This window comes from Colias croceus, chromosome 1 (genome assembly GCF_905220415.1).
Source record: "Colias croceus chromosome 1, ilColCroc2.1".
Taxonomy (NCBI): domain Eukaryota; kingdom Metazoa; phylum Arthropoda; class Insecta; order Lepidoptera; family Pieridae; genus Colias; species Colias croceus.
Window position 1 is genome coordinate 2,520,853 of NC_059537.1, and position 288,358 is coordinate 2,809,210.

At 34.2% G+C, this 288,358-nt stretch overlaps 15 protein-coding genes across 22 annotated transcripts in view; 10 read left to right on the forward strand and 5 right to left on the reverse strand.

Moving 5' to 3' along the window:
* Positions 1-6,800: 6,800 nt before the first annotated feature.
* Positions 6,801-10,863, forward strand: LOC123692900 (arginine kinase). 3 transcript variants are annotated; one of them, XM_045637781.1, is made up of 3 exons: positions 6,801-6,934; positions 8,905-9,083; positions 9,770-10,863. In XM_045637781.1, the coding sequence occupies exons 2-3, from the start codon at positions 8,918-8,920 to the stop codon at positions 10,669-10,671; spliced, it is 1,068 nt and encodes a 355-aa protein (XP_045493737.1). In that variant the 5' UTR covers positions 6,801-6,934; positions 8,905-8,917; the 3' UTR covers positions 10,672-10,863. The 3 variants fall into 3 exon arrangements, with proteins under 3 accessions (XP_045493737.1, XP_045493729.1, XP_045493720.1); XM_045637773.1 differs by lacking the exon at positions 6,801-6,934 and adding an exon at positions 7,318-7,473; XM_045637764.1 differs by lacking the exon at positions 6,801-6,934 and adding an exon at positions 8,242-8,482.
* A 5,667-nt stretch (positions 10,864-16,530) lies between these two features.
* On the forward strand, positions 16,531-17,847 carry LOC123692555 (chromatin accessibility complex 16kD protein). The gene is made up of 2 exons (XM_045637315.1): positions 16,531-16,781; positions 16,867-17,847. Exons 1-2 carry the CDS (start codon positions 16,656-16,658, stop codon positions 17,128-17,130), a joined length of 390 nt encoding a protein of 129 aa, XP_045493271.1. The 5' UTR covers positions 16,531-16,655; the 3' UTR covers positions 17,131-17,847.
* Positions 17,848-24,882: 7,035 nt separating this feature from the next.
* LOC123694616 lies at positions 24,883-38,598 on the forward strand. 2 transcript variants are annotated; one of them, XM_045640100.1, is made up of 7 exons: positions 24,883-25,203; positions 34,528-34,647; positions 36,524-36,688; positions 37,045-37,242; positions 37,426-37,568; positions 37,820-37,945; positions 38,427-38,598. In XM_045640100.1, exons 3-7 carry the CDS (start codon positions 36,530-36,532, stop codon positions 38,482-38,484), a joined length of 684 nt encoding a protein of 227 aa, XP_045496056.1. In that variant the 5' UTR covers positions 24,883-25,203; positions 34,528-34,647; positions 36,524-36,529; the 3' UTR covers positions 38,485-38,598. The 2 variants fall into 2 exon arrangements, with proteins under 2 accessions (XP_045496056.1, XP_045496064.1); XM_045640108.1 differs by lacking the exon at positions 34,528-34,647.
* Positions 38,599-40,215: 1,617 nt separating this feature from the next.
* On the forward strand, positions 40,216-47,078 carry LOC123697335. The gene is made up of 6 exons (XM_045643814.1): positions 40,216-40,412; positions 40,502-42,050; positions 43,342-43,408; positions 43,899-44,022; positions 44,877-45,014; positions 45,274-47,078. The coding sequence occupies exons 1-6, from the start codon at positions 40,404-40,406 to the stop codon at positions 46,897-46,899; spliced, it is 3,513 nt and encodes a 1,170-aa protein (XP_045499770.1). The 5' UTR covers positions 40,216-40,403; the 3' UTR covers positions 46,900-47,078.
* Positions 47,079-47,827: 749 nt separating this feature from the next.
* Positions 47,828-59,074, forward strand: LOC123697346 (peptidyl-alpha-hydroxyglycine alpha-amidating lyase 1-like). 2 transcript variants are annotated; one of them, XM_045643836.1, is made up of 8 exons: positions 47,828-48,019; positions 48,092-48,182; positions 48,407-48,644; positions 49,475-49,603; positions 53,092-53,243; positions 53,750-53,947; positions 54,376-54,660; positions 58,635-59,074. In XM_045643836.1, the coding sequence occupies exons 1-8, from the start codon at positions 47,930-47,932 to the stop codon at positions 58,790-58,792; spliced, it is 1,341 nt and encodes a 446-aa protein (XP_045499792.1). In that variant the 5' UTR covers positions 47,828-47,929; the 3' UTR covers positions 58,793-59,074. The 2 variants fall into 2 exon arrangements, with proteins under 2 accessions (XP_045499792.1, XP_045499781.1); XM_045643825.1 differs by lacking the exon at positions 58,635-59,074 and adding an exon at positions 55,543-58,000.
* Positions 59,075-60,758: 1,684 nt separating this feature from the next.
* LOC123697357 (methyltransferase-like protein 25B) lies at positions 60,759-65,217 on the reverse strand. Its single transcript, XM_045643847.1, has 6 exons — positions 65,050-65,217; positions 64,345-64,787; positions 62,962-63,364; positions 62,209-62,318; positions 61,797-61,972; positions 60,759-60,866 (listed from the first exon to the last, which is right to left on the reverse strand). Exons 1-6 carry the CDS (start codon positions 65,140-65,142, stop codon positions 60,781-60,783), a joined length of 1,311 nt encoding a protein of 436 aa, XP_045499803.1. The 5' UTR covers positions 65,143-65,217; the 3' UTR covers positions 60,759-60,780.
* A 1,782-nt stretch (positions 65,218-66,999) lies between these two features.
* LOC123694810 (GPI mannosyltransferase 4) lies at positions 67,000-70,398 on the reverse strand. The gene is made up of 3 exons (XM_045640385.1): positions 69,979-70,398; positions 68,676-69,615; positions 67,000-68,444 (listed from the first exon to the last, which is right to left on the reverse strand). Exons 1-3 carry the CDS (start codon positions 70,142-70,144, stop codon positions 67,592-67,594), a joined length of 1,959 nt encoding a protein of 652 aa, XP_045496341.1. The 5' UTR covers positions 70,145-70,398; the 3' UTR covers positions 67,000-67,591.
* Positions 70,399-70,743: 345 nt separating this feature from the next.
* LOC123694805 (histone deacetylase 6) lies at positions 70,744-90,812 on the forward strand. The gene is made up of 19 exons (XM_045640377.1): positions 70,744-70,899; positions 70,990-71,127; positions 71,950-72,039; positions 72,698-72,828; positions 73,303-73,486; positions 74,226-74,428; positions 74,626-74,694; positions 75,091-75,283; positions 75,595-75,654; positions 76,198-76,391; positions 83,819-84,072; positions 84,312-84,393; positions 85,372-85,518; positions 85,906-86,029; positions 86,469-86,690; positions 87,611-87,736; positions 88,011-88,140; positions 88,829-89,463; positions 90,283-90,812. The coding sequence occupies exons 1-19, from the start codon at positions 70,897-70,899 to the stop codon at positions 90,499-90,501; spliced, it is 3,204 nt and encodes a 1,067-aa protein (XP_045496333.1). The 5' UTR covers positions 70,744-70,896; the 3' UTR covers positions 90,502-90,812.
* A 3,410-nt stretch (positions 90,813-94,222) lies between these two features.
* Positions 94,223-100,714, forward strand: LOC123694816 (mitochondrial intermediate peptidase). Its single transcript, XM_045640398.1, has 13 exons — positions 94,223-94,362; positions 94,721-94,860; positions 95,283-95,542; positions 95,856-96,107; positions 96,457-96,645; positions 96,925-97,063; positions 97,225-97,402; positions 97,500-97,663; positions 98,155-98,376; positions 99,040-99,153; positions 99,646-99,765; positions 100,040-100,222; positions 100,575-100,714. The coding sequence occupies exons 2-13, from the start codon at positions 94,735-94,737 to the stop codon at positions 100,695-100,697; spliced, it is 2,070 nt and encodes a 689-aa protein (XP_045496354.1). The 5' UTR covers positions 94,223-94,362; positions 94,721-94,734; the 3' UTR covers positions 100,698-100,714.
* Positions 100,715-103,235: 2,521 nt separating this feature from the next.
* LOC123694823 (cullin-4A) lies at positions 103,236-113,522 on the reverse strand. Of its 2 annotated transcripts, XM_045640419.1 has the most exons (14): positions 113,125-113,521; positions 112,899-113,041; positions 111,682-111,902; positions 111,018-111,206; positions 110,540-110,686; positions 109,607-109,793; positions 109,061-109,253; positions 108,430-108,731; positions 107,862-108,067; positions 107,594-107,735; positions 107,023-107,130; positions 106,321-106,491; positions 104,111-104,263; positions 103,236-103,648 (listed from the first exon to the last, which is right to left on the reverse strand). In XM_045640419.1, the coding sequence occupies exons 1-14, from the start codon at positions 113,366-113,368 to the stop codon at positions 103,553-103,555; spliced, it is 2,502 nt and encodes an 833-aa protein (XP_045496375.1). In that variant the 5' UTR covers positions 113,369-113,521; the 3' UTR covers positions 103,236-103,552. The 2 variants fall into 2 exon arrangements, with proteins under 2 accessions (XP_045496375.1, XP_045496367.1); XM_045640411.1 differs by having other exon boundaries at positions 107,594-108,067; positions 113,125-113,522.
* Positions 113,523-119,915: 6,393 nt separating this feature from the next.
* LOC123697685 lies at positions 119,916-122,277 on the forward strand. Its single transcript, XM_045644216.1, has 4 exons — positions 119,916-119,928; positions 120,431-120,637; positions 120,857-121,092; positions 121,579-122,277. Exons 1-4 carry the CDS (start codon positions 119,916-119,918, stop codon positions 121,864-121,866), a joined length of 744 nt encoding a protein of 247 aa, XP_045500172.1. The 3' UTR covers positions 121,867-122,277.
* Positions 122,278-124,723: 2,446 nt separating this feature from the next.
* LOC123693665 (neurogenic protein big brain) lies at positions 124,724-195,032 on the forward strand. 2 transcript variants are annotated; one of them, XM_045638858.1, is made up of 6 exons: positions 124,724-125,220; positions 133,327-133,453; positions 188,623-188,821; positions 191,127-191,491; positions 192,632-192,798; positions 193,105-195,032. In XM_045638858.1, exons 1-6 carry the CDS (start codon positions 124,890-124,892, stop codon positions 193,290-193,292), a joined length of 1,377 nt encoding a protein of 458 aa, XP_045494814.1. In that variant the 5' UTR covers positions 124,724-124,889; the 3' UTR covers positions 193,293-195,032. The 2 variants fall into 2 exon arrangements, with proteins under 2 accessions (XP_045494814.1, XP_045494822.1); XM_045638866.1 differs by having other exon boundaries at positions 191,127-191,467.
* A 1,153-nt stretch (positions 195,033-196,185) lies between these two features.
* LOC123697692 (ras-related protein Rab6) lies at positions 196,186-225,020 on the reverse strand. 2 transcript variants are annotated; one of them, XM_045644227.1, is made up of 6 exons: positions 224,806-225,020; positions 224,431-224,489; positions 223,027-223,186; positions 204,983-205,188; positions 204,585-204,651; positions 196,186-198,263 (listed from the first exon to the last, which is right to left on the reverse strand). In XM_045644227.1, the coding sequence occupies exons 1-6, from the start codon at positions 224,873-224,875 to the stop codon at positions 198,193-198,195; spliced, it is 633 nt and encodes a 210-aa protein (XP_045500183.1). In that variant the 5' UTR covers positions 224,876-225,020; the 3' UTR covers positions 196,186-198,192. The 2 variants fall into 2 exon arrangements, with proteins under 2 accessions (XP_045500183.1, XP_045500190.1); XM_045644234.1 differs by lacking the exon at positions 196,186-198,263 and adding an exon at positions 199,103-201,146 and having other exon boundaries at positions 224,806-225,017.
* Positions 225,021-230,383: 5,363 nt separating this feature from the next.
* On the reverse strand, positions 230,384-234,166 carry LOC123694078 (protein FAM8A1). The gene is made up of 4 exons (XM_045639386.1): positions 233,736-234,166; positions 232,988-233,126; positions 232,470-232,596; positions 230,384-232,270 (listed from the first exon to the last, which is right to left on the reverse strand). Exons 1-4 carry the CDS (start codon positions 234,073-234,075, stop codon positions 231,947-231,949), a joined length of 930 nt encoding a protein of 309 aa, XP_045495342.1. The 5' UTR covers positions 234,076-234,166; the 3' UTR covers positions 230,384-231,946.
* Positions 234,167-235,690: 1,524 nt separating this feature from the next.
* Positions 235,691-288,358, forward strand: part of LOC123691031 (beta-arrestin-1) — a 162,651-nt gene continuing 109,983 nt past the window's right edge. Inside the window, exon 1 of the mRNA XM_045635224.1 lies at positions 235,691-236,012. The gene's annotated coding sequence lies outside the window, so the exon portion shown is untranslated. The remainder of the gene's footprint in view (positions 236,013-288,358) is intronic.

Below are 288,358 nucleotides of genomic sequence, written 5' to 3' on the forward strand. Positions count from 1 at the left end.
GTTGAGGTGGGTACTACTGTCACTTCGCGCAAAACATCTGATTTTTCAAACTTAAAATGTCTTTATGTATCATACATTGCACTTGTAAGATAATACATATACACACATATTAAGAAAAAACACTATTTTTAACGTTCATGATATTTTTGATGTCATTTTTGTTATTTAAACTAGTTAAAAAACAGTTTAAAAAAGTTCTGTCTTGGACGTCCGTGTGTCTGTATGTGCGGATCCTTTTTCTTGTTAACACGATAGCGACCGAAATACTTTACTAATAGAGTCTTTTTTTAGGGTTCCGTAGCCAAAATGGCAAAAACGGAACCCTTATAGTTTCGTCATGTCCGTCTGTCCGTCTGTCCGTCTGTCCGTCTGTCACAGCCGATTTACTCGGAAACTATAAGTACTACAGTGATGAAATTTGATGGGAATATGTGTTGTATGAACCGCTACAAAAATATGACACTAAATAGTAAAAAAAAGAATTGGGGGTGGGGCCCCCCATACATGTAACTGAGGGATGAAATTTTTTTTTTCGATGTACATACCCGTGTGGGGTATCAATGGAAAGGTCTTTTAAAATGATATAAAGTTTTCTAAAAAACATTTTTCTTAAAGTGAACGGTTTTTGAGATATCAGCTCTCAAAGTCGTAAAAAGTATGTCCCCCCCCCTCTATTTTTATAACTACGGGGTATAAAATTCTAAAAAAAATAGAGGTGATGCATGCTAATTAACTCTTTCAACGATTTTTGGTTTGATCAAAGTATCTCTTATAGTTTTTGAGATAGGTTGATTTAACTGTAATTTATTATATTTGCTGCTACGGAACCCTTTGTGCGCGAGCCCGACTCGCACTTGGCCGGTTTTTTTTCTCTTACGCTTGAGTATGCTCAGGAATAGAACCCTTTCATTTTTCAGGGTCTGATTCGATGTGGTTTAATTGTTATTAAATAAACAAAAAAAATATCGACTTTTTTTTTTATAGTGTACTCAAAATTCACCATTATAAACTCGATTCTTTATACTATAAGCCAAGGTTTAAAAAAATAAGTTGGTAGTCAGTCCCTTAAACCTGCGCAGTTTCACATCTAGGTGGGGCCACAAGAAAAATAGCTCAATTATTACGGTACCGCTTTCTTTACTTTTCCAAATGTTTTATTTTATTTCATTTTTATATTTATAGTCACGTTCTCTTTATAAATAATCAATTTTATTGTAAAGGATGAGATTATGAGGCGTGCACTTTTGGATTTTCCAAACTATTTGTAATTTTTATTATATTTTGTGAAATAGTGGGCATTCATTTTATTCGTCAATCTGCTTGAGTTATAAAAGGACTATAAGGAACATTAAAATAAACAGACCATATAATTACAAATTGTTCTCAGTAATTATTAGTCATTCTACGGATTTTATTTCGTCACGATGACCAGTTTGATTTAGCTGAATAGCATTAATGGACCAAATTCTCCGTGTTAAATTCTACAGGAAAAGTTAACTTTTTCCTTCAAAATACAATTATTACAGTGAATACAATTTTAGTATATTACTAGCCTCCGCCCGCGACTCCGTCCGCGCGGATGTCGGTCTTCGCGTGGATGGTTTATCCATTTTGAGTAACTCTGACAATGATATCTTATAAATATATCTATTGTACCCAAATACGGCTAGGCCTATAATAATACGCAACGTGTGTTCGCGGTTCTACAGAACAACGTCTATGGATAAAACTGAAAAATTAAGATTAATTTTTTTTCTACGTATTTTTCCAGAATAAAAAGTATCCTATTTTACGCCCAGGATAATAAGGTATAATTATACCAAGTTTCATCGAAATCGAACCGGTAGTTTTCACGTGATGCCTTCACATACAGACAGACAGACAGACAGACAGACAGACAAAAATTTTTTTAATCAGAAAGAAAGAAAGAAAGACAGAATTGACTCTTCTACAGATTTATTATATGTATAGATTTATACATTATAATCTCAATATTAAAAAGACATACTGCAGCCTTCTGGAGCAGTATGATGTACATATTCTTGTATAGACATACAAAATGTCGTGTGTCATAGATGTAAGGAAAAAAGGTTTTCCCATTTCGTTAGCAAAGTTGCATTTAATCGACTTGTTGAATCCAATTAGATAAAAAAAAATATTGAATATACAGATCTTTTCATTATCTATTCAATAGAGCAAAAAACATTGCTTTGGTCCCAGTGATTGCTGAACTGCAGTGATGTTTCTCGGAGTTGCAATACGATCAAACTACCTTCAAAATTAATTATGACAAAAATTACACAAATTGTGTAAAGCCGAAAGCCGGACAGTGATAATGCGTAATCCTTATCATATATTCGTTCACTCCTAATACCGTGTGATAACATAATCTGACTTATCAACACCGTATCGGACATCAACTGGCAGTTCGAGAAAGTTCCACGATGGTGATATCTCTAAGGAACTGGATCAGGTACTTCATTGGCGTATATTTCGCGTTCGTTTGCCTCTATCTTGTGTGTCAACTGATACCTTTCGAAAATCGGTGAGTGATACCTATCATCCTACTAGTGTTATAATTATAAACTCGAGTTTAAAAAGTAGAGTACTACTTCATACTTCATTAGAGCTGTCTTCGTACCATGATGTCTTACAGCAGTAGTTTTTCCGGTGTGAAAAATGATAGCACTACCTATACTTTAATGTAGTTTGTTTAGCGCCATCATGGTAAACCCCCGGGATGTAAGTTGCCACTTGCCACAAATTGTATTGTGGATGATCCTACTTTTTATTGGAAATATACCTATTTAATTAAGGCTTACGCTACAACGTGTTCTTTTGCGTATTTAAGTGTTATTATACATACATAATATATCGTTACAATATAGATCTATCGAATGTAAGTATATTTTATAGCTATAAATGCAGTGGAATGCAGGTGACAGTGATTGAGATAAAGCCAAATTTCGACCGAAGGGCGATCTTAAGGTAGTACATAATTAATCGACTGACGATTTCGTCTACTACCTACTTATTTACCACTAGCTTCCGCCCGCGACTCCGTCCGCGCGGATGTCGGTCTTCGCGTGGATGGTTTATTTATCCATTTTGAGTACCTCTGACAATAACATCTTATAAATATCTATTGGACCCAATTCCCAAATACGGCTAGGCCTATAATAATACGCAACGTGTGTTCGCGGTTCTACGGAACAACGTCTATGGATAAAACTGAAAAATTAAGATTATTTTTTTTCTACGTATTTTTCCAGGATAAAAAGTATCCTATTTTACGCCCAGGATAATAAGGTATAATTATACCAAGTTTCATCGAAATCGAACCGCTAGTTTTCACGTGATGCCTTCACATACAGACAGACAGACAGACAGACAGACAAAAATTTTTTTAATCACATATTTGGGTTTGGTATTGATCCAGTAACACCCCCTGCTATTTATTTTTTCAATATTTTCAATGTACAGAATTGACCCTTCTACAGATTTATTATATGTATAGATTAGGTACCATTTCAATAATATATCAAACCATGCAAATTCAAAAAGCAGAACATAATTCAAATATTTAATCTTGTGAATTTACCCTAACCCAAAATCCAAACTGCGTCTTTTGATTTTATCAGTCTTTAACTATGATATATAAAAACCGGCCAAGTGCGAGTCGGGCTCGCGCACAAAGGGTTCCGTAGCAGCAAATATAATAAACTTATTATGTCAATTTATACACCTGGTGAATGGAGCCTAAACTCTCCCGATATTTTGCCTTGTAGTTTTATGTATATATAACTTAACCAAAATTACAGTTAAATCAACCTATCTCAAAAACTATAAGAGATACTTTGATCAAACCAAAAATCGTTGAAAGAGTTAATTAGCATGCATCACCTCTATTTTTTTTAGAATTTTATACCCCGTAGTTATAAAAATAGAGGGGGGGGACATACTTTTTACGACTTTGAGAGCTGATATCTCAAAAACCGTTCACTTTAAGAAAAATGTTTTTTAGAAAACTTTATATCATTTTAAAAGACCTTTCCATTGATACCCCACACGGGTATGTACATCGAAAAAAAAAATTTCATCCCTCAGTTACATGTATGGGGGGCCCCACCCCCAATTCTTTTTTTTACTATTTAGTGTCATATTTTTGTAGCGGTTCATACAACACATATTCCCATCAAATTTCATCACTGTAGTACTTATAGTTTCCGAGTAAATCGGCTGTGACAGACGGACAGACGGACAGACGGACAGACGGACATGACGAAACTATAAGGGTTCCGTTTTTGCCATTTTGGCTACGGAACCCTAAAAAGGCTAGATACGTTACCCGCTCTTTATTTTGGCAAGAAAAAACTCAGCTAAGTGCCCGAGTTTCACTTAGTCACGCACCATTCAGCGTCGAAGCTGGACGTTCTTTTTATATTTTAATCGGCAGTTGTTATTACGAAGTACATGAGTGAGACATGTATTATGTCTCGTGCGTGAGAGTGAAAGAGAGAACAACTGTATTGGTGATAATGCGTTAGTAAGTAGGTATGTATTAATTACGCTGTTTTTTAGTGCAATGATGTTGGCGTATGCCGCGTCTACTAGTATAATAGGTCATTGGTCTTTAATAAGTACCTACTCATTTTAGGTTAAATTTTGTAAAGGACCAAAGAAATGTTCCAAAGCTTGCGTTTCACATTGACATTGACATTGAAAGGAAAACACAGGGGCCAAGGTTGCCCAAAATCAAAATGCGTTACACGCCGGAACACGGAAATTCCGTGACTAAAGCAATTTTGGTATCAAATTATGCTCGCAAATCATTATGTTAGTACACGTACAAAATGCGATGTAACTTTGTGACGCAATTTTGACCCAAATTATTTCTATAACTAGGTATGTATTATTTATAGAAAGAATAGAAAAGTTATGGTATAAGGTATTATGTATTTTTTAATAACTTTCCTAAGAAAAAAGTTTTTGAAGAATACTTTTGTTAACCAAAAAGAAGTCCGAAATAATTATTTTCAAGATAAGCTAGAACAAAAATAGATTTTATTCCGTTCAAACAGAAATTGTCAATAATGATCTGAAACTAAATTATTTACCTACATACAGATATTATGGCAAATTCTTTTTTTTTAAGTTGGTAAAATGATATAGATATTATGCGAAGCGCGTAAAAGCTTTCATTGCTAAATGCTATCAATAAGCTTTAAATTTCAAGTGCGCGGGAAAGACACTGTCGGTCGTTCAATTTTATTTTTACGCGCCACTAAATACCGTTATGCAAGGTCGCGGGCCTCTGTCACTGCCAAGGCCTTCCAGAATCTTCATAGCCTCATAAACAACGCCAACTTTTTTTTCATCTTAGTCTACACTCCCAAAAATATTACCTAGGTAATTCGTTTTGATTTATGAATGAACTGAGCATAGACTACGTTTATGTATCTACTTTCCTGTAAAGTACCTTTAAAACTTTTTTAATCTTAATTCAAAATAAATAGGTATGTATAAGAAATGGTTAATAAATTAAAAATAGCACGATAATTATAAAATAAATCCTCAGTAAACTAATATTATTACGACGAACAAGTAACTTATGTAAGGGTTTTATTTTTATAAGGCTTCCACACTCCCCTAAGCTCGAACACTCTGTTTATAGGTCAGGAATGTAAGGTCAAGGACGTTTTATTCAAAGGTTTTTTATGTAAACAACCACACACCATAAAAAGTATGTTGTAACTTGTAATAACAAACTTTAGAGTATAAAAATATCACAAGTATAAATATAAAATACACAAGTAAAGTATACTTTATCCTTGGAACTTTAGAAATTAAATGTGAATAGTCAAACCGTCAAACGTCAACTTCATGGCTTATGCCGAATAGGGATGTTACTCTAATTGGTTAACGGAATCGATTTTATTTTTCGATTGAAGTTATCTTTCACTTGTTCGTAGACAAAGTAAAGTTTCTAACTATAAAAATACATATTTAATATAAAAAAATCATGTCCAATAACGTAAAGGTATTAAAAAATGCTGCAGTTATTAAAACATGAAAAGTTTTACCTATTCCGATCAGGAAATAGCCTACGTAGTACGTATAACAAATACCTAACTTTAACATTCATAACAAGTTTATAATAATTAATTTTTGAACGTTACTGATCCATTAAATGTGGACAGTTTGTATCTATTTTTTATGAAATATCGACATTATCACAGCCAATTTTTTGATACGACAATGGATTTGGATTCTTTCCAATCATACCTAAAGTGTAAACATCGCTCTAATTTCGTCCCATGAGATCGTATTAGACATAATACTATTACTCCAGAAAAAAAAAATGAAGGAAATATTTAAAAAAAACTATGTAAATATAAAAACACTATGTTTTTTTTTATAAACTAGGTGTTTAAACAACATAGAAGTTTCAAATAAAAATACATACCTAGTTCAATAATAATATTACCTAGGTATCCTATAACTTACAAAGTTTGGTAAGGGAGCTTTTACCTAAGGTATTACAATATTAAGTAAAAGTTTCTCAGACGCAATTTTGGAAATACATAAAATAATAAACTAATAAGGAAAAGATAAAAACCCGTTCTGATTTCTTGGTGATATGTTGGTGGCGGAATGAAGCACATAAAATACTGACAATATGAATTAATATTGACAGGATCTTAGTAGCTTGTAATTCGATCCTTTCATTCATATGACAATTATCTGGGATCGAACAACGATTAATAGAGTAAAGTCTGCAATAAGCAGTCATTGTGCATCTCAGCAAGGCCAAGGCCACCAGCGGCAGGGCTGCGGTGCGGGCAGCGGGAGGCAATAGGCTTAACGTTCAGCGCACTGCCGTACCAACCATTCTACACCTCGCAGTCGACTCTGACGGTTGTACTAGTGCAAGGTAAGCGGTAGACAATTTTTAATTTATCCTACCGCCTCTCAATCCTAGGTACGACTGCATCGCTTTAAGATTTCGATATCAATAACTGAGTGACAACTTAATTCGTTTCAAAATGTGCATCGATAACTTCAAGTGTACTGATTCTGATAAGGTGATAATACCGCGGTTTGAAAAGTTCGTGCTACATTCAAATATACCGCGCTAAGGTAACTAGTGCCATCGAAGAGCGGTAGGTTTCCCTCCGAAAAGTTTTGAAGCGGTTCCCGAAGGGCGGGAAGCGTGATCCGCGTGCGTGCGTGCCGGGAATCGATCGGGCCCCCCCTCGCCCTCGCCGCTCCCTACACAGACACATTCATTTGGACAAAATATCATTCCATCATTGCATTTAGATTCCTGCGTTAATTTTATTTATTTGCAGTAGTTTTTAGTGATTTAGTGCATGTTTTAGTCACTAGTTTTATCATATAAAAAATTGTGAAAATGGGTGGCTGTGCAACGAAAGAAAATAAAGAAAACAAACCGGCAGATGAATCCGATGGGTGCGTATGTCCGGCCGGCATTCATTTTCAATGCCCGCTGACTAAAGCGATATATTAACCATTATAATATCAACTAGCTAGCTAAAATTATTCACCTAGAACGCCATAAAATCATCTTCTATTGCGATATTCATTAACTAATCATTAAAAATATAGGTATACCTACGTTTGCTAGCAAAATTGCATAGGTGCTTAAAAATAAACTAAATTTTTTACTACTAAATTATTAAAACCTTTTAATGCTTATATCGGAACCTAGTAATTATTACTTAAAATTGTATTTTTGTAAAAAAAAATACAGAATTTCATCTCAGAGCTCAGCTCATCTTAAAATAATAGTAAAAACGATTTAAAAGTGATTAAAAAATAGATAAATATTTTAAGAAAAACAGTGATCTAATACCTAGTTTTAATATTTTGTTATATTGTGAACTAAACGGTATAAAATATACGAGAATTAAAAATATTAAATCTTGGAATAAAAATTTACATGACGTGTATGTGTCGGCCCTATCAAATGTATACATGCGGTACTAGGTAGGTACCTACTGTAGCTACATCGAATCTTTCGCAGAACAATGGAGTACTTGTTACTTGACGATGTTTTAACGAGTGTAGTATCTCAAATTTAAATGAATACAATTAGGTAATAAGAAACTTGCGATAACACGATCGCCAGTACGGAATGAGTGGGAGGCTACCGGCTGCGCGCAGCCAAGCAGCACCGTTGCGCAGTAAGCTGACAAATACGTTCGACTTGCGCGCGGCCAAAGCGACCTCTGCCTAAATTACGTAATTCTACAAAATTTCCAGCTCCTCTTGGGTGTGTTCGAGGAGCTATTGTAGCTTCGGCATTCCGTGTGTGTGACATCTCATAGTTTCCTAGTTATTAGACCCTCTACACCCCATAGTAAACTTAGTTCCGAATCATCATGAATTATAAATTGAAAGTCACGATTCCCATTGTGGTTTGTGGAGGTGCTGTTCTAGCGTATTACCTCATAAGACGGTGTGTATTTCTCCTAACTAATATTTTATAAAATATTCCCATTTGTGACTAATACTTACCTTTATAATGGGTGGTTTCCATGTGATATTTATATTAATTAATAAAAATGCCGGAAATATAAAATAAATCTTGGAAAATCCTGTGAAAAGCACATCCCTACGCGCGGTGTTTCCCAAAAATTTGAATTTATTTTGACATAACTGTCAATCGGTCGATTTGGCGTCGAATATTTGATTTATTTCTGTCTAGTTGGTTTTTTATTCGAATAACTATTTTAGTTCGTAGCTAAATAAATAATAATTACGCTAAAAATGTGTACGAGAGCGACTTGCGCTGCATTAAAAGCGTAAGAAAATAAAGAATAATCGTGGTCTTATCAAAATATGCGTTTTTTAAATTTTCATATTTTCTTCTTTTTACAGGAAAGCAGCAGCTATGGTGGACGCCGCAACTATTGAGAAATTGGAGGCTGGTTTCAGCAAACTCCAGGCTTCCGACTCCAAGTCGTTGCTGAAGAAGTACTTGACCAAGGAAGTTTTCGATGCTCTAAAGAACAAGAAGACCTCCTTCGGATCAACTCTCTTGGATTGCATCCAGTCAGGTTTGTGATTTGTGTTTCTTATTAGAAAAATGAATTAACGTTACGTAATTCCGATTATTATATATTATAGTGTGACAATTTTCACACATTTTCGCTCTATCGATCGAAAATATCATGAATTATATATTTAATAAATAAAACTGATTCACGTTTTAAATTTTTTATTTGAATATAGTTTGAGCAAGCAAGCTTTTTCTCATTTTTATTTTGTTAAGAAAATATAAATTAATATTGTTTGCAACTTTGAATAATTTTATTTGTTGTATATCAGCAATGATGTAAGCACAGGATTAGTATTTATACCTATAAATAATATTATTTGTCATAGATAAAGATTGTTCAATACATAATCTGATAAAAGTATTGATATGATGGCAAGCTTTGCTTATCACAACCACATTAAGCATATAATGCCAATATAATTTTTATACCTTCATATTTTTAACCCATTGAGCCCCGAGCGGCCCGATCAGACCACGACACAATAGTTTTTCTATTGTGTCTGTGATTCCGGGGGCTGAGTTATTAAAAGGAGCATTATTTTACAATTATACTTTTTTTTACTTTCATGGATTAATAATATGAATTAATAATCTTATTATTAATTCCAATAAGAATCTCATTACATAACATTGCAATAGTTTTAATTGAGATTTAAATTTTAATTGAATATTATTGTCTTTCAGGTGTTGAGAATTTAGACTCCGGTGTTGGAATCTATGCCCCAGATGCTGAGGCATACACCGTCTTCGCTGACCTATTCGACCCCATCATCGAAGACTACCATAATGGTTTCAAGAAGACCGACAAGCACCCCCCCAAGAACTGGGGTGATGTAGAGTCCCTCGGAAACTTGGACCCCAACAGCGAATTCATCGTCTCCACCCGTGTGCGATGCGGCCGTTCCATGGAGGGCTACCCCTTCAACCCCTGCCTAACTGAGGCCCAATACAAGGAGATGGAAGACAAAGTCTCCTCCACCCTCTCTGGCCTCGAAGGTGAACTCAAGGGTACCTTCTACCCACTCACCGGAATGTCCAAGGAGACCCAGCAGAAGCTGATCGATGACCACTTCCTCTTCAAGGAGGGTGACAGATTCCTCCAGGCCGCCAACGCCTGCCGCTTCTGGCCCACTGGTCGCGGTATCTACCACAACGAGAACAAGACCTTCCTGGTGTGGTGCAATGAGGAGGACCACCTCCGCATCATCTCCATGCAGATGGGTGGTGACCTGAAGCAGGTGTACAAGAGGCTGGTGACCGCCGTCAACGACATCGAAAAGAGGATCCCGTTCTCGCACAACGACCGCCTCGGCTTCCTCACCTTCTGCCCCACCAACCTGGGCACCACCGTGCGCGCCTCCGTGCACATCAAGCTGCCCAAGCTGGCCGCGGACAAGGCCAAGCTGGAGGAGGTCGCCTCCAAGTACCACTTGCAAGTGCGCGGAACCCGCGGCGAGCACACCGAGGCCGAGGGAGGCGTCTACGACATCTCCAACAAGAGGCGCATGGGACTCACCGAGTACGACGCCGTCAAGGAGATGTACGACGGCATCGCTGAACTGATCAAAATCGAGAAGTCCCTGTAAGCTTCGATCTCGCTATCAGTATTTTTTGTATTTATCGTTTTTCATAAGTATTGAATGTTGTGGGTTGCCGGGCGAACTAGTCAGCGGCGCCGTAAGGGCGACCGGGCACGCGGGCGGCCCATTATACTGTTTTTCGTATTAAAGTATTTTCTATAAGGAAATGGAAAATAAAGACAGCTAGCATTAAGACAATGATGCCTTTTATTTATCACCCATTTTAAGTACTTCAATTGCTACGATTTGATCTTCTATAGCTTCAAATATAAAAAAGATAATATTATATTTTTGTGGCAAAGTCGACAGAACTCTGCTATATTGTTATTTGTTATCCATACTAATATTATAAATGCGAAAGTAACTCTGTCTGTCTGTCTGTTACTCAATCACGCCTTAACTACTGAAGCAATTTGCATGAAATTTGGTATAGAGATATTTTGATACCCGAGAAAGGACAGGCTACTTTTTACCCCGGGAAATAGGATAGGTTTTATCCCGGCAATTCCACGGGAACGGGAACTATGCGGGTTTTTCTTTGACTGCGCGGGCGAAGCTGCGGGTGGAAAGCTAGTAGCTAGTAGTTCATAAATCATTTCACCAGGTAAAAGTATTAAGAGAACAAAAAAATCATAATCAAGTTATATTTGAGGCTTCCGATTTAAACTACTTACCTATGACACAAAAATATTTACATACTGCCTATACAAACCTGACTCAACTTATTTAATACTCAGTAGTCGTTAAGGTTCGCATTCCTTAATGAGAATTAATATTTGTTGCGAGAATTATTAATGTTTTCCTATATTTCATATTTCGAGAATGTAATCTGAAACTCGAATGAAATAGCGTATTGTGTTACATTTTTACATGCTAAGATTTTGCAATATGCAATAGTTGCAATAGACTAATAAGATATCTGGATAGTTTCAGTTTCCTATAGGAAATTTGTATATCACTAGGTTTTCTTTGAAAACGCGAGCGAAGGCGCGCTCGGAAAGCTAGTTGTTAAATAAAACTATCCCCTTTAACAGAAAAAGGAAGTTACTACAGTCACTTCATTAGTATAATATAATATTTTCAGTTAGACTTTTCCAGATTAATCAAATAACTAGCTGTTTCGCATGGTTTCACCCGGGAACGAAACCAAGGACAAAAGCTAGTATTTCTATAGCATAATTAATTGTGTTATTATCGTGTTAAATAAGCTACAGCACTTCCAAGTTTTAGCAAAATAAAAAGATTAGGATCACATAATATTATAAAGACAAAATATTATATCCTCAGAAACTTTCCCGCAAAAAGTTTCAACATTCGACGGTTTCAAAAAGTTAATAATCAATCACAGAACAGTAAAAACTAAATAGAAGTGCGATGTGGGCGTGGCGTAGACAGAGTAACTAATAGACCCAATGACGATACCTTTCTCACTTACACAAGAAAGAGAGCGAAAATACCATAACAAATGCATAAGACAAAGACACAAATACCCTATTTTTTGTCCCTTAGTGTGTAACCTGTTTTTCAATGTCTGCAACTTGAGTTGCGAAACAAACTTTGACAGTTCGTGCCTTCATCGTGCTTGGTGTTCGAATTTTGGATATTATTTAGTAAAAAATCGACACGAGTACATTGAAAAGACGGTGAAATTATCCTAATATAGACATCGAAGTAAATAGAATGGTGCGTTGTCGTGTTATTGCATGTTTAAGCGATAGTGAGAAGAAAATTGCCGGTGTGTCTTTTCACGCGTAAGTACGACTTTATTGTCCTTATTTATAGTTTCTCAGTGATGATTATTTATACTTTAGCCTAAAGTAACAACAAGTCGCGTTAAAACAAGGAAATTATTAGCGTAATATCGATTTTTACATTCAATAACCTATAAACATCAACAAGTAAGTGTTGCCAGTGTCGGGAAAAATAATACCCCGATCATCAATAAAAAAATATTGATTTGACAATACGGTGAAACTCGAAAGTAAATGAATATGAAATCCCATAATAACCCAGTGTTTCGGGAAGACTTCGGCATCGAAAACATATTTTAATTTATTATTTCTCATAGTAATTGTGATTGACATAAAATTACACTTATAATTTTAGAGAAATGAACTACCTGCGAGTATTAATTATTAACCTATATTTTATCGATTTGTTTCCAGATGATCCAGACCTACGTAATAAATGGATCGAAGTGGGAGAAAAGATTGGATTCTCACAAAATATTGTAAAATATGAACAAGCCAATGAAAAAGTAAGAAATGTGTACACGAAATTAACATTGTTTCGTCATCAATAATCAATCTATTTATATTTTTTTGTATCTACTACATTGATTATAAAGACAAAAGAAAAATCTCATAACTGGTTTTATTTAATTGATCCTAAAAATATTTACCCTTTCCAAAACATCCGGGAGCTCGGATACTGTGGCAACATTCAACTTATACATTGACAAACTATCTTTGTCTCAGTCGCGGTTACAGAGTACCTTTGTCTATTAGTTTCTCTGTCTACGGGGCGTGGCCCACGTGTCACTAGTAAGATAATGGGTACCATTCACAGGCGCACCCATCCGCTGGATTTGTAGCTGGCTACAAGTCCGCGGACCAATCTGCGTGTGTATGTGTAGTTGTGCGCGGCTCGCGGCTCGGCGCGGGCTCGCCGTCTGGAGACGCGAGCGCCGCGCCGCACCCGAGCCGCGCCGGACAAATTCGTACGTGTGTGTGCACGCGCGGATTTGTCGGTGAACTTGTCAGTCATTCGCCATATACATACATAATTAATTTTATAAATAATTAGCTTTCCACCCGCAGCATCGCCCGCGCAGTCAAAGAAAAACCCGCATAGTTCCCGTTCCCGTGGGATTGCCGGGATAAAACCTATCCTATTTCCCGGGATAAAAAGTAGCTTATTTCCTTTCTTGGGTATCAAAATATCTCTATACCAAATTTCATGCAAATTGCTTCAGTAGTTAAGGCGTGATTGAGTAACAGACAGACAGACAGAGTTACTTTCGCATTTATAATTATTATTAGTATGGATTCAAAGAAATAAATGCGTTGTGATTTATGAAAAATCACAACGCATTTATTTATTTATGATATTGATTTCTAGATAACAGATTTCGATTTTTAGAGTAACGTCTCTAGTAAGTATTTAAAAAGAAAAAAGGTTCAGTTCTTTAAATCAGAAAATGTTTATTATGTTAAGAATGGTTTATTAGTAAAATCAAATATAAAAATTACTCGTATCGGTCATTATTATTATAAATATATTATTTTAATTGAAAAAAGTTAAACAAATGTGCAGTTCTAGTTCGTTCGTTATTTCTTTCTTCGTTGTTTCAGCTATTCCTTTGCCCACACGCGCTTTTTTTTCTGTGTTAAAAGCATTTCACTGACTACTAGAGCCAGAGAGCTTTTTTTCGTGGTAGGATAGATACGTGCAAGGCTCACCAAAGTTCACAGTCGACTGGACTGCAACTCGGCGCTCGTGTAGTGTGTGGGCGATGACGGATTTGTCCACGGATTGGTACGGCTCGGGGCTCGGCTCGCGGTGCGTGTAGTGAATGCCGGGCTTAAGATCACCTTACTTGGTCTCAGTTGTGCGCAGAAAAATATTCGAGTCGGTTGTCAGCTGTCAAACCTTTTTTCCATTTTTATTCATTAATTAGGGCGTGTTGTTCGGTATTAGAGTGGAAAAATGATAGCAGACGAAATAATATCAGCAATGGAGGCATTTCATACCATCGGTAAGTCTTATTTTAATTTATTTTAAATATATTTTATGTTATAACTTCGCTTGTCGTAATTTGTCAAAAATTTATAAAAATATTAAGTCAAAATGAACCTTAATCCATAAGAAATTAGTACTAATATAGATTGAACAGCAAACAAGACTTTCTGGAATATTATTGCAATAAACAAACGAATTTCGGTTTAGTGATGGTTGTAGCTTATATCGACAGTATCGATACTTTAGAAAAGACAAACATTATAAATATGTATTGAATTTTATTTTATTTTCCTTAGCTTTCATTTATCCAATTTATTTATAGATTTCCCAAAGAGGCTAATTTAAAAGAGAAATGGATAAATGCAACGTGACGAGTTAACTGGATGCCGAACAGCACTAAGAAGTCTAACAAAGGCCGCCGATACATCAAATCTACGGCAGTTCCAAGATTTAAGCTATGCATAAGTTCTGTTTGTATTTTGTAAATATAGATTTATACTATTCTATTCCGTTTTTTATTTAATAATAATAATATGAAAAGACATACTTAGTAGTAATAAACATACTCCAAAATGTGGCACATTGTACTATACTCATATAATAGAAAGAAAAAAAAATGCACCAAAAAATATTTATTTGTGAATTATCGATAACAAGGCTGACATCCCTTAGAGCATAGCATCAGATTAATATCAAGTCAATGTCATTAATGTAGAGTGACACAAATTTCAACCTTATTTCTATGTGTTGAGGTTCAAAGTTATATCTATCGAAAACTAACGCCCTCTGTTGTGGAGTAGCTGAATGTTTTTCGAATTTGGAATTTCGGAGCAAAGAGAAACAAAACAGCTAATATGCATAGGGATGTTATATTAAAATAAACCGTAACAGGGTGCGTTAGGGTACATATTGAAATGCTGAATTTATAACCTAAGTCAGTTTTTACTCAAATTAAGCTGTCCAATCAAAAGCATAGTTTACTTGTAGTGTACTGTATAACTATCGGTTTAAATGTATGGGTTTGGCGACACTGGTTTTCATACTAATTATGACATTATATAGGTCTACCAGAATCTGATGGCATATTTATAATTATGAAATAAAAGATTTTCATGTGGCAACTTATTTGACAACTATCAAATTGGTTGTCAAATTATTTGTCTTTTTTGCAGTTGATAAATAATTTTTAGGATTTTGTCTAAAAAATCTTCGAAAATGTCGAAAAAGCCGCTGTGATCACAAGCAAGAGGTGTTGTTTATAATGTGTATAGAAAAATATTTGATGAAGAAGGGTCAAACACATCTTAATTTTCAATTTAGAAGATTTTATTGGTAAATTGGACTTACCCGCTTTGATACTTTTAATTATAAAATATTATATGTAGGTAACTATAATATTGTTTGTTGATTGGAATATAATTTTATGAAAACTTATTACAGGAGTTTCCAATACGGCTATTCGTCAAGTCCAAGCTGTCCAAGTCAATTTTATAATGTGTGTATCTGTTTATACTTACGAAAATAAACATAGTTTTATTTTACTTTTATTTTATTTTATAAAAAATTATAAGCAGTCTAGTTTTCTATCGATATAACATCGATATTTTCACATGGCATAATGATAATGAACATACAAATATAGGTATGTGTAAATAATAATATGTATTACCTGTGTAAAAGTAATATGTATATTATACATGTAAGTATGTACCTACATAATATTAAGTGGATATCTCATTATTAAGTACAGTATTGTCCACTTATGTAATGTGACTAATGATATTGAGAACAAACTAAAAAATAAGCAGTATCAAGATCGTTCAGTCCATTTTCCCTAGGGTTGCACACTCAAAATTTTGATTTCCCTAATTGCCATCAGATTCTGGTTTACCTATAGCACTTCTATTTGTTTTTACTGTTCTGTGTTAATAATGGAAACTAGAGCGCCATCTTACTTTTGTAAATAAATTCTAAGTTTCTTTAAAGTGGCTCCAGATGGCTCTTCTTTAAATTTTATAATAATTTAACTGTGACCCGTGACATATTTTTATTATCTGTGACACGTGACAGCTATCAACAGTAGTGAGTACTGTAGTCTTGACAGTTGACGTTGACAATTGACATTGACGAAATACAAATTCGAATGGAAATTACTACTGTTTTTAAAAATACAAAACGCGCCGGTGTTTATTTATTAAATTTAAGTTCAGTATTTCTATATACATAATTATCAAGATATATATTTCACAATGTCGACTCCTAAAGTTGAAAAAGATCTTCATTTACCACTCTCGAGAGTTAAAACTATCATGAAAAGTTCCCCTGAAGTAGACGCGGTTGGCGCCGAACCCTTATATTTAGTAACAAAAGTAACAGTAAGTATCAAACAACACTACCAAATCCTAAATGCGTTTTCATTTCACATTAATCTACTTAAACTTTAACATCGGTTATTCACAGGAAATGTTCGTAACAGACTTAGCAAAGCGAGCATTTAAAAACAGCAAAAATAACTTCCTTGAATACAAGCACATCGCCGAAGTCGTGCAAGAAGACGACACGTTAGACTTCTTACGTGAGATCATACCGAGAAAAATAACAGTTAGACAATTTAAAGAGTTAATGGCGAAAAAGGCGGCAAAAGCTAATTCTGACGATTCCAGCGAGGAATCAAGTGAAGAGGAAAGTAGTGAAGAAAGTTCTGAAGATAACAATCAAGAATGACATTAGGATTAGCTAGAATATAATTTAATTAAGTTATTTGTTATTTATGTATGAATTTGTATTGGAATGCAAGTTTTAGTTACATGGCTTAATAGGAAACTGTCCTCTTCCCACCATGCTACATGCTACATAAATATGTTTACTGTCAACAAACAAAGAATTTATAGGTAAGGTAGACATGAATTAGTTTAATTGGTGTATGATCTACTCTTTACTCTTCCAAATGACATAGCTGTTGTATATTCATACTAGCTCTGTATATCGGTTGTCATGTCTATATCACTAGGAATATTGTAAAATGTTAAGGATGTTTTTACAATATTCCTAGGTATTAGGGTTCATAAAATAAATTTCAAAAGCGCTTTGAGCAGTCTGCCAAAATATTAATAATGTTTTGGAATATTAAACAAAACTTGTAGCGTAGTGTCTGACTATACATATTATTATAAAATACTTGAAGCAATAACAACTACCTAAAATACTAGATTTTCATGTAAGATGAGCGTTTTTTGTACCAGCAGAATAATTGTGACGAGCTTAAAATATACATAATGGAATAGTATAAAGAATGTTAAACTGTTATTTATTTTTTTACAATAATAATTTGTACATGCATTCTCATTAATTACAAATTGTTTCATGTAATATATAAGCCTTTTAGCTAACAATCTCAATTCCAAAAAATGTGATGATTTTTTAAATAAATTTTAAACTTGGTGAACTTTTTTATTTTTTACTAGCTGCTCCGCGCGGTTTCACCACCGTGACTTCTCTCCCGTTGGTCGTAGCGTGATGATATATAGCCTATAGCCTTCCTCGATAAATGAGCTATCTAACACCAAAAGAATTTTTCAAATCGGACCCGTAGTTCCCGAGATTAGCGCGTTCAAACAAACAAACTCTTCAGCTTTATGATATTAGTATAGATTTTGTCCAATTAATTCATTATAATCTTCACTTTCTTTACTCCTTAGATATGAAGCTATTTCCCCCACTAATTTCAAGAGTAACTACATACTTCATAATTCATATAATATTCATTCCTTTGAACAAATGTTATAAATGAGAAAGAGAAATAAAAAAAAAAGCGTGTGGCACTCGGGGACTGACGGGGTAAAGCTATTGCATAAATGCATAGCATGCCTTCAAGCCACACCTCCGAGCCTGTCGGAGTGGGGAACGTGAAGTTTTTCGTTACGGAATTTCTCGATTCGGTCCCCGCGATAGAAGCTATGCAATAGCTTAATAATGAACCTAAAAGTTGACGGCTATATCCATTCATATTTCGTATGAGGCGTGGTCTATGCCTTAACTAGTAGGTAAGTTGTAAGTATCACCATGGACCCAATGGTATCACATATAATATAGTAAAATCTTGAACTATTTGCTATTTAAAACTCTCAGGGTGGATATATTTTTAGTATGGTTACGTTAATACTTATTTGTAATGATTGTCCATTCTATATAATAAAGTAATTATAAGCAATTTGATGGCATAAAATAATGATAATGCCTCGAATCAATTTATATTTAGGTTTACATCAATTTATAGGTAAATTGTTTTTGTAAGTCTGTACACCATCAATAAATACTTACGCCTAGACCGATTTTTAGTTTTTGATAATTTCGGTTTGACTTACCCAATTCTCAAAGCATAAAAGGTTTTATTGTTTGTATGAAAATTAAAAAAAAAAAACTTAAAAATCGTAAAGGGACGGACCGTTAGAGTTTAGTCAGTTATTTCATCCTTGAGTTAAACTTAATTTACAAAACTACCTTTGCCTAAGTGCGATGACTATCTCTTAAATTGCATGCTTTTATCGAGTGTTGCGCTCAATAATTACTTACCTACAATGATATTTCCCAACTTATCAATTATGAAATATTGATGTCTAAACTTTAAAGTACATAAAATTATCTTTAACTAGTGGTCCGCCCCGGCTTCGCCCGTGGTACGTATCCTATATCCTTCTCCTGGCTCTAAACTACCTCCCTGCCAATTTTCAGCTAAATCGGTTCAGCCGTTCTTGAGTTATAAGTGGAGTAACTAACACGACTTTCTTTTATATATATATAGATTACAAGTCAGTTACTTGCTCTGTGTTACAACTTACAAGTAGGCTTATACGCCTGTGTCAATTTATACAATCAGTTTTAACATTCCTCTGGATATATGCTGTTCTGTTATATTATTAACTATCTGGAAGTTAAAATAATATGTAGGTAGTTATGTGAAAAAGAGTAGTCGAAAATGTTAAGCAGGCCATCAGTGATATTATCAGCTTTCCTTGGAAGATACCTTTTGTGTTTTAATTTCTTTTTATTTACCCATTGTCTGAAGAAATTATCAATCGTATGATGGGTAAAAAATAAAAATAAAATAAAAAAGCCTTTATTTCTCAAAATCACAATGGTTTCTTACATGCTAAAAGTATGGTTAAATGTGAGGGTTAAATGAACTTAATTATTATATTACAAACTATAACTAAACTCAAAAAATAATTAGCTATACATAAGAAATGATGACTCATAAATTATATAATATGTAGCTTGAGAACCCCTTTAAGTAAGGGTTTTTTTTTTTTTTTTTGTGTGGTGTTTCTCAATGTTAGCCAGAAGGGCTTCTACATTTTAACGCGGACGCGGGGGTGAACTTAAGGTTCACCCTGGTAGCGACATGCACAAGGGCGTCCCCCCTTGACGGGGACCACGAACCTCGGCTTGAGCTGTCGCTTGAGTGGAGGAGGCCAGAAGGGCCCTAATCGGACGGGCGCTCACCCGGGTGGGCGCGGGAACGCGGAACAAGGGACCTCGTCTTCGCCGGCGAAGACGGTGTACGCTTTCTGCTGTGGTGTGTGCGGTGTCGCGGTTTGTTCGACGTTGGGCTTCAATCGCCGAGTCTAGCCGTGCGTTAGCTTTGGTAATATCATCGTCGGAGTCGTCCAAGACATGTCTCGGCCGCCTACGACGATGAGTGGGATCGGGTTTCGCGACGTATGCGATGGCCTTTGTCACCAATGGGTTAGGGTGGTTTTTAGCCTTGTCGAAGTAGCGCTTAGACGCTTGCTTCATCCATTGGGCTATGGTGGGGAGTTCTAAGTCCCTATGTAGGTCCACGTTACGCACGAACCAGGGCGCTCCAGTCGCTGTTCTCATGAACCGCGACTGAATCGTCTGGAGCTTGTGTATGGAGCTGGGAGCGCAATGCGCGAAAACTACACTACTATAAGTGAGGATTGGACGGACCACCGTTTTGTAAAGTGTCACCTTATTTCTAAGGGACATTTTACTGCGTCTGTTAATAAGGTAATAGAGCCGGCTAAGGACATAGCTGGCTTTCTTACGGACTGCCTTAATGTGGGCTTTAAATGACATGTGTGCGTCTAGAGTGACGCCTAAGAATTTAGTGTGCTTTTGCCATGGAATGGCTTGGCCATAGAGTTTGACACTATCTATGGCCTCGGGGCCGCCGCGCCTGAAGAGCACGGCGGCGCTCTTGTCGGGGTTCACAGTGATACCCCATTTGCGGAACCATTTGCCTAATGCATCGGTCGCGGATTGTAGGAGTGGAGCTATTCTTTTGCGGTATGGACTCGACACGTAGAGTGCCGTGTCGTCCGCGAAGAGGGATAATTGCACTTTATCGTGCTTTGGGATGTCGCTAGTGTATAGCGCGAATAGGAGGGGCGAAAGTAAGGGTGAAGGCCTCCTCCAGACTGTTCCAGTATTCTCTTTTTTGCGCTTGTAACATCCACTTTTCCCCAGTTATTTTCGTTATATCGTCTGCCCAGCGATAAAGGGGTCTACCGTGCTTTCTTTTGCCTTTCGGACCAGGCCAAGATGTTAGGCGTATAGTCCAGCGGTCATCCTTCATTCTGGCTATGTGGCCAGACCAACTCCATTTCAGCTTAAGTGCGTATGATAGAGCATCCTTAAATTTTGTTTTATGTGTGTGGCGTATTTTTTGGCATTTGCGTACTTTAAGAATAAGTACTTAAGGATGATGGGTATCAATTTTAAATTGTTCGTCCAAAGCTAATTATAGGGCCACAACCGCTTCCCGATGGACGATGAAGTTTTTGCTAGGCTTCATGGACATTTTCACATAATAATAACAGCAATTTTAAATTTTATCATTGTGTCTGAAGGTTAGTGTCGAGGCTACAAATGGAGATCACGGTCTTTTTGAGGTTAAATACTCATAGGTTTACTGACGACATAAATTATCTTTATGCTCTATTATTCTAGAGCCTTCTATTCACTATTATTTCTAATACCACATACCGCACCAATTTGGTGGTTATTTTTTTAAGTGCAATCAAAATAATTGACTTGAAAAACAAAATTTAAAATAAAAGCTCCTTATTTGTAACAACATAATGACCGATTTTTGGCCATGGCGATTAGTAGGCTAGAGCTACGCAATAAGATTATACACAACTCGCAATCACATCTCTTATCTCTATTCCATCACAACCCTAAAGTATGTATTGCTTACCTACCTATCAGTAAAATTCCTTTTAAAATCGGCCCTATAGGTAAGTACCCTTCTGTAAAATATCGGCTACTATACAGAAGTGTTATTGGTTCAAAATACATTTTTGTTCTGTTTTTATGAATAATCATAAAATGAACTTCTCAGTTGGACTACAGAATAACCAAGCCCTAAATAATTGTGTTAAATAGTAGCCAGTAGGTAGGTACATACAATGGTTCTGATGCATATGGGAATCATATGGGGGAGCATTGGTGACACTCTATTTTCACGATATAGCTAATCGTGAAGCAGAAAATGGAGAAATGTTAATCAATGTATACTTAGTTGCCAACTTATAATCATTGCACTATATTATCATGTGCCGCACATAATAATAATTAAACTACTTATAAAGCGGGTGAGTGGCACATTTTCCTTCAGGTAGAGTCCGCGAAGACTATAAAGTATTACCACAGAATAATAACTAGGTTATTACGAAGTACTATTATAACCTAATCTGTGGTATTACTGACATTTTCTTATTTACTTCGCAGGTGATGTGAAGACGTACCTATAGTGGCTCATGGTTTTTATAGATTTCGTTAAAAACTACACTTTTTATCTGGATACCATCAACCATGCGAGAACATTCGCAGCCTGAAGTTTGTAATATTATTTACCGAGCTAATATACTTCATAAATATATCGTAGTTAATAAAACAATTCATTAAATTCAAATGACACTTTAATTATGTTCTTACAAGCACACAGCGCTAATGGACACAATCTAACTATAATTTATCTTTGAAATACTAGTCTACTACAATATTAGGTACTTGCAGAAGATGCAATTATGTACTAAGTTTCCGTCGGTTGGTACAACTGCAGTGATTCGTGACGGTTGCAACTTGTAATGCATGCAGTGTCCGCTTGCATTCATATTGCTACATTTAAATATTTATAAATACCGAAAAAGAATGGTTTTTGATTTTATGCGTTGACTCTAGTCCTGATTACTTGCGATCGTATCGAGATCTAATTCAATAGATCAATTCGATTGAACACTGAAATGGTTCTATTGAAGACGGACGGCGCACGATCTGATGCAGCAATATTGCGGGTTAATCTATATGATGACCTATCTACTCTCATAGGACCATTGAGAACATATTGCGCTAATGATGATGATGATGATCTATAACTACGATGATACCATTCGATGTGGGTATAAAATTCGTGGAATCCGTTGCAAAGTATAAAATCAATATCGAGGTTGAATCAAAATCGAAAACAAAATCAAGATAGAAAAAATTTGGTGGTAAATTTCATGTTCGATTCTAAATTCTAGCATTATCTAGAATCAACAATCAACATGCATATCATCATTACATAGTATAAAACAAAGTCACTTTCTCTGTCCCTAGGTATGTCCCTTTTTATATGCTTAAATCTTTCAAACTACGCAACGGATTTGGATGCGGTGTTTTTTAATAGATAGAAAGATTCAAGTGGAAGGTTTTAGTGTATAATTTAAGGTTTAAGTCAAAGCGGGCGAAGCCGCGTGCTGTAAGCTAGTTAAACATAAAGTAAGACGTAAGTACTTACGACATCCTTACCTGAGCGTTGAGATCCTCTTTTTTTAGAGATATTTTGATCGCGTTGATATAAACCAACAACAAGGTGAGATACATCCATTTACTCTATTAGAAAGGCATAACATTTGCAAAATGTTGGAGACCCAAATTGTCTTTTGATTGCATTATATTCATATCAGAAACTTACAATAATAATAAGGAATATTAAAAATAATGGGGTGGAGGTTGATTGCAGGGCCTGTGAAGAATAGGTACCTAGTTCACAAAATAAAACAACAAATAGTAGAGTTAGTAGAATTAGCTCTACATATATTTAAAAAAAATATTATTTAGGTACAGTGTGCTTAAACAACTTGACAATGATCAATCTTGTAACGAGACTACTAAGGAAAGATGTCGTCAAATTTTCTAAACAAGATCTAGAGGCTACATTTTATAAACCACATCTGAAGCTGATGCAGATGTAGATTATTATGACTGACTTTCTACGTATAAATGGCAAACTTAGTTACATTCCATGCAATGGCGAAAAATTATTCTAACCGATTACCTAAGGTTTAATTCCATTACAATTTACAAGCCACTTCCTTAATAGATCTGCCCCTCAGTTACGTAAACTAGCGTAACAGAAATCCCGTTATAACGTAATATCTATTTCACTAAGTCAGGTAAGTTACTAAGAACTAGGCTAGCGTTAACTGGCTAAAGTATAAATACAATCTTATAAAAAAAAATGTGTGCATGTACTAGAGTACACACGTAAGAAGTGAAACTTAGGGATAAGAAAAAGTTGGCGCGTAACGCAAAAATGTCACGCCTACGGCGTAACGCAAAAATGTCACGCCTACAGCGTAACGCAAAAATGTTACACTAAATTTTTGTCCAACCCCGATAAAGAAGTTTCACTTCAAAAACATAATTATATTTTATACCGCGTGGCTCCGCTCCTGTTGTTCTTAGCGTGATGACATTATATTATATAGCCTGTAGGCTCTATCTAACACCGAAAGAATTTTTCAAATCGGACTAGTAATTCCTGAGATTAGCGCGTTCAAGAAACAATCAAACAAACTCTTCAGCTTTATAATATTAAGACTTTTAGATTGAATAATTTGCGGTAAATATTTGTTATACAAATAACGTTTTCTACCATTTTGTTTGTTTATTTTTTTGTTTTGTTCAAGTAAGTAGGTACTTACATCTATTAACTTAGATAAAAATAAGACTAATTATTTCTATTCTGAATAAATTTTGTATACATATTTTAAAGCCTTGGATGCTTGTTACGCTTCAACGTAAAAACTATAGACAGATTACAGGAACTGTTATACATAAGAATAACATATAAGCTAAAGAATTACTTGATTTTTCACGTGGGTTCGTCCGCGGGTAAATCTGCGCGTGATAGCTAGTCTATATATATGTATTTCTTTTTTTAATCAAGTCCTAATTCTATATTACTTTCGTCATAAACGCAATTCCAATATGTAACACATTCCTATTCCTAACGGACACATTGAGCAAACGAAATTTAAAGGAAACCCTAGATTTCCTTTTCGCAAGCGCAGGAAACTTCGACAAAAACCCTTTATTGTTCTCCACCGCCGCGCCGCTTCTATTTGCGAGAAAATCAAGGTGAACATAATTTACTTTTTTAATAGTTTACATAATTATCTGCTCGACAATGAAAACAAACTGCATTCGAGTATAGACCGCGCCATGGTTCGGATATTTGGCGCGCTGGCATGAGATAATTCCAATTTGCGCGGGAAATCGTCGTCTATCAATTTTTTTTTTTCGTTTTGGGCACTGACATTTTAAAATCGAGTGCTAAAAAAGTGAAAACCTTTTGTTGACTGTTTTTATTCACAAAATTAAGGGAACTGAATTTTTTTAATTGTGCTTTAAATATGACTATCTATGGAAAATTAGTTCAAATAATTTTAATCAGTGTTTGATTCTTTTGTGAATCAGCAGACATCAAGATTCAGGACATTTAAGGTTTGATAAAATATAATATATTAATCACTAGATATTTATGGTTATTTACAAAACCTGAGTTTTAATTTATTATGTACAATACTTAGATAGTTATTAGAAATTGGCGGTAATCCCCCGACCCAAATGATTCATTGGTATTTCCTGTTATAATTTTTGGTATTTTGTTTAGTAGGTAGTTATTTGTTTCAAATATTTCACCTTCTATGTAAATTACGATACATAGCTAAATTGTATACGAGTGAAAATAAATACATTGTAAAACTATAACATGTCATTATTTTAATAAAAAAGCAGAGGCAATAATTAATTATTAATACGCTTTAGAGTTTAGGGGTTCAAATTTATAAAATTGTTTAGATGTACAAGTTAAAAAGATACGTAGTAAATTCTAATCAAAAGCTCATTTTTTATTTGTTGTTTAGATTTGATATACCTAGGTTTTACCTAGGTTTTTATAAGTACTTAGGAAGTCGACGACCTCATAATGTAACTGTATAGTGTATAGTGTAAAAAATAATACTTGTACATATCTTGTGTTATTTTTTGTACAGGTAGGTACCTACCTAATTGAAGCAATACCTATTATATTGATAACAATATAATATGTAATTAGAATGTATGAAAGCTTTATGAATAGAGAGAGACAGAGAGTTCTTAATTCTTATGGTTTGTACCTACTTAGTAGGTACCTATAGATAGAAGTATCCTGTATCCAGGATTTATAATCGTCATTTTACGTAACTATTTATGACAATCTGGTAAATAATCGCATATAAAAAATGATAGATAATCGCATAAATTGATGCACCTAATAAGATAAAGAACCTAAACAAAATTACCTAATCAAAACAGAATACCTAATACCTCAGGTATAAAAGATGAGTACATGATTCTAATTTGAACTACCTATTCCCATAATTATATTATGTAGTATAAAGTAAGACTTTGTTGAACAAAAAATAGGTAGGTAACTAATCAAATAAGAGTGAGTGTTACTAAGGTGTTACTCACAGAACAGTAAAAGTTACTAGATCTCAATTAGTTAGGAATTCGTTTTAAAATATTAAAAAAATAAATGTTGTGTGGTTTTATGAAACCACGGTAAAAGTGAAACTTTTTTTCACACTATAGATATTTAACTAAAAATTATCGTATTTGTACGATAATAATTATCGTACGTATCGTGCGTCACGCGACATGCGCTACACAGACCAAAAAGTTTGAGACGATGTACCTAATAAAAGTTTCACTTTAAAAAATCTTAATAACGCAAAAAAACCCTGTGTCATTCAAAAAAAGCTACAATAATTTCCGTGTTCCTTTTGTAAAAAAGTTCAACCGAAAATCACTAACAATAGGTACTTAGTTATTTTTTTTCGTGTGTTGTTATAATCATTCAGTTGAAGATAGTTTGAAGGTTAAGTGACATGCAATGTCATACAATACCTAATTATTTTCCCGACATACATTCTAACTTAGCATTCTAAACTCATTATATATTGTAATTTTCTCAAGTTTTCATTCTAGTTATAAGTGTTCATCGTTATAATTGTAGTTTAAACAACAATTGAAAAATAACTACCAGGACAACTCGCATAATATAATATCTATGTAACTATTATAGTACATTAAGTATTTTTAATTAGACACAAAATGGTAATTTACGTCAAAAACCCAAGGAAATATAATTGGGGATAATGTTATTAATAAACCTATTTAAAATAAATAAAATAATTTTGATATTCCTCAAGCAATAGGTAGTATACATTTATCAATAACTAGCTGTTCCCCGCGGTTTCAAACGCATTGCTCCGCTCATGCTGGTCTTACCGTGATGATATTATAGCCTACCTTCCTCGATATTAGTATAGACTTTTAAGGACATTTTTATTAAGATATTTCCAATTAAGAAAATAGTAAATCTATACTAATATTATAAAGCTGAAGAGTTTGTTTGTTTGATTGTTTGTTTGTTGGTTTGAACGCGCTAATCTCGGGAACTACTGGTCCGATTTGAAAAATTCTTTAGGTGTTAGAAAGCCCATTTATCGAGGAAGGCTATACGCTATAATATATTATCACGTTAAGACCAACAGGAACGGAGCAATGCGGGTGAAACCGCGGGGAGCAGCTAGTTATAAATAAATACACAATAAGTAGATTTATTCATCCTTATTATATTTGAAATTTGAATAGAGTTAATTATGTGAATTGTTGTATGTTCATAAAAAATGTTGAAATTAGGTTTATGTGGTAAAGTGAAATTTCATCACACAATAGAGAATATTTTTCCTACTTACAAAGGGGCATTACTATTTATTAAACAACATTCATATACCTACCTAGAAACCAGTTTGATATTATCATCTCCGTAATCTTCCCCTATCCAGTATCCACACATGAGTTAAGCAAATTCAAAGCCTAATTCTATTGTTATAAAGTGCATAATGTTTACTCGTTTTGAGATAGGCTCAAGGTTGTCACTCGACTAAAAAGTGCCGGCTACCGTGACCGGAAAGAGACATACTGGACCAAGTACACCGGACATTCTAATGCTTAGGTTAGGGCTGGCTTATTTTAGGATGTTCAAATAATATTACTTACCTGTACAATTGTTGGTTCTCATCATCATCATCATCATCATCATTACCAGCCTTTCTTGGTCCACTGCTGGACGAAGGCCTCTTCCAATGCACGCCACTGAGCCCGGTCAACGGCGCGGCCCTCTGCCGCCAATTGTGGCCAGCAACCCTGCGGACGTCTGTCCCTGTTGTTTCTCAATGTGCGCAAATTAATCTAAGTGCAACCATATGGTTTGTGTAATTTACTTGTTTTTTTTTCTAAACAATGTAGAATGTAGATAATTATTAGATTCAATAGAGTAAATTACATAAATATTAAGGAAACATTAGCAATTTGAAAAAAGTATGTAACCCGGATTTTTAATATACCTATGGGTCATTAATTAATCAAAATGTATAAGTACTTATTTCAAATTGCAAGCCATAAAGTGCAATTTTTTTCCTGTGTTAGAATCTTCACTATCACTACATAGTAGGGTGGAGTGATAATGTATGAAAGAATTTTTTTTTGTTTTTTTCAAATGGCATAGCGACAGAAAGGTGCCTTTTAATGAGTGAATTCAGCATACAAAATATGGTTTACGTGTCTTGATGTTTTGAGGTGCCCCAACCCAACTGAAAATTTGAAAAATATGATTTTTTAGCAAACTTTGATTTATTTTTTAATCACAGTATTTTTATGGCCTTCAAGTCTATTATATAACAAACTTCTTTGTGATACATTAAATAATAGTCAGATTAGTTGTTTTAACGTTTTTCATTGATGAAAATGATATTAAAGAGGAATGAAAATATCAGAAATAAGTAATTATTTAGTACTAGCTGCGCTTTGCGGTTTTACCCGCGTGGCTCCGCTCCTGTTAATCTAAGCGTAATGATATACAGCCCAAAGCCTTCCTCGAGAAATTGGCTATCTAACACCGAAAGAATCTTTCAAATCGGACCAGTAGCTCTTGAGATTAGCGCGTTCAAACAAACAATATCTTCAGATTTATAATATTAGTATAGACTATAGATTATAATATTAGTATAGATAAGGCTGTTTTTTTTTCAAAATTAGGCATTGGCAGTCGTGATACTGATACTCTTGCCATTATGAAATCATTTTGTTAACTTTCTCAACAAACTGCACTTGAAGCTTCTGTCACCAATTTGATAATATGCCTTACGGCCTGTGTAAGGCATAGAAAATCTTTGATATTCTGAAACGTAGTCAAACCGCTTTTCATGATATCTTTTAAGGTTTTTTCAGATAAATTAGAAGTTTGAGGCTCAGTTTTCTCACACTCTTGCCACATAGTTAAGTCGGTATAATCTTTTGAGCAAGTACAAGAGGGTTAAAAAAAATGCATTTGCAACTTCAAATATCAAATAACCTTTGGTACAGAGTGACACAATACTTCAGTTATCTTTTCTTGTTCTTTGTTGTTCGTTTGTCGGTTTTGATAAGGATTTAATAAGCGTCTATATTAATTTGTCATGGTGTGTCAAATAAGTTGTACTTAGTTGTGGTTGTAGTACTCTGTTAAAGCTAATCGTGGGAAGCGATGCTTTTCGCCACACATCAAACATTTCCGTAGCTAATCTTTCGGATAAATCATGAATTTTGTTATTTTATCAGGTTTAAATTTATATCTTATAAATAAGTAATAGTTTCTTAGCATCAGTATAAGTTGGTAATTGAGACACTGGGTACTTCTCTAGCAAACAAAATGCAGGACAACATGTCATTTGTCGTATTTTGACTTGCAACATTTTACTGTAACAAAGCGAAATTATAGATAGAACTCACATCAAAAATATTAAATTATGATCTTATTTGTATTTACATGTAAAATGTAACTTAGAAATATTACTAACATTAGGGTTGTTTCCTTAACGGCACTGTTTAAAATCAATGTTTCCTACAATAAGAGTCGGCGCAAACGGGCCACCGACCAGAGCCACTGGTAGCCAGCGATAGCCACTTTTTTATATATTGAAATATTGTGTATTCTGTGTCTTCCCGTTGGCAACCAACGAGATAACACAGAATCTGATTTAGCGTTAATTTGTCAAAATTAAACTTTAATGATTTTCGACTAAATTTTTTGAATTTCTTAAAGTTCATGATGTTGGGGGCACCTCTAAATGTATCATCTGCAAAGTGTAATTTTGCATGTGTATTTATGAGTAATAATGACATCTTTCTACAGGTATGCCGAACGAAAATGAAAAAAAAAATTTTTCACTCCACCCTACTACATAGGTATTATAAAACAAAGTCGCTTTCTCTGTCCCTATGTACCTATGCTTAAATCTTTAAAACTACGCAACGGATTTTGATGCGGCTTTTATTAATAGGTAGAGTGATTCAAGAGGAAGGTTTTATAGTATATAATTAATTATTTTATATTAGGTTTTAGAAAAAGCGGGCGAAGCCGCGGGCGGTAAGCTACATAGTCTGAAATATACGAATCTATGGTAGAGAAGATTCTGTATCTACCGAAATTTCTTTCGTTCAATCAGCCCTATTTGATATTTCCGTTTGGAGTAGGCATTATAAGATTAGCGATAGTGACTACGGATGTGGACCAAGGACCACTTGTGACCCGTAGGCCTTGTTATAAGACCTATAGCGCACCTGGAGGCTGGAGGCTAATCTTTGAAACCCAATATATCACAATACATTTATATTATAAATGCGAAAGTAAATCTGTCTGTCTGTTATATTATTACTCAATCACGCATTAACTACTGAACCAATTTGCATGAATACCCGAGAAAGGACATAGGCTACTTTTTACCCCGGGACATAGGATAGGTTTTTTCCGAAAATCCCACGGGAACAGCAACTATGCGGGTTTTTCTTTGACTGCGCGGGCGATTCCGCGGGTGGTAAGCTAGTACATACCTAATAAATAATTTAAGATGAGCCAATATGAAGCTATAATTCAAAGATTTCAAGACAACAATAATTAAGTTTATGGGAGATAATAATTAGTAGTTAATACCTAACTATAATTATATAATATTTTTATTGGTAGGTATTTATTACCATTTAGAAACTAATTGATAAAGACTGTATTTTCACAATAAAAACGGAGATTTTTATTGTTAGTCCATTGAAAAGTTACATTTGGGGTCGCGTTTTTTAGAGGACGCAATTTTATTTTTTTGATGTGTAGGTGGGGTCAGTGTGAAGCTATCACCAAGTTTGTGGGGTCGCCACCCTTGTCCCACGGCCGCCATCTTGAAAAGAGTCCATTTCAATGGACTATGTGTCCTTTTAAGATCTCTTGATTGTCATCGTGGTTTCGTCGCAAGAATCAGGATAAAAACTAAGATACCTAAACATTGTTATATATAACTCAGGAGTTCAGGACTCAAGAGTATTATCAATTTCTACCGGTGAAAAATTAAGAATCGAAAAAAATATAAGTATAAAAATCTCATCATCATTGGTAGTAAAGTCTCTACCCTAACTAAACCTGTGCTTAACCACGTTATTATGTATACTGCGAGCACATGAGTTTCCACTCATGTGCTGCGACTCTGCGACTACGTAAAAAGTTGGTTTTCATTGTTAAGGGTTTATAAAACACTAGCTGTGCCGCGCGGGCCTCGTGCCTCCGCTCCTGTTGGTCTTCGCGTTATGATTAAGGACCAATAGAACAATCTCGGGAACTACTGGTCCGATTTGAAAAATTCTTTCTAAAATAATAATGATATTACAAAGCCGAAAGTTAATTTGGTGCTACTTGAATATATTATATTTAAATTTTGCGGTAAAAAAATGTCCTACTGAAAACGTTCTTGGTCAATAGATTTCGCCCACTTATCTTACATTAAGCATTTAAAGCATGACTGAATTTGAATAGAAAACAATAATTGCAATATAATAGTGATTTATAACTAGAACAATCTATTGCGAAAGAACCCGCCTTGAAAGGTCCCTGCCGTCCTAACATTTACTTTTCAGTCTAGATGTTATCTATTATAGGCTTAAATACCTTGTTAGTATTGAAAGGCCTTTTGTTTTAATAGCACAAAGTAATATTTCGTAATTAAAACTTGATATTTAAAAGTGATAACAATGATATTTTATATCCGCGATCCTTGAGGGTCGTGGCTATTTGATCATAAAAATACCAGACTAAGGTAAAAGCACCTAATACGGAGGTATTTCGCAACATTTGAAAGTAAGTATCAAAAATAAGCATTTGTAAGTATTTCTAAAGGTGCCAAACCACTTTATCGTTAAAAGTGGAACTTAAATTTTGTATTGCTGTTGAGTCTATGTTTATTTTCATAATATTTCTTATTTTAAAAAAATATTTAAATAGTCATGTCGATTTTCCCTAATACGGAGGTATGATTTTGGTCAGAGCCTAATACTGCGGTAGGCGGCTCCTAATACGGAGGGTCAGTATTATAGTCAGTCAGTATTATATACATTGAAGTTCCGTACAAATAATATTTGTTAAATAATAGGAATGTGTTAGTAAAGTAAATTGTAAGTTTTTTATTCATTAACCATTGGTTTGATTACGTTGATTCACTTTTAATGTGTTTCATTTATGCTTTTAGTTTTATCGGAAAAAAAACACGCATATCAAATAAGAATCCACAAAAAAAGACACAAAACTTCTTATTTATTTACGCAACCCTAAATCTGGTAATTTTAAGTTCTATATATAATAAATAAATAGGGCCGTAATAGGAGATCATATATAACCTAATACAGAGTTACCTGGAAATATCTACCACCGTAATAGGAAAACTACTCGTGTTTTTAATAATCCTAATTCTGACCCATCAAAAATTCGATAAACAAGAGAATGTAAATGCTTAATCAAATGATAACAGTTTTTTGGCTCAGATGTGTAAAACTCAAATCAACAGTTATACAAAATAAATGATTTGTGATACATTAAAATACACCTTCCTATTTTTACCCCTTCTAAGAAACAAACATTTTGTACTCAACCATTTTCATATTTAACTGGATTTCTAATTAAGAAAACATACCGCAGAATATGGTTTCTAATTTATCAGATTAATAATTATTCCAACTAATCTTGGAATTAATTCAATAAGTAAATAAAATTAAAGTTATAAACAATTAAACATGCCCAGTATTTTTCCTATTTCGGAGTTATGCCACCGTATTAGGATTAATCTATAAAATTTGTATCGTATTACGGCGGTATTTTATTTCTTATTTTTTGGGTAGAAAATGACTTACAAATATGAAACAAGCTATTTAAATAGTGAGTGTAATAGTAGGAAAATGCAATAAACAATACATATACAAACTTGAACGGCTTTTTAATACGAAAAACTTAGTTTATAAATATTAGTGTACTTACTTTTGTTGTTTCGCGTTTGTATGGAAACACCTCTCATGTCGATGCCGTTACACAGATTGATTGATCTTGTTGTGTTGTCTATGTGCTATACTTGCAAACGTTAGTTAAGTCATGGAGTAATAAATTTGGAATAAATAGCTTACGTTTTGGTGTACTTAAAATTTATAAAACAGGAATAAAACTCGAAAAAAGAAATACCACCGTATTAGGAAGCGATTTTGACTACCGCCGTATTAGGAGCCTTTACCTTAATGTCTACAGGAAAATTTTCGGATTTATGAGATGACAATTATATTACTTTGGTTACAAAGTAGAAGAATGTACTAAAGCAGAAACAGGAGTAGGAGCTGCTATAGCAGCAGGCAATCATGAACTAAAAGGAATTTGTGCTCTTTTAGTTATAGCACCTAAAATAATTAAACAACTAATAATTTGTATAGATAAATCTTCTTTTATAAATTCATGCAGGTGTAGATGATGATTATATATGTAGGTCATTTTGGGTAGAATTATTTTTTTTTTGGATTCTTACTTGTTACCTTCTCCAGGACTCGTCTATTTACTACTCCACTGTGTTTCATATTGCCTCAATAGCGAATTTATATCAACATGTTAGTGTCTGCTCATAACTGTAGGGAACAGTAAAAAAAATTGCTTAATCCAACGATGCTGTTTAGTCAACACTCAGCAGTCTCGGCTTTTAATGATAGAGGCTTATTAAATATCAATATCATTATAAAACAATCCCTAAAAATTAAAAAAAAAAAAAAAAAAAAACTTCTGTATATAATAGTTACCTATCCACTGGTAATTTATTATGATAATTTATATATTAAAGTGAAACTTTTATTACATCGTCTCAAACTTTTTGGTCTGTGTAGCGCATGTCGCGTGACGCACGATACGTACGATAATTATCGTACAAATACGATAATTTTTAGTTAAATGTCTATAGTGTGATAAAAAGTTTCACTTTTACCGTGGTTTCATAAAACCACACAACATTTTTTATTCTTGCCGGCTCTGCTCCATAGTGTTCTATGATCGGATCAAATCGGACCAGTAGTTCCCGAGATTAGCGCGTTCAAACAAACAAACTTTTCAGCTTTAAAATATTAGTACTTATAGATAATTTTGTAACTGTAGGTATTACACAAGATATTTTTAATTTGTTACTTAATTATTTTTATTTATATGCTCTACACTCATTAAACTGTAATCAATTAATTAATTGACATTATTTAAAAAGTTCCTTCTTTACGAGTTTACAACATTTTTTTTAGTTAATAATTTATTTTCCAGACGAAACATACCCACTTAGGTTTTGGCAAAACCGCTTTGCTTAGTAATAATTATTCTTGATTCTCACATAAATTTAAAACCTTGTTCAGTTTCTTTGTACTTCAAGCGAAGAGTGAACGGGTACCTTCTAGGGAAGCGCGCTCCATCTTCTCCATCAGGCGAGATCGCGGTCAAGCGCTTCCCTATAACACAATAAAAAAAATAAAAAAGTAAGTACTTAGCTGTTTATAAAATTCTTAGTTAAATAATATTTTAAGCAGTTAAAACGATTAATTTTAAATCGCGTTATTTCGAAATTATTCGAAAAAGGTAACTAATAAAACAAAATTATTTAAGTAAAGCTGGAAAGATTTCATTGTCATTAATCTAAATTTTCTCTCTACCACAAGAACAACATAACTTATAAACAACTAGTCAAGTTAAATCTAGATACAGTAAAAGCTCTTTATTCGCGGGTAATTTATAGGTTCCGCAAATGTGCCGCGAATAGCGAAATCGTGAATATGGAATGGTAATTTGTATGGGGTTATAGGGGATACGTACGAATGATATTATTTAAATTAAGTGTTAATTAGGTAAGTCTTATCATAAATATAAAGTCTATCTATAGCTATAAGATGCGCTGATCAAAACATCCTCATATTTTGAACGTCATCAATATGACTAAGTACAAGATGACTATTCAGAAATCAAATGTTGAAAATAACGTATCTCAGTTCTGTGCCAACGAACCCTACATTTGCAATGGTACTTAATTTTTTGTGTGTGCATTGTTTGATCATTTTCAATAACAGGAAGTTTCGCAAGTTTAAACGTTTCACAAAAACCAGCTCAAAGTGCAGGATGTGGCAAATGTCAATATGAACAAAAGATAATGTGACCAAGGCAAAAACACCATAGAGGTACCATGTGTAGGAAATAATGACTAATGAGTTAGTTTGTGCCTTTGTGGCGGTAAATCGAGGTTAGGAGTTTTTAAATTAATCTTTTTGCTCAACAAATTACGTAATTCCTAATAACAAAAGCCTATAAATATTAGTTAGAATGAACAATAAATATTTCTTTGTGATAAAATTATCTTGAAAATATTGTAAAAATATGTCATATGTAGTCCCTTTTCTAAATGGGTTAACTATTAAGTACCCATATGCATAATCATGGGCGTAGCCACGGTGGGGCAGGGTGGGGCGCTTGCCCCACTCTAGCTTTGACCTGGAAGGTGGGTAGATACCTAACCAAATCTATTAAAAATCGAAGTACCTACTAACTACTAAGCTTAGAAATTTCACACTCGATTCTCGAAAGTCGACAGGCGACACAGAAAATGCGACCTTTATAATTAGTATTATTTACCTCTAAATTGACTGACTAACAACTAACAAGTGTCATACGCGAATGCCATCGCGAATGCCTTCGCAAATGCCTTCGCGAATGACTTCGCCAATGCCTTCGCAAATGCCTTCGCGAATGCCTTCGCAAATGCCTTCGCGAATGCCTTCGCCAATGCCTTCGCAAATGCCTTCGCGAATGCCATCGCAAATGCCTTCGCGAATGCCTTCGCAAATGCCATCGCGAATGCCATCGCGAATGCCTTCGCAAATGCCTTCGCGAATGCCATCGCGAATGCCTTCGCAAATGCCTTCGCGAATGCCATCGCGAATGTCTTCGCAAATGCCTTCGCGAATGCCATCGCGAATGCCTTCGCAAATGCCTTCGCAAATGCCTTCGCGAGTGCCTTTGCGAATGCCTTCGCGAATGCCATCGCGAATGCCTTCACAAATGCCTTCGCAAATGCCGGCGGTACGGCCACCGGCATTTGAAGACCTGGATATAACTTTGGGTACATACTTGGTACATACAGTTGCTAGTTACATAATAATTATTATTTTTTATTGTTGCCCCACCTTGAGCCCATGGCTAGCTACGCCCATGTGCATAATACATTGCATAATATCTATCTACCTCTAAGTCTCCGAAATAACTAGGTACCTAAATAGTTTTCAATTATATTCACGCATTTAAACTTTTCTATAAACTAGCTTCAAATTGGTAAAACTATGAAATAACCGTCATTTTCTTGTCTAGGTGACTATGGCAGATGGTATAGAAGCCGGGGCTGGGCTGGCGTGGCGCCTGCTGGCCACGCTCGAAGGAGGCTCCTTATTACTGGCCACATCAGCTCTAATCGCTTATACAGCTAGAGCCAGAGTCAAGAAGCACAAACGACGCAGGGACGTCAAGACTGTACTTGTGAGTAAATGGAGATTATGAGAAAATAGTCATCTATCGCTAAACGCTTCAAACTTCGAACTTCGCTTCAAACTAAATGAAGCGATATGATTGGTTATTTACAAACACCTTCCTCGAACATTATTAGTGGAAAAGTCTACCCTTATTCGCAAAAATAGAGGTTTTTGTTAGACTGTTAGCTAAGCTGTTAATAAAGCAGTTAATACCTACATAGTTGTAGAAGGTAATATAGGCTATATAAAAAAAATCACAAAAGCGTAGAAAAATCGAAATCAAATAACGCAGATCAACATACATTATTGTATCAAAAATACGAATCTCTATTAAGTAATATTATTTTAAAATCTTATCCACAGGTAACAAACACAACAAACTCTCTTGGCAAGGAAGTGAAGCGACGTCTGGAGGCGTGCGGTTGTATAGTGCACACGTTACCGGGAGACGCGACGAGCGAGTCTCGCGTGGATGCTCTGCTGGTTATCGGCGCGGAAACACGACCCGGCTTGGAAGGCATCGCTAAATTGGTTTCAAATGACGTTTATGATAATTTAAAGGTAAATTAATTTACTTTTCGAGATTTTGAAAGATATTCTTAATTCGTACGGTGGTGTAATTAGCGAATGTATCTGCCAATTGATAGCAGAGTCATCAAAGCAGAGTCAACAAATATATTCAGATATTCTTGTTCCAAGTATACATAAAAAAGTTATGTTAAATATTTTTACTGTAAATTTCAGTTACTGGAATCACTATCACATTTAGTGCAACGTGGTGGATGTATTGCCTGGGCGTCAGCGGGTGCCCTGGACGACGTTTACAGTGAAGCGACGCGCGCGTTCGACGCAGTGCTTCGAGCTAGCTTGAACTACGTCGCTAAAAAGTATTTTTTTATCACTAACATAATGTAAAACTAAGCCTACCGCGTCTGTCTATCTGTTCGCAATAAATTTAAAGCTACTGCCCTTTTTTCATTCTGTTTTCACCATAGCGACGTATTGTGTGCTTCAGAAAAAACCTATAAAATGTCTTTCAGTTTTACATTTTCCATAAAAACCTGTTTAATGTTAATTCATGTAATATGTATTATAATATGTACGACTACTTACGCTTTAAATTATTATTTGTTTTCAGATCTCGCTGCGAAGCCATTTGGATCAACAAAGATGAAAGCATAGAGCGGGTAGCGGAAAACATAATCGCAGCTCTTGTGCCGTGTGATACGAGGCAAAGTACAGATGTGCAAACTTACCCTTTAAGGTATAATAATTATTACTATTTTCCAAAAAACAGAGATTATCGATACCTTATTCTAAAAGGCATCGAAAAGAAGAGCCGATTGTTTCTTTTTTATTACTCTCATTTCAACGTCTGTACCGAAAATAATAATTTAATACGAAACACTAATATTCGTCTTAGCTCTATGACATAATGCTAAAGCGACTGTTTATTTATTTGACCGCACTTACCTCAGAAACTGCTAGACCGATTTCAAAAATTATTCCATCGTACATAATAATATCCAAATTATAAGTATAAATTAATAATACCTACGTGATGCAGGAGAGTTGATTTTAATTTTTAAGTAAGACGGGCAAAGCGAGTATAGTTGTACAATATATTATATGAAATTAAATTAAATGTAAATGTACAGGAATATTTGGTATTATGTACTGTTTTAAAGCATTTTGTTATATTTTAAATAAAAAATAATACCTAGGTACTTATATTATGTTTTCAGGAATATTGCAGTACAAATAAGCAAGTTTTTTGGGCGATGGTTTAAAATAATAATGTAGCTGGAAAAGGGAAACATCTTGTAATCCATCGGATGAAATAATGTATAATAAATTATGTACATAGCACACAAACATGTTTTATATAATTAGCAATAAATAAAAATTTAAAAATTATGACTTGTATTTTTTTACTATCCTTAAAAGGGGTAATAATATCTATTAAATTTATTTTTTAATAATAATTAAAAAAGTGAGATATCTCCAAAAGCTCTACAATTAAACTGACTACTGAACCTTTTTTTTAACTTGATTGAATCTATTCATGGTTGCGTTTTTTTGAACAACAACTTATCAACAATGTTACTAGAAAGCATTGAGTTAATAATATGTACTACTACATATTATGATAATATTAACTCAATGCTAGAAAGTGGAAATGTTGTCACGGACGAACACAGAACAAGTGCGTCTCGCATCAACCTTATCGCATCTCGCAACTAACATCATGAAAGGAAATATCCAGGAAGTGCTTATCTAATAAAATAAGTGAAAATTTCTAAAAAGCGCTTTCTGCCGCACCATTTCATATGCCACCTGGGGGTGGGGCCCTAAGTAAGGACTAGGTTCATTTTTACTCCAAAAAAGTGTAACAAGCTTAGATCATTAAGAAATGATCTAAGGCAGGGGCTCCCAATCTTTTTCATCTCGCGGCGCAGATTCACGTTAAGTTTTTTGTCACGGCGCCCTACCTACCCAACCTAGATAGTTAAAAAGGAAAAAAGGTACTCGCGAATTTAAGCAGATCGACTCATATTCGCGCCCCTATTCACTTTCCACGGCGCACCAAGGCGCCGGCCGTGGCGCTCAGTTTGGGAACCCCTGATCTAAGGTAACAAGCCTACCTACCTACCTACCTACAAGAGTACCTAGTATATTATTATATTTGGTATATTATTTATTGTAGGTGGTCTTGATGACCTGTTAGTAATATTCATACAAAATTCAGGTACCTACTTTTTGAGTTTAGCCCGAACATACATTTCAGAAAAACAGACAAAATTCTAAAAACTATATTTCTAGCTTCGATATCGATTGTAGATTACGCGTGATTACGCCTAATCCATACTTATATTATAAATGCGAAAGTAACTCTGTCTGTCTGTCTGTCTGTTACTCAATCACGCCTTAACTACTGAACCAATTTGCATGAAATTTGGTATAGAGATATTTTGATACCCGAGAAAGGACATAGGCTACTTTTTACCCCGGGACATAGGATAAGTTTTATCCTGGAAATCCCACGGGAACGGGAACTATGCGGGTTTTTCTTTGACTGCGCGAGCGAAGCCGCGGGCGGAAAGCTAGTTCTAAATAAATATTCAATTTACAGGTTTGTTTTTCCTACGATTTTAGTATATGACGTATAGATCTTGGTATAGTGCCACAAACTTATCTGACCCGGTGACAAAAACTGGAACTACGTGCCGCCATTTTGAAATGTCACATTTTCACAGACTTTTCATACGGAATATTTTGTTTAAATCAAGGTTTAAATATAAAGAAAGCGACATCGGTGACACTGTCACCGGGTCAGATAAGTTTGTGGCACTATATAGATATTTATAGTAATAAATTAAACACAAACTTCAAAGTACCTTAAGTGACTCTACACAATACACATGCCGTTTCCGCAAATATTTTGACAAGCATGTTGTGCAAGCTAAAGTTGTGTTGTGTAGACCCACTATAACATATATATTTATTATCTGTTCTTCGAAATGTCACTTTTATGATTAATCAAACGTCACTTCATAGCAGTCTCGAAATGGAGTGTCAGACGTGTCCATAACAAATACAAATCCGTTTTAAGTTCTTGAGATTTCTGTGATGCTATCTATTGCTTGATAACAGTCTGAAAACGTTTTCGATTATGTACATTTCTTGTAAACCCCTGTTTCTGCAACATTCGCGTCAAAAATATGGAAGAGGTAGGTGGTGAGGTTATTGTATTTTTGTTGTGTCACAATATTTTTGTGAGAGCGCATGGAAGTTTTGCAATGATGTATTTCGGTTTCAGGAGCTTAGCGAGAATGAATTGGAGGAGCGTATGTACTCAACGCTACATTATGTAGACGACACTCAGGCTAATGGAACGGACAGTTTGAACTCAAAAGATGGGGAACAAATTGATATCACCCCTCGCAGCAGTGTGCGTCGATATTGGCGTACCAGTGGGGACCAAAATTCACAATTTCGAAAAGTAAATACCCCACAAACAACAGTAAACAACACAGAAAAACAGCAACAGAAACCAAAACAAAATGAAGCAAAGCAATTAAAATCAAACCAACAAAATTCAAACCAATCAAAAAGTAAGCCATCAGAAATAAATCCATCAAAATCAAAAGCTGAAGATACAGATCAACCACCGAAAGAGGAAAAATCTAACTCGCCAAATGTATCTGCTCAATTGTCAATATTTCAACAACCTGTATCAAAGAATTTAAAGAAAACGATTGAAATATTGGATATTGATGATGATTGTCATGTTGTTGACATCCAGTCGAGCGATGAGGATGAAGTCATTGAAGTGGCCCTACCACCTAAGCCAACCATCACTATAGAGAGTTCAGACGAAGATGAAGTGTCCCCTGTAACAACTGAATCTCCTTCTAAAGAGAATAATATCAAAAACATCAACGAAAGCAGGGTTTTGAGGGAAGTATCATCCAGCCCAGTACCATCTGTGGTATCTTCTGTGTCTGATGAATTCATACGAGGAGATTGCATTGCACTTAACATATCCTCACGCCACAACAATAACCAAAGCTTTGATTTTGGTCTCCATGGCACTGACCTGCTCGGGCAGACACCATCAAAGAAAAAGAAGAAGAAAAACAAAAATAGTGCAACATCCACACCAATTCCAAATCAAATTGCTACAACAAATAATAATTCAGTTGACTCCTGCTTTGCAACACCTAAAAGCAAAGCCAAGAATAAGAAAAAAGCAAAAGCAAATAAGGCACAGAAAAATATTATGACTGTGGACTGTTACGATTCAGACAGTAATCTCTCTATGATTGAATCAAACAAATCATACACAGTAACAGAGAAGAGTTTTCCAAGTGCAGATGTATATGAATCGGATTCAAATCAATCAGTACAAATTAAGGGGCAAAAAACGAAACATCAAGAGATATCAAGCACTGAAATTGACAGCTCAGATGGTAGTGTCATTGACAAACCGGAGGAAGAAACTATGATTATATCAAATGCTGACAATGATAGTGATGTTACTGTCATTATTAACAGCACAGACCTTGTCGACCTAACTGCACCAGAACCTGTAATTGACGAAAACATTGTTATGGCAAATGTAACTGGTTTCCCGCAGGAAGATGACAATGAGCCGATTGACGTTGACAGTGCTACGAAATTGGGTTCAACGAAAATTCCAGCTATACTCTGCGAAGACCTTGATTTTGACAATCTGAAGGGGAACCAAGTGTTCAAACGACGACGATACTCTCTTACGACACTGCGAGCTGAAATGGAGAAATTCTATAACGAAAGTTGGGGCGGAGAGAACTTCAATCATAGGGAGATACAGAAGAATATGTCACGTAAGTACTTCTACTACTACTACTATGAAATAAAAGGGATAAATTGGAAATTAAGTATATCATGTTTTCATATATATCCTGTTTTCAATTGCATAAATTATTTTACGCTAAGCCACACCCCGGACACTCCATACAAAATTATAGTTTTGACAGTCACACTGTAGAGACTGCAAATGTGTGTGTAAACTCTTTATGGTTGGCACATTTGTGACTAGCGTAAAAAAAAATTCGCGTTTTTCTGATGAAATACATCCGTAAACAGCACAATATCTAACCATTTTCTACGAAAAACGATAATCACAAATCCAAAATAATAAAATTGCTTTAAGTCAATTTGATTAATGTTGTCAATCTTCGTTGCGTTTCGTCTAAAGACGTCGTTGGTATCGTCCTTGCGGGGAAATGGGTACCATAACATGACTGATCGTGCGGGGTGAGGTAAGTGTTTAATTTTGGCGGGAGGCGGAGAGTGTCCGTTCTGTAGCGTTTAGCTACTATTATGTATTCTGTGGCTAAGCTATAAAATTGGATCAAACCTAAAACTAATTCAATTTGATTCTATACAAAGTTGTCACATTGTATAAGAGCACATATAATATTTTTTTTAATACTCTACATTATGTGAAGTCTTAACTTATCTAGTAATGATTAATGATTATATATTATTAGAACATAATGCATTGTCGTGTTAAGAGGCATGAATGTCAAATTAAGTTGATTGAACTTCCTTAATGACCTTGACATACAGAATGTATTTGATCATTTTGCTTGTTCAATATCTTGATATATCATATTTAATAAACAACTTTGCTTGTTCTGTATGATTTATATAGAAAAATGATTGGTGAAACATTGATAAAATACTCTCTTTCTTGAATTTAAAGTCTTGACACATATCCTATTAATTCATTATTGGAATCAATGGATTTTTTTTCTCTTTTTGTAAGTGAGATTATCCAAATGAGATACAGTTGCAATGTAATTTCAATTGTATGAATTTATTAGTACATATTTTGTATATTTATTAGTTGTCTAATTAAGCACACCACAAGCTTGCTCAGTATTTGATTAAGTAACACATTGAAAAATATTTGAAATTTTGTTATTTCTCCATAAGAAATGAATCTAGAGTGCATAACTTCACTATACATGTGTAGATATTCTAACAAACAACAAAATATCCATTATCTGCTCACAAATTACAATACCACTTAGTCTATGTGCACTAAAATATATTCAAGGTGATTGAAATTGCATTGTTATTTAAATTATAAATGATAATCAATTGCAGGTGATAAGAGTCTATGGGTGATTGACCCAAAAGATAAGATGCCATCAATGACAAAGAGGAAAGTGACGTGAGTATTTTCTTGAAATATATTTTGTTATAGACAAAAAATCTATTATACTTTTAAGTTCGGTTAAATTTATCGATTTAAGTGCCTATGCGAAACTTTCATGCGTATATACGGGATGGATCATTATTTACTTTCTATTTAAAATGTGCGTGTTCTCAGTACAATAATTACATAATACATGTTCTATACTTACATAGAGCATAAAGACTAAATGTATGTAGATTAAATTTAAGGCGAATATCATAACTGCTGAATATTATGTTCTATCAAGCTGATCTATGAATTGATGAAAAAAGTCGTATGAAAATAAACATCAGTCAAGCTATCTGACAATGGTGTAACCGGCCCTTAATAAATCCAGCGATTATCCCACATAAAACCATTTTTATGTGGGATAATCTTATCTTCAAAATAAACTTATTCATTTATTTTTACTTTGTTACTTTATTATACAATAGTTCTTCTGAAATAAAATAAATATTTTCCGCAGGTGCAACTACTGCAATCGTATTGGACATCGCGATGACGTCTGCAAGTGGAAGCCACCAGTGTGCTTCATGTGCGGCTCCGAGGGGCACTACGAGCCCAGGTGTCCAAGGAAGATATGTGTTAATGTACGTGTATATGAATTTTATATAAAAAATATTAGAAGTTAAAATTATATGAAAAAAATTATTTTGTAACTACAAAAATTAATCATAGGGTTTTCTTTCGTGTCTAGGATAATTACATTTTTTTAATACTTTCAAATCCCATTATATAGTGTCAATTTAAAATCAATATGGTTCAGTTTTCAATTATATATTTTTATTTTTCCCTATAATTAGTATAAAGATCTTTTTTCATACTTTGCTATAACTAAAAATCTATGTATTCATCTGCTGATAGTCTATGGCTGATTGCAGTATAGAAAAAAAATGTTCATTGCATATACCTTCTATAATATCACTGACTACTACCCCTTTACTAAGTACAAAAAGAAACACTAAGAGCTAGCGCGCAAGAGCAACTTTTGTCTCCTCAACTATTTTGTCTCCGCAACTATTTTTAACCGACTTCAAAAAAAAGGAGGAGGTTATCAATTCGGCCGGTATATATATTTTTTTTTTTTTTTTTTATGTATGTACACCGATTACTCCGAGGTTTCTGAACCGATTTACGTGATTCTTTTTTTTGTTCGATGCGGGATGGTGTCGAATTGGTCCCATAAAAATTTTATTCGGATAGGCCCAGTAGTTTTTATTTTATGAGCATTTTTGTCTGTAGGCATTTGTAAATTTTGCAAGTGCAAGTTTGAAGTCGGTTGTTTTTAACGCAGTTATCACTTGTGTCTCTTCCACCTATGGGCTAGTGTGAAAGTGCGCGCACGTAGCGACGCAACTCCCCATAGAGTTGATGGGACAGACAAAATAGTTGCGGAGACAAAAGTTGCTCGTGCGCGCTAGCTCTAATAAATCATAATTTCCAGTGCGGTTCACCAAACCACATCTACTCGAACATGTGCCGGAACTGCTCCAACTGGCACAACGTGAACTGCAAGGAGTGCGGCCAGAACGGGCACCCGGCGAGCCACTGCCCCGATGTGTGGAGACGATACCATAATACGGTATGGTTTATAGATTTTGAATGAGTAATTATTGTGTGTGTCACTGTAAATTCATGAAATTGCAATGTATTAGCGATTTTGTAAATATTTTTCACATCCCAAATTCTGAATTGGCCAAAACATTTATAATTCAACACATTATTTTTATTAGTTAAGAGAAATGGTATATTTTAATGTTGTCTAGACTATAGATAATTTAAATTCTCTTTACAAATATAAAAAGTCCGACAATATGACCATAAAACAACTTTCTTTACAGATCGATATAACTCTGAAACTGGAACAAAACTTCCAAACCAAGAAGCACTACCAGCACTTCTGCAGCGGCTGTACCCGTCGCGGTCACTTAGTACACGCCTGTCGTAACACCCTTCCCTTCTCCGGCCTACCCATTAACTCCCCTTACGTATTCTCCTACAATCCCATATACACCAACATACCCAACGAAAACCTTAACCCAAACAAGATCAAAAATCTTCAACCAGACACAACTATCGTCCAAGATTCACCAACTCCAAGGATGGATCGAAACAAACGACAATCCAAATCTCCCGTTGTACATGAAACACATGTCAACAAGAAGAGGCTCACGAGTGTTTCAGAGTCCGGTGATGCGGGCAGAAATCCTAAAAGCCCCCTGATTTATAATAAAAATGCCCCCCAAAATCAAGCAGATTCCGGCAAATGTATAGAAACGAACAAGAGTTCCATTACTGAAGAGAGTAATAAAAATACAAATGTAGAGGCTGCTCCCGACTTTATCCCGATTAATAATTCAAATCATAATGAAAAGGGACAAATCATTCAGGACAATGAAGTATCCGACACGAGCACAGTTATTACTTCGGCGCGAATTTATCTTACAAATGAAATGAGAGAAGCTTTAAAAACAGAAGAGGGTAAAAATTGGTTGAGTGAAGCTAAAAATAGGAATAAAATCACTATAGAGGACAATGACGCAGATATATTTTTGAGTATTATGGGTTCCGTAGGGGACCAAGAGGCCTTCCAAGCTGAACTACGAGAATGGACTCGAAGCAAACATCTGGATCAAAATCACACAGAAATGAATAAAAATAAAACTTACCAGCCTCAATTGTGTGTTGACATGCCTAAAAAGCGGGTAAGCTTATTGAAAAAAGTCACAGAAGCTCTTGAATCTTTGAAGAGAAATATTGGCGATCCTAACACATTATTTAAAGAGCTAAAGTACCTGCAGAATCGTCACGGGCAACTTTTGAAAACGAAAGTAGTGAGCTCCGCACAATTGGACAACAACAGGGATAACATGAAAAAGATGATGAAAAAGCTTAACATGATATTACTCGGGCAAGCGGGACTTGCCGGTGGAATGGAGCATTTGAACAAGCTTTACGATTTACAAAGAAGGCTTACCAACCTAAGACAAAACACAGTATCGAAAACTCTACGAGATGAAATTGGACAACATTTCCATAGCATATTCTCAAGTTTACCACGCGATGACTACGCAGACCTGGTCAGCAAATACTATGTTGGTGGCAATAACACATCACTTTATAAGAAAAGGAATGACAAGGTGTTCAAGATTAGTCCCAAGCCCCAGAAAAAATCTGTGAACTTTATTCCAAGGAACAATGACATACGAGACGCCGATGACACCGATAAAACGGCGCCCAAAACTCGGAAACTCCAGAAATCCTTAAACAAACTGGTATTCTATCACAGGCGACTGGTCAATTCTTCGCCAGCAGATTCGAAGTCTATAAAGACACGTCACTTTTTAATGCAGAAACTCCACACCAATATCGCAAGATTGGGGACTTTAACCAGCATTTCCACCACTGCTGTGAAGAAATTGCAAAGAATACAAGACGAGGCGCAAATGTTCTTGTCTAATGTCTAAGATTTAGCACGTAAATCGACAGAAATGTGTGCGTGATAAACGCTCTATGCGCAAGAAAAGTGGCTATTATTCCCATTCAGAGATGGGTTTATTTACCGAGTCACTTTTCTTTTGGTGTTATTGCACCTCATTGTGCATGCTGCATACTTATAAAAATAAAATTAGTATAAAGCATAAAATATTTATTTTATTGTATTAATACCTACAATTTACACGTTACATTAAATTACTTATACTTACGACTTCACAATTACTACAGCACCACAGCACCTATCATCTTTACAGTACAATAGTCAAGATTACATGCTTATCCAAGGAGTTTCGGGGAAATAAATTGCCTAATCATACCGGTAATAAAATTTTACTGTAACATTTATTATATATTTATATTATATATATTCTACTGTGTTACAGTTTTATTTATTCAGATGTGGTACATCAGTAATAACACATGAGAAAACTACTGTCAAGTTTCATCAAATTCCGTCTAGAATTTTCGTGAAAGGGTAAAAAACATACAGTACAGTAAAAATGATCAGTCCCACCATGTTCAAGAACGTTTTCGATAAATACTATCTTACTACTAATAATCTCGTTATTTAAGAGTAATAGAAATACGAAATAAGTTTATTACATATTTTCACGATAAATCATAAATTATAAAAGTTTCTTATTTACATATTGTCTGATCTAATAATATAATATATTTATTATCATTTGAAAATTTAAGGTATTTTCAAATGATGCTAATTAACAAATATAATGGAAAAATCGGTACTGGTAAAACCGGTAAAACCCATTGGTTTACATTTTTACAAGTTCACATTCATGAACGTTACTATATCTACGTCATCACTCACCAATTCAATTCATCTGTCAATTGTCATACACTATACAGTCATTCACGATTCTATCTCGGTAGTCGGTGAAGTTTATTTTATTTGCGAAAACAATAAATTGGAAATTCGTGTGTAAAATTGAAGAAAATCAATTCGTTCAAGTTTTAAATGTTTCAATTACTTTAATCATAATGTCGAAGTGTAGTGCTTGTATATCTAATTACAAATTAGATACATTTTTCATTTTATTATCGCTGATAAATTGTGTTTCTGCTCGTAGAGTATGTATCATTATTTAATTAATAAATAAATCCAATTTTCATTATGTTAATACCCTTAATAATTACTTTTAGTATCCAGAAGATGGATATTTTTCAAGGAGTTTCTTTGACGAGCGAGAACAATACGCTAAAGTGGATGCTGCTCTTGGAAAAATTGTACATTGTAAGTTTGTTTACTTTATCATTTCATGAATATAAAAACTGATCAATAATAACAATGAATATTTTTAATTTTATTCATGTAAAACGTAATGTTTAGATACAATAAAAGATATTCCATTCATTGCACTTTTTCGTAAATATTTTTGAAAAAATTTTCTTTGCTAAACAGGAGATATTGCTTGACATAACATTATTAGTTTATTTCTACTAATACAATATTTTTAGCACCAAAACTGGTGAGTGATTGGCCAGATCCTTCAGTGAAAATGGGCCAAGTGTCCGGAGTAGCCATAGATTCGTCTGGGCAAATTCACGTCTTTCACCGAGCCTCAAATGTATGGGATGCAAGCACATTCAGTATAAGGAATGTGTATCAGGGTATAGGAGAAATTCCCATTACTAGTCCTACAGTTTTGGTATTTAATAATACTGGTGAATTAGTAGACCTTTGGGGAGAAAATCTGTAAGTAAATGTAGTAATTAATTATTTAATAGATTTGAATTATTGATATAAAATATCATTCAAATATTGTAAATACTAAGTAACTTGTTCAAAGTTTTTTTATTTATTATTATCACTGTCTTGATATTTTGTATTTTATAATTCCATTCATACATATTTATATATGCAAATACAGACATTTTTAACCGACTTTAAAAAAGGAGGAGGTTATCAATTCGGCCGGTATGTTTTTTTTTATGTATGTACACCGATTACTACGAGGTTTCTGAACCGATTTACGTGATTCTTTTTTTGTTCGATGCGGGACGGTGTCGAATTGGTCCCATAAAAAATTTATTGGGATAGGCCCAGTAGTTTTTATTTTATGAGCATTTTTGTCTGTATTTGTAAATGTTGCAAGTGCAAGTTTGAAGTCGGTTGTTTTTAATGCAGTTATATAGACTTGTATTGACTAATATTATAAATTATTCATTTTTCCGTAGTGTAAATTTATATAGACTCAACTTCCTTGATAAATAGATTATTAAAATTGTTTATTTGATATTGTAATCCTTATACCTTTAAGTGGTATAAGGATTACAATTCAAACTAGTATTTATTGATGTCACCTTGTTCAAAAAAATCAAACTACAAATTAATAATATTAATATAGATATCTGTATGCATTATAATATAATTAAACAAGATTGTAATCATAATTAAAGAAACAAAAAACATGACTTTTCAATAAAATAGTACATTTATTTAAGTCCTTAGAAATTCAGCTCCAAAATTGAGCTAGGTATTCTTATTTCCAAATGAATTTACCCTTTGATATTATTTTTATACAGATTCTATATGCCCCATGGAATAACTGTGGATGCATCAGGGAATGTGTGGCTGACAGATGTAGCCCTCCACCAAGTGTTCAAGTTTACACCAGACAATAGGAAGGAGCCTGCGCTCAAACTTGGAGAGAAGTGAGTGTAATATAGACTTTTAGCCTGGGGACAAAAAAGGTATTCCTTAAAAATTTCCTTACCTAGTATAAATATAAACAACTTGCCGCGACTTTACCCGCATTCTTTCGCTCCTGTTGGTCTTAGCATCATGATAGCCTATAGCCTTCCTCAAAAGGCTAGCATGAAAGAATTTTTCAAATCAGACCTGTAATTCCTGAGATTAGCGCATTCAAACAAACTCTTAAGCTATATAATATTAGTATACAGTGGTGGTCATATAATTAAGAACGCTGATACAAAGGGAAGATTTTTTCAGACTAAGATGCATAACTAATTTCATGTACATATTTATTTTTATTTTGCTCGATATAGAAATACTTTTCCAATTAATCACTGTATTCATTAATACACGTGATTAGCCTGAAAATTAATACACAAACTTTTTACACTACTTCTAAACATAGTATTCCTATTTACTGGCTGGTCACATAATTAAGAACGCTAAATAGTTTATACTTTTATTCAAATTTAAATAGTGAACACTCGACTCGATTTGTGGTTGTAGGTTACTGTTTGTATAATTTTGGCGCCATTAAGTGATGCAAAAGATTAAAAGTGATTACTTCTTATTAAAAAAATAAAAGTTGTGATAAATCTACTAGGGAAGTTATAATAATTCTTCGCGGGAAGAATTAGTCTTATAAAAATATAACTGATCATCTGCAATGTTCAAAAACTATGGTTTTCCACGCCATAAGACATTTTGATACGTATTAAACAACTTCGGATGTCCCACGTATGCCAAGACAGAGAAAAACAACTCCTCGAGATGACCTAAACATCGTCCGTATGGCTTACTCAACTTACTCAACTCAAACAAAATCCTGTTAAGGGGTCCAATGAGCTGAGAAAAGAATATTTCGGGGAAAATAACCCTTCAGCAATCTCAGCACGCACTATTCGAAGACGTTTGGTAGAAGAAAAATTTACAAATACCTACAGACAAAAATGCTCATAAAATAAAAACTACTGGGCCTATCCGAATAAAATTTTTATGGGACCAATTCGACACCATCCCGCATCGAACAAAAAAAGAATCACGTAAATCGGTTCAGAAACCTCGGAGTAATCGGTGTACATACATAAAAAAAAAAAAAAAAAAAAATATACCGGCCGAATTGATAACCTCCTCCTTTTTTTTGAAGTCGGTTAAAAAATTGCATGGTCGGATAGCAAGAAAAGTACCCATTTTGAAACTTTGTCACAGGCAAGCCCGGCTTAGATTTGCAAGAAAATATGAACACTGGACTGTGCGAAATTGGAAAAATGTTCTTTTGTCTGACGAAACGAAAATAAACAAAGTATGTTCCGATGGAAAACGTTATCTTCGACGTCCTCCGAATACAGAATTCGACCCTAAGTACACGAAAGTTACATTAAAGCAAGGTGGTGGAAATGTGAAAATTTGGGGGTGCTTTTCTGGACATGGTGTTGGACCTGTAAAGTTGATAGAAGGTAACATGGATCAATTCCAATATAAAAATATACTGGAAGAAACAATGCTACCTTATGCTGAAGAAGTTCTACCGGTTATTTGGACATTCCAGAATGACAATGACCCAGCACACTGCACACACTGTAAAGGAATTTCTAACAGCGCCGTCAGTTTCTGTTTTGGACTGGCCAGCTAACAGCTCTGACCTAAACCCAATAGAGAATCTGTGGTTCGAGGTAAAGAAAAAGGTTTCAAATACACAGTGTCGAACTTTAATGGAGCTGTAGGACGTTTTTTTAGAAGAATGGAACTCTATTTCTGTAGCAAAATGTCAAAAATAAATAGAGTCAATGCCTCGCCGGTGTAAAGCAGTAATTAAAAGCCGTGGACATGCTATTAAATATTATTTTTAGTTAAAAATGTATTAATTTGCTTTATAAATTTTTCGCGCAACATATTATTGTAAATTTTTAATTGAAAGTGTCATACAAAACAATTCCCGAGCAGATAAATTAATCGTTCTTAATTATTTGTCCAGCTTCACTGCTATTTGAATGTGTTGCTTTGGTAAAATAAATTATTTTTGAAAAAAAATTGTTGGCGATTTTATTATTTATTCTTAAACTTAGTTGCTCTATTAATGTGGCTATTTTATGACATAACTAGTTGCTTCTCAGAAGGTGTACATCTCTGTGTATGACATTATTTAAATAAAAATTTCTAGTACTTCAAATCGTTCTTAATTATATGACCACAACTATAGATTTAAATTATAATTTCATTACTAGGAGTTTATTTACAACGAAAAAATGATTTATTTCTGTAGCTTATGTTTTATTCTGGTACAAAACAATGTTATATCACAGCCAAGTATCATCAAATCAGTTCTTATGATTCTCATTAATTTTTGTGTTAATAATGTTAGTATGTAGTTATCTTCAGTGAATATTTGTGTTATGGGTCAGATGCTCTGGTCACATACATATGTTTGACTTATAAGCTATGATACCTATATAAAAGAGCTAGATACGTTACCCGCTCTCTATTTTGGCAAGAAAAAACTCAGCTAAGTGCCCGAGTTTCACTTAGTCACGCACCATTCAGCGTCGTGGCTGGACGTTCTTTTTATATTTTAATCGGCAGTTGTTATTACGAAGTACATGAGTGAGACATGTATTATATCTCGTGCGTGAGAGTGAAAGAGAGAACAACTGTATTGGTGATAATGCGTTAGTCAGTAGGTATGTATTAATTAGGCTGTTTTTTAGTGCAATGACGTTGGCGTATGCCGCGTCTACTAGTATAATAGGTCATTGCTTATAAGTGTATAATATCCTTATCAAATGACTAAAATAAACCTTACTCCACACTGTGTGTGTGTGTGGGATAAGAAACAAGTTGTATGTAGTTAACTTGTTAATACTTAACAATATATTTTTAAAACAAAGTTGTTGGTGAGAGAAGATGCTCTTAGATGATAGGTCTTTGTTACTCATTCAAATTTTTTCAAAATTGATGATAAATAAAATACTATAAGTAATAAGCATGGTACTTTTTTAATTCCTAATTCCTAAAACGCAGTGGTTTCTAACCGCGTGATTTTATGAAAGAAGCAAAATACATACAACCAGCCACATTTGCGGTTTTTCCCCACGACTGATTTTAAATCGAACGCGTTATTACAAAATGCTCGCTGGTAATAGCCCCACCAAAATTAGTGAAACAAAATGAGTTTCTCAATCATTTCAATTCTTTACACTGACCTGGGATACTAATTACTCGTGTTTGATTTTACGCGATTTATAAATTTAGAAATAAAACTTTTTAAATTAGATTTATTCATTATATTATACTGTAACTAGCTGTGCCCCGCGGTTTTACCTGCAGTGCTCCGCTCCTGTTGGTCTTAGCGTGATGATATTATCGCGTAGTCGCGTTTAAAATTCGTTAGAATATTTTCTAAATACTAACTATTATACTACTATATTTCCCTTGCACTTGACTTCAATAGATTTGTGCCCGGCGATGACGACGACCACTTCTGCAAACCCAGCTCAGTGGCGGTCCACTCTAGCGGTGACTTCTTCGTAGCAGATGGCTATTGTAACACAAGGATCATAAAGTATAAGGCAGATGGGACTAAGATACTACAGTGGGGACGACGTAAGTCATAATTTAATAGATAAACTTGCTTACAAGTGCTATTTAAGTAGATTTGTTGATGGTTTAATACCAACAATCAAAACCAAATGATTTTTGAGTGGGATTGTTTTTTTTTTTCATCTTTTGTTAGCAAAGATAAAAATTCATCTTGTAATACAATCGGCATCACTTGTTTTTCACACTGCCGTGTTCTTTTTATGCTGCTTATGTACTTACTTACTTATGTACTTATTGTGACCAATATTATTTCATCACATTCTACGGTAACCGATACAGTTTTATTTGCAAATATTATAATAAAAGATAAGTTGTATATACAGGGTGGTGCCCTAATATGCTACTAAATTTATCATTTCGAACGTTCGAGTGACAGTCACAGCTTATAGGTTTAAAGATTTTATTACTCATAAAAAAAACTTATTATTTACCTACTCTACCATTTTTTTATCTATTTCCTTATATTTTTTTTCCCAAGTTATCCTTTAACTTATCCATAATTTCCTCAGGCACCGGTCAAACACCGTTCACTCTTAACGTACCACACGCGCTAACGATAGCCGAAGATAAAAACGCAGTTTGCACAGCTGATAGAGAGAGAGGCAGGATCGCGTGTTTCCGAGCTGACAACGGGACATACATACACTCGTATTCGCATTGGCTGATTGGGCGGAGGCTCTTCAGTGTTGCCTATTCGCCTATACAGGGTGAGCTTTTTTTTGTGTGTATGTTTGTGTAGTGAAATGTGGAGGAAATGTGGTAGCTCATTGTTATGTGATATGATTAAAAAAGTCTAGTAAGGTGAATAAATTTCATTGTAAATTTATTTAAATAATTAATTAATTAATTTGTATTTGACTGTATGATATTAATTTGTTAAAAATTTACAATGGCAGTATATGTGATAAAATATTGAACGTACTTAACACCTTTCTAACCATGTACGAGGAAAATAAAGAGTTTTGAATTGATTTAAATATTTGAAATTCTGGGTTCTCTTTCTTATTGAATAAGATGGGTCTTGGTTCAATCTTCGTCATAAGACAACTCGACTATAAGAAAAATGCCTTACCGACATAGATGTGATACGCATTTCCCTTTGTATTTTTAAGTATTAAACAATAAAATAATTTAGGTGGCCGCCTCTACCTAGTCAACGGGCCAGCACTCACCGGTATACCCGTACGGGGCTACGTCATAGAGTACACGTCCGGTCGTCTGATACAAACATTCGCACCGGGCGATTCGTTCAGAAACCCGCACGATGTCGCCGTATCGCCAGATGGCAGCACTGTGTACGTCGCGGAACTCGACCCGCACAAAGTGTACAAGTTTCTGGACGAATCCTTGTTGTTGAAGAATGAAACCGCAAATGATGTTACGACTGAAGCGCTGCCCGCTAAGCCTACAGCTACTGTTGGTGAGTAGTTGTTTTTGAAACATTCTGTATATAGTGTTTTTGTACAGTTGTACTTGTATATTTTATACAATTATTGTTGTATAAAAATTTAGGTAAATGATTAGGATAGGTAATATGTAGATTAAGCATTTGATGCACAAATGATGCACAAATTATGTATTATAAAGGATTAACAAAATTTAAACTTTTGGATATCTCAGTGATTTTTTTTATTCTCAGTGATATATTTAGTTCACTCTTATCTATTTTCAAAAAAAACTAATATAGTATGAGTGTAGTATTAATGTATAACGTGATCGTCTAGAACAGCCGTTAGTGACTAACATCGTCCGCAGAGGTTAGCAATGTGAGCATGACACGTGGGTGGGAAGTTTTGGTACGAATTATCTAATATAATTTTTGTTAATGGCTTTGAGGGTAGCGGGGTGAGGTTTGCATGTTGTGGTAAAAATGTATAATTTACTAACTGATAGTCAAGAATGGATGTAAGTGACTAACCACGTTAGCAGGGGTAAGCAGTGTGCTCGTAGGGCATAAAATATAGTTGGGAGCATGTTGTGCATACAAAACAAATTTTGATCTGTGCATTTGCAAAGTTTAATGAGATGTGTGTGTGAGGTTAATATTAAAATTATTCCCAACATTGGTTTTAAAATTAAATTACTTTTTAATCTACTCTATACTCAAAAAATATGCTAGTGCTTTGATAAAAGGTAGCCTATGTTCTTTCTCAGGGTCTAAAGATTGTCTGTGCCAAATTTCATCAAAATCGGTTCAGAGGTTTAAACGGGAAAGCGTAACAGACAGACAGAGTTACTTTCGCATTTATAATATTAGTAGGGATGAATAAGAACGGGTGTTAGTAAGTAACCGCGTCCGCAGAGGTGAGCGGCGTGAGCGTGTCGAGCGGGTGGGAGTGGGGCGGCGCGGCGGGCGGCGCGCTGGGCGCGGGCGGCGCCGCGCTGCTCGCGCTCGCCGCCGTCGCGCTGCTCAACGCGAGGAACCGCGGTAAGCGATACGATGAGCGCGATGTGTATGCGGACAAGTAGGGTTGCCACTTGATGCTTAAACAAAAAAAATATATAGTACAACTTCGAACACAAGGAAGGCGATTTTTTTTTTCTCATTTATAAAGCACTAGCTTACCGCCCGCGGCTTCGCCCGCTTTGTCTAAAACCAAATAAATTATATACTAAAACCTTCCTCTAGAATTACTCTGTCTATTAAAAAAACCGCATCAAAATCCGTTGCGAAGTTTTAAAGATTTAAGCATACAAAGGGACATAGGGAAATAGGGACAGAGAAAGCGACTTTGTTTTATACTATGTAGTGATTTGGGTGCTATAAAACGTGAGAAAGAAATCAATCACGAGACAAGTCAATTTTTGTCTGTTTGTCTTTAAAAATATCTCACATATGTATTAAAAAGTGGTTTTATTAGAAATTTTTGACGGATAGAAAAAATTCTATCATGAGATGGGATTTTATGTTTTTGTTTTTAATTTTTCATTTATTAAGCATTTAAATGCTATAAAACGCTTTAACTACACCTGTATGTTTGCAATTGAAACCAAGTCCTTTACACTGTCTCAGACTCAATTTTGACATAGGTTTCAAGTTTCAACGATTACATTCAAACTTTGTACTTTATCAAAAAAGTGACCTAATAATTTTATGAGTGCCAAAGCGTGCTTTTTTGTTGTTTTTTTTTTTTTTTACTTTATTTATTATACGAGGCTTCCAATTTGTTGAGCAATAGTTGAACAAAAATTTTGCCTCATGTCTGGACCTATTCGAAGGATTGCGAGCAACTCCTCAATGCATTCTCTTTGATTTTCAACTTTGTTGCTAAACAAATACTAATACGAGGCTTTAGTGGGTGACTGTAATATGGTTCTTTTAGTTCCGTGTATCTAATTCTTAAATATTTTTTTATTTGTAATTGTATTTTTTTATATGTTGGACAGCATTATAGTATATTATGGTAATTTACTTCAATGGTTAAGTGTGAGTAATACAGTTAACGAAGGTTAAACATAGAGTATGTACTTTATTGCTAATTGATGAGCTAGTAGCATAATATAATTTAGATTTTAGCCCTAACTGAACTGCATCTAACTTCGGTTTATTAAGATTTAACGTGTAGAAATATGTAATATTTTACATCATACTACTACTTAATTTATATTTAATGAGATAATATTTACTTTTCGAAAAATCTGAGTATTATTTGTGAAACTTTACGGTAACCGTACAAAAAATGTGATAATTTAATAAAAATCAAGCACAAATTAGTGGCAACCCTTAAAAATACACAAAATCGTCACAAATTGTACCTACATCGTTTAATAAGCAACATAGTATTTAGTCGTTTAAAATTAGATATACAGGAAGTAAAATACACTGGAAGTTTAGAAATTGTGATATTAACTACCTCAGTCCTCATTCCATTAATTTAATTGGATTGCAATGTACCTATCTGCATATTATAACCAATTACTTCAATAACAAAGGCAATTAACATGATAGCCTTTAGCTTTTGCAAAGTTTCAAGGAAACAATAAAATTATACATACTATTTTTGTATTGAACTGTGTTGCTTATTAAAATATGAAGTGTCTTATAAGTGTATGGATATTTATAATCTGTATTGTGTGTATTAATACACAAGTGACGGCATTCTAAAAAGCAAAAGCTCGTTACAAACTATGATAGGTAAATAAAATATGTTTAAAACGTCATTTGTGTAATTGGTAATTTTTAAATTAAATGTTTTTTTCTTAGTAAGGAATTCAATTTTTTTTTGTATCGCACTATTTTGTTTGCATGCCTGTGACCAGTTCCTTATGTTTTTTTTTCGTTATTTCGATGTACTTTAAAAATTCTTACTTTCATTCCAATTTAAAAAATAAATAAATGTTATTTTTTAATATTATTATTCATGCAAATAAATGCATGACTGGAAAATTTTATTGGCGTTAAAAATGAATTCATGAATTTTAAATCCATTGACCATGAGATTAATTGTATGTTTATTCGATTTTTTATATATTATACAATACAATGTTATACAAAGAGCATAAAGATATAAAATCGTCATATGAGATAATATAATCTATGTACATTAATGGATAAAAATGAAGCTAATAAAATCTGAATAATATAATGAATTAAAATGATCTCTTGAAGTTGATCTGAAATTAATTTATTTCTACATAATATTGATTTTATTTTTATTTATAAACTTGTGTAGTTTTAAGAAATATTGAGATCGTCCAAATATACCTGCGTTAGTTGTAATTGTGATTGTGTATTTACTGAAATATATTTATTGAAGCTTTTTGTGTTTTTATTTTATTGCACCTTTTGCATGTCTGTCTTTATGTTTGACTTCATTTTATTTTAATTTGCAAATTATTGTACAACTACATTATTTTATAAAAATAAGATTTTGAGTAGAAGTTAAAGGAGCGAAATTTTACTGATAATTATTATTAAAATGTTCATAAATTGAGAATTTTAAATTACTAGCAAGTTTTGCATTCTTTTTTTTGGAATTATTTTGTGCAGAATCTATCCAATAGTTTCATCATCTGTATTTATGCAGAATCTATACTAATATGCTAATACATAAAGCTGAAGAGTTTGTTTGAACGCGCTTAACTCAGGAACTACTAGTTAGTCCGATTTGAAGAATTCTTTCGGTGTTAGATAGCCCACATATCGAGGAAGGCTATAGGCTATATATCATCACGCTACGGCCAACAGGAGTGGAGCACTACGGGTAAAACCGCAGGGCACAGCTAGTATTAGATAAATCTTGTTAGTTCTTTTCTTACTTACATACATTGAATAATTTTCTCAAAATATTTTAATACCTTAGTTAAGATTATCTTTAAGATTCAGAAATAATTAGTTTAATAATTTAATAGAAAGATCCACATTTCGAATTATTTTTTAAAATATTAATATAGGTCGTAAAGGTGTATCTCGCCGACGCTGGGAGTACGGGCACGGTGAGTTCAAACTACGGAGGCTTCTAGATCGACGACGGTTCACGCGAGTACATTCCGAAGATTCTGACGAAGAGCCCGCTCCAATGCTACCAACACACCCTCCAGCTAACGCCTGATCCTATATGACTCGAACGTAATATTACAAAAGATTTACAAGCATGTCGTGGCCACGCTTGAAAAGCAATCAAATTTTCACGATAACATTTTGTAACTGGCAATATTCATGACTATTGCAGAATTTGACGTAAGTCAATATTGACCAATGGCGTCGTTAAAAACGGTTAGGTACTTTTAAACAGTAATCGTTTATTGGCTATTCAGTCGCCAGCAAAATGGTCTCCGAGATGTTCTTAATTCAATTATGGAATTCGATTTCGACGTTAAACGACTATGGGCTTGTATAAATTGAACTGGATCAATGTTTTGCGGATAAGTATGTACCTAATTGGGTTTTTAAATATGTATATTAAAGACTTAAGGATTGGGCCCACAATGTAGATAGTTCAATACTGTAGTTTTGCGTATGATACGTACGCTCGATGTAATTCGATTCCCAAAGTTACCATATTTATATGGAAATTTGTTTTTAGTTTATTTGATAATTTCCATATAATTTCACATGTTATAATGTAAAGGTAGATATTAGATAGACCAAATCAATTTGGCTTCTTAAAAATCGATGTCTAGTAAAATAATAAACACTAGTTGGAAGTAATTAATAATAGAAAAACATTCTTCAATAAAAAAACTGAAGTGTTGACTTATAAATCTGTTTTTCGTATGTAGCGAAGATAGATCTAGCTTCTTACATATCCAGTCTTTCTTATTTATCCCTTTATCTAAGCACTTTATAGTCCAGGATCTCAGGATATTATTTACAATTAATTCCTATCTAGCTAATTTTCCGTGACGCTAAACTTCTTCTCTTACAAATTTTCGATAGAGGATAGAGCTAATAGCAAGGATAAAATGTATCTTTATTGCATTGAGATAATATTACTTCGTATGGAGGAGACACCACGAACAAAATCTGTGCGCCATTTTTTGCTCTAAGTTTTAAAAATTATTATCTAGTTAGATACTTACCGATGAAAGTAATTCCTTTGCACTTTTCCGTATTATTTGTGCAATATCGTAACAAACACGAAGGCATATTTGATGCGTTTCAATTTAAAACAAATAAAAAATGAGCGTGCAGTTACGCCATATGGCGAATGTTGAGCGGAACATAAGTAATGTAGGCGGTGTCGTCTCCATCTGTATATCTCAATGCTTTATTGGCTATTTTTAACGATGTAGAATAATAATTGGCTATTATTGTTTAATTATGTTTATTAAATATTTGTCCTAAAAATGCATTACTTAAATGAAAAGAAAGCTACAAGGAACATTAGGTAGATAGGTAGTGACCAATATTTTAAAATTGACTTCGGGATTCTGTACTATTATTTAAAGATTACCTATCTACTTACTTGTAATAATTATATGCGATAATTCGCTATATGCATAAATAATTGGTTCAGAATGGATAATATAAATGTATTTAATTTAAGTCTTAGGCTAACTGCTTTGATATTTGAAGTTCCAATTCTATTACCTTCCAAAAATCTTGTCAATTCTCTTCTTTCGTCCGACTTGGCATTTTATGGTATCAAAGAACAAACTATTTAGATTATAATTATTAATATAGGTAGTTACCTACACTGAATACAATTCCTACGCTATTTTATTACACATATTTTTGTTGTAAATGTCACGTTACACTAAATATCTACTACTTCTACTTTATTTTAGGTATATGTATAAGGCCTGCCGCCTGATGTATGTGTGATTGCAGGTTGGAAATGAGGTTTTGTGAAAAAATGATCGCCTTTTAGCTTGTAATTATTAAGTCGTACCTACTTAGTATTATCAATTGAGATTAAAGGAGTTGGGTACATTGCAGACTAACAATCTCCTTATTCTTTTAATTTTGTTTTACATACTGTAGTTAAATTCATTAGGTAAGCAGATGCGTGTGGATTATTAGTAGCAGGAATTGTACATACGAAAGGGAAGCTGATTTGAAATAAAAGATGAATATAATTGTATACATTTTTTTTAATCATGTAAACATTTTTCTGCCGATCATGACGTGATTTCTTGGAGAAATATTAGGATCAAATACCGGGTGTATTTCGCAGTGGATACCTGAAATGTATAATAATTAAAATATTGTGTTATTCAGTTAATAAAAAGGTCAATGTAATTTTTATATTTTATGAGACCAAAGGGCATGTGTTATAATTTCTTTATTAATTAAGTCGGTGTATAAATGTGCCAAAATTGTTCTCACTGTTGCTTTTGTCGCCTATAAAGCGCTGTTTACGAACAGCGTGAAAAGCGCGTTCAGTTGTTTTGCTGTTGTCGCTTTGGTCTATATCGATTAATAATAATTTTACAGAATATTAATTCTGGCAACACTTTCCAAAATTGCTTAATAAATCAAAAACAAATTTAGACAGCACAGATTTTGATTATTTGTAACAAATTTATATTAAAACTGAAACGGATAACTATATTTTATTGTGTAAAGTATCAACATGAAGTTGCTATTTCCATACAATTAACGGATATAAAGAAAACACCGTAAGATTTATAAGTACTTATGTGATTATTAAAACAACACAATATAGTTAGTATTTCATAAATTTGAACAATGTATAATTTTTACAATCAAAACTTTTAACATGGCAACATTCATTTACTTACTGCAATATTTGACCAGATTTGTACCGTAATTAAAATAGGTTATGGATACAATTTTGATTTCGGTATATTATAATACATATTATGTAAAAATATATATTTGTGTGTTTTGTATAAAATTGTGAAATGTCATGTATCTAATAAATGTTATATTATATTGTAATCTCTTTCAGTCAAAACCCTACAAAGAATCTAGCTAATTTATAAAGAAAATTGTCGGATCTAGATCTACTTTACAACATGAGTTCAATTTGCGACAAATATTTTTCCAATCCATGAACAGTAAACATAGATAAAATATTTAAATAATATTATAATTTTAGTAAGAAGGCAAGTTCAGCAGACATGAAAAAATATAAAAAGGGAACTCACCATGCTCCATCATATAATACAATCTGTCCAGCAATATAACAGTTTCCACCAACGGTGCTAATACAAGTCGCAAAGTGTATAGTACTACTACCCGTTTCCATTGAGCAAGGTCGGATGTGCTTTTTGAAGTGTCCATTGTCGTTACTGAAAGTCTGCCCAGTGCGACTTTGCTGTAGCTGTAATTAAGTTTCTTTTTTATCCAAGTATGAGTAGGAAAAATGATAATTATTTTAATTTTTATGTGCAGGTGAATGAGTATCATATCATAGTACCCAATATGTCGGTAGAGTTATTTTTTCCATTTGGCTCTCTCATATAGTTATGATAGAATTATTATTTCATATTTTATGGTATTAAGTAGTTTTCCTACACACACTGATTACAATTATTTATACATTATCAGTGGACTTACCTTTCAAAAGTCATATTGTCGGTATGTTTCACACTTCTGATGGGTGAATGTCGCAGATTCGGATCATGGTCCACTAGGACCCTTTCAAGTGCTGCTCTGAAGGCATGTACCTGTTAATGAACATTGTTTTCTTTATACCAAGTAAATTTATACATGAAAATCATTTCCACACAATAAACTAGAATCCCAATCACACTAAAAAATTGTCTAAAGCAAAACTCTGCCCATGCATCTAGCACTAGGCAGAGTTTTCAAATAAACCAATAATAAGTATCCTACTTTTAAGAAATAGCTCTGTATAATTGGCGCATGCTGTGTTAACCTCTAATTGTTTGTTACTTTATCACAAGAACTATAATATGTTATGTAATATTTATATTTAAGAATCATTGTTAACAAATGTTGGTTGACCATTAGGTCAACCTCAGGTATTTATTTACTCTATTGTTATATAATATGTTTATTTATTTATTTATTAAAATAAATAAATAAACAGTGTGTTTATTTATTTATTTATTAAAATAAATAAATAAACATATTATACAATAGAGTCTATTGTATAATATGTTTATTTATTGTCTATTGACTTTCATAATTATCACATCGAAATAAGGTGCAAATTTCAGTCAATGTTTTAATGTTATTTATACATATTATACTCGAATGCACATATATGTAGGTACAAAATCTCTCGGACATTCTTGACAACATTTTAATCATGAAAACCGTGTTAAAAAATAAACAACTACTCACTTTTAAATCATTATAATCTCCTTTACAAAGCTTCTCACAGTATGATTCAATTGCATGACAAGCAATCTCTCTACTTGCATAAGACAGTTCACAATCCAGCCCTTTCACATATTCGCTCATAGGATAGCCATCGCTACTAAGTTTCATATAACAACAACCCACAAGACAAATAAATTGGGCTCTATTACACTGTACAAAGTATTTTAGTAATAAAGGTCCCAAATTTCCACATGGGTGTAAGCCAATAAGGCCGTGGTTGTGAATTGTTTCCTTCAATGAGAGAGTTTCAAGCTGATCAGCACTGGATAGTGTCTCGTTGCAATGTATGGGTCTCGGAAGACTGGTTATGTTCTCAATATTGACATATTTCTTTGCTGTGTACTCCAATTCTAGGTCAAGTTTTCTGAAAATATTTATACAAATTATTACCTACTTTATATTCATAATTAATCTAGTAATACACTTGTGGCCAAAGTAATTGCATAGCTTTGAAAGTCTGAAAATATATTTAGTAAGTAATATTCTTCACTTTCTATCTCTTAGCACTAATGACTTTGATATTTTTTCTTTCTTAATAGTTTCAGTTAACTAACTAAAATCATTATGAAAGAAATTCTAAATTAATTATTTATTTAATTCCTTTGATAAGGTATAGTAATGGTTACAGCCATCAACATAATAAAATCAATATACTGGTCTTGAAACAAGAATCCCAATCACACTCAAAAAATAACTGAAGCAAAACTCTGCCCATGCATCTAGTGCACTATACTCTATCCACCGAGTCAAGTTAATACGGAAAACATAGACTTGTTTGTGATTGGTCAGCGATAACCGTTAATGCATTGTACAGACTACGTGTATATTTTAGTCTGATCGTGGTACCCGTACTGTGCAGACGCGCTCATATTTTATTGTTATTGTTCCGTGACCTGGCGTGTACTTAGATTATTTTTGTTTCGGGGATTTTTTGAATTATAATAATTACGTAAATTATAATGAAAATAAATAAATGATATTTTATTACTCTTGTTTTTTTTTCCTTCACATTAAATACATTAATTTAATAAAAGCTTTTTTTATTTATTTTAAGAAACTTCTACTAGCCCAATTTTTCACCTACTTATTATATTACAAAGGCAAGTGTAGTCGTGGGAAGAAAGCTATTTTTATTTAAGAGTAGCGCAGTGTGTACGTACATTCAGAATGGTTTACGCCCACTGACTTTTTTTGTCTCTGTCATTTGTATGGGATTACGTGACAGAGAGAGCGCTATATTAACTTGACTCGGTGGATAGAGTATAGGCAGAGTTTTCAAAGTTATAGTTAAAAATAAAAAAATAAACACCAGTTAATAAAGCCATACATACCAACAGTACAGACCTAGCTTCTTCAGTCAATTGACTCTGACATTCGATTCCAACAGTTTTCAGACCAAAATTGTATGACAGCATTCGTACCAAATGTCCCAAGCCTGATCCAAAATCTATAACAGCATCACAGCCACTGGCCCTAGCCACATCATTCACAACATTAGCCATCAGACTTATTTCATGGCGTTTCTTCAGTTTCACATGTTTTAGAAACATATTTCTCAATTTTTGATTATTAACAATGTCCACTTTTTTATTAGAGCTCTGGTAGGTGCTCTTCCTTGGCAAACTCATGCTTTTAACAAATTTTACAAGAGCTAAGAAGGATAAAGGGAACATGTGGTTCGTGGGATGATCTTGAAGCAAATATCCCAAGGTTTGTGGATCAATATCCTGAAAAGTGTCTCGCCAAGATTGTGGTAACATATCCCAATGATTATCAACAAAGAAATCCTGCAAAAATAATACATTTTATGATTTAAAGTACTCTCCTGCACACAAATATTTAAACTGTATAGAATTTCCATTATAGAAATGCATAAAATAATATGTCTTACTGCTTACATTTAGTTTTATAAAATATAGAACTACATATTATGTACTAATTAAAAAAATACATAATATTATATCTTCCAGTTTATGAATTTATTATTCCATTAAAAAAATACATAATATTATATCTTCCAGTTTATTAAAGATACAGTGAATAACTTACCAAAACGTACAAATCCAAAAGCCATTTGAAAGTTTGCAGTACTTTTACTGTTCCATCAATAACAGTCCTCACATTATCCATATGGCTCGACATTTTGATAAAAATATTCGTACAAGAATTGCATTCAAATAAATTATGACTACGACAAAATCTGCTTCGCACTTTTTAGTACTTTGACATTGACAAAACAAACAGCCTTGCAAACAGCACACAAAGAGCCCAATCAAGAGCCAATTGAGCTGACAAGTGACATTGATGTATTTTGGTCTTTGGACGTTTTGGATAAAATTAGGTACCATAAATAAATCCATCCAAAAATTCTCCAGCATTATTAGGTACTTGCTCTATGTTCTCCACCTATACGACATGTACACACTGTGTGTATAATACACACCATTAACTTCGGCAGCGCGCGACGTGAATTTTTTTAGAAATTTGGCCACCATTATTACACTTGTGTCACTGCGCTTCTAAATAACTAATCTCTTTCCTAACGGCTTCAGACAGATTTCGAAGTATTGGTTAGTTCTAAGAATAAACTATTTTTACACCTATAAATTGTGACCACATAATAACAGTGTGGGATGGCGCTAGACTACATAGATACACAGTATAGCTTGACCGCAACCGCTGTACCGCGTCTGTATGTGCGCGGCGAGGCATGGGAACCGGCCATTCCGTAGGTATCTTTATAACTTCTCTCGTGCTCTTTCTTACCCGGTCCCCGCCTCACTGCACATACCTAGGGCGCGGTACAGCCACTGCGGTCAAGCTATAGTGTATAGTATAATATTATAAATTAGATTTCTATGTATATTACATAGTTAAATATTTTAATTTTACACACGTAGGTGTGGGTACTTATATCGGCTTTCAGAGGAAAATAAAATAATCAATTTCTGAATTGGTTTATTAAATATTCCATTAATATATAAATGCAATAAGTTAATTTCTTATTTCCACATTTAAAAAAAGGTGTTCTTCAACATTGAGATATACATATGGAGACGACACCGCCTACATCACTTATGTTCCGACTTCCGCTCAACATACGCCATATATATGGCGTAACTGCACGCTCATTTTTTGTTTTAAAGTGAAACGCATCAAATATGCCTTCGTGTGTGTTACGATATTGCACAAATAATACGGAAAAGTGCAAAGGAATAACTTTCATCGGTAAGTACCTAACTAGATATAATAATTTTTAAAACTTAGAGCAAAATAAAATAGCGCACAGATTTTGTTCGTAGTGTCTCCTCCATACGTAGTATGTAATATTATATCAATGTTCTTCAATAAATTTATTTTAATAAAATATGTTCATTGCCAATAAGCAGTACATACAATAACTATGTATATTCATTATTATAATATAATAAAATAAAACAATCTTAACAACACAACAATACATATTTATAAATCAAAAATAAACTGAGTAAGTTATTCAGCAACTTGCTAACAAAGCCAACATGAATATTGTAATTTTTAAATATAATTATTCTCATTTATTATTTATACATCTATAGTCATTAATTTCAGATAGAGATTCATGTAGGTAGCTATTTTTATGTAGGTACTAATTTTAATATTTGCATTATTGGTGAGTTTACCTGAATATGGTACCTAATATCTATACATTTTATTTAGGTAACAAGCTTACAAATTATAATGCTATGAAGATTATAATATCTATGCCATTATATAATATCTATGCAAGTAGTAATTAAATTAAATAAAAAAATGGCCACTATAAAAAAATAAACACAACTCTAAAGCTATTCATGATGAGCAACAAAAAGTTAATCAACTTGTGCTTCCTACGAAGATAATAAAAAACAGCGTGTGTGCCGAGCACACGTGTCAGAAGTGAAACTTCTTTGGCAAGATTCTTAGATACTTACCAAAATCGTCGCCTTACTCCATGACGTGATGGTATTGCCATGACGCGACCTTGAAATTTTTCTCTCAACGCGCCAAAAGAAATTACACTTCAAAAATATTAAATAGTTTTAACTATATGCCATAAATATTACAGTGAAATAAATATTTTTAAAACAAAATAAAAGCTTTGTCATGGATATATCCTCACTTGTATACAATTTGTATCCGACAATACGCAAGTCCGGAAAAAATTATATTCAATTTCCAAACTAGGTCAAACTACAGATCTATTTATTTCGTGTATGGGTAAGTTTCTTGGTTTTATTCATTTTCGGTGGGACCAAGTAACTAATACATAAATAATGTCTTTTGAATAGAAAATAAAAATATATCAATAAAGCCTAATTAGAACTTGTCTTTTTCATGCTCATAAAAATCTATAAAATATGCATGTGTAAAATTTCTACACGCAAGCTGTGAAGCTGTGCTAAATATACATAAAATCGCATGTTTCGGTCCTTCTGAATTTATAGTACCTACTATGTACTAAATTATTTACAAACATACGCTATCGTTTTATAAAACCATCACAAATTCCATGTAGCAAAAACAATGTTCGTCTTTTCATAAAAAACTTAATTACTATGATATTCTATCTCTAAGTAGTATTGATCACTTTCACATTATACAATTTTAGACAAAATTTACTTAAATAACATGAGACTCTTTGTAACATATTCAGATTAATGGCAGGAGATTCACTATTACTTATAAACTTATTTGAGACGCAACTTCTATCATGAGCATCTGGAAAGATAGGCAACGCTTCTGTACAGAAATGAGGGTAGTACGAGAATTCTTCTTTAACCTTGATGTATTCGTAATTACTAGCTTCCTCCAACAATTCGTCTTCTAGAGAGCACGGCGAAGCTATATACAGTCGATACTTTTTCTTATATTTATGGTAGCGCATCTCTGCCGTCGTGAGTGTGTCATCTACATGCATCAGAAGTTTGTCCATGGGTAATGATCCAAATTTGCTTACAAATGTTGATGGCGCTATTGTGTAAGTGTGCTTTGACGTTTTGTCCTTATAAATCCTAGTAGTACTCTCCAGTTGTAACAGATATGTTGGTATACTGTAGCTATGGGTGGTTATTACATGTATATGCATGCCGTAATTCCCTTTAATTTCTTGGAATAGATCATTGACGAGAGGATATAGTCCACCTTGATGGATAAAGCCAAAAAATATCGAAAATACAATGTTTGAAGTGTACCAGACGAACAGGAATATCTTCTTAAGAATTTGGACGTCAGAATCATCAATTTCATTTATGTGAATACTGTTTCCATATAAATATACCAGTGGTACGAGTATTGGTATGATGAAACGGGCCTCTTGGTGTGGGAACAACGAAAGAATAGCTATAGGTGCTATGGCTGATAGTAACATTAAACCTCTGATGCTCTGTATTCTTGGCATTTTGCTGTATCTTCCTTTGATGAATCTGAAATAACATATTTAAGTAAAATTAAAATTTAGCATAAGATAGGCATTTCAATCTAACTCTAGTCAAAAAATTTAATGTGCGAATTATTTGGCATTGTAATGTATATGAAATAAATATTAAATTTAAAAGTCTTGCCCAGGGAAATGTAATCAGGAAATATGTTTGTATCTGTTATTTAGATTCCCAAGCTTCCTAAAAAAATATTAATATCAATACAAAAACAGGTACCTGTAGCTGTTAATAAGCACTGTAAATAACGCCATAGCACCCAAAACATTGAAGAGTAGCGGCACATTCACAGCCAGATGTAGCCAACGAGGGTGCAATCCATGTTGAGTCAGATTTCTAACATCTGCATTGTACCGTAAAAAGTTCAAAGGTGTCACCACCCAATTATTCCAAGTAAGTCGTAATGATTCCACTTCACCTATTGTTAGATACCCATAATATGCAGAATCAATAATAACAAGGACTAAAAACATAGGAATGCCACATAAAATCAACATGAATATTCTAATATGAAAATCTATAAATCCTATCGTCTTTGAACCCAATCCCCGATGAAGCCAGAAGAAAACTGGTATAAAAGCAAATCCAATAAAGGTTGGGCGATTAAAAATACCTATCACAACTAAAGATGCTAATATTAGCACATAGTTTAAAGAATGCTGGGGCAAATGAGTCTGCAATTTGTAAATCTTAACTCGTTCCACAGGTGTTGCAGCTTCATTATACTTTTCTTGTAGGTATTCCTTGTGATATATGACTTTATCTGATTTTAACATACAGTCACCTACTAAATAAAGTAGTATAGAGAAAAACACCATTTCAAATGAGTTAGAGAAGCTTCTACAGCAGTAGACTAGAACTACATATGAGCTGGCAAATATTTTTAGACGGTTCCTATAATTTTGTCCGTACATTACACATAGCTTATATAGACAGTAATCATTTATTAGAGAAACAAGACATATAAAAAGTCTTGGTATGACTAGCAAAAAGTATGGAGTCCTCAGATCTATATGAAAGTAATATTTTATGAATGGGTTTAGAAACCTAATTAAATGGAGTGGGGGCCCTAACATAAGCTTTGGTACGAATATATTCCTGATTGGAAACTTTGGATCAAATTCCCATGTCCTTGCGACATCCACATCAAATATGTCACCTGAAATGAAATGAAAATAATAAGCTAAAAATATATGTAAGTATGTAGCGAACATTTTTTATTAAGTAAATAGAAATCTATATTGCATTTTAGAAGTAGTTATTTATTAACAATGCACTTTGCATTGTTAATAAAAAACTACTTCTACAACTTAAAGTTTCCACAAAAAAAAAGCAATAAAATTCAATGTCTACTACCTATCTAAATTAAATTGTACACAAAGATGTATTGTTTTGTGTCTATTTCTAAATCCCATATACGTTAAATACGCTGTCTACATTAAGTACATCACAGAGGTATCACGATTTCTTCCGTAGTTATATATAATGTACCTAATAATATTGATAAAATAAATGTACATACCGGCAATTACTTCGACGTTTTGAAAATATTCATCCGGGTGAATATATCCAGTTTGCGGCAACAGCGTTAAGGCAAATCGAAGACCAACAAGGATCCAATATGAGACTGGCAATCGTGTCGTAGGTTTGAATGGGATAGCTTTGAATAAATTCGTTTTTAAAAACATTGCGTGTTTTACTGTTCCTTGTCTGTTTTAATAACGTACATTTCGAGTTTATCGAGTTCATTTAATTTAATTTCATTTTAAACTTTGAAAAGTGCGATTTTTATGTATGCATGTTGTATTGTATTATAACACAGGTATTTTAATATATTTTTATTTTTATTGTTAGATTTCTTTTGCGGACTATTGAATTGAATTAATGAATTGACCACAGAACACTACTACTCCTAGCGGAGGAATTGACTAATGACTTCACTTCATAAATTTATATGGCATTTGATTGGTCGTGCGATGTGTCATAGATTGGTCATAGATGACATTTGACAGTTGGTACAGATCCCAAATATCCTTTATATTTTAAGGTAGGTACATACTGTTGACTGATGTACAGTGATTATAAGAAATAAAAGACAAAACGTGGACAAAAAAATATTTTTTCATATGATTTAATCACAGGGTGTATTGATATTTAGGAGTTTTTACTTTTTCAGCACAACTAAGTAGTATATAACTATCTATTTACTTATTTAGTAACCTGTGGTACTATGTCTATTGTCTGTCTGAGATTGTCTGCTACAATATTTGTCAAAGAATCAGCTGTCATTGTCAATAACACGCTTGTTTCTCGTTTTCAATCACAAACAAATTGAGAAGTCATGATTTTTTGAATAAGTAATTAGCAATATCCAATTATTGTGTGGGTTGAAAAAATGATAGATTGAAATCCCTACAAACAAAATTAAGTTAGTGACACAATGGTAAGATCTAATTTAATGAACTACCACTCAGATCAATTATTTGTAATTGAATCCGTGTTAATGTTTATTTATTTTTATTAATTACAACAGTCGTCACCGCCGCCGCTTCCAACCCGTCATTCCAACGGAGACAATAAGAAGACACCCCCTTTATCAAATATTGTGACCAGAAATGGCGCAAGGAAGGCAAAAATACAAACACGTGCAAGATCGGCCGGAACTGTTAAAGTATGTCTATTATTCTTATTTCATTACCTCTCACTTAATTTCCAATTTAAACCTACGCCCTTGCGCATCTCAAACGAGAATATATTGCACTAATCGCTAATTAACAACATTGTGTTGTGTATTTGTTGTCAACTATATTTGATAAACTAAGAACAAAGTCTTCACTGTTCTGCTTATAGGTATACAGGTATATAGGTTTCCTCATTATCTTCTTGCCAATGTGATGTTTGTTTGTTTAAGCTATATTTTAATTTTTAAATTGCCTTTAATTAATTAATATTTGCGAAATCTTTTATTAAAAGGCAAACAAAATTGGCTTGATTCCTAAATAAGTATTTATGAATTAGGGGTAGAAATGAGAGCTAATATGAATAAAATCAACCATAATATATTAAGATAACATATACCTCAGATTTGTTTAATAATATAATTTCAGTGTGATTAAACTATATAGAAATCCCCTTAATCTGATAAAAATGTAAAAAATAAGATAAACTATCTTCAGTGTGATTTTAGGTTCTTTCCCATTTCATACATAATTAATAGTACAAAGAAATCTGTTAATTATTATTTCTAATTTGAGTACTTCTAGAGGAGGAGTTAAACAAAGAGGTTTTTTTTTGTGTCATATTCACTCTTATAATTATAGCAGTCTTATTTAATTGTATAAAAAAATATTTCAAATAAGTTAACTATTATGAACACATGCTACAACTCAACAACATTGAACAATTTACAAATCATAAATATTTATTATATTTACTCTGTTATCTCAACTCCATGATAAGAGTCCTTATATGTTCATAATATCTTACTTTACAGGCTTCGGCGTCTGTAATTACAGCAAAACGAAAGGCACAGCAAAAGAAAAAATCTACAATAGAAACTGTTTTGAGGGACCATTATCAAATTGTAAGTAATCCATAATTTTAGTAGTTTGTGTATGTGTTTTAATTCTTGAAAACAATGTCTATAGATTTCATATCATAAATAAAATATCTACATTCATAAAGGACTAGCTGCTCCGAACGGTTTCACCCCCGTGGCTACTGGCTCCACTATTGTTGGTCGTAGCATGATGATAATATATAGCCTATAACCTTCCTCGATAAATGGGCTATCTAACACCGAAATAATTTATCAAATTGGACCAGTAGTTCCCGAGATTAGCGCGTTCAAACAAACAAACTTTTCAGCTTTATAATATTAGTATAGATTTGTAAATTCAATGGATTTCTTGTATTAAAGATATCGTTAAACCGAATTTAACTAGCAAAAAATGATATTTTTTTTTGTCATCATATAATTACGTTTATTTTGGAATTTTTATAATTTATGTAAATTAATGTATTTCAATTTAAAAATAAAGTTGCACAGTAATAAGAGACTAATATGAATATCCAATAAGTAAAAAACAAGTGACGCAAATTAATGTATAATTAAAAATTGAAATGAAAATGGAATGAAAAAAAAACTGCCAGTTACGCGTTTGTGTTACCCAAGTTTGTTATCTCCATGAAATAAATATATATACATATAATAATCAATTTTACTTTTTCGCGCTTTTTAGACAATGGAATCAAAGACAAAGGTTAAGGGGCCGACTGGTTTTGTCACTGAGCCACGGATGGTGGAACACAAATGTCTCTGGGATGACAATTATCCAGAGAATCCTGAACGACTTATCAGTGTTATTAAAAGGTATATATTTTTATCATTGTTTTTATTGCTATTGCTATTTGCACAAATTTAGTGTGCAGTATTTCTATTTTAAATAAAATACATTTTTTTTTACAAAATATATAACTTCAATAATAATAAACTACCCACACAATAATTATTTGATTCATAAACTAAAAGCTAATGAATAACTCTATAATTAATCATTAAAATTATCCATTCACTAGCTTTCCGCCCGCGGCTTCGCCTGCGTTTTCATAGAAAAACCTGCATTGTTCCTGATCCCGTGGGATTTCTGTGGGAATTTTTCGTGGGAAACCTATCCTATGTGTTAATCCAAGTTACCCTCTATATGTGTGCTTAATTTCATTGTAATCGGTTCAGTAGTATTTGTGTGAAACAGTAACAAACTTTTGATACACATCCTCACAAACTTTCGCATTTATAATATTAAGTAGGATTTGTATTCTCATGAAAGTATACAATTTATTTCAGGTGTGTTGAATTGAAGTTAATAGAACAATGTAAAGAAATATGTCCAAGGCCTGCGACCGAGGAAGAGATTTACGAATTGCATGATACCTCAGTGTATGAGATGTTAGAGAAAACTCACAAGAATAACAATTTGGAGTATTTGGAAGAACTATCTTCGAGATTTGATGCAGTCTACATTCATCCAGTAAGTTATCACTACATAGCATAAAAAAAAGTTGCTTTCTCTGTCCCTATGTCCCTTTGTATGCATCTTTAAAAATACCCAACGGATTTTGATGCGGTTTTTTTTAATAGATAGACTGATTGTAGAGGAAGTTTTTAATATATCATTTATTAGGTTTTAGACAAAGTGGGCGAAGCCGCGGGTGTTAAGCTAGTATAATATAATGAATGAATATAATTGTTGCAAAGACATTGTCTTATTATTAATCAAATGTGGATTATTTGCATATGAGTTAATCTCAGTTGAGCATGGCTATATTAAAACAATAGTATTGTTTTTCTCTGTAAGAATGCATTACAGCTAAATACAATGGTGAAGTCATTCTCACTGTACTTAGTTTTTGCTGTTTTTTTTTTTTTATAATTACTTTTATAGCGTCATCATGACCTAATTCTCTGGTAATTACTACATTTATGTATAAACTAATTTAATATGTCTTAATAATGGCGCATATTTTATTGAAAACTCGTATTCATGCACTTTTGTGCCTATTTTGACAAACTATAGCTAGCATTGTATTATTCTGTTTTAAGGTGATAAATGAATGCATTGAAATGACTCAAAAAATTTGTGCAATGAACAATACTTTTATTTGTTGTGATCATGTCAGATCCACTATCAGAGTGTACACTCTGTGTTATTTAGTTATCTCAATTCTAATGCAACAAAATAGTCAGTCTTTATTATTTTTTTTATTCAGAGCACCCACGAGCTATCCCTCCTAGCGGCGGGATCCACAATAGAGCTAGTAGACAACATACTAAGGGGCGAAGTCCAAAACGGGGCTGCGTTCATCCGGCCGCCGGGACACCACGCGATGAGGGCGGAGCCCTGCGGCTACTGCTTCTATAATAACGTGGCCATAGCTGCTAAATATGCTATGAAGAAGTATGATTTGAATAGGTATGGGTGAAGAACTTGAATACTATGTTAATAATATGAGTGTGCTTGATTACATGAGTCGGGCAACTACCTGACTTTAGTTTCGCCTTTTTGGAACATGTACAATTTTGATTACATTTTAGCCTACAATAAAAAAAATCTCATCGGCGTAGATTTACGAGTTCTGAGTTATAAAAACGTTTTATTTTTATTTACAGGATACTTATAGTGGACTGGGATGTTCATCATGGCCAAGCAACTCAGCAGATGTTCTATGATGATCCAAGGTATATTTTTTACTAGCTGTGCTCCGCGGTTTCACCCGCATTGCTCCGCTCCTGTTGGTGTTAGCGTGATGATATACAGCCTTCCTCGATAAATGGGCTATCTAACACCGAAAGAATTTTTCAAATCGGACTAGTACTTCCTGAGATTAGCGCGTTCAAACAAACAAACTCTTCAGCTTTATAATATTAAGTATAGATTTATATATTCTATTTAATTTACATTTACTTGAAAATATAGTCTTAAAAATAAAAGACACATACAATAAGACAAATATGCAAACATACTATGAATATGATTCTAATAGTGTACATTTTTATATCAAACATTTATTATTGAATCAACAGGCCTTCTTACAAATACTATTCCGTCATAATGTTTTCATTTTAATTCCTCAGGGTGGTATATTTCTCGGTTCACCGTTACGAGCATGGTGCCTTCTGGCCCAACTTAAGACAGTCTAATTTCGACTACATCGGTTCAGGCAAAGGAGAAGGTTTCAACTTCAACGTGCCTCTCAATAAGACTGGGATGAAAGACGCTGATTATCTCGCGATTTGGGATCAACTGCTGTTGCCGATGGCTTTTGAGGTAAGATTATAGGGAAATTATAGTATTAAAGGGTTTGTTTTTTATGGACAAATGACAAAAAAAGCATTAAATGATACTTTTTCATACATTTTTAATAAAATCATTATTAATTTTACATACACTTTTTTATGTGTCTCCGTGCGTTACTGTACAAGCTGGGTCAAAAATTAAAAATAATAATTATTGTCAGAAAATAAATATTCCTGACAATAAATTTGATAACCCCAACAGAATTGACTGCTGCAATTCCCAAAAATTTTAAATATTTTCCCATCCATATAAAAATCGGTCTAACCCAAAAATTTTCACAGTTCCAACCGGAGCTGATCCTCATCTCTGCGGGCTACGACGCTGCGATCGGCTGCCCGGAGGTACTGTCCCTATCTCTATCTCTATCTCTAGCTCTCTTGTCTCTTGTGTCTTACAGTTCGCGCCGGAGCTTGTGCTTGTCTCTGCGGGGTATGATGCGGCAGTGGGTGATGAGAAAGTAAGCTTATTTGTATTATAAGTAAGGTCTATTTTTGTTTGTGGGCGTGGAGTTGATTGTTGGAGAATGGTGAAGAGTGGTATCCTGACAAGATGGTTTTTCGCAAGACTTATACAAACTTGTTTTTGTAGCTTTTTGTAACGTTTATGTTAGTTTTTGTCATTTATGAGCATAGTAAGTCATATTATATTGTTAACAGCATATTGCTTTAGTTTTACTTATACGAAACGAATAAAACCTCTTTATCGCATACAAATTACTATGTAGATATATCATAATCATAAAATAGCTGAATCTGAAATATAAGTTATGGAAGTGTCTATTATGTGTGTAAATTACAATTGAGGGCATTAGTTAATCGTTGCATGTGTTTGTAAGTAAATGTAAAAGTGCCTAAAATAAACAAATAAAACCCATCTTAAACCAGGGCGAGATGCAAGTAACGCCAGCATGCTACGCCACTTTAACCCACGCACTCATGGGCGTGTGCCCACGTGTGGGCGTGGTACTAGAAGGCGGGTATTGTCTTGCGTCACTTGCTGAAGGAGCGGCTTTAACACTACGCACTTTGTTGGGACACCCGCCTCCTATGTTGGAGACACTTAGTGAACCTTGTGACTCGTAAGTATCATTATTGGGTATCTTGGTTCATCGTCAATCAATTTAAGGTACAAGTCCGAGACGGGCCGCAGACCGCAAACTGCAACCGCAAACTGCAAGCAACACCACTTGTTTCTATGAACATCTATGAAATTGATTCGCGCGCGCGGCAACACTGCTGCCTGCAGACGCAACGCGCAGCGTGCGGCCGCGGCGCGCAGCGACCGCAGACTGCAGTATGCAAATGCCACCTGCGCGGAAGTGACAAACTATCTTTGTCTTTTTTGTTTATATCATTTAGACACGGTTCTGTGCATTGTGCAGCCACGGCATGCAGCCGCAGTTGGAATAGCGACCGCAGGCAGCATTGCGGTAACCGCTGCCGGTAGCCACAGTGTCGCCTGCGGTTGCAGTCTGCGGCCCGTCTCGGACTTGTACCTTCAAGGTATAAGTTGCGGTTGCAGTTTGCGGTCTGCGGCCCGTCTCGGACTTGTACCTTTATAAGTATATTAAGAAGAGCTGGAACGTCAACACATTTATACATTGCACATGTTAGGCCGGGAGATACTGACAGAAAATTTCGGGTCATTTGTAACAGGATGGCGGTCTAGAGGGGTCTTACTTATCCGACGAGTGTGACTTACGCCCACGCGACTAGTCCGCCGGTACCAGCGTTCTGACCATCATTTTTCTTTTTGTCATTGCGTAATAAGACCTCTGTAGAACCGCCATTCTGTTACAAATGACCCGAAATTTTGTGTCAGTATCTCCCGGCCTATGTATGTGTCATATTTTGCAATTGTTTATAAATACAGGGTGATATTATTGGTGTAGTACGAATATCTAAAAATCTATGAAGAATTTTGTGATACAGTAAATGGAAGAATTATAGACTATTTTACAGTATTTAATAAAATCATTTAATTTTTTGTTCATTTTCATTAGAAATGTCAATTTTTCTCACCAAGGTGGAAATTTGGATGATAAGGATCTTGTTAGAAAAATATAAATTTTGACTAAAATCGGCATTTTTTTTTTCAAAAATCAAATTAGTTACTAATTAATAATCAGAGTTATCACCATTTACATTAATTTACAAACGATATCGGTTGTTCTTACTTAAAATTGAATACCAATGTCTTATTGCGGTATGTGTTCTTTGGAAGTGTTCGTAAAGTTGTTGATCCGTAATTAAATTTTGCGGAAAATCTTTTAGAGCGCTTAGTTGTGACATATCCTAAGCATATTTAATAGAATTAAAAGACGAGCGATCCAGAATAAATCACAATACAAGCTCTCTGTCTCTGTCTTTATGACATTATTTAAAAAAAATACGCCAAACTATACACAATTTTTACTTGATGCAATCCTCAAAGATCATGGACATAGTGTATTGCGCCTTCCACTATACCATCCAGAACTCAACCCAATAGAGTTACTATGGGGCATAATTAAAGGGAAAGTAGCATCACAAAATGTGAACTTTAACTTGAAAACTGTGGAAGAATTATTTAGAAAGGAAGCAAATGCTATTAGTCTGGATATGTTTAGTGACGTTTGGAGAAAGACGCGAAAACATGAGGAAAAATATATTCAATTAGAACCAAAAGTAGATAATTACACTGACTCATTTATAATAACATTAAGAAATTCCGACGGCGAAACATCGAGTTCTTCGAGCGATGAAAGTTTCAGTGAAGTAGAAGATTACGATTATGATTAAATAGATTCTTCTTCTTCTCTATAGATACTGCTTTCTGAATTGGTGGTAAATGTTAAAACTGTTAAACTGTTTCACGATTCAAAAGTGCTTCTAGAAGAAGTCTAATTGTATAAATGTTTGAGTTTGAGTTTAAAACCAATAGTGTGAAAATTATACAATAAACATGTAACACGTATTTGTTAGCGCGTATTGGTAGGTATTACGTACTTACTACAAATATAATATTTCTTAGATATTTTTACTCAACCAAAGTCAGGACAAGACTGCTCCGCAACTGCAGAAGACGTCCGTCATTTAAATCATTATCAAAACAACCATCCGTGTGTTGGGACTTGGGAGTGAGCGCACGTGTTATTTGTATTGTTTTTATGACCTGAAATTTAATTATTATTTGATAATTGAATGATTATTAATACTTTTATCCAATTGATTATTTTTAGAATAAATAATTAAGTTCATCAATTGATTTACTTTTAAATTATAATTTTACAGGTAAATTATGAGAGCTTTCATAATTATATTTGCATATATTTATCTGCAACGCACCCATTTTACAATTCAAGTCTAAAATGAAACTAGAATCGCATTTATTTTTGAACATACTGTAAGTGAAATTGCATAAGTGTGAGTACTGTGAACATGCCAGCTTTCCTTAATTGACCGATACCGTCACCGGCATCTACGTGACGCTCTTACTTGCGTTCATACGTTTGGCCATAGAGCTCATTATCATTTTAGTCTACTAGTCAAGGAATATACTGGTGTAGAAAATTAATTAATTTATTTACTTGGAGAACACACAGGAACAATTACAAAAATAATAATTTAACATTATCATATAAATCAAAACATTTGGATTTTTAAATCTATTTGCATCCTCAATGTCTCACTGTGTACATCTATACATATAATAAAATCGTAGGAAAGTCAAAACTGTACATTAAATATTTTTTTAAAAGAATACATAATCCATGATCTATAATCAATATAGAAGCCAAAAATATAGTTTTTAGAATTTTTGTCTGTTTGTCTGTTTGTCTGTTTGTCTGTTTGTCGGTTTGTCTGTTTGTCTGTATGTATTTCCGAGCTAATCTCAGAAAGTACTGCATAGATTAACTTCAAATTTTGCATGAATGTTCCTGCGAGGTCGGGTGAGGATAGTTTAAACATATTATCATGATATCACCTTCGGGGGAGGAGCTGTGGACCTTTATTTTTCTTACATATTCCGTGTACTACGACAGCGTACAATCTAAAGACTCATGTTTAAATGTTGGTTTCGAGTAAGCCATGCTATTATCTAGCTTTACAAAATAAAAACTATGTCATTTACGTAATTTGGGCAGAGAAACAGTTTAATGAATTAAATAGTATAAAGACAAATTTGAAACAGCGCCATCTATTGAGATTTCATTAAAATCAATTCAATTTACATAATATTAACGCTTCTTGCAAATTTATAATTTAAATATTATGATGTTGGTGGGGTTTTTTATTTGTATCTTTTTAACCCATGTCTTCCCAGAGTCCACTTCAGGTGCTTATATTTTATGTGAAGTGAGGGTAGATGTTTATTATTTGATGTCAAACAAGACACCATTTAAGCGTGTCCCAGACAGACGCGGCCTGCGGTGGCGGTGGCGGTGGCGGTCAGTTGGATGACTTGAAAGTTCTAGGAACGACATAGACAGACGCGGCCTGGACGCGGTCACAGCGCGGCTTACCGCGGCCGCAAGCCCCGCCCTGTCCGCCACCGCTTCTGTGTGAATGAGCGCGCGGACATGAGGCGGTCATTACGCGATCAGTTGTAAATTTTTGCAACAGGCCGCGTGTACCGCGTGAAATTATGCTTATAAACACTGAGTTGTTTATTCAAATAGTGCAAAATTACCCAGTTTTGTATGATACATCACATAAAGACTAAAAAAACAAAAGAATTAAAGACAAAATATGGGCAATAAAAGCAAGAAAACTTCGTACGATTGGCCATTACTAACGTCCACTTGCAGGTGAGACTCGAGAGCTAATGTGCCGCTGTAGGTTAGAATGACCGCCACCGCGGCCGCGGCAGTATATTGTTATCACGGTCAAGCAAGAAGGCAACAGCAGATCGCCACCGCAGGCCGCGTCTGTCTGGGACAGGCTTTAACAGTTAATATTGGTAATATGAGATTGTGTTCATTGTTGACATTTTTAAAAATCCTTCTTGCGTTCCCACAAAAGGTAAGTTGTAGCTTTTATATTTATTCTTTATAATAATTATATAGTTAGACTCATGTTTTTAATTATAATTGAAGTTAAGACAAAATAAGAAAATGATGAAATTCTATTTTTATATATAACACCCAAAGAAGGTCACTTTACTTCTTGATAAAATTTTATTTGTTAGTAGCTTTTTAATAAAATTAGGTAAAGATATCTTTTGTTTTTTTTATTTACAGATTCATAAAAATTGATGATTTGCGTGAGGATGTAGTAGAAATTAGTATCCTTGCGCGTGGTCAATTGTTGACTAAAGTTAATGTCCAACGTATGGTACAATCATTGGAAGAATCTTGGGTAGTTTGAGAGTATATTTTTCGGGAATGAGAGACGGGGCAGCCAACCACGTATCAGCGTGCGTGCGTGAGAATCTACCTACGTTTTAGTACCATAAAAAAATGTAATTTTGAAACGTAAATATTGCACTCACAACTACTGTACAAGTATGATTTTAATTCGTGCTTTAATGTTATCTGATTGTTTTATATATTATATTATCGTTATGGCTATCGCGGTACAGATCGTACTGGGATAGTACATATTATTTATCAATTTAATATACATACCACACCAAGTAAAATATTTACAATCATACCAAATGGATTAACGCGGTATGTACATAAGGCGGTCTTATCGCTTACTAGCGATCTCTTCCAGACTGACCAAGGTAAGAGATAAAGAATTATATTCATGATCCAGCAATTTTCAACCGAAAAAGAAGTTTTTCTGTAATTGGTACATAGGTAGTTGTTTCATTTATTTATTTTAAATACCTAATTTTACTTTTAATATTTGCCCATTTGCATTAAATTCAGCGTCCATAAAACTTATAAAAATTTAATGTTTATGTCTATTAAAAAAGTTCTTTTTTAGATATAAATAACAAAAACAACTTTTTTATTAAAATTTAGTACCTTGGGAAGATATTATTATCTATGTGTTAATAGAACAATAGGAAATTATGTTACGATTTTATACAATGAAAATAGGTAAAAAATAATTAGCAGGTGTTATTATTAAATTGATCCCGAACCCAAAACTGCAGTTAATTTTTTTTTGTCATTTAGTGTTTATAATTTCATGTCAATTGGTTCATTAATAAAAAAAATTATGATCATTTATATAATCACGGCGAACATTTGCTAAGGCATTCATATACAGGGTGTAATCGTTAATCGTTAAGTAAAGAAAAAAAAGAAAAGAAAAGAAACATTTATTTATCAAGGACAGCACAACACACACACATAAAAACATAAAGAACCGTAAAAGATAAATAAGAAAGCACCACGACAAGAAAATAGCAACAATAACACTTAATTATTATTAATAACATAAAAAAGCACGTAGAGAAAATAAAATTGATAATCAGTATTTTTTTATTAAGGTGTGTCATACGACCCTGACAAAAAGGAGACAGCTCAGCATAAGTGTGCTTTTGTAATTTTTGATATTTCTCGATTTTTTTAAATAAATCGAGAAATATCAAAAAAATTATCTTTAAACCCTCTCCCATACATTAAGTACATAATATGAAAATTGAAATATGAATATCCCTTATACATTTAATATGAAAGATTTTAGCTTTCTTTTTCTTTTTTTGGTTGTCTGCTTTAATTACTTCGCAAATTTGAAGTGGCATTTTCCACGCTTTTTCCGGACATTTTTACGCATTTTCCGGACATTTCCCAGGCATTTTCCGGACATTTTCCAGGCATTTTCCTGACATTTTCACGCATTTCCCGGATATTTTCCAGGCATTTCCCAGGCATTTCCCCGGCATTTTCCGGACATTTCCCTGACATTTTCCGGGGATTATCCAGGCATTTTCTACGCTTTTTTCCGGACATGTCCACGCATTTTCCGGGGATTTTCCAGGCATTTTCCACGCTTTTTCCGGACATTTTCACGCATTTTCCGGATATTTTCCGGACATTTTCACACATTTTCCGGAGATTTTTCAGGCATTTTCCACGCTTTTCCCGAAAATTTTCACGCATTTTCCGGATATTTTCCGGACATTTTCCGGGTATTTCCCGGACATTATCACACATTTTCCGGTTATTTTCCGGGATTTTCCCAGGCATTTTCCGGGGATTTCCCAGGCATTTTCCACGCTTTTCCCGGACATTTTCACGCATTTTCCGGATATTTTCCAGATATTTTCCAGGCATTTTCCGGACATTTCCCTGACATTTTCCGGGGATTATCCAGGCATTTTCTACGCTTTTTTCCGGACATGTTCACGCATTTTCCGGGGATTTTCCAGGCATTTTCCACGCTTTTTCCGGAAATTTTCACGCATTTTCTAGATATTTTCCAGGCATTTCCCAGGCATTTTCCGGACACTTCCTTGACATTTTCCAGGGATTTTCCAGGCATTCTCCACGCTTTTTCCGGACATTTTCACGCATTTTCCGGTTATTTTCCGGGAATTTTCTGGGTATTTACCAGAAATTTTTTGGAGATTTTCCAGGCTTTTCCCGGACATTTTTACGCATTTTCCGGATATTTTCCGGACATTTTCACACATTTTCCGGAGATTTTTCAGACATTTTCCACGCTTTTCCCGAAAATTTTCACGCATTTTCCGGATATTTTCCGGTTATTTCCCGGACATTATCACACATTTTCCGGTTATTTTCCGGGATTTTCCCAGGCATTTTCCGGGGATTTTCCAGGCATTTTCCACGCTTTTCCCGGACATTTTCACGTATTTTCCGGATATTTTCCAGGCATTTCCCCGGCATTTTCCGGACATTTCCCTGACATTTTCCGGGGATTATCCAGGCATTTTCTAAGCTTTTTTCCGGACATGTTCACGCATTTTCCGGGGATTTTCCAGGCATTTTCCACGCTTTTTCCGGATATTTTCCAGACATTTCCCAGTCATTTTCCTGGCATTTTTTGGAGATTTTCCAGGCTTTTCCCGGACATTTTTACGCATTTTCCGGATATTTTCCGGACATTTTCATACATTTTCCGGAGATTTTTCAGGCATTTTCCACGCTTTTCCCGAAAATTTTCACGCATTTTCCGGATATTTTCCGGACATTTTCCGGGTATTTCCCGGACATTTTCACACATTTTCCGGGGGATTTTCCAGATATTTTACAGGCATTTTCCGGATATCCCCGGAGAATGCCCTGGATTTCCGGAAAGTACGTAAGTTTTTTAGCTTAGATTAGTAATAAATTCAACAATTCTTTGAATTGTTTATTGTAGTACGTGTTTACTAAATAATTGTATGTAAAGTAGTAACTACTATGCAGTCGCTATTCCACGCGGACGAAGTCGCGGGCACAGCTAGTATTAAATACATGAAAATAACAAAACAACAATTAGAACCCAAAATTTCGCAGAGGAAACAGTTATCATGCTATTTATCCAGTTAACCAGCATCAACAGCCCATTTACAATTTATTTCTATTCTCGTATAAGTTTGACGCACCAATTTATATTACAGAATCCGCGAATCGATCCTCAATTGCATATACGCACATCGAAAACACTGGCGTTGTTTCAACTACCAACCCACATATAGTATAGACACAAGTATCAAGAACGTTTGCGATGTAGACAAAGAGAAACATACGGTTGTAGTGAGGTGGGAGGGAGATGAAACTAAACCGGAGAAATACGAAACCAGGAACTGTTATCCGGTACAAGATAGTGCGACGAAACGACAGATAATGGAACGATTGGAGCATTTGAAAATGGGTGAGTTGATGGTATAGTCTGTATGTTATACAAGAATGAGTGATTTTCAGATACTTAAAGGATTAATTCAATTGCAAATATTAATTAATTCGTTTAGAAGCGCTTTTGAATCGTTAAAATACACAAGAACTAGATATAGAAGATTTTATTCGATTACAGAATTCTGAATTTTTTAAGTCAAATATTATTTATACATACAAAATTTTAAAATTTATATACCAAATTTTCATTTGTTACAGTAACGGATTTGAAGTTGGCACAGCATCCCGTTTGTTATATTTATGATGAAGCTATGTTGAAGCATTTTAACATCTGCGAACCGTAAGTTGCCATATACTTACTATATGAAATTTAATAAAAAACTACTTCCATTCCTAGAATTTACCAATTTTAAGATTCTGCTTACCACATCCTATAAAACAATTGTAAACATAATTATACTCTACTAGCTTCCGCCCGCGACTCCGTCCGCGCGGATGTCGGTCTTCGCGTGGATGGTTTATATTTTCTCCATTTTGAGTAACTCTGAAAATGATATCTTATAAATATCTATTGGACCCAAATACGGCTAGGTCTATAATAATACGCAACGTGTGTTCGCGGTTCTACGGAACAACGTCTATGGATAAAACTGAAAAATTAAGATTATTTTTTTTTCTACGTATTTTTCCAGGATAAAAAGTATCCTATTTTACGCCCAGTATAATAAGGTATAATTATACCAAGTTTCATCGAAATCGAACCGGTAGTTTTCACGTGATGTCTTCACATACAGACAGACAGACAGACAGACAGACAGACAGACAGACAGACAGACAGACAGACAGACAGACAAAAATTTTTTTAATCACATATTTGGGTTTGGTATCGATCCAGTAACACCCCCTGCTATTTATTTTTTTAATATTTTCAATGTACAGAATTGACCCTTCTACAGATTTATTATATGTATAGATTTATAAGGATTTAAAGTTCATTTTACAACCACCTCTGTAAGATATATGAAGAGCATTATGAAAGTGGTAACATGCACTTATTTGTAAATATCTACTCTATTTCTAAGTGTATAAAGTTTATGTTACCACCAGCGGTTACGTGGAATGCCCGCAACGGATACTACGTGCGACACATGGACTTTGGACGTGTTTCCACTTTTATGATAACCTATTTGAAATATGTATTCTATATAGTAGAAAATAAAGTTCATTTTCCAACCGTCTCTGTGATGCGTGTGTTTTCACTTTTAGATTGCAAAAATCTACTCTATGTCTAAAAAAATAAAGTTCATTATCCCACCAGCGGTCACGTGGAATGCCCGCAGCGGATACTGCGTATACACGAACGGCACATGGACTTTGGACTATTGGATCGCGTGCACGTGCTATCCGGGGCGCGGGCAACCGACCGGGACATACTTGCCGTGCATTCTGCTGAACATTTACAGAGGTATAATAGTTTTTTATATGAGGCCATTATTTTTTGGATATCATTTTATTTTTCTGCAGAATTAATAGAGTTTTTAATATGTGGTTATTGTATTTTATCTATAAAATATTTTTCTCATTTTGCGTTTGTATATTCTTTTTTTCTGTCTAGTTTTTGCACTTGATGTGTTGTGTTTATTTTATCTTAATCACTGGATTTTTTAATGAACGTAAATATGGTTCAGTTTTGATTATTTTTTTTTATTTACTTAATTCTTCTTCATTTTTGTGGTCTTAAATAAATGAACTCAAAGTCAGCTATTAATAATTGATATTATAAAATAAAGTATTCACAAATTTCTCTTAAATCGTTATTACACTAAAATAAGAAAAAAAAATTATCCACCAGGTTAAAAGACTTATCATCTATGAAGCTCCGCGACCTCAACAGCAAGAAGGACACATACGATTCCGTATACTTCCATCCTGACTCGCTGGAAAGCGCTGCAGTTGCAGCTGGCTGTGTTATCAAGGTAATGAATAGCTTCACATAAAAGGGTTTTTAGCACAAGCAAGCGGCGCACGCTGCGTGTGCCGCTTTGCGCGTGCGGTTTTTCACTTTTTCGCTTATAAACTTGTTTTAAGTTGTTTACGCAGCACGCAGCGGACGTTGCATGCCGCGTGCCGCTTTGCGTGTGTAACTTTGCATTTTGACTTTTTTTAGTTGCTTTTCTTTTATGAAGTGTATATTTGATTACTTATTAAACTCAGTGGTGAAAAGTGTCTTCTTCTATCTTCTATCTGTGATTTTTTTTTCAAAATCCAACTGGGTGTTTTTAATTATGACAATCTATCTTCAATCTGTGATTTTTTTTAAAATCCAACTGGGTGTTTTTAATTATGACGAGCTGAAAGTGCAGTGACATTGTAAATGAGTGATGCGTTTTTTTTTATTCGTGCTCGTTGTTCCAGATGGTGGACGCGGTGCTATCCGGGATCGCCGGGTCGGGCGTGTGCGTGGTGCGGCCACCGGGCCACCACGCGGACAGCAGCACGCCGAGCGGGTTCTGCCTGCTGAACAACGTGGCGGCGGGCGCGCGGCACGCGGGGCGCCGCGCCCGCCGCGTGCTGCTGCTCGACTGGGACGTGCACCACGGGAACGGCACGCAGGCCGTCACGTGCGGGGAGCATAGGGTCAGTGTGTGTGTGGTGCCGCGTGTGTGTGGTGTCGCGTGTGTGTGGTGTCGCGTGTGTGTGGTGCCGCGTGTGTGTGGTGTCGCGTGTGTGTGGTGTCGCGTGTGTGTGGTGCCGCGTGTGTGTAGTGTCGCGTGTGTGTGGTCCCGGCGCGATGTGTAGTCCCGCGTGTGTGTAGTCCCGCGTGTGTGTAGTCCCGCGCGTGTGTAGTGTCACGTGTGTGTAGTCCCGCGTGTGTGTAGTCCCGCGTGTGTGTAGTCCCGCGTGTGTGTAGTCTCGCGTGTGTGCAGTCCCGCGTGTGTGTAGTGTCGCGTGTGTATAGTCCCGCGTGTGTGTGGTGCCGCGTGTGTGTGGTGCCGCGTGTGTGTAGTGTCGCGTGTGTGTAGTCCCGCGTGTGTGTGTAGTTCCGCGTGTGTGTAGTTCCGCGTGTGAGTGTAGTTCCGCGTGTGTGTAGTCCCGCGTGTGTGTAGTCCCGCGTGTGTGTAGTCCCGCGTGTGTGTGTAGTTCCGCGTGTGTGTAGTTCCGCGTGTGTGTAGTCCCGCGTGTGTGTAGTCCCGCGTGTGTGTGTAGTTCCGCGTGTGTGTAGTCCCGCGTGTGTGTAGTGCCGCGTGTGTATAGTCCCGCGTGATGTGTGTAGTCCCGGCGTGATGTGTGTAGCCCCACTGCTACACTGGGGCTAAGGTTCGACAAGCAGTGACCCGCATTACCGATACGCTCACTTATCAGTTATCACTCACATAGCAAACTGCATGTGTGTGTTAAAACTCACTGCAAGCAAATAGTATTGTGTACAATTCCAGAGGATTATATTTAACAGAATGCAAAACATAATCATTTGTAATGTGGCTTATCTTCATGCATATTGTGAAACCTCTATATTACACCTGGAATTATAAAAGAACAATGTATTTTGATTGCAGATCCTGTACATGTCGCTTCACCGCTACGATAACGGTGCATTCTTCCCGCACTCTAAAGCTGCAAACTATACAGCGGTGGGGGAGGGGAAGGGAGAGGGATTCAACGTTAATATTCCGTGGAATAAGGTGAAGTTTTTATGACTACATATATCAAAACTAAGTTAATAAATATGTCTAATACAAACATGTTCGTTTATTATTTAAAGTCATTTTAATTTAATCTTTCGAAGTCAAATAGGAATTAATTAATTAATTGCTGTCAATACAGCATCAAGTAATTTTAACATCAATTTCACCGACCGATTCAATAATCGGTCGAGCTGATGTAATTGAAAAACCTGAAATTTTGTTCAATATTAGACCTTATTACCTTCCAATAAGGTATAAATTAACATTGCAGCGAGGCATGGGCGACGCGGAGTACTTGGCAGCGTTCACGCAGGTCGTGATGCCGATAGCGAGAGAATATAACCCGGACCTCGTGCTCGTGTCCGCCGGGTTCGATGCCTGTGTGGGGGATCCGTTGGGAGGTAATGTAGATAGTGAAATAATAAAAAAAAAACGTGTGGCACTCGGGGACTGCCGCAGTAAAGCTATTGCATAGCATGCCTTCAAGCCACACCTCCGTGCCCGTCGGAGTGGGGAGCGTGAGGTTTTTTCGTTACGGAATTTCTCGATTCGGTCCCCGCGCTCAAGGCCCGCGATGGAAGCTATGCAATAGCTTAAAAAAAATGTGTGCGTGTTCTAGTGTACACACGTAAGAAGTGAAACTTCTTTGCGACCTTATTTTTCAAAAAATAATTTACTATATGCAACTTTACAGAAATACGTCGAATCATGCGAGGTAAGGATAAAAAAAGATAGCGCATAACGGAATAATGTCACGCGCAACGCAAAAATGTTACACTAAATTTTTTTCCAACCCCGATAAAGAAGTTTCACTTCAAAAGTTTTTTTTTTTAATGATAAATAGTGACGGTAATTGTCAAAATTTCGGGTGTTTTTCGCGTATCAAGTTAGTAAAGCTGTAGCAATATCCTACCTTTTTTGACTGATAAAAAATATATTTGTTTTAATTTTGTCTTTTTGTTCTTAATTATCTTATAATGCAATTATAATATTTCGTTTAACTACGAACGTATTTGTCGCATAATCTACAGAACGTTTTAGACAGGTTATCCAATACATAATTAAAAATTCGTACTTTATTTATTCCAGGTTGCAAAGTGACTCCCGAATGTTATGGTCTCATGACGCACATGCTACGTAGTTTGGCCGGCGGACGTGTTATATTATGCCTAGAAGGCGGATATAACGTCACAAGCATCTCCTACGCTATGGTCATGTGTACTAAAGCCCTTCTAGGAGACCCCATCCAACTGCACTACGACCCCAAAGTAACCTGCCATTGGTCGGCCCAAGAATCCATAAATGACGTTATCAGAGTGCACAAAAAGTACTGGAAGAACCTAAAGTTTCAAATTGCGCTGCCGATGGAGGACGTTCTAGAACATTCCAAGGCGAAAGTCGCTGATAATGCGTGGGATATGTCGATAGAAGATGGTTTCGCGAATTTGAGCTTAGATAAAAAATGTTCAGATGGTATTCACTGTGGGACAGACGATGAAGATAATGCGTGTAGTTCGAAGGAAACTAAGACTCTAGTGGATTTCTTGTCGGAGAATATGCAAGCGATAGTTGATGGGGAGATGTTTGCGGTTGTCCCTTTACCTGGTTGTCCACATTTGGATAGTTTATATGCGATACCGGGTAATGTGAAATTTGAGCAAGGAGTTAAGTGCGTGGATTGTGAACATACGGTCGAGAATTGGGTGTGCCTCCAATGTTATATTGTAAGTATATGTTAGTTATTTTATTATTTGGTGAACATGTGTCACTTAAAATTTACCTCTTTTGGACTAAAAAATATTAACCTTTCAAATTCAAAATGTAATTTAAAAAAATTACACTTAGAATTTCATATTTAACTTGCAATTGGCAAGTATCAAATTGCTCTTATAGTCGAGCCAATTTAATAGGCAACATTTGACGTCTATCAATTTTATCTTCATAGGGTGGTAACCTGCTTAAAAACATCGATTAAAGTGAATTAATCGATACGGACTTGAAACATTTGTCAATCGAACTTGAAACACATGTCAATAATTTATGATAATTTTTATTCACAATTAATCAATGCATTCGATTCTAGATGTCAGATTTCGATTTTTAGAGTAACGTCTCTGGTATTTAAAAAGAAAAAAGGTTTATTGACACAAAATTGTAGCGACGTCAGTTCTTTAAATCAGAAATTGTTTATTATGTTTAGAATGGTTTATCAGTAAAATCAAATCCTAAAATTACTTGTATCGGTCATTATTATTATAAATATGTAATCGTAATTCAAAAAAGTTAAGCAAATGTGCAGTTCTAACAAAACGAAATATCACGTTGTTCTATGTCGTCGTTACTAGGTTACGTTGTTGAATTTTGTTGAACTGTCAAATGTTGCCTATTAAAATGGCTCTACTATAATGTTGAAACTTCTGAAAAATTACTAAAGTACACTGCACTTTTTACAGTTTAGTACATTATCCTCACAAATAAAAAAAAAAAATATATATCTTAATTTCTATAAAGTACTAAATAACCTTTTAATTCCTTTTTATCAGACAGCATGCGGACGTCACATCAACGGGCACATGTCAGCCCACTACAACACAACACAGCACCCGCTATCGCTCTCACTCGCGGATCTCTCAGTGTGGTGCTACCCTTGTGACGCGTACATAGACAATCCGCTGCTATACGACGCTAAGAACAACGCACACAGGTGCAAGTTCGGCGAGGATATGCCCTGGTGTTATAGGGATGGAGTACAGATGCAGTGAACTTTAGAGAAACATCGCGACTTTTTGGGGGGCTGGATTTTACTGACTAAAGATAACAAAAAAAAATTGAAAAAAGAAATAAGAAATGTATTGAAATGTAATTATGTAATAAAATTTCAAACTACCTTCAAGCAAGTAAAGAAAACGTTTTAAGGAATTTTAATCTTGTCGCCCATTTCCTTCAAAAGTCGTGAGCTCAAATTAAAACTAATAACGAAATCTTTACACTAGTTGTAGACAACAATATAAGTTATATATTCACACTGTAGTAACTAAAACAATAATATTAATTGTGTAATACAACAATTTTCAAAATAAAATAAATAGTTATCATAGAGTCTATTGTTAATGGTATACAAAACAAGAGTATTATCGCACAGTAGATTTTAAACATACATATCGACAATATGGTACATAGAATAACGGTGTAAATCAATTGGGCTCTGATACAGCCAAATAACGCAAAAGTTTATGGTGTATCTGATCTGAAATTTTTTAAAAGTACGGATATAATTGGCTAACTTACTTTTATAAATTCGGCATCATCAGAGACAAGGAGACACCATAAAGATTTGCACAGACTAAAATCTTAATTGTAGAGAATAGAATTACGACTATCAATAATTGCTGGTATGCTGTCCCGCTTCCTCTACAGGACTTTTAATCGTGCTTTCTTGCTCATTTTGTATAGACTGTGATTACTGATTAGGCCTTGTTACATTTTTAACTGACTACATAAAGATGTGAAGCATTTTGTAGTGACTATAAAAATATTTTAGTGTTTTAGAATATTATTAGTGGCTATGAATGTTTATGTAATACCTACCTTGAATATGGAAATCAATAATATCTATCAGTATGTTCTTATTATTCTGAAAGTTATCTTCATTTTGTGTGACGTGATATAATAATATTATAATCTCTAATGTATAACTAACAAGTTCCTAATTATTTTTCCTTTACTTTTTTGTAAACGACTATGAAAGTTTCAATTGGGCATTTTTTAATGATTTATATTAAATTGAAAATTTTAAGTGGAATTTGATCGCTTTCGATATGTATCATGTTCTCATTGAAAGGTGAAATCTTTAAATTTGTTTTGTTTAACATATGGATAAAAAATTAATGAGGTGTATATTTCGTTATAATGCCATGCTCTCACATAAATTGGCTAAACTTTAATCAGATCTACATTATTTATCCATATGTAATTTTATTTTGTAAATATTTTTGTTGATTTTCGTTAATGGTTTGCTCTACACCCTGTAGTCTTTTTTAAATTGATTTCGAACAAGCTAATTTTCTGTAGATTTCTTCTTTCTTAACAAAAGAGAGCTCACGGAAAATTGGCTTGGTGATTTACAATTTTGGTTCGGAAATCTCGGATTATACATTTTATCACAATAAACTAGGGATTGCAATCCGGCGTCATTTTCAGTCCGGCCGGATACGACCGGATTCCCATCAATCCGGCCGGATCCGACCGGATTGATTAAAGCCTGTCCCAGACAGACGCGGCCTGCGGTGGCGATCTGCTGTTGCCTTCTTGCTTGACCGTGATAACAATATACTGCCGCGGCCGCGGTGGCGGTCATTCTAACCTACAGCGGCACATTAGCTCTCGAGTCTCACCTGCAAGTGGACGTTAGAAATGGCCAATCGTACGAAGTTTATTGCCCATATTTTGATTTAAATTCTGTTGTTTTTTTAGTATTTATTTATTTATTTATTTGGTCAACCAACATTTATTTACAATGATTCTTTAATATAATTATTATATAACATATAGTTAAGAGTAGTAAGTCTTTATGTGATGTATCATACAAAACTGGGTAATTTTGCACTGTTTGAATAAACAACTCAGTGTTTATAGGCATAATTTCACGCGGTACACGCGGCCTGTTGCAAAAATTTACAACTGATCGCGTAATGACCGCCTCATGTCCGCGCGCTCATTCACACAGAAGCGGTGGCGGACAGGGCGGGGCTTGCGGCCGCGGTAAGCCGCGCTGTGACCGCGTCCAGGCCGCGTCTGTCTATGTCGTTCCTAGAACTTTCAAGTCATCCAACTGACCGCCACCGCCACCGCCACCGCAGGCCGCGTCTGTCTGGGACACGCTTAAATCAAGATGATTTTCGCTTTTTATAAAAAATAAGTGAGTTAATCAAGTGTCACTGCACTTATATGTAGGTAGTTTATAAAAAATAAATCACAAATATATAAAATTGACTTTATTAACCGAATTAAAAAAAAAGGAGGAGGTTATCAATTCGGCCGGTATGTTTTTTTTTATGTATGTACACCGATTACTCCGAGGTTTCTGAACCGATTTACGTGATTCTTTTTTGTTCGATGCGGGATGGTGTCGAATTGGTCCCATAAAAATTTTATTCGGATAGGCACAGTAGTTTTTATTTTATGAGCATTTTTGTCTGTATTTGTAAATGTTGCAAGTGCAAGTTTGAAGTCGGTTGTTTTTAATGCAGTTGCGGATTACCGGATCCGTTTTTCCGGATTGCAATCCCTACAATAAACACATACCTAACTACAAATTTGTAATTCTTTTACGATGTACTACTACTACTACTACTTCTAATATAACTAATTTTACACAACTGCATGTACCTCTTTGAAGTATTTACTTATATTATGTTTTAGAATAAATTTATATTGTTTTTTTTTTTTGTTAAAAAATTATGTTATGTTCATCATGCGGTTTTTAGGTATTTAAATAATGCAATACAATATTGCAACTTTGTTAAAATGTAAATTATTAAAACAATTCCTTTTTACATACTATTATGTATTTTGCTTTTTTGTGATGACTGTGAGATTTAGGCATGGTCTGTGCCAAATGTTGCTCAAGTCTGAGCGTAGCGTTAACTAACTAAATAAATAAATCATATCATAACCCAAAGATTGTTTTATTAACCCTTTTGTTTCAATCAAATATGTGTTTTTTGTCAATGAGTTACAGCCATAAAAAATTGTTTTCTTAGTTTCCTACACCACAACTCATAAACGGCTGAATTATTTTTTTTTAGTTAGATTTGTCTCCGCTTGGAATACGTTAATCTAAGGTTAATCTATATATATGTATATAAATGAAACCTGTTTTCCTTAATCACGCGTGAACGGGTGGATCGATTTCGATACCTCTTTTTTATTATATTCCTTGAAGTAGGAGGATGGTTCTTCTGTAGAGAAAACGTAAATATGTATCACGGGCGAAGCCGGGGCGGACCCCTAGTAATTTTATAAAATTAGGAAACTTTGAAAAAAAAAATCTACTGATGTGGTGCCAGAGGGCGAGTAGCTAGTTAATTTTCATAACCATGTGTAAGCAGTGCAGAAATTAAGAGTTTGCTTTAGATCGAAAACTAAAAAGTGAGGTCGTTTCTATATTTACATTATTCATTTATTTTCATTCGTGTTCAAACGAATACGCAAACGGCAAAAAGTTTATGATGACATTTGCATAATATATATAAATTTTCTCTGTACATGAACCGTTGTGGAACATTAATTGTGGAAAACACAGTGGAAAATGTGGTGGAAATGTTTGGGCAGGCTAAAAATATTTTCCATGGTAAATTATCTGTTAATGTGACATGAGGTAATGTCCATATATTACTTGCTCTGTGGTCCATACTATGTCATTTGTCATACCTGTACATAGTTACTATACTCTTTGATACCTGTCACCTGATGGCTGATGTTGACATTTCCATTTATTTTGAGAAAATAGCGGATTTTAGAAAGAATTCGATTATAGCAAAATAAAATAAATTTAATCAATTTTATAAAATAAAATATATCCGTACTTTACAATTATTATATAGTGTTATAATTTATATAAGGTACGTGTGTAATTTAGTTGTATTTTCATCTACAGTATAATGTAAACAAGCTGAGTCCTTTGACCTCTAAGTTTGTGCAATACTTTCAGATTTAGTTTTTATCGCAGAGCAAGTGTTTTTATCTTGACGTGCTTTCAAAGCGAACCTTTTTTGAATTTACAACAAGAGCTTTGTCTACAACAATAGATTCAGTAAGAGCCTAATAGATTAAGGTTAAGCAAGAGGAAATAAATTTTATATTACCTATGTCATTTTATTCACATAATATAAAGTATGCAATAAATTTTAAGCAAAAGCTTCCCCAAATAATACAACAATACAAGGAATTTGATATTTTAAACGTTATATGATATTCCAGGAAATAAATACAAGATGAAACTTATAAAGCCAATATGGAAAATAGGTAGGAGAAGTGTCAGCACCTGGTCTCCATTAGCCACAGCCTTCAATACAAGACCAGTACATAGACCTATATTTGACTCATTGAGAGAGAGAACTGTGAGTGCCTTTATAAACCGTTTGAAACTACTTTTCATTAAAATTATTTATACTGCTTCTATTAGTACTAAAATTTTATTTAAATTTGAAGGTCAAAGTAAAGATAAAGTTTAACGCAAAGGTTGTTTATGTTGTAAAAACTCCAAACCTCATAAAATGGGAGGAGGTTCCAAGTCGTTGATTTTATTCCATTAAAATTAAATCCACTTACCTAAACCACTAACAGTCATTCATTTTCAATGATTGGAGGTACAAATTGTATTAAAATATTTTAAAATTATGTATTTCTTTAAATATAAAAAAACAAACTATAAACATTACAAAAAAAAAAATACCAACCGAATTGATAACCTAAGTACTCCTTTTTTTTTGAAGTCGGTTAAAAATAAAAACCATATACATCTAACACGTAAATATTTTAGGGTCTCTTCAGCAAACCAGAGCTTACAAGTTTCGAGGGTTTCTACACACTCAAAGAGCAAGCTATAGCAGCCACAGACAGGCTAATAGAAGAAGCAACAACAAACCCCACACGGCCCATGGTGGAGATATTCGATGAGCTCTCCGACACACTGTGTAAAGTGGCAGATCTAGCTGAGTTTATCAGGATAGCGCACCCACAACCACACTTTGCGAGTGCGGCTGAAGATGCCTGTATCAGTGTTAGTGGTGTAGTGGAAAAGTAAGTTAATATTTTCTGATGATACAAATGCGCGTAAAAAAGTGTAGCAAATAAATGTTTGAGTGTTTAAAGATGTTGAAAAAGAGGATTAATGTACGATGGTGATTTGGGGCTTTAGTTAAAATCGCAAAAGAAATATTCTTAAAAAAGTAATAAAATAAAAAAGGCAATTCGCAATGGCTCCTGAACTACAGCTCAAATATTTACTCAGTCATCTAGCTTTCTTGTAAACATAAATTATTATATTTTGTTGTTGCTTTAATCTTCAAAATTAACATTGAAATAAACGCTAAATTTGTTCATTACTCCCCAGATTAAACACACACAAAGGATTATATGAAGCATTAAGAGACTCAGTTAAAAGAGGTACTTCAGGGGACAAGCACTTAGCGGAACTGTTTCTATTTGACTTTGAACAGAGCGGCATACAGTTAGAGGAGAATGCTCGGCGTGAGGTTGTTGCGTTGAATGATCTGATATTACAGACGGGACAGCAGTTCATGGCTGGTGCAGCGAAGCCTAGACGAGTGCCGAGATCGGTTGTGCCACAGAATGTTAGGCAATTGTTAGTAATTTGTTTTATATAATTTATATCTGCATTTTACATGATTTTTTATTACGATCAACATACTTGCTTACTTCTATATGAATGTTATTTCCATTCAAATGGTGTTTTCGTATTGGTATAATCGTGTTAGAACTCAAATTCAAAGCATTAACAAATACACCTCAAAATCATATTCTCAAATATCAAAAATATTTATACAGAGACAGAGAACACGAAAGTCGGGCAATTACCTGACTTTCGTGTTCCTACTCTGAAACACGCATGACTTATGTATTGCTTTAAAATATCTGAGCATATGTGTCAAAATTCTATTCTTTTTTACATTTTTAACAAACTATCTCCACAGTTTCACAACAGAGGGCGAAGACGTGATAGTGAGCGGCGTGTACGCGGAGTGCGGGGAAGCGGCTGCGAGAGAAGCGGCCTACAGATTATACCTCGCTCCAGATATAAGACAGGAACAGTTGCTAAGCGCTACACTACGGGCGAGGCATCGGCTCGCCCAGCTGTGCGGTTTTGATAGTTATGCTGATAGGTGAGATTTTGAGGGTAGTTGTTGAAAAAATGTAAAAATGTTTGTTTTAATTTTTTTGAAATTTTATTTAGTGGTGAATATTTGCTTTTTCGTGGAATATGGAGCGCTAAGCGTATCAAATTTTTGGTGTCTAGAAAATTATGTAAGCAGCAATGCAGCAAGTGTTTTGTGCGTAATTTTTGGTAATAAAAATAATGAATCAAAAGTGGGATGAAATTTAATTTATCCTTTAAAACGCTAATCCTGGGCATTTTAGTTGATATCTTTGTTATATTTCAGAGCTATAAAAGCCAGCACAATGGAGAATTCGCCAAATGTACGCGAATTTCTTGATATATTGTCAGATAATCTTCATGATCGGGCTAACGCTGATTTTGAGGCAATGGCGCGAATGAAGCGGCAGGAATCTCCGTATCAGGTAAAAATGTATACCTTGAAACCATGTAATATATTGAAAGTATTGCAATATGTATCTTATTAAGCTTTTATACAACTTATGTAAAGTTTTTCTTAAGTAGAAAGATACAAACTGATTTAATAATGTCTCTTTTTACAAGAAAATTTACATCTTTTTTACAGGAAAAATTAATGTGCTGGGATACGCCATACTTTACTCATAAAGCAAAAACACAGCTACTCAACGTTGCCAATTCAGATTTCAGCCCATATTTCTCACTAGGAGGATGTATGGAAGGTCTGAATATGCTGTGTCAAGAATTATATGGAATTACTTTAAAATCAGAAGAAATGTTGCCAGGTATAATACCTAAGTAGGCTTTTTATTATTCTAAGATTATTAATTGTAAAGTTGTCTTAAAACATTTATTAAAAATATTATTTATAATATCATCTAGGTGAATCTTGGGCACCTGATGTGTACAAATTGGCAGTGGTCCACGAAACAGAAGGTCTCTTGGGGCACATTTACTGTGATTTGTATGAGAGAGCAGGAAAACCACACCAAGATTGCCACTTTACTATTCAAGGAGGAAAATTGTTACCTGATGGAAGTTATCAGGTAGGTCAAGAATTATTATTGTGATTCATGGAATATTTTATATTACTAATTAACATAAAATAAAACATGAAAAATAAGTTGGAATATTGAAGGAATGAGTTGATCATTTTCATAAATCATATAAAGGACATTTTATGATACCTAGTGGCACCCCTGCTGTTATTTATTTAAAATTGCATCAATAAATTGAATGCTAATGCTATTATTGTTAAAGATTTCATTACAATAGTTTTAAAAATTAAAAACTTCATATAAACTATTTTTTACGTACTAAAATGTAAGATATTTCTGTGTCAATAGAATCAAATGCTTGGGTGAATGATCTTTTTTAATTTTGAATTTGTGTAATAGTTAATGTGGCAAGCGCTTGCATGCGCGTGGCGTGTTCAGACGTGGCGTAGTTTAAATGCTTCTTGCATTTAAACTACGCCACGTCTGATATACAATATTTAGAAAAAAAATATTGCGAAAAAAAAACAAATTCTTTTCAGAATCCAATAGTAGTGATAATGCTATCGCTGAGTGGGGGTCACCGCGGCGGGCCGGCGCTGCTGAGCGCGGGCGCGGTGGACAACCTGTTCCACGAGGCGGGCCACGCGCTGCACTCCATGCTGGGCCGCGCGCCGCACCAGCACGTGGCCGGCACGCGCTGCGCCACCGACCTCGCCGAGCTGCCCAGCGTGCTCAGCGAGCACTTCGCCTCCAGCCCGCAGGCGAGTGCCGCTCCGTGCCGGTCCCGCGCCGCACTCCATGCTGGGCCGCGCGCCGCACCAGCACGTGGCCAGCACGCGCTGCGCCACCGACCTCGCCGAGCTGCCCAGCGTGCTCAGCGAGCACTTCGCCTCCAGCCCGCAGGCGAGTGCCGCTCCGTGCCGGTCCCGCGCCGCACTCCATGCTGGGCCGCGCGCCGCACCAGCACGTGGCCGGCACGCGCTGCGCCACCGACCTCGCCGAGCTGCCCAGCGTGCTCAGCGAGCACTTCGCCTCCAGCCCGCAGGCGAGTGCCGCTCCGTGCCGGTCCCGCGCCGCACTCCATGCTGGGCCGCGCGCCGCACCAGCACGTGGCCGGCACGCGCTGCGCCACCGACCTCGCCGAGCTGCCCAGCGTGCTCAGCGAGCACTTCGCCTCCAGCCCGCAGGCGAGAAAATAGCAGCAGATCAAACTAACAAAAAAAAAATCGATCCAAAAATTATCTCCCGCCCAAAGAACTTCATTTTCATACAGAAAATAAATATGCCTGTATTCGCAAACGTCGATTTTATTTAGTTCATAAACACAGACGACTTAAAAAACAAAAACTTTTTTACGATTCGTAAAACACACTGACATCTCACAAAAACCACCTATATAAACAACTATGATGTAATCTGTGCAGGTGGTCCGTCGCTTCGCGCGGCACTTCCAAACGCGCGAGCCGATGCCGGAGCACATGCTGCAGCGGCTCTGCGCCTCCAAGTATTTGTTCGGCGCTAGCGAGATGCAGCTGCAGGTACGTGATAACAGTTTATTTATTTATTGTACTTTAATAGGATAATTTAACTTAGGTAATCGTTTCATGTTTTAGATTATAAGTTTATTTAAGCAGAAAGACAAAGTTATTTTTAAAAAATATTTATGATTGCCTATCTATACAGGAACATCCATAAAAGATTTTCTTTTAGCAAAGTTTACTTATTCTCAATGATTTTCTATACACAACTTGACTCGCAGTCATTAAAAGGTCATCAAGACATGTCAACACCGCTTGGACATGAAACATTTGTGGAAATGAACACCTTATTTCGTCGCAGTAATGTTGAAAGTCTATTGTATCGTTCATTAGTTAACTCTGCCTTGTTAACCTAGGCAGAATTTTGCTGCGGACAATTTTTAGCGTGATTATGAGTTTTGTTGCTTTTTGTGCGTTAATATTATTTCCATATTCAATAATCTAATACAATATTGTACATGATCTTTGCATAATAATAATCTATTTTACCAGGTGTTCTACTCAGTGCTGGACCAGCTGTACCACGGGCCGGCGGGCGCGGAGGGCAGCACCACGGACGCGCTTAAACACGCGCAGCAACATTATTACGGGCTGCCCTATGTTGAGAATACGGTGGGGAACAAATTTGATAAATGTTTTACTAGATTTCTGAAAGAAAGTGCTTTTTTGGTTGAACTTGTGAATGGAATTGATATCGGGTGTTTTCCCTGTGTGTTTTTGTTTCAAAAAGTAACTTCTCAAACTTATGCGCCGTATAAGACTTTAACATTAAAGTAATTGTATGCGACACCATTTAATACAAAAATGAGCAAATTTTGTTTACTTGAGAAAAAGTATATTAAATATTTAGCTGTTTTATATATTCATATTGCACATGTGTTTACAGGCGTGGCAGCACCGCTTCAGTCACTTAATAGGCTACGGCGCGAAGTACTACTCATATTTAATATCGCGCGCACTCGCGTGGAGCGTGTGGCGACAGAACTTCGAGGCACGTCCGCTCAGCCGCGCGGCCGGCGACCGACTGCGGACCGCGGTGCTGCGGCACGGCGGCGCGGTGGAGCCGCAGGTAGGGTAGTTGGAGTTTTCGGTTATATTGTTTTTGTGTATTCATGTACAATTACTAACTAGAATCACGCACAATATCTTCGCAATCAAAACTCTGCTTATGCCTCTATTGGGCAGAGTTTTCTACAATAGACTTTGTACAACCAAGCGCGTACAAAGTGCATCTAGGCGCTGAGCTTGCATTCAATATAACCCAAATTATTTGCAATGTTTTATATTTTATAATTATATCAAATCATATCAATGCGATAAATTCTTTAATTCTGCGCATAATCTTATCCTTGTATTAAATATTAACATCTATTCACAATTCTTAGATACACAAGTTTAATATAAATAACTATTATTTCTAGATCCTACTCCGAGATTACCTGGGCATGGAAATCACCCCTCGAGCGATGGCTTCCGCTCTAATAGACGAGCTTGACTACCACAAGGATCATTTGGACACTTTACTTAAAACCCTAGAGAAATAAATTGTTTGAATGATATGTAGGAAGTTAGGAACTGTTTAGAAAATAGTATGATGAGAAACGCAATTAATTTTAACATTGTAGATAATAAGAAATATGGCAATACCGTTTTGGTGATTGGACAATATTCTCTTTCAAAAAGAAACATCAATGTTTATAGTTTGGATTTTACTCGGAAATTGTAATTGGAAAAAATAAAATACCAATCAAGATTGGGTCAAACTATAATGATATGCATTTATTGTGCTTTTGTCGAGTGTACCTTTGGGAGGATATTTCTATGCTTGCCATAACTAAGCAATAATTAAAAGATTGATCTAACTAAAGACTATTTCGTTTCTATTAATTTTATTTAATTAGTGTTGCTCAATTGACCGCCTCCTTGGAACTGTGGTTGACGCGTGAGCGTAGAACCGAGGGGTCCTGGGTTCGATACCCGGTGGAGACGAAGAAAAAAAAAATGTCTCGGTCTGGCAGGACACAGAAGGCTGATCACCTACTTGTCCCTAAAGAAAAATCGATCAGTGAAACAGATGTACAGTAGTCCAAAATTAATAATGCACATGCAGATCTTCGCTAATTATCGTATTTCCAGAAACACCCGAATCACCCCGAATCATTGAATCGTAAGTGACCTAAACAATGCACTTGCATCTTGCACCTTGTTTGTAAGAAATAGGAGTCAATTCAGAGTCATACATAATCGAAAACAATTCGGGCGGTAAGTGACGGTAGCCTGTCAGTCAAAAATTCAAAAATCCGTCAGTCCAAAGAGTATAGTAATATAGAGCGTCAGTCGCCTTTATATATTGGTGGAGACCGCACGTATTATCTCTGTATAGAATTATATAGAGCTGCTGTTACATACCCTTCTTAGTTTTGTTTCGAAGTTGAATTTTCCGATAAAATGATTATTTACACAGGTAGGCAGATAGCAGGGGAAAAGTGAAAGTTTATAAGAGCATAATGAAAGTTCTGATAAGTCTACGATATCAGAAATAGATATTATCCCTGATTCTGTAAATCCTTGTAAACCAGTGTTTTAAAATATTTTTTTTTTAATATAAACATTGTCTTATTTTAACCTTCCATACATCCATCACTAGGCCAGCTTCAGTAAAGCACTTTTAAGTATAGTTTTTTCCAAGTAAATAAATACAACAAATATACAGGTTGTCCCAAAAAGTAGTGATGAACGAAAGCTGGGAGGTAGAGGACCTAGAGGGCTATCCGAATCACCCCCATGTATATTATGCGATTTTTCGTATTTTCGGAGTTATGAAGTTTTATTTCAATTTTTCACCTATCGCCGAGTACGATGATAACACGATGATGACAACTTTTTACGGTGATGTCGCAATTGCAATGAGCAACAGCAGGGTTATTTTAAAAATTTCAGGTAATATTAAACACCTATTTATTGGTTTTAATGATCATCCTGTGAATTCAATTTTTGCACTTACCACATTTAGATTTTTATTTTTCGATTGACGCCTTCTGAATAATAAAATGAAATTTTCAGGGTAGCTACCTGATAGATAGAGCAAGTTTTTAAAAGCCAAACGGAAAACATTTTTTATGTGATTTTATTTTTTTACGGGGGGCCCTTGAAGTAGAAAACATACTGGGTAATTTTATCTTTCTTGGCATTTAATTCATTTTTTTTATTCCATACGAAGATCTAACGATAGTAAATGTTACCATACTGAATCGGCCTATCTTTCAGCTTAGCACAAAAAAAAATCAAGCATCTTCCGCAATAATTGACGTCACCATGAGTGAAAATATCATCGAACCCGGCGATAGGTGAAAAATTTAAATAAAACTTCATAACTCCGAAAATACGAAAAATCGCATAACATACATGGGGGTGATTCGGATAGCCCTCTAGGTCCTCTACCTCCCAGCTTTCGTTCATCACTACTTTTTGGGACATCCTGTATATTTGCAATGGTGTGGCTTATCCTCGCTATTAACTTACATTTAATTATCGAAACAAATTTCGTTACTTATCTCTTTTAACATTAAATCACAATAAAACTCATAATTATAATAAACTATACATGAAGAAAATACATTTAACCACTCTATATACATATCGTCTTCGGAAGCTCGGGGAATATGACAGTTGCCGAACAGTCACGAATTTTTCTATGCGCATTATTAGCTTGGGAGAATTGTATGCATAATGCATCTGCTCCTTACCCCACTACGGGGACATGGGACTTCACTTTTTAGTGTTGCTCAATCAAAAGTGCATTGCATTGTCTTCCATTGATGGAAAAGTATAAATGAATTCGAGCTAATTTTAAATTGCTGCTTAATTTTCTGACTCGAAATACTGGTTAAGCTTCTTAAGAGTGGAATCGAATAATAATTAATGATTTGTAGTATAATTCATTTTAACAATAAATACCTACCTTACATATCTTAGCTTCCACCTCATATTTATTTGTATATTTAGATCTTTTAACAATTCTGATAGTATTATATAGAATCATTTGTGAGTTATTTTTAAGATGTTGAAATAAAACAAACTCGGAAAATTATAAATAGTTTTATTTATCCCTCTTCTATAAACGATGTAATTATTAGATGAAATAGTAAGATGAGCCCAAGATATAACTTATAAGCGACAGCCGTTTATCGACAACTATCATATTTGTAATGGGAGACAGTATATCTTATATTATCCAAAGTGAATCGTACTTTAGAATAGAAAGTAACCAAGCAATATTTATTGCACACGAAAAAAACAGCAATTTAGTCCGTTAAATGTTTATTGAGACGAATCATTGGTCTATCTTAGCGGTACATCTACTGAGGGTAGTTGGCAACAGAGCAGAGCGGTGCAGAGACTACGCGACGTAGTTGTACTGGTTGGGGTTGTCCTTGTCGCGCTCCATGTAGTCTCTGTCGATCAGTGACTCTATGCGCTTCTTCAGGTCCGCCGGCTGCAAATAATTGTGATGAATTATTATTTATTAGTTACTTTTTGTACCATGTAGAAAGAAACTGTAAAGAAAATTAATGAACTTGCTATTAAAAATTATGATTTCTCCAATATTTTGAAATGAAAAAAAAAAAATCTTAAACGAGAGTAAAAATAACTAAATGCTCCGAAATAATTATTTTAACATCAATTTCCATCCTCAAAAGAAATGCCAAAATCACTAAGTTTGGCCCAGGTCTTATTTATCATTATACTAGATTTTTGCCCGCGGCTTCGCCCGCTTTGTCTTAAACCTAATCAATAAAAAATCGCATCATAATCCGTTGCGTAGTTTTAAAGATTTAAGCATACATAGGGACAGAGAAAGTGATATTGTTTTATACTCCCGTTTTCATCCATATTGGGGGAGAAAAAATTGATCATTTCAAGGAGGAAGAAAGTAAATAACTTTAGTGCACGTTACCTTGACGGGAAACTTGAGCTGGTTGTACAGCTCGGAGATGAGCAGGTTGTGCGAGAGAGCCTTGCGCATCTTCATCACGCGCACGATCGCCGCGTCGATCTGATACTGACGGTCCTGGAATACGCGCTCCTCTGTGGCCTTCTGCTCTTCGCTCTGCAAATTAAATGATGAATATCTATTATTAAAGTTCTTTAGGCGCGTTCAGGTTAAATTTCAAGGTCGCGTCATGGAAATACCGTCACGTCATGGAGTTAAGCGACGAATTTGGTATCTTTGAAACTTTACAAGTTTCACTTCTGACACGTGTGCTCGGCACACTCGCTTTTTTTCGGTAAAAATTAATACACTCATTGATGGCTATCGAAAAGATGATCTAGCGCTGGTCGCTATCAGTGGCGGTACGTTCATACAAGCCGAAAAGCCCGGCTTGCCTAAGGAATTCACTACGAGACAGGAAAATACCCAAATTCACTTTTGAATATTCGCGCGCAACGAGCAATTCAAAATTTGCTCAGAATTCAATGAAAACTCACCAACGAACAATGTCGAATTCGAGTCAAACTTTTTAATTTCATCCTTCTTGCTATCTAAATAAAGTCGTACTTTGTATAAACAGTGCGGTGTCCTTCTTGAGTGACATATAGTTATCTCGCTTGCACTCGTGGGCTTTTACCGGGCTTTGCGCTTATCTCTTCTAACGTATGAAATTTCGTTGAAGTAGCTACATACCTATCTATAGAATTCTATAGCAATTTATATGGCCAACAAAGCCGGGCTTTAACAGTGTGAAGATAGTTACGATTGCGCGTCGCGCGAACGAACGTCGTGAATATTATTGTTAGTATGGTTTAGCGCGTGATTATACCGGTGTAATTTAGGTTAAGTTTTTCGAATTTTGTGATAAAATAAGTGTCGCGACACAGATTGTATTGTAAATTGTGATGGTTTGCTTTGTGCTCAGCGGGGAAGGTAAAATCATTAAACTTTACTGTAAAACAACGATTAATTTCTTCATCAAAACCAACTCCCGATTTGTGCAGTAAATAACATAAACCAAATTTTAATTGTAATGTTTACGAATTAATCGATTTCATGAATGAGAATTGGTTAGAAGAAGCCTTCTGATGAAACTTGCACATATTTTGGTATTAACGATTCTTGCTAGTTGTTCTTCCACGGAGCGTGCTTTCTCAGCGTTAAATCGAATTCATAGGTAGGTAGGTACGTATTTAAGAAATACACAAGGCCAAGAACGCCTTTCTGAATTAACAATGACTGTCATTGAGAAAGAGCTGTTAATTGAATTAAAACAATCACCTAAGTAGGTACCTACTTCTATTCTGATGTTATAAAATATTTCCTTCAGAAAGATCGGCGTTTTGAATTAGAATATAAATGATCTGTACAATTTTATAATATAATGTCATACAGTTTTATATAATTTATAGATATAGATTTTAATATGATTGTAATGGTAAACGTTTGACTCAACTGTTTGCGGGCGCGCGTGAAGAAGAATTGATTCGGTATGTTCACATTTTTTATAAGTTTTATAACGAACATAGGTACCTACTTAGTAACACAGTGTATACCTAATTCAAGAAAAGGGTACCCAGCAAACACTTCGAAAAATTTGGGCTTGCCCAGTCCTTACACCCTAGGCACGCCACTGGTCGCTATTGATGCCAGATAGAAAATTTAATTTTGGATGTATTGCCATATGTTAATAGATATTTTCCATATAACTACATAATTTTTTAGTTTAAATAGTGAACGTGACGCAATTTTAACCGTAAAAAAGATATTGACGTTGTTCCTAACAGTTCAGGTACAGCAGTATTTGTATGTTACGGTTCGTTGCTGGAAATTTTTTTGTGCGTGTTTGCTATAACAGCTGTTCTAGTCTTTGTTGTGTGTGCGTACCGTCTCCTTCATCGGTATCTGGTTGATCTTGATGCAGAACAGCACAAGTGCGTGTGTATACAAGTGTGTGAGTATACAAGTGCGTGTGTATACAAGTGTGTGAGTATACAAGTGCGTGTGTATACAAGTGTATGAGTATACAAGTGCATGTGTATACGAGTGTGTTTGTATACAAGTGTGTGAGTATACAAGTGTGTGAGTATACAAGTGTATGAGTATACAAGTGTATGAGTATACAAGTGCATGTGTGCGTAAAAACAAGGGCGCGTGTGTGTGCGCGCACGTACCGTCTCCTTCATCTGTATCTGGTTGATCTTGATGCGGAACAGCTTGTTGGCGAAGTCCCCGTTGAACGTGAACGTGTCGTTGTCCTGCACCTCGCGGCCGCGCGGCGTCTTGCCGAGCACGCGGGCCTTACCGCACGCTAGCGATTGGAGGGTACGACGGAGTTCACCTTCCTGTAGCATACAGATATATATAAATAAAATTCAATTGATTTACTGCACACTAGATTTCCGTCCGAAGCTTCGCCCGCGTTTTCAAAGGAAAACCCGCATAGTTCCCGTTCCCGTGGGATTTCCGGGATAAAACCTATCCTATGTGTTAATCCAAGTTACCCTCTATACGTGTGCTAAATTTTATTGTAATCGGTTCAGTAGTATTTGCGTGAAAGAGTAACAAACACACACAGTGACACATCCTCACAAACTTTCGCATTTATAATATTAGTAGGATTTTAAGCACTAACTTTGTTATGGAACAAAAAAGAGAGATTGTATAGATTAATTAAATTCTGACGAAATAAATTAAAGCAGAAATATTCGCGAGATAAAATTAAGTGGTAGCAGGAACTCTTAAAATGTATTTTATCCTACTTCATATGGGAAAATCGTTTTACAAGTATGGTTGTATTGTGCGGCATAACAACACATACAAATTGACATATTTTTTATTTCTCTATAGGATATTAAATAATGCACTTTACATACCTCAATATTAGTAGTTGCCTTAATGTCTTCAAACGAGAGATTGTTGCCATCATTAAATAGGAGTAGAACTAGCGCTTGAAACAGTGATACTTGTAATTCTTTGTTACCCTGTAACATAAAAATTTTACATATTAGTGTTATGACAAATAAGATAATATTCCTGAACCAAAGAAATATATATTCGAAAAATTAAAATTACCAAAGATTTGCAAAAAATAATGTAATATGTAGTTCATTTTGTGTGGTTACGTTAAATTTTTTGTTGCTTGCTTTAAGAAAAAGTGCCTTGGCTGAATCGAACACTCGGCTGGAGTTTTCAAACTCAAACATTCATTTATTCAATTAGGCTACTATTAAGTAGCACTTTCGAATCGTCGTTACATAAGTATTTTAACATTTACCACCGATTTACATAACATTTGCCATTTATAACATTCGATTATTATTGTTTCTGTTTTAGCCGTAAGATTGCAGTGCTGGGCTGTTTGTTGTATTGTTATATTGTGGAGGAAACAGTAGCTCGGTAAAACTTGGCTCGGTGGTCCCGCAGTACACTACACACTGTACACACCTGCAGGAAGTGCGCCCTCAGCACGCAGTGGCCGAGCGTGGGCTGCCACTGCAGCTTGCGGCCCGAGTGCTTGGCGAGGTAGAACTTGGCTCGGTGGTCCCGCAGTACACTACACACTGTACACACCTGCAGGAAGTGCGCCCTCAGCACGCAGTGGCCGAGCGTGGGCTGCCACTGCAGCTTGCGGCCCGAGTGCTTGGCGAGGTAGAACTTGGCTCGGTGGTCCCGCAGTACACTACACACTGTACACACCTGCAGGAAGTGCGCCCTCAGCACGCAGTGGCCGAGCGTGGGCTGCCACTGCAGCTTGCGGCCCGAGTGCTTGGCGAGGTAGAACTTGGCGAAGTGGTCCTGTTGGCGCGTGAGCTCGGGCGGCAGGCGCACGTCCACGGGCGGGTATGTGGGCCAGAAGCCCATCGTCAGGATGTACACCGAAAGCTCCAGCCCCGAACTCTCCGAGCTGGCGGCCAGGTGCTGCACACAAACAACTTTCAATAAACACACATGATATGACTTTGTTATGACTTTATGTAACCTTATGAAGTTTCAATTGTACTAGGATTGTAATCAAGTATACAGTTTTTGTAAAAAAAATATAAGGGAGGGCTATTTCATGATGTAAACATTCGATATTTACATATTATTTAAAAAAGAACAGAAAAAGGATATGATTAAATGAGATTCAAATTTCACTTTCAAAAATATTAACTAATTAATTCTGATAACACGATTAATAAGAACATATTTTTTAGATAAAAAACATCATCCAGTGCAAAAACAAGAAAAAAAAAATCAGAATTCCACATACAAATACAATTCCAATCACCAAAACATACCTGTTTATATGTCACATTGATATCCTTCGACAGTTCCATATCCTTGAACATTCCCTCCAACTTGCACGTGAAACCACCCCCGCACTCCTGCTTCAACTTGCTCAGCATAGACTTCTCGGCATCAACGGACGCTGACTTGCCAACCAACAGCCGTTTCGCTAGGTCCTTCTTGTAGAATGCTTCGAATACATCCTTGCCGTGTATGAATCGGAAGAGGACCATAATTTTATCGAGCAACCTCTCCAGTTCTTCCTCTGTCGCTTCCTTGTTGCCAGCCCGCAGTTTGAGATCGACGAATTTCGCTGAATATTGTCATGTTATTTTAATTATGGTATACATATAAATAAAACACTATTTATGGCAAAATTTTTATAGAATTGTAAAGTAATCACCTGAATCAAAAGGAAATGCTCTTTAATCGGTTTTATATGATAGTTTTTTTAGAAACATTAATCCTAAAAATAATTGAGACGTAACTCCAGGAGTTATTATGTAAACATCCACAATAATAGCAATAAGCTCCAATAAAGTTTTACCTTCTTTTCAAAATAGATTCAAAACTTCCGGTATATCATTTTAAGTGCGAATTGATTAAATAACACAATCCTAAACAATTATTATGAAATCTCACCAATAAGCTCAGCCGGTTTATTCTGCCGTTGGTTGATGAAGAACTCGAACGCCTCTCGCATGGAGTAGAGGAACTTATCGTTCCGCTGGAAGCAGCTGTTCACAATGTTGTCGAGCTGCTCCTTGAAGTCGAGCAGCTCGGCGACCATCGTCTTATCCCGCTCCGGCTCTATTACTATTGTTCTACCTTTTTTCTGCAATTATTTTTTGCACATTTATTATTTAATAATACATATGAGTGATGGGTATTATTGGATATTTACTTAACAGAATACAGTAGAATGCTTTTATTATGACTCCGGTTATATTGACCAACCGCTTATCATGACGTATTAGGCAGCGAAGTTTGTTTTTCATTTAAATTCTTTATAAAAAGTCGGATAAAATGACTTCATTTATAGTGACATGCCGTTTATTGTGACCAATTTTTAATAAATTGTCCGGTTATAGTGACCGATTTGATGTATTTATTTACAACACCGAAACTCCCTTTTTAGATTCAACACAACTAAAACAATTCTATACAAAAACAATTTTTGTCACTCACTTTAATATACGCATTAAAGTGATTACATAATTCGTTGAGCCCGTCTTTGACTCGACTGAATAGATTATATAAAGTAGTCAGGTCGGCGAGCCGCGGCCCATCCATGAGGGACTCCAGGCCCTTGCTCAGTATTCCCGTTAGGTGCTCGCTTAGCAACTGTTTCTCTACTGTGTGGATTAACTGCCATCTGGAAGAAAAACAAGTTTATAGAATACTAGCGGCTTCGCCCGTGGTACATATTTCGCAATATAAGGTAACCTATGTTCTTTCTCAGGGTCTAAAGATTGTCTGTGCTAAATTTAATCAAAATCGGTCCAGTAGTTTATGAGCCTATCATTACAATCGAACAAACAAATAAAGTTTTCCTCTTTATAATATTACTAGATTTCCGCCCGCGGCTTCGCCCGCGTTTGCAAAGGAAAACCCGCATAGTTCCCGTTCCCGTGGGATTTCCGGGATAAAAACTATCCTATGTGTTAATCCAAGTTACCCTCTATATCTGTGCTAAATTGTATAATAGAAGAAACAGATAATATACTTTAACAATGACAATGAGAACATGTTCACACATCAAATTTACAAAAATGATGAAAAGTTTATTCCAATAATGATGATGAAGGATATTTAATTCATTGTTAAGCCATGTAACATATTTCAACAATGACAATGGTGATGAAACAAATTTCAATAACTTCAAACATGATAAATAATATGTTTCAATAACGATGATGATTATTAATTTATGCCAAATAGTCATATAACATTTCAACTATGATGATGAGTGATGAAACATGTTTCAAAGTTTCAAGATGTCAAAAAAGATGATAATTATTTCAACAATGACATCACTAAGTAGTTTTTAAGTACATTTGTTAATTTTTCATTTTGTCTACTTGCTTTTAAAGAGTTTTTATTTATTATTTTTTTACTAACTTAGTGCACACATCCAAATAATGTAACAGGCGCTCATTCTCCTCTCGCAGTCGCTTCTCGACATGCGCAAGGTACTGAGGCACAGCCAGCTCGCGCATCAGGCGTTGGCCTTCCGCTGCGTACAACCGTTCTGTGGCTTGCAGGAACCTGTGGGGTGGAGTGTATTGTATAGTTCACTGTCTATCAATTATTATTAAAAAGCAAATATGAGACATTTGGCTAAATTGAGCAGAATCATATTTAAAAATAAATATTGTGTCTGAGATTCAATTTCATATTATGAATTGTTGTATAATTTTGTCAAATTGATTAAATGTCTTTCGGATAGAAATTTTTAGTTAAGAGGAAATAAATCAATAAATTATTTTAAATTATACATTTGTTTTTTATTTAAACACCTGTCCTTTGAACTCGTAATATTATGATATTTTTTATCAAAATAAGATTAAAAATACAAACCATGTCAACTTCAACATACTTATGTTCAAAAGCATCCTGATATATCTGCAAGTCAGAGAGCATTCTCAACAGACTCTTGAGCAATGAGATATCCACGGCATCCCCGCCTCGCTCCCTTTCAATTAGCAGCAGTAAACCATCCACTGTTCTTGTTTGTATCAACGTATTCATTGCAATGTGGTGACGGAACAAATCTAAACCCATGTCCCTGCGAATATAAGAATTTATTAATTTGTATAGAAAATGTTTTATTGCTTAACAATTTGTTAAATGCATCTTGAAAAACGTGTAATATGATTAATCAGACTTTTGTCAGTTGTATAGAAACAATAACCAAAATACTTTCACAAAATTAATACACAATGAAGTTAGTAAAAATGATATAGCTTTTTATAAAAAAAAAACCCATAAAGAAATGACTCTTATAAATAAAGAAAAATAATATTATTTTGCTTTTAACTGCATAGAAATTAAGAATTGACCTGCAATGTCATGCTAATAAAATTCTGTTTGTTCAGTTAAGTTTTTAAACAAAAACTATATATCTTAGATGCATCAAAGAGGAACATAACGATTCAACATTTTGTAAAATATCTCAAAACGAAATTGACATAGAAACGTAAAAAATAAACAACAATATAATTATTAATTTCAGTCTTAGTAGTAGCATGTACTCTTCTCACCATATAGAGTGTATACTAGGATTTTGAAGCACATAAGTGCGGTCCAGGTATAAGAATATGCTCCTAATCATGATCATCTGCCGACAGTGCGCCCGCCAACAGTCGTCCATGCGTTTGAGGAAGACCTGTCTGTCCATACTCTCGGAGAGGAACTGCTCTATATTAGACTTAACATGGGCTTCTACTAGGTTTGTCAAGTTTACGTATAGTTGTGAAGCCATCTGGAAATTTTATCATATGTAATTCACTTTAAAAATAAGGTTTTTCATTAGATTTATTTTGATTGAAGGCCATTTCACCTTTAGAATTAAGGCTGATTTTTCAATCCTTGGTTAAAACGTGTTCGTTGAATAATGTATTAAACTACTATTTCAAAAATGCACTCTAATTACCTGTATTTGATAGTTTACAAATGACATTTTAATATTGTTGTGTAATACTTTATTGAGCCAATAAGTTTAACCAAGAATTGAAAAATCGGCCCTTAATAGTATTATTAACTTTGTTTTCTGAGCATGTATATTATAGTGTTTAATTTTTTGTTATTGGGTGGGTACAAAGAAGATGTATTGATATTCTAATATGGACTGCAAGTGAGCGTAATCAGAACGAAAATGATTAGTTGTTAGAATGAAGAATTTAAAAATTAAATATAAATGCCAATCATAATTTATTTTGATGCCATGATTTAATATTTAAGTTTTTTAGCATTCTAATGCTTTGACGTGAGGATTTTTCTTTATCTTGTTTTAATTTTTTTTAATAATTGAAAATATGTATCGGTAGAGACCACATTTTGAGGTTATTTCAAATAAAAATAAAACACATTGTGTGTGCCAGCAATAATTACTACACTAAGGGCTGATTTTTCAATCCTTGGTTAATACTTATTCGTCTAATAATGTATTAAACTACCATTTCAAAAATGTATTATTTGCCCGTCTTTGACAGTTTACCGGTGACATTTTAATATTATCATGTAATACTTTATTGGGTGGGTAAGTTTTATCCATGGATTGAAAAATCAGAACTAATAGCAATATAATACTATAGTGAATATAAATCTTCATTGTGTCTGTACTATTCGGAGCACTTCCAATATAATTTAATTGATAATTGAAAATAAATAAAGGGTCATTCAAATTTTGATATGCAGCCAAGAATGAGACACAGCTGGCAGCAAGGTTCACCTCGTTGAATTACCAACTTCTGTTTACCTTATGACTGCACATATTTTCAACTGCCTGGTAAAGTTCTTCCAGGGAATAGGCTATAGCTTTCGAGGTCTGGATCGCGATCACAGCCTCTCGTAATTTGCTCCATGTTGTTTCTTGATAATTTTCTGGAAGATTCGGTTTACCTGCAACACACACGCATTCATTACCAGATGTCACGAAGGAAGGTTATGATATGACGGCCCGTTGGTAACAAGCATAAACATACTTTTAAAGTTCTTTATTACTAGCTTCTTTGCCGTCGCACCAGGCTTATTCATGGACGACGACGCTAGTTTAATTGTTCCATTTGAGTTTGGATTCAACATGGAGAAATTCGATTTCTTTTCACTTGCACTCATATCGTCAAATTTTGCTTTTTTAGTACACTGCTCGCTATTTGTGTGAGAACGTTTTCTACACTGATTTCCACCCTCCTCGACCAAAACTTGCGTTTTAGCTAAGCCCGACATAAGAAAGCATGATATGGCCGCAGCCACAACATTAAATAATGCGATTAACTCTATTTAACTACAAAATACAAATAAAAATAGACGCAGTCAACTAGTTAGTCGATATTCATTACGACAACCACTCGGCACTCAGATATAACACAGAGTTATAATATTGTACTCTGTGACAACCACCATTACAAAAAATACATTTTTAGCTTCAACAGTCAACTTGAAGAGGGCGCTGTTACTATTTGTTATCCGTCAAAATGTTTTTTAATTTCAATTTGACACCTTGTCTGGATACAAGTATTTTAATGTGATCATAATTTCACGCCTCACATTATTATTCAAATATTAATTATATATTAATTTATGTAATTGTAATTGTTTATGTAATTTATGTAATTTCCTTTTTACTTTATAATCGGGAAATAACACTTTTCCCATACAAGATGTATTTCTAATACTCAGATAAACAAGTAGATATAGCTAACACCAAGAGATGGCGTTGATATAAATTTTAAATTGGTTCTGTTTTTCCGGTATTATATTTTGAAATAATTATTGTCTTCGATCTTCATATCTAGACACGCGGCAGCGTGTCAAGCCGAGTTCAAGCGAAGAGAACTGGCGAGCAGCAGCCGTGTGTATATTTACACGAACCATTTCGAGCCACTTTTCACCCCCTTATAACTCGAAAACTAAACCAAATTTGGTACATATCAAGAGGACCTCAAGATAAACAAGAATCTTAAATTTCATAAATACAGATTAAACAGTTGCGTAGATATTAATATCCAAAAATCGCAATTTTTAAGACTGACTGACTCATAGATATATACAAAACCTAACCCACTTCCAGATGACCTAGAAAGTTCAAATTTTGTAATCAACTAGGTAATAGTGAGTGTACAAAGGAAAAAATCAGAAAATACTGAATTTATCTGTATTTATATACTATCATCGATCTACTATAATTTTATGTAGTAGTAATTATATACATCAACCTAGGTTAAGTGTTGACAGACAATCTAGCCCTAAGCTAGATTTAAACTAGTATATATAAGACAACAGCTAAGCAGACTTTTTCCATTGTGCATCAAAATATTCAAGGCTTGGCTAGCAAATTGTTAGAAATAGAATTGTTTCTGAATGATAACAATATTAAAATATTTTGTGTAACAGAACATTGGCTTAAACAATGTCAGTCGTTAGTAAATATTGAAAATTACAAATTAAAAAGTATATACTTTAGGACACAGGCTATTCACGGAGGTTCTGTTATTTTTGTAGGTACATGATAGTGTAAAATGTAAAGAACGAACTGACATTGTTAGTCTTTCTGTAGAACGGACCATTGAACTGTCCTGTGTGGAGCTGGAGCGTTATATTATTGTTTGCGTTTATAGACCCCCTTCCAGTGACTATAATATGTTTGAGACAGTCATGGAAGAAATATTAAAGCGTCTAAGCAGGAGTAAAAAAAAAGTTATAGTATGTGGCGATTTTAATATTGATTTACTTTTACAAACACAAACGGCTACACGAATTGTTAATTTATTTCAGTCATTTAATCTATATACACTTTTTAACGAACCCACACGAATTACACCTACTTCTGCAACCTGTATTGATAATATATACTGTGACTGCATCTGTTTAGAGAAAAATATTCTCAATACATTGACTTCGGATCACTGTGGCCAGAAAGTAGTTTTTGAATGGGATTGCATACCTACATTTAAAAGGATTAATGTTAGGCCTATAACTAAAAAAGGCATTAATAAATTTAGGAATAATATTGATAAAAACCTGCCCGTACTAAATGATCAATCCTTTCCTAATAGTCCTTGTGAAATGTTTAAAAATCTTTTTAATTTAGTACATAATGAATTTGAAAAAATATTTAAAGTTAAATCTTTAAATATTACCAAGGATTTACCATTTAGTAAATGGGCGACAGCTAGTATACATAGGTGCAGGAACATTCTTTATGAATTATATGGTATGAAGCAATATAGTAAAGACCCATCTTTCCTTAGTTATGTTAGAAATTACTCAAAAATTTTTAAAAAATTTGTTTTACTGCAAAGCGTTTGTATATCAAAGATAAAATACGCGACTCTGGTAATAAAGTTAAAACAGTTTGGTCTATTATTAACGGTGAAATGGGTAAAAGCAAATCAAGTAATACCATAAAACTTGTAAATAATGACAGGGTTATTGACAAAAGTGCTGATGTTGCGCTTGCTTTTGAAGAATTCTTCAGTAGTGTCCCTGCTACTATTACTAATAGTTTAAATTCGTCTTCAGCACTTGCAGAAACCTTTTTGAGGGACCATGTTGCGGGGTGCAGTACATTATTTGAATTACGACACGTAACTGCTAGTGATATTGTTACTGCCTTTAAGACGCTTAATCTAAAAAATACTTGTGATCTTTGGGGAATGTCCGTAAATTTAGTTAATAATATAATAGAAAATATTGCGAAAAATTTAGCTTTCATATTTAATAAGTGTTGTGACTATGGTACATTTCCTAATTTACTAAAGCTTAGTACCTAAAGTTATACCTCTATTTAAGAAGGGCGATCAAGAAGACTGTAACAATTATAGACCTATCTCTATTTTACCAACATTAAGTAAGGTATTCGAGAAGTTAATATTAAACCAATTGAGTAGTCATTTTGCATCTAATAATTTACTGCACACCAAACAGTTTGGTTTCACAAAGGGGCGCTCAACCACAGATGCTGGAGTTGCACTTCTAACACATATATATAAAGCATGGGAAAACTCAAAAAATGCTCTGGGGATATTTTGTGACCTCTCCAAAGCATTTGACTGCGTTGAACATTGTACTTTGTTACGTAAACTTAATCACTATGGAATTAAAGGAAAAGCCCAGAACCTCATAGCGTCATACCTGTATGATAGGATTCAGACTGTAGTTGTTGATGGAGAACGTTCTAGCGGTGCGTCAATTAACATTGGTGTTCCACAAGGGTCAATTTTAGGTCCCTTCTTGTTCTTGGTATATATCAATGATCTTCCCTATTATTTGCAGGATAGGTGTGAAATAGTTCTGTTTGCAGATGATACCTCATTAATTTTTAATGTGGATAGGCATGACCCAAATGTTGACGAAGTGAACAGTGCTCTTTTACACATATCTGAATGGTTTACTGCCAATAATTTATTATTAAATGCCAAAAAAACCACTTGTGTTGAATTTTTACTTCCTAACGTAAAAAAGTTGAACAGAGATATTACCTTGAACGGGGAGGTATTGCATCCTACTGAGTCTACTGTATTTCTAGGGTTTACATTGGACGAGAAACTACAGTGGGGAGCCCATGTCAACACCGCTGCAGGTAAGCTCAGTTCAGCTGCATATGCAGTCCGAAAAATAAGGCATCTCGCCGATGAAGATACGGCTAGATTGGTTTTGCGACAATAAATTGCAGGATATGTAAACGATATTGCAAGTAACTCATGCAAGACTTCCGCGAGTTTACTTGCAGGTGGAAACGAGGCCTTACAAGTTGATTATTTTTATTGACCATCTTTCAGTTGTATTTCGCGCAATAAATAATTATGGTAAGTACCAGCTTCATGTTTCCTAGAAATCCAGTCTCGAACCTAGCTCGAACCCAAATTGATCTTTTTTTCTTTTTCGACAATAAAATTGTTAATGTAGTTGCTACACGTGCCCATCTTGACGACATTATTTCACAAAATAGAATAGAAAAATTGTGACAGTAATTCATATCCCGTCACTCGCAAGATCTGGTGTGTAAACACCTCCGCGATAAGTTGCGATAGTATGATCCGCAAGCTTCTCGCATGACATTTATTGCAGCTATAAATTGCAGGATATGTAAACGACATTGCAAGTAACTCATGCAAGACTTCCGCGAGTTTACTTGCAGGTGAAAAGGAGGCCTTAGTGGAATAGGCAAGGGGCCTATTCGGCCTTCATGGAGGTGAAAGATGGAAAAGGGATTGCTGGCCAGTTAGCGAGGACGGTGAATATATGTCAGGCACCGCGTTCGATTTCGCTCTCTTGTTTTTGGACCGTCGGATCGGATAGACGTCACCATTTTTCGCTTATTATAATAATTATTATTATTGTTAACATTTAATATAAAAAATTGTGATTATTCTTTGAAAGTATTTTCTTTAAAATAAATAACCGTCTAAAAGGCTAATTTCAGAAGTGGGATACCACTCGCATCTGTGTTGGCTTTCTAGACTGTTACGGGAATTGTTGTAAAATAAATTTTAGTGAGAATTTTTTGAACTTGTGTTAGTTTATCGCAATGTCTAAGGGTCAAGTCACACCAAAAGAGCGGGGAAGCGCAGCGCAGCGCGGCGAAGCGCGGAGTAGCGGAGACCCGCGACTTCTCGAGCATTCCAGCGACTTCTCGAGCAGTCGCGGGAATCCGCGCGCCTTCCCGCGATGAATTCACGGGTCGCTCTTTGCGCAGTTCGAATGCTCGCGCGCACAGACGCGTGCGGGGAGCGGGCGCGAGGGGCGGGATATTGCCAGCGGCCGCTCGCGAATGCTCGAGCATTCTCTGGAATTCCCGCGACTTCTCGCGCAGTCGCACGGTCCGTCCGCTGGAATTCCACGGAATTCCAGCGGACGGCGCCGCGGGCATCCGCGCGACTCGTTCGAGCTTGTCATGCGATAATAAGTATTATAGTAATGAAGATAAAGTTAAAATTCATATGACACGGAAACTGCGCTCCGCTTCGCCGCGCTTCGACGCTCTTTTGGTGTGAGTTGACCCTAAAGAGGGTGGTAGCAAATCTCGAAAACGTGGACGTTCTTCTGATCCGGGTATCAAACAACAGCTTCAAACGATTATATCACGTTTGACTGCGTTGGAGGATACTTCTAGGGGCCGCAATATAGGTGCAGCTAGCGCGGCGTGCCAGGCTTCGCCCTTGCGCTCGCACACGCCGCCGCGGCCGCTGCCGCCACCGCAGTTGCTTAGATTATCGAGTGACTCATCCAATATGGTGGCCGCCCGCGACGCGACGCGCGCCGACCTGTTGGCGCCTAGCGTGACGTCGGCTATACGGGGAGCGTGCCTGCATCGTTGCCGTCGAGCGCTGACGCTGTGTTGTGCGAAGTATTGGATAAAATTGCTACGACAATCGATGCTGTAAACCCGGTGAGATCCAACCAGTAGCTTGTTGCTTTGACCTTGCTTTAAATGATTGTAACGTTTGCTATGAGTATGTGGTTTGGCTATTCATGGTGCGCATCCCGAGGGCTCTGCGCGTATTACTTTACAACCCTCTGAAAGCCGAGTTGTATAACCGCTTATTTTTGCGTTTTTGTTTTGGCATCCTGAGGGCTCTGCCTGTCGCCTGTGGTACATCCTGAGGGCTCTGTACTAGATGTTGTTGTTGTTGTTGTTTTGGCATCCTGAGGGCTCTGTACTAGATGTTCTTTTTGTTGTTGTTTTGGCATCCTGAGGGCTCTGCCTGTGGCACATCCTGAGGGCTCTGTGCTTGTTGAAATCTGGTACCCTGAGGGCTCTGCCAGTCATACATCCCGAGGGCTCTGTATGGTGACTAGTAACCTGAGGGCTCTGCTAGTGTTCATAGTGTCTATTTTTATGTTTTACATCCTAGGCCCCGTTTAACATAAAAATAAACCGATCATTTTGCCATCTCATGTGAGATGAGTGTAGTTTTCATGTTTCTTTATTGTGGTCTAATGCAAACAATAATGTCAATAGGTGCCGCTGATGAGGACGACTCTTTGGACTCTGAAAAAAATGTGGAGAGAAACATTCAAGAACAAGCAGAGGTCCACACTCAACCACCGTGTCAGGTGCTACTTGATGATGCGGTCGAGGACGAGCCGACTTCAGGAACGGCCGAGTTAGTGGAATAGGCAAGGGGCCTATTCGGCCTTCATGGAGGTGAAAGATGGAAAAGACGTCACCATTTTTCGCTTATTATAATTGTTAACATTTTAGACGGTTATTTATTTTAAAGAAAATACTTTCAAAGAATAATCACAATTTTTAATATTAAGTGCCCTTACGCACTAGCCGTTAACCGCTAGTGCGTAAGGGCACTAAAAGGCTAATTATAGTTTATTCCACAGAGCAAGTAATATAGTAGTTTATTCATGATTATTGAATCACAACAATAATTATTTCATACTACAGTCATCAATGATCAGTCCATAAGAGACAACTCCAATTGAGTTTTTGAGTCTATTGTAACCAGAAGAAGACTTTGTTCAGTTATGTTAGAGAATAAATACTTGATATTACCCATTTTAATATGCAACCATCAATGAACCTAATTTAAAGTTTATTGGATTGTAGAACAAAAGTATGGGTGAAGTAATTGGTATGTAAATAATTTCGCTTTCTGCATATTTTTTGAGGAACGTTTTAGGCATTAAGGTATTTTATGTTTTTCAAGAATTTTGTACTCTACAATGTGACCAAAACCTATCATACAAATTAAGTGGAAATGGTTTGATATTCTACGTTAAGTCTCGAGGAGGTGCGGCTATTGGAATATCCGAGGACATGGATGAGTTCTGCAATTATTGGGTAAGGAAACTATTTTTCATTTCTATAATATATTCTTAAAATTTTAAACTTAACAAATTGTATACTTAAATGTCCATAAGAGACAACTCCAATTGAGTTTTTGAGTCTATTGTAACCAGAAGAAGACTTTGTTCAGTTATGTTAGAGAATAAATACTTTATTATTCTTTATCTACTCTATATCTTTCCGCCCGCGGCTTCGCCCGCGTTTCAAAGAAAAACTCTCATAGTTCCCGTTCCCGTGGATTTCCGGGATAAAACCTATCCTATGTATTAATCCAAGTTGTTCTCTATATTATGTGTGCTTCATTTCATTGTAATCGGGTCAGTAGTATTTGCGTGAAAGAGTAACAAACACACACACATCCTCACAAACTTTCGCATTTATAGTATAAGTAGGATAGGAGGGATTAAAAATTCTTAATTATTATTAGAGTATCATAAGATTAAATTTTGAACTGTAAATTTTAGTTTTATTCATATTTCTTTTAGTGGAAAACTCAAATATTGCATATACACCAAACATATTATCTCAAAATGAATACAAGAAATTTTGGTTATTATGGTCTAATAACACTTTGAAATTGGGTGTATTTGATAATCCAAAACCACTTGCAACTAAAAAGGGAATTAACTTGGATAAAATAAAGTATGTCACATGTTCTGGCTGCGGGAATGTAGTACATTGGAAATTGTTGTGTGAGTACTTATATATTGCATTGAAATAAGTTTTGTTTTATTAAGTTTCTTTTTTTTATATTTATAGTTTTATTTATGTGCAACTTCTTAATATTTTCATATATAGTGTATGTAGTCTTTTATACTTAAATGTCCCTTTGACATTACCTTTTCAATACGGAATATTGGACTTATAGGAATTTCGTAATACAGAACATTTTAACTGTCCTTTTATTGCAGTGCCACCAGCAATTGAAAAGCCACTTTCTATACCATTGAAGTCGGGGAAAGCTCAGTGGGTGGCAGCTGACGTACAATTGCCTGATGACGCATTTATAGGCGGATATGAAAATGAATTCCTCTATATAATCAGGGCTAAACATAGAGGCTCACTGATTCCCGGCAAATTTGTACCATCCATGGGCCTCGGTTTCATATCTTGGGGTGGTCAAGTACATGAGAAAACTGAATTTGATGTAAGTTAAGTATCAAGATTATTTAGTTACATAATATATTGGTTTTCAAGTTTGTTGTTATGTAACAGAAATAAGTAGTCTTTATCAATATCAAACAAAAATATCACAGTTAAATAGGAGCACCATTAAATCTTTGTTTTATTTAGTTTTTAAGTACTTGTTGTTATAGCAACAACAGAAATATTTTCTGAAATTTTCAAATATCTGACTATCAAGGTTCAGACTTGAACCGATTTCGATTGTATATTGTTTTTTTGTTATATATTCTATTGTCCGCAGAAGGATTTAATATAAGAATAATTAAAAAAATTACGAGACCAATTAATAATCAATACAGGCGACATCTGACGGGTCAACTTGTAAAAAAAATAAAATGATTCAGCGTTGATTAAAATCGACTACGACTTAAGATGAGAAAATCACTTTAAATAACCTCTTACAGTTAACTTTTATGAGTAACTGAAATGTTGACTCTTATGGTTTCAGGTTCTTTGTGGATATGACTTAATGTGGGTTAAAACAATTTTTGACGACATACCAGTGGAGGCGATAGAAGCTGGCCGCTCTGAAGGGTCCAACGCTGAAGTCCTTTACGTTGGACGGGTGGAATACCTCGGCCATTATATACCAGGAAAAGTACAACCGTCACATAAAGTTTGCTATATTCCATATCTATGGGATGAGGTTGGGATGAGTGAATTTGAAATTTTAATCCAACCCCACTCCAACAAATACATAGCGGATAAAATTTATCGCGACAGTGAAAGCTTCTGATTCATATTCTGATGAAGACGTCGATTTGTAGCTGTATGGATATAGCACATTAGATTAAAACGGCGACTTTTTCCGCAATATGCGATAAAAATATGTTCTCAATGTTATCTAAAAAATATGTGGTCACGAATTTCCTCTCCAATTAAATCAGTTAAACAGAACGGACATAAAGCATGTCAGACAAAAAAAAAATATAAGAAAAGGAGTTTTATGATTTGGTCTTCGAATATGTAAATATAAGTAAACAGATCGTAGCGTCTCTTAAAATTAGAACTGCCAAGTAAAATATAAATTACATGATTTTAACAATTTGTGTGTAAACGGTAAAGTATTAAATATTATGGTGTAGGTATGTAATCCCACCAAAAACATAAATGTAAAAATTGGAGCCGAGTTCAATCGTTGACTTAATTTGCCAAAAACAGAAATGAGATCTAAATGTGTGCCAAGTTCTGCAGACAGTCCAGAAATTTATTTACAAAGATGTATTAAGTTCTTAGGTTGACTGAAAACTCAATTGTTTTATTTTCCCTTAGAGAACAATGTTTGTTCCAAAATATAACTTTTTTAATTTGAATAATATAATTATTTTCACAAAGCAAACAACTAATGACCTATTGAACCCCATAATTTGATGAGGCTAGTTTTTAGAACCTCACAAAATATAAACAGTATGTAAAATGTAAAAAGAAAAAAATCTTGGATTTTAGTTTTGACCTCATATTGGTTAATAACTATCCCAAAAACCATGAAAATGACACCCATGACAAAAATATGTAAAATTTTCGGCGGCGCCATTTTAAATTTTAGTTTTGACCTCATATTGGTTAATAGCTATCCCAAAAACCTTGAAAGACACCCATGACGAAAATATGTCAAATTTTTCGTCGGAGCCATCTTGGATTTTAGTTCTGACCTCATATTGGTTAATAGCTACCCCAAAAACCATGAAAATGACACCCATGACGAAAAGATGTAAAATTTTCGTCGGCGCCATCTTGGATTTCAGTTATGACCTCATATTCGTTAATAGTTACCCCAAAAACCATGAAAATGACACCCATGACGAAAAGATGTAAAATTTTCGTCGGCGCCATCTTGGATTTTAATTTTGACCTCATGTGGGTAATAGCTTCCCCAAAAACCACCCACATTTGCAAATGTGTTTGCTCCTTAGGAAAAGTTCAGATTTCCTAGGTAATGTGACGAATCTAATTTATTTAATTCGGACCGTATCTCGGAATAACATACATACATATTTTCTAAGAATTGTATACAATGCCGGATTTAATACATTGCCGGTAACATAATATGTATGATAATTCTTAAAAAAGTATTTTAAACATTTCTTAAAAAGCTTAGATATTGCATACAATTCCTAGAGGTTTTGTAAAACACACTTTTTTTAAAGTTAGTTACTAACTAACATACTTATCAGAATAATTGTACCTACTAATAAAAGTACAAAAATGAATTTTTAAAATTCGTAATAAATTAAAAATAATATCAAGTATGAAGATGGTCTATAAAATGGAATGCGCTATGTTTACGTGAGCGTGATGTTCCCGCGAACCACGTGGCGACGTTAGATACCTAAATTTGAGTAACGCAGATTTGTGACAGCGTCCTTAACTGTGATGATATTAACCAGATTTGTGACAGCGTCCTTAACTGTGATGATATTATATTATTTTGTTAATAAAATAAATTAAATTATATCTTAATATTTTTAGTACTTATTTTTACATAAACCCTTTTACTGACAAATAGCAATTAAAATTGCAAGCAATAAGATAATGGCGATGTGAATCGTACTTAAATTATGTTAGAAAATAAAAATATGCTTTAAGCAAATTGCACGTATTATTATGTTATATGTAATAACTTATTATGTTATATGATATGTGCAATAATAACTTATTACATAATATAGGTAACATAATAATATGTGCAATTTGCTTAAAGCATATTTTTATTTTCTAACATAATTTAGGTAGGTACGATTCACATCGCCATTATCTTATTGCTTGCAATTTTAATTGCATAAGGATCAGAATTAAAACAAAGCTTTGTCTCAACAATTCAACCAAATCGGTTGAGAGGTTGAGGCGTGAACAAGAGACAGACAGAGTTTCGCACGCATTTTATAATATTACCACAGTCTAACAACCATAAGTATATAGAAATATACTCTGGACTAAGAAACTGGGCAGAGCCGGGGCGAGTAGGTCTAAACTACCATTTTAAAGAAGAGAGAGTGGTTTCTTAATTTCAATGTTTGATATTTTGGAATGGTATCCGTCTTACGCTTTTTCGATCAGGTCACGTGTCCTGACGCGAGTTTAAGATTTTATACCCATTACAGAAAAAGTGCTCAACGCCGCTAAAGAAGTTTTCACTTCAAAAATATAACGGAATGACTAAGGTTATATTTTTTATTCCCGTTCAATCCAGAGAAGCTGGAAAAATTCGCCTAGTATTCAATATAGCACAACTTTTTTTCAAAATATACATTTAATACGAATGTAGTTACATCCTTTTTTATTTTTGAGAAAAAAGGAACCGAAATGCTCTAAGTAACATGGATTTACCAATAAATAAAAATTTTAACCATCTGTTTACAGAACGGACAAACGAGATAAAACAATTTATTCCCTATCTGTCCTGACCCCATTTTTATGGTGGTTTCAAATATGGTAATGGTTAACACAATTAAGTTGTATTGTGTTATCGCAGTAACTTGTAACCACCCTGCAGGTTTCGGCGGGGGTGTAACAAGTGGCGGATCCCCCCGCTCTCAGCTTCATTCAGTCACTCAGTGTCAGTGATCGTTCATTCAACGCGCGTTACGGACCTAGCCACGCCGCATCGAAACGCGTGGGCGTCCGTTGCACTTTACGCGCGTAAATTTAACGTCATCCCGCGTTCTTTAATTAAATCGAAATGACGTCATAGCCGTGTGAATTTTTGCATAGATAAAAAATTGTGTTTGTTTTTTTTTGTAATGATTGCATAGATAAAAAATGGGTGAGCAAACGTTCAACATTTCGGATGACAATTTGGAACAGCATATCGTTACTTTGTTTGAGAAATTGGATAGTTTACGTAGGGATGCGAATACGAATGACACTGGTTTGACCGGGCGAGTGCCGGCGAGGTTGGAAGTGCGGACTCTTTCGTTGTGGAAGGCTGTGGTTGCTGAGTGTGCTGCGTCCTTTTTGTATGTTTTTATCGTGTGCGGGGCAGCTGGTGGCGCGGGTGTGGGAGCATCTGCCTCAGCTGTGCTGCTCTCGACGGCCCTCGCTTCCGGCTGTGCTATCGCTACATTGACATTATGCTTCGCTCATATATCTGGTAAGAACTTAATTTTAAACGTAAAAATAAGAAAATCATAACTAGGTAACTATATTTATAAGTATATTTATATAAAAGTAGGTACTTGCTCTACCTGCAGGATATTAAATATTAATTAATCTAGGCCATTTTTTGAGATGAAATATCAAATAACATGAGATAAGTAGGTACTTGTCTCGTTAGGCTCGTATGAAGTTATGTTTTAGAGAAGTTTACACACGATTGAGCACTAAAGCTTTGAACTATTAATTAAGTTGAAGCTTTACCTTTTAGTTTTTACACAAAAAATAAACTACTGGATAGAAAAAAAATAAAAAGTAAAATACATACATAAATGTCTAATTAGGGTAAAAAACATATCACCGTCCGTTTATTTAATATCTAAACTTCATCTACTTTACGTATTTCATGCAAAAATCTAATGCATACAGTAATAATAATATTATTTTGTTGGCATCACGTGTTTCTACCTGCCCTCTTGGACAGGTGTTCTCACTTTCGCTCTAAGTTATATTGGTTTCGAAATTGCTTTAGAAATTGAATTTCTTAGCCAGTAAACTAATTTGTTAGGTAGATAAATTATTTGATAGTACAATTTGTGGACTATGGTTTATCTATTAATCTACTAGGATTAAAACAATGAGATTATTTAAGTGAAATAGAAATTGAATGATATTTGTAATACAACACCATCTCCGACTTTTGTTTGTTCTCCAAAATATTGTCATTATTATAATCCGTCTTCAAGGATGCAACAATGCTTTAGAATTGGTATGTTTTGATGCTATAAATTGTTTTGGACGAATAATTGATACTCGGAATGTATAAACAAAGCATGCAAGGATAAAGTTTAAAATGCGCTAAGTATGAGCTTTAGCGTGAGCTGAAAATGCAAGCAGAGGATTTATAAATTTATTTATTGTTACAAAGCTAGCGGAGCGAAAAGAAAAAAGCTCTCGCTATAAAATAGGTAGATGTTATTAGTATCAGGTGATACGCACTAATTGTTGTAATAAAATATATTTATAGTCGTTAATTATTTAACAGATATTCATATTTGCTATGATGATTTGTTCACATATTAAATATGTAAATGATAAGTAGCCTATTGCTGTGGCCTTATACGGACACTGAAACGAGCCCTCGAAATTATAACGATGCCATATTCAATAAATATTATTTTAAGGCCACATCACACGTGTTACCCTTCACCCTTTCATCCCCTCGTCATATTAATAACGGCGATCGCGATGGACGGAACAATGACATTTTAAATTATATTAAATTGACAACGCGTGTCCCTAAGCTCCAACAATCGAGGTCTAATTTTGAACTTGGAGAATAATAACAGGGCCGTAATAAATCTTTAAATTTATACTCTCTGACGTCGCTCTAATTTGCCTTAATGGGTCAACATCCCTATTTTGAGATTGGCTATTATGAACTAATCGATATGATACGGGATTCTATACCACATTTGTAGAGAATATTTATTTAATAATTACACGTGTGAAAAATATCCCACATACATTTTTAATGTCTGTAAAGTAATTACTTTACCTTTGTTCATGAAATTAATTTCTCTTTATAGAGGTGCAGGCAGCATTAACGCTTTTTATTAATTATCTCCTTACTACAACATTTAAAAATGTACTTATTACTTACTAGCTTCCGCCCGCGACTCCGTCCGCGCGGATGTCGGTCGTCGCGTGGATGGTTATTTCTCCATTTTGAGTACCTCATTCAATAACATCTTATAAATATCTATTGGACCCAATTCCCAAATACGGCTAGGCCTATAATAATACGCAACGTGTGTTCGCGGTTCTACGGAACAACGTCTATGGATAAAACTGAAAAATTAAGATTAATTTTTTTCTACGTATTTTTCCAGGATAAAAAGTATCCTATTTTACGCCCAGGATAATAAGGTATAATTATACCAAGTTTCATCGAAATCGAACCGCTAGTTTTCACGTGATGCCTTCACATACAGACACACAGACAGACAGACAGACAGACAGACAGACAAAAATTTTTTTAATCACATATTTGGGTTTGGTATCGATCCAGTAAGGCTAAGCGCGCACCACGATTTTAATTTTTGCGACACGATTTCAAAATCGCGCTGTAGAAAACCGCAGAGAGTACGGTGCGCGCACAGCGATAATTTAATAGTGATCCTTACTCACTTTCATCATGGATTTCGTACAAGTTGCTTGTCTTTATTTACTACTTCGGAGGATAAGAATAAAAAAAAAAGAAAATCTCTATATTGGACTCATTCTTTTACAGCAGATAGAATTGTCAAAGGTTTCTTTTATCCATACTAATATTATAAATGCGAAAGTAACTCTGTCTGTCTGTAAATTTGGTATAGAGATATTTTGATACCCGAGAAAGGACATAGGATCGGTTTTATCCCGGAAATCCCACGGGAACGGGAACTATGCGGGTTTTTCTTTAACTGCGCGGGCGATGCCGCGGGTGGAAAGCTAGTCAGAAATACAATGAACTTCGGATGTATCCCAAAAAATTCTTTGGCTATTATAGAATGAAAATTCCGCCAAAAGGCCGCCCTTTGTGCTTTTTTATTTTTTTTATTATTGTAACCTTTATGTATATTTTGTTTCTTGTACAATAAAGTGTTAAATAAATAAATAAATTCAAACCTTTGACAGATTACTGAATTTATGTTTACCAAACAGTACCTACCTATACCACTACGATGTTTACTGTTGGACAATGGACAGACGAAACACAAGTGAAGTGCCGGTCGGGCCCGAGTGTGCGATTTTATTATCGCAGTGCGCGCGGTACCATACAATTTCATATTCTGCATTTCATTTTCGCGACAATCGCGTCGCGAGCAGTCGCAGCAAAATGTGACAAATCACAATTTTAAAATCGCTGTGATTATTTAATCGCATGTGCGCGCATTGCCATAGTAACTCATACGTTGTATTTCTGCGATAAAATAATCACGCTGCATAAAATCGTGGTGCGCGCTTAGCCTTACACCCCCTGCTATTTATTTTTTCAATATTTTCAATGTACAGAATTGACCCTTCTACAGATTTATTATATGTATAGATAACGATAAAGCTATAAACAATATACTTTGAACATAAACAACATACTTAATACTACATTCAGTGCATGTTATTCACATCTAATATATATTATAAAGGCGAAAGTTTGTAAGTATGGATGTATGGATGTATGGATGTTTGTTACTCTTTCACGTAAAAACTACTGAACCGATTACAATGAAATTTAGCACACATATAGAGGGTAACTTGGATTAACACATAGGATAGTTTTTATCCTGGAAATCCCACGGGAACGGGAACTATGCGGGTTTTCCTTTGAAAACGCGGGCGAAGCCGCGGGCGGAAATCTAGTAATATTCATATTGTAAGATGACGAATTCGCGTCACGACAGTTTTATTGGGGGAAAGATTTCATTTTGCTGGCATTTTGTTACCCTCGACGGCTCTCTGCCCTAATGTAATAAATACCTGCCATTGTTATTCAGTTATTGTAACAGAAATATTTCTTATAACTTTAGTAGGGTTGTTTTAAAAAGCTTGACGTATAAATAAGTTGTATGAATAACTTTTTCATGTATTGTTATGGTATGTACGTAGTATATATCTGTCAACTGTGGTTATGGCACACCCCGGACACTCCATACAAAATTATCCTTTTGACAGTCACACTGTAGAGACTGCAAATGTGTGTGTTAACGCTTTATGGTTGGCACATTTTTGACTAGCGTAAAAAAAAATTCGCGTTTTTCTGATGAAATACATCCGTAAACAGCACAATATCTAACCATTTTCTACGAAAAACGATAATCACAAATCCAAAATAATAAAATTACTTTAAGTCAATTTGATTAATGTTGTCAATCTTCGTTGCGTATCGTCCTTGTAGAAAAATATGGACCATTTTATGTCTGATCGTGCGGGGTGAGGTAAGTGTTTAATATTGGCGGGAGGCGGAGAGTGTCCGTTCTGTAGCGTTTAGCTACTATTATATTGTATTCTGTGGTTATGGTATGTTTGGTAATTGAGTTTGTCAAAAAAATATTTTATTTATTTAACAATAATGAAATAGTTACGTTTTACTACTACACAAAAAATTGTACTGTTTAGGTATATGTTTCGCAAATAAAATGAAGATAGAGTGCTGAGAGATAGTAAATTGGTTTTGTGGTAAGCGTAAACAAGAGGTAGCTTTTGAATTCCGTTGCATTCTAAGAAAAAAAGGACCAGTTTATTACGAAATAGGATTACCTGTGTACCATGTTTATTTGTTTGACTATAAACCTTCGAGTTCGTCTATAAACATGCAGAAAACCAAGCTGTCCGCTGGTGGTTTCGTCCACAGATATCTGACCGCAGTGAAAAGCAGCCTATGTCACTTTTTAGACTCCTAAGTCCTAACTCTAGAAAACAATAATATTAAATGTACCCGTTGTGACGTAAAGAAAGACAAACAAACACATATATTATATAATAACGGGAAGGATAAGGATGGTAGTTCCTGCTTGATTGAGTGACACACATACAGTTTGACCGTAGCTTTATACAATGTATTGGTTTTAGATGTGGTTTAGTTTGTGCAACGCGGTTAACGGTCTCATGTCAACGATCTATTTTAATGTCGCTTTGGCAGCTATCCAGTACTTAGCTAATATTTGAAAATTACCCGAATATGCTTGATTGTGGCGAAATCGGTATATCTGTACGTAATCGTAAGATCTTGTTTAATTTAATGATTTTTGCTTTATTTCATTTACAAACTTAAGCCCAAATGAGATGTTGTCGTCAATGTCGTCGTAGACTTCAATAATGCATTTTTTATAATATTATGTTGAATACAGTTGTCAATAACCTTTTGAACGCCAATGACATCTATAGATGTCATGCGCAATCGTGCCCTGTGCGCCAACGACACCTATACATGCCAAGAAACAGATCATAGATAAATACAAAATAAACATATTAAACCTTTACTTCTACGTGTTTTATTTATACAGTTTATGAACTGAATCCCCAGTTATTACATAATTGTACACAGTAAACAAAATTGCCAAGTAGTTATTCAAATATTTGATGACAAAAAATAACTTAATTAATGGCTAAAAAAGCATGTTCTCTCGCGCCAATGACATGTATACGTGCCTACTAGTGATGTAGTGTAATATTCAAGTAACTTCATTAAAATTACAGCGAAATTACTCTAATTCGCTTAATTTTTGTAATAACTACAAAAAAAATATATAAGCTTAGTCACTGAGAAAAAAGGTAAATACTACATTCTTTGGTAAAATACCATATTGTCTATATTGTGGATATTGTTGATTTGAATATTTTCCTTTTCGCCAATCATGCGCATCCCTAGCACAGTATCGATATGCAATCCCTTCTGCGCCATTGACATGAATAGATGTCGGACTGGTGACGTCGTAAGCGCGTGCCGTGTTGTTGTGCGGAAAGTTGTAAAAATATTTTATCGAGTAGGTATCTACCAATATTATAATCAAATAAGTACAAGGCTATTAATGAGCATAATAATTATATAGATAGGTAGGTAAATACAAGGCTGTTAATGAACATAATGATTATATACAATTGTTGATTTTTTATTATTTTTTATTTTATCGTCACAAACACAATGTATGCGTTCTAGTATAATATTTATTGTCCATGTAATGATAAAAATTGGCTTAGGTCCAAAATGTATAAATATCTCTAAAAATCTATTAGTATTTGTAATAACTCAAGTATTAAACTAAATTATTGGAAAATAAATATGTAGTTTTAATGCAATTCCCTTTATTTAAAGGTAATAGTTGTTTTGATATTTACAAATAAACACTCCACAATAATACCTATAGTTAATATAAACTTAATAAATAAACTCGATAAGTTATAATAATATACAGCTACACATCCCTAATCAGAAGCGAGAGATTATAAAAAAAAGGATGGTTGCCCGCGCCATTGGCATGTATACATGCCAATGGGGCGTAACTGATAGAGAATAGTGCTGTAACTTGCTGCAATTTTATATGTATTTTTGTATCTCAAAAGGTTGATTTTTTTTGTTGATAGTTGCTATAAATGTGGTCTTAAGTTTTTACAGTAGGAGATGAGGTTAAATAAATATTATTTTTGTGTTATAAGCTCTTTATTCAAATATTCAGACGTGAATTATTATGTTAATCGATAACATTTTGGACTCCCTACTATTTTCAAGGTTATCTCATTGAATTTGTGGCTTGGCGTGGAGGGCACGGCGATGCGTTTTTGCTCTGGCGGTCAAAAGGATAATAATAAAAAAGACGGGTTGCACTCCGGGAGTGCCGGCAGAAGTGAAAACTTGATTATTAACGTTCAGCATGTTTGATATTTTGGAATGGTACCTATCCGTCTTACGCATGGAATATAAGGGCTAAAAAAAAATCCGTCTTACGCTTTTTCGATCAGGCCACGTGTCCTGACGCGATTTTATACCCAACGCCGCTAAAGAAGTTTTCACTTCAAAATAAAAATGAAGCACATAATATTATGTACAATAATTGACGAATATTTTATAAATACATAATTTTAAAAATAATTTTGCTATCCGGATTGAACGCTGAGAGAGACAAAATTATGAAACTATAAACCATTTTGAAAGAGAATTGATTTTAAATTCGATTATCCTGAAATATGAAACGTTTATGGAAGCATAAATATCTCATTTTCGCAACACTGAATGGGTATAGGTACGGTATAAATTTCCAAACGCATCGAAGTGATGGTAATTAAACATGGCTGTATATTTTAATTATCCATGATATCCATTTACAATATTTATTGAAGAAGTATAGTTTACAGGACACTTATTAATGTACCTGAAAATCTACATCAAACTCAGAAGAAAAATGAAAAACTAAAATTAAAATCTAAGAAAACAAATATCTGGTACATTCAGCTAGGTATATATATTTTCACTGAAAGCACGGGTAGTGCAACATATTATATTCTTAATTTTTTAATTTTATTTAATTATTATATTGTTTGTATGAATTTTAAATATTTAACATAAAATAATCGCCGCTCTGTTCATAAAATTCTAATGTTAAACATTTCACGCTCCCGCAGGACAGGCATTGCCTAGTGCGGGAACCAATGATTTTATTTCCTGTATTTTAAATTTTTAACGTTCTTTCTTTAAAAACTGTATTAAGCACTATGTAATGTATGTATGTATGATTGATGGACGTGTCTTAAAGAATAAAGATTTTTTTTATACTTGAAGATAAACACACAAATTCTCATTAAACATGCACCGTAAAAGCAAATATTCCTAACACTACCTATAACTCTTTTACATTTTGTATTCCATTTTGATGGATTATTGCAGTCTCGTATTGCTGCCAAATTTTGTTTTTTCGAAAAAGATTTCACCCTTGAAAGATATTCAAATAATCTTTGATACATTAACATTTACATGCATTTACTACTAAACATTTTACTACAGTTATTATTTTATATTTTTTTTTATATAGAGGGATTGTGGATAGTCACAATTTGATGCGCGTCAATTTGTAAATACTACGTCCTTAACCGCTGTTGCAACTTGCAAACCATACAAAAGTACTTTGCCGCCAAACAACGGTGTTAAAAAACTAATCCAACAGAAAGTATTTTGTGAAATATTAAAATTAATTCGAGTAACAAAGAACGCAGTGCAAACGTATGCAAATGGAATGCATTTTGTACGTAATTGCCCGACGTTTTATATGAAATTATATTCCGCTGTAGCTTCCTTGTATAAAGTTGTCGTAAAGCTCTAACCAGACTGAAATATTAATTACAAAATACTTAAGCACGTAACCTACTACACTTTAATTTTGTTACGAATACGGGATAAAAAACAGTAAATTTTTCAAAAAAAGAAAATCAAACAACAGCAAACAACCTTATAAGCGTTCTTTGTCATATATCATATCTCAATATTTTTTTCTGCAACATACTTCTTTGTCATCTTTCTTTTGTACATTTTGCAACCAGCATTATATTTTTTTTAATAATGACTTTGAACCAGGTGCACACGTGAACCCGGCGGTATCCGCCGCTCTTTGTGTGCGTCGCCGCGTGTCGCCGCTCCGAGCCGCGCTGTATGTAGCCGCGCAGTGTGGTGGCGCTATTGCAGGTGCTGCGGCTATTTATGGGTGAGTAGGAGGCTTTAGATTTGTGTGCACTGTCTTTATAGTACGGCTGTATGTTGGAAGTCCTTTGCCCGTGTTGTGAATTTTTATGGTAGGAATTTTTTTTTTGATAGCGTTGAAGATTTGGCTAGTGTTGACCCTTGAAATAAAGACATAAAAAGCAATTAATAGATATGTTTAAATAGCGGGAACTGAAAAAGGAAAATCTTTGCGTTGTAATTTTTTTTTGAATTATTGAACGTTTGTTCACTAAGGTTCACTTTAGAAATTGAAAAGTGATATTTGCTCTACTATCCACTATTCGACAGCTCAATAATAGAAAAAAAAAACGAACTACGTAGGTAGATTTCGGATGTAAATCTTTTGACAACATGAAACATTCTGTTTTCATACAATAACATTATCTGCTACTATTGCGCGTTATTTATAATAGTCTATTAAGTATATTCAGTAAGTAAATAAATACGTAGGTAATGTTTTTAAATGAGGAACACAGTAATAAGGTTTGTGTTCCACTTCCATTCCATTAAGTCATCAACCGGTCTTCACAACATCAAATAATTTTTTTTCCGTTATTAATAATAATATTTTATAATATTTCATAATAATTTGAAGTAAGTACATATTTACAGAACAATATTTTACGGCTCACATTTTTTTAGCCTAAGGTAAATGTTGCAACTCTCCCTTGAAAAAGGATACAGCAATCAGTTGCGACGTGAAAGATAAACCAACAAACAATAATACCTACCTATCGAATTTGTATTGTAGGGATTATGCAGTAACAACCACACAAAAAAATAAAGAAATTTATGTTTACATTTTGTAGAAAAATGAACCGCGCTAAATCATTATTAAAAGTTGCACTCGTTAAAAATTTAAAATTTTCGTTTCGACTCTCGCACGCCGATGTTTCCTGCTTTTTAAATTGTACAGAGATATTTAATTTTAATATAGTTTAAATACAATATTTTACGTATCAAAGATGTAGGTCAAAATTTAAAGCTATGGCTTTTTTATTTAATACCTACTACTTTTTATGTATTAGGTAAGAACGAAAGTGAAAATCATGTCTGTTCAAGACATGATCTAAAAACCCAAAGGTTCAAGAATTACAACTATATTGAAAAAGATGAAGGTTGTAGGTAAATTTATTTTATTTTATTTATTTAGATCTATCCTCTGTATTTTTTAAATTATTAAATTCAACCTAAGTAAGTTGGTAACGCAAAGTAAAGAATATGTTGACATGTCAGACTCTTACATACTCTAAGGTCAGACTGCACTTTACGCGCTTATTTCTTTTTATTTTACACTGGATATTAGCGAAGTCCATTTATTGGGTGGGGCCACAAACAAAAACTTCAAGACATTTCAAAACAACGTCAAAAAACACCTTCTGGGAAGTTTTCTATCCATAAAATATTCATAGATATTGACGAAAAAATTTTATCAAACTAGAGCCCTACAAATATTTGTGAATATCAACGCATATCTAATGTAAACATGTCCACGCATCTCAGATTCTCTTATCTAAATCTATACATATAATAAATCTGTAGAAGGGTCAATTCTGTACATTGAAAATATTGAAAAAATAAATAGCAGGGGGTGTTACTGGATCGATACCCAACCCAAATATGTGATTAAAAAAATTTTTGTCTGTCTGTCTGTCTGTCTGTCTGTCTGTCTGTATGTGAAGGCATCACGTGAAAACTAGCGGTTCGATTTCGATGAAACTTGGTATAATTATACCTTATTATCCTGGGCGTAAAATAGGATACTTTTTATCCTGGAAAAATACGTAGAAAAAAAATAATCTTAATTTTTCAGTTTTATCCATAGACGTTGTTCCGTAGAACCGCGAACACACGTTGCGTATTATTATAGGCCTAGCCGTATTTGGGAATTGGGTCCAATAGATATTTATAAGATGTTATTGTCAGAGGTACTCAAAATGGATAAATAAACCATCCACGCGAAGACCGACATCCGCGCGGACGGAGTCGCGGGCGGAAGCTAGTAATAAATATTTACTTTCGATATTTTTCATTCATTACTTATAAGGCAAATAATCTATTCTATATCTATACATATAATAAATCTGTAGAAGGGTCAATTCTGTACATTGAAAATATTGAAAAAATAAATAGCAGGGGGTGTTACTGGATCGATACCAAACCCAAATATGTGATTAAAAAAAATTTTGTCTGTCTGTCTGTCTGTCTGTCTGTCTGTCTGTCTGTCTGTATGTGAAGGCATCACGTGAAAACTAACGATTCGATTTCGATGAAACTTGGTATAATTATACCTTATTATCCTGGGCGTAAAATAGGATACTTTTTATCCTGGAAAAATACGTAGAAAAAAATTAATCTTAACTTTTCAGTGTTATAGACGTTGTTCTGTAGAACCGCGAACACACGTTGCGTATTATTATAGGCCTAGCCTTATTTGGGTCCAATAGATATTTATAAGATGTTTAATTGTCAGAGTTACTCAAAATGGAGAAATAAACCATCCACGCGAAGACCGACATCCGCGCGGACGGAGTCGCGGGCGGAAGCTAGTCTATACATATAATAAATCTGTAGAAGGGTCAATTCTGTACATTGAAAATATTGAAAAAATAAATAGCAGGGGGTGTTACTGGATCGATACCAAACCCAAATATGTGATTAAAAATTTTTTTGTCTGTCTGTCTGTCTGTCTGTCTGAATGTGAAGGCATCACGTGAAAACTAGCGGTTCGATTTCGATGAAACTTGGTATAATTATACCTTATTATCCTGGGCGTAAAATAGGATACTTTTTATCCTGGAAAAATACGTAGAAAAAAATTAATCTTAATTTTTCAGTTTTATCCATAGACGTTGTTCCGTAGAACAGCGAACACACGTTGCGTATTATTATAGGCCTAACCGTATTTGGGAATTGGGTCCAATAGATATTTATAAGATGTTATTGTCAGAGGTCTCAAAATGGAGAAATAAACCATCCACGCGAAGACCAACATCCGCGCGGACGGAGTCGCGGGCGGAAGCTAGTAATAAATATTTACTTTCGATATTTTTCATTACTTATAAGGCAAATAAACATGAAATGAAATTATCTAAGGATTTATATAAATGAAAAACTAACTCGACACACATGTAGCTGAGAAAATTTGTTAAGGAGGAGAGTTATTATTTTTTACTAGCTTCCGCCCGCGACTCCGTCCGCGCGGATGTCGGTCTTCGCGTGGATGGTTTATTTATCCATTTTGAGTACCTCTGACAATAACATCTTATAAATATCTATTGGACCCAATTCCCAAATACGGCTAGGCCTATAATAATACGCAACGTGTGTTCGCGGTTCTACGGAACAACGTCTATGGATAAAACTGAAAAATTAAGATTATTTTTTTTCTACGTATTTTTCCAGGATAAAAAGTATCCTATTTTACGCCCAGGATAATAAGGTATAATTATACCAAGTTTCATCGAAATCGAACCGCTAGTTTTCACGTGATGCCTTCACATACATACAGACAGACAGACAGACAAAAATTTTTTTAATCACATATTTGGGTTTGGTATCGATCCAGTAACACCCCCTGCTATTTATTTTTTCAATATTTTCAATGTACAGAATTGACCCTTCTACAGATTTATTATATGTATAGATTTGTGGAAATAAAAGTCTATTGGGAAAACGAAAATCGTTTGCATTTTACTGATTATCAATATAACACGGAGTCGGTATCTCTCATATTAATAAGCCTTAAAAAATTAATTTATTGAGTATTAAAAAATGTCTCTTAATATCCATATATGAAACATTTTTCAATAAAAATTATTTTATACATTATAACTTAGTGAATTAACAAATAAATATATTATTATAGAATGTAGGACTAGGAATTGAGTTTGGTACCTAAATGAGATGCAGAGGCAGTAGGAAAAGTTTGTAGTGTAAAATCTGGCTTTATGCCACCTAAAAACTTTTTCATGACAACTAATTATGTATTTTTATATTGCAAGTTTAATGATTTAAAAAGTAAGCATAATGATTTAATGTTATTTTGGAATAATTATTATACTTAATGGTCTTACCTAGTATTTGTAGCGCTCTATTCTAAAAAATCTTTTGCTACAATGTTTGTTTTAAATACTTCAGTAAAATAAACATTCTATTCAAGTAAATTACTAACGCCTTAGGCTAGAATTAGTTTATTTCGAGATTTTGTGTAACTTATACAGTAGTATTTTAATGATCTTTATGTACTTGAAATAAAGTTGTTTTTTCTAAACCTCTGTTAGTGATACTATTATTTCTATAGCTCCTTTCTCTCCATTTAGCTTTGTAACGTAATAATATAGAGCGGTATAATGCATTTTCTTCATGCATAATTTAGTCAAATTATATGTTTTGTGCTAAAAGAGATTAATATGTATTTGTAGGTAAGTAACGATTTTGTTTCGATAATTCCTTGTAAGTAAATAGCGAGTATAACCCCACGATTGCGAATATATTATTATCTTTGTTGGATTGATTTACTTGGAAAATTTATAGTACTTTTAAAGTGTCCTACTGAAGCTGGTGTAATGATGGAAGAAAAGAAGGTTAAAATAATACAAAATTTATATTGTACTAGCTTTCCGCCTGCGGCTTCGCCCGCGTTCTCAAAGAAAAACCCGCATAGTTCCCGTTCCCGTGGGATTTCCTGGATAAAACCTAGCCTATGTTACTCGTGGATAATGTAGCTTTCGAATGGTGAAAGAATTTTTAAAATCAGTCCAGTAGTTTATGAGCCTATTCATCACAATCAAACAAACAAACAAAGTTTTCCTCTTTATAATATTAGTGTAGATAAAGTATGGTTTTCAAACACAGGTTTATATTATTTAAACCATATATGTAAATCTTATCATTAAAATCTCAGTTCAAAAGTATTTACAGTACTGATCATTCTTCAATATTATTACAATTACAAAAAAAAAAATAAAAACAATCAAAATCAGGGATTATCTTTATTTCTGACATTTTAGATACATCGGAACTCTTCTTCATTTTCACTTTCCCTACTGCCATCACCTGTGTAAATCATTTCATCGATTAATTCAATTCACCTTTAAAAACAAAACCAAGAAGGGTACGTAATAGCAGCTCTATATAATTCCACACAGAGAGAACACGTGCAGTCACCACCATTTTTTAAAGATTTTTGAGTTTTTTGACTGACAGGCTACCGTCACCTACCGCCCGATTTGTTTTTGATTGTGTATGACCATGAATTGACTTCTATTTCTTTTGAACAAGGTGTAAAATGCAAGTTCGTTGTTTAGGGCTCTTACGATTCAATGATTCGAGTGTCTTCGGAAATACGACAATTAGCGAAGATTTGCATGTGCATTATTAATTTTGGATTACTGTAATACTATACATAAGTAATATCACGTAATATTAAAAAAATAAGCAAAAGAGGCGTTATGAGAATAGGTACAAATGCATGTTCGTTGTTTAGGGCTCTTACGATTCAATGATTCGAGTGTCTTCGGAAATACGACAATTAGCGAAGATTTGCATGTGCATTATTAATTTTGGATTACTGTAATACTATACATAAGTAATATCATGTAATATAAAAAATATTAAAAAGAGGCGTTATGAGAATAGGTACAAGTACAATTGCTTTAGTCAATGTGTAGTCTGTTGAAATTGCATCGTTTCTTTTTAATCTGTGACACCTTAAATTAATAAAATATGATGTCTTTTCACGAAATTTTCGTTGAGGCAATTGATATATTCGTTAACTTTCATTGGATATCGTGTTTTTGAGCAATTATCGATGAATATTCGATGTCGTCATGTAAAAATAAAAGTTGCATTTTAAAACTGGTCACAGTATAACCGGTATCAGTTATATTGAAACACAGTATCAAAATAACGGTGGCTTTTGTTCAATATAAATAACATCGCGTACCAAAACAGTAAAAGTACCTATTTAGTATCAAAAATATCTCAAAACATTTTTACTACTATTTAATTAGGTAATTAGTACCTACCTACTATTTAATTATAATTGTGATTTTTTTTAATGTTTTATGCCCCATACAAATAGCTATGAATGTTAATACAATACTAGCCGGGTCTATTCACATTGTTAATAAAGAAACAAAAGAGGGAAGTAAACTTCCTAAAACAAACAACATATTATCTTTATCTATTTTGAGATTTATTAACATCTTAATTAAACAAAATGTTTCTATCATTTGTTTTAAAACACACGGAATATTTTTAACAATTGCATTTTCTTAACGCTCACAAGTTCTGTTTTACAAAATGAAGAAAATCGTTGAATAAAAACGTCCTGCCACGTCAGATCCTTGCACTCATGTTAAGGGTTTTCCAATATGCAGTCTAGTTTGTGTGAAGTGTCTAAAGGCTTTCACAAACACTTACGTTGCATCTCTTGCATGGATGTTATCTTGATGGGAAGTATTTGCAACCTTCTTTTCAAACGGTAGAAAAAATGAATAATGTAGGTGAAGATATAGGATATTGAACTATGGACGTATAAAAAAGAACGTATAAAAATTGAAAATGAAAGTGAACTTATTTATCTGAACATACGAATACAAACCATAAATACTAAAAATAAAAGCGACGATATGTTTCAAAGTAGAATAGAACTCTATGTCCAGATAGATTTGATACAGCAACTAAACTATAATATTATACTCTCAAATAAACACCTAGTTTCGGTAACAACCTCAGTGTAGAACACGCAAACATTATTGTTACTGGCAACACAATTATAGAACACAAGTGACGTCTAATAAGCAAAGTGTTGCCAATTAATTCTATGATTTATTCCCATTTCCTAGAATAATTAGTATGACAATACTATTGGGTTAAAAGCTTCGCGTTTAGCGTAGAGAGCTTGTGTGCAAACAATACCTGCTTTGCCTATTGAGTCTAGGCTTTAGGGTACTTGAATGCGATCTGTGTTGTATTTTTGAATAGAAAGGAATATGACATGTGGTTGTTTCGTTTGAAAACTGCTTGACTCATGCATTGTATGACTTTGTTAATACCTCTAGGAATGGCGTCTATGCTAGCTTCATACTTATAATTGAAAGTTTAATAATGAGGGCACGATCTGAATTAATATTAAAAATATATATATTTTAGTGAAAACATATAATTATATTTAGTTTAATTACCAATCGTTTTATTGCTTGTTAATTTTAGAGTTGATTTTTTAAATTTACAAACGCCCGACATTTTTTATTACATTTCAATATATATGTACCTAGTTACCTACATATACAAGTATATTGAAATGTAATAAAAAATGTCGGGCGTTTATACCTATAAACAATACATTGTTATTCACGGTAAAGTTCACGATATGAATAACAGAACGAGGTAAGGGCTAAGGGTATCTAATCCCTGAAGGCCCCTAATATCACTTACCGCTTTCTATCCACGTCAGGGTTTTATACCTTCCTCATTATAGGTATTCCTTTTGTTCAAAGTTTAAGCGATACAGTTTGTTTTAAATAATAAGGTAAGAATGTGGTATTCTACCACATTCTTACCTTATAGTACCAAGACACATAACTGAAAGAATAGGATAAATTCGATTGCTCAGGCGGGTCACGAGTGGCTGAGTTGGTTAGGCATCCGCCCCGGAATGGCGCGAAGGATGCGTGTTCGAGTCCCGCCTCGTGATCGAATTTTTTCTATTCTTTATAAATTTATAAAACTTAAATTTACAATTTTTGAGCAGACTGTCGTTTGGCGACATTTTGTATAAAACTTGACTCTAATCTATATCATAAAGATACTATTTAAAAGTTTGAACAACGTAAATTCAACCCATAAACTTCTAAATTAACATGAAAATATTTATCAAACATAATAAGTAAGTAAGTATTTCTGTATTAGAACGTTCCACGTTTTCTCCAGTCTAGTAACTCGAAGGACATTCCGTGTCTAAAAATGAAAAAAAAAAGACGAAAGTCGACTGCGCGTTCTTGCCCCCTCGAGTGTACCTGGATACTTCATTTAATCTTTTTCCTTAAAAGTACGTTAGTTTTCAGGAACATCTTTATTTATAGCTAGGTTGTATCTAACTTTGACAACGAGATACAAACTACACTCACTGCTACACATTAACCTGGCTTTGTGTTGCTACTTATGTCAACAAAGAACACGAGTACTGAGTAGGTATGTTGTACACGTACTATTGTCTAGGAAGGTAAATTCAATTATAGATAATATATTTGAGAGCCTATAAAAATAAAAGAGACTTTGGGCAAGGCAAGATTGATATCACTCAGGTATTTGACCAAAATACAATGTGATGATACAATTTACTTATGAAACTCCTCAAAAAAACAATATGATTTATCCCGTATATATTTTTATATGTATAAAAAAAAGAGCGTGTGTACTTATGTACACGCGTTAGAAGTTATACTTCTTTGGCGTATGGAAAAAAATACAAGTTGTACTTGAACATATGTAGTTATCAATTTTCATACCACCTAGAACTAACTTCATGCTGTTAAATTTAGGTGTCGGTGTGCGCGCGCATCGTAAAAATTCACTCTCATAATTTTTCTCCATCGCGCCAAAAGAAGTATAACTTCAAAAAAATCACGTTTCAACACACCTGCCGTGTGCAACTACCTATACACACACTTCGTGCTTTCAATTCTTTTCAATGCGACAATTACAATTGATGAATTGAAAGAACTCGACAATACTGGCCGGGTTCAATGGAATTTTAGCTGGGTTGCCATTTATCGCGGCTACGAGCCAACAACAATAAAATATTATTGTACTTCTACGTAACGAAATCACTGTCTGCTTCACTTGTTTCTGTACTGAAAATCTGGGAATGGCCTTCCAGATTTTGTTACTCAATATTTATAGTTTTATACCTATATTGATGAAATTCTTTATAATAATTTAAGACATTCCAACTAGAATAGTGATTTATTTCCGCTTTTCATTATATTATACGTTTCAACGTAAGTGTTCGATTTGTTGGTTGGAAGATCTCTGGTAGAAATAAAATAAAATTCTATAAGATGAAAAGGAACAAAACACATATCTCTTCTCGCAGTTGTTTTTGCAACTTTTACGTTATGATTAAACTGCCTAAGAGTGTACGTAACCTTGCCATATAAATTGAAACGTACAAGTTTTCGCCCTTAAACACCTTAAATATGCAAAACGACTAAGAGCTCCGCATTTCTGTTTGCAGAAAAAATTGTATTAACTTAAATAAACGTCGTTTATGTTTTCCTTGGATCGCAGCATCTTTTATTTGGCTCAACGCGATACAAACTAAATAAAACTAAGACAATAAAAATGCTCTGTAGGCATAATTTATATGTATATTGAAAAGGATACGTCTCAGGAAATATGCGGTTTTGATGGTCATAATATCACTGATTAGCAATAGCCGTTGCGGTTTTATGAAGTACTGCTTATGCTATTTGCATAATTACTTATTTACCTTATTAGAAAAACATATAACTAAGTAACATTATATTAAATTTTGACAATTAAAAATAAGTAAAAAATACAAATATTATGCAGAATCTTCGCTATAAAAGTTCTCCTTACATTGGAATGTTTAAATTTAGGCCACAAATTAATTGCGAACTTGATAATAAAACTATTTTTTGTTGTTGTTTTCATAACGACAATTCATTACATATCCAACTATAATTATATGTAGTATAATTTTAATTTTCTTGTATGTAGATTGTAGGTAGAGAAAATAAAAAGCAAAATCTTTTGTTTCTAAAATTACCCTCATTTTGCTTTACTGTCCGGCCAGTCTCATTTATATTCTGTTACTTGACATTTTTGTGAGCACTTTTTGCTCCTACTACACTTCATCTTTCGCGTTTGTACGCTTTGATCATGTATCATCTATTGTTTGAAAAAAAAATTGTGACTTTGTGTTTATATAACGAAAATTTACTCTACAGCTAGAAAGAATTAGAGGACTAGATGCAATATAACAAGCAGATCTTCTAAATGAATTAAAAAGTCATCAAGTTTCCTTTGTTACAATATAATATTCTGATTTATAGTTTGAAGAAGTATCCCCTATCTTAATGTAGCAATTATATCATCACTTATCAAGTGAAGGGTCTCAGACGGAGCAGTGAACCCACGGCAGATGTTGAGCGGGTGCATGCAAGATGCACGTGCAGGTTGCGCACGTGTAGATCCCCCTTTATTGGAGCGGTGTAGAACGAGCTTTATAGCTAACGCGGCAAAGTCGAAAATACAGATAACGTAAAATTTAACTACTTGTCAAATGTGATGGTTAAAATTATAGTATCCTGTTACGGATCTACGGACTTTTTGTAGTATCGGTGGTTAAGTATGTTTAAAAAATAAAACGTAATTAAAAATATTATTAAAAAGTGTATATTCTAACTTCTAAGAGAATAGGTACCTGAATAATCATTATACTATGAACATGAATAAGTGAAGAAGTTCACGTTTCCTTTCTTTATTTTTCATTTAAGAAAAATATTGTTTACGAATACAATAGCAACATTATGAGATATCACACCCACTCAGTTAAAATATTCCTTTGAGAAATTTATTTTTGTACGCACTCGAGGTATTTATTTCTTGTTTTCTATTGAGGTGGTAGTACGTACATTTTTAATGTTAAGGAACGGGACTTATTATTATATATATTTTTGTTATTTTTGACATACAATTTCGACACATTCGTAATATCGTAGTTATTTACTACACGTACACGATTACATTATTCACATTATGAAACATAAAGCTTGTAATTTCCAAGAACCTTCTCATATGGCATGAATTTGATTACTTTTATTAGAATCATTCATACGGATGAAAGTTTTCTACTACGCATGAGACTCAGTTTTATTTCGATGAAGATAGTATCTAGTATTAAAATTTTATATTATTTTTATTTTTATTATTTTTATTAGGGGCAAATTGGATACGTAATTTTAAGGATGTTATAACGTAATCTTAGTAAATACTTTATTTATTTCATTAAGAAAATTTTTCCAAGACTGACTTCCAAAAAGTAGTTATTATATTTTTAATGACTAGAGAAATCATTGTAATGACCGCCACTCATGCTAGGCTTTGCATGATGGGTTAATTTTAATAAAAATACATACTACATACTGGAAATTATTTTGAAACGAAATTCAAGTCTCCCTACATTAGGTAAAAATATCAATCCATAGTACACAGTGGTTACTAGTCGTTGATTTAATTATCTATGGGTGTTTAATGTACACAATGCAAATTAAAAAAAAGTTCAAAATATTGCGCCATTCCCGCGTTTCTTCACGTCAGTCAGTGATAGTTACTCCGTTCCAAAGAGCGTAGTCCGTAGATCACATCGTTTTGGTACGGGACTGCTGCAGGCGATACGTGATCCGAATTTATTTGCACCAGTCTAATAGTTTCCGTTGGAGGGAAATAAAATAGAAAAAGCAAAGTTCAAGACGACATTCGTTTCGAACTTTCTGGTAGGTTTTGCGTGCTTGTTGTTTATGATAGCGTATTTGTAGGTTTTATGGTTATGATCGTCATGAAAGCGTAGTAGGTATGTAGGTAGGTACTAACTTTTTAGTGTTGAATGATAATTTAGGTTCGGTATATTCAAAACTCTAAAAAACGTAAAGTAGGTACTAGCAGTACCAAATAATATAAAGAGAGAGAAAATATAAATTCCGTTGCTTAATGTTTTTTTAGTGGTTGTTATAATAATCAGACATCAAACCTAAACTGTATACTTCTAATAATAAATCAAAATTCTAATAATAACACAAGACTCTTAGAAGTGCACAAAAAATAAGCATAAAATGATAACATTTCTTCACCCGTTAAGATGTTGAACTGCCTTATCTAGGTAGAATTCTGAATTAAGAGCAAGCCCATTGTACAGCTATAAAAAGTATATTGTTTCTAACTAATGAACCAACAAACTTCGCGAACAAAGCCGCTACAAACAAAGAGACTCATTAAAAACTTGAATATCGATATTAACTTCTGCATTATAATATGGCGATGCGTTATTTCAGTCAGGAAATTTTGATGTTTGCAATACCAGCCACCAGGCATGGTTCGGGCGAAATTGCATCCTAGTGATGCAATATTTATGGTTTTTCCCTCGGGCCGTACGAATTTGAATTTGGAATTCCTTCGTATTTTACGCAGCGTCATTTGTCTATGGAAGCAATAGATACTCTATGAATGAACGGGTTTATTGCAAAAACAAGCGATTTATGTTGACGTTGTAGGCGGCAGATGTTGAGATTGAACGAAAGGAAATATTGTAGAAGGTAATATTTGATAATTTCCTCGCTTAGTACGGATATAAGGTTGCGTGTTTGTTGTGTTGTAATTAATTTTGGTTTGAATTTATGGTAACACTTAACAGAAATGGTATTAGTAGATAAGATAATAAATAGATTTAAAAATAAGTGTAGGTATCACTGCCATAATATTTTCTAATAAAGTAAGAGCTTTCTATTCATGGGAATAGAAAAAATCCGTAGCAATATTCTTGAGATTCCAATTTGTAGCATCTAGCAATATTGTAGCCTGCTATTTCTGATCTAAACAATATCATAAGTAAAAAGGTGTAGATAGGTTTTTTTTTTTATATTTACCAACAAAGCATTGGTCGAAAACGGCACACTAACGCACACACTATTAAAAGGGCATACACGTTGACGTCAACGATTATGCCAACTTATGGCATAATCCAACGATCGTGAGCGAAAAACAACTGAAGTAAAATGTGGCTATCTGCACCTTTTTACATAGAATGTCATTGTTTAGAGCAGAAATAGAACGCTACAATATTGCTAGATTCTTTGGTTGGTTTCACTTTCACTTTACCAATTCAAAAAAATTCTCGTGTCACTATGGTAGTTACCATACTCCTCACAGCTGAGAATCACGTCTGGACTGATTCACATAAAATTTTGTTTACCTATCATTAACGTTGTGCCTTATGTTAAATTTGTGTAATTTGATAGAGCTGTATGCTGTGTGATCTTAGTTGAGCAAAATTGGATGACGGTGACGGATATAGGCCAATTACCGTTCGCACTAATTACCCAAGTTCCATGTTTGTTAGTTCAAACTCGTACTGAGATTTACGGTGTTCTTTTTCAAAGCGAAATGTAAATACATAGTACCAATGTGGAAGGTTGCATCATGCATGCGCTTTTTTGTGAAAGAAAACACGTCGTAAAATATATACTTTAACCGAGTAGTGTTATTTTTTATACCTGTAGTATAAATATTTATCTAGGAGGAAATCAATTTTTAGACATCTATAATAATAAAATGATCTCATAGAAAACATTTCTTAACAAATAAGTTCCTACTTCAAGTTAAATTACCCATTATCATGTATTACAAACTTCTAAAGAAAGTCTTATTGACTAGGTGATGTATCCTTACCAAATACATTATTCTAACAACCACAGATAAAGATAATATAATAGTACTAGTAACAAAGCCAAAGTCACAAATGTATTTTATGTTAACGCGACGCTACACCAAGCGTAATCCATTAATAAATCATTAATCTCCAATAATTGGTCTAGAATTTCCAGATATTAAAGCCCATACACATTATCGGAATGTTAGTTGATCCCAGTGGAATTGGAATCCAATATGCGGGAGTGCGCAATGTACTTAACTTTATTAGAAGCTATTAAACAAATGAACATCGAAAATTTGGATACATGATAAAGTCTGAGAGTTAAAGACGAAAAACGAAGAGAGTTTTTATAATAATAATTATGAATATGCGGATGAGCATTTGGATTTAACATAAGTAGTAAGTAATTAACAGTATTGTCTGTCCAATATATCAATAATTAGGCGGTTACAGATTATGAGTGCGGTTGAATCTCCATTCTCAAACTTTATTATTTACTAACTGCGCTCCGCGGTTTCACCCACGCCACGTGACTCCGCTTCTGTTGGTCTTAGCGTGATGATATATTATATAGCCAATAGCCTTCCTCGATAAATGGGCAATACAACACTGAAATAATTTTTCAAATCGAACCAGTAGTTCTTGAGATTAGCGCGTTCAAACAAACAAACAAACGCTTCAGCTTTATTATATTAGTGTATAGATTAGTATAGGTTCATACATTATAATATTATGATATGTAATTGTACATTTTATTTTATGATTATAAGTACAATTCTCAATTTAATATTCATTTGAATTCTGTATTTATTTTTCAGTAATGTCTGTATTTTTAATTAAAAATTCACGATAGGCTTCAAATAAAATGGGTGATAATTTTTTAATGTCACTCGACGCTCACATTATATTTTTATTAACACTTAATTTCGAGAAACATGTATTTAAAATCTCCCCAACGCAATTCGCAAAATTGAGCCCCCAGCGCGGCGGCCCGATCGGTCCACGACACAATAGATTTTCTATTGTGTCTGTGATTCCGGGGGCTGAGTTAATAAAACGCCAAAACATTTTTAATAATAAACAATCCGCTGGACAGAACAAAGCTTTGTTCATATTATATGTATTGATTTATTTACAACTAGCTTCCGCCCGCGACTCCGTCCGCGCGGATGTCGGTCTTCGCGTGGATGGTTTATTTCTCCATTTTGAGACCTCTGACAATAACATCTTATAAATATGTATTGGACCCAATTCCCAAATACGGTTAGGCCTATAATAATACGCAACGTGTGTTCGCGGTTCTACGGAACAACGTCTATGGATAAAACTGAAAAATTAAGATTAATTTTTTTCTACGTATTTTTCCAGGATAAAAAGTATCCTATTTTACGCCCAGGATAATAAGGTATAATTATACCAAGTTTCATCGAAATCGAACCGCTAGTTTTCACGTGATGCCTTCACATACAGACAGACAGACAGACAGACAGACAGACAGACAGACAGACAGACAGACAGACAAAAATTTTTTTAATCACATATTTGGGTTTGGTATCGATCCAGTAACACCCTCTGGTATTTATTTTTTCAATATTTTCAATGTACAGAATTGACCCTTCTACAGATTTATTATATGTATAGATATAGATGTTATCTGTCTTAATATAAAGTTTTATAACACAACCATGGGAATCATAAAACTGATCTTGTTTCAACAGAAATATTGGCAGGGAAATTGATTTATCTGTCCCATACTGCAGTCCTCACTATAAAATCATAGTATAATAAGTTTGTGAGAGTAGCAATGGGAATTTAAGATAGACGGAAACAAAAAGTACTGCAACGTTATTATAGTTTACCTATACCCAAATTGCACAATATGTATAGTAGTGTACAATAACACACACACACACACACATATATAATATGCATTTACACACACACTCACACAGAGAAATATTGTCGTAGCAGTTACCTACGAATAACAATAGCTCTTATCAACCGCTATTAAATAATTGAAATAGGCATATAAAAATAAAAAATGTCGAGGGCAGAAATTAGTTAAGATTGAAAGGAGCAATTAAATAAAGAAGACGCGGTGTTTCTTTGAATTTATTATGGACTTAAGACTTTATTAGAGTTTTAATATATACTAGCTTCCGCCCGCGACTCCGTCCGCGCGGAAAAATTAAGAAAAGTTAATTTTTTTTTTCTACATATTTTTCCGGTATAAAAAGTATCCTATTTTATGCCCAGCATAATAAAGTATAATTATACCAAGTTTCATCGAAATCGAACCGTTAGTTTTCACGTGATGCCTGAACATACAGACAGACAGACAGACAAAAATTTTTTTAATCATATACATATTTGGGTTTGGTATCGATCCAGTAACACCCCCTGCTATTTAGTTTTTCAATATTTTCAATGTACAGAATTGACTCTTCTACAGATTTATTATATGTATAGATTTCTCCAACTACAGTGTAGGTACAGTTAAATTGCGTTTCTGCAATTTGGTGCGAGCTTCGGAATGGCAATCTTTTTTAATAGAATAAAGTTGTAAGAAACTGAACTATTCATTAGTATCATTTTACATATACCTAAGAATTCTATTCAGGCCTTAGTTACTTGCAGTAAAGGATATAATAATAATGAAGCTTTTAAGCTATTGCATAGCTTCTATCGCGGGCCTTGAGCGCGGGGACCGAATCGGGAAATTCCGTAACGAAAAAACCTCACGCTCCCCACTCCGACGGGCTCGGAGGTGTGGCTTGAAGGCATGCTATGCAATAGCTTTACCGCGGCAGTCCCCGAGTGCCGCACGTCTTTTTTTATTAAGCTATTGCATAGCTTCTATCGCGGGCCTTGAGCGCGGGGACCGAATCCAGAAATTGCGTAACAAAAAACCTCACGCTCCGCACTCCGACAGGCACGGAGGTGTGGCTTGAAGACGTGCTATGCAATAGCTTTACCGCGGCAGTCCCCGAGTGCCACACACGTATTTTTTTATAAATATCTTTTATAACATAAGGACTTACTTTATAATGGGAACTAATTTTTTTTTATAATATTCTGATCTATGAAGTAATTGAAATTTTATCGTTTTAAGGAACTTTCGATACAAATAAAGCACCTTTTATATCCCTTTTCTCTACATTCAAATAACGCCTAAAAGTGCAATATCGTACAGAACAAACTTCCCACGGAAAGGTTAAACGAAACAAAATAAACTTCCATTCATTATGTCTTGCATCGCCATAGACTAGTGAGAAAATAAACAGATGTGTTGTTTCTTAACCAATTTTGAAGTCATGTTTATTTTACTAACATAACTACTTATTTGGGTGTATTCATTAAGAAAATGAAGAGCTTCAGTTTTCCTGAATATTTAAAATCCAAGGAATTTAAAAAGACACATTAAAACATGACAATTGAACATTAATTTGGTGCACTTAAAATTGCACATAATATATCGTTCATTACACGTTTCCATAAAGTTATACCTGTAAATACAGTTAATCTCCCGATTATAAGCAATCGAATAAATATGTACCAGATTACGCCTTCATATTATTTTTCAAACATCCTTAAATACGCTTTTTATAATCCTATTTTGTGATTTCGTAGCAATGATACTTTATACCGTATCTTATTTATTCTTCTTTGATCGAACCTGAAATAGATTTGGTTCGAAGAATTTAATTAAACGATGCCGACATCTGATTAATTAACTTTGATGGACTTAACTACGCTATTTTGGGTAAATGTTTATCATTTGGCTGTTTAATTAGACAATTTTCCTTATTACCTTAGATATTTTTATATTAAGTAGTAGGATTTCTCAAAATATGAATGCCGTGATAACTGACGATTTTTTATATTATGATAATACTCGACTATATGATGCTTTCTCGTAAAACTACGCTGGTTTTTGATATTCTATGAAGCTTTTTATATACTCTACTAATGAATGCTCTTGTAAAACAACAATTTTCTTTGAGAATTTACTTTTTAGTATATTTTAAATCAAGATACTGATACATATTCAGAAATAGTTAATGGAAGAGCGATGCATAAAAGGTAATGTTTGTGACATAAACTGTTTCGAAGTAAATCACACGTAACTGGTATTGGCAAACAAAATTACAACACGTCACGTTACATCCGTTATGGCAACATAATGCAATATTATCCGAGCCGTACCGGGATAAAGTATTCCATATTTTACCCGGGAAAAGAAAACATCGTTCCGGAATGTTCTAGAAGCGAAATTTGATTATAAGTAATATCTGTTAACATACAACCAGCCTTATCTAAATTAATATTATTTATTGTTATAGCTGTTTTCCTCTTTTTTCTTTTAATTGCTTTGTTTTTGCATACCTAGTAATACTACTAAGGTTTTTGCTCAAGAAACTAGATAGCGTTATTCCTTTTTATTATAAGGCCTGGTAGAGGTCGTGATATTTTTCATTCATTGGCTATGGGAACAAGAAACTAATGATGATGATGTTATTTTGATTAAAGTCACACATAGATACAAACACATGTTCACAAGCTTTCACATACATTAGTAGGAAGATACATTATTAGTAGTCATTATTATCACATGAAAAAAAAATATACGTAACTACTTAGTACATATATGTATAATAATTGTACGTATTTACAGCAGATGTTTCCTAACAATGTAACAAGATTCATACGTTCAGCTTAACTGGGGCCGAGCGTGGGAAAGCGTTCTTACACTCTACAATAAAACACCCACAACAGAAGAAATTTTTTATGCAAGTCCCGTCTTTAATTTAACGGAATACAGATGAGAATCCCGTGCTTTTATTACCTCCTGAGGGGATGCGAAGGCAAGAATGGTGCTCAATAATAAAATGTGTACTTAGGAAGTGCTAAACGCACATAATGATTTGATTAATTTATTTGATGGTACGCGCTAAGTTGTTTGTGTAAGGGCTCTTTCTTTCTAATGCCCATTTTTGGCCAATTTTCTATTTTATCTTTTAAAACGTTTGACGGGTTTGTTTTTGTAGCCGGGATGCTTTAGCTTCAGCAAAGATCAGACGTTTTATTTATGTATTGATTCTAAATAAAATAAACAAACAAATTGGGAATTTCATCCGCTGTAATTTTTAGCCAATGTCACAGAATAATAACTAGTGAATCAACGCTAACATATTATAAATTATAATAGATAAACTATATAAAAACTGTCTTCTAATATAAACGAAAATTCAAATTGGTTCAATACAAAAACATCCGTAAAGGAAATAACTTTCTCAACAGAAATTGGATTAAGATCAAATAAATATATACAGGACTAACTCCAAACAAATTACTTCACATCCTCAATTTAACGATAGAGATCGAGTCTAATGGGAAGTCAATTAACAAACAATAACTAACTTATACCGGACCTTTTAACTTTGCTGATTGAAAAGTTTCGCGGAATGTTTGCTTTTGTGCTTTTCATACAGTTTGTTGTGCGTATCTTGAATGGCTGTTATGTATTTAGCTGTCAAAACAATCACAGACAACATAAATGTTAATTTAATTATCACGCAACATAAATTATTTTATTAATCATTGGTAATGCTAATACCACGAACATACTGTATGAATTTAAAAATATTTACCTAGTTCTTAATATTTTGAATTATGAATAATAACAATCTAGATATTTCGATGCATGAAAGGTTGCATGTATATAAGCATGTGTAGGTAATAAATAGGTTCCGATTTTTTGAAGTGAAACTTCTTTAGGCGCGTTGAGAGTAAAACTTCAAGGTCGCGTCAGGGCAACACCGTCACGTCATGGACTAAGGTCTAAGGCGATGATTTTGGTATCTTTGAATCTTACCAAAGAAGTTCCACTTCTGTTACGTCATGTGCTCGGCACACACGCTCATTTTTCTGTACGTTTCTTTCATTGTAGAAAATTACCTAGAACCTAATAAGAAATCATCACGAGAAGTAATTAAATTACCTATTAATTGTAGTTTATAGAGTTAAAACCTTGTTAAAACTATAGATAGGACAGGCTCATTGACCACAATACATATTTGACAACAAGGGTTCGAAGTCGTTAAATGTATAATGTGAAGCACATGTTTGCTTAGCATAATTGCATATAACAAACCATTTTTTAGATTTATATTTAATTAATCTAAATTATTGCAGGTATTCTATCGTTACCATTATGTCAGGTATTCTATCTCTAGATTTATTCGAGTAATAAAATCGTCTGAAATGATTATAACAAAAATGTTTGTCGTTAAAAAGCATTCAAACCCAAAGCATTTTCGTCACTAAAGCGAAATAAAAAAAGAGCATTTCATTATACAAGCGATATTATAAGATCTATTTAGATATTATTGATCTTGTTCATGATCTTTAATACATACGGCGTATTATGTGTCATATTGTACATGAGAACCATATGAGAACAGATGTTACCATCTTCATCACATATAATACCGGTCAACTGCTTTACACCAATCACACTAATTATATTTGTTATCCTGAATCTTGCACTTCAATAAGTGTTACATATTTACATTTTGATTTTGATGATTATTACAAACTACACAGTTCAGGCGAATGAAAACGAACCATGCTCTATTCGAAATATAGATATCACTACATAGTATAAAACAAAGTCGCTTTCTCTGTCCCTATGTCCCTATGTCCCTTTGTATGTTTAAATCTTTACACTACGCAACGGATTTTGAGTAGAGTAGAGTGATTCAAGAGGAAGGTTTAAGTATATAATTTATTAAGTTTTGGACAAAGCGGGCGGTAAGCTAGTTATATGTAATACTAGCTTCCGCCCGCGACTCCGTCCGCGCGGATGTCGGTCTTCGCGTGGATGGTTTATTTCTCCATTTTGAGACCTCTGACAATAACATCTTATAAATATCTATTGGACCCAATTCCCAAATACGGTTAGGCCTATAATAATACGCAAGTCGCAACGTGTGTTCGCGGTTCTACGGAACAACGTCTATGGATAAAACTGAAAAATTAAGATTAATTTTTTCTACGTATTTTTCCAGGATAAAAAGTATCCTATTTTACGCCCAGGATAATAAGGTATAATTATACCAAGTTTCATCGAAATCGAACCGCTAGTTTTCACGTGATGCCTTCACATACAGACAGACAGACAGACAGACAGACAGACAGACAAAAATTTTTTTAATCACATATTTGGGTTTGGTATCGATCCAGTAACACCCCCTGGTATTTATTTTTTCAATATTTTCAATGTACAGAATTGACCCTTCTACAGATTTATTATATGTATAGATAAAGATCAAATAAAAATTATTTTCAATGAACTCATATTTACTTTGTGTAAAAATCTCTGTTACAACGTTATCTTCAAAGTTCCTAGAAACTCCACAATTGAATAATAAAAACTATTCGGTTGACAATGATAAATGCAGGATGTTTGCTATAGGTATGCATGGTGAAACGCAATTTTCAGTTAAATTTAAATTGATTTATTTTTCTTAATCTGTTTTCACAAAGAAGTTTGAATTTCGATAAGTCGATTGAAAATTACATCGTCTCCACAGATCTTATTCCATTTGACAGTGACAGATGCGAGAATGGGAAACGGGAAACGAGATTATCTGTGCCATGCTGTGGAATTGGCGGGAAATTCTAAATAGTACCTAAGGAAATACCTTAGAGTATATATTACAATAGTATAGAGCGAGTGTATTACACAAATTGCTTATTGCGCATCGTAGGCAGATGAGCTATAGATACTATATAGATGTGTGTGTGAAAAATAGGGATGGGTAGGTATCAATTGCGTGTTGAACTGTCGATAAGTTATGTAAATAAATATGTATCATAAGTAAATTTTATGTTCAATAAGTTATTAAAGGAAAAATATACGAATAAAGTATAAATATGTAATTTTAAATTTGTCTACCAACTGAATAAAGTTTGTTTATTCCATTTGAATATTAAATATTATATATGAAATTTTCTTGTATTAATTATAAGTACTTTAAAAAAATATGTTTAATTGGAATATCAGAAAAACGTGAGTACTTTTTAAATAATAAAGTTAATAAAATAAAAGATCAGGTTTAGTGCTATTTCTTTAATAATAAATCAAACCATAATAATAATGTTTTAAAAATGGTAAAAAATATTAAGAAATAATTATTAATTTAAAATGATAATATAATAAATAATATTAATAATTTTTTTATTTAATTTTATCCATTCTACTATCAAAATCTTCAAAATCAATTTAGCGGTTCAGAAAATATATCGTAACATTACATACTTTACATTTACATTCGCATTCATAATATTAGAAAGTGTATCATACAAAACACACCACAAATATATTTATAATACATTTTTAAAAGAGTTTTAAATTTTAAGTTAAATAAATAATTTGTTAAAATATAGTTCTTCTAGTAAACTTTATATCGAGTACAGCGTTGGTCAGGTCACATCACTACGATCACGTGGCGGCAGTGAGGCGCGCGAGCAAGCCTGCGCGTGTCCGCCTCTCACCTACCCTTCACCCCCGCGATGCTAGATTTATTTTCATAAAAATAAGTATAACAATCGACTTACTGATGGAATGTGATAGTGGATTTCAATTTTGTGTATTTTCTAGTATCGTTTTTGCAAGATAGAACAGCACATTTCACCATGTTTATTCGTAATATGAAAAAAAATCCAGAGCAACGCACTTCGTGAGCACTCAACCACGACTGCGAGCGCTCGCGGCGGGAACGTCGTGTTGTTCCCACCTGTGCCTACTGTTCCCACTTGGTTGTTCGCACTCTATAGATAGTATATATACTCTAAGGGAAATACATACATAGTTTATTTTCTAGTTTTAAAATACCTATTAAACGTAAACATTTATAATTGGTAACAAAACTTTTGCTGCGTAGGGAAAGTCGTAATACTCATTAGAGAAGGTAAGTACCTACGTACTTATCTGTTAGGTCAGAATCACATTATAAAAGGCAATTAAAATTAATAGTGTCCAGTATAAGTGCTTAATTTCACAGTTCCAGTGTCGGTATAGTATTTAAAACATAAAAGTTAACTCGATACTAAACTTTTACGACTCTACACTTGCGGTAGTACGAAATGAGCGAACAATTCCTAACTTATACTGGACCTTTTAACTATAATATGCATTATAAACTATAATATTATAAACATTAAATTTGCTGAAACTAAATTTTATCAAAGTTTTGGTTGGTCAATATCCATCATTCAACGTCAAATATTAATTTTCTTTGTATATTAATTATTAGTGTAGGAACTTAGTCTTAAATATTTTGGGCTTTATGACGTCCTTTTATGAAGTCTAAACTTTACACAATAAATAAGGGTACTTCTCTAGTCTAAACCAAGGTATCAAGGATTTGAACTTTCAATATATAACGTAACTAGCTGTCTGGCAAACGTTCTTCTGCCCTACTCTTGACTTAGGGCTATGAAAAATATATGTTGGCCGATTCTCTGGCCTACCCGATATGCACACAAAATTTTATGAGAATCAGTCCAGCCATTTTGAAGGAGATTTTTATATACATAGAGATTAGGGATAGGGAGCCGTGTTAATTCTCGTAACTCGGATATCAAGTTTCAAATATAAATCGTAATTCATAGTTGGATAAACTTGGGCATATCAGTTACGACCCAGTCTAGTCGGAAGCTGTCCCTAGTTCAGACACAATGGATGCAATATCTGGACCGATTGTATTGCTAATACTCTGACCTGGATTGCATCTTGCGATCTGAGCTAGATAAAATGTGGGGAATTGATTTTAAGGTCATAGATGTAAATTAGAATGAAAAGTGCAGTATATGATGTCTTGTTGATACTTGTACCTATATCAAATTAAATAGTCATCATATATCAGTATAATAAACAATATAATAATTTTATTACATGAAATGAAATTTAATATCTTTGTAGTAAAGGCTAATTATTTATTGAAAAAATTTTCTTCAATACATTGAAACAAATAAGGTACGTTATCTTTTGGTTTTTAAACCTCATCTTACTGATATTGGCTTGTTACATATTCCCATTTTCCTTCCCAATGCATAATATCTTGGTATAGATACATTGAATTATGTATGTAATTAAGTCATATTACATAGAAGATGGGTGGATTTACATTAAGTCAAATAGAGGTTGTGACGAAATATTAAATCCTGTTCTTATCCCGCCATAAATCCCTTTTATATGGCCCAATTTAAATGAAAGCAATCTTATTAACATTTTTATAACCTTATTTAATGACCAACCTATATTATCTTATATATAAAAATCTTATATATATAAAAATGAATCGCAAAATGTGTTGGTAAGCGCATAACTCGAGAACGGCTGAACCGATTTCGATAATTCTTTTTTTATTATATTCCTTGAAGTACGAGGATGGATCTTATGTAGAGAAAATGTAAACATGTACCACGGGTGAAGCCGGGGCGGACCGCTAGTGTATAATAAATATCATAGCTGTTACATACATACTATTCTTTTCTACATCGTGATAATTTTCAATATAAACTTTTTAGTTTTTGTTTTCAACCGAATTCCCAAAACACAAGAGTTTCATGTTCGGTGTTTATTTTTATTAACCCCAGCGAGGTATTATAAGTTTTGAACAAGGTGGCTTTATAGTTTATATCTATGTGTATGTGTACCTATTTGTTTGTGTCATGTTTGTGAACACAATTTTTTTGGTTTGGACTCTAGATGATTCTTGAACTTTAAACAACCGCCTCTAGTTATAACCTTATTCTTCTGCTCTTTTATATATTTTCTTGATATATTTTTTGATTATGTAGTTAAAAACAATCGATCATATTCTTCTTTTATCGCTGCTAGATATCACTACATAGCATAAAACAAAGTCGCTTTCTCCATGTCGTCCATGTCCCTTTGTATGCTTAAATCTTTATATCTACGCAACGGATTTTGATGCGGTTTTTTAATAGATAGAGTGATTCAAGAGGAAGGTTTTAGTATATAATTTATTAGGTTTTAGACAAAGTGGGCGAAGCCGCGGGCGGTAAGCTAGTGTAAAATAAAAATCAAAAGAACGGAAATTATCTAAACATATAATTAAAATGAAGACATTCAGTGATTCATAATGGTATTCAAGTTTTCACGACAAAGGAGATTTTGTGCCATCCTACTAAAAAGAGCCTTTGGAAATAGCTGATTGCGTTACTACGTTTACCATGAAACTGACGGTCCAATTGAATATGTATTGAACCAAATCACATCGACCTAGAAATCGTAGAAGCGAGATATTTGCTTAGGAGTTGGTGTCTGATTTTTAAAGTCGTTCTTTATTCATCAACCGCTTAAAATGTAATTGTTAAGGTTTCGTAGGAAAATATGTTTTCAATCTCGTAGTTTAAACTTTAATTATGAAAATAAGTTTGTAGTAGAGTCTTCATAACAGAGTAAGAGAGCAGTAATTTCAGTTCTGTAACTAAGTTCTGGCCGACCTTCTGAAACCAAACAAACACTTATGACGAAGCAATATAATATATTATGACTATAGTCATTAAAAAAAACAGATATAGTCATCTTCCTTGTAACAGAATCAGTGAAAAGTCAATACAAAGTAAATGCTATGAATTCAAAACTTATCCATGTTAACTGAATTAATAAGCAGGCTTTTGAATCGATTCATTCATCATTAATTCATATCCTTTGGAATTAATTTAATTGAGCGTGTTGTCGACATTCTCAAAGGAAACTAAACTATTACAATAATTGATTGTATAATATATAGTTTCTGTTTAAAATCAACTCATGTTTATGAACATTAAGAGAAGATTAGATAATTATATGAAATCGTAAAATTGAAAGGGAATCTACTAACTAAATTAACTTAATTAAAAATAGAATGTAGATAATAATACCTTTCAGTTCTATAGGAACGATTTTGAACAAAATTATTAATATTTCTGTTACGATATGAAATTTTAGAAAATGAATATTTAAAATTTTAGGTATACGTTCTGTATCTTTAAACCAAAGGAAAGAAGAAAACTGCTTTCTTAGCTTGAAACTCCCAAGTACACTATAAGTTAAAGCAATCACAACAAGGCTCGCAAAACTTTGATCAAATCTAGGCCAGTGATGAACCTTTATGTTAATTTCACTAATCATTTCAACCACGAGTGGAGTTTGCTCAAGTTTCATTATGATCGCAATTGGACTTACTAACTTTATTACTTAGTGATACGAATTCGCTAACAATCCAGCTTGAACTCATATATTGAATCACAGGTGAATTTGTTTCAGTTGTAGGTATATAGTATAATATTATCTAATTTGGTATGTGAACATTTTTTATAACGTGGAATTTTAATGCATTTTCAAATGACTGAAGATTTCTGTCCTGGGATGCTTCGCGGGCTGCTTGCAGCCCGCGCACTACGCTCCCTCGAAGGTGGACAGCCTCCCGGAGTGGAAAATACTTGAACCTTTTATAAGCTATGACAAACCATAATTTTTGCAATTCATTTGTTAGTAAAGAATGTAGGTAATTACCAGGCACTGCATATTATGTAAAGCTCAAATCAAAATATACAAACTCATTTATGTGTACTATCCCACATTTATCATGTGCATGTTACGTAAACTGAGCAACAGCTTCTATATACCATACAAATTATTGTTCATACATTGTTATGTCATTGGTATGCCACCTCGAGATCACTATGTATAAATACGAGATGCTTAAAGTTCAATAGCAGAGTATTGATTGAATTTGTAAGTTTCTAGGTCACTGAGTTATTAGAGCCAAGCAACAGGTGTTTACATTCTCTTGATTTTCATTCATGATTCTTTTATTGCCGATTGAGGGTTTGTAGAATGCCTTTTAACGTTTGGGTCGAGAACTTTTTAAATATGCGTTATTTTAAAGTTTTTCTGATACCTAGTGCACACTAAAAGTTTTGCGTTTCTAGCCACCCATAAATGTTTGAATTTTGAATGTTATATTTTTTTAACCTATGAAGTCTCATAAGTTGAGGAAAAAAAAATTTGGCTGGAAGCTCGTGTCAATTTTTTTTTATCTCAACTTGAAGTTCGTTGTCCGTAGCAAAAACGGAACTAACACGAAACAATTTTAGGGCGATGATTTTTGATGATTTTAAAAGTTCGCTTTCTCCGAAAGCTTGCACTGCTCGCCTTCAAAATACTTTTGGGAGGGAAGCACCTTATTTGAGCACTGTAAGGCATTGATATGCTGAATTTCATCGCGGCCGTGTTTCTCTTCATGATGAAATTCGTGAAGGTCGACCCTCAACTGCGATCACGGAGGAAAATATGGCTACCATCATACGACTAATTTAAGAAAATTGCCATATCACTTATTAGGAGATTCGAGGACATTTGGGGATTGGTATGAGACAAATTCAGAAAATTTTACATGAACATTTCAAAGTTAGGAAGCTTGGTTGCCTGTGAATTGCTCCTAAACTCACTCCAGAACAAAAACGACATCGAGTAGATTGGTGTTAAGAAATGCTATTAAAGTACAATTACGGACATTCTAACGCCGTGTATAATATCGTGACAGGATATGAAATATGTATATATGGTTATATTCCAGAAAGAAAACACCAATATTCTTTGTGGGTGTTTAGAAGTGACAGCAAACCAACCAAATTGAGGCAGGCGAGAAGGGTTGGCAAACAAATGATTGCATTATTTTTCTCTAAGACAAATCCTGTCTGCACTATCCCACTTGAGTAACAAAAGACTGTTAATGCCGAGTGGTACACCACTATTTTTTGCCCAATTTCTTAGAAAAAATAAGAGAAAAGCGACCTAGAAGTCGCATCTTGTTGCACCATGACAGTGCTTCGGCGCACACCGCGAACAAAACAAAGTCATTTTTGGCTACTGAAAACATAGAGCACGTGACTCATGCCGCACGCAGTCTTAACCTAGAACCTTGCGATTTCTTTCTTTTCCCAAAAATCTATGAATCAATGAGTGGTTCGACATTTACGAGACCAGAAGAGGCCGTGGTTGCTTTCAAACAGCACGCAGAAAACATACCCTCGGACCAATGGTCCTCATGTTTCCAGAAATGGTTTGAACGGATGAAAAAGTGTTTTAAATGTAACGGAGAATACTTTAAAAAGTAGTAAATATAATATTGGACGAATAAATTGTTTTGTTTATTAGTTACGCAAAACTTTCAGTGTGGCCCACGTACGCTGATTCTTTACTAATATACTGACTTTTGCTGATATACTGACTTTAGACTTTTCCTGATATAATCGTATTGTCGATACTAATAAGTACTATAAATACAAATGTGAAGGAAGAATCTTCCTTTTTCTTCCTGGAAGATGTAACTATGGAAACGATTTGGATTGATTTTTTTGGCGATCTAATACATAAAATATAGGGAAGGGAACGTTAAAGAAATAATATGGAGCTAAAATAAAAAAAATGCTGGAAGATGATTATTTATGTAAAAGACAAAGATGTTTGCAACCAATTGGTGATAGAGAAATATAGAGCAAGATAGAAGTAAATCGTTCCTGAACTAATTCACACAAAATTTGTTTCCAAAGCTCGAGAAAAGCACCACTTTCGTATCATCGAGACAGTCACAATATACAATACAACATTAGAGCAGACCCGGAACGCTTGCAAAGTAGGCTAGCTCGCCTGCCACCTTTGTGCTATCACATTCAAGTGACTATTCACTGCATGTTATTCACTTCAGAACTAGATCTCTTGGTTTTTGGTTCATTGGGTCATTTAGAATTATTGTTTGGAACATTTTGGATTTGGACAATTAAGTAGAGTGCTGCTGTGATAAAATGTTTATTTTAAAACAAAAGTGGAGTCACACAATATAACGTAGAACTATGTGTAGTAATGTGCAGAAAGAATAATAGATGTACAGCCTACGTATGAAAACCTTTTTTTTCTATTTCACCCCAGCCTTTAAATAAACAAGGTTTTTTTTTATCTGAGATATGTAATTTTGTAGTCTATAATTCTTTCCTTATTCTGGTTATCGTTAACATAATAAATGTATGCTGTAAGCATGTATGAAAATGCTGTTAGCATTTAAAATATTCTACTTTTAACTCTACAAGAAGCAAAAAAAGTACGCATAGTTTAAATAGCTACTGAACTTAACTTAATATTAACGCTATCTTATATCACGGAATCCATTTTGCTTCCAGGTAGTATTTTTTTCTCGTTTCCTGTAAAAAATCTTCATTATTTCGCTCATCCGTCCTTCCTTTATATAAGGCTTCGAAGAATGTTAAAGTTTTTACATGGCTTTATTACTTAGTAGTTGAGTTTTGCAGCCTACTGTAATATGAGCCTTGTATTTTGTGAGCTAGAGTGCAATATTTGTTTTAGTAATTGAACACTACCGGATTTCGGACGTTTTTTAACTATTTTTTTTTTTAATATCATATGAATAAATTGTAACTGTTGAATTGAATTATACTTGCATATAATCAAACGGAAGATTATATTATAGCATGGAAAGCCTAAAACGGAACTAAAATTAAATTAAGGTGTCCCAATATGCCGTATCTATAGTGAATACCTATTGTCTCAATGAGTTTGGGTTAGATTGCCACATGTCCAATATTGTATTATTTATTATCTAGAGTTTCATAAATATATGTTATTTTTGTAGGTATGTACAAAAATATTTAGATGTGTCCCATTTGTTTCACAGTAAAACCCTAGCTTAGTTTGGGTCGGTTTTAGCGTTGCGGGGACTATCCGATATTTTTTATAGAATATCTTGTATAAGTTTCCAATCATTTGGTTTTGTGCCTTAGGTAAAGTGAAGGCCGTAGTTTCGAATCCCGCCTCATGAACGATTTTTATTTTATTTTAATGTGCATTGTTTCCAAAAAAACTAACAATTTAGTTTTAATTAACAGTTTCCAAAAAACCTTATTGAAGTTGAAAGAGCTCAACGTGCCATACTTAAAGTGAGTGCTGGACTTCCATATCGTTACCCCACGTTAGAGCTCTATAGGATGTGGGGTGTGCTTTCGGTTAGACAAACATTCATACTTCACACCATTATGAAGCAACATTCAAAGCTGGTATTTGACCCCACTTTACTCAAGAATAAGCGCCATAATAACACAATTTGTTCATCTACCGCCTTTTCATCAACTCATTCACATAATTTCTTTTGCTTTATGGGACCCTTTCTTTATAATAAAATAAATAAGAAATTAAACATTTATCCCTTGAACAATTACAAATGCAAAAAGACAGTTTCTACTTTTTTAAAATCACTGGATTACCAACAAACCGAAGACCTTCTTAAAGACCTCATTTAAAATTACTCTGGAATCTTTCTACTGCAATTTAAGAACACTTTATGTAAACTGATATACACACCTACACATATGATTAATCACACAAACATATACACTTGCGCACACACTCACTCACATACACACCCACTCATGCGCGCACACACACTAGCATACTCACATTCATACCTTTAAGATTTGGTAGGATTTAGATTTAAATTAAAATTAAAATATATTTTTCTTTTCTCTTTATTTTTTTGTATTAGTGTTTTTTAAGTAAAATTGTCTTCTGATAAGATTTGTATAATTTTATGCATTATTTAGGTACGTACACTTGTGTATTCTCGTATGATATCCGCGAGGGGGGCTGGTGACCTGTACCTCAGACTTCTATGTAGTCTATTTCAGGCACCAGTTTCTCACAACGTTATCTTCTACTATACATTGTGTACTATTACTAAGTTTTTGTAACCTTTTAATGTTGTGAGAACCAAATAAAGACGATTTTATTTATTATTATTATTAATTATTGTTTAATAAGTACATTAGTAGTAGTCCTTGTAATATAACTATATTAATTGGTACCTATAAGATAATGTTTATAAAACTTCAGTCTTGAATCATCACTTTATCCATTGGATAATTAAGACACTTCACGGAACCTTGGGGGTGTATATTTAAAATTTAATAAAGGCTCAATATCTGCAAGATTACCGTTAGCTAGTTCCCCTTCGTGTCTTACCTGCCAGGCCTGTACCGACAGCAGCGTTGAGAATATTATATTTTGGAATTAATTAATGGTTTTCCTGCAACATTCTGTAATTTTGTGCAAATTACTGTTAAATTCTATCATAACATCAAACTCTATTTATAATTTAATTTAAATCAAGTTATCATTTTCCTGTACATATTATTTCAAAATAGGAATGTTTATACTTAATATATTTCATAACATCCAACAAAAACCTTTTATTCTCTTTTAACAACAAATAACTCTGAAAGCATTAAAAAAATTCCAACTGCAATTTATCGGGTTATCGGATATTGGAATAACGCAATCCCTAAATACTGGTCTAAAATGATCTGTAACCATCGAGATATATGTATGTCTGTAACAGTCTAAAATTACAAAAAAGGGTCAGCTGCGGGTTTGCGATAAAAAACAAGGCCCGGTGCAACCAATTATGAGTTATTAAAGAACTATTTTTGTTCCACGATGATTTCTAAGGGTAATGTGATACAGATACTAATCACTAGATGACAAGGTCTGGGTATCTTTATGTAACACTTCTACTATATTATTTATAAGGATAATAATTTCTGCCTTGTAAAACGCGGGCAAGTATTTTTAACCGACTTAAAAAAAGGAGGAATGTTCTTAATTGGACCGGTATATTTTATTCATATATAGCTCATGTGTTATTCTGATACATATTATTATCTATGTTACTGTAAAGTTTCATCCAAATCCGTCTATTAGTTTTTTCGTAAAAGCGTAAAAATCATACAAATTTATAGGTAAATACAAAGTATATAGGTACTCTATGTAAGAGCACCGCCAATGCTTCACTTCGCAACTATTAGATAACTATACACCTTTATAATTATAATCAAAGCAAAAATCAAGTATATATGCATAATGTAATAGTAATAACAAAGATATTATACACTGTAACTTTTGTTATTTAAATTACGACTTGCATTTCAAGTTTTCCCTCGCGTCTCGAAGTAATAACAAGCTATATGAAAACGAAATTATTGCACCCAATTTACATTTTGCATTCAGTTTCTAGATGAAATAACATTCAAACAGCAATTTCACTTTACAGTACGAATAGTTGTTAACAAAACTCTTTTGAAACATTTAAAACGACCAACCATACTGACCGAAGCTACGATTTGATAAGCAAAGCTTTTGAGCTTGCAGCAAATAATCAAATGTGTTGCCAGAGTAACCACTTTTTATATTTAATACTAGCTTCCGCCCGCGACTCCGTCCGCGCGGATGGCGGTCTTCGCGTGAATCAGGTTTATTTCTCCATTTTGAGTAACTCTGACAATGACATCTTATAAATATCTATTGGATCCAAATACGGCTAGGCATATAATAATACGCAACGTGTGTTCGCGGTTCTACAGAGCAACGTCTATGGATAAAACTGAAAAATTAAGATTAATTTTTTTCTACGTATTTTTCCAGGATAAAAAGTATCCTATTTTACGCCCAGTATAATAAGGTATAATTATACCAAGTTTCATCGAAATCGAACCGGTAGTTTTCACGTGATGTCTTCACATACAGACAGACAGACAGACAAAAAATTTTTTAATCACATATTTGGGTTTGGTATCGATCCAGTAACACCCCCTGCTATTTATTTTTTCAATATTTTCAATGTACAGAATTGACCCTTCTACAGATTTATTATATGTATAGAAAATATTTTGTATGCTTGAATTTCATATTCAATATTTGGGGTGAATATTCAAGTTTTGTAAGAAGTTTTAGAATAAAATAAAAGGGACATAATATACTTTGCCGAAAATAATATTGCTAACTTTGAAAAATATCGCTAACTTAGGCAAATGAAAAAAGATTTTTTTTTCTCTTTGTCGTGTAGAATATATGAAGATAAGATGCCTCTTCATGTTTACAGTTTAAAAAAAAGATCACAGATTAAAAAGAAAGTGTTTAAACCGTAAAATCGTATACAGCCGCTATAAAATAGATCAAAAGTGAAAAGTTATTTATTATCTGTAAGGAAACTGAAGTTCATTGTTAACGGAATGTTTGTTTTGTGGATACTCTTTGCTTTGCTCCGTAAATCAATTGCCTTCCTTCCTATACGTCGATAAATATCTACGCTCCTTTCCGTTTTTGTAAAAAGTTTCAACATGCTTGCGTGATAATTTTGCTTAACTGCGAATTGAATTTTTCTGTTGAGCAAGTATTTTTAATAGAAGGATTTGTTTTTAATTTAGAGAATTTTATAAGGTTAACAAAACTTCTATGTGGATAGAAGCAACTTATCATTTTTATTAGACTTCCTGGCGAAGCTGACTCGGCGAACTTTGTAAAACAATGAATTTTGAGAAATTTAGTGAGAATTTAGTTATTTAAGAATTTTAAATTCGGAGTTATTCTGTTATATGTACTACATAAATACAAAAATGCTACGAGAGTGTAAATCCGTTGTTCCGATGTTTTAATTAAATAATTACTTTCTTATTTACGAACATTCGTGTTGCGGTGTTTGTAGTTATACTCCTCCGAAACGTCGTGAACTCATGAAATTCTGTGTTCACATCGGTTAGGTCTGACAATCGGACAACGTCTATTTTTAATAATAGTTCAGGATACATCGCCCATTTTTGCAAGTGACTACTATCAAGCTAATTTTCCGTTTGTAGCTTTATTTTGATGAGACGCCCAATAATTTCGTGTACGAAAGTCTCGATTGTGGTAGCTAACAGAGATAACAAGGATAAAAAATTTTGATTTGATGGTTCTCAAATATTTATTACTAACTAACTGAATTTTTTTTTGTTCAATCTCAAGATAATTACCTAAATTATTCGAAAAAATATTTGTCCTACAAAATCTATGGTTTGTTCAAAGAGTCCCCCTTTCCAAAGTGTATCGATAACGAGGTCATCATAAATGACTACTAACAAGCTGATTTTTTTGTTTTCACTTAGTTAATGTTTATATAATTTAACAGACATATTGTCCTACAAACTGCGTAATAAATATTTGAGAACCATCAAATCAAAAAATTTTATCCTTGTTATCTCTGTTAGCTACCACAATTGAGAGTTTCGTACACGAAATTATTCGGTGTCTCATCAAAATAAAGCTACAAACGGAAAATCAGCTTGATAGTAGTCACTTGCAAAAATGTGCGATGTATCCTGAACTATAAGGACAGCTAGTATAATTATAATTTCATACCAAACAATACACGCTTAATTCATCTTCTTCAACATATTTTGAAGTGAATTGTTAGCGTGCTATACTGCCAGATCTCCGCTTTTGTAAAGTGCTACAATTCATTGCATCTATTTAAATAGGATTGAGAAATGTAATATGAAACGGAAACTTTGAGTTCCGCAACAAGACTCCAAACTATTCTTACCGTACTTCAAGCAATTAAAGAGTTTGCACAAGTTTTAAATGCGATTTTATTCGCAATGTTATTCATTGCGATGTTACTTTCATATATTAGTAGGTGTAGTGTTATTTAATGCGATGTTTGGTTCATCAGTATATTAGTTTCTTACCGTTATACTTAGTATCGTCATAATCGGTTGAGACGTTTCCGAGATAAGCAGGACGGGTGGTTTTTGAAGTGAAAACTTCTTTAGCGGCGTTGAGCACTTTTTCTGTAATGGGTATAAAATCTTAAACTCGCGTCAGGACACGTGATCTGATCGAAAAAGCGTAAAACGGATGGAGAGAACTCAACGTTAATAATCAAGTTTTCACTTCTGCCAGCACTCCCGGAGTGCAACCCGTCTTTTTTTTTCATGACAACAGCCATTCCATTTATTTGCTTAGATATATTAAAACTATCGATTCTATGATCTCCGTTCAACAGAGCCTTTTTCCTTTGTAGAATTTGACGCCTGTCCAATATACATTTTGTTTTCAAACCAAATTTCAAACTTCAAAAAAGTACTTCAAAACCGGGGGAGCCGAAACAGTTATCATAAATAGCCGGCTTTCATAAATTCTCATTCCATATTCTGCGGAAAGTTGCGGCAAGCAACGTTCTTCCAACCGGAGATTCCCAAGACGTACAGTCGTAATAAATCCCCGGTATAATAACTGTGACACTCGAAATAATTCTGCGGCGAACATCCAGAGTTGGGTTACGATTATCTTGTAAACTTGCGCACATGTCCCTTGCGTGATAAGAATATGCCCCCAATTCTGAGTGTCCTTGTATAGGCATTAGATTTGATATATGTTACAGTTCAAACCCGCTATCTTAGGACACGCTTTCCCTAGTTAGAACTAGTTTAAGGTTGTGACTAAATGTCTTTGTTATCCTTCTAACGGAAAACGGCTTTTAACTATAACATAGAGGTATAGAAATACGAATGGTCGAATGTTAAGACTATGGCAAGCGAGGCGGATGTTGGTCTATGATCGTTAGTTGGGCATTATGAGCACGCCAATGGGATTATGACTGCTAATCCGGATAGAATATGAGGATACAGCAAAGGGAAAACATACTGAAAACGCACGTTTACAGGATGTATTCTTTGTTACACAGTTACAGTATACAGTTATAAATCACTACATATTATTAGCATTTAATATCACAAATCTTATACACTGTGAAGTAGGAAGTGAACAGTGAACACCCTTACGATTCGGGGATTAGATAAATATAACTAGAAATAAGAAAAATATACAATTTTTGGCAAGATCAAGTTAAGTTATAACGTGCAAACTCACGAACAGCTTGGACAGACAATCGTAAAACCGTTTTGACACGCACAAAGCCAAGAGCTGAATGATTTATGAATGGGGATCCGGAGTGAAGGCTCCGGGATCCTCATTATTGCTCTCTTATACCTACGGATTTATTCCTCTTTTCTAATTTATATATACGTTTCCTTTGGGGTAAGCACTATTTGCGATTTGCGAATATAAAGAAGAGCATGAAGGTCGTGGGAAATATACAATAATACCTACTAAGCTAAGTGCTAAAAAATAAACATAATGGAGAAAGAAGAATAAACATAAAATATGTGATAACAATAATTTATTATGAACCAAATAAAGACTTAAAAACAATCAGTTTTCGGGTACTTAAATTCCATTTAATCTTATTCTTAGTGATTAATTAAATCTTTTAAAAAACTGTATAGTACGAACATTACAAAAATATGCTACATGTTCTCTGCAGGTCACGTGCTTACCGAGCAGATTTATGGTCCCAAGTGCAGCTTGCTTTACAACTTAAAATATCTTGAGAAATATTATAATTTCATTTAATATTTATATATGTAGACAAGGCGAGATAGCAAAAGCACAGGTAATGTACCTAACGAGAAGCGCAAAAGAACGCACTCCAGATTTTTGCAGTGCATTTTTCGTTATATTTGTTAGAAAGAATTCTGATCAAATTTTTGCTGTAACAGAAGTTTCAATTCAGTTCATTTTTCCTAAATGACCGGTGTAATATGCATTGCCCGAGGCACCACTTTGTAAGCTTGGGATAATCCTTTTAAAATGTTCATAAAACTATTAGAAGGATCCCAAATGACGTCACAGTTCATGTCACGTAGGTACATCGATGCGGGCTTAATTTGCATGTTATTGATTTCAATATGATAAGAGAATGTTATTTGATACTGCTACCACAATATTTGCAGTTTAATATTTTAAGGCATTTGTGGGGGGCACTAAGCTTAACAGTTACAAATTCTGAATACGAGGTTACATTTTGCGTGGTTTTGGCTTGAGTTGTGTTCACAAGTCAACGTCGTGTTCAGTCGATAGTGTGATGTTTTAATTATTGCACTATACAATTTCCTTACAAATGTAGGTACCGCTACGGAATAACTCTGAAGGTTCTATCTGTTTCCTTCATGTTTCCGTATAAATATTTTAACGCACATAAGACGATAAAGTGAAAATAATACCCTTTTCCCTTTGCAATCATAATTATTTATTAAAATAGGTCATGAATTGTTTACACGAGGTCCTTCCCAGTTATTTAGTAAACTCGGATAAAATAAATAAGGAGTACTTTTAACATACCTGCTAAGTTAATTTCTATTATCAATCAAACACTTATCTCACACAAAACACTTGTCACAGCGTCTTCAACTTGGCTATAACATTATCAAGCTGTAAACTCAAACACGAGAAATAATTAAATTATTCACGACAAAACTTGCGAGCGGATTGTGGTTGCCCCGAGTTTGTTCGACATCTTACCTTCCTGTAATAACGTGGTTTCAGTTTATTAGAAAGGAATTCTCTTTGGAATAAAGCTATATAATAATCATCCTTGAAATAAATGGAAATTGGATATAATAATTATAACTATGTTAATAGTAGTTATTTTGTTCTATTGTAATAGTATAAGTTGTGAAGGCAAATAAATAAAGTTTTTATTTTTATTTTTATTTTATTATAGTTATAACCTATGATTTCTAATTTGTTTTAACATGTATTTCATTTACTAAATTTATATTTTCTTTGTTTCAGGTATGCTGACTTTATAATATTTCAAAAACTAGGTAACTTAAAACAGACTGCATAGGTAACTCATATTTAAATAACTCTCAATCAGTATTAATTTAAATAATTAAAATGTCGTCCAAATTAACGACAACGATTAAATAAAAGCGTGGGAAATGGCATTGATTTAAAAGCAATGATTCTACAATCAACTGTTGAATTAAAAATGGACGACCGTCAATTGCACAGGATGTTTCAATTACCGTTATTATGCCATGCGGGTACTTTCTGGAATAAAGTTTAATTTAATTGGGAACGGCCTATGATATATAAAAGAGCTAGATACGTTACCCGCTCTCTATTTTGGCAAGAAAAAACTCAGGTAAATGCCCGAGTTTCACTTAGTCACGCACCATTCAGCGTCGTGGCTGGACGTTCTTTTTGTATTTTAATCGGCAGTTGTTATTACGAAGTACATGAGTGAGACATGTATTATGTCTCGTGCGTGAGAGTGAAAGAGAGAACAACTGTATTGGTGATAATGCGTTAGTAAGTAGGTATGTATTAATTACGCTGTTTTTTAGTGCAATGATGTTGGCGTATGCCGCGTCTACTAGTATAATAGGTCATTGGGAACGGCTTATGTTATTATACAATCCGGAAATTAGCCAAGAGGTATGTGGCTTAGGATCTACGGGTAGCTTGTTTTGTGGATAGTGAATATTTCAATACAGGGTGGTCTATACGATGGAAATCTTGAGAAAATTTATTAAAATGTGTTGCTACACGTGTACGGAAGTCACATAATATACTCTTTGGTCTTTACTAATCTCGCTAAAAATAGTATATGTATGTATGTGTGTGTAGTTATAATATTTGCAAATATTGAACTCTATACTTTACTTTCATTGACCTGTTTATTAAATACAAATAAATTTTTAAACATTTGATTTAAAAGATTACTTACAAAGTAAGTATTTTGATATGATGTTTTGAATCCAAATTTATAGTTACATTTTATAAAATGTTTAATAGGTAACGGTTTACGTAACAAACATAATAACTATGAGAAAAACACGGGAAACATCAAAAGAAAATGTCAGCATTTAAATATGTGTGTTAATTTAGCTTATGATATTGATATTCATCTTTCATTCAGATGACTTAGTTTCTCAATATACATAATATTATTTAATAATTAATAATATACGGCATATTTTTTATCTGTAGTATGTAGACATAGATAAAATGGTCAAAGAAAAGTTAACGAAGAGATGTGTCAAGAGGCTTGACCGTACTCGAAATTTAGTTGTTGTTGTGTTTTTATTTGTATAAGAATTAGTAAGAAATATGCGAGAGGAGGCCCTTCAGGTCTGTTGAGGTCACTGAAGGCTTGATCTTCTGAGGTGATATAAGTATACCTTAGATGTTTAAGGTGGAAATATCACTAAGAAAATTTGTTAGATAAGTATATAAAAACCTTTTTGATAAAACAAAAATTAAATAATAGTACTTACCTACTTATTTCGCCCTAACGACAATATAACTCATGAAGATCACTGAAATCCAAATTATTTTGGAAAAAATGTAATGTATACCTTTATGATTAAAGATGAAAATAAAACTAAGAGAAAGTTAAAAAATAATGATCATTAAAAATAAATTATATCACCAGTGATCCAAGTTTAATGATACTACAAATTAAACTAATCCAGTCTGACGGCAATTTATCGCCTGTTTTAAGACGTTTTAATTCGTCCTCTGATAAATGTTAGCAAATTAAATGCCCGAATTTACAGTTTTAGTAATTTTCTTCTTTATATGTTATTAGAAATTAAGTTAATTATATTGGAACGAAGTTCCTTATTACTTTACGGGATATATTCAATCTAGGATAATTCGGTAACCTTTAACTTGAATCTTGTAGCGTCTTCAATATTGTATCTGTGTCTGTCCGTTGCTCCATTTAATTCTGTGTGGAGTGACGGTGGGCGCCAAAATTAAGCGGGACGCGACTGAAAAAAATTAAAACGTTTAAAACTGTTTTATTAAGTTTTGCGCTACAATATTGTGTCAGTGGTGCAACACTGAATGTTGTGCACAGAAATACAGAGAAGTCGTGAATGTCTGCGACTCGTTTTCTATGTTCGGGCGTTAATCGCCTCTCCAAACCCTTCAACTTTAGACACCGTTAGGCCTTGCGCTGGTTTGTGTCTCTTATCTATTACCAAATTGTCTTAAGCGTCGGATAAAGCCGACGATTTTTCAAGCCGTGAGCCTCGTTGACGGATTACCCGGACCAGCCACAATAGATGAGTCGACGTTTCACGAAAAACTCTAGGCTTAAATTCGAGCACCTTTGAAAAGACGAAAACTCATTAAAGTTAAATTCACTCGGCAATTTGGAAAGGATCCAAGTTTGATAAAGCGTTTTTTCTTTCATTCTATGTGTCTGGTTTGTTTCTGCGAGAAAGTTTTCGGTTCCGCGAAACTTGGTTGGGCAAGAAAAATTAATGTTAAGTCTAAATTGATTTGCTCGGGAATTGATTGCATGATAAATTATACAGTTGTTAGACTCTTGTGTAAACTTTATAACCAAGTTTAAGCTTTCACTTCCACTTCACTTCCAAAAATGCTGGGAGCATTTTTCCTTTTAAGGTAATCCAAAATGGCTTCTAAGCCATTTTGGTTTTCAGGGATTATTTTATTTTTGACGTGACAACGTCTTATAATTCGATAAAGCCGGCTGCACGCACGAAAAAACATGACTCATGCGGCGTTACCTCGCTCTGACTCATCTGAGGCGTTCCATGCAAGGCTTGAAATGCGAGCGAGCGCGCGGAACGAGCGACAAAGAAGCACAATCGGACGTTGTCACGTTCAGTTCAACTATCGTCGATAAACCGACTTTACAGACAACCATTTTTTTTTTCATATTAGATGCACATAGAATCTATCCCAAAACATATATTTGATACATTTAACAACAAACGACAATAATTATTTACTTAAATAATTTTAGGAATTAACAGGCAACATGTAATTTTTATAAAATAAGATTGCGATTATTATTCTGAATAGATGGCATTAAAAATCTTTTTAATTCAATAATAATAATCCGAACGTGTCGAAGGGTTGAACTGTTATAACCATGGGAACTTGATGGATGATCGGTCGTTTGTCAGGATGTCAAAGTGAGAGCGTTGAACGCTCGTAATTTCATAAATCATTGAATTAATATATTTTCTCATATACAAATACTATCCTATTAATTCCATCTGCTTGTAGTGACAAACTCTATCCGACTCGAAGGACTATTAAAACGATATTTTGAAATACTTATCGTAATGAAACAATTTAGTAAAAATGGGTATGACAGAAGTAAAAACATTATCGATTATAAAAAATACACGAGTGTAAAAAGAACTAAATGTCAAACTTCTAATTTTTAAGTTTGACATCAATAAGAATATTCAACAATACATTGCAACCGCCCCTTGTATATTTTTGGAACATTGATAGAAAAAAACAAACAAAAAAGCACCCCAACTTTTGTAAAATATTTGGATTCGGTATTTCTACATTATTTTTACGATCCCTTTAAAGTATTTTTCTTAACATTCCTCACTTAGGATATTTTTATTCAATTACTACACTATTTAAGATCCTACAAATTTGTAATTAATAAAAGTAAACAAACGAGTATAATTGGTTCATTTGACATCGTTTTATAAAACAAATAAAATAATTCGATTCATTGAAATGCGCATATTTTTATAAATTGTGATATCGAAACAGGTGGCTTGGAAATCGAGGACATTGAATTTTATTTTATTAAATGACTATTTGCACCTGGCTAGTGGCTACGGTTTCTGCGTGTTCAAATGGCTAATAAATTGTATAATAGTTATATAATAAGTGATTTATATTATTGCTTTCGTTAGATGTTATTTGATATACAGCTTTAATAACACAAATATGCCAATATTAGTGAAAGTGTCTACTAATGTACTATGTACTTATTGGATATCCTGAATAACCTTTTTAGCTTTTTTGTATTAGGTTATCATAGATAATTATAAGATCGCTAGCTGCTCCGCGCGGTTTCACCCCCGTGGCTCCACCCCTGGTGGTCGTAGCGTGATGATATATAGCCTATAACCTTCCTCTATAAATGGGCTATCTAACACCGAAATTATTTTTCAAATCGGACCTGTAGTTTCCGAGACTAGCGCGTTCAAACAAACAAACAAACAAACAAACTCTTCAGCTTTATAATATTAGTATAGATTAAAATATATTATTATATTTTTAGATCCTAATATTATAAGCAAAGTATTAAAAACGAATGTTCCATCTACATTTACGAAATTTAGAAACCCCTGCATGGTTTGATTCTATAGGTAAGGTTAATTAGGCCGCGCGCTGGTTCGTGTCTGCTTCATTTCACAATATTTTTTCGCTATATTATTTATATGCATCAGTAGGTAGACATAGAGGTAAAATAGGGATTGAAACATTACCGTAAGCTAAAAGCTACTATTTTCAGCTACATTCAGAATTTCAGCCCACAATAACAATGAAAGCAGAATAATTATCTAACGTGGTAACAAGGCTAGAGGTACTATAATATCAATATCGGATCTCGAATCAACCATATTTTCAATACTCCAGCATATAAACATTTTGCAGCCAATATTTAGTTCAAGCCAGTTATTTTGCCTGAATTTTGAATTAACGGTAAACTATGAGGATATGGTGAACTATGTTGAAAATTGAAATGTTGTTAAATGAAAATAAAAGGCTACGAGTAGGTACTCTATACTACATCGAATAGCATTTTAAATTGTTGTTTTCCGGCTCATGTTTTTGCTTTATTAATTTTGCATTTTCCTTCTGTTTCTATAACTCAAAAGATATTAGTTCCTTGTTCACCTTTTTAGGTATCTATATACAATTTTGAAGACACCATAGCAATCAATTACATTTTAATTATTAAATAATATTATGTATCTACCTCAATGAAATAACGGCACGAATCATGTACTTATTGTACCTACTACCTACCTTATTTTCCTCGGAATAATGAACTTATTCGAAGCTAAAGCTTTTTCCGTCGATATAAGTGTAGGTGTATTTACATCACCCCCGCATTTGTAACATAATATTTACATGTGTTATTTACTGGAGTGAGATCTTTCCTCTGGGAACTGTTCCTAGTAATAAACTAACCGCTTAATCAAAGGGAAACATTAACTGATCACTATTCATATTTGTACACGGCTAGATATTAATTATTAGGTACTACACGGTAATAAAATTAGGTTGCGTTGTTACCTCGTTTGTTATTTCCATAATAATTGATACATTAGTAATATATACTTTTTTGGTGAATAGTTAGTAAGAATAATGTACGTACATATCTAATTTTATTTCTCATTCAAACTTCTCTGTATAAAAAGGATTTCATTGAAAAGGATATACATATGTATTTAGTAACAATATTTATTTTTAATTGAAACTTCTTTCCATCATTTTAAAGACAGACCTTTGTTCATTAGAGCCCTTATCTATTAATAATTCAATTATAGAGAATTTATTCACTCAACAATCAGAATTTTCTATCGATAATAATCATTGACTTTTCATGAAAATAGACACACAATCTATTTTAAAAGCCTTTGATTTGAGAGGCAGTGTATCAATAACAAAGAGAAATTGAATAGAATTAGTTCAGCAGTTCGCTTGAAAACAGATGCGCCAACTTCTTTATTTCAGCAAGAAACAAAGTAAAGATATTTATTTATGACATTCATCTGAATGCGCAATGAGAGCGGATAATTTGAGTGCGGAACCCGCAAATGGAGGAACTTTGTATAAGTTCCACTTGGCTGAGTTTCTTACAATGCAAATAACCCGGGAAATAGTTTCATAATCTATTGTAATAATAAAACTCTCTTTGATAGGGTCATAACTCATAGGGTTAAGATATAGGGTTGTAACACTTTTTTGTAGATTTGTCATAAATCGCATATAACTTACAACTCGATGATTCTTCTGGTCCTTTTTCTTCCACAGTCACCACCGATATGGTTTTCCCGCTACGCGTGTACTACCTATATGATTTAGCCTACGCTTAGGTTGCAAAAAAAAGACGTGTGGCACTCGGGGACTGCCGCGGTAAAGCTATTGCATAGTATGCCTTCAAGCCACACCTCCGAGCCCGTCGGAGTGGGGAGCGTGAGGTTTTTTCGTTACGGAATTTCTCGATTCGGTCCCCGCGCTCAAGGCCCGCGATAGAAGCTATGCGCAATAGCTTAAAAAAAATCAATAGTCGTTTTTTACCACGAATCAAGGGTATACCAAAAATAACACTTTCGCATTTGTAATAATCGTAGGTATGAATCATGCAAATTTTAATATTTTAGTGAAAATTTAAAATCAAATAACATTTATGGCTCAGATAAACATGACATAAATTAAATCATAAGCACGTTCATATTACGTACAATGGTACATTTCGCTGCCCACAAAATCATTACTTACGCAAATAATACCATATGGCTGCTACATCCGCGCCTAACAATCCGACTAATGCTGAGACAGACGTCATAAAAATCCAACAATACTTATCCACATGTACAAAAAAGGGGCAAAATTGTTACGAATGTAATAAAAGATCATGACGTGGTCTATGGTTTATTTATCTGTACATGTGCCAAGGGTTAACTACGGGTCTACGGGTTAAAAACACTTTTGTTTTCTTTATGGTTTCGCAAAATAAAGGGTTAAAGTTCGCAGTTCGCGCCCGCCCGCTGTGTTGTCATGTGAAAATAGGATTTATGTCGAAAAATGTGTGACATCTTTATTTGAAGGGGTTATTGAATTTATGTTACGATACGGTATTGAGGTCCGGATTTTTATGGTTGGGTAAATACCCAAATTGTTGGTCTCGATGCTCGTTTTAACAATTCACCTTGGTAATAAAATATCCTAAATTTTCGATTAATTAAAACACGAACTTCCTTTGTCACAAACGAAGTTTGTTTATTAATAGTTATACAAACATTAAAATATTTATTGTTAAGTACTGGGAGTTCTGTAAAGAGATTCCTGGATGACCTGATTAAGGTTTGTTAATTATTTGTCTGATTTAATATTAGTCTTTGTAATCACACAGCTAAGAAGATACTGAAGATAGTACTTATTTTACGAACTTCTTTTGTTTTCGAAAAATCTGATTTAAAACGAAAAAAAAAAACATTCCAAAGAGAGTCATTATGAAAGATATTCAGTAGAGTAGAGTCGGTTGAAAAAAAGTACCTACCTGTTGTATAATCAATGTATTATCTTAACATTTCTATGTAAATAATTTTGTTTTTGATGCAAAAGTACAGTGTAGCACATAATGCTTAATTATGAAACTAATTAATTACATGTTACATTAATTCGCGTTTCAATTTATCGCAATAATTTAATTACACATTGCAAACAAACAACATAGAAAACCATACAAGTCACAGTGGTTATAAATGCTCTCATAAATTGTGGTTTTAGAACAGCATTAGCCGTTTTTAGTTCAATATGAGACTGTTCTTTTAAAATTTAACTCGTCCTTTAGGAATGGTGAATGGGCGGAAAGTAGGCCGGTGTAATCTAAGTCTTAATGAATGAGCTTCAAATTTAAGACGACAGCTCTAAAGCTATGTAGGCCGCCTGTGTTGAGAATCGCTTGGGGTTTATCTAAAGATTTAAAGTTTACAAAATATTTTAATATAGCTATATAACTATAATACTCTTTATGTAAGTACGAACAATTCGTGTAACAGTTGAATAAGAAAATTATTAAGGAACAACATTTTATTTAAAAACTAGCTTCCGCCCGCGACTCCGTCCGCGCGGAAAAATTAAGATTTATTTTTTTTCTACGTATTTTCCGGGAAAAAAGTATCCTATTTTATGCCCAGGATAATAAAGTATAATTATACTATGTTTCATCGAAATCGAACCGTTAGTTTTCACGTGATGCCTGAACATACAGACAGACAGACAGACAGACAAAAAATTTTTTAATTACATATTTGGGTTTGGTATCGATCCAGTAACATCCCCTGCTATTTATTTTTTCAATATTTTCAATGTACAGAATTGACCCTTCTACAGATTTATTATATGTATATAGACACGATAATAGACTAATAATTATTCATTATTGTTAATGTAAAATCCATTCATTAGTTACTGAGATAAAATGTAGCAAAGCATAACGCAATGGAAACGGATTATAATTTTGAAATGATCGATTTTTTGGTAATTAAAGTACAATAGACTATCAAGTGTACATTTGAGTTTTGTACGCCACATATTAAAGTACCCCTATATGCATCATATAGGACAAAAATAACCTTATTTCAATGTAGGAAGGGTCATTATTCTCTACACGGATTTATTAAAAAAATTAGCAGCTTATCCGATGCAGTTAACAAGTGGTACTCATACAATTGAATTTTAGAAGCGATACCCTCTTGTAAATAATTTTTAACAAATGTCACAGTACATTATCTGTGGATAAAAAGGTTCATTACACCAAGGGCGGCCATATTGGGGTACTTTAAAAAGTGCATCGCTACATTGAATGTAAGTAATTGTTCGTTAAAAAATAAATATTTTGGGGGCGGAAGACGTGTATTTCTGTATTATCTGTTTTGGTACTTTAAGAAAGCTTTTGTAAATCGAATGAGAAATATAATTTTATCGTTTAGTGTATTTTCTTCAGATTTTTTAAGCTATTGCATAGCTTCTACCGCGGGCCTTGAGCGCGGGAACCGAATCGAGAAATTCCGTAACGAAAAAACCTCACGCTCCCCACTCCGACGGGTTCGGAGGTGTGGCATGAAGGCATGCTATGCAATAGCTTTACCGCGGCAGTCCCCGAGTGCCACACGTCTTTTTATTTACCTTCTTTTCGGGTGGAAACAATAATCCAGCGGTTAAAAAAAACTGCTAAATTTAGAACTTCAACCACAGAAGGCAATGAATCTTTCTGTATGTGTATATAATATACTTAGTATTAACAAGGAAAATAAAAGACTGTTATTCATGGAATATTCACAATTTATTACCCATCCTAATAAATACTAAACAAATATGCACATCATTCCCATAAAAAACGCTAATACGTACATTGTTCTCACTTCATACAATAAAGCACAGTCCAGTCACCATGACATAAGGTGTCAATGTTCACCAATTTACTGACCATTGAGAGCATAGTATTATAATTTATATTATCTGTGGCACGGATAAAAAACGACCCCAGTGTTGCCATTTGTGCCCACTTGACCCTAACTCGCGCGCATAAATTATGCTAAATCATCTGCCGATACTCTGCTATGATTATGCGGGGGTTGATTGTGGTACAAGGAATAATTGTTTCGGATTTAGTGCTTGGATATTCGGCGTGTCCTTTGTGGACTGAACGGTTGTATCTTTTTAACAAAAGATACTTTGCTTATGTTCTAAAGAACAATAATTTTGTAAGTTGAACTTCGTCAACATAAATAAAATCTTCTACATGCATGTTTTATATACTTAAGTAAATCTTTAAATAATTTATCGAATTATAAAAACTCTACCACCCACTATAAATCACCACATTCGATATGAAAGCGACAAAATATATAGCCCTTATAAATAATAATAATAATTAAACTATAAAAAATAAATCAGATAAACCCCAAAATTCCCTATCTCCCAGATCTTTCCCGCAAAACCAACATTTCGTAAAAAAGTCCTTTGAATTAACAAATCCTCTTACAGTAATGCAAATATGTTGAAGGGTCCTAATCTTAATACAAAAGGCTATTAGAATAATGTTAGAATATCTAACGAGATGATAAAGTTATCTAACGCACGTGCAAAATGTATGCATTTTTTACTAAATGCAATTAATTATGGGCATTTAAATAGCGATTTATTTCTTCACAATGATGAACATTAGACAAGTGGATTAAATACAAATGGAAAAAGAGATGCAGAATCGAATAGAATGCCAGCAAAATAATCTTAACAATTATATTGTTCAATGAGAATAAGAATAATTTACCAACGTTCATAATTCTTGAACAACACGTACTTACTACGATGGCGTACATAATAATATATTATTATCCTCATGAAACGCTTCTAGTCTGCGGGAAAAAACTGGTTAAATATTTCTTTATTTCATTCCACACTTATAAAAATTAAGACCGCTCATTCAATATGTTGTTACAGAAAGCAAATCGAAAAAAATGAGTCCAAATAGGTTTAGACCTAATACGGCAACACCATTGTAGCAATCTTTGAGTTGTTACTTCAAAAAGCAAGAACGTGTTAGGTACATAATGAAGAGTAATAATAAAATTGCTTTCGCAGACGCTCCTTTAATTTGCTAAAAAGATCTTAACGAAAACTCTCAGCTGAAATATCCTTAGAAGAATCTTTTTGGGAATCGCTCTTATTCCAAAAGGCTAAGAGCTTTCAGTACTGTGATCTTTTTAACTAACCATTAAATGTTTTATAAGTTTTGCACCATTTATAAGCTTAAAAGGGATAAAAATAGGTAGAAAATATACATTTTTAGAGCGTTTCTATGAAATACTCTGTCGGAACTACTCGTTGATTTTGGTTATGCAAAGTGCTGCTAAATTATGCAAGGTAAGGACGTTTAAGTATATGCTAATATCTGGTGTAATGCGGGGAAGTGCAGTCAACTTTATGAATTTAGCACAACTTCTTAAGAAGTTTCACTCAAGTAGGCAGAGAGCTAGTTTGAGATTTCACTTAATTATCTTACTACGTAAGTTATCAGTGCATTTTAGGATAAATGGGATAAAATTTCAAAGTCAATTAAGATTACTTCCTTTGGAACGTTATAAATTTATGATCTCTATCTAAATATGTGCATAAAAATAAACAAATCGAAAATACATCATATTATGATCTAAATCGGCATGTTTACTAAAATATAAGCTTAATTGACATGTTACGTAAACGAAGCTGCTGTCTGAATAGCCGAGTTATTTGAACAAACAACTATTTACATTTTAATAACTATAAACAAAAGTTCAAACAGAATCCATTTGTATTCATAATCAACTATACACAAACTGTATACATATTCTACGATCGAGTATTTAAAACCACAGTCAGCCCCTGGAGCATGCCGCATTAACTTCTCTAGCCTTAAGATAAAAGTATGTCCTCTAAAATATATTCCACTCATAAAATATGCATACACTTTATACAGCTTTGGGTCCCATTGGGTCCCCGGCGAATAACTGTCGCGATTTTGTATAAGGAAACGCTTGGAAATATTTAACGCTTGTTTATAGTTGCAAATATTATGAAAGTACGGCATATGTTCTAGAATATGCTAGACTCTTGAGCTATCTTCTGGAAAGCGTAATTTTCAAATATTTTTTAAAGTTAGTGTTAATATTTAGAAAATATATTTTGTTACCGATAAAGCCCGTTTCTCGTTGGATCACGTTTACCCTAATTGAACTACATAGTTGTAACTGAATGCCTTTGTTAAAACTAGAATTAATTAACGCTCATACTTCGAAATGCGTGAGAAGACGAATAATATAATACTGCGCAATACTACTCACTACATACAATATAAATATTCTTGGTTTTCCATTTTAAACGCTTTCAAGCAAAGTTTTCTATCAGATCCTTTTGAAATTTGGTAGGATAATAGGTTAAAGTCCGAAATAGGATGCAAACACGTTAGCTCGGAAAATTAGGAAAAATGAAAAAAAATTAACGTTATAAATTATGTTCTTTTATAAAGCTTATTAACACGGGAATATCGGTCTAGTAAAAAAATAAAACTCGCTCGCGGTAAATTGTTTTTATTTCGTCATTTCCCGCGCTAGTTCACTTGGCGGGTAAAAAATGAAAAGTTCACAGAGCGTCTCATTTCCTGCGGTATGTGCTCTGAATGAGCTTTCGCGGTGTGACGTCACGATGCTCCTTTATTTCATAGATGGGTATTTAATTGAATACGCACGAATGCACGATAGTAGAGTTACCAATCTATATATTTTATAAAAAGAACTGCACGCTTAAAATTGCATATTATCACGTCTTGAAGTAAGCGGTAGTCATGGTTACTAAGGTCTCTACATTTAATGTTTTGCAGAACAACTAATTTTCTACATGGGAACAATTTGGTGAAATAAACTTCTAACCAATCCAACCAACCAAACCAAACCATTAAAATCCGTGTGTTAGAGAGGGAAAACAAAAACAAAATAAAGATTATGTTTTAAATAGAAACAATATAAAACTTACTACAGGAACTGTTGCATGTTTTCTTAGCAAGTACCTTAACTTGAACGCAATAACCGTTTTAATCCGGATTTTTAATGTATAATATAACGCTTTAACATTTAATATAATTTCTCAAGATGTTACAAAGCGCATTTTAAATTTTAACTTGCATACTTCATAAGTACGTGGTGTATTTTAAAGCATTATTCAAACATAATTTTTTTTATCAGTATTGCAACAATTTGAACAAATGTAGATATATTTTTTATTTCTATTATAATGATGTTGACATCAATTCATGTGTGTATAATAATTGCAGTATATGAGACCATAATATAATGCATATTCTTAAAAGTCCATACATATACATATTATAAGATGATTACATGTTTAGGTGAATGAAGTTAATTCGTTAATTATTACCTATATAGTAGGTATATACAAAACATAATATGAACCAAAATAAACAAGGCCACTTAATAAAACCGCGTGGTCACCCCAAGTCCATTTCGATGCAAAGAATGATAACATCGCCGGCAATCAGTCGTAATGAGAAAAGGAATAACATTCAACCGTTTTATGCTTCATTCGACGATACTCATCTGAACGGACGCTGAAAATAATTAAGGTTATCAATTTTCAGAAATGTCCAGGGTAATTATATTTGTGACGTACTAAGTGCTTTATAATACATATTTGTTTTCGTCTAAACATAAATCAACAAAGAAAAACAAAGCTTAGAGGGTCCATTCCTCTTGCATTATTTCTAAGTTTTTTTTTGTGACTAATAAGGTCAAGAGCATGAGGCTCTTGAGGCCTGCTCTCTGAGGTCAACTTATATTGTCTATACAATTATACATATCATATCAATATTCCCATTTCGTAATTGATACCATACCTACTTGTTCAGACCATATCATGTAACATCTGCATCTGTGAGGTCGATTATCGTATCAAATATCGATGCACATTGGATTTATCATTGATATTATTCAAAACGTGTCAAACGTTAATGTGTACACTGCACACTCTAAGATATTGACTGCATTTTCCAATAAAGTTCATTGAAATGTTATATTTATCCTAATTTCCACGCTATCGTTATGCATGATAAAACAGACAGACATTGTAAAAATTGTTTATGCACACTCTTGAATTATGAATTAGTTTTTCTTTCTTATCTTCAGTCATCACCCTGCTGTACTTTATAATATGTGTAGACTAGATTTCCGCCCGCGGCTTCGCCCGCGTTTGCAAAGGAAAACCCGCATAGTTCCCGTTCCCGTGGGATTTCCGGGATAAAAACTATCCTATGTGTTAATCCAAGTTACCCTCTATATGTGTGCTAAATTTCATTGTAATCGGTTCAGTAGTTTTTACGTGAAAGAGTAACAAACATCCATACATCCATACAAACTTTCGCATTTATAATATGTATTAGTAGGATTATGGCAATAATTTGTTCGTGAAGTGTATTTATTTCTTTGCTTGAAGTTTCATTTTCTAGTGTAGAATAGCTCAAAGTATCAAATATGTGTATACCATAAATGCGAAACGCAGTAAGCTAAAACCCTTGTTGAATAAATCTGATAACTTTTTTAAGTGTCCTTGGCTTGGTTTCACGGTTGCTTGAAATGCACTTTACATATTTACCTATTAGACAATTTGAATATTATCTTTAACGAAAATGAGGAAGATTATGTGTGCAATGAAAGATTAAAGTGTATAATATTATATGTGGGTGTATGAGTGAATTTTATATTGCAGTCATATAAAAAAATTAAGTATTTTATTTCGCGAAACTAGTCTACCTTTTTTAGATTTTTCTTAATTTGTTTGATGTTATCTCTCGATTGTCATGTTTATGAAAATATATCTACTTATGTTTATTTGTGAACAATAATGGATGAGTGCGTTTTGAGGAATGAGGTTGTTGAAATTGCTGGTATGTAGTTTAAGATGAATTTGGGCACATAGATTGACCATATTATCGATTAAATATAAATAAATAAATTAAATAAATTTATTTGAAATAAACAGTACTTATGCCGTGTCCCAGTACAATTTTTACAGTCATAAAAATCTTTATTTAAACAATACATGTTTCTTTTTCAATTATAATTGTTTGTTGTGTACAAAGTACGTACAGTACAATAAAATATACATGAAAGGTAAATTCAAAATTGCTTTCGGCAAATATTTACTTTTAAATACATTAATTTACAACGAAACAAGGTTAAATAATAATAATTAATGAATCATTCGCATTTTAAATCTGTTATATTTTCATTTTGAAATGCATTTCTCGAGTATAGCAAATATACGAGTTGTTAGTAATTTATTTTTTAATTTACATGGAAAAGTACCTGAACACTTTGCTCTGAATTAAAATAAATATTTATTAGTTTTGGATGGTGGTTTATAATTTATATTAATTATTCCATATTTACGCATGTTTAATAAATCCTGAATTTTTTAAAGTGAAACTTTTATTACATCGCATCGTCTCAAACTTTTTGGTCTGTGTAGCGCATGTCGTGTGACGCACGATACGTACGATAATTATCGTACAAATACGATAATTTTTAGTTAAATGTCTAGTGTGAAAAAAAGTTTCACTTTTACCGTGGTTTCATAAAACCACACAACATTTTTCTCGATAGGTAGGTACACTTATTTAATTTAAAACACACACACTTATGGCAACATTTATCTTTCCCACCATTATTTTTAAATTTTAAGTAGGTATAGGCGTACCAACAAGTAACAACGTATTAATTTAGGATTTAGTTCTGCCAATTGAAGTCTAGCCGTAAACCTAACAAACTCAATTCGTTATATAGCTCCATAACAATTAAATTCGGACCTTTCGACCTTTATCCCATGAGGCTTTATTTAAGACTAAAATCGATCCGAGGTCAATGACCTGGCAGATGTTGCCAGAATACACCAAGTGCGTGACACTGGCACAATGTTTTAAAATGTAGAATCAATAAAAAACGTACTATTGATTACTTAAGTATAGCACAAATAATACTATCTTAATTCTTAACTTTAAATGTCTTACGGGATGTAAATGCAAATTATTATCCCCTTAATCGAGTTGGTTCAATCTTCATAGCTCAATTCCTTTTTTATTTGATATCTGTATGATAATACAGAATATTAAAATATGTACAATAAGTATACAAAAATCAGAACCGACGTGACGTATATAGTTAATGAAGAGTCATAAATATAAGTATTTATAAATAGCGTTTTGGAGCTGATAACAATAATTGCTTTGTTACCGTGCGTTTGTTATATGAATGAAAAATCAATCACACCAAAATACACGACTGCTTTTATGCTTAAAGTGAAAATTAACGCGAAGTTATTATAACCTGGATTCGCATATGTCACGTTAATCGCGATCTAATCTAGATTAAACCTTCTGGACAGAATAAACCCCTATGTAACTAAACTTGGCTACATTTGTGAAGAGGCATAGATATGTCATTTTCATGAGATCATGAAAAGGTCTATAGAGCATAATCTTGGATATAACAATTCACAAATGTTTCCCCTTTTCAACAGATATTTCACGTAATCTAGGATCTGACCTGACCCGGTTGTGGGCAATATGGCATAGACCTCATTCCATGATACGCCTGGAACGATATTTTGCCCAACTAATTGCTAGCTATAAGGCGAAAATGAAGGTTTAGGGATTGCGTTAATAACATTTAATAGATGTTTGGCAATGTTTGTTTTAATTTCTGGATGGTACATACGTAATAATATTAAAAATAGTTTTGTGTCCTTAAATTGTAGACATGTATGGTTTGAACACAAATAGAAGTATAGAAGGTGCATCCAAGGTATAATTGGTCCGGTCAGGACCAAGGTTTAAAATAAAATTTCTAGATTTATTAAAAAAATATTCTTCACTGCTAACTCGAAGCAGACTTCATGCAATAATTTCATATTGGACAAGTTAATGTGAAAACCAAGAAAGAATTTGTTGTTGTTAATAAAAAGGGTTTCACATTACGCAATTGTTCCTTTATTTTAGTGTAGTAAAGCTTCAGAAGAAACATTCCCAAATAAAAGAGAGCTATAAGTAACGTCACAATCGACCACACTATCCGAAAGAGGAAATGAGTCTCCGTGTAGGCAGTAAGTTACTGACTCTTGAGCAATTACGATTTACGGTTCGTTTTGTATATATAAGATCGTCTAAGTTTTTCAATGTAGTGTAGTAACAGCTGTTTAATGAAGAGAAGTTTTATTCTTTTTTCATCCATTTGTCTCATGCAGTAGATACTAGGTACCTCCGCCTCGGTATCCCAATTTAATCATAACGTCAAATATCATTTCATCACTACATAGTATAAAACAAAGTCGCTTTCTCTGTCCCTATGTCCCTTTGTATGCTTAAATCTTCAAAGCTACGCAACGGATTTTGATGTGGTTTTTTTAATAGATAGAGTTATTCAGGAGGAAGGTTTTAGTATATAATTTATTAGGTTTTAGACAAAGCGGGCGAAGCCGCGGGCGGTAAGCTAGTTTCAAATAAAACAATTAAAATAAAATACAGAATCGCTAAGTTGGGCACTAATTAAATATACCTCAAAATGTTTAGATATTTCATAGAAATATCATAAAAAATTGGCTTGCATGCTTTGATGTTTAATTTAGCAAATTCGTACATTTAAAAATTATGAGAGATAAAAACTCCTCAGAGATATTTGAAGAAAGTTTTCGTATTAATTAACCGTAATGCTAATGAGTGAACTCGTTAGCGCAACATTTGTGCACAAAATTGGTATAACTGACCTAAAAAATTGCGCGTATTGAGTTTATTTTTACTTACATGGTTTTTATTTCATTCGGTAACTAGATAAAGTACTGAGTTTAACTAAAAATTAAGGCATAGGTAATTGTGATATCTCATTATATGAATCGTGAGAAGTTTAGGCAGTAACAAAATAAATCATCCGATGCGTATCGAAAGACTAACCAAATATATGTTACTATCATGAAGACTTAACTTTACATGATGCACTTCACAATGTAGAATTGTCTAAGATATTATACTCCTTTATATTGCATTCCACTCCCAAACTACTCGCGTTATCCGCAAATAATCAAACATGCAAAGTGCAAACATGAAGCTCCAAATTGAACCTTACTAACTTGGAACCAACATTCAAGCCTGCGGTTGACAGTCAGCTTTTCCGTGATTAGTTTAACGTTTACCAAAACTAAACAGCAATAAATTAATGTCACTAAAAGCTTATTTGGAATGTTGGTCAAGTCGTGTTCCGTATGAGCGAAATTCCTGATCCATTTAGTTAGAATACTTCAGAAAATGCGTTCAAAGTTCCGGCACGTTGCGCACACATACTTAAAGACGTGATGTGTTAAACGAATTAGGGATTACAAAGGTTCTTATTGAGTTCGTAAATAACAAACCTGGAGGCTGGAGGTTGGAGAAGGCTTTTGTATTTTAACAGGTTTATTTTCCAAGTTTCCTATAAAGGCCTAGGTGCTTAGTGAGAAAACTTCCTGTGACGTAGTTTGTTACACGTGTCAGGTTTAGGAATTTGCAAATGGAAATACAATTTATTACTGCAGATCCGTTTAATGCACTTACTTCACATGAAATAATTCAACCTTATTGTGTCCCATTGTTGTGAATTTCAGACGACAAAATAAACAATCGAAATACCCACGAAACATGCGACAACATGTTCGCAGTTGGAGCGCATCCAAGTGAAAAATCCAACCGCGGTATTTAACTTCTGGACACTTCTTTCAGTGTCAGCGTGCCGGGGTATGCGGGGGGATTGTCCGCGTCGCTCCCGGGAGGAGGAGGGGCGGCTTGGGAGAGGCTCGGTGCTGAACTCCTGCTGTCAGGGCTGGTGGCTGCTGCGTACTTCGCAGCGATGGAGCGACGGTGGACGGGAACTGCGCCAGCTCTATTGGGAGCCGCTTATTGCGCTGCTAGCTTCGTTTCTGTAAGTATCCTTAAAAGAATTATATACGTACATACACAAGGGTATATTGTCAAGTGGTTCATTGCCCGCTAGCTTTCTTTACACAAAAGGGTCTTTAGGAAGGCGAAATGAGAATCGTGCGATTAACGCGGCGAATACCTAAAATTGTGGTTAAAACTTGTAGTCGGTTCTTCTGACCCCAATTAATTATGAAAACAGAATCTCGTGTAAAGTGAATGTAAGTGTTCCCCTTACAATATTGTTGTAAATATATCGCCTATGTACAACCGTAATGTAATAAAAACAGATATAGAAACATATATTAACAGAATGATTATAAAAATCTGAATTTAGATTAACTCTATATTCACAATATCTCTAACTCAAACTACGGAGCACAGAGTTCAATAAAATTTATATTACTCGAACGTGTATAAGCGTCTCCGTATTCAAGATGAGACACCAGCTGCAACGAAACAAAACTGATAGAAACAAAATAGATATGACGACAGATTGATATCTACTACCATCTGCGTATTGGCAACGTCTTCTATACTACCACAATACTACTAGTGTGTTCAATAGCCTCGTCCTTTTATCGAGGCACAATACCGTTCTACCTGCCTTTTGTGAGTCCTTACCGGACAGATGTTCCTATTCTATACACATGGTTGAACAAAAACGAACCAAAATAGGTATCTTTTGAATCCCTGCGATATTGCAATTGTTAACAATGAGCCCAAGATGTGTATGTAAATTTCGCTTTTAACGTGATTTATTGATCCTTTGTTGTGTTTTTACGAGTTGAGGAAATTCCGCCACTCAATCTAAAAAATGTAACGTAATTTATGTGACCGTATCACGCAGAAGGTTGATTTATAGCAAAGTATATCTAAGTACATATGGATTATTTTTATAAATGATTACAACCATTATTTTCCTTCTTTTAATCTCTGTCTTCCTTCATACCTTATGTGTATTAACAATTTAACAAGTAACATATTATAATATCTCAATATTCGTGCATCTGGCAACCGCAATAAATCTCCAGGCAGTTATTTTAAAACATTAAATATTTTATTAAAGAAATTCACAAACCTTGCGGTTGGCCTGGATGAGATTTAAATATAGAGAAATAGCAGGTATCCATTGTTGTTTGTAATTGCGGCCCTTTCAATGTAGATAGTTTTTTTAACTCGTTTCCGCTCCTGAATACAGGTGAAAAAATTGCGTAAAATCCCCCAACTAGGACGTTTTGCTCGCATCACATTATGATACTAAACGTTATAGGAATAAAGGCGTAAATGGTATGCTCTTAAACGGCTATTGTGCGTTCGAACGTTGACTATTGTTCAATCACGTAGCTCTTGAATTTCGTACTGACAACAGGCTCCAACCATTGTGTTGCCAGTTTATGTGACACGTTTTACCCTGTCGAGTACGTTTTTCACTTTGAAAGCAGTAAATATTTTGTGATGACTATCGAACATCAATCTCGGCGTATTGCGTAGACTCATGAATATAATATGAAATATATACATATATACTAAATAGGATTAAAAATTCGCTTTCCGCCGTCTGCGTGTTCAAATGACTAGAACTATGCAACAGATTTTGATGCGGTTTTTTTTTGCGAGTTTAGATAGGTAGATAGTGAGTAGTTCTCGAGGAAAGTTATTTATTAGGTTTTAGAGAAAGCGAGGGAAGCCACGTGTGAAAAGCTAGTAAATTATAGATACCTTATTGTGAAAAATTATCTGTCTCTTCAATTTTTTCAGTTGAAAACTCAGGGTTAATAATTGTAACCTATTTTTTAAGAGTTGTTACTTACTACTTACGTAGATAACTAAAAACTGAAAGCTAAATGGAACTTAGCCCCTTTTACTCTCGTTTCATCGTGAGCTATGATTGATGACTGGATATTGCGCCAAAGGATGTCGTTTAAATCCCTTAGTTTTCAAAGTCCTACAAACTTTGCTTAATCTAGAATTAAAGGCATTGTATAACAGTGTGATATATGCGTCAAGTTCAATACTTAGAGAAAATCCTATTATTAACCCCGTATTTATAAAATTACTAATTAGATATAGTTAACAATACCTTGTACGACGCGGACGGCGAAAATATTTCAGAATGTTGGTTTTATTTCCTGTAGATCCAAATTGAATCGGCCATCTTAGTTGTAGAGAGAACTTTTAGATATCTTTGCTTTAACACATAGCTTTGCGTCTTTGTTACAAATCAAATCTTACTGTATACAATTACATGATGAGTCTTGTGTGTATTATGTTATAACAATCATTCTAATATCCTATATCAATTACAGATGCCCTCGCTGAACCCAGCTCGGTCACTCGGCCCGTCCTTCGTGCTGTCCCGCTGGGAGAGCCACTGGGTGTGCTGGGTGGGCGGGCTCGGCGGCGGCATCGCCAGCGCGCTCCTCCACGAGTGGGCTTCCAGAAAACCACGTGCCAACTCCAACTCGAGAGCCTCCTCGCCCAGAGACCTGGACGAACTGGACAAGCCGGCCTTCCCGTCGCACCACTACCGCCACGCGTCTACATACTGCTCAGCGACTCCTCGACCAGATAACACTGAGCCCCTGTACTCTGGCACCAAGTCGCTGTACTGCCGCTCGCCGCCGCCGGCTAGACACACTCTGCACAGGTCTGATGGAACCTCATGTCAAATGTAACTATTGATGTCGTCTGCGCCACGTAACGTATTCGATTGCTTGCGTAGTACATGATAGGTATAAGTACTAGGTAGAAATTAGGGATGATAGGTTTCAGATTGTTCAAAGAGAATGTTCAGTATACCTATAGATTTAAGGTGAAATGTTTTAGAGGTCAGTATTCAAATCGAATAAAAGAGCACTCTATAGATTAGGTTTGATTTATTTAGAGTACTTTCACGTAATTATATTAGCAATCTCTTAAATTTCATAATACACCACTAGGAGGTAGATACTCAATATTCATAATCAGTAATAGTTATTTAACATGACGTATGAAAATTATAATCGATTTAGTTTAGTTTTTTTTTTAAGTAACTAGGTAATTAATATAATAAGTAAAGTTCAATGACCTACTTACTTCATTGTACTTTTAATGAGAGATATTCAATAATAATTCAATATTTTAAAATGAATGAATAGTTTGAATTATGTAGGTATTAGGTAACCTTTATTTCAAGAATTAGGTCAAATAAATAGGAAGCTTAGCTTTTGCATGATGTGTGATGTAAACAATATAATTTGTAGCACGATTAGAATTTTAGTTTGCATTAGATAGTAACACTTCTAGTAAAAGAATAGTATAAGAGCAATTTTAATTACCAATAAAAGAAACAATATTACTATAGCACTTTTGTCGATGAATTTGCAAAATCTGAAGTAAAATTCGGTCAACAAAACAGTTGCTTTCTGTTCTGAAATAAAAGAATGTGCGTCTTGTGAAACCTTTTGTATGTGAATAGATCATTTAAATTTCCGGATCTGAATTCCTGCCCCCCTAGTCAAGTGGCTTTCTGTTAGCGTAGCGTTCAATAGAATAGACTACGAATGTATGAGATTGACGTAAGCTGTAGACAAAATTACATTCGTAGTCTATTCTATTGAACGCTACGCTAACAGAAAACCACTTGGCTAGGGGGGCTGATCAGAAAACCGATCTTTCCGCCCGGCATATAAAGTTTTACCCACTAAGTTCAGTATTGCGGATTGCCAAGTCCAAATATTTCAAATTTACAATCTATGGAAACTGTCAAACGTCAAAAGTGCTATCACTCCACCACCCTATACCCTTCTTTATCTAAAACACATTTATCCAGGTCACAATCAGTATACAGCAAGAGCAGTGCTGCTGGTGGCGTGTCGTCGCTGGCGGGTGCTCAGTCGCTGCTGCTGCGGCCGCACACGGCGGTCAGCCAGAACGTGCACAACGCGCAGAGGGACCCGCCCTATGGGGCCGCTAATGGCGTACGGCCTGGACCCGCTGGTAAGGACTAAGGATCTTTATGCAGACTTTTATGTCGCGTACTAAAGTAGCTAACTATATCGTGTGAAAGCACATGTGAAAGCTTCACGGCCATTTTGTTTTTCATGCATTTTTTTCTATATCGACAAACTTTAATATTCTGTATTTAAAAATTACAACACAATGTCCAAAGAGAAATATATCCAAATTTCCAAACCTATTCTATATTTATTTCTGAGTAGGTAATTGCTTGATATTTTGATCAAAAATTTATACAAACATAGTTCTCAATACATATTCCTATTTTAACATCCGTTATAACCCAAGGCGCAGCAGTCCAAGAGCGGCGGGAATCAGTCTACAGTTCAGGCACGCGCCGCGGACCGCTCTCCTCCGAAGACAGCGCGTACGGCAGCTACGCTCCACACGCACACGCGCACGCCGCCCACACGCTCACGCACACGCAGCACGCGCGCACATTCCGCGCCCCGCTGCACCCGCAGGAACATTACTAGCGGCGCGCCTCGCAGCACAATATTGCGCTGCTTTTTGACGTTTAGTGCTGTGTAACCACAGTGTGTAACGTGTTTTTTTTTCCTCTTCATGGCAAGATGATGTGACTATTTGCCAGTGCCAAGTATGTGTGTAATGTGTTATCAACTGGCAGTTATTGCCAGATGAAATAACGGGTACAGACTATAGACTAGTGTCAGTGACGTTGACATATTGTGACGTTGTCAAACTTTGAAATTAAATGTACGTTAATACAAAAGTTATTACAGAATGTAATAATTATTATAGTATCGATAAAATATATTCCGCATTCAGTGCATTCATGCATTTGAAGTACATCAAAGGTAATTTTACTCTGACTGATCGTCTAGAGCCGAGAGATAGGTCGTCTATAGCCGTCACTTTCCCACACTGGAATTAGAACTGATTTAAGACGTTATCTTACCATGAGGGTAGTCGTGTATTGAAGGTGCATTGTTTTACTTGAGAAATTAATCGTTCTTGCAAACAAATGCAATTAAAGAGTGTAAAACTGATGTAATTAAGACTTCCAAAATGTAGTTAGACGGTAGACCTACCACTTGTATGATGACAAAAAATACTGTAAATAATATGTAACATTGTAATTTCTGACTTTTTAAGCTGTGCCATATTTTCATAAACTAATAATTAAGATTTTGTCATGTCATCTGATGTTAAGACTTACTAAAAGTATACATAAATTAAATATTTAACTTAAATGTATAAAAGTGTTTGTTGAATGAATAAATAATAATGTGATTGTTCATCAACTCATTGTACATACAGCTGTCATGTTTGCTATTTAATCTGTATCAATAAATATAGTTAATTATTATTCTTCTACAATGTCTCGGTTATAAGTAGGTATACCTTTACAACGAATTAGAAAAATATACCAAATGATATCAATGCATTTACAAATCTATTTCTATTCACTTAATTGTTGTTACTAAGTACCCTAAGGTTATTTTTCTTTAGCAGCAACTATTGTATTGTAACTATCCATCTTTCCCCATAATTATACAAAACATAAGATAATGTAAATATATAATTAAGGAATAAATTAACTTTGCTGATTGCATGCTATCAAATTCAGTGATAATGTTCATTAATAAATTGTTATTACAATAAGTAATAAGACCAATGTGTACCAAAGTTTGGTATAAAATAGTCACTAAGATCTTTAAATATATTTTATTATAAAAAAAAAATTGTTAATATAGGTAGTCTATACAATTATTTATGTTGGCGTTTAGTCTGTATGTGAATTAATTTAAATTTGGAATATTCTAATTCCTATTTTAATTATTGGCAGAAAACGCTTCACATTTCACAATTTTCCTCTTGTGTTGCCACATTGACATTTTGTTGGTGGCAAAAATGTATGACTGAAAATTTATGAAATAGGTAGTTTGAATGTATATTTTGAACTTTATATACTTATAAACATTTGTCAACATAATATCTTCACAATAAGACTGTTACCTCTATTTTTTATTTAAGGCTTCCAAAAAATAATGTCTAGTTCAATAAGGTTATTTTTATAATTTAGATATGTATTTGTAACAACACTGTTTTCTTTTATTGTTTAAGCGTTTTATATACCAGTAGATAATTTATAAAGTTTTTACCACTAGCAACTAAATTTTAAACTTCCCATAAATTGTTGTCATTCTTGGCGATACTTAAAAAATGTAAATAAACTAATTCAAGTTGATTTAGTATGTGTTTTTTATTTAATACCTTTTAAGCTTTTCTTCATAAATCTCATGCGTTACGTAATTAATCATATATTTTTTTATAGCTTAGGTAGGTCCTATTTAAAAGCATCGAACGATAAATTTATCGGTAAATACCTTAATTTTGCCCCTCGAACAAAAAATAGGCAAAAACTCCATCATCTACTTCCAACCTATAGACATCTGTGTCACTGTGTTACATTTAGATATTTTCTTTCCAAATTTCATCTTAAGATAAAATATTATAGTATCTTCACCGTGTGTGACGCGCTTTAATCGGTAGTAAGATTAGATCCAGACAAACATGTTTCCCATTTATAATATTATACTCATTCAACATAAAAGCACGAAGTTAAAAAAAAATACGCTTTTAATTTCTTCTAGTTCAGGATACATCGCCCATTTTTGCAAGTGACTACTATCAAGCTAATTTTCCGTTTGTAGCTTTATTTTGATGAGACGCCCAATAATTTCGTGTACGAAAGTCTCGATTGTGGTAGCTAACAGAGATAACAAGGATAAAAAATTTTGATTTGATGGTTCTCAAATATTTACTACTAACTGAATGAATTTTTTTTTGTTCAATCTCAAGATAATTACCTAAATTATTCGAAAAAATATTTGTCCTACAAAATCTATGGTTTGTTCAAAGAGTCGCCCTTTCCAAAGTGTATCGATAACGAGGTCATCATAAATGATTACTAACAAGCTGATTTTTTTGTTTTCACTTAGTTAATGTTTATATAATTCAACAGACATATTGTCCTACAAATTGCGTAATAAATATTTGAGAACCATCAAATCAAAAATTTTTATCCTTGTTATCTCTGTTAGCTACCACAATCGAGAGTTTCGTACACGAAATTATTCGGTGTCTCATCAAAATAAAGCTACAAACGGAAAATCAGCTTGATAGTAGTCACTTGCAAAAATGGGCGATGTATCCTGAACTATTCGGATATTCAATCGAGTTTCATTTTGAAGATACATCGATAAAAAGTTTGCCTTAGGCGTTGGCTTTAGGCATGTAGTGCCCGTCATGCTTCGCTTATTTCGACATGGCACTAACCGTGCCCCAAATATATAGGTATACAAGTTATAAACATTATTTATAGGGATAAATAAAACATAAGTGTAATTAAAATGCATTTAATATCCGGAACATTATGCTAATTTTGAATAATGAAAAACAATATTCTATTGATGAAAGCTAAGCACGTTGCGCGATCACGAACGTAAGTTACAATTTACTAACAATTGCATACAAAATACTATAAAATGTATTCCAACCTGATGTGGGTACTACTTATAACCGTACTAACGAACCGACCGAGCCAATTTTTGAAATTATCATCGATGAAAATTATCTATTTCGCTTATTACGCAAAAACCTTCACAGACCCTTCATTTGATTTGGTTAAACCAACAGAGAAGTCAAGCTTACATAAGATTTGATTTTTCGTTTAACACGAGTAGGCCAACGAATGCCTTTTTATTACTTATGTAATCTATCCCACAGCTGTTTTATTTTATTGTGTAATTGATTTAACACATTTTAGCCGAATTGATGTAATTCTATTTTTATCGATGTGAAATAATTCAAAAATTGTCTCAGCACTAGGCACTATTCATATTAATCCAAAAATTTGATATCGGCAGTGAGAGCTAACTTGATTTTCATATTAATCGAAAAACCTACAAATGACCGGCTTTGCCCTAAGTATCGAGAGTAAATAAATCAACTAGTTGTGCTTAAATATAAATCTAGAAGAAGAAATGCCTAATAATTACCTAGATATAATATAAAAGTCTTAGGTATTCTGTAGAGATCGTTGCGATTGATGTGTTAAAATTTAAATAATACAACAAACTATTTACAAAGATGTTCTTGCTATCAGGCGGGCTAAGGTTTTTAATTATAAATAAATATATAAAAAAAAATAAGACATAATATAAGCCGCGCGCAGCTCCGAAAGCTTTATATCAATTCAATTAAATAATTAAACAATTTTAGTCACACCATAAAATATAAAGTTACACAAATATACAATTATATTTCAAGTTCATTGAAATAAATGTTGAGCACCTCTCAATAAAAATGTTACAGATTTTCGTAAACCATGAAGACAAATTACTCATGATTGTGATAAAGCCTGTCTTAGAAGCGACACATCAAATTAGAAAATCGCATGACAAATAACTCGAATAGGGAGTAAGACAATAACCAGGCTTCATTTGCCATAAAATGGTCATTGCTACGAAAAGAATGTAGCATGATTACAAAGAAGTCTCAAAGATTCGCTTTTAGAATAACACATTCTAAAAGCGAAACTCCATAATAAAATAGTGCGTATTGAAACTCAATTAAAAACTGCCAATATCATAAATTCTTTTACAATCAGTCCAATACATAAATTCATTTCACAACCGTACCCCGCCTGATACCGAACCCTTGTGCCACCCAAATCATAATCAGCGCCATCTCTACAAAAATAATACTGTTTAAAACATAAGACAACGAAATAGACACGAAGACAGTCGAGTATTGTGAACTTCCAATCGTTTTGTTTTAGATTCCTTGTTTCTATGCAAAAAAGTACGAATAATAATTGCTTACTCTTGCAACGTCATCCAAAGCGTTTGGAAATCACAATTTGCCTTAAAAAATAAGTTAGAACCTGAAACCGTGATTAGAATCATAAACCGCGGCCAATATTGCAGATGCAGCGTACTGTGTCCCTGTTTCGTTTTACGCATCCGTCATTTATGATTCTACAAGTCGAAGCGGCAGGCACCAAAGAATTTCTTAAAACTATCAATTCTCTTGCTCAAATCAGGATTTTTGTATTGTAGTAGACTGTTGTGTTCCAATTCTGGGCAAAGGCCTCCCCATTTATTGAACATTTTGTAGGTTAGGTACAAACATGTCACGTTTGGACCGTAATTTCCCAGCCTGTATTTTGGGGTCCCCAATAGGATAGTATTAAGAAATTCTCCAGTCCACTGCCGCAGTTCGTCCGTTCTACAATGGGGGTAACGCAAAACTGTGCGTTCGAAATCTAAGTGAGTAACGGGTCACATAAGCGGGGAGCGTCACATACAAAGATACAAAACGTAAGTAGGCACAGATGCTGGAGGCTGCTCAGCACACGCAGCCGCTCTCGTTGCCCTCCTGCTCCGAGCCCATCGGTGACTGGGTCTGCAGGTCCACAGCTAATGGCGGAGTTAGGGAGATTATTGGCCACAGATAACATAGAAAAAATGGCAAAGACAAAAAATATGTTTTTGATAAAGCTATTTATATTTTGTATGTGTTCTATTGATGTTTCGTATTGTTATATAAGAAGTTTCACTTCTGCCAAGTGTGTGGTATGCTTGTACAAATTTTATTTTAATAACTCAGGCCCCGGAATCACAGACACAATAGAAAATCTATTGTGTCGTGGACCGATCGGGCCGCTTGGGGTTAAATGGGTTAAAATATGTGTAGTATATTGTTTAAATAGGTTTTAATGGGATGCGGAAATTCATCTCGAGATTTAAATTATTTTACATTACTAAAACATAATCAAATTTTAGAGGAAAAAAATCTAAATTGATTTTTGAATCGCTAAGATGTAAGATGTAATGAAAAATGTATTGATCTCATTACTTATATTAAAATAAGTCTCTTGTTTTCCCAGCGATATAATATTGTTGATAGTTCAGCCCCCCTAGCCAAGTGGTTTTCTGTTAGCGTAGCGTTCAATAGAATAGACTACGAATGCATGAGATTGACGTAAGCTGTAGACAATAATTGTGTCTACCAAACCATCAAATCAAAAATTTTTATCCTTGTTATCTCTGTTAGCTACCACAATCGAGACTTTCGTACACGAAATTATTGGGCGTCTTATCAAAATAAAGCTGCAAACGGAAAATTAGCTTGATAGTAGTCACTTGCAAAAATGGGCGATGTATCCTGAACTATGACATAGTCATTCATATTTTACATTATTTTGAATTGCTTAATACAGAGTTAATAAATAAAATGCCGTATAAGGTGTTAAAAATTTATTATATTATGAGCATGTGGTACATATATTAACATTAATAATAATTCTGCACAAAATGATTGTAAAAAAATCCATATTTATATTGAAAACAAACATAAATTAGATTGACTATATGTTTACATCAATAAATTATAACAACGAAAAATGTCGGTAAAATGTATGGTTTAATAGAAAATATAAGATTGGAGATTATTTCAAAATGAAAAAAAAAAAAAACTTATAGCCAATCTCAATTCAATAAGTAACTGAAACAATTTCAAAACGACAATAATTAGGTGCATTATTTTAATTATATGCATATAGTAAATTACTATAAAAGCTTATTGGAATGAACATTATGTATATAAAATTATATAAACCAGATTACAAGCTAGCCGTGATATCTCACTAAATAAAAATATTAATCAGTTTACATGAATCATAAGATTTCTCACTTATTCGCTAAAATAAATAATACTAATGTACATAAGCTTTGGGATCTGTGTAAATCTTAATAAAACATGATTATGAATGTATATCATAAAAAAAGAAGTTCATATTAAAATTATTTATTGTTTGAATGATGTGGCAAATATCCGATGATAGGCAAAAGTTTAAATGATTTGAGCATTTCGATTCGACGATCCCAAGAGCGTGCTATATACAAAATAATGTATGAAAACTCTATGTACTACAAACTAAAGTTTAAAAACAAATCATAGTATATTTATTTCGTACTCACGGCGCGAAAATATGTTATAGTAATTGGGAAGTTTTCTTTTAGATTTATAATAAGTAGATTAAGTTTATTTATATTGCCTTAAATTATATGCCTTAAATTTTAATTATATGCCTTAAATTTTACATTAATACGGCTATAAAGCCGTATTAATGTAAAATTTAAGGCAGAATATTGCTTTCGTATATTTTTTATGTTAATTGTGAAAGTAGCATTAACTATATAACTCTAGCTTCTAGAACTATTTTCCTGAATTATAAAGAAGCTGATATAAAGGAGCCTGTCAAATTCATAAGAAAAAAATTAAAAATTATGGCATAATCGGTGAAATATATATTTATTTTATAAGTCATAACAAGATTACGGCTAACAAAAAAATATTGTTAATTAATTAATAAAATCGGTACCGAAAGTACGAACATAAAGTAAAGAGAATATAATATAAAATCCTTTCGATAGTTGTCAGTCTTATAGACAAACAGAAATCGCGAAGTTGCTTCACATGAAAGCGATCCGTGCTTTAAATACGTGCTTTTGTGTATGAAATACGTCAAAACTTATTACCTTAGTAGAATTGGCAACTGTTTTACATAGAATTTGTATATTTTATTATGACAAAATCTAAAAATGAGATATAAATTAAACAGGTCGACAAATAAAAGATATAAAATCAAATTAATTGACTAAACTATACATAAAAGTTCGATTTTCTAAATTACGATAATGTAAATAAAGAATAATAATTTGTCTCTGGAAAACAGTTGTCAGTCACTTAAAAAGTTTGTAAACTAATTTACATCTAATATCACTCAGGCCGATAGACACAAAAGCACAGCATCACTAAACCTTAACGCCGCCCTAATTTTATTAATATTATTACTATATTGAAATCTGAAATTAAAATCATTATTTGTCTGGAATATTAACTTTGTGTCAGCAATACAGTTAAATTGAAATAGAACTGAGGTTATAAAAAAGGTCAAATTGATTTAGCTGCCAAAATAAAACAAGGGCGACATAGCGTTAGATAACAATCGTTGCATAATTGCACATAAGTATAATTTAGCATACACGACAACACCATGAAACGCATAATTGACGTGAACGAATTGGGCTGTATGCACCAAGTCCTTTGCCTTTGCATAGACTACAAACATGACACATGACAGTTGACACTTGACGTTTGTCCCATAGCGCGCCATGCACACACGTCGATTATAACCTCAAAATGGAACATACAATTTGGCGGGAAACGTTAACACGCGCATCCACCATCTGGCTCCTTGCTGTCTCCGGGCGCTTGTCTCAGTATCACCTCGTGCACTGTTACATTTAGTATTAAGGAAAATAAAAAAAATAAAAAGGCTAGAGAAGGAGGCTACGAGTGTAACAGCGTGAAATATAAGAGGCGACGCATTCAATTAAAAGAACGACATATCAATAATATATTCAGTATTCTGAACACAATACTTTGGTTCGGTGTTCAGTACTTAGCCAATTTTAATGATTCTATTTCAATTATTTTTACGCCAACCTTTAATATTTCCCAACTCGAATAAGACATAAGAAAATTCCAGTACACACTAGTGCGTGCAGAAAGAAATTTAAAGTAATTATATCTACCTTTACTTAAATATCAATAAAATTAACTCTAACGACGGTATTTGTGTCTCAGTCACACATTCGTATTTAAAACACATTCCGATATCTACATTACTAACTCAGTATAAAAAGTGTGTGTGCAAGTGGGATAGAGATAAACATAAATAAATAAAATATACATAATATAAAGATGTTAGTATGGATACATGCATTTGATGACCAAAAGTATATTTATATGGCATCACCGAACACTAATTTACTAAATGTAGTAGATTTTTTTTATTTCTTCCTACTGACCGAATTAGGTACATGTCTAAAAGTATTTTCATTAATTTTTACGAATTTTGAATGAAAATCTTTGTGAAATAAACTAATGCAAAAAATATCGCTATGTATGTTGTATTTTTAGTCAAAACAACAAAACTCAAAGTAGACAAAACAGCAAAGAAAAAATAGTATCTTTGCACAGATTGCGTATTTCCAGGAAAATAGATTGCTCTGCGCCCATACATTGTTCGCCCTGGAACCAAGAACATCCGAAAATTATATTTTGTGTTGTCGATCATTAGTAAACTCCTAAATGATCTTATTTTTATAGCGGACTAGCTGCAGAATAGATATATTCCAAAAAAAGAATCAGATTTTGAGGTTATAATGGAACCATAACAACGAATATTAGATATTAGTTTTTCATAGCTTAGTGATTTTTAAGAAACTGAAAAGCAATATATCATAATATATTTAGCTATTTTAAGCACCTCCCTAGATAATTGGGTAGGTACCTATGCAGTTTTTTTTTCTAAAGCCAATAAAATAAAATAGATTTTTATAAATCGATCTTTTAGACCACGATTTTTTGTAAGTCGATACATTGGCTTACGATTTGAATCGATTTAAAATCGATTTAAATTATACTTTATGGAAATTAAAAATTCAGTCGGACGATTACAATAAATCGTCCATCCCTATTCTTTATCGACACGACATGAGGTTTGGTGAAGATGGCGGCCATTAATGTTATTAATCGCGTAAAATACTTTTTATTGTTCATTTTGGCATACAGCTAGTCCGTGTTACAAATGTATTTGCAACGAATATAATAAAATAGACAGTTAATTATCGTGTATTCCAATCCATTTTGTTGCATAGGGCCATTCCGGACATTGTCCTTTAGAACAATATATTTTTGACGTGATAACGTCTTTAAAATCGTTTTAGTCGGGTGACATGTTGAAAGAAACTTGTGTCACACCAAAACCTCACGAGCGCGATCGCAGGTATAACGAGAGAGAGACGGACCGATCTCCCGTCTCATCTCATCGTAAACATCTCGATCGTAAACCTACTTTACAAACAACCAATTTTTTACCAATAATAAATTCTTGACTAATATTTTCGATTGTAAGTAATTAGTTTGTCCTACTCATGAAACCAAATAAATGTACATGCAAACTACATTCTAAGCACACTACAAGCGTAACAGAAATGAAGGCAATGTACACAGATCATAGAATTAGTAATGTTAATGTTACTTACACCGTTTAGCCCGCTATACCACCACCGACACAAAACACAAACGGATCCGGGCCGCAACACTATATCACCGGGCGCGTGTGAAATTAGCTACCCAATTTTTATATTTTTTTGTCTTTGAAAGTTGCCAGCTTCCAATTTTTTTGTCATTTTGTTGGGTGTAGCCATTTTTTCAAAGATGAAGTTGAAAGAAAACAACAAATTCCAGGATTAAAAATGACTCACATTATGGTTAAATTTAAGAGCGCTTATTCAATTTAACGCAAGTCAAAATCTCCGCGATCTATTACGATAGATCGCGGCTTGCGCTATCCTTTTACTATGAACAGCATAGGTCCACAGGAGAGCGCCGAGCAACATGTCCTCCCTCTGGAAAGGCTCGCTGCCGACTGATTTGAATCGGGTCGCGCGCAGTGTTTTATAGTACTTTTAAAAAAATTGTAGAAAAATAATAGAGGTACCTTAGTTGATTTTTTAAATTTTATCTTATAAGTAAGACATTCTTTTATTGCAATATGTATAAATTATATTCAATTAAGTCAAATATCTTGGTGAAAATAATCATTTTGTCGACTATAATTTCTAAAAAAATTCACATTGTTGTGGATTTTAATTTCGTAAGTTAGGAGTCCAAAATAAAAAAATCTTTTAACTAACTATTTTAATGAGGATTTTTGCAGTTAGTTAAAAAAATTGTGTGTTAGATCTGTCAGCAATTTCAGATATTTTTAGCTTCGAAATTGACACTAAAAGTGAAATCAAGTAATCATCGGCTCAGTTATCTTGATGGTATTCACAAATACTGTATTAATTGAAAAAAACTCTTAACTAACTATATAGACAATAAAATTTCCTAAAATTATTAGTAATTCATATGTTTGTAAGATAAGTGGTTGATGGACAATCTGGTTTGAAAAATCACATATTTGAGCCAAACAGCGCACGGACCGCGTACACGGCCTTAACTCAATTAGGGGAAACAACGATTACTATTTAATAGCAATTAATTTAATGAACCAATTACCATAATCAATGTTTATGTTTTGTCTCTCAACAGTATTGGCTATTGCGTAGGATCGAAAGAGACAAAACACTAATAAACATAAAATCCAATTAATAAAACCGTTATTATATTTGGTGTCATTATTCCGTGAATCCATACCATGACGTAACGTGAAATCCAATATGGCGGTAAATTATAACCAATAACCAATCCATAACCAAATGAATAGCCCATAACTGATGAAACAATGCAGTGTTAAGACTTATAAGATAAAAACCACCACAATCAACCCTATAAAATTTCCCAAAAATTATCATAAAGCCTTTTTCAGGTTAAAATTCATATAGGTATTTTCCCAAGCCAAAATCCATCCCTTGTAGCTAATCTCACACAAAACGTCACAAAGAATCACAAATGAAAAACATAATATTAGTACGATCATAGCCGTTATTTCAACAATAGCATATACTTATACGTACACATGTGTGCGTTGCATATACGTGTGGAATGTGCGTGTGTGCGTGACACTGACATGTGCGTGACACTGACATGTGTGTGTGTGTGGCACTGGAATGGGTATGTGAGAATGTAACAGATAATAAATATTTTGATAAAAAGGATACTGTCTTCGGGAGGCTTGCTTTCAGCTGAATCCATTCCGGGAAGCGCGGCTGCTACCCGTCGGAATAACTGGAATTGAAATGTAGTACAGTTAATCGTCTGGATTGACTTTGTAAAACAGGTAGAGTGTTATGGATGACACGAAATTTTATAAAACTTTATGGTGTAACTGTATTACGTTATTATTTCTTACAAAAATATTGTAAAAATAAGCACAGTATGCATTGCCTAGTATTCTTTTATCTTGCCTCGCAGTGGTATGTTCGACAACTCCCAATCTGTATATGGAGATTGAAGACATATAATTCGCAAACTCTTGATAAAAGCGGAAAACAAAACTGTCTGTAATTCGTCTTGTCTGTCTTGTTGCGGCCAGCATGATGATGACGTCACAACTAACCTGTTTAACATTGTATCCAGCCTTGGCGCTGGTCTCTATGAACATCACGTTGAGCTCCTTCGCCTTCCTGTCGCCCTCCTCCGTGGACACCTGCCGCTTGTCCGACAGGTCCGTCTTGTTGCCGACCAGCATGATGATGACGTCAGAGCCCCGCTCGGTGCGCACGTCGTCGATCCATTTCGACGTTTGGTGGAATGAATTCGCATCTGGAATATGGATTAATGGCAAATTCTTAATGGTACACTACATAAATTAAATGTGTGAACGACAGAATTCTTTATTATACCCAAATCATGGAACTGATCGCGCTGCAGATAGTCAATATGAACCCGCTAAGAAAGGATTTTGATATATTCTAAATAGGGGATGAAAGTTAGTAACATGAAAAATTATTTTCACGCAACAGCTACAGTTAAAACATAATCACCAAAAATAGACGGAAAGAAGTAAATGCTGCAGATAAGATTATAGGAGATTATTTAAGACGCGTGTTGTAACAATGAAAGACAAACTTTATTATCTGCAAGAAACTTGTTTTATGTTTTAAGGCAGGAGTAGAAAGCTAGGTTAACGAAGGTAAGGTAAATGCAATACGATCTCAAATGAGAAAAATATTCTCTACTCATTTACAAATTCAAATGGTACAGTTAATGTAATAAAAATATATTAACATTAAGCAATTGTTAACCCATACATTACAAAAAGAATGTTTTGTCCAATTATGTAAAACTGTATTTCCGTTTATTACAGATTGCTCGGAAACAAAACCTCATTCTTATTCTTGTGTTAATGATTTCATTATTTATGTTATGTATCTTAAGTGGACCTATAGTGTGAAAATATATAAATATTAATATTTGAACTTTATAAATACAGAGATTCATATTCCGTCAAGCGCTCATGCTCACAGATAATTAAACTTGGACAAGAGATTTTTTATACTCCAAGTTCCTACGACATTTTTACTCCATACAGTAAGTAGTAGTATTATTTAAAGTTTAAACATAATTTATCAAATTTTCACCCAAACACCCTTAGCTTAATTTCATATTCATTCCAATCTTTCATGAGTAGGTATTTTAATTAAATCTCAATAAGGTAAAGTAAAAAGTTTAAAACCGTATTTCACTGAACGGATATTCCGAGCAAAGTCGGCCGGCTCCATCGTGTTTGTGGAAGTTATATCACAAATAAATCCCTCGCCTCGGGAGCTCGAAATGAAAAATATTTTACGAGACCAATGCTGCTAGGATTGCCAACGTAATATAATATAAAATAAAACATCGTAGTGTAGATAGGTATTGTAATCTATTTTGGTGCTTTAAAATATTATATTTGTACCTTATTTTAATTTCTTTATGGTCTTAAATTAAATTAAATTTTTTCAAGTTTTATTTACTTGTCACAAAGAAGACAAAACACAAACAACACCTTTATTTATAACCGTTGAGGTCTTTCTTTTACATAATATACATTATACATACTATATTTTTGTAATAGTTATTCAATTTTGCATAATTTTATTAAGAAGTGCCAACCCTAACTCCGACACGAGTATCCCATAACAAGCTGGTTGAAAATATTGCAGTTTGTTATAAAAATATAACTTTGATCATAAAGCATTTTAGAGGAAGTATTTAATAAATAAACTGCACTAGTGGTTAGTCATAGCCATATAAAATACGACACCATACTAGGTAGGTATGCCAAAACTCTCCGAACAAATAATATTTAGTAATTCCTACATTACAAGGATACATTTTGTCTTATGTTGGTTCTTAAAAAAAAGAAATGAATGAATGAAATATCATTTTTAATTTTATTTAAAAATACGGGATGCAAAGGTAAGGTACCAGTATTTTATGAACTTATCGGGCGTGGCGCGGACTTTTGGCTTAAGTACTTGGAGTCCAGAGTACGTTGGTACGTACCTAGTCCGTTCATTAATTAATGTCATGTCTGTGGTCATGTTATATTTTTCAGCCAAGATTTAATTCGAAAAAGAAAAAAGAACACTACATTCGAAATTCAAATTCAAACAAAAGAACACATATTTCAAATCTCAACAAAGGAGTATTCATCTAAAACCGATACAGCCTCTCAGCAGTGAGTACACGCTCGATAAGACGTTCCTTGTAGAGTTGCGATCGGAGAAACGATAAAACCCTTTAATTGCTCGTAAAGCTGTATCCCGACCATTTGCAATGTAGATTACGAGTTATGTTTTTACTTTTTACATTATACAGGCTAGGCTGTGACCTATCAATGAAACTGTATTTAAATATGATGAATAAAGCTATTATAATGCAATAAAAAATGTTTGAGTCATATTTTACTGGGTATTCAAAAATCAATTAACTGTATGGAGAAAATTTAATTAAGTGTTAAAAATGCGCAATGTGGCATCTACTTCCTAAAACATAAGCTATGGTTTTTAGTCTGTTTTTTTTTTTGGGTATAATAGTAGACTAAATTTTAAGTGTTTTACATTTTAGTATAGAGAATTCTTTTTGTTAAAAACATTAAATAATGTAATCGTCAATACATATTCTGTATTCGCAATAACGTATTGCAAAAACTCGAATTCAAATGCTATCCTGTATAAAGTAACCACATTCATAATTATTTAAACCGCAAAAATGTTTCTTAAACGATCTTACATAATGTGAATAGTTATTTAATATTTTTAGTCCAATTACATATTATGTTTACTTTTTTGCATTAACGCTTTTCTTATAAAATACTAGTTTAACGTCCGCGGCTTTACCCGCACAGTCAAAGAAAAACCCGCATAGTTCCCGTTCCCGTGGGATTTCCAGGATTGCGTCATTTTCCCGGTATAAAAAGTAGCATATGTCCTTTCTTGGGTATCAAAATATCTCCATACCAAAATTCATGAAAATTGGTTCAGTAGTTTAGGCGTGATTGAGTAACAGACAGACAGACAGAGTTATTTTCGCATTTATAATATTAGTATGGATGTTAGTATCTAGGTAGTAGGTACGTCATTTTATTTTCAACTTCGTCATCGTAAAATTATTATATTATGTACAGCTTTACGCTTTACATTGTGTTTCATTGTGGAATTATTGACTGCCCGGAGTATGTAAATAATATGCTCATCTATAGTAATTGTTGCCCCTTTATTACATGCCACGTCTTGGCCTAATGTAGCTGCACCCCCTACTACAAATGTATAAACCTTCAATATAGTATTTTAATACGGCAAGAACCATTATGGCAATATACCTTTGTGTCTTTCCTCTGAACACAATGAACTCGGTAGTTATAAGTTACTCGATTCTATTGCAAATTTCTCATGAATCGCTCTATCTGTATAATTACCCAGTCGGGTTCATTGTTTCATTTAGATCTGATAAACGGATGGATAGAATCAAATGATTATTCTGAGCAATAAGATGAAGAATAACTAGAAAAAAAAAAACAGAAAATTTTCCAAACATATTCTATACCCACGATCAATCGTATACTAGCCGTGCCCTGCGGTTTTTGAGACAGTACCCTATAAATATAGCACGAACCTCAAGGGTCAGATCTAAATTAAGCCCAAACACCAGAAAGTTTTCCCAACAAAATACGTACTGCACAATCAATTGTATTACTTCGTCAAGGTCCAGGGTGAGTTTGAGCCAAATATTTGTTCTGTCCGGACAATGAAGGTTACACCCCGACATTGGATTATGACCTCTAACTTGTCTAATCAGAGTGTATTTTAGCTTACCCCGATTCGTATGAGAAAGTTTAATAAAATGCATTAAATGCTCTTAATGAGATAAGATGAAAAAATTCACGTTACTTAATAATAATTGCGATTACGTTACGCTGAGACCCGTTACTTGTGGTTTAATTTCCGTAGTGTTGTGACGAGGCTGAGCGGTCATTTATAATAATGTTCTAGCGTTTTTCTTTATTTAGTTGTTGTAAATAGTTTTACAATCGCATTATTTTCTCTTTCTAGAGCAACTATCTAGACTAGATGCGGACGAACAAATCATCAATCAATAGAAAATTTCGACGTTTTCTTTAAAAATAAAAAAAATGTGTGCGTACTAGTACACGCACATGTATACACGTAAGAAGTGAAACTTCTTTATGACATTATTTTTGTGAATCAATGAATAGCAATTAAATCCTAATCCAAAATAAATGAATTGCTTCACTAATTGCATAATTACTACAAGTATACAAATCTGGGTCACTGATCGATTTATTATCATTTTTCATTTAAAATTGACCAAACATTACAAAAATAAAATTCGTAAGTACCTACACCACTTAAATATTAAACAAGAACATAACGAACATACGTATACACACATAAGTATCCATTGAAAAAGTAATTATAAACTTTTGTAATTAAATATGTTTACATTTATAGCTCGTTAAACGGAACATAGAAGATAATATGTAGAACTGCATACTTTTTCATAAACAGAACAAATTCCTAACATCACATGAAACCATTTTCATGAGCTCTATCAGATCTTATTATAACACCATCGTATATAAATTCGGCATCATATTTCCCGTCTCAACCCTATATTTCAAGCGATAACAAAATTCAGGCTCTCTGCAAGCCAGTATAAATAAATAAGCTTCAGTTGAAAATCCGTCTATACTAGATAGATAATATACAGGGTGTAATCGTTAAGTGTGCACAAGCGATTATTCCGTAACTATTGCAGATACCAAAAAACTCTAAACTGATATCGAAAGTACTTAACCTAATGAGTAAAATGGCCATAATAAATTTTTAAAAATAAAACGAGAAATATCCAAAAATGTTACATTAAACGCTCCCATACATTTTATTTCCCATACATTTTGTATTCATAGCAGATTTTCGAAGTGATGTCCTCAGTGTGTAATACAATGAGGAGCTCTATTTACAGTTTCTAAATGAACTTCCCTTCAAATTTGCGAAGTAATTAAAGCAGAAAACCAAAAAAAGAAAGAAAAAGCTAAAATCTTTCATATTAAATGTACTAGGTTGATCCAAAAGTAATGATAATTGGGTATTTCCTGTGCACATAAAAATATGAAATAAATTTTTTTTGCTTGGTCATGTATTCACTAAGTAATCACAAAAAAATCATATCAACAGGCCACGTTTCTAAGTATTTACATTAATTTGAATGTGAACCGTGCGTGCCAGAATGTTTCCCGACGAAAAGAAGAAACAACGATTCGACATGTAGAGGGTAAATTTCTAAATTTTTAATGATATCAGGATAATTTTTTGTCACGTTTTGTGATCATGGACGTTACCCGAGTTCACCGTGTTTATGCTGAAACCAAAAAACAATCAATGTCCTGGATGCGAGCTTCCAAAGTGACGATGAAGAAATTCAAAGTGAAAATCAGTAGGTTAGTTTAAAGCGGTAGTTTTTTGGGACGCTGAGGGAATAATTATGGTGGAATATTTTAAAAAGGTAGCCACTTTATTGGGCTCTTACTAAACAGACCAAATTAAAAGATTGCGGCAGGAAAAGAGACATGGCAAACTGCGGACCTGAACGCTGTTTCACCAAGCAACGCACCAGATCACAAAGCGTCAGTTGCGATGGCTGCCATTCAAAAATCGGCATTCCAAATGCTTGAACACCTACCCTATTTTTTAGATCTAGCTCCTATTTACTTTTATCTCTTTCCTCGGCACAAGAAACACTTTCTTAGCAATAAATTATTTTAAGACGATAGCGAAGTGATGGCCGCGTGGAGGGGTTTTTGTGGATGAAATCAAAGTTTTTTTTTTAAGTTAAGGAAAAAAAAATTGAAGTACATTTTCTAGTTAGAAGACTATCTAGAGAACTACATAATTAATATAACTGTAATGACCTTGTTTAATATTGACTATCATTACTTTTGGATCAACCCATGTACATGGGATATTCGTATCTCATACAAAATGTATGGGAGGGTTTCAAGTTAATTTTTAAGATATTTCTCGTTTTATTTTTAAAAATTTATTATGGCCATTTTACTCATTAGGTTAAATAATTTCGATATCAGTTTAAAGTTTTTTGATATCTGTAATAGTTACGGAATAATCGTCTGTGCACACTTAACGATTACACCCTGTATATAGATAGATGTACAAGCAGGTATTACGCTCTCCACCTGAGGCCATCGGCCCACTTACAGCCGCAGACGTGTCATGCAACCGAATTCAGAAATCGAATTTTCAGTTCAATTCCCGCGTTTTTTGCACTCACAATTATTTTCATTCGTTACGACACCCGTTGTATGAAACAGCAGGGATTATTAGTTTTGGCCTTGAATCTTGCATTTTTAGTTTTTACTGGTTATAGTTCAATTCGATTTCTATCCCGGTTTAATTGGGTTAAGAAATGCAATTTGCTTTTAGTTTGGACGTCACGAGAGTAGAATTAGTTGTATATACGCGACTCATGAATACAACTATTGATTTTTAATAGACTGTCGCGTCGTCGCCAAATGTACTGAAAGAGCATAAAGAAACACAGTATAAAAATGTTGAATACAGCACGACCTAAATACAAATAGAAAATACAATGCACTCTGAACGCGCATTAAGAGCCTACATAATAATATGTATTTTGTACAGATATGCTGCATATATTTTTGAGAAAAATACTATCATAAATGAGAACTGTGTCCGAGTCATTCCATAGAATAACATTAGAAACATTTTAATAAGTTGTCTCTGTTTTAGAAGAGACATTACGGGCTCGCTTGCTTTACATGTATAGTTTCAGTTTTATTAACAACATTCAGGTAATAAAATAGACCGTAATTACGTTCTCTGTACCTAAATGATGATAGCGGCCAATTCATTTTATTCACATTTTAAAGACTTACACATCATGTTAGACATTAATATTCAGGAAGGAGAATAAGAATACAAAACGACGACTCTGAATATTTCTTATCCATGAAATATCTATATTATTAATTTTAAATTCACATTAAACGGGTCATAGAGACATACCTTGACCCGGTCAAGAGCTTTAGAACACTGAAGCTACGTCGTTTGACCTAGAACTAATTAAATATAATAGCGTATTGAATTAAACTTAATATACCTACTTTCAACTGAGTTCAAAAAAGGGATGGTTCTCACTTCGACTGTATTTTATTTTGTGTTTTGTTACAAAACTTTCGACTGGGTGAACCGATTTTAATGATATTTTATTTGAAAGCTAGCTAGTTCCTTCCTTTGCCTTATTAAAATTTTGTAGAGTTAAAGACGGTTTAGTTTTTTGTTAAAACAATTCTCTTTACGTTTAAATATATCACAGAAGAGTGAGAGTGTATTTGATTGTGAAATGAAACTATTACGATTACATTGTTCAAACCCAAAATGCATAGCGGCCAGCGGGTCATGTTACGTGATTGTAGAATGAGTGCTCTACACCAATTTGCAGTACTTCTTAGTTTAATATTATATTCGTTATTCAGTTAGTTTATACAAATTTTTTATCTGTGTATATCTTTACCCTTATCTTAACCTTACCGTAACCTTTTACCTTTAATGTAAATCTATACTAATATCTTAGGAAATACTGGTCCGATTTTAAAATTCTTTCGGTGTTAGATAGCCCATTTATAGAGGAAGGCTATAGGCTATATATTATCACATCGACAGGAGTGGAGCACTGCGGGTAAAACCGCAGGGCACAGCTAGTATTGAATATTGTTCCGGTAACTTTTTTACAAAATACATTCGTCATCACTACATAGTATAAAACAAAGTCGCTTTCTCTGTCCTTATGTCCCTATGTCCCTTTGTATGCTTAAATCTTTAAACTACGCAACGGATTTTGATGCGGTTTTTTTTAAATAGATAGAGTGATTCAAGAGGAAGGTTTTAGTATATAATTTATTAGGTTTTAGACAAAGCGGGCGAAGCCGCGGGCGGTAAGCTAGTAGGTCATAAAAGTACAAATTAATTTTGAATACTTCACATTTTCTTTACTTATTGATTAGTCATACTTTTTAAAAGCTTTTTGGTACTTAACAGTTACACCAAAATAAAATAACTGCATTACCTATAAAGTAAAATACATTTGTAGTCTTATAAATATCTCGTATCTGTATTTAATATAAATGTTGTCTGCCTTCTTTCACTCGTAAAAGCGAAAGGATCAATAGAGCAGACAAAGGCATACGTCTGCCTAAAGCTGTCTAGGTGGAGATATTTAATTTTTGAGTTAAAGATACAGAGAAATAAAAAATTTAATGTCTTTTATTATGTTGTTTAGAATACTCGCTATTTATATCACTATGCATGTAAAATAAAAAACCTATAAAAAATAATCTATAATATGTAAATGAAGTTCTCATGTGAGACTTCCTTTAAAATTGGCTGTCAATTGTCATTACTTACTCTGTGGGTGTTTGTACACTATGGTTTGACATTACTCTATAATTAAAAAGATCACTTGCTGCGTCACGTGCGACTAAGAAATAAGGAGGTTATACCAATTGAATTAAAATTGTAAAACAATAGCTTTAAATGTTGTTTCTCTCTTTCAGAGCAACACGCTTCTATTGTTTTTCTTTTCATCATCAGGTAGTCATTACCACCTAAATTAAATAAGAACATTATAAAACAACATTTGTACAGCTAGTTTTCAATCATCAATAATGGATAAATTAAAATTTGAATTCATGGTCAAGGCCAGTGAAGATATTAAAACAAATATAATTTGTGTAACGAAAATAACGGATTTAGAGGGCAGAACCTTTGCCATCCCAGATAAATTACAACCTGTTAGACTGCATGAGGCTATAGCACAGACCCAAATATTTCAAAAAGTGAAGGCTACATTACAAAGACGACATGAGAAACGACAAGTATGGGTATCCATGAAACCGGAGATGAAGATGGTTTATTGTGATGAAGATGGGAATAAACAATTTATGGGATATTTACTGGAGGAGCAAACAGAACCACCATCTGCTACATCAGGAATTTCCGAAGAATCACTATCAAGGATCATTGAGGGCTTCGCTGAAATGAAAAAAGATAAACCAAAACCAGTTAACAGATTGGCAGAAAAATTTGTTATTGAAAAATTCAATAGCAAAATAACTAATGTGTCTCAGTGGATGAATACTTTTGAAGCGGAATGTGCACGAATGGAAATAGAAGATAGCAGAAAAATTGAAATTTTTAGGTTATTTATAGAAGATTCTTGTTTAGACTGGTATAGTTCCATGCTTATAAAGCACACCATAAATTCAGAATGGGCAGTGTGGAAAATAAACTTTTGTGATACTTTTGCAGATAGGGGTTGGTCACCGATCAGGTATGCAATGTTATATAAATACAGGCAGGGCTCGTTACTGGAATATGCGTTAAAAAAAGAAAAACTACTGTTAGAAATAAATAAATCCATAGATAAAATCACTCTAATTGATCTGATTGCCACTGGATTACCTAGTTTTATTGCGGATAATATTGATAGGAATAGTTTAAAAGAAATTAAAGACCTATTTAATAGTATAAGAAGATTAGAGCATAAGGTAAACATAAAATCATTTGATAAAAAGATAGGACCTCTGGAAAATAAACTAAAAGAGAAAAATGTAAAACCTATGATTAGTCCATGTAAAATTTGTGAAAAAGAGAATAAAGGCATACGTTACCACCCTGAATCCCAATGTTGGTTCAAAATTAAAAATAATGACAGGCCAAAAAAAGATTATATAAGGAGCGTTAATAATTCAGAATTAGAGACCGAATTAAATGAAATTAACCCAAAAAACTGATTGTGCCGCCATTAATAAAAGTTAAATTACTAATTAATGACACTTTGGAAACATCAGGAATCTATGATTCAGGTTCTAATGTGTCCTTAATAAATTCTAGATTATTATCTATAAAAAAAATACCTACTTATAATACAAATACAGGTTTAAAAACAATTAATGGCGTAAAAAAAACATTAGGAATGGTAAAATTAAAAATTAAAATTTTTGAAATTGAAAAATATGTCAACATTTTTGTTATAGACGAAGAAAACTTTGATTATAACTTCCTACTTGGACTAGACTGTATACAAAAATTTCACTTAACCCAAAATGAAAATTTAGATATCACCCAAAATAACCATTATAAAAAATACATAAAAGATAAAGAAAACCAATCTATAAACACAAAAAAATTTGCTGGATATTTGGGTAGTGACATAGGGAAAAATCATGATAATACATTATATTATAAAGATAAAAAAGAAACTATTGATGAATATAAAATAAACTTTAATGAAAATATGCCAGTAGATAATTTTGATATTTCAGTAAATAATTTACAACATCAGGAAAAATCAGCTATTCATAATCTTATATCCAAATATAGTTCAATTTTTGCTAGAGACAAATATGACGTAGGCACTGTAAAAGGTTATGAAGCTCATATAGATTTGATCATAGATAAATACTGTAGTAAGAGACCATATAGGTGCTCCATTGAAGATATGAAAGAAATAGAAATACAAATTTCAAAATTACTAGAAAAAAATTTAATCGAGGAGTCTTACAGCCCTTTTGCTGCTCCCATAACACTAGCATTTAAAAAAGATGAAGGAAGAAAATCAAGGCTATGTATAGATTTTCGAGAATTAAATAAAATTATAGTTCCCCAATCACAACCATTTCCGTTAATTGAGGAATTAATGATTAAAACAAGAAAATGTAAATATTTTTCAACGTTAGATGTAAACTCAGCGTTCTGGTCCATACCTCTTAAAATTGAAGATAGACATAAAACAGCATTTGTTACACAGGATGCTCACTTTCAGTGGACCTGTCTACCTTTTGGTTTAAAGACTTCACCGGCTATTTTTCAGAGAATATTGGGTAGCATTATAAGAAAACATAAACTGTCGGATTTTACTGTAAATTATATAGACGATATTTTAGTATTTTCAGAATCATTTAAAAAACACATTGAACACTTATCTTTATTATTAGAAGCAATCTTAAAAGAAGGTTTAAAATTAAAATTCACAAAATGCAACTTTGCACAGGACTCAGTAAAATATCTAGGGCACATAATAAAAAACAATACCGTCACTCCACTAAAAGATAATTTGATAGCTATAAAAGAATTCCCAATTCCTAAAACACAAAAAAATGTTCGTCAATTTTTAGGAAAAATTAATTTTTATGGAAAGTATGTACCAAATATTTCAATTATCCTTGATCCATTACATAATTTATTAAGAAAAGGAGAGAAATTCATTTGGTCGGATAAATGTCAAGAATCGTTTGAAACTATAAAAAAACTACTTTGCTCAAAACCTATTCTAGCCATCTTTGATCCAGACCTTCCAATACATGTGTATACAGACGCTAGCATTCAAGGCATTGGTGCGATTTTAAAACAAATTCAACCCAACGGTGAGGAAAAACCTTGTGCTTATTTTTCAAAAAAATTAAACGACTCTCAAAAAAAGAAGAAAGCCATATCTTGAATGTTTGGCAATAAAAGAGGCGGTAAAATACTGGCAACACTGGCTTATAGGAAAAACATTTACGGTTTATACAGACCACAAACCATTGGAAAATATGAATATAAAAAGTAGAACAGATGAAGAACTGGGGAGTCTAACATATTATTTGTCACAGTTTAATTTTAAAATAATTTATTCTCCAGGTAAATATAACATAGAGGCAGATACCTTAAGTAGAAATCCGGTATTGGAATCATATGATAATCAAGATTGCAGTTTAAAAGTAGTGAACTTTATTAAATTAAAAGACATAAAAGAGGACCAAGATAAAAATGAGGATATAAAACAAAATACAAATAAATTAATTTTCAAACATAATATATATTATAAAAAGATAGGAAAGAATGAAAAGATTGTACTATCTGAGGAGTTAAGCAAAAAAATAATAAAACATGTACATTACTATTACTGTCACTTAGGAAGACAACAAATGGAAAATAAAATTAAGCCCTTTTATCAAGCGAAAAATTTATCAAATAATATAAAAAAATTTTGCGAAACTTGTGATGTATGCATAAAAAATAAATCTAGAGGAAATTACAAATTTGGACAGATGTCTCACTTAGGTCCGGCTACTTATCCGTTTGAAATTGTGTCTATTGACACCATAGGGGGATTTGGTGGTACTCGTTCAACCAAAACATATTTGCATCTATTAGTGGATCACTTCACTCGTTACGCCTATATTCTGACATCAAAAACTCAGAATGCGGATGATTTCATAAAACTTGTCAAAAAAGTAACACAAGATTATAAAATTGCCTTAATCCTATCAGACCAATATCCTGGCATAAACTCAAATGATTTCAAAAAATATTTAAAAGAAGAAAATATACCTATTGTTTTCACAGCAGTAAATGCGCCATTTTCAAACGGACTAAACGAGAGATTAAACCAAACGTTAGTTAATAAAATTAGATGTAAGATTAATGAAAAGAGAGATAAAATTGCATGGACAACCATTGCTCATGAGTGCACCGACAAATATAACGAAACAGAACATAGTGTAACGGGATTTTCCCCAAAATATTTATTAGAAGGTAAAAATGTTGACATTCTACCAGAGGAACTGAAACAAAATATAACACAGAATCATCTAATTCGAGACCGCAAAATTGCCTTAAAAAATAGTATAAAATCGCACAACTATAATAAACAAAAATTTGATAAAAATAGAAAACATTGTGAACTAAAAGTCGGAGATTATGTATATGTAGAAAACGGAAATAGGCTAAATCGAAAAAAACTGGATGAATTGAAAATAGGACCATATCAAATTATAGACAAAATTTCAAATTCAATTTACAAAGTAAATACGGGTCACAAAAAGTTAGAGTCGAATTATTTTCATATTACAAAGCTTATTCCAGTAGTAGAATAAAACAAGCAAACCTTTTAAATTTCATTTATTCGATTCGGAGGGGGAGATGTAAATGAAGTTCTCATGTGAGACTTCCTTTAAAATTGGCTGTCAATTGTCATTACTTACTCTGTGGGTGTTTGTACACTATGGTTTGACATTACTCTATAATTAAAAAGATCACTTGCTGCGTCACGTGCGACTAAGAAATAAGGAGGTTATACCAATTGAATTAAAATTGTAAAACAATAGCTTTAAATGTTGTTTCTCTCTTTCAGAGCAACACGCTTCTATTGTTTTTCTTTTCATCATCAGGTAGTCATTACCACCTAAATTAAATAAGAACATTATATTATAAAAATGAATCCCAAAATGTGTTGGTAAGCGCATAACTTTAGAACAGCTGAACCGATTTCTTTAATTCTTTTTTTATTATATTCCTTGAAGTACGAGGATGGTTCTTATGTAGAGAAAACGTTAATATGTACCACGGGCGAAGCCGGGGCGGACCGCTAGTTATTAATAAATATTTTCTCTATCTGTCTGATAGTTAAGAACCGTAAAAGATTTAACAATTTCATGGCGGAAAAATGTTTAAAATACGCGTTATTGTTTTTCTTTTCAAAATTAAAAATTTCATTATCATGACTGATGTTAGCTAAAAAATATTCAAAAAGGAATATTTAGGAAACCCGAGGTTTCCTCAGACTATGATGGTTGGTTCTGTAAATATATTATCTCCGTTTTGCAGAGGTGTCTGTTGCCTATTGTATATTTTTAACGGTATCAACTGTAAATAGAAAAACTAAAACCAATCTTATGTGAACTGATTTTTAATTAAACTTCTATTCAGTCATGAGAATATCGACACCATATTTATTGATTTAATAGTGTGATGTACATTGGTTCATTCTATATTGCTGGTTTTCGTATTATACGATTTATATTTAATTAAACACATCTTTCTTTTGTTATCTCAAAAAATCTATATTTTACAATTTTTAATACATGTTTGACAGTTACGTTTAATTAAATTATATTTTCAGATATCTATAACCATTGTACGTTTACATGTATTTTTCTAAACATTATATTTAGGTACTTAATTACTATAATTACGATAATCCAACGCAGCAGTTAAATCTTCGCCGCACTTCGTGGGCTTACCGGATGCGTATCCCGTTCATTACATTTTGAGATAAAACCGTGTTCCTTATCATTACAAAGTATAAAACAGTCGCTGTCTATCCGTCCCTACTTCCTATGTAAGATTATATCTTTAAAAGTACGCAACGGATTTTGGTGCAGTTTTTTTTTAATGGATAGAGTGATTCAAGAGGAAGGCTTTAGTATATAATTTATTAGGTTTTAGACATAGCGAGCGATACCAAGAGCGGAAAGCTGGTCCACAGTAATCCCGTGTGACCTTTTTTAAAAATACTTTACAGTTAACGAAAGGCAATTTGCAGAGGTATTCACTTATTACACACAAGTTCAAAAACCTTATAAACCGGTTCAATGGACAATATAAGGCCAAAGATGGTTTATGTAACTGTCTACACAGCGCTGGCTGTGCCAAATCCGCCTGGCTTTGTTTCCCATAATTAATATATTTTTTCTTTATTTTAGCTCTATGTTGTAAATAATATACGACGTAACTTTTAAAGTATTGTATAATTTTTTAAATGGATAGATGAAGTTTCCAGAAGTTTCCAGTATACCTATGTATAACATTTATTTACTTACGTACGTACGTATACACCTGTGTAGTATCTACTAATACTAAACAATGAATTTTATTTTCATTATATATGTTACGATTCCATTATATTACATTTAAGAATTAGAATTTAATTAATAATTTGAATAGAACTAGAAACAAAAAATCACATTCACTTTTAAATATTTTGATGAGCATTACATAATTTTATTACCATTTATGTATGGACGGACGTAGGTTGACCGCGCCTGGTGTTTATTTTGAATATGACTCATAGTTTTGTGATCTTAGCTAAATGACGTTATGTTACCTGCTGAGCTAACAGGCACAATATACAGATACATACAGTAAGGAAACTTCATACAAAATTTTCGAAATGGCTCCCCCCCCATCAAGCGTGTTTACGAGGGTATTGAGGGGGATCGATAGTAGCGGGTGACACATCCACAGATTTTGAATATAGTATGGAAAAAAGTTTAAAGTGATGTCAATTCACATTAAATAAATATCGATTGTTTCAGTTTGTAGCCCTTTCAATAAATATATTTGTAAATACCGTATCTGACTACAAGTTAAAAAGGGACTATTTTTTAATTTCTATAGATATGGCAGTATGAGTTTTAAATTATGTTGACATATTTTCTATCAAAATGATAGCTACAAATAGTACCTATTTAGGAGTCCAGTCTGTTTAAAGATCGCATCTATTTTTTACGCAATCTAGAAGAGCACGAAAATCTAAAAAAATGGAAACCTTAAAAAAATCTTGTTTAAATTTATGTGCATAATTACGTAAATATTAGGGAAGAAAAGATAGATATTATAATTATTATTGTATTTAAGCACTAAAGCCTGTCAAACTATTTTCTTTTTCATCCTAAAACAAAAAGGTGGAGGTTCTATGCTCGTATAATAATAATTTTAATTTATTTTTTCATATTTTGTGTTTTTTATGTCAATTTAATTTATCGTTTTAAAAATAATTTAGTAGGTAACCTACATACAAGTATTGTAAATTCTGGTTTAAAATAATTATTGAATATGTATAATACAAATATCAAGCATTATAAATAATTTAGGTACTTACATTAAATTAGCCTTCGGCGTCCATAACAAAACAAGATTTCGAAATATAGCACTGATAAAAACGTATTTACTTTTACAAGCTGTGAATTAATAAATTCGGATTGTTTCTTCTTGTAAATTCATATTTAGGCTACACCATTTTTGTATTTTAACGGGTTTTAATCTCAAAATTATCACTAAATCAACTGTGAAAAAAAGCAAACAGAAATATACAGGCCGAATTGATAACCTCCTCCTTTATTTTTGAAGTCGGTTAAATACCAAAAAGTAACAGCCCTATAGCTATACGTCATAATTTCATCGCAGTTAGTTTCCTAACTGTATGTACGTAGTATATATCTGTCAACTGTGTAACAGGTTTCGTTATTTAATAATATACGAAATTAAATATAGCCAAGCAACACAGAAGATAGGTTGGAAGCTTGCAAAGAATGTACATATTATTTACAACGCGTTCTAGGCAGCGATGTTAGAGAAAAATATTTTTGACGTGACAACGTCTTATAATTCGATAAAGCCGGCTGCACGCACGAAAAAACATGACTCATGCGGCGTTACCTCGCTCTGACTCATCTGAGGCGTTCCATGTAAGGCTTGAAGTGCGAGCGAGAGCGCGGAACGAGCGACAAAGAAGCACAATCGGACGTTGTCACGTTCAACTATCGTCAGTAAACCGACTTTACAGACAACCAATTTTAGAAAATAACCAAAATTAATTAATAAACATAACATAATTAATGAGATATGACAAGCTTAAGAAATATACACCAATTCTTGCCCCGCTATTCTTATTATTTAGGACAAGTATAATCTAAGAATTTGTAGATCAATGACTTACTGTTTATTCGTTATTTATTTATTGTTTTAATAATAATATTTGTTCATACATAATCGCTTTTATTAAACTTGAAATTTTCCATTTCACACGACACAGATACACCGCGATTAGGTAATTTATTATTCAGATTGCGAAAGATACGGTGTTTTTTGTGTTTAATTTTATAAATTACAAATGTTATGTGAATCACGTCCCATAACCAAAACAGTAGTATGATAATATCTCTTGTTTCCATTGCTAAAGACTGCTCAATTACATTATCCTTCCTCATTTTATCATAGTTCGAATTTTCAACTATCAATTGCAAAATAGTGCAATGCTCCCAATTTTCTGCGTAATCTATACTAATATTATAAAGCTGAAGAGTTTGTTTGTTTGTTTAAACGCGCTAATCTCAGTAACTACTGGTCCGATTTGAAAAATTATTTCGGTGTTAGATAGCCCATTTATCGAGGAAGGCTATAGGCTATATATCATCATGCTAAGACCAACAGGAGCGGAGTAAAACTGCGAGGCACAGCTAGTATTTTATAATGCGGCAGCTTGTAATCAATTCTTTACGCTGCGCTGAAATAATTGGTGGCCACTTCTTTGTTTCATTCATTCATCCAATAAACCTTGTCCTTAATCTTAGGTCGACTTTTGACGGATAAAGTATGACTTCGATTCCGCGTAAGTATCGATCTGATACTACAAATATACAGGCTTATATTTATTGCTCATTATATACTTGAAATTTATGGATTGGAAAGACAGGTCCATTAAAGATTCCTATATCGCACATGAAATTTTCAGCAGCTGTTTTGAAATTCATTTTTCTTTGGAAATTCGAAACAAATTTAATGATTTATCCCCAATTACAGTATTGCAATATACTCTTTGATCACTGTTAAAATAAAGATTAAAGCTATCTGTTAACTTTTTGTTTCGTTTCTAAAAACAAAATGTATTTCCTTGAAAAAGTAAAACAATAGCTGCAAGAAAACACACATTTCTTCATCAAAAGGAATTTTCCAGAGTCAAAGTTTGGCCAAAGATATAAAACAATCAGGTCACTCTATATTGGCTAGTCTTAAACCTAGGGTACATAAACAATGCCACTATGACCTATGTCCTAACATCATTAACCCTTAACACAGAAGTGATTAACCTATTTCCTGACAGTTTATAGACTTCATATAAATGTCACGGAAAAGATATATTCCTTCGTTATTTGCTAGCTTTATCTCCATATTGGTAAATGAAATATTCAGTATAAATCAGATCTTAAAAAAAAGGTTGTTTAGATAGTAAAAATTAGAATGTTTTTCTACAGGCTATAAAACAGAACCATAACTATAAACATGTAAAGACACAAAATGCACATTATTCAGAACAATTTTGTGTAAAGTCAAGTAAAAAACGAATTATCTTCTCTACAAAGACATGCAGGATCCAAAGCCAATCCACCAAGCTTTTTAAATCATACATTCACTATCACGAACAACAATCACACAAAATAATAAAAAATACACTTACTGGTAATATCATATACTACAACGGCGACAGTTGAATCTCTAATATACGAAGGTATGAGGGATCGGAATCTCTCCTGGCCTGCGGTGTCCCACAGTTGCAGTCTCACTGTACGGTCCTCTAGGTACATTGTTTTCGACAGGAAATCTATACCGATTGTCGCCTGTTCGGAATAATAAGTGATTTATTATCTATTTATGTAAAAAATTGACAGTTTTCAGGTCAGAGTATGCAAAGGGGCAGGCGGGCCACTTGATGTTAATTGGTCACCACCCATAAGCACTTGTAACACTGGTTACAGGTACTTACCAGCCTTTTAATGATAAATAATATGCTCTTTTTTGAAGGCCACAATGTAGAACTTCTTACATTTGTTAATAAAACTAATGAGAAAAGAAACAATACATAATTATAAACAAACAATGAATTTTAAGGAATAAGGGAAATAACAGTGTAATTGTGTAACTGTCATAATTTTAATGATAAGGAATATTTATGTAGGCTACAATATGTATCATTGTATGGAACAACAACACTATTTTAATGACTTCTTACAAATCGTCATGTGTACACATAGTTACTCTTTATCTATATTTTGAATGCTGAATCTAATAATAAGAAATAAAACAGAATAGATTCCAGATAAGGTTCAACATGATGAGAAAAGCTTTTTATGGTATCTATTAGTAGGTAATTAAACATTATTGAATTGATATTTTTTGAAATGTTACTGTCACATTTTTAATAATATGGTTATGCTTTAGAATTAGAATTATTCTGTATTTTTTTTTTTTTATTGCTTCTTATTAGTGTATCTAAAAGCATTAATCTATTTCATTAATAGAATGTCTAATGAATCATAAATATGTATTTATTATCAGCAGATTGTTATTTAAATCTAATTATGATTAATAATTGAAATGTTATGGCATTTTCATGTATCATCATTATTTATAAATGTTTATATGTATTGTGATTAAATTATATTGATACAACATGATGTTATGGATTTTTCTCCACTTAGTTACATAAAATTGTATAAAGTAGCAGTATGCATTGTTTAAACATGAAAAAGCAGCACTCATATTATTAAAATGTTCATTTTATTGATGAAAAATTTGATGGAATAAAATTTATTAGTTGCTACTTATGAGAGTTAAAATATAAGCATTAATTGCATACCATTAATGATGGATATCAAGTCAATCGTCATAAAAACATTCAGAATATCAATGGTATAAAAATTGCTTGACTTTTCTTATCAGATGAAATTTCAAAGTTTCTAATTACATTAGAAATAACATAAATGAATAAGTATTTAATAATGTGACTTTATAATGTTTCGTGTGAAGAAAAATGCTTGTTAACAATATTTAATGTACAGGCATCGAATAAATCATGACTCACCTGGTAAGTATTGTCGAAACTATCATACATGAACCTTGTGATGAGTGATGTTTTTCCCACTGAAAAACATAAGTTCCCGTTCAATCCACTTTCTAATTACACCTATACAATACAATCCAATTAATGACGAATACTGAGGCTTCGTGAGAAGATCGACTAGGTACAAGCCTCTTCAAAATATGAGTAACCTACATAATGCCTCAGCCTAATATCTGCAGATCTTGATCACTGTTCATACAAAAACTATATCAAAACCCCACGAAATGTAGATCAGTAATTCGATAAAGTCTAGACGAATCTATATACGTGTCGTAAATTCAAAAACTACCTATGTATTAAAAATGTACGACTGGATGGTCAATTGCTTTGACTTACCGCTCTGTTCACCGAGAAAAACCAATTTAAACTTGCGCAAAGGATTACCGAATTCACCTGACGCGGACATCGTGCTATTTTTTATTAATAAGTAAGCTAAACTATAATTTCACAGTAATTCTTATCACAGAAAACTACATAAACTGACAGTTCAGGCCACTCCTGCGGCACACACGAGCGCAGCGCCGCCACGTTACGACAGACTGACGGACCTACGCAAAAGCCAACTCAGCAACATTTCTCAATAAAAAATATTGCTATGCAATTCATAATTTTATTATCATATTATTGTAGTGGGAAAAGTAGAGTTAATTTTAATTTTGGATATTTAAAGCTTTTTATAGGACTACCTTCGGTGTTATTATCAATTAAAAATTTATGTTTCAGAGGCCTAAACTGAACGCATCCAAATTTTTTGACAAGTTTGTTTTTTTTATCACAGATAATTATGAAAAAAAAGACTTCGATTCAATTATTAAAAAAATATAACTTGACCTAAAACCTGTGCCTAAAACAAACTGACTTCAAAACTACAACTTCGTACTAAAAAAAACCGAAAAATAATTTATTGATTAGGGCTACCGGCTAGGCTATACTCTCATTTAGGTCGGTAGCCAAATCTAGGTACTACCTTTATGCTTTAACTGGCAGTTATAGAAGCCTGTTTTTTGGAAATCGGTTAAAAATATCTGTGGTATTTTTTTGAGTTTTTTTTTTCAACTGGGTATTTAGGCTTGGTCTACATTATATTGGATGAATAAAACTTTTGAACGAATTTTAAATGCGATTATCTTAGAGTATATATACTATCTATAGAGTGCGAACAACCAAGTGGGAACAGTAGGCACAGGTGGGAACAACACGACGCTCCCGCCGCGAGCGCTCGCAGTCGTGGTTGAGTGCTCACGAAGTGCGTTGCTCTGGATTTTTTTCATATTTACGAATAAAAGTGGTGAAATGTGCAGTTCTATCTTGCAAAAACGATACTAGAAAATACACAAAATTGAAATCCACTATCACATTTCATCAGTAAGTCGATTGTTATACATAATTTTATGAAAATAAATCTAGCATCGCGGGGGTGAAGAGTAGGTGGGAGGCGGACACGCGCAGGCTCGCTCGCGCGCCTCACTGCCGCCACGTGATCGTAGTGATGTGACCTGACCAACGCTGTACTCGATATAAAGTTTACTAGAAGAACTATATTTTAACAAATTATTTATTTAACTTTAAAATTAAAACTCTTTTAAAAATGTATTATAAATAAATTTGTGGTGTGTTTTGTACGATACACTTTCTAAATTATGAATGCGAATGTATTATAGTGTAAATGTAAAGTATGTAATGTTACGATATATTTTCTGAACCGCTAAATTGATTTTGAAGATTTTGATAGTAGAATGGATAAAATTAAATAAAGAAATTATTAATATTATTTATTATATTATCATTTTAAATTATTAATTATTCCTTAATATTTTTTACCATTTTTCAAACATTATTATTATTGTTTGATTTATTATTAATAAATAGCACTAAACCCGATCCTCTATTTTATTAACTTTATTATTTAAAAAGTACTCACGTTTTTCTTATATTCCAATCAAACATATTTTTTTAAAGTACTTATAATTAATACAAGAAAATTTCTTATATAATATTTAATATTCAAATGGAATAAACAAACTTTATTCAGTTGGTAAACAAATTTAAAATTACATATTTATACTTTATTCACATATTTTTCCTTTAATAACTTATTGAACATAAAATTTACTTATGATACATATTTATTTACATAACTTATCGATAGTTTAACACGCAATTGATATCTACCCATCCCTATTTGTCACACACACATCTATATAGTATCTATAGCTCATCTGCCTACGATGCGCACTATGCAATTTGTGCAATACACTCGCTCTATACTATTGTAATATATACTCTAAGGCGATTATTCTAATCTTTTGGTATAGAGCGTTTCATTATAGAAACGAATCTTCAATGGCGGCCAAAGCTGACACTGACATATGGTAGGGTCAGCAAAAAAAAAAAAAAATAACATATTCATTATTTCAAATTGTTTGTTGATAAACTTCTTTGTGATGGTATTTGTGTATTTATATGAATTATCATATTTACGTATACAGAATGCAACAAAATCACCGCACCGCCCGCCATAAAGCCAACTTCCATGCACATCATTTGGACCGCTGGCGAACGAGTAGCGTACGCTTCTCGCGACACTTTTTTCCACGTACCACTCTGTGGAACAGTCTACCAAGTTCAGTATTCCCGCACATGTATGACATAGACTTATTTAAAAAGAGAGCCTACACCCACCACTTTTCCCAAAGATGAAAGAACATATTTTGTCAAATTCCAATAAAACATTATATTTTACTATCACAAATACATAATTGTCATTGTAAATTTATGATAAAAACTATTAAAGAGAAAATCAAATATATTTTAGTGATTTTACTCTTCCCTATTTTTTTGCATGCCGTACGGCACGTGTGTACTGTGTTAGTGAGAGGGAATGATAAGCGCCGCCAATGCTCCGCCATAAGATTCGTTAGGTATTTAACGGGGTTTAAATTCAAAATAAAAGTTCTTTAAACTATCTACTCTATTGAAATTAAAATGTTTTTAGGGTTCTGTACATAAAGTAAAATAATACATCTGGTTCTGTACCAAAAGGGTCTGTCACCAGGCTGCATCACTTGAAAATTTCACGGATGATTTTATGATAGTTCAGGATACATCGCCCCCTGTGGCTGGGGTAGCCATAGGGTTGCATGCGGTGTTCCACAGGGTTCTGTTCTGGGACCTCTCCTGTGGAACATCGGATACAACCATGTGCTACGAGGCGTGTTGCCGCTAGGCGTTAGCGCCATCTGTTACGCCGATGACACTTTGGTCGTGTCTACTGGGCGTGACTTCAGAGAGGCACGACTCCGGGCTACGGCCGGGGTGGCACAGGTGGTTGCTAAAATAAAAGGTCTGGGGCTTAAAGTAGCACTTGAGAAGTCGGAAGCCATATGGTTCCACGGCCATCGGAGGGCTCCACCAACTGGGGAAGAGATTGTGGTGAGCGGAGTGCCCATCCGAATTGGGCCCAGGCTGAAATATCTCGGCCTGGTGCTTGATCCGAGATGGACATTCCAAGCTCACTTCACGGCACTGGCTACAAAGCTCAACAACACGGCAGCGGCTCTCTGCCGCATCATGCCGAATATTGGAGGGCCGAGAGGAGCATGTCGCCGACTCTTTGCTGGAGTTGTTCGCTCACAGGCGTTGTACGGATGCCCAATATGGGCTGACAAGCTTTTAACGCGCAACACTATTGTGCTGAGGCGGTCGCAGCGAGTGATAGCCATAAGGGTTGCAAGGGCGTACCGCACCGTTTCGTACGATGCGGTGTGCGTTATAGCCGGGACTGCACCCTGGCACCTCGAAGCGGCCGCCTTGGCGGAAGTCTACTGGCGCAGAGCGGAGGCAAGAGGGAGAGACTTAGATCTGCCTCCCGAAACACTCGAAGGCTGGAAGCGGGAAGCTCGAGACACGGTGTTCAGAAAATGGGCTCACGAACTAAGTTCATCATGCGTGGGGGCCTGGACCCTTAGCGCGATTAGTCCAGTGCTTAAAGAGTGGGTAGAAAGAGGATGGGGGTCACTCAGCTACCGACTGGTGCAGGTGCTGTCGGGGCATGGATGCTTTGGCAGCTACCTGCATAGGATAGGGCGTGAACCGGCCCCCTCCTGCCACCACTGCAGCAGCCAACTTGACACGGCTCAACACACGTTGGTCGAGTGTCCAGCATGGACAGCCGAAAGGAGGCCTCTCGAGGGCTTGCTGGGTACAAACAACGAGTTGAACCTGCAAACCCTCGTGAACATGATGGTCGCTGATGACGCGAAATGGAGTATTGTCTTGCCTTCTGCGAAACAATAATGAAGGCGAAGGAAGACGCAGAGAGGGCCCGGGAAAATGACCCAGCGGCGGATCCTCTGCGTCGGCGTAGACCGGGCAGACGCAAACGTCTATACGTCCAGCGTCAGCCCTGATACAAGAGCCAAACAAGCACAGGGGGGAGGTTTACGTAGAGACGAGCATACTATAGTTATGCTCGCTGCAAGTAAACCGGCCCCCCCCTGCGACAGAAGGCGGATAGCCCGATAATAGGGCGACGTTATCGTTAAACGATACCGTTGCCTATTGTCATGTATGGGCCTGAACGAGTCGCCAAGTTGCGGCAATCACCATGTAGGCGGTGGGGGTACAAGGCCTAGCTGTTAACCCCTGCCGCCGAAGGCGAACGGTGGCCACCGTTGGGTTTTAGTGGGTATGGCTTTTGCGAGTCCCACATACCCCCTCACACAGAAAAACTGTAGAGGGGGATGCGTAAGTGCATTTCCCAACGTAAAAAAAAAAAAAAAAAAAAAAAGGATACATCGCCCATTTTTGCAAGTGACTACTATCAAGCTGATTTTCCGTTTGTAGCTTTATTTTGATGAGACACCGAATAATTTCGTGTACGAAACTCTCGATTGTGGTAGCTAACAGAGATAACAAGGATAAAATTTTTTGATTTGATGGTTCTCAAATATTTAACTATTACGCAATTTGTAGGACAATATGTCTGTTGAATTATATAAATATTAACTAAGTGAAAACAAAAAAATCAGCTTGTTAGTAATCATTTATGATGACCTCGTTATCGATAAACTTTGGAAAGGGGGACTCTTTGAACCAACCATAGATTTTGTAGGACAAATATTTTTTCGAATAATTTAGGTATAAATATCTTGAGATTGAACAAAAAAAAAATTCAGTTAGTAATAAATATTTGAGAACCATCAAATCAAAAATTTTTATGCTTGTTATCTCTGTTAACTACCACAATCGAGAGTTTCGTACACGAAATTATTGGGCGTCTCATCAAAATAAAGCTACAAACCGCCGCCGCGGTTTCCCGCCGCGGGAATCCGCGCGCCAAAGCTGTCGCAGACTATTAAACTACACGGGACGCGGTTTATCGCTGTTTTCTGTTCATTTGAACATGACGAGCGAGCGCCAAGGTCCCGCGCCGAATGATGTAACGTAGTGGGAAACCGCCCGTGTAGTTTAAAGCGCCGCGGCCGGTTATCAGCGGCGGTTTGACGCTGCATGCGGCGGTCGAATTTGTCCCGCCTGTGAACCGCGACGGGAAACCGCGCAGTGTAGTATGCAGCATACAACTTTCATATTAACTTGTGACTAGTGCGGTTCAGAAGCGGATTCCCGCGGCGGGAAAACCGCTCGTATAGTATCACCCTAGCTTGATAGTAGTCACTTGCAAAAATGGGCGATGTATCCTGAACTATGATTTTAAACTTAAATTTGCCGTAACAATCATTTCTTTTTGCCTTACTTAGAGGCTTACCTTATATTTTTGAAGAAACATTATGTTTTACAAAGTAAAAACTAACTCAAATAACCTATTCATTATAAAATTTTTAAAAGTAGTAGGGAAGTTTAAAAAAACACTAACTATTTTTATAAGTAACTTTTATTAAATAAAATTATATTTACAAAATAAAAACTGAAATCAATATCACAATGTATACAACACATATTTTAACAATAAAAACATAGTCATAATAAAATTACACAAGTAGTTGATTATGAAAATAGATGATATTTTTTTCGTTCCTATTTTATAGCAGTAAACATTTTAATACAAATTACAAACATTTCCTATGATATTTGCCATACAAATTGGCGGGTAATTGAATCTTGTTACTTTTTTTCATTGTTTTTATGACATTAAAATCAACTACAAATTGTACCACTGTTACTTTAATGGCACCAAATAAACGGCCACTTAAATTACATATTTGCTGTTAATGTTACGAAGGAGGCAAGCAGTTAAATAGATATTCTTTGGCTTTAAATACATAACATTACGTTTATTGAAAAAAGTATCTATAAACACTAATGTTTATAGATCATAATGCTTTGACTACACTTATAGACTTGTCAAAGCAAATGTTTTACTCACAACACCGAGATAAACGCATGTTCAATAACATTAAGAAATTACAATATTTTTAGCTATATTGTCTTTATATATAAATTCATTACATATGGAAATTGTAGATATTTTCTACTATAATGTACTTAGAATATAGATGATGCTGCAATGAACATACATTATCAAGATTTACTTATGAAGGAATGATATACAAGGGTTTTTTATTTTGCATAAACACAATATGTCTCTCATAATATGTAGAGATTTTTAAATATCAGTGATATCAGAACAGTATCATTTTGGCGATTTTGCTTAATGATCTAGCAACCCCATTCAATATTATTCCATTTTTCAAAATTAAAATATTATGGATAGATTTAGCCATTAAAAAAATATCGTGTAGCCAGCAGTCTTTTTTGCAGTAAGAGGAATATGAGCATATTCATAACTCGAAGAAGCTTAGCCTAATTATTACCAGAAATTCAAGACAAAGCCCTGTGGTCTATGAGAGATGTGTATAACATCTTAAATTAAGGTGCTTGCTGTATAAACTACGCACCGAATATATATAGTTGTTTACAAAAATACCATTCATTCCATTAAATAATTTCTACACAAGATGAAAACTCGAAAACACTAATGATTCTGAAGAGCCACTATCCTATACCACTAATAATATAAATGCGAAATTTTGAGAAGATTATTTTAAAAAATTGTTTATTTTCGTTCGTTTCGTAGTATGTAAAGAAAAAAATCGGGAAACAGTTTAAAGAACTTCATTTGGTTAGAGTTGGCAATTTTCTCTCAACATCAAGGACTTTGAAGGTTTATGATCATGTTCAAGATACAATAGAACAGATTGAATGAATTCTACACACATAACTTTTTCTAAACATTCAGAGACTACTTACTTTTCTAACAACACTGAGATGCTTATATCCATTGAAAAGTTTTAAATTCATATGTAGGCCCAGAAGTCCATTAAAACGTTAAAAGCGCAGGAGTTTCTAAATTCGTACTGAAGTCTATAATTGGTACTCTATACATTTATCTACTACGACATATAAGTTAATCCGTGTACGATTATAATGTTTGAGACAGACAGAATGACAAAACCGTTCAAGGTGCATGACGTCTTGCCGGGAACATGTTTTCTTCAACCACAATAACGCCGCATAGAAGGTCATAGCCAGTACGATTGAATCGAAAGACAAACAGAATCACACAGAGGGGAAAGAGAAGAGAGATCAGGAAGTTTTTGAGGAGTGAGCGAGCTAGAGCCGTTGAGAAGTTGAGAGGTCGTCCAGGATATAAAAGAACGGTTTCCTTTGGTCTACCTTCCACTGCGATCACGGCTGTTGCGGTCACTACACGCAGTCCGAGCAGAGCCTTGCCGGGAGTAGCTCCTCCCAAGCGTCCAGTACTGCTGCTGAGGCAGAAAGCCTGGAATAGAAGTATTATTAACACTATAAATTTGTATTTGTAATTCTAGTGTATTGCTTATATAAAATAAGTTTTTGTCAGTATACTTGTAAGCACAGTTTTAATCTAGATTGCTATTTTGGTCCAAGTTTTGATCAATTGAACAATTTTTCCTCAAAAGAAATAATTAAACATAAACATATAACAATAAAATGCTTACTTCATAAATGCAGACAAGTACCCTGTAGATAATCTCCAAGAGCAGAATCTCAGACGTCAACTCCATTGCATATTGGTAATCATCATAATTCTCACTGAATTTGTACAAGTCAAATTTTTCCAGATCGCTACAAAAAATTGAATAAAAAAACTTTTACTTTATATTGATAAAATTGTGAATATATGGACAAATTGCAAACTGAAATGCTGTCTACTGATGAAAGGAGTTAATTTACTTAAGTGTTTTAAGCTATTGCATAGCTTCTATCGCGGGCCTTCAGCGCGGGGACCGAATCCAGAAATTGCGTAACGAAAAACCTCACGCTCCCCACTCCGACTGGCACGGAGGTGCTATGCATGCTATGCAATAGCTTTACCACGGCAGTCCTCGAGTGCTACACGTATTTTTTTTTTTTGGATAACTAACACAAGACACAGACATATTATACAACAAAATAATATTTATATCAGGAATTCGATATTAAAATATTTGTTCCAATAATTATCCAAATGACTTACATGATATCAAACATGTCAACCGCAACAAAGGTCACAATGAGCTTCAAAATGAACAGCAACATGAAGTCAATGAATTCAGCAAATAGTCGCTTATACAGCTGCGGGATTAAATACTCATATCCTCCGTGTCTTTGTATTACTGAAAAGATAAATGTGGTAAATAATTATATTTCTGTATTTTTCAAAGAGCTGCTTAAAAGAGTAGTTGAATAAATAATGTATATAATAAATAAATATGTTCGAGTTTTTGAGTTTTGATATAAGATGTATACAAAAGTGTGATAGATGGTCTGAAATATCTCTATAGGCCTAAGTATGTATAAAAATTAGGCTACCACCTGCGGCTTCATTGGCATAGAATAAATTAGTATTGTAATGCAATGGGTAATGGGGGTAAAAGTAGCATGTCACTGACCACTGTATATAATAGGATATTCATTTATTAAATGAACAGAAAGGAAGAAGTATAATGGCAATGTCATGACATAAAAGTAATCTCTCGGCAGCAATACACCTAATGAATTAAGATCTCCTTATTTTATATTGGTAAAGATGGCAAATATTCCAATATATACAGATAGTAATATAAATGTAAAAAATAATTAATGATGAATTTAAGTATTGTATGAATGCAAGCAAGGTGTTTATTTCATCTGCCTTCTTTCATTATGTTCATTTACACAGAATTGCATCAGATTAAAACCTTCTAATATCTGTGTGTAGTTTAGTACCAAATGTTACCACATACATTCAGCTGGGCTTAGAGGAGGTGGAGGATCTTGGGTTTCCGGGTCTTGTCGGGGAGGGACCGGCGGCACTTGGAACGGAAACTGCTGCCCTTGGAACTGGTAATTATTGTTCAGCAAGGGCATATTTGTTTGATTATTTTGCATCCCCTGCAAACTCATCATGTAATATGGGAAACATGATGACAAATTCTGATACATTTGCGCTTGCTGGATCCATAATCTCAAGGCTTGAAAATACGCTTCTCTCTCCGTTGTAGCCGGACGATCGCCAGTGGCAGCAAGGTCCACTTCTCTCTCCGCTGATGGCACATTATTGTCGGGTCGCTCTGTTTCCGTCATTATTTCACATGAAAATTATCAAAACAGCGTAATTTTAAGTAATTTGTTTACTCAATCTCAATATTGAGTGTATTGAGTAGATACACGTCAGATTTATTTATTGATGATATGCCAAAGTGACAATTAATTTTTACAGATGTAATATCATTACATTAAACAGACAACGCTTACCTATTTCTCTATTTTTGGAAGATCTAACCATATTTGATTTCAGATTTTTTATTATTAATAGTAAATACAAATGTAAAAATAATATAATTATACATTTACTTCGATCATGCGTTAGAATAATAGTGACAATCAATTAATAACCTTATTGAAACCAATGAATTTATCATAAAAATTAAATTCAATTAATAGATATGGCTATTTAAAAGTAAACATGATGAGTTATTAGGCAGCGAGCCAAGAAGCAGCGAGCCATCGCATGTCAACGTCTTTATTGCTGATTTACCCTCAGGATTTACCTTTTCGATCGATTAAGGCCGCGTTTCCATCTGCAAGTAAACTTCCGCGAGAACTGTCCGACAGTCTGTCTGACAGCAACTTGCAAGTGTGTAAACCATGTATAAAATAGCAAGTTCTGTCGCGACAGTCTGTCAAGCGCTTCTTGCGAGAAGTTGCGAAAGCGTGTGTAAACATGACTGCGTCTACTCGCGACAGATAACGCAGCTTATCGGTCTAGTTCCGTATATCTCGCAGCAAGCTGCAAGTATCGCCCACACGGCTTTTGATTTTTGTTTATTTGAAATTAATGTGTCGTGAATGCTCTTGTGAAGAATGAAGAAACTATAAAGTCAATAGGATTATATGAGATCTTAAGATGGAATAATGTGATTATTTTTTGAAAATGAAATGAAATGGAAATTTATTTGTTGAGTTGTGGTTACAAAGTTTTTATAATAAATTTCATGTCCGCACAATTCACCAACAAATTGGCATACAATATATTTATATTATGCTTATCTAATTTTATAATTTAACTAAGTTATTATATATACTATATATTATTTACATTAGTTCATTAGATCATTTTACATGAAAAAGTACACATTATAAATTATAGTATACGATTTATTTCACAAAATAGAATAGAAAAATTGTGACAGTAATTCCTATCCCGTCACTCGCAAGATCTGGTGTGTAAACACCTCCGCGATAAGTTGCGATAGTATGATCCGCGAGCTTCTCGCATGACATTTATTGCAGCAACAAATTGCAGGATATGTTAACGATATTGCAAGTAACTCATGCAAGACATCCGCGAGTTTACTTGCAGGTGGAAACGAGGCCTTAGATCGATGCGCATCATCCCGCTCTTAAAATTATTAGAAAATCCTTCTCAACGTCATTTGAAACCAAATAGCGACATTGTTTTATATGATTTTTATAAGTGCAATTACGAAGTATTAAATTTCGAACTGGAACAAAATGACTGGACTAATTCCCAATGGTTATGAGATTATAATTTTTATAGATTATTTTATTAAACTGTGCTAGAATATATTGACAGATAAGGTGCAGAAACTGGTAACATCTCTTAGGGTAACATTTATTAAAATGTCAACTTGTGCCTGTGTCATCCGTCAACCGGATGCGTGCGCAATATTTTTATATCTATTCTTTTCGTCTATCTTGTCGAGTGTGGCGAGGACTTGTCTGAATGTTATAGTGCGATTGTAACAATATCCAAGTTGTTGATGAATTTGTTATCATTCGGAACAACCTCGTGTTATTACCTATGCCGTGTTATATAAAATAAAATAGTGCAGTGTTTATTTTTTACGAAGCTCGCCATTATTGATACCTAATCAGTTGTGACTAGATCATAGTATTTACCTACTATTTTTATAAAGTGCTTCACAATGTGTTCAATGGATGACTACTAGAGTGAAATAAACAGAAGCAGTGATTACATTTTCTCAGGAGAGCTTGTTGTAAGTAACTTTTTCATGCATAATTTCCGATGTTTATAAAACACCCGGTTTCATCGTAACTTTTTGAAATCAATAATTGTAATCGTTTTATTTTGTACAACTTTTATTCCAGTTCCATTATTGTCTAGTAAAGAACCCCGTAAAGTCCGAACCCTACTCACATCCTGCCAAAAAGTTTTATCCATCCTCAAAATAAATTGTATGCTGAAATAAATTGTAATTGTTTCTGTAAATAATAAGTGCAACATGTACTTATTATATAGCCACACAGTTGTCAATGAATTTTAAATCATTCTGTTAGTATAATGTGTTAAAATATCTCGTATGAAATTCTAAATTTTGATTTAATTAAATACTTAAGAGAAAGAATTAAAACAGGGCTAGTTAGTGTTTTTTTAAACCAGCTGATATTTTTAATTTATTATATGCTATTACATATGTCTAGCAATCATTTATTATACAAACCAATATTATACAATAAGCCATTACCTGAAACATACTGTATTTATTACATTTTTTGTAACAAATAATGGCTTAAAGTCGCTATGATAAGCATGCAGGAAAACCGATGGGAATTTAAAATAACCTATAGAGTATAGCCGTTAAATCTACATTTTCAAAACCTAATTCTACCTACAAGTTTTAAATATAAAATGGTTAGTTACATGATACTAACAGAGCTAAAAGCAGCTGAAGAGATTATAATGTTTTTTTTTTAATTTATCTTGTGGACGCATTTGCTTAATAAGTTAAAATAGTACCTACTACACTTACATCAATGTATAATTTCTATTGTTTTTCACTGGAATAATTTAATTTTTATTTTTTTTATTGCGGAAATAGTTCATTTAGTGTTATAATTATTTGTGCATTATTTTCAATAAAACAAAAAATTCTTACATGCAATATGTGTTTAAAGTTTAAAGAATGCAAAAAATTCAGTTATATCAGTAAGTTTAAGCAGAAGGTAGGTGTGTAGTTTGTAGGTGTAGGTTTAACCCCTCAGCCCCCGGAATCACAGACACAATAGAAAATCTATTGTGTCACAGTCTCATTGGGCCGTTCGGTGGTCAATGGGTTTATACTATTATGGTTTTTATACACCTTCACTATTTTCCAGTAATTATTATATTTATGAGCATTTAAATTTTAAATGCAAAAAATAAAAACGCATGCAATCAATATAAATTGGTATTTCACCACTATACCATTAAATACCATTTCTTTTGAAGACAATCTGTAAAGACTTGTATAGAGCTAAACAAGACTTTAATTTGTAAAACCACATTCAAGGTGGTTTTCACGAATTAGACGTATAACAGCATAGATAGACACTTAAACTACCTTGTAACAAGACTAGACAAGAAAATACCAATAATATTTAATACCAACAGAAAAAAAAACAAATAATATTTATTTAAACATCAACCAGCAACAAATGTGGGAAGAACAGGAAGAAACTATCAAGGAAATAATAGGGTCGAGCAAAATTAAAATAATATTTTATTTGTTTTATATCCTTCTGCCAACCATTTAGTTGGAAACAAGTATGAAAAATATTATATCTTATCTTTCTCAATAATTCTATCTTGATTTCTATTTCTGTACATGCAGATTGTTATTTTTTTTTTAAGTAGGATTATTAATTTTAGTAATTCACTAGTTCTCCTAGAAATTAGGATAGTTATGTAAACGCTTGTTATTAATTGGTGCTAAAAAATAATTGCCAATTATTAATTGCCACCTTGAAAAAAAGAGTATTACAATAGGGACAGCCCTAATAAACACATGACCTATAATGTAAATTATTAACAAAAATCCACTGAAAGGCACGAACGCGAAGTTCTGATAAGTCCCCCATGTATGATGAATAGTACAAAGTGATGGCGCCGACTTTACTAACTAATTAATATTTACTGCGCGGTCTGCCCCGGCTGCATAACGCGACAGTTACTCATCGATGCGAGCCATTTGCTTTTTGACGGCTTTTAGAAGTAAGATATATTTCAGTGCATGGTTGTAGTGCACGTAAAATGGAAGTAAACAAGAAGTCAACATAATTTGTAGAGTAGGTCTGTAGTAGGTTGTGTATAATATTATAGAGATAAAAAAAAATACGTATGGCACTCGGGGACTGCCGCGGTAAAGCTATTGCATGCTATGCCTTTGTAGCGACACCTCGCTCTGAATCGCGCAAGCGAAATTTTTCGGTACAGAGCTATATATACAACTTTCCGACATCATCCATTGGGGCCGTAACGGCCGGCCAGTCGAGTAGACTGGTCGAGAAACCTCCTTTTTCGATAGAGGAATTCCACCTTCCTTCCTCCACACTTTCAAGCCACACCTCCGCCCGTCGGAGTAGGGGAGCGTGAGGTTTTTCGTTACGGAATTTCTCGATTCGGTCTCAAGGCCCGCGATAGAAGCTATGCAATAGCTTAAAAAAAAAGTGTGGCACTCGGGGACTGCCGCGATAAAGCTATTGCCCATAGCATGCCTTCAAGCCACACCTCCGTGCCTGTCGGAGTGGGGAGCGTGAGGTTTTTCGTTACGCAATTTCTGGATTCGGTCCCCGCGCTCAAGGCCCGCGATAGAAGCTATGCAATAGCTTAAAAACATGCTTTAATTGCAATCCTTTAATGGTTCCTCTTCACAATCGGCCATGATCGACACTCGTTGATCGTCTATAATCGGCAAGGTAATCGCCACCATCATCGTGCAAGCATCCACACGATCGTCGGTGATCATTAATTAAGCGGCACGCATTCAAGATGGACGTGGAGGTTATAGCTGCAGTTACCATTAATTTAATTTCCGTATACAATCATTTTATCAATGTAAATATTCCTAAAGTAAATATACCTATACAACTTAATAGGTGCATTTGACCACCCACTAGTCATTGTTTCGCACTCGCACTCACTTTTATTTAAAAACTTAAAAACGACGCGACGTACGCAAGGCTCGCTGTCCTCTGGTGAATGAATGATCGGCGATCGTGTGGGCACACGCTCGCAATTACAAGCGATTCCCTTTGATGTGTGCCCGAAAAACCGCAAAGTTACCGTTCGCCACGATCACGACGACGATCAACGACGATGATGGGCGACTACAGGCGAATAGCCCCTCTACACGATCGTGCTCGCGTGTAATCGCCCATCATGGCCGATCGTGAAGAGGAGCCATTAAGTTTAAACTATTATCAGTATGATTTTGGCATGGGGTGTCCCTTTAACACATTAAATCGAAAGAGTAGAATAAATACGATTGCTCTGACAGGATCGCGAGTGATCCAGAGGTTAGGCGTCGGCCGCTGCGAGGCGAAAGACGCGGGTTCGTATCGCGCCTCGTAATATCGAACATTATCTATTCTTAAAAAAAATCTCAATGAGTTTGTATACATTTTTAATGGTGAAGTGAATGACTATGATCACTGAAATTCTTGACGATATCATGTCTGTAATATTTGGGCAAAGTTAGCAAACATAATATGAGTTTCTTCATATATTAACAACGCCCACGGTTGTAGCATAAGAAGTGTAACGTGAAATTTCGGTGTTCAGTTCCATGAAATATAAGTAATTAAGAACAAATGATTAAGATAAACTAAGACAATATAACAGGGTCAGAGACTAGTGACAAAAAGTTTACAGTTATTTTCTGAATGTCCTAAAAATTATCATTGCTCGGAAAATTTTTGGTGAATATTATTTAAATTAAGATAGTTTACTATTTATAGACAGGCTGCCCATTCAGTCAAAACGCATGATGAATTGGACATAAAGCTAGACGTGTTTCGCCCACATCCAACTATAAAATCGATTAGTTAATATTTTAGTACATAGTTGTAGGGTTGCCGCTTAACATTTTATCAATAGATTGCCAATAAATTAAAAAAGTGTAGACTGTAAAGGTATAAAAATAATAAATATAGGTTGAGCTTTAATTAAATTGAGATAAAAAATATCCAAACGTTATTCTGCCGTTCTGCTCTTACTGCTATCACTTATGACTTAGGGTTATGAAAAATAGATGTTGTTCGATTCTCAGACCTACCCGATATGCATACAAATTTTCATGTCAGTCCTTGCAAAGGAGTTTAATTTCAAAAACCGCGACCGCGATATAAGTACCTTGGTAATGTATTATAATTTTTTGAGACTAAAATGGATAGGTTAGATAACTTAAATGTTACTATCTAAGAAACTATATAGCGACAGAATGAGACCTTGAATTTTGCATGTAACGAAAAATAGCAAAGGCACGTGGTTAGTACTTAACTGTCGTGTTTGCGATATTCGTGTCATGAATATCAAATATTTGAATAGATTAGCTGTGTGTTAAAGTAAATTCCAATGTTATTCCGTACCTAATTCATTTATTAAGCGATTCTGAAATGAATAACTATTTCGTGCTTGAAAATTGTTTTGTGAAAATATTTTTCTAATATTGTGAGTTAAAATTCAGTAAGATATTAGACTACTTATATTTAAATATAGGTACATAGTTAATATATTTACTTCATTGTTCAGCCAGTCCAATATATTGTATAATTCTGAAAGGTCACGTCGTTGATTAGAGTCAACAGTTAAAGAGAATATAATAAGCATACCTATCATTCAAAATTTAAAACAAGGGTCTGGAGAGATAAGTATCGAATAGTGCTGACTCATTGCATGGTCAGTTATCAGATCTGGGTGACTCAGTATTGTCGGAATGGATATTGGTACTAGTTAATCATTGGATTTCTTAGTATTGACCAATAAGAATACAAAGTACGTGCAAAGTACCTTCGTTTTTAACCGACTTCAAAAAAAGGAGGAGATTATCAATTCGGCCGGCATGTTTTTTTTTATGTATGTACACCGATTACTCCGAGGTTTCTGAACCGATTTACGTGATTCTTTTTTGTTCGATGCGGGATGGTATCGAATTGGTCCCATAAAAATTTTATTCGGATAGGCCCAGTAGTTTTTATTTTATGGGCATTTTTGCAAGTGCAAGTTTGAAGTCGGTTTTTTTTTAACGCAGTTATCACTTGTCCATCCCACAGACAGATGATTGATGGACACAAATAAATATGTTTAAAAACAATATTTTCCTGGGAATAAAATATATTTGGCCAAGCTGATTGTAACAGGATTATCTCACAAAAGAGTTTCCAAACATTGTATTTTTTGTATTTTCTGCGATGAATTAGAATGGACGTTTTGGGGATTATTAGAGTAGGGTGCGAAATAAATTCTATTTTTAACGTCCGTCGTCCATCAAAATATGTAAACGGCATAAAAATTGCTTTAAAAATAATGAATCGTTCATTCTAAGCACGGATGGTTCGTGTGCAGATATTTGAAGACCCTGACTTAATTATAATAATATGCTCGCTCCATTTTCATATTTGACGGAAGTAAATATATTATCTTGAGGTAACGAATAAAAGGAATATCTCGAATATTGTATGGAAAAGCTAACGTGTTACTCTACATATGTAAGAAGTAACTATATAGAAGGAAGAATGTCATGTTTTCCAACTGAGGACAAGCTTTTATTATAAAATGGTATAACTAATACGAGTTTGAACAATTTTCAATTTTCAAACCTCAACTATTGAATCTAAACAAGTCTTTTGGAAAAACATAATCCCACCAAAAACATTTTCATGTAAAATGTTGCCAAGACGAGCCCATATGACTCGCACTGTGAAAAAGTTATCAGATCTCATGTAGAGCCAAGCTTCTAACACTACACGCCCTAACTCTACAAGGCCTAACTTCACAAACTCTACACCTTAGTCAAAATATGTGGCTTGGCCATTTCGCTACATTCACATCGGCGTAAGGTGAAAAATTAATTAATTCACTGTTCATTACTTTTGTGTTATACAATAGTTCTTGTAGTAACGAACGGCCAAGCCACATATTTTGACTAAGGTGTAGAGTTTGTGAAGTTAGGCCTTGTAGAGTTAGGGCGTGTAGTGTTAGAAGCTTGGCTCTACATGAGATCTGATAACTTTTTCACAGTGCGAGTCATATGGGCTCGTCTTGGCAACATTTTACATGAAAATGTTTTTGGTGGGATTTCATTTCTTTTTGTAAGTTGTTTGTAACAAAATTTTATATGTCGATTAATTTTTTTTTTTAACAAGGAGTACCTATGCATATATATATCTAGGGGAACCAAGTTTTAGATTATTAGATTAGACCTCTAGCGTCATCAAAATTTAATTTAAAATTACAGGTCTCATACAAACTCCCATTCCCTAGTTTAAGGGGTTGGGGGATGAAAGTTACAAGTTTTATAATTTTTTTGTTGTTTGTTTGCTAATACTAGCTTACATACAAAATTTCAGCTTTCTAGGACATTAGGAAATACCTTAAGAATTTTGATGATCATCAGTGAGTCAGTGACGAAATTAGCGTTTTTTAGATATAAATAAAATCTGAAGTATAAAAGCTAATGTAATTAAAACTTAATATTTTCAATAAGTCCGCTATTGGCAATATATCCCGAAAATTTTGTTGATCTAGCATAATCCAAACCCAAGTTATGAGGGTTCAAAAAAACGTCGAAGCGCTTCGAGAAAAGGTAGGTAGTGCCCGTGCGCTCCGCTTGTTCGCTTTGCTCGTCTTGGCGGGGGCACTACCGTGCCCCCAGATACATCCTACACTCCTATAGTTAGTTGCTTTTTGGATTATTCCGTCTTCGATATCGATTTTCACGACTTTTTAGTTATACCTCGTTATTTTGATATCTACATGTACATTGTACATAGTTACTACCGGATCAATTTATACAATTTTTAAATTGTACTTGATCCTTGATGTGGTATATGACGTTAGGCGCCATTTAACACGGTGCATTACGTAATACATGGAGTATCTTGTTGCATATGTCTGCTGTACGATAATTTATAATGATTAGGTGCTAACTTATATAACATGATAGGTACTGAATATGTATATGAAAGGTATTTTACGTGATTTTTCACTTAAAAACGCCTACTGCGTTCCTTTTTCTCAAATTTTGGTAGATGTTTTTTCTTACTCAATACATTGCTTTAATGTTAATTAAAATTGGTTTAGTTAGATGAATTCGATTATTTAAATACTATTTTCTTGTTATTGAATAATATGGATGCAATAAATACTTAAAATACGAAGGCTTCTGTAAGATTTGAATTGAACGTTAGTCGAATGAATCAGCGTTTTATCATAAAAAATGCTTATAAATATGTACTTAATTGTAGTTTTATACCAATGAACGTTATTTCATAAATTTTAATTCTATTATTTTTATTCACCTTAAATTAGCAAAAAGTTTGAAAAATATTGTTTTAAGTGGGTAGATAACATAAAAATGCTGTTATTAATAAATTATCATTTTTATTATGTTCTATAAAATAACATAATGGTATCATTAATTATTTTTCGAAATATCGTTTTTTAGCGTCCAGAGTCAATGTGCTGTGGCATTGAAATGACTTTTAAATACCCTTCGTAGTTCGTACGTTATAAAATTTTCCGTACCTGCAATTGCGATTTGCGAACCATTAAACAAATCTATAATATAAAAATGAATCCCAAAATGTGTTGGTAAGCGCATAACTTGAGAACGGCTTAACGGATTTCGTTAATTCTTTTTTTATAATATTCCTTGAAGTTCAGTGATGGTTCTCATGTAGAGAAAACGTGAATATGTACCACGGGCGAAGCCGGGGCGGACCGCTAGTGCTCAATAAAAACTATGGACCAAGAACAACTAAGAGCGAGTACAAATTAAAAGTACATGAACATACAAAAAAGTTATTAAACTATAATTTAGGTTCAGATTTAGAATTTAGATTCAGGTTTTGGGTCAGAGATTCAAGTGTCAATACAGATTGCCGTTGTTAAAGTTAAGAGGCTATTTAAAGTTCGAGGCATTAGACGGAGACGAGTTGCTGAACCAATTTAGATCTTTCTAGACTACTCGAGAACGAAAAGCAATCGAGTACACAATAACATAAAAATATGAACATGTAGAGCTGTTGGTAGGAATACACAAAACCATCTGGTCCCTTATTCTTGCCAACTTTTCTCTGCAATAAATAACGTATATGTTTATCTTGAATTCTTTAAATACATTATTGATTTATGAACGGCAATAAAACGTTTAGGATATAAATGTCTGGGTGGAATTCTGAAGGGACGAGCTGGCGACTTTCAACTGAAGGTGGATTCGTAAAAATATTCATATGATTTTGTAAGCGTTTGTATAAATAAAAAGCGATCTAAGTTTGACTGTCTCAAAATATTTTACGGTCTCCAGACTAAATTAATGAATCCAAGATTAATATTTTCCATTATTCATACTTATTGATAATGGAAATAGGTAAAAGAGGAGAGCAATGTTCGCAAGGAGCAATGTTAGTTTAGTTAGAGGATCAAATGAATGCTAATAGAGTCTAAGAATAAAATAAACACGATAACTTTTTAGCTCTAACAAAATTAAATCTAATACATAGACTTACCTATGTGAAGTTGGCAACTAACTGAATAAAAATGAGTGTTTCTCAATTCTATAAGATTGTACTAGGTTTGTACCGGATTGTACCGCTTTTTATTTCGTTTGTACCCCAAAGAGGTGGGGAGAAACATAGGGTCGTAGTTATATAGTTCGCTGCTAACTGAATAAAAATGAGTGTTTCTCAATTCTATTCGATTGTACTAGGTTTGTACCGGATTGTACCGCTTTTTATTTCGTTTGTACCCCAAAGAGGTGGGGAGAAACATAGGGTCGTAGTTATATAGTTCGCTGCTAACTGAATAAAAATGAGTGTTTCTCAATTCTATTCGATTGTACTAGGTTTGTACCAGAACGTACCGCTTTTTATTTCGTTTGTACCCCAAAGAGGTGGGGGGGAACATAGGATCGTAGTTATATAGTTCGCTGCTAACTGAATAAAAATGAGTGTTTCTCAATTCTATTCGATTGTACTAGGTTTGTACCGGATTGTACCGCTTTTTATTTCGTTTGTACCCCAAAGAGGTGGGGAGAAACATAGGGTCGTAGTTATATAGTTCGCTGCTAACTGAATAAAAATGAGTGTTTCTCAATTCTATTCGATTGTACTAGGTTTGTACCAGAACGTACCGCTTTTTATTTCGTTTGTACCCCAAAGAGGTGGGGGGGAACATAGGATCGTAGTTATATAGTTTGCTGCCGACCTAGAAATACAGCATTTTTTTAATGCTAACTCAAAGCATTTCGTTTGTACCGGATTGTACCGTTATCAGAACCGAAAAAAAAATATATATAAAAACTAATATTCACGTTTATATAAATATACATGAAGATATTAAAGAAAATTCGACTAACTGAATAAAAATGGGTGTTTCTCAATTCTATTCGATTGTACTAGGTTTGTACCGGATTGTACCGCTTTTTATTTCGTTTGTACCCCAAAGAGGTGGCGAAAAACATAGGGTCGTAGTTATATAGTTCGCTGCCGACCTAGAAATACAGCATTTTTTTAAATGCTAACTCAAAGCATTTCGTTTGTACCGGATTGTACCGTTATCAGAACTGAAAAAAATATATAAAAAAAATAATATTCACGTTTATATAAATATACATGAAGATACTAAAGAAAATTCGACTAACTGAATAAAAATGAGTGTTTCTCAATTCTATTTGATTGTACTAGGTTTGTATCGGATTGTACCGCTTTTTATTTCGTTTGTACCCCAAAAAAGTGGGGAGAAACATAGGGTCGTAGTTATATAGTTCGCTGCCGACCTAGAAATACAGCATTTTTTTAAATGCTAACTCAGAGCATTTCGTTTGTACCGGATTGAACCGTTATCAGAACCGAAAAAAAAATATATTAAAAAAATAATATTCACGTTTATACATATAAATATTTATGAAGATACTAAAGAAAATTCGACTAACTGAATAAAAATGAGTGTTTCTCAATTCTATTCGATTGTACTAGGTTTGTACCAGAACGTACTGCTTTTTATTTCGTTTGTACCCCAAAGAGGTGGGGGGAAACATAGGGTCGTAGTTATATAGTTTGCTGCCGACCTAGAAATACAGCATTTTTTTAATGCTAACTCAAAGCATTTCGTTTGTACCGGATTGTACGGTGTACCGTTATCAGAACCGAAAAAAATATATAAAAAAACTAATATTCACGTTTATATAAATATACATGAAGATACTAAAGAAAATTCGACTAACTGAATAAAAATGAGTGTTTCTCAATTCTATTCGATTATACTAGGTTTGTACCAAAACGTACCGCTTTTTATTTCGTTTGTACCCCAAAGAGGTGGGGAGAAACATAGGGTCGTAGTTATATAGTTCGCTGCTAACTGAATAAAAATGAGTGTTTCTCAATTCTATTCGATTGTACTAGGTTTGTACCAGAACGTACCGCTTTTTATTTCGTTTGTACCCCAAAGAGGTGGGGAGAAACATAGGGTCGTAGTTATATAGTTCGCTGCTAACTGAATAAAAATAAGTGTTTCTCAATTCTATTCGATTGTACTAGGTTTGTACCAGAACGTACCGCTTTTTATTTCGTTTGTACTCCAAAGAGGTGGGGGGAAACATAGGGTCGTAGTTATATAGTTCGCTGCCGACCTAGAAATACAGCATTTTTTTAATGCTAACTCAAAGCATATCGTTTGTACCGGATTGTACCGTTATCAGAACCGAAAAAAAAATATATAAAAAAACTAATATTCACGTTTATATAAATATACATGAAGATATTAAAGAAAATTCGACTAACTGAATAAAAATGGGTGTTTCTCAATTCTATTCGATTGTACTAGGTTTGTACCGGATTGTACCGCTTTTTATTTCGTTTGTACCCCAAAGAGGTGGCGAAAAACATAGGGTCGTAGTTATATAGTTCGCTGCCGACCTAGAAATACAGCATTTTTTTAAATGCTAACTCAAAGCATTTCGTTTGTACCGGATTGTACCGTTATCAGAACTGAAAAAAATATATAAAAAAAATAATATTCACGTTTATACAGGGTGGCCCGTTTTCAGTGGTCCAAAAATTTTTTTCAGCTTGAGAGCATCATGAGTAATCATTTAAAACAAACTTTAGTTAAGCGAAAACTTATGGTTTAGAAATTATGATTTTTTTTTTAAATAATCCGAAGTTTCAATGTTTTTGACACAAAACTACTCTGTTATGAAAACTACTGCACCGAATTGAATGAAATTTGGTATAGGTATAGCGCAATAACCTACCTATCGCGCTATAGGCTCATCTTGTGTAAATAATTACACTGCATTTTTTTATTTTAACTTTTTCTGTAGTTTTTTGAATTTCTCGGCAAAATGTCGATTTTTCGAAAAAATCCTGTGAAAAAAAAATGTACCACCAAGGTTTTGCTGGTACTGCTAAAAACTTCCTTAACATAAGGTTATTCTTTACACAAAAAATCATAGTTGTCCTTCGATTGTAACATCTTCAAAAACAATATCATGTGCAAACACATGAAAATCGAAAAATTACGAAATTTACCATAATTCAATTTTAATCATTTGGAACGGCCAATTTTTGGTTAAAGAACCATTTATTGCCATAAAAGTCGTTATAAATCAGTATTCACATGGCTATAAAAGTTAAAATGAATGAAATAAAATTTTAACCTGCTAGCCAAGATAACTTTACTTTATTCTAATGTCAATTTATAGAGTTTTTTTTTGTTATTTAGTTTTTAGGTTTAAATCTTAATAAAAGGTTTGGAGAATCAATAAAACAACATAAATATTAATTAACATATTGTTTATTTTTTACAAAAGGTTTTCGAAATGCCGTCCGCCTTTCGCTAAACATAATCTGCATCTGCGTAAGAAATTTCTTCGCAGCCTATTAAATGGCTGCCGGCTTTCTTTAATGGCTGTTATAGCCATTTGAATTTATGCCTATAAATAACCATAAATTCATTATACATAGGTACATTTGTATACCAGTTTATGGTATTATACCATTTAATACCTTAGGTTCATACATATCCGGAGAGGAGGATCGGTCGCGGTGGCACCATCCACTGGCCAGCCTGTTCACCCGACTTGAACCCCGTTGATTTTTTCATTTGGGGATACATTAAGGAGATTGTGTACGCACGGGAGAACACATCGGAGCAAGAATTGGAGGAAAATTCAAGTGGCTATAACAGCCATCAAAGAAAGCCGGCAGCCATTTAATAGGCTGCGAATAAATTTTCTTACGCAGATGCAGATTATGTTTAGCGAAAGGCGGACGGCATTTCGAAAACCTTTTGTTAAAAATAAACAATATGTTAATTAATATTTATGTTGTTTTATTGATTCTCCAAACCTTTCATTAAGATTTAAACCTAAAAACTAAATACTTAACAAAAAAAAAAACTCAATAAATTGACATTAGAATAAAGTAAAGTTATCTTGGCTAGCAGGTAAAAATTTTATTTCATTCATTTTAACTTTTATAGCCATGTGAATACTGATTTGTAACGACTTTTATGGCAATAAATGGTTCTTTAACCAAAAATTGGCCGTGCCAAATGATTAAAATTGAATTATGGTAAATTTCGTAATTTTTCGATTTTCATGTGTTGAATGCACATGATATTGTTTTTGAAGATGTTACAATCGAAGGACAACTATGATTTTTTGTGTAAAGAATAACCTTATGTTAAGGAAGTTTTTAGCAGTACCAGCAAAACCTTGGTGGTACATTTTTTTTTCACAGGATTTTTTCGAAAAATCGACATTTTGCTGAGAAATTCAAAAAACTACAGAAAAAGTTAAAATAAAAAAATGCAGTGTAATTATTTACACAAGATGAGCCTATAGCGCGATAGGTAGGTTATTGCGCTATACCTATACCAAATTTCATTTAATTCGGTCCAGTAGTTTTCATATCAGAGTAGTTTTGTGACAAAAACATTGAAACTTCGGATTATTTAAAAAAAAATTCATAATTTCTAAACCATAAGTTTTCGCTTAACTAAAGTTTGTTTTAAATGATTACTCATGATGCTCTCAAGCTGAAAAAAATTTTTGGACCACTGTAAACGGGCCACCCTGTATAAATATACATGAAGATACTAAAGAAAATTCGACTAACTGAATAAAAATGAGTGTTTCTCAATTCTATTTGATTGTACTAGGTTTGTATCGGATTGTACCGCTTTTTATTTCGTTTGTACCCCAAAAAAGTGGGGAGAAACATAGGGTCGTAGTTATATAGTTCGCTGCCGACCTAGAAATACAGCATTTTTTTAAATGCTAACTCAGAGCATTTCGTTTGTACCGGATTGAACCGTTATCAGAACCGAAAAAAAAATATATTAAAAAAATAATATTCACGTTTATACATATAAATATTTATGAAGATACTAAAGAAAATTCGACTAACTGAATAAAAATGAGTGTTTCTCAATTCTATTCGATTGTACTAGGTTTGTACCAGAACGTACTGCTTTTTATTTCGTTTGTACCCCAAAGAGGTGGGGGGAAACATAGGGTCGTAGTTATATAGTTTGCTGCCGACCTAGAAATACAGCATTTTTTTAATGCTAACTCAAAGCATTTCGTTTGTACCGGATTGTACGGTGTACCGTTATCAGAACCGAAAAAAATATATAAAAAAACTAATATTCACGTTTATATAAATATACATGAAGATACTAAAGAAAATTCGACTAACTGAATAAAAATGAGTGTTTCTCAATTCTATTCGATTGTACTAGGTTTGTACCAAAACGTACCGCTTTTTATTTCGTTTGTACCCCAAAGAGGTGGGGAGAAACATAGGGTCGTAGTTATATAGTTCGCTGCTAACTGAATAAAAATGAGTGTTTCTCAATTCTATTCGATTGTACTAGGTTTGTACCAGAACGTACCGCTTTTTATTTCGTTTGTACCCCAAAGAGGTGGGGAGAAACATAGGGTCGTAGTTATATAGTTCGCTGCTAACTGAATAAAAATAAGTGTTTCTCAATTCTATTCGATTGTACTAGGTTTGTACCAGAACGTACCGCTTTTTATTTCGTTTGTACTCCAAAGAGGTGGGGGGAAACATAGGGTCGTAGTTATATAGTTCGCTGCCGACCTAGAAATACAGCATTTTTTTAATGCTAACTCAAAGCATATCGTTTGTACCGGATTGTGCCGTTATCAGAACCGAAAAAGATAGTTATATAGTTCGCTGCTAACTGAATAAAAATGAGTGTTTCTCAATTCTATTCGATTGTACTAGGTTTGTACCAGAACGTACCGCTTTTTATTTCGTTTGTACCCCAAAGAGGTGGGGGGGAACATAGGATCGTAGTTATATAGTTTGCTGCCGACCTAGAAATACAGCATTTTTTTAATGCTAACTCAAAGCATTTCGTTTGTACCGGAATGTACCGTTATCAGAACCGAAAAAAAAATATATAAAAAAACTAATATTCACGTTTATATAAATATACATGAAGATACTAAAGAAAATTCGACTAACTGAATAAAAATGGGTGTTTCTCAATTCTATTCGATTGTACTAGGTTTGTACCGGATTGTACCGCTTTTTATTTCGTTTGTACCCCAAAGAGGTGGGGAGAAACATAGGGTCGTAGTTATATAGTTCGCTGCCGATCTAGAAATACAGCATTTTTTTAATGCTAACTCAAAGCATATCGTTTGTACCGGATTGTGCCGTTATCAGAACGGAAAAAGATATATTAAAAAACTAATATTCACGTTTATATAAATATACATGAAGAAACTAAAGAAAATTTGCCTAACTGAATAAAAATGAGTGTTTCTCAATTCTATTCGATTGTACTAGGTTTGTACCAGAATGTACCGCTTTTTATTTCGTATGTACCCCAAAGAGGTGGGGAGAAACATAGGGTCGTAGTTATATAGTTCGCTGCTAACTGAATAAAAATGAGTGTTTCTCAATTCTATTCGATTGTACTAGGTTTGTACCAGAACGTACCGCTTTTTATTTCGTTTGTACTCCAAAGAGGTGGGGAGAAACATAGGGTCGTAGTTATATAGTTCTGTAAAAAAACATTGTCGCTAATTCTTTGCTGATTCACATAATATTTTTGAATCATCATTGAGCACTCAAGAGCACCACTTCCACAATTCATTTTCGACCTACTTCGACTATATTACGTGATAATTGAATATTACGATAAGTGTTCCGTTTCTCATCGTTTGTACCGCTGGGCAAACCTTCCATACCTTCTTCCAATAGAGAAAACCACCGATTACGAATGTATTCTTGGGAAACTTTCGTAATTCCACAAGATTACAACCACAGTTGACAGATATACAGGGTGTAATCGTTAAGTGTGCACAGGCGATTATTCTGTAACTATTACAGATATCAAAAAACTTTAAACTGATATCGAAAGTACTTAACCTAATGAGAAAATGGCCATAATAAATTTTTACACAGTTAGTCGAATTTTCATTTTTATTCAGTTAGTCGAATTTTCTTTAGTATCTTCATGTATATTTATATAAACGTGAATATTAGTTTTTTAATATATTTTTTTTCGGTTCTGATAACGGTACAATCCGGTACAAACGAAATGCTTTGAGCATCGACCACACAACCACTTTGAGTTAGCATTAAAAAAATGCTGTATTTCTAGGTCGGCAGCGAACTATATAACTACGACCCTATGTTTCCCCCCCACCTCTTTGGGGTAAAAACGAAATAAAAAGCGGTACGTTCTGGTACAAACCTAGTACAATCGAATAGAATTGAGAAACACTCATTTTTATTCAGTTAGCAGCGAACTATATAACTACGACCCTATGTTTCTCCCCACCTCTTTGGGGTACAAACGAAATAAAAAGCGATACAATCCGGTACAAACCTAGTACAATCGAATAGAATTGAGAAACACTCATTTTTATTCAGTTAGCAGCGAACTATATAACTACGACCCTATGTTTCTCCCCACCTCTTTGGGGTACAAACGAAATAAAAAGCGGTACAATCCGGTACAAACCTAGTACAATCGAATAGAATTGAGAAACACTCATTTTTATTCAGTTAGCAGCGAACTATATAACTACGACCCTATGTTTCTCCCCACCTTTTTGGGGTACAAACAAAATAAAAAGCGGTACAATCCGGTACAAACCTAGTACAATCGTATAGAATTGAGAAACACTCATTTTTATTCAGTTAGTTGCCAACTTCACATAGGTCATAGACTTAACACTTTTTGTAGCGTTTTTAAAATATGGATTTGCAAAGAATTACCTAATGAAATTTATTGACTTAAAAATAATATTTCATCACACAGTTTCTACAGTTCATTCCGACTAAGAAATTAAAATAGTGAACGAAATCTTCAGTTATGTTTAAAGGCTAGATTTTTCTTCCTTACATCAATTACCTACTTCAAGAACATTTCCTAGAAGACCTATTCCTTTACTAACATCATATAACATACTCTGTTTAGGTCACTGAGTGCATAACAAAGGAAATAACTATAGTATTAATGGTCGTGCTTACGTTCCATAAAGCTACAGGCTAGAAACTCGATATGTTTACAGCAATGCTAGTCCATTAGTCCCAGGGAATGATAAAGGTCTCGATAGAGTACCTGTTTCTGAGGGGGCTTTGACAGATAAACGGTTAGATGAACATACAGAACGTTACATAAGAAATGCTCAAGCTTGTTTACGTTATTTTGTATAGACTTATAGATAGCATTTATTGCATTGTTAGGTTATTAAAATTTTTTATTTTAGTATTTGTTCTTCAGTATGCTACTTATATTTTGGTAGCTAGTATGTACAGTGTTAGTATTACAGAAGTAACAAGTCTATGATTTCTTGAATTATACTCAAATTTTCCTGTAACTCTTATCCCAATTATCGTAGTTTCGTTCCTAACAATCGTCTATTTTCCTCTTGCCGTTCAAAACAGAAGGCTTTACGTTGCTGAGTACATAAAACTGTAATTTTCTTGTTTTTGACGTGTGCACGCTTGCTGTGGAGTTCTCGAAACGTCGGGTTAAATAAGTAACTTCGCTTGTAAAATTATTTAGTTGAAGTTTGTCGACTACAGGATAGAACTAAGAACGAGATATATTTTTTACAAATAAGCTAATCAAAGTGAGAACTTCTAAACCTCAAATTTTATAGTTTTATGAAAATAAACTGTTAACCTAAATTTGTTTTAATTATAGCAAGTATTCCTTATCCATGGATGGTAGGGTCAGGTCTAGAACCGCATTTAGGTAAACCCTAATCTTGTAAGTACCTATTTTTAATTGTTGATGTTACACAAAAACGTACCGACTTTATGACATGACATAAAATTAATTTTTTAGTGCAAAAAATATGGGATCTATGTGTAATAGAATCGTATTGTAAAACCCGTGTAGGTGTCCATAGATTACAAACCATCGAGCATAGGTTGCTAGGAGCGTGTAGGAAGTGGGGTGGAGCATATCAGTTACGGTCTATCGAGAATGCGTAAGTGACTGCTTCCTCTACACTTGGCAACACGCCTCTATTGCCTATGAGATTCTGGAATTCATTGGAATGTACCTTATCGTAATGTCAATGTTGTTTGTTACATAGGCTGGCCGTTAGAATTTTGGAACTTGGATTATATGCTCCTTATTTGCGAATAAGGGATCCCACCAAAAACATTTTCATGTAAAATGTTGCCAACACGAGCCCATATGACTCGCACTGTCAAAAAGTTATCAGATCTCATGTAGAGCCAAGCTTCTAACACTACACGCCCTAACTCTACAAGGTCTAACTTCACAAACTCTACACCTTAATCAAAATATGTGGCTTGGCCGTTCGTTACTACAAGAACTTCGGCCGGATTCACATCGGCGTAAGGTGAAAAATTAATTCACTGTTCATTACTTTTGTGTTATACAATAGTTCTTGTAGTAACGAATGGCCAAGCCACATATTTTGACTAAGGTGTAGAGTTTGTGAAGTTAGACCTTGTAGAGTTAGGGCGTGTAGTGTTAAAGCTTGGCTCTACATGAGATCTGATAACTTTTTGACAGTGCGAGTCATATGGGCTCGTGTTGGCAACATTTTACATGAAAATGTTTTTGGTGGGATTTCATTTCTTTTTGTAAGTTGTTTGTAACAAAATTTTATACTTATGTCGATTATTTTTTTTAACAAGGAGTACATATACATATATATATATATATATATATATATATAGATATCTCCATGGGCACTATGTTGATCAAACGTGCCATATAGTTAGTAATTATTTGATCCGTTTTCACTTGTTGATCCGATTGGTATTTGTGGATCCATTGCCACACCACCGTCCGTATGTGGATCCGAACGGAGCCACAAGTGTAACCATCAGTAATAATAATAATTACGTGCTTTTTATACAAATCCACCTTTTTTGCGTTTTAGCTCTTGTTGATCCGATTCAAATGAGCCAATCAGAGCCCACCGAGCTCAGCCATTGGTCGCTTGCGGCCTTAGCCATTTGAAGGTTTAAAGAAATTTATTCCCGTTACAGAAACGTATGTTGCCGTTCGCCTTCCATAATTTCTTCGGATCTTCAGGAGGGCAAGATAGCTAGCTCGTTCATTAGGATAGTGGCGATTTGATGTTGAGATTTTAATATTAATTGTATTTATGTTTTTATGTAGCACTTTGCGGATGAACATACACGTATTATAAAAGTATAATTGTTTTAAATTCATTATTTTAGTGTCGTCGTCGATTTTATTTGTAGAAGTTAAAAAAGGATAGTTGTTAGTTTTAATGATTTTATTTTGTAAAATTTGGAGTGGCGCTAATTTATTTTTGTAAGCACTCCCCCATACTTCTATTAAATACATTAGGTGCGGCTTTACTAACGTGTTGTAGATGGTGTGGCGTAATTTATGAGGAATGCAAGAAGTAATATTACGCAGAGATCTAAGAAGTGCTGATAATTTACTTTTTAGGTGGTCGATGTGATAATTCCATTTCAGGGAGCTGCCGATTCGCAGATCTAGGTTATAATTTTGTTATGAGCTTTGAATTTAGATATATTTATTTTTAGTAGATTGCATTGAAACCATTTATTTAATTCATTTTGTGCTTGCGCTATCATGTCATGTATAGAGGGACCAAAATAAAACAGACAAGTGTCATCCGCATAAAGTGTTAGGTGACCTTTAGCTTTAATCTTGTAAATTATTAATATAAATTAAAAAAAAAGCAATGGGCCTAGAATCGAACCTTGTGGTATGCCATATGTAATTGGTAAGGGAATGCTATCGTGGTTATCTATTTTAACTATTTGTGATCGATTTTTTAAATATGATTTCTGCTTTACCATTAATGTTAATGGATGTTAATTTCTACATTAAAAGTTCGTGAGAAACGGTATCGAAGGCCTTTTGTAGGTCAATAAACACTCCCAAAACTATATTGTTTGCGTCAATGTTCTGTTTTATTTTAATAGTTAGGTCCATAGTCGCTGACAGAGTGTTACTTTTTGGCTTAAATCCGTATTGACGCACTGAAATAAAATTAAATGAGTCTAAATATTTTTCTAATCTCGTGTGTAAAATCTTCTCCAATATTTTTGACAATACTGGCAAACCGAAATTGGCTTATAGTTACCAGGTTCAAATTTTGAGCCACTCTTATAGATAGGAGTTACCTTCGCTATTTCTAAAGAGTCCGGAAAACGTCTTTGACTTATGGCTTGGTTAAAACAGTCGCTTAAGCTATGATTTAATTTTTCTTTGATGCATTTAATTGCTTTTGTAGTATTACCATCAAAACCTGTACTACAGTTTGAATTAAGGTTATTTATAATTTTATATTTTTACTAGCTTCGGTAGGTCTGAACTTATTAGTGAGGTAATTTTTTTAAATTTCATAGTTGTCTTTAGATTTCCTCTCCTCTGAGTTATAAGATGTCGATTCTGGGAAACCAGCAAAAATTACATTTTTTTCGCGGCTCTTTCTGTCCCGTAGTTCCTTGACTAAGTTTTAATTTATATGAAGTTGATTTTTAGACGTAAAACCCGATGGGTTGGCTGACTGATTTATTGATTGAAGATTTAATTCCAGTGATTTTATTTTACTCTCACCCTGGTTTATCTGGGATTCTAATTGAGAAATTAAGTAGCAGTAATTATCATACATGCTGAATGCTGATGACTAATTAATTTCATTGATTTGATTCGTATTTTGGCGAATTAAATTCAAGGATTGTTCGTTGGACGATTTAATTTCGGTAATTTGTGTTTTACCTCAGAAATGTTTTCATGAATTTTGTTTACTATTTGTTCATTTGAGCATACATATTTTTCAAGTAATGTACTAATACGGCGGCTCAACTCCGACCGAATATCCTTCATATCATCACTACATCTGCAATCTTGTTCTAGCGGTTGTTTCCGTGGTCCCCGTCAAGGGGGGACGCCCTTGTGCATGTCGCTACCAGGGTGAACCTTCAGTTCACCCCCGCGTCCGCGTTAAAATGTAGTAGCCCTTCTGGCTAACATTGAGAAACACCAAACAAAAAAAAAAAAAAGGTTGTTTCCGTTTTCTGTAAGTAATTTGAGTATCAGTTGGCATAGAACTCGTAGAAAACGAACTTAGCTTCGATAGGTCGGGATGCGATCCACCAGCAGTACCCACTGCACCACTGCTGATTAAACATGTTGGCGATCTGCGTACACTCATATTTACTCCGCAATGGATAATTTGTGCAGGAATATGAGTCGTCATTTGTTTGACCTAAATCTAGCATTTTAATTATTTTATCAGATTGATATCAGGATATCAGAATCAGGGCAAAGGCGAACGCTACACGTCAATAAATATTATGATAATTATCTTGATATTTACTGATGATTCAAGAGGTAGGTTGTTATTTGTAGGATGCATACTACTTGAGAATTATCACCGTCACTGTATGACGAAAGGTTAGTCCTAATATCTATCTTTTTAGGGTTCCGTATTTTTAGTTTCACAACGTTTTCTATAAGTTTCAATTGAATTACGGTCGACTTCTTCAACTTCCATAAGACTCAGGAGATTTTTTGCTTGCCCTAATTTCATATCCCCATGTCAATATCATGCAAGTGCATATAAATGGAACAGATCAACATACGACTAATGATTTGGTATATAAAACAGAGTCAAAAAGTGTTTAAGCATTTCAAAATTTGAACCGTTACGAAGTCGAGTTTGTCTAGTCTAGGCGGATTTAGCAATGTATGGGAGGTTAACTATCTATAATATGTTTGTGTACGGAGCCAACAAATACTGTAGTGTTTACGAAAAATTAATCTACGTTACTTAATATACAGTTTCGTTGTGTCGGATCAAATAAAGCTGTAATTTTGATAATATAAATGGATCTGATCAACATACGACTTTGGATTTGGTATATAAAACGGAACCAACAAGTGTTTATGGGTTTCTCAATTTCGGCCGTTACGGAGTCGATTCAGTTCGAGATCTTAGCAATAAAAATGTTGAGTATATCAACTTCTCCACGAATACGTTTGGCAACATCGCCCAAAAATTTGCGCCGTTGCCACTCCGGGCAAGATCTATGCAACCGGAGTCGAGTAATATGGGGGAAAAGGTGGAGTCAGGAATGCACGGCAGTCGGGCTGGATCAACTAAGTGCCCAAGTTGGTATTTATATATATATATATATATCTAGGGGAACCAAGTTTTATTATATTAGACCTCTAGCGTCATCAAAATTTAATTTAAAATTACAGGTCTCATACAAACTCCCATCCCCTAGTTTAAGGGGTTGGGGGATGAAAGTTACAAGTTTTATAATTTTTTTGTTGTTTATGTGCTAATACTAGCTTACATACAAAATTTCAGCTTTCTAGGACATTAGGAAATACCTTAAGAATTTTGATGATCATCAGTGAGTCAGTGACGAAATTAGCGTTTTTTAAATATAAATAAAATCTGAAGTATAAAAGCTAATGTAATTAAAACAACATATGTTCAATAAGTCCGCTATTGACAATATATCCCGAAAATTTTGTTGATCTAGCATAATCCAAACCCAAGTTATGAGGGTTCAAAAAAACGTCGAAGCGCTTCGAGAAAAGGTAGGTAGTGCCCGTGCGCTTCGCTTGTTCGCTTGGCTCGTCTTGGCGGGGGCACTACCGTGCCCCCAGATAATTTGTTATTTATGGAAATTAGATACCAGGAACGGTAATGGCGTATTAATTATTAAGACAAGAAAAATAAATAGAAAAACTGTTTCTGTGAATATAGAATACGTTTCAATTTTTTTTCCATTTAACCACCATGTTACCACCTTTTGATGAATTGTTCAATAAAAAAAAACGTGGGCACTTGGGGACTGCCGTGGTAAAGCTATTGCATGCTATGCCTTCAAGCCACACCTCCGAGCCCGTCGGAGTGGGGAGCGTGAGGTTTTTTCGTTACGGAATTTCTCGATTCGGTCCCCGCGCTCAAGGTCCGCGATAGAAGCTATGCAATAGCTTAATAAAAACTCTAACATAACGACCCGCATAATTAATTCGACGATGTTAAAATGTTATCCAGTTAATTATTCAAGTTAGCGCCGTTCACAGCCCGCGTTGATTGATGTGCGTTCAAAAATAATTCCAAATAGTACATTCGTTAGTTTCCCATAAAAATTGAGACCGCAATTAATGCCACATAAAAACGGATTAATAGAAATACTTTTGCCTTCAATTAGTCGCGGTATGTAAACTATAAATATGATAGGGAGTGCGTGGAATGTGCCTCGAACCAAAAGTAGATAGCGCTGGCGTTCACACGGTGACGTCAGCACGCATGTGCGAGCCGGAGGAATTCCGCTTACGCTAAGCCCGCCAAGGGAGCGTTCACAGATTATGCAAATTTAATTAACACTTGTTAATTAAAGGAGAATGGCGAAACTGGGCCTAACATAAATAAGGCCTTACAAAAATGATAATAAATTTAAAATTCATTATGTTATTTTTAATAATTCTTGGTAAAATATTGACTTCTGATTCTATGGGAAAACAAATGTTTGAAAAAAAAGATAATATGTTCACTAACGGCATTGTTATTTAGATTTCTATGACTACCGGTCTTATCAAGCAGAGATTGTCAGTGCTGTCAGGAGTAAAATAGTCGATATATCGATTAAAACGAATGAATATTTATTTTCATTTTTAGTTTTATACAAAATTCAAATGCTTTATGAATCAGAAATATAAGTTGACTGCGTTACATATTTTATTTTTAACTTTTTAGCACGCTATTTATTTAGGTAATCCGTAATTCTATACATTTTTACTCATGGCGGCCGCACTTTGTAAGAATATTTCTGAAATGTAGCTGGCCGCTTCAATTTTAATTACAATGTCATGTTTGTCGTTTGACTTTTGACATTTGATTGAGGTTTTTCGTTACGTTACATTCGACTTTGTGCTTGTGGTTAACTTATTTTCTTCATCTTTATCGACTTTCGCTACGTATTACGGACACTGACGATCTCTGTTATTACTACCAACCAACGCTTGCACACCCGACTTTGATTACCTGCCTTTACGACTCACTACTGCTACCCTACCTGGACACCGACTTTGCATCCGATTTTTCATTTACAAATATGAACTGCATCAACTGTGGTATTAATGCTAATCGTAACAATGCTATACGTATGCATTTGTTACAAGATAACGCAATATTATCGGTGGGCTGCTCCTCTAACGGTTAGTGGATTAGTATTATCTAAGGTATTTAGTACTAGCTATTGAAATCAAACAAAAATGTAAACACACATTGTTTTATATATATACTAGCGGTCCACCCCGGCTTCGCCCGTGGTACCTACATGTTTAAACTATCCTATCTCTCAAGTTGGATCGAACTCCACAAGTTGTGCGAATTTTATTATAATCGGTTAAGTGGTTTAGGAGTCCATTGAGGACAAACATTGTGACACGAGATTTATATATATTCACTTTCTTTTGTCCAATTGTAATATTAATTCTTTATTTGTAGATCACTCACTCTGATCACATATTATTTGATGCATGCTGGAAACTTGCAAATGATTCTTTGAGGATTGAAAATCATGAAGATGACAATGCAGTTGGTTTCCTTAGGTTCATATCAAATTAAGCAAGCAAGGTCCTATTATGGTGAGCACATAAGAAACGATGGCAAATATGTTATAGAAGTGTGCCGTGAATCAGACAGCGACATACAGAGAGCACTGTCGACATCAAGTACTACATGGCTTTTAAGAGGTCGCATTCAATCCAGGCATAGAAGTAGTAAAACTTATTTTACTTATATTTTAGTCGACAGTGCTCTCATAGGAAGGGAAGCAATAACAGTCTATTATTGTAATTGTTTAGTAGGAAGAAGAACTGTAGGTTGCTGCTGTCACGTTATGTCCATAATATGGTACCTTAGCTGGGCAAGGTATCAACCAGATTTAATGCCGCCAGCACAGTTTCTGGATGATGTGTTAATTGTTTATGATGATAATGATGAATAAACGATTTATGAAAAAACGTGTTTTATTTAATAAATAAGTACCTACGATGTTTTGGTAGGTACTCTAAAAGAATAAAAGTTCGATCCAATATCTCTATTACCTAACTGTTCTTCTGTTACACTCTTTATCTAAATAATATATATTATAGGATATAAACTTACCTCTACTTAGAAAGAAACAAAGCTATTCATTGAACTCGAGCAAACCTAACCTCAATTTTAGTGACGTTACATGCTCAATATCTCTGCTATCCCATAGAACAGATCTTTAATTGTTCTATTTATAGAATCTGTATATTTTTATCTATTTAACCCCACATTAATCATCAGTGTAACGATCAGGCCCAAAGTCCTATGGGAGTTCGCCATTCTCCTTTGACTTTGAATTACCAATTGACTATTAAGTGAAGAAAAAACAAATGAGGTTGTGTAGTACATTGTTAACTTCTATAAAAGTGAACGCTCTTGTGTCCAAAATAGTATTTTTATTTTTTTAAATGTTGCCAGTGTTGCTAATCTTGTTTGCTCGAATTCTAATTTCAACTAATTTTACATTGAACTTTTAATTTCAAAATGGGCATGTGGACAAATTCATTTTACATAATATACGGGCTATCAGTCATAACTTCTACTAGGCTGATAACTCCTCAAGACTACCCTTACATTACTTAACAACGCTCATATCGGCAACCCTATATTCGATATACCTGTCATCACATTGTAATGAAAAAACAGCAATGTGTGACGTATGTATCATCGGAACACGTGGAGGGAACACACTGATTAACTGAAGATACCCACTGCATATTAATGTATAGATTAGCACATGTAATGACTAAATCGTGTCGTGTATATTTACGACTTGATCGTGTGAACTTGGGTTTAGAACATATCAATGGTGGGAGCTTTCCGAGAATTTAGTTATACCTCTTTGATGGTATGGGTAATCAAATTAAGCATTTGTAAGTGACTTTTGGGTTGGAATTCATTTATTATTTATGAATGTGGATCGGGGAATTGAATTAAATTTAGAAGATAGATGGATAGCTGTTGCCAGCGAGTTAGTCCACGTGAGCTTTTTTTAAAAGGTTACCTAAGTAAGGGGTAAGGCCTAAGGGGTATAATAGGTTACCAATTACCAATCAAGCATCTTATTTTTCATGTCTTTGTTAATGTAAAAAAATAGTATTCTATATGTACTACATATGTCTAAATATAAACCGACCCTGAAAAAAAAAAATGTATTTGCTATAACTTTATTTATGGCATGCACAAAATTCATATTATGAAGTACATAATAATGCAATGTGTATAGTTGGATTTGATTTACATTGTTGGTCCTTTTTAGCTGCACTTTTATGATGCACTATATTGTTTTGTTTCAAGCGTGTACTTTGGTTCTACATTGTATACGTTGATTGTTGAAATACATGTGGTTCTGGCCTATTGTTTCATATTATGTTGTCTTTATTATCAAGATTAAAATGTTTAACATATTACGTAAGTACCTACTGATAACTTACTAACTGATTAAACTGAAATTGACATCAATAAAAATGGAAATTTAAAGCCTGAATCTGGGAGTAAAAAAAATACCGTGTGTGCAAAAATCGTACTTACTCCATGACGTGACGGTATTGCCATGACGCTACCTTGAAGTTTTACTCTCAACGCGCCTAAAAAATTTCACTTCCAATAAAGAATTTAGTTGTTATTTAAAATGAAACTGCCCGTTCTCAAAAGATGTCATCATAAACAATGTAGGTAACAACTAACAAGGGATGTACAGTTAATTAGTTTTATGTCCGTTTAAAATTAATTATGTGTACTAGTTGGTAACTATGTTTGTAATAATATACAATATGCATTATGGTTAATTATCGTTGTGTTTATGGGTACGGTCAACGTAGATATCCATGCTGCCATACATTTAATATAATTAATTTATAAAGAATTCCAATAAACGCTCTAATTATGGTTCATTGTAATTGTTTGATATTATGAGTTTTATTATTCAAATGGGGAGCAGGGAATAATCCGTTAATAAAATATGTTTTTATTGTTATTGAAAGATCTATCAACAGTCTTTTTTGACTGCTAATATTACAGAAAATGAAGTCCGTTTAAAATAAATGATAAAAGTTTAATTTTTCCGACGATGTCTCCGGCATTTGTCACGAGACATAAAATTCAACAATCGGAAGTCCGGGCGAGCCGCTCGTGCTGGTATAAAAATGTCAATAATAATGCCTATAAAATTAATTTGCCTATTTCCTTGCGTTCGATCTTGTCTTCTTAATATAATATAATGTCCGTTTTATTAAATTGGAAATTTTAAACTACAAAGGTTTGTTTTTCCTACTTTTTTAACTTATTTATAGTATTTTTTTTAAATATGACCAGATCATAGAAGTATCAGCTTCCAAGAATGCAATAAAGCCGAAATTTAATCATCTCCGCCTGACGCCATCGCCTTTGTTTACGGAAAGTGTCTGCCAGTTAATGTGTCTATTTCTATTTACCAATCGATTTGCTATAAATCCGCTGTACAGACTAAGCTCTGAGTGAAGACGGACTGTTTATCGTCGCAACATATCTTAGGTGTGGGATGCATGAGCGTTCGGACGGTGGGTATGGCACTCAGGGCAACCTGTTCGAAAAATACATTGCAATTTTCAAGGAATAGGTAGGGAATGGTGATTTTTAGCAAGATTATAATATCTTGAAGTAACTGACGCAAGAGACTCCTGTTTGCCAATTTTGGATATAGTTGAAATGTATTTTTTAATCATTATAATCGTAATGTACATTTATTAACTAGCAATCAAACATCTTATATACAAGCAATTAATTACACGATACTTAACAATGTTCCGACTATGTTTACACGGAACTTCATTTTAACAGTTCACAATATTTGCAGTTAGATTATGCCGATGTACGTACGTCTATGCTACTGCTACTTAAACTATTGTTATCAGTGGAAAAAATATATAATACTAGCTTTCCACCCGCAGCTTCGCCCGCGCAGTCAAAAAAAAACCCGCGTAGTTCCCGTTCCCATGGAATTTCCAGGATAAAACCTATCCTTTGTCCTTTCTCGGGTATCAAAATATCTCTATGCCAAATGTCATGCAAATTGGTTGTGTAGTTAAGGCGTGATTGAGTAACAGACAGACAGACAGAGTTACTTTCGCATTTATAATATTAGTATGGATTTCAGCGGCCGGAGCGTTTGTTATCAATATCATTTACATTGTATTCAATTGAAAGATTTAAAGACCTTTTATTTCAAACCTATTATATTGAATCCACAATAACCGAACCTTCATAAAATAATTCATCATGCAAGTAAAACGATGCATTTAACAGCCTCGTATGTAGCATACCCTATTTTCACAATTTGGATACAACTTGGCAATTATAAATTCAGTTTGACGTCAGGGAAGATTTGAAATGCTGAACACTGCGCAGAACCATCGGACGTCCGCCATTTTGAATCTGATTGTACCAGATTGTGCGTTATGGTAAACTGTTCCAGTGGTGGCGCCTAAAGAGGTCGAGGTTCCAATGTTTATAAGCTGTTTTGCTTCTGACGTCATTCAAGAGGTTATGAATATAAACAATAAACATCCAAAAGACCGCCAAAAGTTTGAAATAAAAAAATATTTTTGTTTTGTCTAGTTTAATACTTATAATAACAGCATTAATAAGGTAAAAGTTGAATATTATTATCATAATTTGGAGGACGTTAGACAATTTTGTTGAATTCTAGGGAAATATTATGTTTTTACTTAAGTTACAATAGCGTAGGTGGATATTGATCAATTATGAAATAGTATCATTTACTTACTTATATAATTGTATTTGCTTCATTTAATAATACTTATAGCAAAAGAATTGCCCTTTGCAATATTCAAATAGATACCTATGTCCTATTGCCTAATTTCTAATTAAAATATAACATGATAAAGTAAGTTTATAGAATAGTAAGTTAGAATAACAAAATGTTTCAATGAAAACAACGGTAGCGATAATTTTGCTATATAAAAAGAGACATAAAATAACTAATCCAACTTAGAGATTATACCGTGACCTATTTTAGTTATCCGGATAAGCTCGTCCCGCCAATTTGGACTTTAGATAATCCTTCTAAATCTAATAACGGAAAACATAGAAGAATTATCGTGCATGTTTATAAACATCCTAGATTAAGAATTATTTTTTACTTTTTAGTTATATCTATCTTGAAAGCGTGTTTTTTAGTTTTTCAAATTATATTTCTTTTCGTCATGTTTTTTTAACAAAGAAAGGCCATAGGCGCCTTTCCGACAAGATTCATGTAATACATATCTGAATTTCAAAATCTTTTTGATTACGTACAGCGGTTTAGGTGTGAAAATGTAACAAACAGAAATACTGACATACTTTTGCATGTATAATATTAGAATCGATAACTAACTATATGTAATATGTTACATGTTTTAAATTTGTGTTAAAAAGAAAAGTATCACGCCCTAGACTTAAAAAATAAAGTAATAATTGGTCGCCTCAACTCTCAAGTCTTATGAAGAAAAATTGAACATTAAGTCGAAAACTTGGCAGTTTATTTTCTCGTTTAAACGGTGGGTAATAGCCGTGGAAAATGTTGTTTTAGCGTAGGCTTTATAATAGACCAACCTTGGTTATTTATCCGTATTAAATCTGAAGATTTAGAAAGCAATTATGATCGCTTGAGTTTGTTTAATAAAATTAAACTACTAAATTTATGTTGGCTTGTATTACTCGACCACAGTGATAGATTTTTTTTGGCTTATGTAACTTTAGGAAAATTGCGATAATTTCTGAACTCAAAGAAGTTAAGTATCGTTAGAGGCTTGTTATAGTCGTGGTATGAGATGTCGTGTTTCATGCTAATGAAATATGCAAGCATTAAGCAATATGCAAAAGTAAGCAAATTCTTTTGCTGCGTATTATTATCCTGCTTTATCTAATCTTTTCTAAAAAAGTGCATCCGAAATCTTGCCTATTCTAAGCGTAATATACTATTTGAAATTAACTCTTCTCACATCAATTACAACTCGTATGTTATTCAATCCTAATCATTAAGCTGCTATCTACTTCATTCATTCATTATAATTACACAGTCTATAATTATAATTGGAGAAGATAAACTGGAATGTAGTATTTTATAGGTACGTATCTATTACATAACATTTAGATGTTCAACATCTTGATTAAAGCTACTTAAAATAAATACCTAATCATGACATTGTATAAAAAAGTAGCTTATGTTCTGTCCCTATGTATGCTTAAATCTTTAAAACTACACAGCGGATTAAGAAGATGTTTTTTAAATAGATTCAAGAGGAAGGTTTTAGTATATAATTTATTAGGTTTTAGACAAAGTGGACCAAGCCGCGGGCGGGTAGTTAGTAGTAAGTAGTTTATTGTGGTAGAATATACGATCACGGTCCTATATCGAATTAAAGAATTTAAAGTATTTTTATTTCGTTTTATTTATAAAGAGAATTGCCGAAATCATCTAAATACAGAAAGTATCGACGATTTAATCTCATCGGATCTTCATAAATTGATGACATAGATTTGGCCTCGGGGACATCGTTGGCCGGATTGGAGAGCCTTTTTCTAAATATCCACTCGTTTGTACAATGAATAATGACATTTATTTCTCGCTTCGTTTGAAATCGTATTTACACCCTTTCGCACTCAAGGATAGATTTTTATACGATCTTTTCATATTGAAACATAACCAAAATAAAATAAAATGAAACACTACAATGGTAATTTATTCATTACATCATGATGCATGAGCATCAGTTTTCAATACGGCAGTACTCATGTACTGCCCCAATACATGATATTATCAAATCTGTATTTTTTAGGAACTAATAGGTATTAAAATTAACACTAGTTCTCTGAAGTAAGTCAAACCCGAAAAATTCTTTACCTTTTTCCGTATCTCTTAGAAATGTCAGTCTCAGAAATGTCTGCCTCTTGGGGGCTGAGCATTGAGGTAACTAAATTGATATTAGAAAGTGCTCTGCAACAGAGGCGGCTTGCCCTAAGGAGCGCTGGTGCAGTGAACTCCCATAAATAATTATAATAAAATCATACTCCTTAATTTCATTATTAATATTAATTATTACTATTTAAAATCAATCGTAATCGTAAAAAACTATCGGCAATACCAATGAATATATCCATCATTCCATCATCCCATACACCTGTAGGTATAATACTGTATTATAAAACGCGCGTAGCGGAGCGCTCACGATTGCGCTCCAATGAAAAAATATTTAGTACAATTTCTAATACGAAATCCAATAGGAGTGAAAGAGATAGTTTTGTCAGAGTCCTGCGCGTGAAACAGAAGATTTTCTATGAAAAAATAGCAAAATTCGGAGCGCCGCTCCCGCAAACGTTGCCGGTTCGTTTTTATCGCGCGCCCTGGCGCGGGCGCCCGTATAAGACAGCGATTTCGCGCGACGTTGCCTATATAAACAAACACTCTAGTCAACTTGACTGCACGCGCGCGAATGTATATTCGGGAATTTTCTAATAAAAATCATAAGATACGTGTTGACTGTTGAAATAGCCTGTAGTTATCAGTATTACTTGTGAGTGTTAAAATGGACAATTATAATGTGGCATTCATTAAAAAGTGTGTTAAAACGTTACAAATTCGGCTTGAATTGAAAGCTAAGGGACCGCCACGGACTGAACTTGACCTTACGCAAAAATGTACGACAAAAACGAAAGCATATACGCGTGTGTTTAAATCCGAACAATATGTGAAAACACCGTGGTTGTGTGGTTGTGATGAACATGAAAGCAACAAACTATTTTGTTTTCCGTGTCTTTTATTTGAACTCGGGCGCGGCCGGCGGAGGTGAGAGTGCTTGGACTGAAACGGGCGTTGACGACTTAGCTCATCTTTCAATCAAGATGAAAAACATTCACAATCTCGGTAGGTACCATTTGTCGAATGAACTGCAATTGGCGTCTATCGGACGACAAGACATTCGTAAAGCACTAGATTCCGCGTACCGAAAGTCAATACGCGAGTTCAATGACCGTGTCGATGAAAACATACATATTTTACGAAGGTTAATAGATTGTGTCAAGTTATAGATATTTTTGCACACCAAAAAGAAAGACGTATGCATTTCCTTTATAAGTATTTTTTTAATTAAATTGTACTGCTTTACATCATGTATTTTCAGTGTTTTATTTCAAGTGAACACCCATAAAATTTTGTCACGAGCCGCCTCTGCTCTGCAATAAAAATTTCCTGACCCTTTCCAAATATACTTTTATTGGTTAGTTTTTAATAGATTCCTTTTTATGTCAAGTTTATGTATCGTAAAGTCTTATTACTGTAAAGTTATTTATAACCTAAACACGCTTAACTGGAAAACCTTTTAAATGTAATTGTGGGCATATCTTTGAAATTATATTCTTGTTGCGCCCAGTTCAAGTGGTTTTATGTGGCTAGTTAAATAAGATTTAAATAAGCATGTTAATTATTGCAGCTAATCTATACATATAATAAATCTGTAGAAGGGGCAATTCTGTACATTGAAAATATTGAAAAAATAAATACCAGGGGGTGTTACTGGATCGATACCAAACCCAAATATGTGATTAAAAAAATTTTTGTCTGTCTGTCTGTCTGACTGTATGTTCAGGCATCACGTGAAAACTAACGGTTCGATTTCGATGAAACTTGGTATAATTATACCTTATTATCCTGGGCGTAAAATAGGATACATTTTATCCTGGAAAAATACGTAGAAAAAAATTAATCTTAATTTTTCGGTTTTATCCATAGACGTTGTTCTGTAGAACCGCGAACACACGTTGCGTATTATTATAGGCCTAGCCGTATTTGGGTCCAATAGATATTTATAAGATGTCATTGTCAGAGTTACTCAAAATGGAGAAATAAACCATCCACGTGAAGACCGACATCCGCGCGGACGGAGTCGCGGGTGGAAGCTAGTACATAATATAAACTTAGTTTTGTTTTATTCATGCAAGTAAAAACTATTTACATGACTACCTGAGGTACCTCTGTTTTTTAAGGTTAGGTTTTTGACATATTATTTAGCAAGTTTTAGATTAAAACACCTGTTAAATAGATGTTATAGATATTTGAAGATAATATCTAAATATGATACAATATTTTATATATCCATTCATAGATATAAATCTCGTGTCACAATGTTTGTCCTCAATGGACTCCTAAACCACTTAAGCGATTATAATAAAATTCGCACACTATGTGCAGTTCGATCCAACTTGAGAGATAGGATAGTTTAAATCTCAATTCGTTTTAGAGAAAGCGGGCGAAGCCGCGGGCGGTAAGCTAGTCCATTCATAGATTCTAAAGAAAGCAAAGCTTAACATCTAAAAAAAATATCTTTTGTCGCAAAAAATATAACCTTTGTATAAGACGTGGCTCTGATTGTGTCTTTTCACGACAGAGGTAAAAGGTCATAAAAACAACGTTTTACAACTAAAATGCTGAATAGATTTAGTCTAGATAATATATACCTTACCTGGATAAACATACACGCAGTTAACTGAGTTTGAGAGCTTTGATCCTAAAAAGACCTCACCGTCATAAAAAGGGAATATAAACTAGACGGGCGTGCTAATCGACAATTAAATGATGCAATCGCCTGAAAAATACAATTATACAAGTATATTCCATAATACATCGCTGTAAATTCTACGTTAACAATTTTGCTAACAATGTCGTTCCATTAACGCTCCAATCTTTGTACACTAGCTTTTAGGTCGAGGTAAATTTTGACCAGGTAACATTGTAAATGGAAACACGTGTCGCTATCGCAGGAATTCCTGTATTGCCCCACGAACCTAATTATCTTGCTATCACGCAGTTAACGAGCTTACTAAAGTTGTCCTGACAATGTACAGTCTAACTGCTATATGAGAGTACCGTGCTCCAGTTCGATGTGACTCCACGCCTAGTTTTAACTAGTTTTTATTTGTTGTATTAACTAGTTAGGGATTATAGTTACTAAGGTGTGCGGATTTCTATTTTGTTATGTACTTTTTTAGATTTATGTTCACCATTGTTTGTGTTTGTAGATGGAAAAGTAAATGGAAATGCAATTTTGTTTAAACAAAGTAATCAACTGCGTTTCTTCGAAAACTGTCGTGTCGTATCGTTTTAGCATCTATTTAAAGGTTTTGAAAATGTAAGCTAGTATTAGTTTAACCTTTTGATTTGGTGATTGATGATCATGTATCCACAGAACTATGATATACTAGCGGTCCGCCCCGGCTTCGCCCGTGGTACATATTAACGTTTTCTCTACATAAGAACCATCCTCGTACTTCAAGGAATATAATAAAAAAAGAATTATCGAAATCGGTTCAGCCGTTCTCGAGTTATGGAATTACAACGAAAAGTGGCATTGATTTTTATATATTAGATAAAAAAGCTAGATACGTTACCCGCTCTCTATTTTGGCAAGAAAAAACTCAGCTAAGTGCCCGAGTTTCATTTAGTCACGCACCATTCAGCGTCGTGGCTGGACGTTCTTTTTGTATTTTAATCGGCAGGTGTTATTACGAAGTACATGAGTGAGACATGTATTATGTCTCGTGCGTGAGAGTGAAAGAGAGAACAACTGTATTGGTGATAATGCAGAGCCGATTTGGGGGCCGAGTCACCTCCGTCCGTAGGAGTATACCCAGAACTCTGAATCCCTACACGTGGCCCCTGGGTGGTGCTAAACAGGTGACATGGTGGGAGACATTTGTCGCGGCTAAAATGACCACCCATCAGCTGAAGACGTGTCGCCAAGCGTCCGTGTTCCGGCACGAAGAAGCTGATGTAGCCTTAGTGAAGACGGGTCGAATCAGTTGCGCTCTTACAATCAAGACGATTTGACGCACACTGTCGTTGCTGCTTCCGGTGGCTAGTCATGGAGGGTAGCGGGATCCGAGGCACGGTGCACCGCTGGCCGACCGCTGGTCAGTAGGGGGCCCAAGTAGCGTGCTAGCCACATGTGAAAGGCTGCCCCGCCAACCAGCGAAAAATCCCAAGTTGCGCCATAGTGCCGGTTGGCGACCGGATGAGAGGGCCCTATGGACAACTTGGGGGGGCTCGGGCGTCCCCGCAGTCTCCAGACTAGTCCCCGTCATTGCGGCTTCTAAGTGTGTGTCTCAGGTCCAATTGTAAAGCGCCTCGATTCACTACCGTCTTCTCACCTTCTTCACTCTCCTCTAAAAACACATGAAAAAGGCAAGATACAGAAGTAACGTTGCACAGCGGCAGCACTCCCTCTCGCTGAAAGTGGACCTCACCAATATCAGAGGTCTCCACTCAAATCTCGCTGCAGTCCACTTCCACCTAGAGACTCATAAACCCTGTATCTTGTTCCTCACGGAGACGCAGATAAGATGTCCGTCTGACTTGGCGTACCTATCCTATCCCGGCTACACCCTGGAGCACAATTTTAAAGCTCGGTCAGGTGTGTGCGCGTACGTCCGAGACGACATCTGTTGTCGGCGTCTCCGGTATCTTGAAGACCCCCATTTTTCTGTACTATGGATGCTGGTGGACACAGGCCCAGAGAAACTTCTCTATGCATGTGTCTACCGAGCGCACAGCGGAGACCAGGAGACGATCAGGCTCACAGAGTACCTAAGTGAGGCGGCGGACGCTGCTCAGCACAAATACCCTTCCGCTCAGCTTGTGTTACTGGGGGATTTTAATGCCCACCACCAGGAGTGGCTATACCCATACCAGTGCACTGACCTCGCTGGGAGAGAGATGCGTAAACTTGCTATAGCATTGAATCTCACCCAGCTGGTTCAAGGAGCGACGCGGGTTCCTGATGTTGAGAGCCATACAGCCAATTGCTTGGACCTTCTGCTGACAACAGATCCAGACCGTTACTCGGTAGCGATTTCCTCGCCGCTTGGCAGCTCCGATCACTGTCTGGTGAAATCTGTATCTGTCTACTCGCCGCCCGATCCCAGTCCTAAGGGCTCTCGGCGCGTGTGGCAATACAAGTCAGCAGATTGGGATGAGATGCGTTCGTTTTTTGCATCATATCCTTGGCGGCCTGTCTGCTTTTCTTCTGAAGACCCTTCGACCTGCGCGGATGCTGTGACTGATGTGTTGCGACAGGGAATGGAGTACTTTATTCCATTCTCCGACGTAGCCATGTCCGGCAAAGCTCAGCCCTGGTTCAGAGCCGATTGCAGACGCGCTGAAGCGCTAAAGCAAGAGGCGTATCTGGCTTGGGTTGACGCTCGACACCGCAAAGCGAGGGATGTATCTGAAAAGAAGAAAGCCTTTAACCGGGCTGCCAAGTCCTGCAAGAAGGCTCTACGGAAAGCTCGATTTGACCACGTTAGCCGTATAGGGAACAAACTGGCTTCTTACCCCTCCGGTAGTAAAGCGTTTTGGTCCCTGGCAAAGTCGGTTGAATCGAATTTCTGCCGCCCCTCACTTCCTCCACTGCTGAAACCTGACGGGACGCTGGCTCACACCGCCGTAGAGAAAGCGAACCTATTTGCTACTCTATTTGCGGAAAATTCTCGTCTGGATCCCGCAAGCGCAAAACCTCCCAGTCTACCTGGATGCGAGGCGAAAATGCCGGAAATTCGCATCCGTCAGACGGAGGTTCTTAAAACGCTGCGGAATCTTGACGTGAATAAAGCCAGTGGCCCTGATGGAATTCCAGCCATAGTTCTTAAAACCTGTGCGCCTGAACTTGCTCCTGTTTTGACACGCCTCTTTCGCCTTTCGCTGACGACTGGAATAGTACCGAAATCATGGAAACTTGCCAACGTGCAGCCTGTGCCCAAAAAAGGCAGTCGTGCCGATCCTTCCAACTACAGGCCAATATCAGTCACGTCCATACTCTGTAAGACTATGGAACGTGTACTGAACAGCCGGCTCCTGGCACACCTAGAAGCGAACGACCTCCTCAGTGACCGACAATACGGGTTCCGCCGAAACCGGTCCACTGGGGATCTTCTAGCGTACGCCACCTACATCTGGAGCGAGGCCATCGAGAATCATGGTGAAGCACTTGCTGTCTCCCTTGATATCTCGAAGGCCTTCGATAGGGTCTGGCATGATAGTCTTATTGGCAAGCTTCCATCCTACGGTCTGCCTGCTGGTCTCTGCGCCTGGATCTCAGATTTTCTGAGAGACCGGTCGCTTCGGGTAGTCGTCGACGGCTGCTCGTCCGACCAAATGGCTATAAATGCCGGAGTCCCTCAGGGATCAGTTCTCTCCGCAACACTCTTCCTGCTACACATCAACGATCTGCTGAAACCCGGTATCTATGGGTACGCAGACGATAGCACTGTTGTGGAGAGATATGTATCCAGCGCGCGAGCCAGTACGGCACAAATTCAGTCTCTACGGGAGGCGATGGTCGATCGCATGAACTTGTCCTTACAGGCGGTCTCCGACTGGGGCGATGCCAATCTGGTCAAGTTCAATGCGTCTAAGACCCAGGCGTGTCTGTTCTCCGCTAAACGGAGTCCATTCCACCTGACTCCGAATTTCCAAGGTGTGTCCGTGCCGATAACTAACCACCTCGAGCTTCTTGGTATCACCTTAACGCCTACTCTGAACTTTGGTTCCTTCATTGAATCTAAAGCCCAAGTAGCCTCAAAAAAGCTTGGAATTCTGGCGAAGGTGAGACAGTATTTCAGCCCGGGACAGTTGCTCAACCTTTATCAAGCACAAGTCCGATCGTGCATGGAATACTGTTCTCACCTCTGGGACGGTTCCGCCAAGTACCAGCTGGAGGCGCTTGAGGCGATAGAGAGGCGTGCCAAGAGGCTCATAAACGACAATGACCTAGTAGGCAAAAAGCTCCAGAGCCTCGGTCACCGCCGCAGAGTGGCCAGCTTATCGGTCTTCTATCGGATACACTTTGGAGAGTGCGCTGCGGAACTGCACGATCTCGTTCCGCCATCCCCGTTCTTCCATCGATCGTCGAGGCGCACAGATTCTAGGCATCGCCATATGGTGGACGTTCCATGTACCCGGACTAAGCGGTTCGGTTCCACATTCTTTATCCGAACCGCGAGGGACTGGAACATGCTTCCTGAGTCTGTGTTCCCCGACGAGTACAATATGGGGGTCTTCAAGCGTAGAGTGAACAGGTACCTTCTAGGGAAGCGCGTTCCATCTTAGACCGCTTCTCAGCTTAACATCAGGCGAGATTGTGGTCAAGCGCTTCCCTATTACCAATAAAAAAAAAAAAAAAAAATAATAATAATGCGTTAGTAAGTAGGTATGTATTAATTACGCTGTTTTTTAGTGCAATGATGTTGGCGTATGCCGCGTCTACTAGTATAATAGGTCATTGCCACAGAAGGGATTGCTAAAAGCCAAACGTTCAAAATTTCATATCCAATATCAAATGTTGCTATTATTTACGGGTAAGTTAGAATGTTCGTGTCACCGGGTGAATTTTTCTTTTTCAATCATGCATAGAAATAATGATCTCTTGACCTCCCACGTACCTACTCAGAACTGCGCTAAGTAAGTACCTACCTGCGTCACTATTATAAGTAAAAATTCATATGCATTTTTTAATTAAAATGAAAGTGTTTGCACTGCATGACTTAAATTTAACATTTAAGTGTAATCTAAATTATATTTCTCAGGCATTACTGTTATTATATGTTTGATGTTCTTAGATGTAATCATGATTTTCTTTCATTCTTGGTTTCTTAGCACATTGTTTTTTATTTTTACTTTCAAAATGTTTAGCAGAGTAAATAAAGTATTAAGGATTCTAATTCCAGATGTAGTTTTATTAAAGAGTACAAACATCGTTACATTATACTGTTATTATTAGTTATACCTTCGTTAAACTACAAGTTCAAGGCGCACGTTGACGCAGGCCTGCGTTCACCGCCTGGCGCCTATCGCCTAGTTTACGGGTCGTATAATCTGTTACATGCAATAAGCAAGTGATATCAACATCTGGCCGTTTATTATTACGTTTTTTGTGTGGTTTTGAAGTAAATTTACGATGATTTTGTTTTTGGAAACCGTAGAAATTCGTTTCGTATTTTTATGGTTCGGCAACAATTTTCCGCTGTTTGTTTTTGTTTAGTGTGAAAATAGTCTTTATGATTATTCGCATTAGACTTTATTATCTAACCATTAAATTGAAGTAATTTTTTTTATTAAAAAGAATCAGGTGGGCACCTACCTGATAGATAAATAGTAGATACTGCACCCAAATAATCACGCTATATCAATTTATACACAATCATTTTTACTGATAGGGAATAATTAGCACTGTATGTCGTCTCAATAAGGACTTGAAGATTTTTTATCAAATTTTTCATAAAGTGAATTCTATATTTAAGATTTAAATCTACCAATAATAGCAATATGCTTTCTTTTACGTACCTACATGTATCTTATAATATTTCAAGTAGTTGGAACAAACTCAAATCGCAAAAGTAATTCTACCTCAGGATTGTGGTAAACAATTTCTCCTTGCAGCGAATTGCGCTATTATAATGATTACAATAAATTAACATAGTGCAATTTACATAGTAAAGCGGTGACCTTAAACTTCAGTTTTAATGATTTTTACTGCCGTTGAGTTAAATAACTATAGAAGATGTTGCTATTTTAAACCCTGATGAAATGAAGGGTGTTTAAATCTATAGTGTGTTTTTGCTTGATAGAACTCAAATAAGTGAACAGATTTAAGTCTTCATTTATTAACCATTAAGGGCTGATTTTTCAATCCTTGGTTAAAACTTATTCGTTGAATTACGTATTAAACTACCATTTCAAAAATGTATTCTAATAACCTGTATTTGACAGTGTAGAAGTGACATTTTAATATTATTGTGTAATACTTTATTGGACGGATAAGTTTTAACCAAGGATTGAAAAATCGGCCCTAATTCAAATGACAAATAAGTATTGTTCCAAATTAAATAACCCAATTGAACGTGAACAAAGACGCGTTCGACAGCTAGTTACAAGATATCATTGTTATTGGAAACTCCACTGAAGTTTGAGAAATAACAGTGGGTTATTAACTAGCGATCTTTCCCATTTCAATTGACGTTCAATCGAACAGGGTTTAAGAGATAACTAGATAACTACTCACTGGGGATAACACTACGGCAGGCTTGTTATTTTCTCATCAGGAACATGACATTTGAGTGGATGGTAGTTATTTCTTTTCCACAGAAAATATAATACTAACTTCTAGAAATCTAGAAATTAAAAACTGGGAACTACGGTAAGACTCGTGAACGACACATAACACTTTAAACTTAATTCTCTCTTAGTATCGGACATAAAAACAAGAAAATAAATGAACAGTGATATTCATCTTCTTGTATCGGATAATAACAGTAATAATCTGCATTTCCGTACAAAAAGCTCGCTTTTGATTTCAACTATTGAAGCGGAAAAGTACATACAATACAAGTGGGAATAAATGAATATTGTGGTTGTGGATGCAATCCCGTTCCATTGTACGGTGTGTAACGGTTCGTTTGGTACGATGCGTTTTTGTAAAAGCATTTTATATTGTCTCCACAAAACTCGGCCGCGGCCTAAATGGTCATGAAGGTGCAAAGTCCATTTTTATGTTTGCTATTAAGCAAAACGCATTAGCGTTTTTGTGTTGTCCAATTTTGATAGCACATTTTTTTTGTATTCAGCAAAATTTTATGAATATGCTTTCAGAAAATTTATCAAGGTACGAGCCATGGAGTAAATTATGACAACTGGTCATGTAGAAAAAAAAATAAAAGATGTAGAAAAAACGAATGTTATCTATATTTATTTTGTCCTTAATAAAAATTGCTTTGAATTACAGAATGATACCAAATATATCAAGGAAAATCATATTGATGTATTTTTGTTACGAGTAACTCGCAAGTAATTTATGCTTCTTTGATCTGATTCTTGTAAGTAGGTACTTAGGTAATTGAATTCAGCAACATTTCGATAATTGGTTTATTTAAAATATCTTATGTTTTATAAATAAAATATTGTATTAGTATAATTTGTGTAAAAACGCGAGCTTTATAAAAAATACTAATCCTCTTTCAAGAAACTGTACAAATTTGGAACAATGTACGTCACATTTATAGCTACCAAATATCGATATCTTATTTTTTTATTTTCAATGGAGTCTGAGTTCAAAGGATACATTACTGTAATGAACAAACATGGATGAAACTTTACCATATTACGTTAAAAAGGTTTGTTTCATATATCAATACAACAAGTAACAACGCCCATGTTTCAAAGTACACAGTCTTGATTTATTTGAGCTCAGTATTCGGTAGTAGCTCTTAAATATACGTTTATACAAAAGTCGTTTATTATTCCGAGAAGAAAGTGAAGAGGCTTCATCAGATTAAGGTGAAATTTTGACCTTTTAACTGAAATATTCTGTGACAATCGCGTAACCTGATCTCTGAAACTTTTCGAAAGTGGATTACGGGGAATTTTCCTTTCTTAACTGAAGACACTTAATATTAAAGTGAAACTTTTATTACATCGCATCGTCTCAAACTTTTTGGTCTGTGTAGCGCATGTCGCGTGTATCGCGGCTGCCGAGTAGGTATACCTACTCGGCACGCGACATGCGCTACACAAAGCAGTGTTCGGAACCGTTCGAACAGTTTCACTTTTACCGTGGTTTCATAAAACCACACAACATTTTTTTTTTACTTTAAAATCTTTTATATTAACACCTTAGATTAACACTGACAGGAATGCAAATGTCATTGAAAAAAAAGAAAAAATAAACTGACAGCTGTTTAATCGAGATGACATAAGACCATGTGTACACGATCCTTGCGATGATTTATAGGCGGTGTTCTCAATATCGCCGCATGTACGGCCCTTATGTGCACAAATTATGACGTTCACACATGCCATTTGCGCGCCATTTTACAATCCAGGTCACTGTTTTATCAATAAGCGTCGTATGTTGCAAACATCTGGTATTTATTACCTGTTAATTGGTCTGGTGTTCTGTGAGATCGTAATGATGCAATTATTTTCTTATGAGCTATTTTACGAATGCAATTTTATGGGCGTCTGCGAGGGTACTTATATCTACAATGTCACTTCTGTACGTAAAAACCGATAATACTCAGATGCAATAAAATTGTCTATTGCAGGGAATGCTCTAGATAAATTTATATGAACTCCAATTGTAATTAATAATAATCCATGCGCTTATTTTATCTAATGTTGCATAGAATTTTAGAATGTATCATGAATGAAATACGTACTTATACGTATTTATTACAAAATTTATGTATTTATGTATTTTGAAAATTGGATAAATTTAAAAGATTTTATTTGTAATGATCAAAGTTCAAACTCAACACAAGTATCGTCTGTATTTATTATGCGTACAATATTTTATGTTCCTTACACTTAGATTTAGATGCAAGCTTGACATATCACTCGAGTTTATTTTAGGATCAGGGCCTAATTGGTGTCAGAGGGTTGTTCACCTTACGAAAGCCTAAAGTATAAAGAAACAGTTATTTTTCTCAGCTACGTTGCCGCGGGAGATTTTCTGTGTTTATTTGAAATGAGATACCTAAATATTCTACATTTTGTCTTGTAACAACGTAATTCTTATGTTACGGTCTATACGATATGGTATACCTATTTCTTAAAATCTTCGGTAAAAGTTTGTTGTATGTTTAACAAAGGAAACGTTATCCAATTGATTACCGACTTTAATATTATATAAAACATGAGTTTGATAATTGGCAGTTACCTAGTTACCACATACCTAATATCGTTGGTAAGATTGGCTGCAAATTCTTCCTTTTAAACAGATATTGTTACGAGTCGTTCTTCCAATAGCATCGTACCCACACAAAATTGGCAGCCATAAATCAAGTCGTCGACAAAAAGATCGACAATGGCCAAGACATCTATCCATGTAAATACAAGATAATTAATCAACAGTTTAAATCGTTAAATGCATTGCGTAGGTAACTTAGTATTCCCGTAAAGGCTGTCGTTTCCTTCCACGGACCTCTTTGTATGTAAATTGATGTAACGTTCGAGCCCTACCGTTAGCGCTTTTTTCGTGAGGGTGAACGGACGTTCTGGTGGGAAACAATGTGACCAACCCACGACAGAAACACTGCTAGAAAGTTATATAAATATAGATAATACTAAGTATACCGCGCCGTTTACCCGCGACCTAAAGCGAGTACCTACTGTAGCTCATTTGTGTTATTCTGGTACATACGCTACATCATTGTCAAATATCATCAAAGCGGATCAGTGGTTTGCGCTTAAAAGATGAACAACAATACTTCCTCAAAAACTTTCACTTTAAAACTATTCCGCATCAATCAAAATAAGAATCACGTAAATCGGTTCACCTCGGCGTAATCGGTACACATACATAAAAAAAATATACCGGCTGAATTGAGAACCTCCTCCTTCACTCCTATATAGGAATGTTTTTGTAAAAAGGTTTCATTGTATGTAGCTACTTGATGGATTTTTACGTACTTTTATTTGGTCTCTTCATAAAAGTATTACCATAAAATCTATTACCATAATATATTAACAGTATAAGCAGTTGTTGTTTCAAGTATGTGGAAATTACCACACTTTTATTCTAACAGTTTTTTCCTATGGTTGGTATTATACAGCAGTGCATAACGCAGTGAACTTGCTGCATTTTAAATTGCAATACATTTAAAATCTCATACTCATAAATTAACATTATTAATGTCCCCTTTGACCCAGCTTATTTAAAACGCAAGTTTTCAACTCGTTAAAACTTTTTCATTGTACACGAGTCGGAATTTTTTGTCAAGTTGATGTGGCAATTGGAGATGTTCCAGACTTTAAGGCAACTTTATACTTTAAAATATTGGCATCGTTTTTATTGGATAGCGATTATTTTGAATTTTAACTACAGTATATTCTGGCTGCAGCTTATAGAAGAGAAAGGATTTAAGACAGGTATAAATTGAAGGAAAGAATGGATGAATTTAAATTCCTCTATGGTCTCTTATCCATTCATGAATGAAAGAGATGTTATGTAAAAACTAAAAAGGTTACTTACTTAGGTACTATAATTTTATTCAAGTAGGTATTATTTTTAAAAAGCTGCCACGTATTTTATAATGTCCTGTATTGCCCTTATTCAATTATTTTTCTTTGAACATAACGTTAAAGAGGGGGTGGTTATTTGTACGGGAAACAAATAAATGTGTGAAGTTCAAATAGATAGCCTATCTATAGCTGCTATACCTAACGCTATCGCAGCCGTTAAGGCTAATGAAAATCTACACACGCGACAACCACTAGAACGATTGCCAAGCATAATTACTTACATTAATTAATTGTATTGCCTGTCGTTAAGGGAAATTAAACTATTAGGAAAGTTTGAAATAGACTAATTTAAAGCTGAAGATTCTGTTCGTATGTTTGGATGAACGTGCCAAAAAATTGAAGTGTACAGGAGTGGGAAAAATACAGAAAAAAAATATTTTTGGTCTAGGCAGACGAATTTGCGTTGGTCAGCTAGAATAAAATAGTTTGAACCTTTCATTACACCACCAAGATATGAAAGTAAACATCATAATGCGTAAAATAATGGGAATATGGCCGCTATCAGAGTGATAACACTATCTTCGCGGAATCGACAATAATGGTTAGGTACCAAACATATCTGTCTGGGTATACAAGCTGTGTCGCGTAGTTTACCCGTAGGACGAACTCGCTGTAAAATCAAGTAGGTACCTATATCTATAGGTGATGTGTTGCTACTAGCTAACTAGCTGCTCCGCGCGGTTTCACCCCCGTGGCTCCACCCCTGTTGGTCGTAGCGTGATGACACATAGCCTATAACCTTCCTCGATAAATGGGCTATATAACAGCGACAGAATTTTTCAAATCAGACCAGTAGTTCTCGAGATTAGCGCGTTCAAACAAACAAACAAACAAACATACATACAAACTCTTCAGCTTTGTAATATTAGTATAGATTTAAGAACCAATTAACCATGCTATTTTTAAAGGTTTTCTCTTATAAGAAAAATATTGTCTGTGAAAAAAAAACGTGTTTTTCAAACGATAGGTACATGACTGATCGTAAACAACATGCTAAATTATCTCCTCATTCAGTTCAAAATAATCAAATCAGCTCAAACTACTTTTTTCTAGTATCTCAATGTTATTGCTATCCTTTTTTCCCATTAATGATGATATTGCTGTCTAGCTCCCACAGACCATGCTATAAGTTCGTGTTAAATGACGAAGTAGAAGGATGGGTGTGTTATGCATATTTGCACGCAAGCAAAACTTTACTGTGTGCCAAGGGACGCGTGATGGACTTACTAATATTTAAAAACATGTATAAAAACTGTGTATGTCTGTTATTGAGAATGTTACTAGTACGTAATGCTTGTAAGGTTGTAAGCGAAATATGTATTGGAAAAAAGGACCTATTTAAAAATTAACATAGCTATTCTTAAATATTTATGTATTGGTAGCTAGTTAGTAGTTGCAGTATGGTTCACTTTTTAACCTAAGTAATAACTAAAGTATCTACTAAATAGGTTTAGCTCGAAATATAAATTCCTAAAAATAAACATACATCATGATATCCATCTATTTACCTAGGTACCTTGGTATTATCACTTATAAGTTATAGGGTTACATAGTTATCTCACTTATATCTAGGTAGTAAACACAAATATCACAGAGCACTGTCCGTACGGGAATCTCAGGTTATACATTCAAGTTATTCCACGCAAGCACGTGCCTCAGTAAATGGCATTAGTTCAGGATACATCGCCCATTTTTGCAAGTGACTACTATCAAGCTGATTTTCCGTTTGTAGCTTTATTTTGATGAGACGCCCAATAATTTCGTGTACGAAACTCTCGATTGTGGTAGCTAACAGAGATAACAAGGATAAAATTTTTTGATTTGATGGTTCTCAAAAATTTACTACGCAATTTGTAGGACAATATGCCTGTTGAATTATGTAATCATTAACTAAGTGAAAACAAAAAAATCAGCTTGTTAGTAATTTTTATGATGACCTCGTTATCGATACACTTTGGAAAGGGGGACTCTTTGAGTAAACCATAGATTTTGTAGGACAAATGTTTTTTCGAATAATTTAGATAATTATCTTGAGATTGAACAAACAAAAAATTCAGTTAGTAATAAATATTTGAGAACCATCAAATCAAAAATTTTTATCCTTGTTATCTCTGTTAGCTACCACAATCGAGACTTTCGTACACGAAATTATTGGGCGTCTCATCAAAATAAAGCTACAAACGGAAAATTAGCTTGATAGTAGTCACTTGCAAAAATGGGCGATGTATCCTGAACTACATCATTTAGGGCCGATTTTTCAATGCTTGGATAAAACTTATTCGTCGAATAATATATAAAACTACCATTTTAAAAACGTAGATATTCTATAGTAGAGCCATTTTAATAGGCAACATTTGACAGTTCAACAAAATTCAACAACGTAACCTAGTAACGACGACATAGAATAACATGATATTTCGTTTTGTTAGAACTGCACATTTGCTTAACTTTTTTAAATTATGATTACATATTTATAATAATAATAACCAATACAAGTAATTTTAAGATTTCATTTTACTGATAAACCATTCTAAACATAATAAACAATTTCTGAATTGAAGAACTGACGTCGCTACAATTTTGTGTCAATAAACCTTTTTTCTTTTTAAATACCGAGATGTTACTCTAAAAATCGAAATCTGCGACATCTAGAATCGAATGCATTGATTACTTGTGAATAAAAATCATCATAAATTAATAAATTCGATTGACAAATGTTTCAAATCCGTATCGATTAATTCACTTTAATCGATGTTTTTATACAAGTTACATCTCTTCGAAGATAAAATTTATAGACGTCAAATGTTGCCTATTAAATTGGCTCGACTATAATTGCCCGTATTTGACAGTTTACGTGACATTTTAATATTATCGTGTAATATTTTATTGGACGGATAAGTTTTATCCAAGCATTGAAAAATCGGCTCTTAGAGTCATATACAATTATACAGTGCCGCTTTTTACCAACACCTTGGCGACGTTTGAGATTCAAAGGCGGCTCGAATATTATGCACTAGCTTCCCGCCCGCGGCTTCGCCCTCGTTTTCAAAGAAAAACCCGCATAGTTCCCGTTCCCGTGGGATTTTCCAGATAAAACCTATCTTATGTGTTTTTTAAGTTGCACTCTATATGTGTGCTAAATTTCATTGTAATCGGTTCAGTAGATAGTATTTGCGTGAAAGAGTAACAAACACACACACATATCCTCACAAACTTTCGCATTTATAATATTAGTAGGAAGGATAGAATTTTACGAAATATGCTGTTGAAGGAAAGGATCACGTTTCTTATATGTTTGTAGTTTGTGGTTTATAGTTGGGTTAGCACGTGTATATGGCATGACGTGTGCATTGCCCGTCCTTATCATTTAGCTTTATGCTTTTAATTTGATTTTGATTCTCTTTTTAACCTATCAAATTGCGGTCAGTAACTTTTGAAATAGTTTAAAATTTTGTAATAATTATAACTTTATTTTTTTTATATCGAATTTAGTTTTCTACTAGTTTAATATCTTCAGATATGAATAGCTTTTTATTAACTACTGCAAAACTGTTAAGTCCGAAGGTTTAGTTAAGACAGTATATTCTGTCAGTTAATAAAAATAATTCTACAGAAAACCGAATAAAGCACATACATAAAATGTTGAGCACTATCGAAACTGTATTTTGTCGGTTTATCTCGTAATTTCCGCTCAAACCCAATATTTTATACCCATCGTTTCTCGTAAGCGCTTGTTTAAATGTATTTCGGGAATTGATTTTTACTGGTTTAACTGATTACGAAAAGGAGGAAGTTCGATGTTCGTCTGTATATATATTTTTTTATGTAGGTTCGACGTGAAAATTCGGAACTAGGGGTTTGCAACGGTGTTATTATAACTTATGATAATTAATGACGTTTTAGTTGTAGTATCTATAGATTGTAATGATATTTGGTAGTTCATCTCTATACCTACCTAAGGTATAGAGATGAACGTTGCGAAAAAACGTGAGGTACTTCTGTTTGACAAACTAAACGAAGCTAGTGAAATACATATAAGGAATGGCCTATGAAGATATATTATATGGGTGAAATAAAGTCGCGCGATTTCTGAAATTCTCGCAAGCGTAGCACAAGGCGACGCTATTTCTCAATACTTCACTGTATCTTCAGAGTTAGGTCGTAACCTACTGGATATGTCAATACTTGCGCATTTGATATTCAAAACCCCGCCATAATCCAACGATTGACGCAAGACCATGCAAATCAGTGTTCTATATGGATGATGTAGTTGCGACCCCGCGACTTATTTCGCGTTGCTGTGCCTCGCAGTTTTACCTGCATTGCTCCGGTCCTATTGGTCTTAGCTTGATGATATGCAGCCTATAGCCTCCCTTGCCAGACGGGCTATCTGACATTGAAAGAATTTTTAAAATTGAATATACCTTCTTCGCTAAATGGTCTATATAACATTGAAAAAATTTTTCAAAATTAGACAGGTAGTTCCTCCTTACATAAGCACGTTCAATCAATCAATCAAACAAACTCTTATAATGTAAGTAGGTATGGATATAGCTTTCCTAATTCATCTTATTTCAGTCAGCAAATTAGATATATTATTCCGATATGAAAAATACAGCGTTTCTATTGAAATTTTTAACGGGATTAGCAGTAAAAGCTTTCGTGATTTCGCAAAATCAAATTGGTTACATATTGAGGATCGGAGATAAGTGCATAAAACGAAACGCAAAAATACGTCGGTGTGAACCTTTATGCGTTACTAGCTGCTCCGCGCGGTTTCACTCCCGTGGCTCCACTCCTGTTGCCCGTAGCGTGATGAAATATAGCCTATAACCTTCCTCGATAAATATAACACTGAAAGAATTTTTCAAATCGGACCAGTAATTCCCGAGATTAGTGCGTTCAAACAAACAAACTCTTCAGCTTTATAATACATATTAGTATGTATAGTATGTATAAAATAAGTTTTTTATCGCATAAAGGTTAACGCTACAGAGTATTTACTATTTTCATGTTTATTGAAGAGTTACTTCAAATGTTTTTAGTTCAGGATACATCGCCCATTTTTGCAAGTGACTACTATCAAGCTAATTTTCCGTTTGTAGCTTTATTTTGATGAGACGCCCAATAATTTCGTGTACGAAAGTCTCGATTGTGGTAGCTAACAGAGATAACAACGGAAAATCAGCTTGATAGTAGTCACTTGCAAAAATGGGCGATGTATCCTGAACTATTTCTGTATCTTATAGCAAAAGAAACATCTTTGGTAATGTTCAAATCGGAGATTCTCATTGGTTATTGCTTGAAGCTAAACAGTAATTGTACCGATAAATAATCAATTATTTTGCAAAGAAAATAGTACCTATCAGCGTATTTGATTTAATTAAAAAGATAAAAGAATTACTGAGATAAATTAAAGCGTTCATTTTAGCGTTAAAATTGTAAAAGCCTCGTTTATTTGTAAACAATGAATTGTCAACTAATTAAGATTTTATCGAGAGCCGATTATTTACGTTGAAATGTTTTGATTATTAACACTCTACCTTTATTTTTCTGAACTTTTATGAGATACTAGCGGTCCGCCCCGGCTTCGCCCGTGGCGGACCCGGGTTTCACGTTTTCTCTACATAATTCACGTTTTCTCTACATAAGAACCATCCTCGAACTTCAAGGAATATTATAAAAAAAAGACGGGTTGCACTCCGGGAGTGCCGGCAGAAGTGAAAACTTGATTATTAACGTTCAGCATGTTTGATATTTTGGAATGGTATCCGTCTTACGCATGGAATATAAGGGCTGAAAAAAAAAACATCCGTCTTACGCTTTTTCGATCAGGCCACGTGTCCTGAAGCGAGTTTAAGATTTTATACCCAACGCCGCTAAAGAAGTTTTCACTTCAAAATAATTAACGAAATCGGTTAAGCCGTTCTCAAGTTATGCGCTTACCAACACATTTTGGGATTCATTTTTATATTAAAGAAGATAGATTTATTTATTTTCAAAATGGAATTTTAATTGTGAGTGCATGAAAATGAAAACACTTGCTCACATAACTTATTACGAATAACATCATATTATTTTCAAATTATTTCCTTTGAATAAATGATTTAAACATGTCGCTTGGCAGTTACGGAATTTAAAGTTATCCTTGATCATTTATTTTTTATTCTTGTTCGCGTGCATGTATTGTCCGAACCTTAAGTCATTAATAAATGACCCCTTAAAATTATTTTGTGTGTAGAATATTCAGTGTACTCCATTTAATCCTACCATTTGATGTAATTTCGTGGACATTTTCGTAAAATCATTGTACTAGATTGACTAACCAAAGCAGGAAACTTATTTTCATGAATTAAACTGAATGAATATTATATTGCACGCCTCATAAGCGAAGCGTTGAGGAGGGTACTACTGTCACTTCGCGCAAAACATCTGATTTTTCAAACTTAAAATGTCTTTATGTATCGTATATATTGCACTTGTAAGATAATACATACACACACATATTAAGAAAAAACACTATTTTTAACATTCATGATATTTTTGATATCATTTTTGTTATTTAAACTAGTTAAAAAACAGTTTAAAAAAGTTCTGTCTTGGACGTCCGTGTGTCTGTATGTGCGGAGAATTTTCTTGTTAACACGATAGCGACCGAAATACTTTACTAATCGAGTCTTTTTTTTTCTCTTACGCTTGAGTATGCTCAGGAATAGAACCCTTTCATTTTTCAGGGTCTGATTCGATGTGGTTTAATTGTTATTAAATAAACAAAAAAAAAATATCGACTGTTCTCCATAATTTTAGTATATCTATTATCTATATATATATATTCTTTATTTTATTTTATTTTTTTATATTTATAGTGTACTCAAAATTCACCATTATAAACTCGATACTTTATACTATAAGCCAAGGTTTAAAAAAATAAGTTGGTAGTCAGTCCCTTAAACCTGCGCAGTTTCACATCTAGGTGGGGCCACAAGAAAAATAGCTTAATTATTACGGTACCGCTTTCTTTACTTTTCCAACTGTTTTATTTTATTTCTTTTTTATATTTATAGTGTACTCTTTATTAATAATCAATTTTATTGTAAAGGATGAGATTATGAGGCGTGCACTTTTGGATTTTCCAAACTATTTTATATCTACACTAGTGGTCCGCCCCGGCTTCGCCCGTGGTACATATTTCGCAATAAAAGGTAGCCTATGTCCTTTCTCGGGTATCAAAATATCTCCATACCAAATTTCATGCAAATTGGTTCAATAGTTTAGGCGTGATTGAGTAACAGACAGACAGACAAACAGAGTTACTTTCGCATTTATAATATTAGTATGGATTTGAATATCTATTTGTGGTGATAATGTCACTGTCATACCAAGCATATCTCCTTGTTTTTGCTGACGTTATTTTGTAAACATAAAAAATGTCTCGATTGGAAATTTTGTATAGATAGGTAAAAAACAAATTAACTTGCATACAAATGAAGCAAAAAATATAACTCACTAAACTCTTAACAGATAACATGGAGTGTCCCAAAAATACCTATACTTAGTCCGAAATAGCAGCAGAAATTAATTTGCTTCATTGATTCGAGTGGATATTACTTACACGCACCGCCTCACCGCAAAATGTTTTTTTTTTTTCAATTTTTGAAGATCATTTAAGCACTTAAAAATGTGATTGAATTATTGTGATTGTAGGTATGTAAATCTTTACAGAAATTAACGCTATGTACAGTTTCTAGTACATATATGGTAATTGTTGAATGTTATACAGGCTGTCTCAAAAGAAAGTTTATATTTTGTGGATGAATAAAAAAAAAGTAAGCGGTGTATTGAAAAAATGTTTATTAATTATTAAAGTGCATAATATACTGTAATTTTACTGTTCGATTAAATGAGTGCCGTGAACGCAATGGACTGCATTTGGACGATATTATTTTTAAGAAATAAATTCCCATATTATGCACTTTAATAATTAATAAACATTTTTTCAATACACCGCTTACTTTTTTTTTATTCATCCACAAAATATAAACTTTCTTTTGAGACACCCTGTATATTTCCATCTGCATGATATCGCTTAAGTAATATCCGTTGTTATGTTATGAAATATGTTTTTGTTGTGTGCTTGTTTATAATTACAATGAAAGTTTTGATTGCCATATGCCATTGCCGTAGGTTTAAACACATCACCTAGATACATATATTTTTACTGCCACATGAAGTATAAGGTCTGATTTAAACGTATTTTTGATTATGTCAATGAGACTTTAAATTAACACGAAGAGAGCAGCAGTTATCTAGTTAATAAATGATAACAAAAACCCAATCGATTGAAACAAGCATAAAAATCAGCACAATATGGTAACGATATTGCAAGTTCAATGGCCGGAATGAAATGGGTCACGATTAAGCGCTTGGCTGTTTAAGAGGAATCCATAAAGATATTTGGGAGTAAAGATATTCCGTGGAGGTTGTGAACGTGGTATTTTCTGATTAGAGGAAGGAGAGGATTAAATATAGCACATGATTATAGTTTACCTATACTTGTATTGAAAAAGAGCGTGTGTGCCGAACTCACGTGTCAGAAGTTAAACTTTGGCAAGAATCAAAGACACAAATCGTTTACTTC

What these genes read in the sequence shown, in the direction of transcription:
- LOC123692900 (XM_045637764.1), top strand. Translation starts at nt 8,406, where the DNA reads ATGAATTATAAATTGAAAGTCACGATTCCCATTGTGGTTTGTGGAGGT. An exon ending in GCGTATTACCTCATAAGACG is followed by an intron (nt 8,483 to 8,904) that starts GTGTGTATTTCT and finishes TTCTTTTTACAG; the next exon opens with GAAAGCAGCAGCTATGGTGG. An exon ending in CTTGGATTGCATCCAGTCAG is followed by an intron (nt 9,084 to 9,769) that starts GTTTGTGATTTG and finishes ATTGTCTTTCAG; the next exon opens with GTGTTGAGAATTTAGACTCC.
- LOC123692555 (XM_045637315.1), top strand. Translation starts at nt 16,656, where the DNA reads ATGTCGACTCCTAAAGTTGAAAAAGATCTTCATTTACCACTCTCGAGA. An exon ending in ATTTAGTAACAAAAGTAACA is followed by an intron (nt 16,782 to 16,866) that starts GTAAGTATCAAA and finishes GGTTATTCACAG; the next exon opens with GAAATGTTCGTAACAGACTT.
- LOC123694616 (XM_045640100.1), top strand. Translation starts at nt 36,530, where the DNA reads ATGGCAGATGGTATAGAAGCCGGGGCTGGGCTGGCGTGGCGCCTGCTG. An exon ending in GGGACGTCAAGACTGTACTT is followed by an intron (nt 36,689 to 37,044) that starts GTGAGTAAATGG and finishes TCTTATCCACAG; the next exon opens with GTAACAAACACAACAAACTC. An exon ending in ACGTTTATGATAATTTAAAG is followed by an intron (nt 37,243 to 37,425) that starts GTAAATTAATTT and finishes TGTAAATTTCAG; the next exon opens with TTACTGGAATCACTATCACA.
- LOC123697335 (XM_045643814.1), top strand. An exon ending in GATACAGAAGAATATGTCAC is followed by an intron (nt 42,051 to 43,341) that starts GTAAGTACTTCT and finishes AATCAATTGCAG; the next exon opens with GTGATAAGAGTCTATGGGTG. An exon ending in CAAGGAAGATATGTGTTAAT is followed by an intron (nt 44,023 to 44,876) that starts GTACGTGTATAT and finishes CATAATTTCCAG; the next exon opens with TGCGGTTCACCAAACCACAT.
- LOC123697346 (XM_045643825.1), top strand. Translation starts at nt 47,930, where the DNA reads ATGTCGAAGTGTAGTGCTTGTATATCTAATTACAAATTAGATACATTT. An exon ending in TCTTGGAAAAATTGTACATT is followed by an intron (nt 48,183 to 48,406) that starts GTAAGTTTGTTT and finishes CAATATTTTTAG; the next exon opens with CACCAAAACTGGTGAGTGAT. An exon ending in GATACTACAGTGGGGACGAC is followed by an intron (nt 53,244 to 53,749) that starts GTAAGTCATAAT and finishes TAATTTCCTCAG; the next exon opens with GCACCGGTCAAACACCGTTC.
- LOC123697357 (XM_045643847.1), bottom strand. Translation starts at nt 65,142, where the DNA reads ATGTCGAGCCATATGGATAATGTGAGGACTGTTATTGATGGAACAGTA. An exon ending in GAGATTATAATGATTTAAAA is followed by an intron (nt 62,319 to 62,961) that starts GTGAGTAGTTGT and finishes GTTCATTAACAG; the next exon opens with GTACATGCCTTCAGAGCAGC. An exon ending in GACAATATGACTTTTGAAAG is followed by an intron (nt 61,973 to 62,208) that starts GTAAGTCCACTG and finishes ACTTAATTACAG; the next exon opens with CTACAGCAAAGTCGCACTGG.
- LOC123694810 (XM_045640385.1), bottom strand. Translation starts at nt 70,144, where the DNA reads ATGTTTTTAAAAACGAATTTATTCAAAGCTATCCCATTCAAACCTACG. An exon ending in AAACGTCGAAGTAATTGCCG is followed by an intron (nt 69,616 to 69,978) that starts GTATGTACATTT and finishes ATTTCATTTCAG; the next exon opens with GTGACATATTTGATGTGGAT. An exon ending in GTGCTTATTAACAGCTACAG is followed by an intron (nt 68,445 to 68,675) that starts GTACCTGTTTTT and finishes ATGTTATTTCAG; the next exon opens with ATTCATCAAAGGAAGATACA.
- LOC123694805 (XM_045640377.1), top strand. An exon ending in CTTATCAGTGTTATTAAAAG is followed by an intron (nt 72,829 to 73,302) that starts GTATATATTTTT and finishes AATTTATTTCAG; the next exon opens with GTGTGTTGAATTGAAGTTAA. An exon ending in TGTTGCCGATGGCTTTTGAG is followed by an intron (nt 75,284 to 75,594) that starts GTAAGATTATAG and finishes AAATTTTCACAG; the next exon opens with TTCCAACCGGAGCTGATCCT.
- LOC123694816 (XM_045640398.1), top strand. Translation starts at nt 94,735, where the DNA reads ATGAAACTTATAAAGCCAATATGGAAAATAGGTAGGAGAAGTGTCAGC. An exon ending in TTTGATAGTTATGCTGATAG is followed by an intron (nt 96,646 to 96,924) that starts GTGAGATTTTGA and finishes GTTATATTTCAG; the next exon opens with AGCTATAAAAGCCAGCACAA. An exon ending in GCGGCGCGGTGGAGCCGCAG is followed by an intron (nt 100,223 to 100,574) that starts GTAGGGTAGTTG and finishes TATTATTTCTAG; the next exon opens with ATCCTACTCCGAGATTACCT.
- LOC123694823 (XM_045640411.1), bottom strand. Translation starts at nt 113,368, where the DNA reads ATGTCGGGCTTAGCTAAAACGCAAGTTTTGGTCGAGGAGGGTGGAAAT. An exon ending in CCTAGTATACACTCTATATG is followed by an intron (nt 111,207 to 111,681) that starts GTGAGAAGAGTA and finishes TTATATTCGCAG; the next exon opens with GGACATGGGTTTAGATTTGT. An exon ending in TAAACCGGCTGAGCTTATTG is followed by an intron (nt 108,732 to 109,060) that starts GTGAGATTTCAT and finishes GACAATATTCAG; the next exon opens with CGAAATTCGTCGATCTCAAA.
- LOC123697685 (XM_045644216.1), top strand. An exon ending in AGTACATTGGAAATTGTTGT is followed by an intron (nt 120,638 to 120,856) that starts GTGAGTACTTAT and finishes CTTTTATTGCAG; the next exon opens with TGCCACCAGCAATTGAAAAG. An exon ending in ATGAGAAAACTGAATTTGAT is followed by an intron (nt 121,093 to 121,578) that starts GTAAGTTAAGTA and finishes TTATGGTTTCAG; the next exon opens with GTTCTTTGTGGATATGACTT.
- LOC123693665 (XM_045638858.1), top strand. Translation starts at nt 124,890, where the DNA reads ATGGGTGAGCAAACGTTCAACATTTCGGATGACAATTTGGAACAGCAT. An exon ending in GGTGCTGCGGCTATTTATGG is followed by an intron (nt 133,454 to 188,622) that starts GTGAGTAGGAGG and finishes CACTTCTTTCAG; the next exon opens with TGTCAGCGTGCCGGGGTATG. An exon ending in GATGGAACCTCATGTCAAAT is followed by an intron (nt 191,492 to 192,631) that starts GTAACTATTGAT and finishes ACATTTATCCAG; the next exon opens with GTCACAATCAGTATACAGCA.
- LOC123697692 (XM_045644227.1), bottom strand. Translation starts at nt 224,875, where the DNA reads ATGTCCGCGTCAGGTGAATTCGGTAATCCTTTGCGCAAGTTTAAATTG. An exon ending in GTTTCGACAATACTTACCAG is followed by an intron (nt 223,187 to 224,430) that starts GTGAGTCATGAT and finishes TATTCCGAACAG; the next exon opens with GCGACAATCGGTATAGATTT. An exon ending in CTGGATACAATGTTAAACAG is followed by an intron (nt 204,652 to 204,982) that starts GTTAGTTGTGAC and finishes TTTCAATTCCAG; the next exon opens with TTATTCCGACGGGTAGCAGC.
- LOC123694078 (XM_045639386.1), bottom strand. Translation starts at nt 234,075, where the DNA reads ATGACGGAAACAGAGCGACCCGACAATAATGTGCCATCAGCGGAGAGA. An exon ending in GTTGACATGTTTGATATCAT is followed by an intron (nt 232,597 to 232,987) that starts GTAAGTCATTTG and finishes AATTTTTTGTAG; the next exon opens with CGATCTGGAAAAATTTGACT. An exon ending in TACTTGTCTGCATTTATGAA is followed by an intron (nt 232,271 to 232,469) that starts GTAAGCATTTTA and finishes CTTCTATTCCAG; the next exon opens with GCTTTCTGCCTCAGCAGCAG.